The following is a 288,358-nucleotide window of genomic DNA, read 5'->3' as shown; positions in this document are numbered from 1 at the left end:
TCTCACATCCATAAATGCTTTTCTTAATCTGCTCCCCGTGCCACCGATGTGCAGCCTTGCGTAAATCCTCCACCCATCTTTGCCTCCAAGTCCAGCCCTGCCCATTGGCCTTCAGCTCCGCTTGCTCAAGAGCGATTCTCAGAGCAATCGTCTCTCCTGCAGCGGTTAATCTGTCATTAGTGTGCCATAAGTCACCCAGATATACTGCACCATTGCAAAACCTCAACAGAGTGGAAAAAAAATCATTTGCTTTACTGTCAACATAAAAACTTCTTATCTTCATTGACAGTTTTATTTAGAAAAATCTTAGCTGTATTTTAATTTGGCTCTAATGATCGCTCTCAGAACGTGGTATCTGTCCATTAAAGTTTAGTGAAATAGCAGCTGCTAATTTTCTTTTTTCCCCACTTTCTGGTGTTGTTTAACAGATATTTCTAAAGAAAGGATGTTTCAGGGGTTTTTTGTAGTTGCAAACAAGCAGATATTTCTGATAATGCCGCAACCTGGCTAATTACCAACGGCAGATAAACCAGTTTCCTCTGTGTTTCATCAGTACTGAAATTAAAAGGGACATATTTAAATCTTTATCTAGTAGGATACCTACAACCAACTTCACAGAGAGCATGTTAGCTATTTTAGGGCAATAGTGCCCTGCTTCTGCTTTGTGAATGTCTATCTCTTACCGCAATAACAAACCAAACAACTTGGAGCGGAGTCAAAATGGAGGGGCTAGTGAAACAGTTTTGTATCTCTAATTGCAAAGAGCAGGCTTGGTGCTGAGAAGGGAGGTAGTGCTAACGGCCCAAGACCTTGTTTTCAGCAAATAAGATATATAAATTTCTCTATGCATACTTCTGAGCTCATTCTGTCTTTTACCAGGTTTTCCTGGTTCAAGTCGCAGTTAATTCACGCATGGGGTGAGATGAGGTTCTTCACTTGGCCAAAACCTACCTGCCTTCCATAAGCAGTTTCCTTTGGACATTGCAATGCTTCAACAGAGCTCATAACCTTCCAGGACTGTGATTTAATGAATTAAAGTTCTTCAAAATCTATAGGCCACATCATCGTTGGTAGAAATTGGCTCACACGAGGCCAGCGCTTTGGTTCTCTCTCCAGCTAGCCACAAACAGTAATAAACATGGTGCCAGTGCCCTGGGAAAGCTGGCAGGGACACAGGGACATGGAGACATTCACAGCAGTTTGAGGGCAGTTCCCACCACACCAAGATCCACATATGACCCTAAAGCCTGTAAAACCAAACCCATTTCCCTCTTCCTTCGGGGGTTGGACCCGATAATCTCTTGAGGTCCCTCCCAATCCCTACAATTCTGTGATTCCTTTAAGAGTTAAGCACCGCACAGAATTCTCAGTAATGTTTGACAAAAAGCCCACCAGAGGCTGGCTGTCAAATAAATAACTCGTGTAAAAGATGTTCCAGAGGGATCACGCTGCCTTTGACTAGGCACGGACAGCAAGAACAGCAGTTGGTTTGAACTTCTGCAGAATCCGGTTTTGTTTGTTTTATTTCAAATTGTAACAATATGAAACTGAGCTTCCAAAACACTTTCTTTTTTTCTTTCTAAAATGTAAAAACCCCACAGCAAGAATATTTGTGCTGAAGAAGAAGAAGAAAAAAAGTCTCTCAGATGAATAGCTTTGTACATACGAGGATAGAATTGCCTGAAATAGCTTTGTTTTAAAACAATGCATTGTCTCACAGGAATTTTAGACGTTCTTTAGGAAGGCAGCATTTGGCATTATATTTCATGCCTTTCAGAGTATCTATTTTCTTAGGAAACGAAGGAAGGGGATGGGGGAAGAGATGTTTTTCATCAATCCGACTTTGCAGCTGTAAAGATCTCATGCAGGAAGATGCATAAGAAAGGACGGCAGAGAAAAGATTATATCCTATTTACCCTAAACAGCAACAGGAAAAATAAAGGAACGCTCTCTCCAGATGATGTGCATGAAGAGAGACTTTGAAGAAAGTCTTCCGTTTATTGCTGAAACCCTGTTTCAGCTTGACTGATGAATGCTGGAGGATTGCATAGGTGGATTCAGGAGACTGCAGCTGACAAATATCACATCAGGATAAATCATTCCATCAGCTTGAATATAGTCTCTGTGTTTTCCCAGTATTTTATTTTCTGTTTCATGCATGCATGTTAAGCCTTTATTGTTCTTTTTGGAGAAGTTTTGTGGTTTTTTTTTTTTTCCTAGAGCAAATATAATGCAGAAATGTTTGGATATGAGCCCCATTTACAATGCCTCCAAAATCTGAGGAGTCTGATCTAGTGGTTTGGTTCCTATACATCCACCTCTAAGATCCAAAGCACAAACTCTGATCCCTTTCCCCCATCCCTGTGGGTACAGTATTTTGGTCTCAATTCATCTTAGAATTCCCCCAGGACACAGATTTTAGGTCCAGAGCATCACATCACTTCAGGGTCCTGATGGTTCCATTAATTATGGGAAAGCACCACAGAGGAAAGAAAGAACAAATCCTAGCAGGTACCCAGATGCTTTCCCTTTCCAAGCTCCAAGTTACACAACTTCACCCCCACTCGCACACACACAACTGTGCGTGTGCACACGGTGCTATTTCACTTTGTGATTTGTGTTGTTGGCTGCCGTATCTTTCCCCAGAGCTGCTTCACACCTCAGCTTCCCCAGCTTCAATTTCAGTTGGTAGTTAAATCCATCATTCAAATCATTTTTCATTTGCATATTTCTTCTGAAGAAAGGTCCATGGTGGGCATGTTATTACTCACTCTCTATTTCCAGTATAAATTTTAAGTCACCTCTTTGTCCCTTTTGCAGCCCACACACTGACGCAGCATCTTCTCACACTTCTCTCCCACACAGGCAGCTCATGAAATTACACTCCTAAACCATACGGGGGATGATGGATGGATGGTATTTATCTATTCTATGCAGGACTGGCTTACTCAGAGGCTGGTAACGGGTAAGAGAAGTTTTAGCTGGGCCAAGCACCATGCAAGATGCTCTGGCTGCCTACATATAGATCCTTAATTGCTTAAGGAATTGACTTCACAAAAATATTTCCATGATTGACAGGTCTACAGGCAGCCTCTGGCAAGAGGTCAAGGAGCAGAGGCAGCTGAATGCCAGCTGGAGCTGAACATTACCAATCCATCAATCGGGGATGGAGCTGCCCCAGAGGAGAATTGACTGGGGGGTGTGCAATGTGAGCAGGAGAAGGTTGCAAGAGGATGCAGCTGCAGGGGGAATTGCTGAAAAGGTGGAGGAGAGGTCTGGCTGAGGAAGGGGGAAGGTGTAGCTGAAGATGGTATTTTTACCTGTCTCAGATAATGCTACCATGCAAGAGTGAAAAAACAGCTGTAAAGATCTGGTTTCCTACTTTACCCCTCACATCAATAATTAATTGCAGGAAATCACCCCACTGCAGATGCACTGGTACAACACACTCACAACCTGTCTCACTTTCACATCGGGGCTGTTTTTTTTTCCTTGCCAAGGTGTTGAACATGAGGCCAATAAGTTTGCCTCAGAAGAAAAAAAATTTAGCTTGGAGGAACTGCTTCATCATCTTCCTTCTGCTTTTCTATAACAGTCGGTGTGGCAATATCCATTTAAGTTTAGAAAGCATATTGTTACAGGATGTGTGGGAACCACAAATACCATCTGAGGCCAAGTTACAGTAAATCCTATTCTTAGTGTCATTAATGGAAGAGCTTCCTTCTCGTCGCAAAAGCAAACGAAAGGAGGTCCATTAATTTTTCACTCATGGAGCAGTAAGAAGGCACTTAAAAGGAGGACTCTGCTCGGGTATGCGAGTGACTTCTGACCTCAGCACACTGCTGAGCCTGGAGGCATGAAACCATTTCTGCCTGTGAACAGTCAATACCAGAGTCCTGCTTGTTGTTTTAAGACTATCTTAAACATAAGCTCGATTTGAATCTGTAATTAAGTTTTTGTTAGCATAAAATTCGTTATTAAGGCCAGGCACTGCAATAAACAGCTAATCAATGTTTCTGCTCTTCCTGGCCACTGTCTGCATTACTGCAGAATAAATCAGAAGAAACGCATTTTCTACTACTTTGAATGTGACGAGACATAAGACAGTAAATATTTCACTTGGTCTTAACGTTTACACTCCCCGGGCTCAGTATTCCCCTGATTTATTCCGAAGCGAAGCAGGAGCAAATCCAACAAAGTCACTGGAGTTAAGCTAGGGTAAATCAAGCCCTATATTACCAAAAATCAATTTGCCATTTGTTTTAATAACATTAATTTAAATGAACTCACTTGATGTTCTCATACCTCTGATGTGTGTACGTAACTTATGCCGGGGGTAATCCTGGGCAAACCTGGGTGCTTACAGCTTCTCAGCCCACTCAAATCTGAATGACTAGTTTAAATAAAAGTATTAATAGGATTTATTTTTTGATCTTATACACTGAAGCCAAGCGCAGATCATCCAGTTGAAGACATGCAGCAGATTTCAGCCAGCCAAGCATGTTGTTATTGCCCGGCTCCTTTTTCTCAGGGGTCCCTTCACATTTTGGTTTTTAGCTGCACACCTGTTTGTACTGTGGCAGTGACAGCGGGGAGAACTGTCTACGAGAAGTGTGGGGTGCAGACACCCGTTTGTGAGCCTGCCCCCCCCCCCCCCCCCGTAAGCTTTGGGGGTTAAACTACTCCTGCTCCCTTGGTCTGTCTCACCAGAGTTCTTGCCTCAGGAAGTCACCACGACATCAGTTAACTGGTTCCCATTTCATATGAAAGGAGGAAAAAGCCAGATCTCAGTTTCTGAAGTTTTATTCTGTGCAGACCTGTGTCCCCTAACAGTGTCTGAGCACGAAGATGCACCTTGCTGATGCCACTGTAATAACACACCCAAAAGCATTACAGGAAGAGACAGAGCTAAAGCACATCCACCTAGAGGTAAGGAGTGGGAAGAAGCCTCTGGAGTAAAAGGTAATGTTCCAAGGAGAAGATGTGGCTTTTTTTTTTTTTTTTTTAAATTTAAAAAAACCCAACCAACCAAGAATTGCAAGTGGGAAAAAAAAACACTGATCAGCTTCAGGTTTACAAAACCTTTTGTTCAGGGCTGGACTGGAAGCAAACTAAAAACTATTATGCTTACAGAGCTAGCGTTCTATGTTTGCTGGCCATGGGAAATGTCATTTTTGCCCCTGGCCATAGGTTGGACGTGGGGCTCGGTATTCACAAAGCTAGAAGACTTAAGTCACTCTGATTTTTACCTCCTTCTAAATTTGGAAACGTAGCCCCCCATCTCCAAGATGGGCTCCCACAAGCTTAGGCTTCAGGGGAGGACTGTTTGGTGAATATTGCTCCTCACTGGCCTCAGGCAACTATCCCTGTACAGCTGTGCTTGGCCTGACAGCTCCTATGATGGCATCAGCCACACGCTGTGTCGTTCAGTGATGTATGTGTACAGGACCTGATGCAATCTCATCTGGAAAAGTGACAAAAATCTTACAACCCAAATACCTGCAGGAAAATTATGTTACCCAGTTGAGTTTCTTCAGGAAAGGTCGCTCAGCGCTGTGTACATCTCTGACAGATAACATGAGGCATTGTCTTTAATAAATAGGACAGCCAGTTCCTAGGCAAGTCCATTCCTTGTTGCTTCATAATATTGTAGTGAAGATTAACAGTCATAATAAAAAAATCTTAGCATGTCTGCATTTTCTTACATGTATTAGGTAGATTAGCAGGGTACTTCCAGCAGAAGTGCTATAAACAGAAATAAATTATTGTTTATGTATCTTGTGAGTTGCTAGTATTAAAAGCCTAAATATTTCATCAGAACCATAGATCTTCACAATTCTTCTCAGCAGATAGGGCAAACAGACTGTAGTCAACTAGAACTTAAGAGGAAAATAAACCCAAAACCCTCTGACAACGGGCTATAGAGAAAAAAAGCAAGCTCTGAAAGGCAATGAGACCACTACAAGACCTGTAAGATCCCTCTCAATGAACCACTATGAATTATATTAATCACAACCACTTGATGAACAAGGAAGTGTGTTTTGAGGTATGGACCCAGCTCTTTTGGTCGTCCAGAAGGCATAACAGGCTGAGCCTGCCTTGAAACCCAACTTGACTTTTACACAGAATCACAAAATATTAAGTGCTGGAAAAGACCTCAAAAGCTCAAAATCCAACCCCCCTGCCAGACCAGGATCACCCAGACTAAATCACACAGGAACGCATCCAGGTGGGTTTGAATGTCTACGAGGAAGGAGACTCCACAACCTCTCTGGGCAGCCTGTCCCAGGGCTCTGTCACCCTCACAGTGAACAGAGTTCCTCCTTATATTCACATGGAACTTCCTCTGCTCCAGCTTGCACCCATCGCCCCTTGTCCTATTGCTGGCCATCACTGAGAAAAGCCTGGCTCTGTCCTCCCGACTCTCGTCCTTTACATATTTATAAACATAAGGTCACCCCTCGGTCTCCTCCAGGCTCAAGAGACCCAGCTCTTTTAGCTGTACCCCTGCAAAGTTTTAGTAGCAGTGGGTCACTACGAGGACAAAGACATGAGAACAGGGAAGGCAGCAAGGCGAGTGAGTGGTGAGACACAGGGGAAAAAGGAAGAATAAGGGAAGAAAAGTGAATGGGATGGGAGGGAGTGGAATGAAAGCGAGTATGGGAAAGCTGCTGAAAAAGGACCGAGGAAATCATCCTCGCATGACAACGCGTTCAGTTCCATCATTGTTCTGCTCTGAAGTCTTGGTTTCCAGATCCTGCATCACTTCTGACTGCCCAGAAACCCAGCCCCGGGAGAAACAATGCAGCTGCCTGGGCTAGCAGCCAGGATGCTGTCTGCCTAAGAACATTTTTATTCTACTCGAGGTTACAATTCTTTGTTTCTGAAAATGTAACATTTGATATAAACCCAGTGTGCTGACCTACTCATTTTGAAAACGTAGAAGTAATTTGGGGTTTAGTTCCAGCTTTTGATTAAAAGGCTTTTAAGGGAAAAACCTCAAAAAGAAAAAAAAAATCCTATGAAAATTCCAAGTCAAACCCATTTTCTGGTCTTTAATTTCCAATAACCAGGGAGAAAAAACCCACAAGTCCAGGGAACAGAGACACATAGAAGCAACTTCAAGGAGATTATTCTCTTTCCTTAATAAGGGTCTTTAACAGCACGATGACTCATGCAATATAGATAAGCAGAAACAAATAAATCAAGAAATTAAACAGAAATAGAAAGCAAATGGAAAAGTCAGGAAAAAAAGCATTTATTAAAAGGCTCGGGGAAGGGAATGAACTAGTTCCCCACCTAATAGCATTCATTGGCTGGGTTTTTTTTTTTTTGCCCTTCAAGGGCCATTTCTTTAGCCTATGTCTTTTCCTGAAACATGTCTTTGGAAATTGGTAGGGCTCCCTTTCTTCCTCCAGTGATGGAGATGGTATGATATGGAGGCCAAGCCCTTCCCACATCTCCTTCCAGCACCTAACTACAGGCCCTTCCATCACTCGTTTGCCTGGTCCCTTAGAAGCGAAGACCCTGGTAGGAACTGGTGAAGAGGTGCTGTAGGAACGCAGAATAAGGACCATCTCCTGCTATAAATATACTACAGAGATGGAAGAGTTATCATAGCAGGAAACGGGTATGTCTGGGGTTGGTTCTATCACAGTTTTAAATTTGAATTTCAACACTTCTGTCAGAAGCCCACCGACACGGAAAAGCATCTGTATGTTCGGATTTTACGATGCTCCAAGCTTGGCAGATCTGCGTGGTGATACAGTTAGACCCACAGTAAGGGATGGTGTGATTTTTACAGTTAAATCAAGCACACCTTAAAGCGTTTCTACTTGGTAACCACTTTGTACTGAACACCAGTATTTTAAAATTCTAAAAATGATCAGAGATCTGGGGTACACCCAAAGTGAACAATGGCTTAATTGAAGTACCACCTTTTCTTTTGCCTTTCAACCTTTGAAAACACTTCCACTCTTTAATGCCCATCATTCCAGCATTTGCTGATGCTTTGTTTTAATGATGACAATCTGTTGCAGCTCAGACACAGAACTCACATTTTCCCCCAGACACCCAGTCATTTGTTTCTTTGTGTGTGTGCTTTATTTTTTATGGGACCAGCTGCTTTGTGATCAGCGAAATGTCAGAAAAATCATCTTACCATAACAAAGCTGAAAATAAAATATTCAAGGAAGCAAACTCCCATGGAAATCTTTAAAGCCTTAACAAGGGAGAATTCTCATCTCTGTGCACATGGGTGACTCACTGAAGTAAATGGGAATTACGTGACTGCATCAAAGATTTCAGTGTGAAGAGCACAGATTTTCTCCAAGCTCTGGCCTTTTGGATTGAACTCACAAACAAGTTTTGATGAAGAATCCAGACAGAGATAGACTTGCACAGTGATATCAGCCATGACCAGTGTACCAGAATTATTCGAGGGAGTTACAGTATTTTCCTGTCAAGATTAATTGTGTGTTTAAAGTAACATATCCTTAAATGATTTTTATAAACCAAGCATTCCCATTGAACTGCTTAATTCACAAATGGACTGAATGATGCTTAAAGGTCATTACTGAGGTGTCTTTGCAAACAGAGGTCAATGGATGTAAAATTTGTTACAATTTGCAATATGGAAAAAAAAAGATGTTTCTGTAAATATTGCAATTAAACAGAATGTTGTTTTTCTAATTGTTAGAAAAGAAAGCCCCAAATTACCAGGAGGAATGAAATTAGAGCAAACAGATCTGCAGGAAAATACTCTCCTTTTAAGTATCAGCTAAAATATAAACTGCCTATGAAAAATTCACACAGATATACTCATGACGCACCAAATGATCCTCTCGGGTTTCATAATTCTGCGAGCAAGTGCAATTAGTTAACAGTGGTGGTGTTATAAAACTACATACTGTGGCTGGCGGGTTTTGAAACTACTCCAGAAACCAAAGTCTGACGCTAAACAACTATTGTGTTTGGGTATTAGGCAACAGGAAATCTGCCTGATGATAACCGAGTTATACCAAGCCCTGCAGCGGCCACTGAGACACTATGTCCATTTAATCCGCAGATGGCAAAGTAGATACGCCATTCACAGCTGCATGCATGAGGATATGACATCTTTGTCTATATTAATCTCATGGCTGGCTTCACATGACTCACTCAACCTTTATTTTTTTCCCCCGTTACATGAAAGGGAAGTTAACTAGCAAGACCTTTGGTGATTTTTAAATAGGTCCAGCCCTGCTGCAATGTGTGTTTCAAGCAACAAGAGTACAGAGCTACTCTCCCTGTTCCTCAAGCCCTCATGTCACACAGTTGTGTATGTCCGTGGTCTCCATGCAAATCCCCAGTATGTGTCATTAGCTCATTTCCAAAGCAGCCTCGTTAAAACACACAGGCTGCAATGCCAAGAATATGACAAGTGGGTCAAACGCATTAAAGTATATATTGAGAGAGACAACATCAGCAGGCTTTGTTATCCCAGTTAGCAGAGATAGAAGACTTAAATAAATAAACAACTTCTATTTTAAAAAAGGAAAAAAAAAATCTACAGTATCTCTGTTTCACAAAGATAAGCTGACAGCTAAGGCAAAACACAGCTATGCCCAGAGGCAGCAGCAAGGAGTGTAACAGGCATCCATCCCGGCTCTCTTCGTCCTCTGTGGCAAGGTTAAGAAAAACACCATGGGTTTAGCTCTGAGTAGTTCACAGGAGCTTTGCTTTTTGGAGTGGCTTGATTTTGAGATCTTGTGCTCTGCTTTTCAATCAATATTCAGATAAATACATCTTCAAAGTGGAATATCACCGGGGGGAAAAGATATCAAGCTTTTCATCATCTTTTCCCGGAAAAATGCAGAGAACCCTAGCAGGTTTGAGGACATCCACAGAATAGAGCAATTTTCAGTTAAGAGGAGCTCCTTCAAGCCTCAGAGGAGGCTCTGTCTTGAAGACGTGAGACATTCCCCTCCCTAGAGAAGTAACTCCTAGAGATAAGCAAGATGCTGAAAGTGAGTTAGAAACCGAAGCAGAGAGCTGTCACAGTTGGTAATTCTCATGCAGACCCATCAGGGCAGGGCCCAGCTGAGGATGAAAAAGGAAACTGAAATAAAATGAAACAAATGTTTCTTAAAGCATTTCCACGGAGAAGAATAAATACTTTCACGCTAAATTCCCATTCTGAAGTTCAGGCCTGTCTTTCCATAATAATCACATCCAGCCTTAAATGAACAAAAATAATCAAACAATGTTCTTCTCATAAACACTTGTCCTGTGTGGACAGAAGGCTCCAGTTGCTTGCAGAAAGCTGGAGCTGAAGAATCAGGCTCCAGCCCTACTGATGTTTCCAAGACTTTCTTGTTTGCATCCCCCTGCTCCATTAACACTGCACTGAAAGCTGAGGCAAGCCTGCTTGTAGGATAACGAGTTCTTGGTGAGAAACAACCTGTGAGAAGAACACCTTCCCCTGAGAAGTGGGACCAGTGAAATGTTTTAAACCTCCCAGATAAATACTAAAAGCCATGGGATTCTGTAAAGTACACACTGCCTCTGCTGCTCCTGTATGTAAAAAACAAATAAATACTTCATATACCTTAAACTATTTGAAGATGTCCAGATGCTTTAGGAAGGCTAAATTAAGCTTTACAGAGGCTTTTTGATGATCAAGAGCCAGATCAGCACTATGCTTGAAGCAAGCTCACTAACTGTGCTTGAGAAGACTTTGAACTTCAAAGATTGATGTACTTGAGGGGCAGCAAGAGAAGTGATTTGTTAAAAAAATATATAAAGTCTAAACACAGTAAGAAAGACCTGTGTCCTGGTGAGACCGTACCTGGAATACCGTGTCTAGTTCTGGACCCCTCAGTTCAAGGACAGGGAACTCCTTGATAGAGTCCAGTGCAGGGCCACCAAGGTGACTAAGGGAGTGGAACACCTTCCTTATGAGGAGAGGCTGAGGGATCTGGGCCTCTAGCTTGCAGAAGAGGAGACCAAGGGGTGACCTTATTAATGTCTAAAAATCCATAAAAGGTGAGAGTCAGGAGGATGAAGCCAGGCTCTTTTCGGTGATGGCAGCGATAGGACAAGGGGCGACGGGTGCAAGCTGGAGCAGAGGAAGTTCCATGTGAATATAAGGAGGAACTTTGTTCACTGTGAGGGTGACAGAGCCCTGGGACAGGCTGCCCAGAGAGGTTGTGGAGTCTTCTTCCCCGTAGACATTCAAACCCACCTGGACGCGTTCCTGTGCAATTTAGTCTGGGTGATTCTGGTCTGGCAGGGGGGTTGGACTAGGTGATCTTTTGAGGTCCCTTCCAACTCCTAATGTTCCATGATTCTGTGACTTTGATGCATACCTGTGTTGACCTGGCAGCTGAATTGCAGCACCATATCTGTAAGTTATAACATGTTTAGGACATAAGGGAGTAACCAGCTTCTTGCAGAACTGGGAAACCAATAGATATCCTTGGATTTACAAAAGCACATGCAAAGCTATGTCAGATCTTGGCAGGTCAGAAATCCATGGCTTCCCAACAGATATCACTTGTAGAAAACATATGTGTATTTACATCCACGCTTTTCTATTTCCTTATAAAAAAAGAGCAGAGATGCTGCTGAGTATTCCTAAAACCCTTTGATGACGAGAGTTTTAATACTGTCCCTAGACAAACTGTGCTTATGACCTTCTTTAACTCTGCCAAAACCCCAGTGCATTGAGCTGAGAACATTTCCTTTTTCTTTAGCTGACCAATGTTTATGACACACAGATGAGCAGCCCTCTTATTCCCTAATCCCTGTGCCATTACCTCTTCATGGGCATGGGACGTAAACTATAGTATCAACTCTAGATCTGGAAACCATAAGAAAGTAAGGGGCTTAAAGTATGACAACAAGACCACAGCAATAGAAGACCACCTTGTTTATGCCACTGATTCACAGCATGAAATACTTCAGTGTATCTGAGTACAGAGATGGACGTTCACATTTCTGCTACACAGTCTGCAGGGGCAAGAGTATTTCAGTCACACCTGGAATTTAGTGTCTAGCATGAAAGTATCCCTTGATTAAATTCACCACCTGCAGTCCTAGCTAAAGTTATTTGCCATGTTACCTTGAGATGAAGCAGAGATGTCACAAGATAACCATGCACTTACTCCTGTTTGTAAGGACCTGCTGGGTTGTTAGCATACACCCGTTGTAAGTTACTGTGTGCCATTTCTGAAGCAATATCTCAGGAAATAACCTGTCAAAACTGCAGCGAGTCCCTCACCACACAGGTCAACGTCCCTGCAGGGATACTCAGTAAACAGCAGCCAAGCCCTCCTTCAGAAGGAGAACATTGCTGAAATCTTGCAATCTTACAGTGAGAACAGCAGAAACACTTTCGAAATTGCTTTTCATCCTTTTACAGTCCTGCTCTTAACTCTTCACTCCACTGGTAGGAAATGGACATTTATGGCCACTATCTCTCAACTGTCAAACCTGACAACGGAATTAACAGCTTTGGTAATTAGCAGGAAAAGTACCTTGCCAGACATGAGGCTCAGACTACAAGATGATCTACAGACTTTTTTCCCCCCAGGGTCAGGGTAGGGGTAAAATCATAAAAATGGTGAATTGCTTATGATATGAAGAAGAAAGGGACAGCTAAGCCACAAATCTTAGCTCAGCAGATTGTAGGCAGATACTCTATAAAGACATAGGTTAACCTATACCTCCAAGCTTGTTAAAACAAAGCAAGTATCTTAGAAACCCAGCAAATTAGATATACTGCAGACAGTTAACAGGAATAAAAGAGATTAAGTGGCCACTAGTCACGCTTGCAAAACTGGAGGAGAATTTAGCACTCATCTGGACTACTTCAGACACAAAACACTCTCCTCCCAATAATGCAGAAACTAAAAGTATGAATCTTGGGCTAACAGGCTTGCTGACCACTTTTAAATTTACCAACACATCACATACTGCTTGAGATGGAAAAGTATTGATAACTACCTCAAGAACTTCATACTTCCCTGCACTCGGTGTATAATATTTGGCAGCAGAGCAATTCCAAGCGACCCGAAGCTCTGTCCTAACAGCTCTATGGATACATGACACAAACAGAGATGTGCAACGTGTTAACTGCTACGGAAATGGTCATATTGTCTCCCTGGAGGAAAATTACTTTTTTTAGTGGAGCAAACACTTCCACAAGAAAATAAGAAAACATATTTAAGTTGGAAAGCATTCCATTTCAGATCACCAAAATAAATTGGAATACACAAGTAGGAAATCTTTACACAGAACATGCCAGTCAAAATCATTTTTTACAACATGAGTTCACTTTCTCCTCCCCTCACATCCCCCAGGAGGAAATACAGCCTCCCATCCGGCTGCTCTCGCTACTCAGGATGCTTTAATACCAAAGCCCAACAGAAACATGAGCAGTATGGACACGCTCTCAAGGAACAACTGACTACCTAGCACCCTACTCCACAACTCTAAGTGTAAGGTATGGTGAAACCCTCTTCCTAACTAGCCATAAAAGATGGCTTAAAAGATGTACTGACAACCAGAAAGGTCATGTTCATTTGCAGGTTTGAGAGCTACTGGAACAGGCTCCCCAGGGAAGTGGTCACAGCACCAAGCCTGACTGAGGTCAAGAAGCATCTGGACAACGCTCTGACTTGGCTGGCCCTGTATGAAGCCAGGAATTGGACTTGATGATCCTCATGGGTCCCTTCCAGCTCAGGAGATTCTGTGATTCTGTATCAGGAGCTGCTCTAGAGAAACTCTTTGGGGACACGCATGGTGCACAATGACTCAGCACCAGGAGTAATGCAACACAGCAGAGTAGCAGGATGATGCAAGATCTGCAAGGGAAGAATTCCCCTTATTTGTTACTAATTAGACTTTAGAAAAAACCAAAGAAATCAATATGGGTTCAAATTTTAAACTAGTTGCATTTGAAAGCATTGTTTTTATGTATATTAATAATGACCGAGATAAGCAGTCCCGTGTGTTAGCAGCACCCCAGAACATAATCAAGCTGCCATTGTCCCTTTTGTGGTTCTAATCTAAATATACAGAGAAAGCACTGGGAAAAGGAAATGTTATTATTCCTGCCTTGCAGTTGAAGAATTGAGACAGATAAGAACCGAGCAATTTTCCGTCCTTAGAAGGGAAGTCTGTGTCAGAAACTGGGACAGAATGCAAATTTCTACGGCTATTCTCAAAACAGGTCTGCTGGCATAATTGTTTTCTGACTGCACAGGTTGCCAAAAAAATCCTGAGGAGCGTTTATGGAAAGTGAACCTGAAAGATGTGCTACTCAGCTAAGAACCCTTTCATGTTGAGGAGGTGGATGGAGAGAGATTTTGTGCAGCTGACTTCAGAAAATCATAAAGAAGAAAGCGACAACAGTAAATGGAGGAGAAGAACGTATGATCCAAGCAAAGGGAAACGCAGTTGTGTCAGATACCTAAGCACAATTGGCGGTGTGGGTCTGGAAGACAATACCCAAGCATAGCTGGGTGGTCCATTAGCAAAATACCAATTCAAGCCACTGAATTCAGCACTGCTACTGCAGCCAGCTAAAATCATTGCAAGGTAGTGATTAATGAGGTGAGATCTAGACAAAGAGGAAAAATGACATACAAATGCGTGGGGCTTTTCCTGATAAAGAACTCCTATAAATTCTGAGGGTCATATGCTAATACAAAGACAAATATAACAGAACCACACACACACTATTGGCTCCTCACTGAAATCGATGGGTTTCCACCCCCTGGTAGAGATACAGTTCCAAGATTGAGTGTGTAGAAATTCAAACTCGCTGAGATTTTACTGAGGAAGACAAATTTGCAGGCTGACTGCACTGCAGACCACAGCTACAGTGTTAGTCTGACCTTTTATCAAAACCCTTACCAGAAAAAAAACCACCCTGCATTGTGCTTGAGTTCAACCTTCAGATTTACTACAAATAAATCTATTTTGTTAGATGCAATTGGGTCAAGCAGAGCACTTAGATCTGTCTCTCAAAGGACTGTTCACCCACAATGCTTTTATGTTTATGGGATACTAATAGTGGGTGGATTTACAATTGGGGTTGCATTTCCCTGAGATTTTAAACAAAACACCAATATTTATACGCAGGAAGCACAGCTCCTTCTTTTGGTATGGTAATTCTGCTTTCATAAAGCAGCTGAGCTTCTCCCATCCTCAGTGTAAGTCGCCCTATTTGAACAGCCTAGACAGAAGAGCTTTAAGAGGTATCTACCACTAGTTTATAGGTTTTTAGTAATTTGTAAATGGCTTTTACAAAGTAACAGCTTTTCCACTTAGGAAAAGCAAGAAAGTGCTGGTATGAGAGTCCTTACTGGCACGTGCGCTTCTATAGAGAAGCGGCGGCTGCGTTTCCCACTGCCACAAGTGTGGGAGTCATGGAGATTCACAAGCCTGAGACACCTTTCTATGGCAGAAGCTGGCACCATTGCCACCAAAGAAACAAAAGATGTGCTCGAAAGAGAGACTTCTGCAAGGGGGAAGAAACACAAAGTTGAAGCAGCTATGGCTGTGGGGTACCACCTGACAGGCCGCTTTACTTCTCTTCAGCTATGCTGTTTTCATCCCATTGAACAAAACGATTGAGACAGAAGGACAGCACACGTCTGTGCGCCCGCATAGTTCTACCAGCTGACTCAGGCTTCGGGGTGATGGGTGGCTTTGCAAGCTGTTGGGCCCTATCAAATCTTCCTTGCACTGACTTTGCCAGCCCAATAGACTTGGGAGAGCTGCTCTCAGGATTCATCAGCACATGCAATGACAGAGTAAGACCCTGTGCACTTCTGCTACAGCCTGTGGCGAAAGCATGATTTCCTATTTGGGAGTTACTAATCTATCACACATTAATTAATCGTATAGACTGTAGATAGAGCATGGTTGAATAAACTCAGTAGAGAGAGGAAGCTGAAGCCACTCCAATATCCCGAGGGCTTCTCCTAGCTCTGCCCTCCATACTAGGAAATGTCATTCTCTAAAGTAGGTTTTACATCTTTAGAAGATGAGCGTGGGGAAGAGCTCTCATCTGGGATAGAGAGATTCAGGCAAAATAGCAAGAGTGGCTGCTCTAGTTTGCTGAGGGTTTCCTCATTATGTTCTGTGCATTTCAAATGTGAGAGTTTGGTTTTGTAATGATATTGCACATCATCCTTGAGCCTCGGGGGGCTGGATGTAGGATTTCAGAAATAAATATATTAGCAGGAACAATTGCCGCTTAGAAGAAAAGAAGTTATACTTTTCCTGATTGATAGCTTCTGTGTGCCACCTACAAAGGCTTGTGTTTCTCTGCTCTGGAGTTTCCCAGGCTCTAAGGTACTTCAATTAATTGCCATTTATATAACCAGTGCATCCCTTTCTCAGGGGCAATGAAAGCTCTGACTCAGGAGAAAGTCATCAAATCCCTTTCATCACTCAGGAGCAGGAACAGTGACTAAAAAGCATAGTATTTCATTTGGGTTTAGTCTCATCTCTGCAGCACATTGTAACAGGCAGCTCTCTTTGCTGCCTAGTTTCTGTTTGCTGACTTCAGGAGCGTACTTCAAAAGCTCCCTGTCCTCCTAATGAAAGTACTACGCCTGTCTTTTATCATATCCTTTGTTCTTAGGTTTAGCCCGCATTCCCAAATGGAAGATGAAGAGTAGGAAAACTTATTCGGCATGACAAAACAGTCATTGTGTTAGGAAAAAAGTAGCATGTATCTAAGTGAAAGAAACTCCTAATAAAGAGAGTAGACCTACTGAGATAATGTTTTTCTCCTAACACAGTGCCCCTGCTCTAAAATAAAGAAGAGAGAAACAGAAAAGCCATACAGAAAGGAAAGGCCCATCTGAGTTCAGCTTTAAGGAATCCTTAAGTGTTGAATGGGGTTGGAGGTATGTGACAGGACACACAGTTTGTCTGCTGCTTGTGAGTGCTCTGCCCTTGACTCTATAAACGTCATGCTCCAACTTCTTTAAGGTCTAAGGAAGGTGGTAGCTAAAATGAACTTTGAAGAAAAACAACACCTGTTGGACCAAAAATAAATAAATATGTATTTGTGAGGTTTATTAAAGACCTTTCCTTGTCCGATTTCTGTCTGATCCAATAAGGTATTTTTGAGCTGTAGTAACAGTGGTTTGAAATAATATCTTCAGGAGATATTTTTGAGTTTGGAAATATTTTTTTTTAATAAAAAGGCTGCTGTAGTTCTAGTGTTATTTACGTCTCCCTATGATAAAAAATAATCAGTATTTCTGTCTAGCAAGTTCAGTCTAGTCTTAGTGTTCTTCCTGGTGAGACTCACACAATACTCATAACAAAACCAGACCTAGGAGATAGCTAACAGTGCTTTGGACTGGATTTGCACCAGCTAATTACCCATTCCAGAACAGCACAGCAAGTACCTTTCAATCTTAATCTCTTTTTATATAACCTGTAGTGGCATTTAGTTGGAACAGAGCTCTTCTGGCCTTCTATGCCGCTTTGAAGAGCTACTCATGTTCCACATGACATTTTTCTCTTAAAAGCCTGATTTACCTGGGTTCTGAGCTGCAGTGTCCCGTCAGGAGGAGGGCACACGGCACATCAAGCCTCCTAAGAAACTGCAGTTAGTAACTCAGAGCTGCATGTTAGATGTAAAAAATAAAGTGGCATCATACCAGGAACATCAGTGGTCCTTGGCACTAGGGGAAGGGCAGAAGCACAGCTCATCTGTCCTCTCTGCTGACAAGCTGTTCTCCCACTTAAGTCATCCAGTCAGCCAAAAACCACTTTTTATATGAATTAAGTAACTCTTTGCACGTGAAGAATAAGAGCAAAATGACAGACACTGAGCAGAAGCCCAGGCTCAGGACCCACAGCCAGAGCTACAAGCAAGAGCGCTCTGTATCAACTCTCTGACAGCCTTTTCTCAACGCACCCCTCAGCCTGGAGCAGGACCTTGCAGCACATACGCCAAGCTATGACTTTATTCCAATATCCCAGAAATCCCCCTTCTCTAGCTAGGATCTCTTGTCTTTTCCAAACTCAAAGAGATGCACAAAGCAAGGCACTGATGCCACTGCATGTCTGCATTGCCTGACTGCATTTGTTTGCATTGCTGCCCCAGGTAATTAGTGATGGCACTCTCTTTCAGTCTCACCTTCCACATCAGTAATGTCCCTCCTGTCTGTGAACCTGCCTTACCCTTTTCCCCTTCACAGCTGGCAACCTGAACTGCTCTCTAGCCTCAAAAAAATAAAAAAAATCCTCTTATTTATAATCTGGTTGGCCTTAATCTACTAACTTGAGCTCATACAGAATGATTTATAAAAAGTAGAAAACAATGTTTAGGTTTCCATGAGGAATACGAGCCGTTTTGTTCCAGTTTGTTAATTTATCAGTGCTGAGGCCCCAGATCTCTGTGGGTCTGAGTAGGTTACAGAGCCCTGGTACACGCAACACATTTTTTAACCTGAAGTGTCTCTGGCTTAAAGAAATTTATCTCTCTCACTTGTTCATTTTACTACTTGACTTCAATCAAAACTATCTCCACTGAAGTCATTCTACAGATTTCATTTCTCTACTTAAACACACCATCTATCCTCGCTTGTACCACCTCCCTCCTCCTACTCATTTAAATGGGCTGTTATACCAGGGTAGATTAATGTCACAGTCGTCTCCCTTGATTTAAGCGGTGTTTGATTATATCTGTCAGGATATACTTCTCCCTAAGTATGTGTTCTTGCCTGATGTGTTAATCTGATGGAGTAAATGGGCCCAGAGACGTGGCCTAATCATCGCACAACATTAAATAGTTAAGGCAAGGTTTAAGCCTGCAGGTACAGACTGTTGTGTTGGCAATTCCTGCAGGCAGGGGAAAACATGCCAGGTTTTGATGATATAATGGCCAAAACATGAAAGGAAAAGTAGCGTTCTCCAAGCATGAGGTAGTCATCAAATACCACGTTTTACACATTCTTACATATTTTTTTTCCACCCATTCCTCCTCTTTTACTCCAAAAAAACATGTGTTAGATAACGCTGCTTTGTGTCCAGCACAATTTCAGAGCTGGGACATCAGCCACAAAAGCTGCTTTTCTTCAATCCAAGAACAAAAATTAAGTTTTCTCCCCATGGTCAGTCTCTCCCTTTTCAATATTTCCCTGGGTAAGGAGAGTTGGATGGACTATGGCACCTCTTTCAGCACAGATAGCTTCAAAATGAGGTGAAGGTATGACACTGGGGACCAGAGAAGCCCACAGAAGTGAAGCAAGCTCTCATATTTTGGGCCAGACCTTACTGAAGAGGATCTGGATCCTCCTTCAGGGGCACACATTTTTGGGTGGTGCATTGCAGACTTTCAGATCTTACCAGTCTTTGAGCATAACTGGATACTGGTTTTATACCAACTTCATCAGTGAGGATATACAGTCTAAGAGTACGTTTCATATGGGAGACTCTCTGAAGAAGTGGTAGAATTCTTTCATTTGCTGAATACTTGATAAGTTTGGAAGAAGGTCTTTTTGATTCCAAATGGAAAACAAATTCAATTAGCAGCAGAATCAAACTTCAATGTTTTTAATATTCTACTTTAGATTTTTTTCTTAAATAACTGAAACAAGCTTTTGAGATGATGACTTTTAGATTTGAAAGAAGTCACAATTAAAATATTAAGATAGACTAATGATCTTAATTAGGGTTTTTTTGACATTTCTCTCCTATCTAGCATTTTAATCAAAATTAAACCAAAGAGGCTTTGATCTAGTTAGAAAATAATTTTAGTAAAAAAAATTTGAAAATTCATGGACAGATTGTTCTGGGAACATGAGTAGAGGCTCAGTGTCATTAAAACCTCCAAGTTTTAAAGAAAAGCACAAAATCAAATTAAAGAGGAAGCAACACCCACTGTGCTCATTTTGGTTTAGTTCTCTTGGGACAAGAGTCTTATATTTTCTGTGTCTGTCCCCCTCGTGATGCTCTCCACCTTTCAGAGACATACCTTTGCTGTAGCTCCATTATACACCTTCAGGTCTGTGGCTGTCCTACCTTACTACAGCCCTTACCTTCACTCAAGAATTCTAGGGATTACTAATATTGGCCCTTGTTTTCTGTGTCTCAGTCCAGGGCCAAATCCATTGTAAAGCCCCCTACTGAAAAACGCTGTATCACAGTCTGATTCACACTTCATATGGAAAAAGAAGAAAACAATGTGAAGAACAGGCTTCTTCCCTGAAATGAATACATCAGATAAGGATGAAAATCTTCTCTGCCAAAAAAAAAAAAAAAAATCTTTCCTCAGCAACCCAGATTCCTGATAGGTGACAAACAAGGAATCAAAGGAACTGCTGAACAGATAGATGATGACATGAAGGCTTTCTAATAATGCTAGATGCACTGATTTTTTTCTTAGCTGCAATTTTATGACTAAGCATAGCACTTCTTGTGAGTGATAGTAGAAACAAAACCCATAAAGCTGACAGCATAATATATGATTGTGGTCCAAAAACTGGGAGATAAACGCACAAGGAGAGAAGAGAGCTAGTCTGGGGAGGAATTGTTCTAGAGCTCTGCAATACAGGACTTGTTAAACAGTTTTGTGGCAGTTACACCCAATATTGGGTGTACGTACTATGGAAGTAACCATGATAACAGCTTCATATCTCTCTAGCACCTTCCTTCTAGCTGGATCATTATTTATATAGCACTAGGATGTGGGCTAGATATACCCTATAGGCATTCACAATCTCATTTTATTCATGATGTTCAGTTACTGCAGTGAAAAGAGCCATTTATATCTAGAGACAGAGAAGCACTAAAAGTAGAAAACAATGAGGAAATGCAGTGCAGGAAAAAGAAACCAAAAATCAGGATCCCAGAGGGTTTATTCACTGAGAAGTTTGGGATTGCTTTCTCCAGCTACAAAGAACAGTTACTTTGGGGCGATGGTGTATCACATTACACTTGAAAGCACTACAGATCCTCTCTATGCTTATTCTTTATGTTCATACTCATTCCTCACATTTGTATGGACTGGATCAAGCCTGATCCAGGAGACAGCAACTGACAGAGACAAGGCTGACCTGTTGTGGAGTCCACACTGGAGCTGAGTAGACACCATAAGGAGTCCAGATGCACGGATCACAAGAAAGGAGACAGCCCCAAGCCACAGTGGGTCAGTTCTGCCACCTTGTAGCACCCCTGGATGAGCCCAGGCCCTTGGCAGCCCACACGAGGGGAGTGCACAGATCCCAGGGGAGAGCCCAACAACTCCTCCCTTCTGCACCACCATTCATGAATTATACAGGGACAGAGAAAGAAGCAATATCACACCTAACACGCAGGGTTACTATTCCCAGCCCTTGACCTCTAATGCTTCATTACCTATGACATCAAGGCTTCCCAAAGCCACCTGCAGCGGAGTACAAGTAAAATGTGTTCTCTTCTCTGGCTCCTGAAATGAGTTATTTTTTAACCAAGAAGCTTCATTGATAGTTTAAGCATAAGAACTACTCTAAATCACATCCCTATAAACAGAGAAGGTTTTGGGGCAAGCTGGAAAAATGCATGGAATTAAAAGGACTAGAAAGGTTTGGGAAGGATCCTTCTCTCTGCTAAGAGAAGTATAATGGTAATAGGAAAAGTATTGAGAGATAAAATCCCCTAGCAACAGGAGTAGCAATGATTCACCATTCATTCTGCACGTATTAGATCTGGCAATGGTATGCGAGAGCCCACCCATCCATCAACATTTTTTCATCATCAGCCCATACTGGTAATAGCATAGTGGTATTTACAAGGCTGCTATGCAGAAGTGTTTTCTGGTTAACAAATCAGAATTAGCATTAATTACTTTTTTACCCTCACAGAATGCCACAACAAAAGATATTTTGTTATTATCCCTCCTGGCAAATCACCATCTTACTTCACAGAATCACTAGGTTGGAAGAGACCATTGAAATAGAGTCCAACCATACCTGTCCTCAACTAAATCATATCCCTAAGCGCCTCACCTACCCATCTTTTAAACACATTCAGGGTCAGTGACTCAACCCCTTCCCTGGGCAGCCTGTTCCAGTGCCCCATAACCCTTTTGGTGAAGAATTTTTTCCTGATGTCTAATCTGAACCTGCCTTGGCATAGCTTGAGCCCATTCCCCCTTGTCCTATCACTCATCACTTGGGCAAAGAGACCAACACCCACCTCTCTACAACTTCCTTTCAGGTAATTGCAGGCAGTGATAAGGTTTCCCCTCAGCCTCCTCTTCTCCAGGCTAAACAACACCAGTTACCTCAACCACTCCTCATAAGGTTTGCTCTCCAGCCCCTTCACCAGCCTGGTTGCTCTTCTCTGGACACACTCCAGGACCTCAATGTCTTTCTTATAGTGAGGGGCCCAAACCTGAACCCAGCACTCAGCGTGCGGCCTCACCAATGCCAAGTACAGGGACACAATCACTTCCTTCAACCCTTAGTCCTTTCACACACTGCCCTGGTAGATGACCAGACAGGCCCAGTGTAGCTGGTACCATACTGTGAATGCACACATAAAATGCACTACTCACAGGCACAGTATTGCTCGTGAACACAGCCTGTACCTACTTGGAGAAAATCCACAAAGAAGAGAGACTCCAGTTACTGCAGTTACTATACAGATAAGAAGTATTTTTGATCTAAAGTCAGATTGCATGACTTCAATCCTTTAAGCCCAAACACTTTTTTTCCCCTGAACTGTGCTCTAACATTGTCCTTTACACAAGCACTGTGTACACAAGATAATAAATGTTGGGAGAAAGTTTTTAGAATTGTTCATCTAGAATGAAAGTTGGATGTTTCCTAATCAAAATAACTGTGCATAGAGAAGGGAATGAAAAGAAAACAAACCCAGCCATTATCCACACTCAGCTCCATGAACAAAGTGTTAGCCTGAGCCAAGCACTGGTATCAATTTTCTTCGCTTAATGAAAAGGTTTTCCGAGATGAAGTCCTTTCTGCTTCGCTGTGGATTGACAATACATTCTGACCTAATGGATGCTGATTACTGTTTCCATTATGCAAGGCTGACAGAAGCAGTATTTCTCCAAACCACAACCTGTTGTTGAGCACAGAGCTATTGTAGGGTGACTCTGTGCTACAAAGGCCTTTTCATATCACATGTTCCTCATCTGCTTTGAGCCACCAGACATCCTCTCACATGGCAACGGGAAGACCTGTGAGGCTGTCCTGCCATCACAGCTAGGATATCATCACTCCAGAGAAAATACAGAACTCTCTGGAAGTCTTGGTTCAACATGAAATCCAGATGAGACACATACGACACTTGAATCCTCTAAATTGAAAGGCAAAACCAAGGTAAGCACCACAAGTAAGATAGTAGCTGGGTGGAAAGTCCTTAACTCCTCCTGATCCCCCCCCCAAACCACCAACTGAGCACTACCAGAATTGGCACAAGAAACCACATCCTTCTTGCAAAAACAGAAATGAAAAACATAACATCATTGCTGTGCACATCTTGTATCTTCCCCAACAGCTGTTCCTATTTGGAGGATTTGGGAATTTACCAATGTAGGGGCAGAGCCCGGGCAGATCAAGCCAGGCCTGTGCTCAGAGACATGACTCCTCTCAAAGCATCTTCTATACTTGGTGCATTGTGTATATTTGTTGAACATGTACTTCAGCAATCTCCTCACCATTTACAGTCATAGATGTCAGGCTGTGAAACAACTCCGCCAAGCTCTGACAGCACATTGGACACTCATTTTGCTAGGCATTTTGCATTTCCCAAGGTGAGCTTTAGGTGTCCCTTCCCACCACAACAAACCATCCTGGCCAATGCAGGGTGCAGTTAATCTCACAAGGCCATGTGAAGCAGGAAATCAACAGGCTGGCGTCCATCACACCGTGCTGATGCCAAGCTTTAAACAGCAATGCGTCCTGGGTACCAGAAGTGGGAAATGAGGAAGAAGTGAATAGCCAGTGCTAAAGTTACAAGCACCTGGAACGGCTTTGAAGAAAAATTAAAGGTGGAAAGTTTGGTACAATAAGCAGAAGAAAGCGCATTCAGCTGGGGAGCAGAGTATTGACCACATCCCACATCTGAGGTGTCACTGCAGGAGCTGCTCTGAGGCTATGCAGTGATTATCCTCCCTCTTGGTTTTTGGTATCGCTGTGCCAGGCAAACATTTTAGAAGAGACCCTCCTGAGTGCTTTGCTTTGCACATGTGATCAGTTCTGCTACGGTTTGTGGGAACCCTCAACATCCTCTAAATTAGATGCATCCTTGTCTAACCAGCTGTGAAACACGCTTGTGCCTGCAGAGCCTCAGGAAAAAGAGAGAAAAAAACCTGCCAAAATGAAAAGAAGCCTTTTCCAAAGAATATTAAAGGAGAACTAACATGCTTCTTGCATGCTGGGTGGGGACGCCTGAGTCAGCGCAAGGAAGTGGTTGTCTCTCTACACCACCTCAAACCGCTCCCAAGCGGTACCAAGTCTCTGAGCAAACCTTCTCCCAGAGAGAACAAACTAACTGCTAAAATACCTTCCTGACTTTTTCTGGTACATGTATGTGCTCCCCATTTGGCTTATGTTCACTCCAGCTATCTGCTATCAGAGAAAGGCTGCAGCCAGTGACAGGGCACAGCCGGCACACCTTCATCTGCCAAACAGTGGATTCCTGGGAATTTGTTAAGCTGCACCAAGAGCAAAACCATTTGTTGTGTTTAAAATAACAACTAAAAGAACAGGGGAAAAAAAGCCCCAAACACAGCTGGGTACAATTATGCTGCAGGAGCCTAATTACTGGCATGCGGCCACCAAAGGCACAGCAGCTGCAGGTAGGACAAACACATGAAAAGCCTCACACCAATCCATTGCCAGCAAAAAGTCATTACTTGTGCACTCAGGGGTTTATTTTCCTGGGTACCGAATGGGACACAAGGTTCCACAGCTCCATCAACTACAAATTTTCACACCAGGTTGATATCACAAGTAATCCACTTCTACAGTATAAAAAATCCACTGCTGTCCTCAACTTGCCCAACACGAGTGACTCTTGCTTTTTTATGGCTTTTACTGAGGACAGCACTCAGCCTGTGCCACAATGTGAAATATTCCCATTGCCCCACTTCCCTCTTGGCTTCCTCAGAAGAAACCTGGTGCATCTTCTCCATTGGCCACTTGGCACCTCCACGGGGTACCTGCAGCCAGGCAGCATGACTCTTGCCCAGGGGTCGTCACCCAGCTCTGGTGCTCAGGGTCATCTTTGCTTGTCTGTCAGTCAAGCCTGAGGTGGAGTGGTTTGCCTAAATGGCACTGTACCCAGCTACAGAGGAGCCACCTAACAGCACTGATGATCAGAAGGACAATGTCCATCTATAGAGGTTTCCTGCTTAAACTACAAAAAGTGGAAAAGGAAACAGATGAAGTGACCTCTTTAAAATCAACCAGAGGTACAAGTAAAACCACCAACTCCCAGGCTCTGTGCCACAGATATATTATTCTTGGAGCCACAGACCACAGCACCAAGAAGCTGCATGACTTCAAAAGCCTGCGTGGGTGAAAGAGAACATCAACTCTTTCTAGCTCCCTTTTTCTATGCAAGACAATCCTGGTATACCTCACACATCCCTGATGTGTTCTGTCAGTGAGCTGGCTTTCCTGCACATCGTCTTACCTTCTGCACAAGACAAATAGTTTGGGCTGTGAATTATTCAGAGGGCTATATGTGGTGAATATGGATTTTGTTTGCTGTTCTTGAGCTACATCAGTGCTGGTAGGAAAGGTGATGGACATACACCTCATGGATAACTACACCTTACCATCACTCCTTGAAGCTGTACAGTCTTCTAAATCCAACTGGTTGTGGCTCACGTAACGTGGATCTCTGCCAATGGAAACTGCACTCACAAAACAGTTCTGTGAGACAAGCAGCCACACTGTCATTTGCATATTTGTATGCTTCATTTAAAAGGGCCTGCTATGTGTTGTGGCTGATTTTTCAGGCAAGTATAAGTCATATTTTCCTAGGTCTTCAATTTGTAGCAGCTTCACTCTCCTTCAGTTCCCCCCAGTTTGCTGTGAACACTGCAGCTGCAAGACTTTTCCATTGAGATGAACAAATAAGTTGTGCAGCCCCTTGGGAACTGTTACCACAGGTATTCAGGAAATAGCTGGCAAGAAGAACATCGCGGTTCATATTCCCCCAGGGGAAGCACAGGATTGGCACAGTGCAAAACCAAGCCAAAAAATTCATAAGTACAGATGAAAAGAAAATTCAGCATAATCCTTTGCCAAAGCTGATCCTTAGTGAGTCTCTGAGATGACAGGCTGAGTACATTCTGGCTTTCTCCTGACATTATAATGGCTGATAAGACTTTGGCAAGTGAGTAGCAAGAATGATGGGCCAAAACAGCTTTTGCCTCCTTAGCTGTGCCTGAAGCACAACATCCAGTTACATCTCAGGTAACCTTAGTAGGAAGCTTCACAGTCTTGAAAGCAGCACCGCAGCAACCCCAGGAACAGGGCTGGGAATGACTGTGCCAGCAGAGGATACAGGTTCATTGAAACAACGCTTTGAGGAAAGATGGTGATGATGGTAATGAGGAAAGTTAGGAAAGCGTGTGGCAGAAACACAGTGAGTATCTTGTCTGCTGGATGCCAGCAACCCACCTGCCAAGCTGACCGACCCTCAGTCTGCGAGCCCAACTTTCAAAACCCAACTCACTTTTTCATTTCTTTGCAAATCAGGCTCTAGCTCCCAGGTACTGAGCACCACCTGGTCTCTAGTTACGGAGAGGAGTTTCCCCAACTGACTGTTCTCCTGCAAGCGGGTTTCAAATGGGAATCTCAGGTTCTAGCCAGGTTTATTTCTAGCAACAGTCAGGTGCTGTTATGTCTTCATCTCCATAGAAAGCAAAGTTAACACCAAACTAAAGGTGCACTGAGGTTGGATTTCAGGGACTGACTTCCACTTCAGCTTCAGACAAGCCAGGATTTAGGGATCATGGGGTAGAAACCACACATTCAAGTTTCCTTCAAGATGGTGCTTGACTTTTAACCATAGCCACCTGTGAAAATCCAAGCATGATTGGATGCTTGATCTCAGACTGCATGATCTTTTGTCACCTATTACTTGTATTATTTTAAGTACTTACTGCTTGCCATTTCCTCTTTCGGGTCCGTACAGGAACATCCCTAATGATGCTACCCAAAAAGCAAGTTAGCACAAACCCTACACAAGCCTGTTATCCTCTAAGTGGTCACGCTGACTTAAGCGGAAAGGCTCCAGCTGACTTCATGGGAAGCTGAATCAGGTCAGTAACCAAAGTCGCAAATTCATATTCGATTCAGTCACACATGAAGTTCACAGACTTGTCTAGATTTGTTGAATACGTGAAATCACCAAGACTTTTGCTCTTTGCAAGAGCAAATGCTAACATAAGAGTCTTGAAAAATTAGAATGCTGCAAGATCAAGCCTTCCCACAGCACTGCCGCTATACTGAGAACTGAAGCAGGAAAGGTGAAGAGGGACACGCAGTATAGAAGTGAATACAATTTTAAAAGTGGTTGTAGTTTTTGCCTTTTTTATTTTTTTCCTCCTTTCTGGATGCTCATCTTTATTTCACTTCCTTTATGGCACTGGCTCTTCCACCTGGAGAAACAGTATGCTCCTCACTGCTTCCTCAGGTGCTACCCTTCATCCAAATTATGATCTTAACCACATATATTATTAGCCATGTGTCTACTGTGATTCAGCTCCTCTCCTCAACAAAAGGCTTCTGCTCCCTTATTAACAATATTTCATCGCTGCATAGATAGTCGCACGATGACAAAGGCATATGAAATAATGAACACCACAATGAGAGCCCCTTGGATTTTCCTATTCTACCCACAGTACGGGACAATAATAGGAGATATTTCACAAAATTAGAAAGGTTACAAAGGCTGATACGGATTAAAGGAAAGACTTTTCCTCTCTGAACATAGTTTATAACCAGCCTGTGAAATTAACTACTGCCTACTCAGGGCTGGGGAAGAATGAGATCTTATTTTCTGCATCCTTTTTTTTACACGGGATCTAGTGATACTCATATCCTCAAAGCACATTTTGAACTAAGGTAAGAAAGGAACATCTTCGTTAAAATAAAAGATGAAACAGGAGGTACTGGCCTGCACAAGGCCCTTACGGGAGCTGTCGGTTGTTGTCTGGCTGGATTAGGCATAACAACACTCTTCAAAAGAGGCTTAGAATAAGACACTTGAAAAACAGATGGATTAAGAAAGCTAATGAAGAAAAGGGAGAGGCCAAGGAAGGACAGGTGAGATGCAGAGTTCACAAGCTAAGACCTGGGTCGACTTCTGGAGCAGAGCTGGCAACTCCATCTATCCTGCAACAGGAACCACGTTTGGTGCAATCAGCAATCCTTGCTGAACCGGGGCACATCAGGCATGGGGGAGGGCACTGAGGGGGCTCTGGGTTGGCAATGCCCACTCCAGCCTGGGGCAAGAGGGGCAGGGAAGCCACATGCTGAGCCTCTGCCTGCCAGGACACAGAAGTCAGGTGAGTAGAAACAGAGCAGCTATTTGCACAGCCCCAACTCCGCTCTGTTCTGTGGAGTGGATTGCAGTTTGCTATACAGACTCATGACCCAGGGAGGTGCACTGTGCTGCATTTCGTGGTGTCAGGCATCTTCAAATAAAAAAAAACTGAAGCAGGGTAATCCTCTCTCATATTGAGCTTCACAGTAAAGTTTGTGCAGCTCTTCCTGTAAGCTTGTTTCTGTGCCTAGAAATCCCTTTTGGCTTCTCTGGAGCTACTCCTGTTACTGCCAGTAACAGTCCTCTTCCCCCACCAGCACAAGCAGTTGTCCTGCCCTGTCTGTTTGCAGAAACGGCAACAGGACAATACAAAGAGCACGCTCCTTTTTATAAGATGAAAATCACATGGTATATTACTCAGACTCAAAAAGCTCATTGCAGTAGCTTAAGATCCACTGGTAAAATTAAAAGTGATAAGGGATGTTAATCTTCATGCTCCAGGGTATAAACTAATTACCATCTGGAGTCGGGAGGAAGCTTTCCTCTTTATACTGATATAGCTCTTTGCTGTTGCCTGGGAAAATGATGAGTTTGGAAGAGGTTGTTCCTCTCTCTGATGCATTGACCTTTGTCAAAGACTGGATTCCTAGCTAGTGGATCAATGGCTTATTTTAGGATGACATTCCTGTGTTGATATATCACCTTCCATTCAAATACATCCATTTGACTTAACATCCATTAGCAAGGTAATGCCCCAGAGCCTTGTATTTGTCAAACTGTTTGTTTACCCTTTTTATTCCGGAGATTAGTGCAATCTTACATGCAAAGTGCAAGCAAACCCATTCACTGCTCCAAAAGTCGACTTTCATCCCAAAGGTTAGTGTTCCTCCGTGCCTTTTGGAGGCAGCAGTAAGGGTGGCATGGGTACAGACCTAAGCCTTTTATCAATGAGCAGCCTGGCAGGTCTATTTGTTTGAGCCCTTGCTGACACCCGCAGTCTGGGTAATTCAGTCTGACAGATTGAGGCCATGTTCCAGATCACACAAAAGAAGCAGAGGCGGGTATTGATTTTTCTGTTATTGTTGGTGATTTGCTGCTTCGTTCCTTTAACAAATGTTAAAAAAAAAATAAATATAGTAAACAGGAAGGTCACGGCTGCAGGTTGGCAGAGCACACAGCACTGTTTCCCCTGTTATTCCATTCTGTCTCCTTCCAATTCAACAGGCACATTCCACAGACCTTGAGCAACGACACTGGGCAAATATGAAAGGATAGCCACAGCACTGCTAAGAACCCAGAGGGGCTGCAGGAGAAATCTGGTTCCGAGCATCTTTCACACCACAACTTCTGAGTCACAATTCAGAGTAACAGCTATGTTTACAGCTTCTCCTGCACTAACTCTTGCATGGAGAGAGCGCCTCTATGTTCATATGGAAACCAGACCCCCCAGAATACTGTGCTCAAGTCTAACTCACCTCAGCATCAAGCCATTTGTCAAAGCCACACCAGTGCAGGTCCTACCACAGATGTGCTGAATGCAGCCAACCACGTCCCTTCACTTGTCCAGGTACCATGTGGACACCTCACATCAGGTACATACCCACCCCCTGCAACTCCTGAATTTCTTCAGCAAGGTGAACATCTCATAGCACCTTAGTCCTGGTGTACAAAGATGCTAAAGTATCCATCTCCCATTAAAACCTACAGAATTTAAACACCTAGATCCTTCGCCAGCCTACTATAACAATTTCCATGCTTTTGGGAACTTTCCAATCTCAAAGAGTGCTAAAATAAAGAGAAGATAAACCTTCATGGGTCTGTTGCTTCTACTAATGTATCATCTCAAAATGCTGAGGATTTCACTTTTTAGAGCTAACCCAAAATATGTGCAGATTCAGGTCTGGACTGACAGATAGAGCGTGCAGCCACGTGTGGGAACGAGCCATTTCTAATAATTCTCAAATTCTGAAGTTATTATCAGTGTCTTCAGATTTCTCTTAGAAAACTGAACACTGCTTCATGTTTGGTACTTGTTTAAAAAAACAAAACAGTTGCAGCTGCTCAGGTTTGGGGTTTTTTTGTTTCTTGGGGAGTGGGGTGGGGGTAACAGGCTGGACTGCTCCCACATGTCCTGAGCAGAGCAACAGAAACAAAACATCGAGCACTTTAACGGTATGCTGATGCCTCTAATATAAGTACAAAATATGTAAGGGATTTTTTTAGCAGCCTTTCAGACTTTAGGAGAGATAAGTAATATCTTCGTGCTGTGAACTGAGCCATTTTCACTATCACGGGGCTTTGACAACCAGCTTCCTACGCAGTTCGTCAAGCTGAATGTCACTAATACTGTCTGAATACTGATATTGTTCATGACTCTCTGTTATGTCTCATGTAAAGATTTTATGTATTTAATTTAGCAAAGGCACTGATAAACGGATATAAATCTTTGTAGAGGCTACTGATAAAATACTCCTTTAATATTGCACTGATGCCTGTGCTGCATTAGGCTTCAATAATATTTATATTTTATCCTTGTTATGAGCTCAGCGGTATCATAATCATTGTTCTTAAAGATGACTGAAAAACACAGCAATCTCCTGGGAACACTAACATAAATCTGGAGTAACCTTGCTGCTTCTGGTGGAGATAGTTGTGCATTTTTGGGTGTGCTCTTCAGCCCAGCGATTGCACTATACTTGTGGTTACCAGCAAGGAGAAATACAGCTATGTTGCTTGCTACTTGCCCTTTCACTTAAAAGTCCTTGGTCTGTTTGTCAAAACCAGTATTTCCTCTTCTCCATCCATGATGCAGTGGTGTGCAATACCTTCTGGCACTGATTCACAAAGAATGTTTTCTGTTCTCCCAAAGGATAGGCCAGCAAAGAAAGCTGCTCCTGCACAGGTCACTTGTCAGAGAGACGGAAGTAGAACCAGAATCATCAGAAACCTTGTTCTCTCTTGCTCCTGGCATTTCTGGCTTACCCTCCATCCAATGCAGCCTAGCTCCCATCAGCTGCCTTCAAGAGGAGCATGAGGGCATGCCCCTTAATGGCCATTCACCAGCAGGGAGTCTGCAGCATGGGCTACAAAGGGCAGCTGCCAGCTGAACAAACACCTACTTCAGCTAGCAAACACTGAGCTATCCATGGGTCTGCTCTTACCACTTACAGCTGTCTATTCCACTGCCTTTTGCATATATATATGTTAACATTTAAAAATTAATGTGATACCTTCAAGGAGGTAAATCACTGCTTACTCTCTCTCTCAGGAGCTGCTCTGTGCTCCCAGGAAGAAGAATCTCCTCTTTGAACGTTATGAGGTTTAATTCCCTCCCTGCCACTGCGTTTTTGTTTTACACACCCTGATCAGGAGGTGATAACAGCAGTGGGGGCACACAGCTTCCCACCTTAAGGATGCTGGCTTATCTCTCACAGGGATGCTGCGTGTTAATGGATGCAGCTTGTTAGCAGCCCTGCAGCCCCACTGAAAGGGAAGGTGTGACTTTTCACTGGTTCCATTAGCACCATGCCAAGAGGTCACAGGGCTGGCTGAAGGAAGCAGGATCACACCATGGCTGTAGGCACAGGCAGGTAGTCCTGGCACCAATGTGTTTAGCCAAAATATCGAAGTAGAGAGAGGTGTGAGTAGAAATGAAGGCAGAGAGGGCCAAGGTGATTATCCCAAAGTCAAATAAATACACTTTGGCAGAGCTGGAAATGCAGCTTTCAGGAGTCTAACTACAGACCTCTGCCCATCCTCCAAGGAGCTTTCCCCTAAGTGCAACATGTGCCTGTTTTGACAGCATTTTATTTGTGTACAAATATAATTGTGAACTTGTCTTGGTAAATTGCTGTGTGAAACTTGGTCCTATTTGGAATATTACTTCTTTGGGATACACAGGAAGTCTAGCAGGAATGCCTCACAAACATTATTCATGTTACACCTCAGGGGCAAGATAAATAATACCTAAATGGGACGCACACCCAAGCACATTAATGGGAACAGCTATGCTACTTCAACTACCCTATGAACTTTTCCATTTTCCTCACAGAAATTGTTTCTGTCGATATTTTGATTTAAATTGGGCTGAAAGGGAAGAAAGAGGAAAGTTTAATCAGAAGGTTGTCAACAAACCATGCTCACTTAAGAATTAGCGGACAGTGCCACTACTCGCAGTTTTGTATACTATATATCTTTTCCTACAGATAAATTGTTCTGGGGGCAATCAGGTGGGGACAGGGGGGAATAAACTATCATATTTAATTTTTATTTTGTTTTGGAAAAAGGTTTTTGTACATGTTTTTCATTGCTGGCATGTTTCTGCAAGAAGTAAAAACCTTAAACTGGTACAAAATAGTATTATTTACTGTAGCATTGCTCAATTACCATGCATTTTTCCTCAGTGTTAGGAGACTCATGGTTAGCTGTTAGCAGAAGTTATGCTAACTGATCAGAAAAACTATGGAAACACCTTTTGTTGTAATAGATACAAATTGCTGCCACCCTATCGATTAAGCAACTGAATAGCTGTCAGCTTTGCCTTTTGGCTTCACTATCCTCAGCAGTTCCCACCCTCCCCCCTTCATGATTCCTTGGTGCTTTCAGCCCTTGGTTTACATCACAATCTCTGTGGAGCAATGACTTCTCACCTTGCTTAGCTCCTGTAACATCACTTATTCCTAATGCACACAATTAACAGTAACACCACAGCAACACAAAACCTCATTATATATATTTATATATGTAAAGCTCCTATCACCGTACTGATAAACGTTCTTTGGAACCACTCTGACTGCTGCCCAGCTTGGAGGCAAAGTAAATATCACCATTATCTTTACAGTCTACTGAGATTTAAGAGATTGAATTAGAAGAGATCATTGTATCACCTAGCAGTCAAAGGCTGACCTTAAGCCTAATAGGCACATATCCTCCCTCTGGTAAAGCTTCTCTTCCCATCAGGTACAGGAAAGCAGCAGTCCTACTCCACATCATCCTCTCCTCTCTTTGACCCAGACACTCCTACATCAAGCTCAACAGCCTGTGATCTTTGGTGTTCACTGATAGCCCATTATGGTGGATAAAAATCACTGATCCTTCACTGAGGTTCTTCCTGAGTCCTGCTTTGATCTTTCTAGTGTGGGCAAGAGCTTATCTTTCAGCAACAGAATCCAGAAGAAAATATTGTTCCTCTTGGTTTAGTATAAATTTGTAGACCAAAGAGGAGCTTTCTTTCCCAGAAGAGAAGGCACAAGAAAAGATGCAGAAAGAGGTTGGCCAGGTAACACAAATTCTACCTGCATATCCTGCTGCTTTCTCTCTTCCCACACTGACTGACCTGGTAACAGCATCACTTACAACAGGTCATGAGCTTAGTCCAGGAGCAATAGCAGCTGCTTGGCAGCGTGGTAAAAGGCATGTTAGGCATGTTAGGTGATCTTCAACATCATTCCTGCACTTGCACAAGCCCCAGAAACCTGGAGAAGTTTGGAGGCAGAGGATGGCAGAAAGGTTCATGTCTGAAAGAGTCCTATACTTCATTGCACAGTGATACCACAGACCACACAGGTTCTTTCCATTGAAAATTAGGGGGGGTGGTTTGTTTTTTGTGTTTCTTAAACAAAACACTAACTCAAGGTCAATAATAAATACCTGCAATACTACAAGTGACAGAAGAGAGGGAGAGAAATGGCCCAGAATACAAAAAGCATTAGAAGAGGAAGCAAATTAAGAACTGCTTATAAATTGATGGCATTAAAGCCTGGGAAACAGTAAATGAAGAACACTCCAGTCAGTTACAGAAAGACTTAGATCATTTAAAAGCTAATGGCAAAGACAGTTCAAAGCTGACAAACTCAGAATAATGAGGACTTTTAAATATCTTATACTCTCCATGAATCTTAAAAGGCACAGATTAAAATGTAAGGAACTCCAAAGAGGCAAGCTAAGGGTTGTTTAGTGCTTTCTGTTCTGGAAATGGAAAGCAAAACACAGTCTTTGCTGGGAACAAGCGTGTTAAGTAAACACCCTTACACTGAAAAGAAATTTAGCCAAGATAGTAAAGTTGCTTAGTAGGTAGCATAAAATCCAGGGCCAAGAGCAAGAAAAATTTAGAAGGAAATATTTTGCACTCAACAGAAATAGGCATCCTAGCTAGTTCTGTATTCATGAAAAATTATAATAAATATCTGAATCACTCAGCGGATCCAAGCAATTAGAAGTCAGGTCTCACTTAGAAGTCGACATACTTAAGAGTTCGCTTGCCTAAATCAGCCTTTGCAGTGAGACTGAGGCTCCTTAGTCACTCAGCACTTTGGAAGATACTGCTCTCACACCAACACCACACCACACCATACCAAGCCCACACCAATCACAGCCTCCCTTTCATTCTCCCAGGCCACACTTCAAATGTAAATGTATTCAATATGAACAACATGAACATCCAGAGCGTAACTTCCAATGCCTTACACCATCCTACTGCTCGTAACAGAGCAAAGCAGATCCATCGTTACCTGCCTGGTGCTTAATTAGATCATTTAATCTTTTGCTCATTTCCTAAACCCGTGTTTCCTGCAAAATGAGATAGCTGACGTGTACCTCCCAGCAGATCATTGCTGTTACATGGTGTCCCAGGTTCTCTTTCAAGAGTCTCTTTCATCATAGCAGAGCTATTGAATGCAAATAAAAAGGACAGTTTTCACAGGGTCTTTTGCTAAGTGAGCCAACTCACACCTCTCCAAGCTGACCAGTCTTCTCCTACATTGCAGGCAGGCAATCCCATCTGCTGCTCAGCTTGTCTTGATTACATGGATGAGAAAACTTGAACTGGAAGGATAACCGAGTAAGCCACCTTGTACTCAGGACAAATTGATGAAGAAGGGCTGTACCAGTGCGTGTAAAGAATGACTTACCAAGCTGTAGTACAATAGATTAAAACCAAGGGGAAAAATAGTAATTATTAGAAGCTCAAAGTGTAATTCCTAACGAGGCTTCAAAATTCACCAAAAGAATGAAATAAATACACCAAATAACATCTTGTTTCAATTGGAAAGTGATTCATTGGAAAAAAGATTAAAAGTTAAAGCTACATATTGAAACGGAGAGAGAGAGAAATAAGATTTTTATAGTTATGTTCAAGTAGGAAGAATTATACTAAAAAAATACAGGAAGATTAAATAGGCTAAGTACATCACTGCAGTTGTAGCATCACAGTTAGAAGTGTCATTGAATTCAACAGTTTCAAAAAAATAAATTTTAAGGGAAAAAAAAAAAAAGAAAGATGGTATGTTCCAGGACTGTTGCATCATGTTCTTCATTACAACATATTTGCCTTAACACCACCCTTTTTTCACTCTAACCCATCAGCTCCACTCACCATATGAACAATGCAGAGCATACTAAACACTTCGTATAACTTTTTGCCATCAAAAAAAGTAGCCACTTTCTGGAAAGCATTAGAATGCAACACAAAGATCCTACACTTAAAGGAGCATGCCAGAAAAACAACATCTTTCCCATAACAAAAGCTCAAGAAGAAAACCCTCGGGTTTTTTACGTGGAGACTGAAGCGGTTTTGAAACTTTTCAACATTTCAGCATTAGCCAAAATTATTCTGGCAGAAATGAAAACTGAAACAAAGATATCAACTGGTGGCCTGGACAGTTGCAGATATTACGCTCCTAACAGAGGATCCGACCTTTTCACATGAACAATACTATTTTTTAAGAAACATCCACACAAAGGACTTTCATTTGCGACCTCTTGTCCAGGCTGCCCACACCTAGCAGCCTTACAATACTTCAATTTATAAGGCTGAGAAAGCCAGAGGAATGCTTTTTAAATATATCTGAAATGGTGTACGCCTGTGTGAAATCAATATGCAGCTTGCATTTAGCAGGAGGTTGAGCTCACGCCAATTCTGAGTGAATTGGAAGATCAAATAAACATAGATATTTCAAGATTAAGGTTTGGGAAAATTAATCTACCTTTCATATGCTGTTCTAGAATTATGCCAGTAGTTCTGGGACCAAATAAAAGGAGCTGGAGCTCCAAAGTACAAGATCACATTGGTGACATGAAGTTACCATTTATAGCTCTGAGATAAGGAATGATGCCATCGACAGCTAAGGAGGAGCAAAGGCACCATGCCCATCCCCTCCTTGGCACACCACTCCTCTCCCCCTTGTTCTCCCCTCCCTGCTATCTGAGAAAAACATTCAGTACTGTTGGTTTTGCTGTGAAACCATCTCCGTGTGAAAACACTGAGCTTTTCAGGGCAACAAACACTTTTCCTCTCCATTCAGTACCTTCTCACCATTGACCATAAATCAACAGCCATCACTGTTGAAGCTCTGGATGCTGCAACATTTAAACTTTGTACTGACTACACACAAGGGAGGGGGTAGTCCTTGTCCAGGAGGGGCTGACAAACTGACTAACAAGGAATAGGGATGAAAAAGCATAAATATCCTGCAGCTCACCCCTGGCCATAAGCCCACACAGAGGTCAAACATATCCATGGAAGCAACAGCAGGTCTCCTAGTCCCTGATGTGCACCTTCCTCTCAGCACAGAGGGGGAAAGGTGACTTCTCTCTCCAAAAAAAAAAAAAGTTACAGTGATGTGAAATTCCCCAGTGAGAGGCTGGGCCAGGTATGGAGGACAAAAGGAAACCAGCATACACAGTGTAACAGTCCCCAGAACATTGCTTCAAAGTTTATCTGAATGATCCAATTTTTATGCTATTTATCTGTGCAAGAAGGAAAATACAGCTCACCTGAGTAGATTATAGTGTTGCTGATGGATTAAGACTTAAAGCAAGTCTTGTCATCTTTTATTAGGCATACCATTAGAACACACTGGTAAGGCATAAACTGCCTGATGTTACCATTGCTAGGTAACATCAAATTTTTTCAATTATTATTATTATTCCAGTCATCATCGTGCTGGAACATGTAGAGATTTAAAAGTCAAATACCATAATTATACCCACAGGAGGAATGTGTGGAGGGGAGTCCTTGCTGGGTTCATAGATACACACTTTTGGCAGGTTTGGTTTCTCTATGGCAATATATTTTTAAAGGCAGTACAGCAATAATTCAGGCTTCCATTACCTTCCCCTCCCTCCCCCATAAAAATCCAAAGCAACACATCCAAGTATAGGTTGTCTTCTCCTGTCTCAGAGAGATCCTCACAACAGCACACTTGGATAGTAACCTCACTGAGACTCAAGTCCAGGGTGGTGAGGGGATAAGCTCACTTTTCCCATTAGCAGGCAGATACTACTGGTTACAATTCAGCATCTATATTTGAATGAAATTCAGGTAAAGAAGTTGTAGGAAAGCAGTGAAGTTTTTTTTTTCTCCACTGAACTCTTGAAATTTTGGATAAGGTTACATTTTGTGCAGCATTAAGCCCAATGGTGCTGAAGACCTGGGTTGTATCCGTGACACAAAAAGCAGATAAATAATTTCATCTTCCAAGAGCAATAATTCCACCCAAAGCCTGATCCCAGCACTTAAATACTTTTTTTTAAAAATAAAATTAGAGGTATGCCTCTTTCAGTAGCTTGTAATGCTTTCCATTTCCTCCTGTCACTTAACAATTTTAAAGTGGCATTTTATTGGTGTTTAGCATGATTTAATGGTACAATCATTTGCTTAATATGTTGTTACCTGAAAATAATTATTTCTCCGCTGAAGCAGGTATGTTCAGCTTAAGAGCTACTGTAATACCAGTTCTGTTTCATCCTTTTCTCCCTTATAGCCTTCATTTATTTTAGTTATGAATAGTAGAGTAACAAGTACAAAATTTTAAAAGTTACATTTTTAGGCTCTCACTAGGCTTAATTGCTCAAAAGCACCATGTTTCCCTTATTTTTCAAAACCACAAATTAAGGTAAGAATTATTCCACGTTTCATTTACTTATAACACCACAGTGCTGGCCAGCGTTCTTGATGCTCACAACGTGAAATTGCTTTAGTAAGTATAATAAAAAAGGTAAAAGGCTCATTGAGCCTGGCTTGTGTACTATCTTCAATTATATCCAGCAGAGAATTAGCTGGTGGCTGCAGCATCATTACATAAAATTTAAACAAACGTAAACAAAAAGCAGAGTCTAACCCAAGACTACAGGGTCTCACAGCCTGTGAGGAGATGCCTCTGTTCACGTGTCAGGGCTGTCTTATGTTCATGTTTTGGTGAAAAAAAAAAAAAAAAAAGCATAGACTTGAACATACCCAGGCCTCCCAGGCTTAAAATCCATCCCCAAAACTTCCAGCTGGAAATATCAGAAAGCTGCTGCTCGCGGATGTCTTATGCACTGGTTCAGCTCCCCATTGCTCTGTGGCAGGGAGGCGTATGATTAACTGGGCATATATAGCATGAAGTCCAGTAAGACAGCAAAGGATAACTGTACCAGGGTAGAGGCAGGGGGACAAAGGCAGTCATGGTATGCTGCCAGATGCCTGATGGCCAACGGTTTCCTTCCCTCCTGGGCAGGGCACAGTGGCTGGTCTGGTTGAAAGCACCAGCTACCGTGCTTACTTTTCCCTACTGCTAGTAGATAGTTTCAGTCAATACAATGCCCTTTTCCCCCTCCCTTTCTTTAATCCATCACTCAGCTGACCCCTGAACAACCCCAAATTTAAAAGGTATTGGCACCATTTGACATTTCAAGCAGCACAACTGCCCAGACCAATTCCTACTGAAAAGACAAGGGGAAAAGTTTAAAACATTTCAGCATTTAGCAGGAGGGAAAACTATAAGACCCTGACAGTACAAATCCTACTTCTGAGCTGTAAACACTGGATGTTTGACATATTCACAAGAGCCCTAAAAATAAATTAACTTGAATTTTAAAAGCCCGTGCATCTCTAAAGGCCAGCTCACCACCACCGCTAGAGTTTGTTATCTCAGCGGTTAACAAACAGCAGGAGCTGCACAGCCTGGAACGGTCACGTAAGTGTCTGTAGCTGCTCTGCTACAACAGGAGGGGAGTTGGGGATAATTACAGGCTGAATGAGTTGCATAATACAGCGTGCATCCTCAGCAGTACATTGTGTCCTGATTACCAGCGCAGAAGCTGGAGCTGCATTGAAATTATAGTTTTAGATTCAGGCATCTTTCTTCTAAGAGACTGAAAGACGAGAACAACCAATTCCAGAGATGAACAGAAATTGGTCAGGGGCTCAGAAGGAATTATATTGTCTTCTGGCTGGCAGTCTGACAGCACCTGATTTCTATGTAGCACTGTGTCTAATAAATAGGTGGAAAGGCCTTTGAACACACTAGATTCCCCTCCTAAGCTCTTCATTAGAAGGTTTACATTTCAGGACACCACTCTCCTCCAGTTATCATAAGGGGTCAGGAAACTTATTTCCAGTGACTGCTGCCCTAGAGATAAATAATGTCAGGTCCTGGCAAAAAAGAGAAAGGATGGAAAGCGAATCATGGCTGCTTAGAAAGCAAAAGAAGGGATTTTAAAGGATTTTGAAATGAATGCAACCTGCCACTTGCTAAAATGTCCAGATAGGCTTTGGGTTCAGTTCCAGACCTTCAAAAGGAAGGCTTACAATCATGTCTTTGCATGGTCTTGGAACTTTTTAGCCTAGTCCCTAAATGCTTTCTTTATTCTCTTGCTCTAGAGAGGCTTGCCCCTGGCTGAACATCCCGTGCTCTGTCTCTTCTGGTACTACCCCCACCATCAATCCAAACAGTTTGTCCCAGCTATTTTCATTGAGTTTTCACATAACCGCTCACTGCTCACTCATAACTTTACACTACAAACGCATTAAACTAATCCCCTTCTTATGTTAACAAAGAACTTTTAGTGAAATCAGGACTTCCTCCAAAGACAGCATTTCTCCTCGTATTCTGCTGTATGCAAAATGACCACAGAGCTTCTTCCAGAACTCATTATTTATCACTTCTGATACAAAGATCAAAGGCACACGGGACTGATGAAGTTGAATTTTCCTCAGAAGTAGGCATCAAGATGTCCCATTGATGGTTCTGGCAAAGACATGCAGGAATATATGCATATTTGTTCTCAGGTATGTGTACATATATTAGTGTTCACTTTCTATTTCTGCTCTTTATAGCTGTTGTTCTGAATAAGTAGATACAATTTAAAGACAGATTCATTGGAGGAAGGCACCATTGTGCTTCTACAGTGCTTGGGTATACCTCAGTGACCACAGATGCCTAAGTGCTGCCAAAATGTTCCACAAGCATCAATCTGGCCAAATACTTTCAGCAGGCAAAAGTGCCAAGGGCACAATCAGAAATATGAATCATTGAATCCGTTGTCCTTACAGAAAGGAAAACTCTTTGATGCTTTCATCCACCATGTCCCCCAGCATCTAAGTCCCCACCTGGACCCAGCTGGGTGAGCACGAGAAGGTACAATATCAAGTTGACTCACAGTAAATATATCTCTGCTCATCGAGGTTATGACAGCCTCTTTCACAACCACAACTAGAACAAAAGACAACTATGGGACCACATCTGAAGGGCTGGCTCTAAAAGCAAGATGCCTTACACCATGAAGAAGAGGTGAGCTTTATCCCAGAACACTTTAATTCAGTTCTCTGGGAACTGCTGAGAGAAATATCGACTGCTAGAACGACAGGCAGACAACCCCATCTCCTTTAATTAACACAAACTGAAAACAACAAAGAATGTTAGACTAAATGTTCTCAACATAAATAGAAACAGTAGCAATATTGATACGATCATAAGTTCATACTTAACGTTCAAAATGTAAAGCTCTCCTGGAAGCTGAGCTTCATCACACAGTATAAATATAAGCAAAGCCTTTTTATGATATGTTAACACATATATGACAATAAACCCAATATTTATATTTGTTAATTGTTTGGCTCTTGCTAATATTTAAGGGGGTTTGATTGTTATTTGCTTTGTTGTTTGTATATGTTGTTGGTTTGTTTGGGGTTTTTTAAATCACATAGTATTACCAAATATTCATTTCAAAATAAGTGACCCGACTGTATATATCCTGGACGGTATTCAGTTTGATATACACAGTACAGAAGTTTAATTTTCATTCTGAATTAATTAAGAATTAATGACTACTTAAGAGTGTTAGTCATGTCTTGAAATACTATTTTTCTCAAAGGAAGGCAGTGGCAGAATTAGTCAACTCTGAGTAGTACAATTAGATGCAGCTTCATGAAAAGCATGAAGAGCGCAGCACATTAAAGGATATTATTTTACTGAGCATGTTATATGCAGCGAATGAACCCTTTGTATGTCTGCAAACCATTTAAAATTAATTTATTTTTCATTCAGTCTTACACATTGTATTAAAACTTCGGCTATCCAAAGTATGCTTCATTTCTTCAGCCATTAAAATTAATATATTAGCATACTCTGAAGTAGGGCTGGACCTATAGTTTAAACAGCTTCCAACAGAGCACAGCAAAAGCGTTCTTAAGGGATGCAGAGCCCTGTAGTCATAATTTCTCCAGTTTACTACCAAGTGTTATACCATCTCCCCCCTCTCCCCTCTACAGAAGGGTAATAAGCAACAAGGAGGTGGTAAGGGATGTTAAAAGCAGCCTGGTTCAGGACCAGAGAACATGCTTGCTGCTCCGGTTATGTTTAGTCTGGAGAGGAGGCGGCTGAGGGGAGACCTTATCACCACCTACAACTACGTGAAGGGAGGTTGTAGAGAAGTGGGCAATGGTCTCTTCAACCAGGTGACAGGTGATAGGACAAGGGGAAATGGCCTCAAGCTGTACCAGGGCAGGGTCAGATTAGATATTAGAAAAAAAAATTACTGAAAGAGTTGTCAGGGCCTGGAACAGGCTGCCCAGGGAGGGGGTTGAGTCACCTTCCCTGGATGTGTTTAAAAAAAACAGTAGAGGATGCACTTAGGGATATGGTTTAGCTTAGGACAGGAATGGTTGGGCTTAATGATCTTCAAGGTCTTTTCCAACCTTGTGACTCTGTGATTCTGTTTATGGTGGCCTGAGGTTCGGAGAGCATTTTTGCACAGCTCTCCTTTGCAGGTGTGTTTCACAGGCTGGCAGTCAGAGCGTGAAGAGAAACTTCCAGCTACAAGAGAAATCCGCACCTGGGAACTCGCCCATGAGGGAACCCATCTCCTATGGGTAAGGGCCCATTACACGTATGTAAGAAATACGCTGCGATCCAAAGAACCACATTATTCCCAACGCGTTCGCCAGCGAGGATTATTAAGCACCGACAGTATGCTTGTCACCCGGGGTTAAACGCATCCCATGGAGAGGAATTACATGGGCCCATATGCCACGTTGCTAGAGCCAAGGAAATCTTTTTCAGGCAAATATTTTATTCACAAAAAGGACTTATTTCTCAACTGAAATAATTTGCAAATGCAGATCAAATTCAGAGAATTGCCTCAGAGGTTTAATAGAAGAAGGGAAAACAAGCTTAAAGAAAAAAATCTGTGCATATTTTAATCTGGTAGTTTGAAATAACAAGTCCCATCTCTCTGCTCTGCTTTAAAATTATTTCTTTTGCATTTGGCATAAGGAGATATTCCAACAGAAGATGTCCATAAGCAGAACTCTTTCCCTCCCCGCATTTTGGGCCAAAGTTTAATTTCACACAAAGTTAATTTCAGAGGTTTGTGGGGAAAGGAGTCATCTAGAATGAAAAAGGCAGTTGCTCTGCTACACAGTTATAATACCTTGATGTTTTAGGAATGGAACCTAATTTAGGTGAGTGGAAAAACAAAAAGGATTTGCTCAAGTGAAAACTGCAAGTCTAGGCCATATTTTATGAACTATGAAACCAAGGTGCTAAACCATGAACTGTATCTTGGGCAGATGAGGACATGAGAAGAGTAGAAAGTGCAAGCCCTCTACCGAGGTCCTACAAGAAATAAGATCATTGCTTTTCAAAAGCTCAAAATGTTCCCAAGCCAGCAATGTAATTCCCATATTAAAAGTTAAGAATGCTCTTCCCCATATTGAGGCTTAAGTTTGCCAAGGCTAGGGATTGGATTTGTGCTAATTTAATCTAAAACAATGGGAATATAGAAACTGTGCACAGAAAACAAGGGCAGCAAGAGACAATCATAATAATTGAGTTCAAAACCCTCCAGGAGATGAACAGATGATGCCAGTCATCAGTGGAACAAAAGAAAAAAGATGAAATTTGAAGGGAACAAGCACTTTTACAGCTCCAGCTAAATAAAATCTCTAACTCTCCTACAGTGCATTAATGTTTATTGAGCAACAGAAATACAAAGAAAAATGAGACGGTGACATTACAGCCACCCACAGCCTTCCTCAGGTTATGCTTGTAGGGATAAAAGATGAAGTGGTTTAATACCTTCTAATAAGACTGAGTCATACCACCTCTTCTCATCTGTGGCCTTCATATAAGCACAATGGGAACATCCTTGCTTGAGCAGGCTCAAGGATACCTACGCTGTCACAGCTGTCCATTGTGTGAAGAGAACATTCAAGAGTGAAATCAAATTAAAATGTTTCAGCATCAGATAACTGGGAGCTCACCTACTAAGCATCCTAAATCCCTGCATTTACAAAATGGATTATGGGATGCAGGAGCCTGAGAGAGCACAAGACCAAGTCTGCCAAACGAGAGGAGACCTTCCTACCTTCCAAACCCACCACAGGGCTCCCTATGAGGTTGAAACCCATCATATTGCTGAAGTGCTATCACACATCCCATTCCACCCCTTTCCCTGGAGCTCCCACCTCAGCTGTGTGACTCTTCCCTCCAATACCCAGTTCGGCTTCTGCTGCCAGCACAGTCACCTGCTGGGAACACAGTCCTGGTCACATACACAGTCTGAATACAGACCTGGACACGAGCAGGTACACAGCCACAAGCAGGCTGTTACAAAAACACTGTATGACATTAAAACATTGTATGATTGTCATGACAATCATGTCTACTAGCAAATCACCATGAATACCTATTTCACCATGCCGTTTCACCCAGGCCAGTCCTTTGAAGTCAGCAGGAAAGATGTCTATAGACCTCAGTTGAATTAGTACTCAAAGTTCAGGAAGGCTGAAGATATGATTACTTTCATTCTATATGTATGGGGAAAATAAACTTTGTCCTCCAGTACATCATCTTTCTTCCAGACCCCTGCTTATCCAGTGAAAGGGGTGGAAGTCATATGCAGAAAGAGCAAATACTCAGTGCTTTCCTTAGGTATCCCAACTCAGAAAAACCTCTCAAGCCTCTTCCCTCCTGCCTGTTGCAGCTGAGCTCTGACAATAGCATTGCTTGTTTCCTTGTACGCTTTACTAGAATATGGGACATCACACAGTATTTGCATGATTCATGAGGAACACAACAGACATCTTCACTTTTATGAGCAGCAGTATATTGTTCTCATTTTACAGATGCAAAACTGAGATGCAAGGGGATTAAAAGGGAAAAAAAATCCCTTTGTTCCTTCACATTTTTAGGATAATTACTTTCCACACATATGAAATTGTGACAGGGCCTTGAAAACTGAGCTTTTTGGTGCTGATGCCAAATGCTCAGCATCTTAACAGCCTTTGACCTCAGCAACCTGAGTCCTGCTGAAGCCCCCCACATATCAGTGAAGCTGCCTTGGCAGCAGAGGTGAGGCTGAACATCACAAGTGCGAAGGACCAGACTCCATGGGGCTTAGGCACACACAGGAGGTCTTGGAACATTCTCAGTTTGGATGCTGGGCAGACTGGAAAGGCATCTCCAGAAGGTACCTCCGTGGTCTTAACTCAGCACAAAGGATGTGTATGAAAGATGTGGTGTTCCAAAGGAGGCAGCCCCTTCTCTCATAGGGAAGGCAGGTCAAGCCTGGTGTCTTTGCATTCCTTCACATGAATTATTCATGCAAATCTGTCAGCTAGATGTTATCAGCTACCAATGGAGCAAACCCAGTCCTTCCCTTACTGGTGATAGCCCCTGAGTGGATGGCAGTAAGATCTTTGCTGTTTGAGATCTTAAGCTTTTCTTCTAATTTCAGCCCAAATGACTAAGAACTGGTATGATTAACAAGAGTTAGAGCTGTCAGCAACCTCAGACAGCCTCTCCCTTCATAGAATGCGAGTAAATAAATCTCAGGCCTACTCACTGGTAAGTGGCATTGGCAACTACTCTGAAAATGTATCCACAAAGAGAGCTAGAAGCAGCCATATAAGCAAGCAGGAGTTCTATGGCTAGATTTTGGTGTGAACAGTGTTTGTCTCTCTCATCCACGCTGGAGAATATCATCTACTGAGAGTGGTAGAAGAAAATGGAAATACAAAGTGGGGAACGATGCTTTACACTGTTCGCTTTTCCTTCCTCACCATTTCCTTCTTCTGTGCAGAAAAGAAGATATGCACACGTAGAAGAACTGTTTGGTATCCCCTAACTCCACAAACTCTGGTGCATACAGGCAAAACTCCTTTGCTTTCAGCACAGTGAGCACTAGTTTCTATCAGCCAAAGCATATTAGAATCATAGAATGCTTTAGGTTAGAGGGGACCTCAGAGATCATCTGGTTCCAACCCTCCTGCCATGGTCAGGGACACCCTCACCAAAACTTCATCCAACCTGGCCTTACAACACTCCCAGGGATGGGGCTTCCAAAACCTCTCTGGGCACTCTGTTCCCATGCCTCATAGTAAAGAGTCTAAACCTGCCCTCTTTCAGCTGGAAGCCAATATCACTTGTCCTATCATTGCATTCCCTGATGAACAGTCCCTCTCCCACTTTCCTGTAGGACCCCCTACATAAGGCCATAATTAGGTCTTAACTGAATGAACATAAATACACGCTTTCAGATCACATCAAAAAACATCTTAGCTATAGCAGTATCTATCTGACCAAACTCCATCACTTCATCATTCATCAGGATAAAAAAAAGAGGGGGGAGAGACCAAATATTACAGTTTCTAAGTGTTAGGTGTACCTACATTCAAGTCAGCCATGTTTCTGTAAACAGTGATCAGTAGATTAATATAAGCTACAGGTGAAAAAAATAAGTCTCACTGAATATGTCCAGAAAAGATTCACTTAACCTGGAATGTGCTGGGACAGATGGCCAGGTGATGTAAATTTTGGATTACTTTCCTGGAATGGGATCTTACCAATATATGAAGGTATGCTGTCCCACCGCCTGGCCGCCCTCCCACATTTACAACTGGTCTTACAGTATTTATGATTTGAAACTCCTCTTGGAAGCATATCATGTGAAATCCTTGGCCTTCATATTTGAAGAAAGTAAATGTTAGTCGCTAAGGTTGAACACAAAAGCATGAGAACATGACCTCTAAGGTACAGAAATAGAGTCCAACTTCACCGAGGGCTTTTCATTTACACAGACTTCAAGCCAATCCCATTTCGCATTTTTCTGCCCAGCCTTGATTCCCAGTACACTGCCTTCACTTTTTCCATCAGGGAACGGCCAAACAAAACCCATCCCCAAACTGAAGGTTTTGATAGCACAACTCATTTAAAAAAAAAAAAAAACAAGATCAATTTTAATACTACCTCATGTGCTTTAACTGCAATGGAAACAATTGTGGCAAAACAGTCTCCAGCCGTGGCTGCAATTCAAACCCTGAACTGTGGCAGGGCTAACGTGAAACAGATGAGAGGGAACAGCAATATGTAAATAGCAATAACACAGCCAGTGACTTACACTGTCTGCACTGAGAGAAGCACGGGCAGTAAGACAAGTCTTGTGGTTTTCTGCATTTTTCCTAGTTTAATGTTTTGTTATCAAAGAAAGGTTATTTGTCATCTGCAATGTGAGGATTTTAATCACCTGATGTCCCATTATAAACCGTGTGGTTTTGAATAGGGTCTCTTTAATAATTTTTAACTGATCAATATACACAGATTAACATAATCCTTTACTGCTGAGTATATTTATATTGATGTCTATACTAGAGGGCTTCAGGTTTATAACCTTTAATTACCCAGCACAGCTCTATATTGCTTGATTATGTAATTCTGTAAAGCTACAAACATAAAGGAAAATTGTCATTAATTTGGAAGGTAATCTGGAATTCAATTCTTTCAGACAATTTATTCCCCCAAAAATGGGTCCCACAGCTTCAAATTTCTAAGACCTTCAGTGTTGTTTCATGCCCTGAGTGAGCTCATTTGAAGTCTTTGTTTTAAAGCAATGCATATTGGCATCGACTGCTCTCAAGTTAGTTTAAATTAGGCCAGAAATAGACCTATTGCTTATAAAAATCTTATTTTATACAGATCAGCAGTTAGCTCATCATTATTGGAAAATATTTCTCCCACCCACTTTAATCCTGCTCTGTTTGGGTGCCCCCCCTCCCTCCCCCACTTAAGCAAATAAAAGCACCATGGAAAAGCAGAAACAAGAGATAAGTAAACTTCCCCACCCCCATAATTTTGCCGCACTACAGATTTCAGGTGCCATGACCCCACCCCTTAGATTCAGGACTAGGACAATTCTTTCAATAGAGGTCCAAAAAAATAAATGTATAAACACACCACTGTTGGAAAAGGTTATGGCAATGATTGTTCAACAGTCACCAAAACTCCAATTCAGAGGAAATATTAGACGACCAGATTTGTGAATTTCTTCTGAAATTAAGGCAGAAGAGAAACTGGCTTAGAATGCACGACAAATTATTTGTTAATTTTCTCTCAAATAAGAGTCACAGTATCTCGCAGGATAAATATATTTAAATCTGATTTATTTTACTCTCACTAAAAAGCTATTTTCAGTCATCTTACTCAATGTATTTCCAGTTCCGTGTGAGTCTGGGCAGACACTGAAAAGTGATAGCTTTCTCTTTCTTTGGGTTCAGGAAGCTGAAGACGCCCTTGGCTCAGAGCATCCGGCCCTAGATTACCTGTTACCAGCATGTGGCTTGGACTCAAGTTTCATCTAGCTGCCCCGAGCAGCAGTGACATGGATACATGCAGTACTTTAACTCTGTCTTCTTAGCAGTCTTGTATTGGTGATTATTTTTTCAGATACACAATACCTGGAAATATGCTGCATTTTCCCGATAATACATTAAAACAAATTTGCCTGTAAAAGTAGCACTAAAGTTTCCATTCCAAACTGATAGCTATCACATAATCTAGGCCAGAGTTTACATCTGGGGTAGACCAGCCAAGTGCTATTTAAATCTAAAAATATATGACAATTTATATCAGTTGAGAATCAGACCAGCTGTTCCTAATGGGGTTTCATTTGAAGCAATTAGAAAACGTGAAGTTGGAAACCCTATCATCTCGTTAGTTTTCCAAGGCCTATTATCTAGTCTGTGTATTGCTTCTAGAGGAGTGGGGATCTTCTCCAATTACTCATTCTTAATTTATATGCCAGAGTCTTCCAGCTTTTCCCTCTGTGCCTGCCCGTGACTCAAAGAGGAGCTGCTGCATCACCCAGTGGCTAAAGAAAAGCCTTCGGAGGAGCGAGGACACTCATGGGAACGGGCTGCTTCTCCCAGGGCTTCAGACTCCTACATTTACAATGCACAGAATTAACTGCATGCATCACAGACATTTTATTGTGCGTATTTTATTTAGAGAAATAGCACTTGGATATCTAAGCAGATGATGGCTCCTCAGCAGGGACTATCTTCTCTTCCCAGGTGAAAGCAGAGGGGCCACCACACAGAAGTGGAGAGGAGCCGGTGGTTCACAGAACTGCAATTCAGGGCTTTACCTCCCCATCCCCAGGCACAGCTCAAGTCACAAGCACAGAAGACAAACGGCTCACGGCTCTTCTTTCAAATCTAACACATGCACTGCTAAGTCTCCCGTGCTATTTACCTAGTTCACAAAACTTGTGTGACTTCACTGCACATGAATCACCCTCAAATCCACAGTCAGCATTAACCTGGGCAGGAGCCACTGCCAAAGTGGGATGCAGTGATGAAGTTAAAGGGCAGACTTCCCCCTCCTGTACAACCAACACAATAAATCTGCATGGGTTGTTATAGGACAGACTGAAAGAGAACTCACATGCCGTAACCCTGAGTACAGCTAATAAGAGGTTGAATTCCATATTATTATTAGATGCGATTGGAAATTTTTTCCTTAAAGCAATTTGCAATGGGGGGAAAAAACCAACCCACAAAACCAACAAAAGAAGGTTTTGCCAGACTGTAATATGCCACAGGAAATAATTTCTGGCTGCTTCTCCACGTTCAATGTTTTGTGGAAGCCATAAAACAATGTAGCATGGGATACACCATCTTGCAAAACCATCTAACACCTGCAGCTAAACCAAGGCAAAAAGATACCTCGATGCTGATCATACGTTCCCAAGGCATGTAACATTATACTGGATCCAAACAAAATGTTAACTATTTCTACACTACGTTGCTCTTCAGAATTCTCTGTTCACAAAGACTTTCAATATTTATTCCAGTTCAGGGCAGAGACTTGTCCAGGTATCAGACTTTTCTACAGGTAACGATTTTCAGCATTACCACAGCCTATATAATAGTTCTCTTTTACACCACAGGTTTTCTCCCAGGATGTCCTACATCTCAGTACTTTCAGGATGGCAGGACGAGCATTAGAAACTCTGAGACAACTCTGCTGTTTCAATATCTTATTTTTAATAGGAGCCCAGAGCACCATTACCAACGAGAAACACACTCATATGTAAGAGGTCACAAGCTATCCAGTACAAGGGGCTGGGTTGATTTTCCCTCAAACTGATAGGGAAAAGTAAATTAAAACTCTAGGAGCTGCATGCCTTAGAGAGGCCACAGCATAACATATTCTGAGTACCAAAAATGTTGCCAATAGAAGTTTTAAATACAAAGGCTGTTAATACTCGTGGTATTTTCAAACCTGGCACCTGGAGCTTCATGACACACGTCAGGCTTTCACAGCCTCCCAGGAAAGCTGCCTGCACAGTGAGGTCTTTGTCAGACACTTCCTCTGATTCATGTTCTCTACGACATGTGCTTATATCACTGTTACGCTGGTTAATAACCTGACCCTGAAAACTGGAAATATACCACAAATCACCATCATGGAAGAGTTTATGTCTCAACTTCCCAACTGGATTCAAAGTTCAAATGATAAACTCATCAGTGGGTGTACTGCTTCCTGGCTAGTGGAAAATCTGTTGCTAGCAGAGAACTATTAATCTTCCAAAAAGAACTGCAGTGCCTTACTTCAGATGATAGCTTTCTGGTGGGGAAAGCAAGAAAAATTGTATGGCAATCATTGCTGACCCTTGCCATTAAAATATCGTTTACCAACTCTTCAAACCAGGGATTGAAACCCAGTGGGCAGCTTGCCAACAAGATCAAAGCCAGCAGGAGCTTTGCCAGAGTGAGTAAGTATTAGTAAGTGCCCAAATAAGGCACTTATCCCCCAGTGCAAATCTTTCTTCCTTATTCAGCGTGTGGAATTCCCATTGATGGAAATTAAAGTACCACGTGTGCAAAAAAATGCATAAGATATCTACAGCATGGATCAAGGGAAACAGTTTTGCCTGCAGTGTTACAAAATCTTGATCACTCATACAGCTCAAGAACCCCAGGCTCAGGCCAAAAAACATTGCACATATTCTGTGCAAGAATCACACCATCCACCATTTCAAAACCTTCTGAACTGTAACTGAGTTGTTTTCAATTGCCAAGCTAAAGAAGAAACCCAATGGGTTTGGCATGAAAACAGAGACTGAGGTTTACCAAATAAAACTACATTAATTCCTATACTTGAATGGAAGTATCGGGATATCTTTAAGTGACAGTAACTTAGTTTTAAGCCTCAGAGTTGCCACATTCCTAATGCTCAAGTACAGGCAGACTGACTTTAGCACCACATTTATAACTCTTTGAACAAGAGTATGGTGCCTGACTCTGTCAACGGCTGTAGAGGACAGAAAAAAGGTTATTTTAGTTTGTTCTGATATGAAAAACAAAAGAACTTGCTCCCCTGTAACCAAGTTTCAGAAATAGACTTTATTTACAAGTAATTCAAGGCTTGAATTGACTGAAAGATGCATCATTCATAGGGAATGATTTTGTCTGCAAACTTAACGGAGCTGGACAAATGACAAACTGACTTAAATACATCTGTAACTAAATGGCTGAGATGTGAATCATTATCATTCATAGAGGTCAGACTACCCGGGCTTCAGCAATGTTCTTCTGACTGTTAATATTCTTCAAAGTGTTTGCAAACGCCCCAAGTTGCATGTTGTTTACTAGTTGTCATTCACCATTTGCTTTTCCCTGTCAAAATGTTTCAGTCATTAAACCAGAGAGCAGAAAATATACCACATGCCCAATCACACACTGTGAATAATAAAAGTAGACAATTTGTGAATGGCTTGTGAACAAACCCAGAACCAGAATAGAATTCATGCAAACCATTTAGCAGACATCTGAATAACAGATCTATTTCCAGAGAACAGCAATGATTTGCAGGTTGCTCCTCAATTAAAAGGAACACAGTTAAATCCATCAAGGTTCGTGTTTTGACAAGTGCTATTAGGGCAGTCCTAATATTTCATCTCTATTTCTGCTTTCAAGGTGGCTATCGGGGGACTACTTCAATTTACATTCTCTGTTCTGACAAAAATAACATTTGTTAGGACTTCAAGCTGAAAATCCTTATCAGGAATGTATGTCAAAATACATTGCAAGGGAATATCGATTATCTCGGAACTAAGAATCCTAAGTCCAGGGAATGCAAAGAAAAAGTTAAATATTACACGAAATCTGAGCATGTAAAGATAAGGAAGAGTTCAGGGGGTTCAGGTTTTATTCTGCCCACCATACTTTGTTTTTAAAAACATTCTGACAAGTGACTGAAAAAGCTAGTGCTTGATGCTGGGCATAGCAGCTTGCTAGCTTGGTCTCTCTTATAGGGGCTGTACAGAGCTCACTCTCTCCTTTTCCTGAACCAGCACACAAGCATTGTGCAGCAAAGACACCTGCGACTGTCCGGTTCTGACTTCTCCTTTACAGGCACCCAACAAAGCTGAAAACTCACTTTTGCAAGCATTCACACTGCTAAGCCTGAGTATTTGTGGAAAGCAAGCCCAAAAGTAAAATAAATGCCTCTGAAGCACTTGTAAGTGGGATTGCTTTTAGTGCTATCAGCCACAACAGCTCACACACAAATGGAGTAGATTACTACAATGCCTGGGGTGTACTCATTACTCAGTTTTCCCATTTATTTAAAGATTGATATTCTCATGGCATCTCTTTGGACCAACATCAGTGCATCCTATAGCAAAACACGGCACTAGACCTTTATAGCGTGCATGCTACAACATAAATCTACATTGCCCACATCTGTTCCCAGTGCAGAACACCCCTTCCCCAAAGCAGGAGTTTTACAGCTGATCAGATTACATTTTCCATGTTCTGCTCATTCTAGATGGAATTTGTTTCTACGCAGATGAGCACGAGGCCTGTGTGCTATTTAAGCCACAATTAAGCCCTCAGAAATAGGTCTTAAGCGATGCCTAGGCTGCTGTCAGCTCCCTAAATTTCACCCTATGTAATTTCTTCCATCACCCACTCACATTATGTTATTGTCTATGGCTTCAGAAAATTACTACCAGCGCATTCATAACTTCCATTCAACAAAGAGGCTCAATGATTGTTTTCTTTAACGCCCTCTGAGCTTCCCATATTGGCTGTTGTGCCTTCACAAGTACATTTCCCCAGTATAAAATTTCTCTTCCATCTTACATGGGAAGGAGCATAATTTAGAGTTCACCCTGGAACATCTCACCAGGGAAAAGGAATTGGATATGCACTATTTCCATCCATTCTTAACATCATACTGACCTCTAGAGTAAGAAGTGCTGCACACCTGATAAAGCAGCTCCATAAGCAAGAGGGAAGCAGAAAGCAAGAGGACTACCAGAAACTTCCCACTCTCAGGAAAGGTCCCGGGAGCAAGGCACTAGGCAACACGGAACCCTCAAGGCTGAGGCGGGTCTGGGTCAGCTGATAAGTTGGAATAAGGATCTGGACACACCACGGACTTCATGAGTTGTCTTAAGACACTTACACAACCCCTGTGCAACCTCTTACGTGTTGTTGCTGTTTTGCGTAGCTGGGTACTGGTAGAGAAGGGGGGGGGCTGCAGACACACGCTGACTCACATCCCGAGGACTAGTAAACTTAAGGCTTCTACAGATCAGCAACACTGCACACAGCATCAGATATTTTCTCTCATATTCACTTTTCAGGGTAATAGTGTTTTAAGATCTGAGCACGTTCTGAGCCAAACACTTTCACATAACAATATGTTCACAGCTTTCTTCAATGATATCACTTTCCTTTGGTTTTCTCCTGTCCTTTGTCTGAGCACTTAACTAAAACACTGATTAAAATACTTCCTTAGTGTGAGTGTGATTTCTCTTGAGGAAAACTTTGTGAGGTTTCAAAAGCACATCCCAAAAAGACTCAGCTCAAAAGCAGGCTTTACTTAGCATCACCTGGATTTTTCCTGGAAACCCCTCTGGTCTCTTACTGATGAGCTAATAAAATACAACCTCGCTCTCAGAATGAGAGCAGCAAATAACTGCATTACACCATGCCGACTGGCTGCCTCTTAGGTATAGTCAAGAAATAAAAATCCCTAAGAATACACTACTAAGGGGCAAGAAATGCCATTAAGAGACACACTGCTCCCATTGAGGCCCTAGACAGCCTACAAGAGTAACACAGACATCCCTGCAAGTTTCAAGAACTACTCACAGAATTAACTAGCAAAGTTCCACATCAGCCAAGTGCCTAAAAACTCCATTTTACACCCTGAGTAAAAAGTTCTCTGGAACTTTGAAGCTGTGTTGCAATCAGAAACATTTGAAAATGATAGAGGCAATCACTGTGCAAACAAAACTAACACACCATAGCTCCTCCTACCCAGCAACAAGGTTTTGTCTTTCTTTTTAATGATAAGTCAACTATTTCTGTTCACCCTTTCCCTCACATGAGGTCAGACCAATCTGTAACATCAGTTACGGTCACAGGCAAGATCTGTGAACTTCTGCTGACAGTAAGTCGCTTCCTTTGATCTTCTGCATTACATCAGCCTGGCTCACAGTAAATTTAAGAACAGCATTGGTAAAAGTTTTTCTGTTACAAAAAAAGGCCCTGAAAGAATTACACTGATGCTTAAAAAGCCCCTCTAAGATGTATGTTGCACTACAAAAAGCTTTTCTATGATTTTTAAAAATAGCAACCTACAATAAGGCATTAAATGGAAAGAAAGCCATGTGCTTAAGATTTCAAAAGGTAGACAACTCGTGCTGATTTTCTGCATTAATTCTCTTTGTGATCAAAAGCAGCACATACTTTTTCACAAAGCCGTGAAAAGCTCAATTGTCAATAAATACAGGTCAGCATTAAGGTTTATTTGAGCAGCCAGGAGCTTGCACAAGCAGCAAGTGAAATGGCAGGGGCCACGACCAACTGGGTATTAAAACACAGGGTGCAGAGATAGAGCAATAAAGGGTACAACAGGTTTCTGCAGAGAGGAGCTATTTTTTCCAGAATAGCTTATACACCAGCTACACAGATGGAAGTACAGGGCAGCCAGCAAGCCAAAGGTGGGAAGGGGGTCACTTAGCTCAAGCTGAGGCCATTCTGCACTGAGAGACTAGACAAGCACAGCACCCACTGGGCACAATCTGCAGGCCCTCACAACTGAAGCAGACGCACAGGTACTTACCCCTCTGCAGCACTGCTGGCAGCATGACGGTCCTCAGAGGCAGGAGAAGTCAGCAAGAAGAATGCGACCCCATAAAGACAACCCTAACACATCTTCCTTAGCACCCACCACATGCCCATGAAGACCCTGTTCAAAACTCATAGATGCCTCAGGCAACCAGAGACAACACTGCCCTTACCCTCCTGGGCAGGGAACCAAGCTAAAACACAATACAAAGCTCTAAGCGGCTGCAGTGGGGCTACAGGTGCTTTCAATTAACCCAAAGACTTTAGGGGGGAAGCCAATAGGGCTTCAGCCCTGCAGCTGCAGGGAGCCTCCAGCTGATGGGCCTTAAATTGCATCTTCTTTCTTAAGGGGGCCATGTACCTGAAGCAGGACATACAGCTCCTCTTTGAACCCACTTTTTTGGTCTGGCTCTACAGTACTGTATGAGCCTCCCAGCGCTCCTGGAGTGTGTCCATGGCTGGATGCTGGGATTTCCCATCCCCAAATCATAGCACACATTCAGAGCAGTGAGTGGCCATGGTATAGAACAACTCACTGAACAGGGCAGGTGTGCCTGGAGCACAGAGCCACCATCAGCATGTGGATTCAAAGAGGAGTTAAGCAGTGACATGGTATGTTGTTTGTAAAACCATCCAAGGCAGAAGACACCATGGGGGGAAAGAGTCTGACTCAGACAAAGCACAACAGAGGGCTGGCGGTGTGTCACCTGGAGTACCACCCTGGAGTTAAAAATACTCCATACTCAGGGCTCTGATGTAATCACCCAGCAAGAATTAAACCTCCAGAGAAAGTCTGCAGCTGGTTCTGTGTGGGGAGGTGGGCTGCACAGCCTGTGAACAGTGCTGGGATCAGCTATGCAGACGGAGCGGATGCAGCGTGACTGAACAGAAAGCCCCTAAAGTCTGCATTTTATTTATTAATGTTTTCCATGTTACCTCCCAAAATGAAAATCAATATGTGTCAGACTGGTGATGTTTAAAGATATAATTCCCTTTCTAGTAAACTGATGCTTCCCCTTGACTTCATGACAAGCAGTTCTGGGAACACAATGTAGGAAGACACCTTGGAGAGTAGATGAGAGCGGCTCAAGAGACTTGAGGTTACTGGAGACACTGCAGGAGGAGACAGAAAAATTAAACTCACTGCTGAAGGTCAGAAAAAAAAAGGTGCATTGTTGATACATGATGCTTTGTTTCTTACGCTGAGTTAAAAGAAATAGAAGAGCAGATGCATTGTGTGCATTCTCCAGTGTAGGATTTGGAAGGGGAGAAGCACATAGGTAACCAAAAGTCAACAATCCATAAGACAACAACAAAAACAAAAGGGAGAGAGGATTAGGCTTGCCAAGAAGGGGAACCTAGCTCTTCTAGCAGCTGAGCTGCACCTGCCAAACGAGCCAGACTGTAACCCTGAGCTGAAGAGAACACCTTGTGTGGGGCAAATACACAGCTCAAGTGTTAATCTTCATTCTCACTATTGTGGGAAATGCAGGGATGCAGTTATCTGTTCGAAGACTACCTTGGTTGATCAGCAAAGTTCTGCCTCTTCAAGCTCTTTAGTAACTGGCACGATGTAGGACTTCCTCTGTTTTCTCTCCAACCACCATTCTCTTTGTAATTTATTTTTACATCTCTGATTGTTCTTCAGCCTAATCCTGACCCAGAAATTAAAAGAATTAACCCTGTTGTTGTTACTCATCATCTACTCGCTTTCTCATTTAATAAGTGCTTGGCTCTTGCGTGAGAAGCAGAGGGCACTAAGTGCAGTCCTGTGGGCCAAGCTGGGGGGAGCTGCCAACAAGCCTTTACAAATATAGGTAGGAAGGGTTATGTGATGGCTTTGTTACAGTTTGTAAGAGCCTCGGAGCGTGCCGGGCCTGTAACTATGCTCTGCCATGCTGCTCTTTATCCAATAACTTGCGTTTTAAAAACCAGTGGTGTTCCTCTCTCTGCAGCAGCATATACTTGGCTGCCAGCCTGTGCCATTAGACTGGGCTGTGAATGTACAAGGAAATGCAGCGGGTGACAGCACTGGGGATGTAGGGGTGGGACAGGAGAAAGACATGTTGTGGCCAGGAATGTCCCAGCTTGGACTGGACAGAAAGCCTAACATAATATAAAGTGGGGATAGAGAGTCACTGGTCAGTGTCTTTATATGAGGCTACACTCTCAATCCCACCTGAAAATTTGGCATATAGCGGGGACTATGGGAGGCATAGGCCTGCCAAGGGCACCTAAGAGGTCTTTGCAAAAGAAAACAGCCACATCTATGAAAAGATAAAATCTGTTTGCCATGTAGGGCCTGTAGCTTTTGCTACACACCAATTCCTCCTCAGGAACAGGTAAGCAGGTATTTTAGGTTGTTTCTCAGTTTAAGCCAGTTTGTGTGGGCCTCTAGAAGACAAAGTCAAGCTCTCTTCCAGAAACTCATGTGAACTCCTCATGCTACCAGCTCCTCTGTGCACCAACACAAGCATTTTTCTAACCAAGATTTTCCTTTGTAGTGTTAGTTTCAACCTAGATCAGTTTATTGGCTTCTTTCTCTGATCGAGCAAGTGGATTCTTGAGCTGGAAGAAGGGTCTGTGTAGGATGAGGGACAGGAATGGGCAGGCAGCAGCACCAACTTCCAGAAGGAGTGACAGCTTTTCATGACAGTGTATGATTTCAAAAATTATGCACAAGTTGCATGATACCATTCTTGGATGACTGGATAAGAAGAACTTCCTAAATAATGATTACAAGTGATAAGTAATTAATGAAATCATGGATAATACGTGATGTACAGTTAATACTCTTTCTGAGAACAAAAGTCCAAGTATTCAACTCCTCTGAAAGACAGTAGTTCGTTAAACATGCATGCCAGCAAAGTAAACTAGTATGAACATCTGAGATTAGTTAATAATGAGGAGCATGAACATGGTCAAAATGCACAGCCATCCAGAACCAAAATAACATCATTTGGACATGAGCAATGTTTTTGCGGCATTCAGACAGTTCTCTGAGGATTTTATGAAGCTCTAAATCTTTGTAGTGTCAGGCTCATTTCTGACATTGGGAAGTCAGGTATCTTAAAAAGTTTAAAAGGGGGGGAAAGAAAGGAAACAGTGAAGAGAGGAAAAATTCATGGAAGGGACACTTCTTTCCAGCTTAAAAGAACCTGTTGACGAAAAAAAGGCAATTTTCTCATCACACCCTGAGGCCTTGCTGCCTGAGGTGCGAGCTCGGAATCCAAGGCTTTCCTAGCACAGCCTCTGTAAAACCAAGCAGAGGATGGTATGTGCTTAAGGTGACAGCTGTGGGAGGAAATTTCCAGGAATACTTTGAAAGATTACTGTTTACTCCTCTCTGTGCGAAGGGAGAGTCTGTCAACCTAACTTCCACAGAGACATGCTTTGAAACAGCAGACTTCAGAATATCTATTTATTTTAACTCATGCTTATTGTCCTCACATAACTTCTACTCGAAGTTGAGCTTTACTTGTAAGTGAAACTAGTTGGGCCAAATTCAAGGCCCACCAGAATAAAACTAATCCAGTCTCTCTGTTCCACTGCATCAGCTCAGGGTTTAGCCTTCAGGGCAGATTTTCAAAATACTTCAGGTAAAAATTCAAATGTTCGCCATCTATCCAGGACTATGTTACCAGAAATGGTCAAGCATGTGATTAGGGGACAACTGGCACCCAGGCTCTGACCATCCCTGAAGGTCAAGTTAGATTCTGGTCACTTCTTTGGGTGCCCAAATAGAAATGAGCTTCTCTGCAAACCTCACCCAGGGCAAGCAGTGTTACTTTCAACCTCAGAGAACAGGATTTACCAGATTCAGGATTTGTCTGGGTGCCAAAGGCATTACTCATGAAAAATTCAAAGAAAGGAAAAATAAACAAATGGTAAAATAAAACAAAGATCCTACAATATGCTTACTAGATTAAAACCTGACTCAAACTGCTAAATTAATAGGCCTGTCATAGTTACTTGGTTATTTGTCAAGCAGCATCAAGTCAGTATATAGGAAGAATTGTGTGTGTGATGTAAATATAAAAGGGTATCCCAGACAACTGCAGCATTCCCCATAGCAACAAGCCATGTGAACTCTTCAGAAAAGGTAAATAAAACCATAAAGTCTTGTCACCGTGCACAAAAAAAAGCCTGCAGAGTATATGCCCTACAGATATGAACTCTGTAATAATCTATCCTCCTGAAAGCCTAGGTGTTTTATTTTCCCACAACTTTGTGTGTGTGTCTGAAAGGAGTTTCCTTTATTTAAGGGCTTACATTCTGTTCTGGGGCTTGTTAGTGCAAAGGAGACAAGTCTAATTTTGCTGATCCATGCTGTGAAAGGAGACAAACAGCATTTCCTATGTTCTCTGCCAATAAGAAACAAAATCAGACTTCTATCAAGTTCTTAATATCTCGTAAGATAAACTCCTATTGCTAATAATACCTGACACTTCTATGTATAAAAGCACCAAAAAAACCTCAGAACAAATTGATCCCTGTTGTAAACACATTGAATTTACTGGAGTTAAACTAGTACTAACTCAGCATGTTAGGTGGTCAAAGCATTAAGCTGGAGAGCCTCTTCTTCCTGCAGGCTCACCCTGATGGTCAAGGTTAATGGTGCCAAGCAGAGATCCTCTCATTTTCCTAGAGTCACCAAAGGGATTGTACTGGGATTACACAGACGCGATAGGGAGCTGTTATAAGGCTCCTGTTTTTCCTTCCTCCTCTTCAGTCAGCAGAGAGCTGACAAGGAAGAAGAGCTCAGTTGGTGTAGTTCACTGGTTCCTCATGAGGGTCTGGGCCAACATCTAGAAAGACAACGGGAACACCTCAGAACACCAGCATAGCAGATTTTAGGATAGCAGCAGCAGAAGTAAGCTATGAATTAAAAATCTGCAAACTTGCAAAGGGAACTAGGAAGAATGCGTAAAGGCCAGAGGGATCCTCAATATCAAAGTTCTTTACCAGCATTCAGAATTTTGCAAAATAGAACCTAATTGCTTTAAATTACAAAATGGAACAGACTACCTTTTCTTACTGGCTAATCCTCTGGAAAAATGTAATTGCCAAAATAATTACCTTTTTTTTTTTTTTTTTTTCCTCTAAGGTGGAACCCTAATAACATTTTCTAAAGTCTACTTTTGTTGCTTTTAATAGTTTTTTGGAAAGGAAAAAAAAAGCGGTGCCATTTGAAAGACTTTGATCTTTCCAGCTCTCTCTTTTTCAGAATTAATGATATGTTTCTCTTCATTTGGGAGACATTATGAAAGAGGAGAGAAAATACTGTTCAAGAATAAGCTTCTGTATCCACCAATAATTTCAAGTCTACAAGATCCATAATCAGATCAATACCCATGTGTGATCCTGCCTTCCTCCATCAGGACTCAGCAGAACCCTCCAGAACCTGCTTCAGCCTCTGTATCAATAATGCCACCAACACACCCTGGCAAAGGCAGAAAAAACACACCCAGACCTTGATGACCCTGCTTAAACCCAGCTCAAATCCAAAGAGGGAGTGGGTAGGGGAGAATCTCAACTTGGAGATTCACTGGTCACCATGTGAAACAGCCGCTTGAGAGAAACCCTGAGCCTAAGTAGTGGTTTGTATGATTTTATCCAGGTACCAAAACACTGGATCTGTATATTGCAGACAAATATATAAATAAATATAGGCAAGCCATGACTTTTTCTGGTGTGTTTCCCATGGAAATACCAACAGTGATGTGACATGAGCATACCAGGATCCATAGGTACTGCAGGAATGGTTTGTACACATGCCCAGAATAGGAGAAAGGCACAGGAGAGACTTCAGATAGCTGTAGGAGCAGTAGCCTTTAATAACCATACATCTGAAATTCAATGAGGTGGCTGCATTTTTTGTGGCACACATTACCCGTGCTGTCCTCCTCTGGCTCTGCTTCCTGCTGGATGTGAGCTGTGTGTCTGTGAAAGAGGCTGGCAGCTCTCCACCAACAGATACGTCTGCTGGGATCCCCATGGACACAGGCACCTTGCAGCAAGTGAAGCACTCCGCAAGATTAAGCCCTGGTCTGGGAATTCTGCAGTTTGCCTGCACTGATAACCTTCAGTGACTGTAGGTGCTCAGACTTTTGCACACGTAGTAGTATTTGCTCATTTACTGTCATATTTATTTGGCAATACGTGGCAAGACTATGGCCATTATCAATGAATAATACTTCAATAAAACAGCTCTCTACTAACCCAATGACTCTGGTAACAGACACTGTGCTGTGTGTAATGACAAGAAAGTATCTATCTATTGTTGAAATAACCTTTCTAAAAAGAACATTGTGGGCCCAGGTGTCCGCTATAGACGTTAAAGGAAATCCCTCATCATCATCACCCCAAAGAAATAAGTGCAGAGAGAATTACTACTTTGGATAAGTGCCCGTGTCTCGGATGTACCATACGGTAGCTATGTCTTTTCAATGCATTAGCTGTATTAAAATGTTTATGGCATTTGCATGAGGTATGTGGAAACCTCTCAGGGCCATTTTCAGCCCCACAAAAGGGTAATTCTGAATGTTATCCAACATAAGCCACTGAAACTGCCATTCCCCTGTGACTGAGGCTGCAGGCCCACAATCGGCTTTGAGAGAGTAAGTTAGGAGACAGGTAACAGGGAAGAAACAGGAAGAAGCTCTCCCCAAAAATCCATTGCAGCAGATGTGACTAGCCCTTGCTACACTGCAGATCTTCAGGTCCCAAGACAGGGTGCCAGCAGGAGAAACATTCAATGACAGTGCCCTTGGCAGGGGCTACCGGGAGGCTGACAGCGGAGCCCAGCAAAGAAATGAACTCCTGGCAACAGGGCTGAAGACAAGAACATTTCTGTGTGAATAAAGGATTCAAACTGAGGTCACACTGAGTGTAGAGCCCCAAGGTGAAACACACATGGATTTTTCAAAGGATTAACAGGTCTTTTATTTCCTTTCCAAGCTGTTACACTGGCAGCAGCCACCTATCCAGTTGCATCTATGCTGAGAAACCTAAAGGAATTGGGCAATAATGTACAGTCATTTCAAAGGAATTTAGGTCAGGTCTGGTCAGGTTTTTTTATGCTAGCAGCAAGAAAAAACTCTTAAACCCTGACCCATTGGACTGGGCAGGTAAATATGAAGTTTGTTTGTTTGTTCTTGTATTGGAGCTGGTGTTGTGTCCCATGTTTTCCTATAGTTTACTCATTACCATCACATGCAGCTTGGGTTACAGGATTCAGTTTCCCCTCTGCTAAAGTGCAGCCCTTCTAGGGTGGCAATTGCAAGGAGAGACCTTTGCACAGAAACACTGATAAAAAGTTGGCAAGGCAAGGTGTAAATATTACCTGGGGATAGGCATTATCCAAGCCAGTGTTACATAAAAGAGGTGACAGGGTTTTCTTTTCACCTTGGTAGCACCAAATGCCATCAGCAGATGAGAGCACAGCAGAAATTCCCAGGATTGCCCAAGGAGTTAGCAGTCCTGGAGAGGCTGCGGCCACAGTCTCAGGCATTGCCCATGAGAAAGGCAGATATTTTGCCTCAGGTAAAGTGAGATACAATGAATAGATAAATAAGGTTGGAAGGGAATCAGCAAGGACCTTATTTCAGCTATCCACACTTGGGCATAAAATCCCAGGGTGAATTTGTATTACCATAGGGAATTTTAGCAAGTTTCTGACTGGGCTTGGAAATACACCTTCCCCTTTCATTTCCAGTATGCACACCTGTAATCCAACAGTGCACGAGCTTAACTGTGGTTTTTATCCAGAGGACATGAGACTGCATCTTATGCCCACTCAACACTGCTCACAACCTCCCAGTGAACTTGGCTGCATGAGGAATAATCCGCTATCTTGGAACAGCCTCTGGGCCACTTCTTTAATCTCAGCCTTTCTAAATATTATTTCCTATTTTAGGAAATTTGCTATAATAGGAATTTCCTATCATTAGGACAGGTGGTTTGTATTTTTGCACCTGTTATCTGGAAGTGTTTTGCTTGGTTGCCTTTGCCAGTCTTATAAGGATAAACTGTATTTTTACAGTTCTTGTTCTTTTTATAACCAGTGATGCTCAGCAATTGCAGCAGAACCACGTTAAAGTACAGGATTTTTGAGCAGATCACATTTAAAATCCCAAGGATGGATGTCCACCAAGGCCTACAGAGAATTTATATGACAATTAATTCTAGGATTTTGTTAGGATTTTGAAATTTATTGTAAATTTACATTTGACTACCCTCAACTATCTGTTTACATTTATTTTAGCAGATTGAAGATTGTTATATTATCAAATTCATATTCTTTGTCTGGGGTTCTTAAGACTGATCAAATCTTCCTTAAATTCACAAAGCTGCCCCACAAATTATCCCTGCAGGCAAGGTTTTCAAAGGTGGTGTTTTCATGGCTCCTCACTCCCAAATTTTCAATGTGCCTTTGAAGCTTCTGTCAGTAGGACTCGACACCAGCTGCACGGAGATACAAGCTTGCCTGTCTTACTCCCCTTTTGACAAACCATAACACATGGGTGGAGAAGCTTCATGGAAAGGCAAGAACAGTTATTAACATGCAAAAGACATCCATGAGGATACAGATCAAATAAAATTTAGTGGAAGGAGGAAGTGAATTAGAACAGACATTAACAGATGTTTATGAAAAATAAATGGAAAAGAAACTGTAAAGATTAACTGTGTCCCACACTAAATCAACAAGAGGTGCACCAATGAAATTAAATGGCAACAACTAGTAGAAGGGATGATAGGAAATCTTGTTTCCTAGAACACATAATTAATTTGTGACGCATTTGCCATGAATTACTATGAGACAAAAATAGCAGGACTCTAAAAAACACTCGGCTGCTTCTATCAAAACAAATATCCAGATACTTTTAACTGTGAACAAAATGTAAGAGAAACAATAACCTTCAAGAAATTTGTGAGCGCTGAAAAATTTCTGTCAAGAAAGATGTATTATGCTCCAAAAGCACCTGACACAAGTGCAGTCTTTTGCTGGAAACAAGAATTTGATGCTGTGCTTTTAAGGATGATCTAAATGTCCTTGCACATCTAACCTGGGATTTTCTGTCAACTCCACAGAAGTATCCATTCTCCCTCAAAGTGCAGTTACACCTGCTGCTTAGTTGTTTTCAGGTTTATGTTTGCTTTCCCTTTATAGGGCCGATCTGTTTGCCAAAAGATAATAAAGTGGGAAATGATCTTTTTCCCCCTCACTCCTCTTTCAAAGCCTTTCTCTTCCCCCCCATAATATCCTTTCCACATTGCTGGCTGCACTATTAATATTTAGGGTTGTTGGTTTGGGGGTGGGGGTGGGGGGGGGTGTGTGTTAGGTTTTTTTAAAATTGTTTGTTTTCAAGGTGTATTTAGTATAATCGAGAAAGCCCACAAAAGCCTTCAGCACCTATAGCTGCTTCTGGGCAGATTGTCCCGAGTAACACCAGGAGGGCACTGCGGTACAGCTCAGAGTTGGCCTTGTGCCTTGCTAAGCCATCACCCACCATGGGCCGAGGCCAGCTGGTGCTCGTTCATTGCTGCTGAAGGAGACGGGCCATGCCGGCGATCCCTGGGCGGCCGGGGCTGGCCCACCACCTAGCAGGGCTGGCCTGGTGGCCGCGGCCGTGTTCAGCTCACCGGGGAGTGAGGAGCGGCGGGGCACCGCCGCCATCCCGCGGTGAGGGGAACCGTGGTCAGCCGCAGCCCGGTACGGTCAGACCGGGCCGCGGTGACGAGAAGTGACCCTGAATCAGGGAAACTCCGCAGCACTCGGCCAAGCCCGGGCGCAGGGGAAGGCGGCGGCAGCCGCTTATTACAATGGGGACGGCGCCATCTCGCGGCGGCCGCTCGGCTGACGGGGGAACCGCCGCCCTGCCCGCCGCCCTTCCGCAGAGGGCCCCGGAGCCCGCGCTTCCCTGCGCGGGCTGGGGTGCCGGAGCGCAGGGAGGACAGTAGCCAGTCCGAAAGAAGGGTGTGTAGCACCTGGAGAACTCCAAACTTCTCGTGGAAGCAACGCTCCCTGAGAAAATGTGGGGTTTTTCTGGGCTTACAGAGCCATTTTGGCGGGAGCATTGAGCCCCTCTGAGCTGTGACCCTCCTTGTCAGCACCCTTCAGAGGGGACCTCAGCTGTGAGGAGGCTCCACAAGGTACATGGGAGGCAAGAGCATGATGGCAAGGCCGCCAAAATCACCTGTTTAAGGCAGTTTTGGTCAATTATAAATGATCCCCTGACCGAAGAGAGGAGGAACATGTTGTCTGGTCAGCACCTTAGAAAACCCACTTGTTGATCCGAGGTCGCACCTTGCTCCTGACTCCCTGTGTGGCTGCAAACAGCTGCCCTGAGAAGGCTGTGAAACGACTGCCTCGGACAATGTGGTCCCCACGAGATGAATTTTTCAGATTATGTCAGGAAGATCAATAGTATTGTCAAACATCACAAAATTATAGTGTGTGGGGGATTTTCTTGAAGATGATGTGGAGTGGAGGGTGTTCTGGGTCTCGCTCCCAAAAAAGGATTTAAAAAAAGAAAAAAAAAGAAGAAAATAATGTAAAGAGGCTTTAATATTTCACTGAATAGGAGGGAAAATGTCAACCCCTCCCTTCACTGACTCACTGTTCATCCTCATCACATTATTATGCTTAATTAACTTTACTGTTGCCTGCTGACCCCAGCCCTGTATCTACCTGGGAGGCCCAAGGGACAGGTGAGATCACTTGTTCCCAACCCTGTCAACAAAGCAAAGGACAGCACATTCTGTCTCCGTAACAGGAATGCCTTTCTGTGTTTTCTAAACCTTTAACATTCCCATCCAATGGTTACAACACAGCTATATGGGCCTGACATATTGTGCAAAAATTGCTGCTGATTGCAATGAATTTACAATCCAGCCTCCTCTAAGTACGGATTGATTCCTCTGTTTCTATTTTCCTCTTTTGCTTCCCAAGAGTAAATTTTCCTGCTTCAAAATATTAAGAGTAGCCTCCGGGCTTTTTGTGGTTGCTAGTATTTTACGTCATCCTTTAATCTTCTGTAAATCACTTTGTAACATCTTTTCTAAGATGCCCTTTTCCAGTTCCTCTCTGCTTTCCCAGAGATCCCGCTGCTAGTGTGAGAACGAATTTAATTTACATTGATCTCTGTTCCCAACCGAAGCTGAATACAACCAGTGAGCTCCACTGCTCTATGGAGTTTGTTAGTACTTCATTGCAGTGGACACCACCGCACTTCACATCTATCTATGCTATATAAAACAGTGTGTATTTAACCTATACTCTGTCTGTGGCCCAAGCCCATAGGGTGCTTTCAGAGTTGAGACTTACAGGCAAGGTTTGAGGGCATAAATTCAGAAATTAGACTTGGAAACTGACTCTCCAGCTGTTGTATCACCTGCAGCCTTAACTCCAGAGGAAACCCAAGTTTCTAACAGTGAAGCTTCTAACGTTGGATCATGTGGAACTTGTAACACTGAGGCATCTAGTCTCTCTTTGAGTTAGCAGGTTCAATCTGATGGTCACAGATTTATTGACGGATGACTCTGAGCAAATTATGTACAGCCAAAGCCGTGCAAATCCTCAACTCCACCTTTTTGAGTACCTGTCTGTTAAGGGTGAATTGCTGTGGGCTAAGAACTAGAAGTCATGCCTCCCACAAGGAGCAGGGATACGAGACTTGGCCATAAAATGCCACCATTGTGGAAGTGCCTTCTGATGTGCATTCAGAGGGGAAAGTACTTGAACTTACACGTTCAGCCTGGCAGAAGCAGGGCATGGGAACTGAGATAGGCATCAAACTGTGGTCTGCAAGCCACTGATGCTCCACAGAGACAAGGATGGGGATCAGAGTTGCATAAAAAGACAGCCCTATAATGTTTTGACCTGCAAAGCTATGTTTCAATTAAAAGGCAAAGAAAAAGACAGAATTAGAGGGTCTGTCAGTAGGAAGCATGAACAACAGTAGAACAAAGAATTTGGCTGCACTTGGTCAACATTCATTAAAAGCTGATTTTGAAAGGAAAAGTGTCAATACTGCACAGATGAATGGGGGTGGCACAATGGCATTATAGTTATCACTGAGACAAAGGCCATTGCAAACGTCCTTCAAAGTGAAAGATATCTATGGAGCTAAACAAGTCTTCTATATTTGAAATTTTATTCTATATTCAAAATATTAGAAGCGACACTTTACCTCTGGAAAATACATTACAGTGGCCCATCTCATATTTGGCCTCCTGGATAGATTAGATGAACTAAAATGATTTCCCCCATCTCCAGCTTCTGAGATGCTCTAATTCAAGGATAAACGCATACAGATGGAAGAAAAACATGTTGATATGTCAGCACAGAGCTTCTTCCAAATGAACAAAAAAAAAAAAAAAAGAGAAAACAAATCTTATTCAAAGCTTCACAGAGAAATCTGTTTCCCACTGTAACAGCTCCCTGGTGTGCGAAGGGCCACACTCAGTGAATAAGTTGATCGGGAAAACATGTCAGTGAGGCAAGCGCAACAAATCAGTAATGACCTTATCTTGAAGAATTAAAGCCTGACTGGAGCACTGCTGGCCTAGAGCTGTGCTTAGCTCTACTGAACTGCCCCACATTAAGGCCAACAGCCATAAAAATACACCCATATTGCCAGCACACCAGCGGTTTGTACAGCCTGGAGAACAGGGACTTCCAGTGCCCTCACCCTTCTGAGCACCCTCTCACCTGTGCCTGGCTTTCCAGCACGGTTCCTGCTGTTCAGGCACAATGTGGAATAGCCAGCTGAAGAAGTGATGGGTGCCCTACAACTCCCCTACTGAGTCAGTCTCCAGTTGAAACCCTTCTAGGTCACCTTGGTATTAAATTGCAATGATGGCATCTTCATGCAGCGTTGGAGTAACCAGTTCCCTTCAGCTTGATGACAATGTGCCTGTTCAACTACAATCACTGCAACGCTGTCTTAAAAGGTCAAATCCTGCTCCCACCACTGTCAGGGCATTTCCAGGAAAGCAAATCCATTGCCCTGAGAGTCAGCTGTCTGCAGGACCTATCAGTTTCTATGGACAATTTGCCTGAAATGCTGTGGAGTTAACTGAGTTCAGGCTGGTTTCAGTCTTTCCCTCTCATGGACTAGGTACAAATACCCGAGAATAAACATCCAAAACTGTCAATTTTCAGTACTTGTCTGTCCCCAAACCTTCCTGGTTGAACCATTCTACACAGTTAGACAATTTTACAATCACATGAGGTAGCCTGGCTCCTCACACACAATATCCTGAGCCACCCATTCCTGCCTCTCTCACCTGGTGCCAGTGCCATTGCTGTCTGCCTTCCAAGAGACTGGGTTCAGGGTGGTACATGGGCAGAAGACTGTTCACTCTCTATGGAGTTCCCTACTTGTTTAACTCCCTGACCCTGATCACCATGCGTGCAGGCAAGCAGCAATGCAAAAGAGGGCATGTACAGAATAAGATGTAATCATATAATTAATTATAATTGATTGTAATAGCTAAATATGTATTATGCTCAAGTATTAATAAAATTAATATACAGAATGATACCAAGAAGGGACAACAGGACAATTTCACTACTTTGGGTAGTAATTAGCCTCTGGATTGAGTTTTGATTCTGGCTTCTCGAGGCTTCACTATAAATCCTGTCCTTGCTTGTACATGTAGCAATGTTTAGTAATCAGGATACAGTTATCTTTGCTGTTGGCAACGCTGCATTAATAATGAGGAAGAAAATATTCTGCACTAAGCTATGTAAAGGTCCTTTGTGAACCAGTAGCTTAAAAATAATTGTACTGGATTTACTCACTGACTTTCCTTCGTAAGGTGACCAGCTTTGTGAACAGAGAGAAAGTAGAAACCAAACAAATCCATAGCCGGTCATTACTCCAAGCTCCTGTACCAACCAAGCTCATTAAAAGTAATTGGGAGGCATGTAAATGACGTTTCTACCATTAACCTGGCTCAGTTATTCAGAGTTGGTGTGTCAAGCTTTTAACCACCCACAAAGGCAGCACTGCCAGATGCTTTTTGTGAGAGAAAAAGATAAAGGGGGTGGGGGGGAGCTCACTGCCATATAACAGCATGGTGTGCCACACCAAAAGGAGCAGTTATAATCCAGACAGACTCTTTAAAACTAGGGGTTATTCTCTGTTGTTTATAAAGGTCTGGTTTTTTTACACAAGGACACACATCTAACTCTGCCTTGTGGCTGGAGGGAGGGGGACGTTACTCCTGCTCAATGAGCAGTTCTCACCTTAAGGGAAATGGCTAAGTCAGGGCTGTGGACACTTCTGCCTCTCCTGGGCTTGCATCCTGAGGCCATCACTTACTGAATGACCGTTGTTTGGCACTCTGGATAGGAAGGCTTTCTGGCCTGCTGCTAGTGGAGTGGATCACACAGGGGAAAACTCCTTCAGAAAACAAGACTTGGAGGAGATGGTGACTGCAGTTTTCAAGGAGCACCAAGGATACCAGCACACCTGCTCCCTTGGGTCCAAGGGGATTTGGGAACCAAATACTTTCAGGCCTTTTTGACTATCACAGGTGGGAACTAGAAGACTCCTTTCTCCCACAAGCTGGCTTACCACCTTTGTACATGGTCTCTGTGTCTCCTTACATAACTTTAAAAAAGCCCATCAGCATGTCACCTCAGTGCATGGAGATGGAAAATGGCAATGGCAAGATGTCACAGAGAGTGTTAAGGTGGGGGAGAAGAATATCTTTAATATGACCACTCTCAGCCTTTACTGCCTACAGCAGTCCTTTCACACCTCTGCTACTGGATACAGCCTTTTCTGGCTCTGGGCTCAAGGCAGATTTCATTTACCCTGGTGAATGGAACGACCTTAATTTCTGCCAGGCTCCCTGAAGTAGTTCCAGATTTATTCTGAGGCTAGGGGAAAGTCTGATCCTAACTTTTTGAAAACAAATGAGTTTACTGCACCCTGGGAACTTTCAAACATGACACATCCATCAGTTTTCCTTTCTGACTAACGTTTGGCAAAATGTAACTGTCAAAACTTTTTAATTCAAACCACATTGTTTGCTATTTGTTCCAAGCCACATCTTAAATGTCAGTGACAAAAGTTTCTATACAGTCTTTGTGGGCACACATGCATAGCTACCCCATGACTACACTGAGAAACGTCCCTGGAGCTTAGAGAAGCTTAAATCCACCGAGACAAGGGTGTGAAAACACAGCTGGGCCCAGCAGCTCCTGCTGCTGCAGTAAATCCCACTCTGCCCCTCCATGCAACTCTCGAGCCTTAAAGTCTTTAGAGGTGAAATCATGAGTTCTCCTTCTCAACGCAGCTCTTTTTTGGCACTAAAAATCCCGCTGAAGCAAGGAGAGTTTGGCATATTTTCCCTGCCTGCCCATCAAGCTCTTAAAAAATTAAGTTATTAATCATCTAAACGTTCACCTCTGCTGCACTAAGGCTTTCTGGCCAGAAAGTCCCATATGTGGTTATTTCAAATATGACTCTGCTTCTATTGAAGACTTTTGAATTTTAAAAAAGCATCTGAAATAAGGACAAACACACCCTCGTGACTAAGTACTGCCTAGCAGTGTACTTTTACAGCAGTCAGCTGAGCTTCTAGTTTATATTTCACTAATTTTCTTACTCGGTCCAAAAAAACCCCCACAAACCCCACACTCATCACGTAGTTTATCTGAGGTCTACACGTACAGCAAAGCATGCGAGAAGGGAGAGAAGTTTACAGCAAAATTGTTTTGTAACAGATGTATCAATGGAAAAAGTTAGTAACTGGGAGTGTTCTCTCTTCCCCTGTCTCGCAGTTGCTATTAGCGCTGGTCTTTAGGGTGTAGCTTTCCTCTTGGGCCTCTGTGTTTGTGTTACGTGCTGCTTTCCTCTTCCTTTTGGTCAAGGGCCTTTTTATAATCAGGCAAGATAATACCGAGCAGCGGCACAGAATCTGCAGGACAAAATGAGCCTTTGCTTTAAATATCCAAGAGACAAATGGAGGTAAGTGGAAACAAATGGATTAAGCTGCTTGGGCTGGGGGATTGCTGTCAGTTCGTTATTTAGAGGTTGCTAACAACTAGTATATTGGATTTGTTTGGGGTTTTTTTCTCCCCTTTTTGACTGCAATGTTAAGAATTTAACTGAAGTCCAGCATGGAAATATACTGAAGCTGTGATCGTGTTCAGGCCTTTGGTGAGGATTACAGGTTCGGAGGACTGAAATCCTTTAAGCAGGGTTTCCTGGGCCTTCATGGCAGACCTTAAACACATTTGCCTTCCTCCCCACCTTGCAAAGCATCTCTGTATTTCTGATTCACTGTGCACACTATACCTAATCAGAGGGTTTATCCTGCTCTATTATCTTCCCGTATTTCATGTATGTTACAGAGGTGGTATTTGCTCAGTGGTACTGAATCCTCTTATAAAAGCAGGGTGCAGAGGGCAGGTTTTGGATGCACAATGAATCTCTGTAACTAATAAAATACAGCACCTGCTCTGCTGGAAGTACCAATGTGAAGCCAGAGTTGACAGGGCAAGTGATCCCACTTTATAATCCTATAATGTTGATACAGTTTGGTGGTACTTGGAGCTAAGCTGGACTTTGAGATAAATTGAAAACGGTGTCTTTAAAGGAAAACCACTCAGCACAGGATTTGATGACATGCAGATCTTTTACTCATAGGGTGTCATATCTGGCAGATGGATTAAAATAGTCTTGTTTATTGTGTTGTATGAAGGCAGAGAATATTTCAGTCTAAAGAAAGGCGTGCGTGTCCAAACAAGACTCCACATGTGCATCAAGAGCAGGCAATAAAAGACTAAATATTCTTGACACCTCTTCTTTTTCTTTTCTAAATTGTCTTTTAAGTACATTGGAATTTACTGAGATGGATGTTTCTCCTGTACTGTTCAGTGAATCTTTCCAATACTAAACCTTAAGTGACATGAGTTTCACAGGCACACCTATGGTATGCTTTTGGCCTCCAACTGACTGACACTATTCTCCCTCATGTTGTGAAGTACCAGAAGGCAGAGTTCCATTTTGGTGTGTGGAGTGTTTCTAACTCAGGGGAGTGCGTTAGCCCTGCAAGGGTGTTTGAGAGGGCCAACCTTGAACCAGGAGCATATGAATTATCTTTCTATTGGTCACATTAATAGGCTTCTCCTGCTCTCCTCCTGCCTGACTTCCTCTCCCATGCAGACCCAAGGCTGTTTGGGGCAGGGTCCTTCCCTGACTGTGTGTTCATACAGTGCTTGCAAGTGTCTTGCTCTTACTAAGCAGCATAGCACAGATAATAAATCGACTGTGCTGGCTTTATTTATCCCTTTCCTTAGCAAAAAGTTCACTGAAGTTGATGGAAGCTTTTACACGGCAGTACGAGACCTCAAAGTGTGACTGTCAGTTCATTGGTTTCATGGAAACACAGAGTCAAACTGCTTTTATGTTGGCAAACCTATGCCCAGAGAGCTGAGTCACTCTGCCCAAAGCAGCAGCTATGGCTCCTTCGAACATACACTTTTCCAAAGCACATTCTTCCTCTTTCACCAAGGCCTCCAATACGCTTCTTGCTGCAGATGTTTGCTTTTTGTACACTGCTCTGAGCCAGAAACAGGGGCAGTCACACTTCCAAGCTGTCAGGTAACGAGGGAAGAAAGTCCTGTGTCACAAACAAGCTCAGATGACACTTCTGCGTTATGTTTATCACCTTAAACCACTGATACAGACAAAGAAACAGGGAGTAGGATCATTATTAACCTGTATAGTTATTTTCACAGCCTGATTTTAAATTCAGTTATACCAGTGAGTATTTCTACTGGCTTTACAGTTTCTCTTTCTGCACAGCTTGAAATGCTGCCCACAGCCTGTGTAAAACCTGAAGGGGCAAGTTTTGGATGCCTGGAAATAACCAGGACCAGTCACCCCTTCTTTCCTGACCTCTCAGCTAGAGCTCAGACCGTGAGCTGTCTGCTGTGAGTGGTTCATCACAAGTCCCTCTGCTCCACACATTTTGCCCCGAGTTATTCTATCTCGGTTTCTAAAATAAAATCACGCCAATTGTAGAAGCACAGGCTTAGAAAAACAATATGCAAAGTACACAAAATAAAACCCACCTGTAAAATAAAAATGTGCCAGGAGTCAGTGGAGAATAAAGAAAAAGAAACACAAAAAAACAACTAGAAGGAAAAAAAAAGCCCAGCAATAATACTTGATAGTCACAGGAAGATCAAAAATAAAACAAAAGTACTTTGAAACCTCTCAAGTGGAATACACCACAGAAGAGCTGACTAGTCCCAAAGAAAGCTGTCAGGATGGCCTAGTGAAGTCAGCAGGCAAATTTGAACAGGAGATATCTTAAAACCAGGGAAAAATATTTCTATAAGTAACATCTGAAATGTCAGAAAGTGAAATACTTAAAAAAACCCAAACAATAAACCCACACTGGATACCGGCAAAAGCTGAATTTGAAAATCTTCCACCCAGCTATCTAGGAAGCACCGCTGGATGTCTGACAGCCATTCAAAAATTTTTATCAAGCTCATTTAATAAAGAAAAAAAACCCAAACAACCAACATTCGCTTTCCCATCCCATCAATTAGAGAAAAATCATTACATCTTTTTATGTTGAGAGTTAGTTGATGAATGTCATGTTACATATCATTGCCTCTGACAGGAATCAAAGCAGAGCTCAGAGCTGTTGAAAAGCAAGTGTCTTTGAACAGCAAATTACATGTTATCTGAACACAAAGAAAGTGTTCAAGTTGTTGTTCCTTAATGACATTCCTGCTTTTACCTAAAAGCTTTTTCTGCCACCTTATTTCCTGGACAGTACAAGGCTATATTGAAACCAGCAATAAAGTATTAACTTCTGCTTACATTGTGATGTTTAAAAAGTAGAAAAAAAAGGTCCAACATTTCTTGCGTATCTAAAGCTTCTGGTGATTTATTGAGAAAATCTGGCAAAGGGAACCCTCCAACAGATACTTAGTTCTTCTGGGTACACCTGCAGACATTAAAAAGCATCTATGCAAGTTCCAAGTGGGAGAGTAGGACTTAAGATCAACTCCTCTCCCCCCAGGAATTTTTCCTCTTAATTTCTTCTTCTTTAACTCTCTTTGGGGCCTCATTATGAGAGGGATTTCACACACCCAGACAAAAGCTGCACTCAACCAAATCTCCTAAAACAAGAGCAATTACCAAACAGGAGGATAAGTTGGAGGGAAAAGGAGGTAACAAGTGGTAGGCCTGCATTTTGGCATCGTCTCTAATTCCAGCACATTCAAGTACTTTGGATAACGTTCAAAAAAAAAAGCACCAAAACCAGCAAAAAAAACAACCACAAATGCACAGATTTCAGGGCAGCCCCTCTGACCTTTTGACTTGCATCCTTCTCTAACTTTAGTGTTTCTTAACGAGACCAAAGCGTGACATCAGAAACCAAACTCCAGCAATCCTGGGTTGGGAAGCAAGTATTCCATATGCATCTGCTCTGCTGGGCACAGGGAGTTTTGATCTGCCAGAGAAGAGGTCATTTTGTGTGGTCAACATAAGCCTATAGCTCACAAATTAGGAAGCTTCAGGCTACTAGGATATAATGCTCTGAATAAAGCCCTACTGATGCAGAGAGCTGCTGGTGTGGAATTGATGGGAAAATGTGCAGTACCAGTATAAGGAGACAAGTTTTACTGACCCTGTTACTCTCTATCACTGGAGTCATGGATCTTTCCAGTGTTAGGCAGGGCAGATTCAAGGGGTTTCTTTAATTATTTTAATATTCTCTGATTTATATTCCGTAGACTGAGAAGGGAATACAAGCTTTGTGCTAGCTCCTCTGACTGTGTAAGACAACCTAAGTTCAAGAGGGTTGATTGTCGTTTTCCTTAAAGCTGCTTTAAAACAGCTGTACACATAGAGGCTGAATATAATGGACAGTCAGGCCCAGTAACTGGTTTACAATTGCTCCTTTCCTTGCTGGTTTGTCCCTCATCTTCCTGTGAGGTGTGTGGATTTGGAAAAGAAATGTTTAAAATATTATAAATTGTACAATTCAGAAACTGCATAAATAGAAAAGTCCAAGAGTCAATTGCTCTTCATGAGTAAGTGAGAGGGCATTCAAGAGACCCTGCCACGCAGCAGAGCCTGGGCTGAGCTCTGAATTGCCTCTTCTGCAAAGACCCCTTCCCGTTGTTTAATCTCATCCATTTACAAACATTCTTTCCACCCATTTGCAGTCCCTAAAAGAGCCTTTAGGAGTTCAGCTATTTTGAGATGTAAGACGTGGACATTCAATATTAAAAATAAATCCATGATGTGCAGATGGCATGCTTACCTGTTACCCTAGCACTGACTAGTTTAAACACATGGAGGGTGCAGGCACCCAGCAGACACCCAGCACCTCTGGATGGAGTGGAGTCTCCTCCTCTGGAGATACTCAGAACCCTTCTGGATTTGATCCTGTGCAACCTGCCGAAGTGGTCCTGCTTTTGTGGCAGGGGGTGGACTACAGGATCTCCAGAGGTCCCTACCAACCCCAACCATTCTGTGATGCAGTAACACCTGGCCTGTGGAGGTTGGAAACAAATACTTCCATCCATCACAGTGCAGCATGTTTCAGAGCACTGTACGCTAATCACGTTCATTACAATTAAGGCCTAAAGGCAACATGAGGCCAAAAATCCCATCTAGCCAAAATTCATTACCAGTAGCAATCTCACAGGCAAAAATTAGCACGTATTTCCCATTTTCCAGTGCTGAGATGTGTGTCCCCAAAGGATCAGCATGTGTTTCCGTAAAGCATTAACAAACCACACAGATACTTCAGGAGTGATGTGCGATACATTAGAATAACCTCAGAGAGAGAAACTGTTAGCTAAACACTTTTATTTTTTGTGAAGCACATCTTTTTTATCTAGTTGTGGGTAATTCTCAAATCTCCGTCACTGATGGTTGGACAAACCAGAGAGAAACGGTGCAGGTAAAGCTGAACCTGCCACCGGGCAGCAGATGGACCAGGTGGCTTTAAAGGGGCCTCCCAGTCTCCATTTTCTGTGGTTGCTCTAATTTAACGCTTCTGTTTCACTATCTAGACAGCTGGCCTTGAATTAGTCAATAAGTAACAGAAGCCATGCAAGATGGCTTAGATGAGGCTAGGTTGGAGTGGTTGCTTTCGTTTTATGAGCAGGCACCCAGCTCTGGAGGAGAGCTAACAGGCCCCATGCACTGCTGGTCTTTGTCTGTATTGTTGGACATGTGAAGAGATAAAATCTTTCCCAGAAAAGGGAAGGCTGTGCATGCAAACACCAACCATCTTACAGCTTTTTGGAAAATGCCCAGTTGTCTACATTAGTCTGCCACACCATTTAAGTAGCATGTCACTGTATTTGGATTGTTATCACAGCACCAACTTCTAAGTGAGGGAATGGACTTTGTATGTTTGGAGGCTGAACATCTGAAAAATAGAACAAAAAAGTGCCAGTTTGTGATGTTATGCTCTAGCTGAGCCCTGAGAACTCCCCTCACTGGTGAAAGGCTGGTGTCAGCTTTCAAACATGACCCGGGTGAATGCAGCTGTACTGGTTTCAAATAGGATAAAGTTAATTTCTTTCTAGCAGCGGGTGAAATGCCATGTTTGGGAGTCAGGATGGGAGCAGTGCTGATAGCACACAGATGCTTTAGTTGTTGCCAGGCAGTCAAGGACTTTTCACCTGTTCATATTTCCCTGCCAACAAGAAGGTGTGGGGCACCCAGGAAGCTGGGAGTGGATACAGATGGGACAGGCGACCCAAACTTGCTAAAGAGGGTATTCCATGGCAATTGTGTCATGCATAAAGGGGACTGGTGGGGGGAGGAGCAGGCAGCTCCAGGAGGTGCAGTTTTGGGGATGATCTAGTGTCGGGATGACTCTGAGCTGTGCGGTTCGGTGAGAAGCTGCATTGTGTATCACCAGTCTCGTATATTTTGCTATAAAGTCCTGTTATTATTATTGTATATATCTTTCTGCTATCTTAGTAAACTGTCCTTATCCCAACCCCGAAGGTTTGGGGTTTTCTGGTCTTCTTTTCGCTCCTTTCCCCGTCCCTCAGTTCCCCCCCGCTTTAAAGAGCAAGCAGCGGCATGGTACCCGACTCTCAGCTGGGGCAAAACCACAACGGCAGTTCACCCCGAACTTCTGACAAGACCCTGCCCCTGCCTGTTTGCACTCCTCAGCACTTGTCTGTTACCAGTCGCACTGGGAAAGGGAGCAAAGGCCTTGCTGTGCTGGAGATGTAACATCACCTGCACTGGGTGACATCAGCCCCAGCAGCAGCTCCCACTGACCTCAGCAGGCAGGGGACAGCTCCTCTCTGAATTTTGTGCTGCTGCAATGCCCAGCCTCAAACCCACCTCTGTTGGCCCTTCAACAACTGAAGGGCCAAAATATGTAATGTTTTCCTGTGTGCTAACTGGCCAAACATCATGGAGACAGCTTTGCCATGGCTCCAGGTCCAGTTCTGCAAGCACAGGTCCCACTGCATCTATCTGGTACCCTCAATTTGTTGTGTTCCTGCACTGAGGGCATTAGACATCCCAGTTCAGTATTCCTTTATGCAGATTTGCTACTGTTTTTGACAGATACTCATTTTCCCTGAATCCTGTCTATTGCACATGCATTTAATACCTTCAGGAGTCTTGTTAAGAGATTGAAAGACCAGGATTTAGAGCTGTCTATCACAAAACAAATAAGTCTCGAAAACATGTGTGTACTTGAGCGAGAAGAGCCACATCCTCATCTAGCAAGAGAACTTTCATCTTCCCCAAGCAGTCTATCTCCAAATTTACAGTCTCAATTGTACGCCTGGGAAACTTAAGATTTATCTGTGTCAGGAAATACCTGGATCTTGGTTCTTTCACTGCTAAGAAATATGTACAGCTGCTTCCATTATTTCAGAGGCCCTTGTTTACTGTTGGGTTGGGTTGGTTTTTTTAAATCACCCCCTTGTCTCTTTTTAAAATAAATTTCTTGAAAGGCTCTTACTTTTAGAACTTAGGAATTGTAATGATCAAAACCTCAGTGCAGATTCACATGTTGAGTCACGGGTCCCTCTCAGGTATGTGTGGTAGTCACATCATGTCCATGTAAGGGGATTGGCAGTCGCTTTGGAAATATCTCTCTTCTTGCCCTGTTTGCACTCATGAGCCATACTCCCAGCTCACATTTTTTTATAGAGGCATTTTGTCTGCAAGCATTGGGTATTGTCTCAGTAACCACTCCTGCACCCGTGTGCGTGATGGGAAGGGGGGCTCTGAATTTCGCCATGAGGTCAGATTGTATCTTACACTGCTGAGGTACACAGTGCTATTAGAAGATCCTTTTCTCCCTTTCATCTTATACTCAACACCAAACAAAGCCAAACAAGTGGCTCCCTGTCATCCATCTTTTACCATACCCACGCAGCATTTTCAAAATCAATGCTAATATCTTGCCAGTTATTATTAAGCTGTTTCTCGGTGCTCTGAACTTCTCAATTTAGAGATTTCCCAAACTGATGAGATGATCAGAACCAAATAATTTCAGGCACTGCCAGCTCAGCTGTGTGTGCAAGAGCCTATGCCCCTCCACCACACCCTCAGCTCTATCACTAAGTTCCTGCTCACTTCCAGGAGTTCATTTTGCCTCCTGGAGCCTGTTTCTGACTCACGCTTTGCCTCCTTGTACCTATTTGAAGTATATGCTTGCATGGTGTAACCACATGAGCTGTACTGCCCCAGGAACCAGCTAGTGCTTTGTGCTGAGCTGGGGGCAAGTGTGATCTCTGCAGTCCTATCACGGAGCCAGACAGACACATGTCTGGGCTTTCCTCACCATGTATGAATGAGCTACACCTCATTACATGTCTTGTTAAGCCACAAGTCCAAGGATATTAGCAGGCCCCTTGTACAAGTATCAATCCTAATCTAATGGTAAAGCAGTGCTCAGACAGGACAGGTTTTCAGGTGTCGATGGCTTCTTGGGTTTCCAGGTTGTGGCAAGGAAAAAGTGTTGAAAAAACATTTGAAACAATTTATGATCTACTTTTGTGGATTCAGATAGGTCAGGTAATCATCTAAGCACATTTGTCAAGGAAAACAAACTACCATTCCGAACAGATGGAGGTTTAGCCATATCCAGAGCAAAGTCCATCAAACCCAGAGACATGGCAAACTGCCAGGCAGCTGCCTGTGTGTCATTCTGATGGTCGCACAGAAGTGCCCTGGGGGCATGAGTGGATTAATGGTAACTCCCTGAAACCCCAAGTGTCTCATTTTTGAGCTTCCCGTGGCAGTATATTTCTTCTCCCATTTTCACTTTGCTCTTAAAGATTCACTCTTTATTGAAACCCTCTAAGGAAAGTCCTTGCAAGATAGATGTACATTACCCTCTCAAGAGAACCACCTCTTTCAAAAAACATTAAATGTTGACATCTGTTTAGTAATGCCCCTCATGTATGTATCTCTCTCTCTCATCTTCTCTAAATATTAGTTCAGAAAACAACTTTCATTTATAGCAATTTCATTGCCATAATCCAGATAGCACGGATTATTTCTATAGTGATGCTCTAATGCTAATTTGCTGGAGTGGGAGGCAATTTGCTATCCTAACAAATTACTTTTGTCCTTGGATGAAACAGGCAGCAGAGGCAGTGCCCCTGGTTAATTGGAAACACTAGATAGATATCCATAACGCTCTATATGTGAAGTCTAGTGTTGGAGATGTTATTAACATTCAATTTCAACTCCTACAAAATTAAAAGTAAAGCTTTATACTCATTTCCAAGCTGAAGCCTCCTTGGAAATAGCCTGACACGGTGTTTTGAAAGATGGCAAAAAATTACCTCTTTATAATGACCAGGGAGATGTGGATCCAAGTCATATCTGGGTATTTATATGCCTGATTCTTCTCAGAGCTGCTCGTCACAACTAACTGCGTACAATACCCCACAAGCTTCTAAAACCAGAAACACACTTCACTTTCACTGAATCTAGCCATGAAACCAAAGTCCAGCACTCTCATATAAGACTTTAGAGCTTGTGTGAAACACAAGATTTGGTGGATGCTGTCCTTAACTAGAGTTCAAAGCACTTACGAACTCAGTGCACAGATCCATGCACTGATGGTAACACTCACAGTACATCATCCGGTCCAGACACTATTTCTCCTTCTCTAAAGGAAGGATTTAGGGTTAAAGCAGTGGATGTAAAAGGTTTAGTTGCAGTCATCCAGCCTGCTACAGGCACAGGACATGGTCACTATGGTTCACATTCCTTACCTGGGAATTACCCCTATTCATTCAAACCCTCACTGGTATCAGTGAAAACGAGTAAGACAAACACATCTCACAACAGCTTGTCAGTACCTCCCACACCAGCCAGTCACATGCTGCCTTACACTGAAGCTGTACTAGGTCCAGAGATGTACAGAGCAGCTTTGACTACCAAAAGGAAGGCAAAACTTGGGAATTGACTCCTATAGAGTCTGAGAATGGAGTTTATCTTCAAAGCATGATGCAACAGGATTACCATTCAGCCAGCCTGGCTAATTAGTGGGGGCACTGGGTGCAGGACCAGGGGCATGGAGAAAGGTCAGCTGGACCACTCAGCTCTGCCAAAGGCTTGAAGCACAACCTTGCTTGTCACGCTCTGCTCAGGACCAAGGAAGTTCTTCTCAACCAGTGAACACTAGAGCCCCACAAGCCGCTCGGCCTGTGCATCCAGGCTGAAATGAAAACATGGCATCTGCCAGCTGCGGGTTTGCAGGAACTGTTGCATCCACAGCTGAGTTCAGGACAAGTGTTATTTTGGGGGGAAAAAAAGAAGTTATCATGTAGAACTGGCTCTTGGTAGAGTCACCTTCAGACTCATCCGGCAGTCCTACTTAATCTGCCGGCATTTCCAGAGCACTGATCACCATGTATCTTTGCATCACGGCCATCCATCACACCCCCAGTTTCTCATCTAAATACTGCCAGCAGCGCTGTGAGTAGCCCAGCGTTGACACGCCCTCCTTCTCCCTCTGCATCTTATTATTTAAGTTGCTGCTGGCAAAGAAAAGGAAAGTGGCTGTGTCCACCGTGACATTAGCAGACTTGTCAGCTTAATCAATGCTGATCCTTCCCTCCGCACCCCCGCTTCTCCGCTGCTCCTTTTTGAGGCAGAAGAGTCCTATAAATTCACTGCTGTGCCCAGTCATCCAGAAACACTGCTCGTTTTCCAGAAAGCCTGTGGTAGCATGTGGAACTGAAGGCAGTCGGGGGGTGTCTGGGGGAGTTGGACTAGATTATCTCCAGAGGTCCCTTGCAACTGCTATAATTCTGTTATGTCCTCTACGGCCACCCAAGGTCCCCTGAGCAGACCCATAGCTGGAGGTCCTAGAGTTTCTCCCCTGCTCAGCAGGAGCATCTCTGGCAGCAGGTGAGTGGAGCAAGGAGCCCTTCTGCTCTCTGCAAACAAAGGAAGTTGTTGAAAGGTTTTCCAAAACCTTGGAAGCTGGGATGTTTGCAAATAGTCCCTAATCTCTTCCATTCCAACAAAACATGCCTTGTCCTTTTGGAAAGGAGCAGGAAAACCTCTGCTGCCAAAGCTGCTCTTTTCAGCTCGCTGATCACCTCCCAGGCCACTACTGAGCAACAATACAGTCTGTAGAGGGGAGCAGAGCTGCAGACCACACTTCCCAAAGTGAACTGCAGAAGACTCATCATGAGGTGATGCTCCTGGACTCCAGGTGCCCCGTTCTGTCACACAGCACGGGCAGGCAGCCACATGTGAATACTGAGCAGCATCTGCCACTGCTGCCTCATGTTGTCCTCAGGACTTCAGTAGGACAGGGAACAAAATTAGCCTCACCACCTCACCTGGACCCTCACTGCCTTGTCTCAGCAGCATACCCTCACCTTCTGGTAACACAATTGTAAGCAAAGGCTTACAGAGAAAGCCTGTTTGGTATTTTGGGCTTTATAGAGTTTAATTTATTTTTTTAAGGATAGTTTTAGAAATGGGGGGGGTATTTTTTTTCCTCTTCAGTTCACAGGGCTGACACACCAATTTGTGATCTGCCTTGTTTGATACAGTACATCAGTCAGATGGAACTAGATTTCATGTAACAAAGCATTAATAATGTAATTGGAGAGGGAGCATCATAGCAAAGATCGACTAGTTCTTGGAAAACTAGTATTCCAAAAGGTTTCAGCATCGGTTTTCCTCCCTCTGTCTTGTGTCTTGCAAGCAGAGTGTGTGGGAGTTCACACAACCTCATCTCCATCTCACCATGCCTGTACCGTTTGTCAGCTCAGTGCAGTTCTCAGCCTGCTGTCAAGATCACTCTCTTGTCATCTGACATTCCCTAGAGTTGCCTGGAAGGGGAAATCCTGACTGCAGTTGCTCTGCCCCCTGTGTTGCTCAGCCGCAGGACCTGCAGAGGCAGCACTGGCCACTTGCTTTGCCCCCTGGTCTCTCCTCCACCCAGCACATCTGAAGCACAGCCAAGGTACAGCATGTGACAGGGACAGGAACAGTCACGCTCTGGGGCTCAGCACACTCAAACATCTTTCCTGCAGTTTGCCCCATGACAACATCCACGTGGCCTCACAGCACAGATGTGTTCATTGTACTGATAGTAGGGTAGTTATCTATCAACATCCTCTCTTCCGTGGTGTCCCCACGTGCTTCTCTGACACTCTCTTTGCAAAACAGTCAAGGAAATTCTATGTAACATGTTGCACACAGGTTTCCCAAAGGCTTTGGCAGTCAGAGAAAGAAAAGTAACCCCCTGCAAGCATCACTGCAGTACTAACAAGTTACTACATTTCAGGAGGAGCAACTCCATCTGGTCGATATTCCCACCAGCGTGGCCAAGGAGAGCTGGTTGTTTAGCATCACTAGATCACACAGTGATATGAACCTAATCAACTCTCTGTCTCAATTTTCAAATCTCATTGAAAAGCATCTCTTGTCTCTCTTGTCAGTACTGCTTCATTTGCCTCTTCCACCAAGCTGTTACTTAATTCACTGGCAGTGGCTAGCACTGACAAGCAACATAGTCACAGGACTGACCTGGGGCCACTGTCTACAGCAGTAGGACTCAGATCCAGAGAGTCCCACAGCTTGGACAAAGCACTGTGCCCCAGTCTTGCCATCTTTGACATAAGAGTGATGTTTCTGCTGCCTAGGGAGGCTGGAATGATTATGCTCCAGAAACATTCAATGCTAAACACTTCTACCAGTCTATCTATCATGTTTGTAGAGTAACGGCTTGCAGGAATAAGAGACTAGAGAACAGCCCTATAGTTACACGGTTGGGTTGGAGTATAGGAAATCTAACTTCTGATCCTGTCTCTCACACCAGTACCAGGAGAGACCCTAGACAAGGTCTGGGTTTCAGAGGTCTACCTTCAGGATGGGAAATACAACTTTTCCCCCTCTGGATACGAGTCATTCTCCTTTGAGTCTGTGAGAATGCCGATTACTGACACTTCCTAACTGAATTGCTACATGTACAGTTCTAGTATGGATTGCATTTATAAACGAAGGACATGAAGGAATAGCTGCAGTTAGGAGAGGCTTTGCAACACTCGGTCAACATCTGCTTTGTGGTACTTAAAGTTGTACACACCAGAATTAATGCAATGAGGGAAATGGCTCTCACAGCCAACACTGACTTCACTGACTTCAACAGTCATTCATTACATTGAGCAGGACAAACAATACTCATACCCCTTTCACAGAAAACAAGGGGAGCACCATCAGACCAAACACGTACCCAAAAAAAATTTATATAGATTGCCTGCAGCCAGGAAAACAAACTGACATGCTTTGTGGACTTCCCTGTTCACATAGTTTCCAGACAAGCATCACTACTCCAGTCCAAAGAGTTAAAGCAGTGCCTGATCTCCCACAGAAGTTTCAAAGGCTCATGCCCAAGTCCAACATGTATAATCAATGTCAAGTGGTGTGTGCAGGCAGAGTCTGTTCTGCTACCTCCCGCTGCCCTGCCCAGCAGCTGCTCCTCCACGGCTGCCCTCACTTGCTTGCGAAGCCACTCCGAATGCTCTGCTCCTCGTGGTATTTCTGAGGAAGTGCTCAGACAGCTCATCTGCTCTTTAAGCAATTAATGGACTTGATAAAGCATCTGGCGAGCGGAGCTCTGCAGGGCCCCAGCTTTGCAGCACTCACACCATGTGGCACACATACGCTCTGGCCTTACGGTCAGTACCTGACCAACTGGTGCAAATCAAGTTCTGTGGAGTTACACTGGCACACACCAGCTGGCTAGTTGCCCTTCTCAATTTGCATAGGTCTTAATCTCATACACACTCATACTGATTTATTAGCATCAGTAAAGTTACTCCCCGATGGGCCTCTCTGTAGACTAGTGTCTAGGCCAGCGCAGAACATGCTTTTCATAGAAATTATGTGACTTCCTCTGCTGGGAGTATTTTACTGCAGCCCTCTTCATCCTGCTTCAGGCCAGTATTTTAGACTTGGATTACAGAAGGGCTTTTTTCCCCCCTGATAGTTTAGGAATAGCTACAGCAGCAGAGATTCTTGAGGATACCACGTAGGTGCCGGCACCGTAGAGAAGATGGGATTGAGCCATCTCCCTTCTCAGGAAAGTGACAACCAGTCACAGAGCCCAGGTCTTCCAGGCAGCAGAGCTAATCGAGGAGTGGGACTCAAAGCCTCGTTCTAACAGTTTTATCTCTTGAAACTTGGGGACAGAGATAAGTTCTCCTTCTCTTCATGATGCTGCTCTCAAGAGCAAGAAAGGGTGCTCTCAAGTAAGAGAGGGAGCAATGGCTCAGGTCTATCTGTATGTTCCTGCTCTTTCTGAAGCATTCCACCTCCACAGAGTCTATTTGAGAGCATCAATGACAAACTTGTCTGCTGACATGCTTTCATTACTATGCTTACCCTGCTACCCTGCTTGGCTCCACCTGCCACTTCCTGCTGGAGGACTGGGTTGGATGAGGATGGAGGAGTTGACAGTTCTGCACGGCGTTGGTGCTCATCGCATGCCAACGAGGCAGGCTGCACCTTCTCCTTCGGTCATCACACCTCAACGCCTGGGAGTGACGACAGCACATTCAGCCTGCCCAAAGGCTAATCATTCAGCTACGGCTGCAGGAGTGAGAAGTGTTCCCTGCTTATTTAGAGTGGGTGACCAGCACGTTCTGAACTGACAAGTGAAAACACCATCATGGTTACGAGCACTGACATGTAAAGGCACTACCTTTCAGCTTGCCAGGTGCAGGGAAAGCTGTGATGAATTAGTTTGCTAGCTGGATGGTGGCAGGGCACTGGGAAAACTCTTTCCCTGATACCTGTGTTGCATAAAAGCTTTTGTGCAAAGTGTAATGACCACTTGTGTCGCCTGAAGGCAAATGGGAGACGAAGGAGAGAAAAATGGGGTGTAGGAAAACATCTGGCTACAAGGAAGCATGAAGCAGCGGGTGTCTGTGGCAGGGCATGATGATGGCCTCTGCTCACTTGTGAAAATTGCCCTTGTTCTCCTTTCTCTCTGGTTGTCTCTGTTTGCCCATTTTATTCCAGTACTATCATCTAATACATACACATTTGTCAGAGGAAGGAGAAGGTGAACGTAAGCTGCACCTCCTAGACAGCAGCATGAACAGCATTGGTGACACTTGCCACCAGCCACAGAGGGAAAGCCTTGGGTGGAAAGTCAGTAGGATGTGGCACAGAACCAAGGCCTTGCCTTACAGATGTTTCTGTCTTTGGTGTTCTGTCTGTGCTACGATTAGTCCTAGTTTAAAATAAGATAAATAGAAAAGGTTGGAGAAGTATGTCTGCACCCAAAAATCTGGTCTACTCTAACCTGTTCACCCCTTGTTCAGAGTTTTCCCCTTCAAAACCCAGAGTGAAAACGAGTGTCTCTCCAAGGCGGACACCCAAGGCATGCTGAGCGTCACAGCTATATTAATAAGCAAATTAAGACTAATTGGAGGAAGCGTTGCTACCTCTGTAGATAGTATTATACTAAAATGCTACACTATTTCTAGCATCCATATTTTCCCATGAATACTTAAATACCACAGCCAGTTCAGATCCATAGCAATGACAAAAGCCTCTAGAGGATACATTTGTTTCTTGGCTTATATAATTGCTAAAGTCAGGCAGAGAAGTGACTTAATTTGGACACAGAAGTAGGAAGATGAAAAGACCAGGCATAAAGAACTATTTAGTCTTCCAGAAAAAGGTGTCTGGCAAAGCAGCTGGAAGAAGCAGCCATCTGAGTTTCAGGGAGCAGGAGAGGAGCTGCTTCTAACTACCCATGTCGGCATGGATGGCAGATTTGCCCTTCCTGGACCAAGTCTGGATCAGATGGCATGCCAAACCCCCACAGAAGTTCTAACTGGTTTATATCAAGATCTACAGATGGGGGGGCGGGGAGAGGAAGCTTTGCATGTAAAAAGCTCTACCCTATAGAGAGAGGGATTACTCAGTGGTAATGCAGCCGTACCTTCCGTGCAGAGATCTGTTCCATGGAGCAGAGCTGTTTACAGGCTTTTTTCTAGGGTAACATGCCCCTGAAGAGGCTGCCTGCCTTGGGGCAATGGCAGGGGGCCGGGGTGCAGCAGAGGCTCTGGGGGAAGCAGGCAGGGAGGGGGTTACGGTTAACCCAGGGGAGCAGGGATTGCCCACAGCCCCTCTCCTTTAACAAGATAAGGACGCGTATCTCTGCGTATAAACTGGCTGACCTGTCCCTTCCTCCTACCTCTGGGAAGGCGAATGACCACAGGGCCCCCTCCCCCCCTCCCCCCCCCCCAAAATCGGCTCTACTAAGTCGGGGCGTGGGGGGGTGTGTGTGTCCTCACAGAGCTGTCAGGTCCACGTACAGAGTGGACAAACGATCTCGAGATGCAGGCAGGTCGGGTCCCTTCTGGTTTCATCCCCAGACCTTCAGGTACAAAAGGAAAACGGCACTCTCTCCCTGACCCGGAGCCCTGGGGCGCTCACCGGGACCCCGACAGCACCCGTACCCCCGTGCCCCCCGCCGGCTCTCCGGGCAGGGCTGTCCCGCAGCCTGCTGCCTCCTCCGGCCCGGGGCCTCTAGGTGCTGCTGTGCTACCAGCAAAGGCTCTCCCGGCAGGAGGCAAGGCAGGCACGGCAGTACCGCCCTCGTGTTGCCGGAGGAACCTGCGGCAAGTCCTGGAGCACCAGAAAGAACTTTTGTTTCCTTTTCTTTTTTCAAGCATCTTGCCTGTTCTCGTGTAAACCAGCAGGCCGGGCAGGGCTCTCCCCGCCCGCAGCGCCTTCCCCGCAGGGGTTGCAGCAGAGGGAATAAGCCCGAGCAGCGCGTTCTGCACCACGGCTTCACCACAGCACTGCTGCAGCCCCGGCTCTTCCCACTAGGAAGGGAGAAGGGGTGAAACTGAGCTAACGGCATCTTCGTGGCAGGAGTTAACCCTCTAAGGGCAAGGACACAAGTGATTTGTCGCAGAGAACAGTAATGCACATGGGGCTGGCATGGCTCAAAGCTTCAGGCATGAACAAATGAACGTTTTGCCTAATTAGATATCAATCCCTATCACAAAGGGTGTCGCGACCACCATAACACACTAACCAGTGATGGAACATTAGACCAGGTACCAGAAACCATATTAGTCGTTTCAACTTTCAGAACTTTACTCAGATGGGAGGCTCATCCTGCCATTCTCTAAATCAGTATCAAATGCTCCCTTGTTTCCTGAGGGCAACCGCAGCTTTCACCTTCACTGCCATACTGTGATTTCTGTATTTGGGTTAAGATGGTGTTCCTCCCTCCCTGCTCTCCCAGGTAGCTCAAATGTAGGGTGTTCATCACCCCGCTGATGCCATGCCAGCTGGGACAACCAAGAACTCTCTCACCACCAGCACAGATGCTGTATGAATAGTGCAGTCTTGTGTGTATCCCAGGCTGTGCTGGATATGGCATGAATTCTCTGTGGCCAGATACACCCTTAAGACCATCCTACAAATAATGCTGCAAGCACTGGAAGCTAATAGCAGATCTGCCCATCCTTGGTCAATGACAACAGAGTTCACATTGCATCCCTAACAGCACATGCGTACTTCAGCTCTGCACATATATGAGGGCTTTATTCCTATACATGCAGCAGAGAAAGAAACAAGATTGTATAACCTGCAAGTTTATCCTGTTTCAGCTGGTTCGTGGGGCCTGTTTAGAAGTGGTGACTATTTCCTCTGGAAATTTTGATCCCAGCTTAGTGAAGGGATGGTGCACAATCAGACACATGCCTTGAAGAACAGCTCTAATTTTTCCATCTGAGAACCCTGGTCTCAGCAAACGCATCCAATGCCTATATGTGATCTCCAGTGGCTGTTGCATACTGATGTGTGAGATCATGTGATGCTCCTCATAGAACGAGGTGTCTCTGATATGCAGTGAGAATTAGATGGGTGGTGGGGTGTGGTGGTAGGGCCCAGTGATAGGAGCAACTTGAAGGCATTCATTTGCATCACAACAGAACCCAGGTGATCCTAGAAGGCATATACCTCAGGGAGGGAGAAGCCTCGTTAGCCTTGTGTCCTGGCCTCAGCTAGGATAGAGGATGTTTAGTTGTCACATATAGAAAATGGTCCCTGGCAGGAACCACACAGGCACTTCTCAGCTGCAGCAGCATCCAGGCAATCCAATGGAAAGAGCAGCAGGAATATTAAACTGTACATAGGAGGTCCTGGGCAGACAGAGACAACAGCACTACAGGGAGACAAACCCACAGAGGAATGGGTCCTACCCACTGTTCTGTGACATCAAACTGCATGACAAGCAAGAAACAGGGCTTGAGAACCAATGGGGAACAGAGGTACAGGTATAGTCTATACCATGATCTGTACCACCTTCCTGACTAAACTGCAGACAACTTCCCTGCACCTGATGGAGAATTGAGATGTCCCATTTCTCGTTTGTAACGTGTTTATGTTTGCTCCACGTCACTTCTGCAGTTGAGACAAAAGCCAAAGGTTCCTGTGTTTGCTCCCTATGCTGGCCATGGCCTGTGCTTGGGCAATGCCTGGGAGCAAAGGCCAAAGCCACTGACCGTTCCTACTACCCACACACCCCTGCCACAGCAGGCTGAGCCCTCAGTTTTGAGAGGTTCCCACACAAATGTGCATTTCACAGCACGTTCCCTCCAGCCATTTCAGAGCCATGCTGTTAACCTGCCTTTGCCAGCTCCTTTCATTCCTGTTGGTACAGCCCACGGCAAACTTCGCATTTGTGTGAATACACAGCCTGCGGGCAGAGCCATCAGCGCAGAGCGGCTTCCTGAGTGCTTAGCAGGGAGAGGCACTGGGGAATCCCGGTCCTCACGCCAGAGATTTAATGCCTGCAGAGACGAGCCCCCCACAACATCCTGCTGTCCCTAGCCGGGGCACCACAGCAGTGACCAACCCAGCTGCCACCACTGCCCAGACACCAGGCAGGCCCCAGCAAATGGACAGACAGGCTTTCAAAAGGTGATTCTGTATAGAGTCAGTTTTCACTTCCTACTTATTAGCCAAATCCTCACAGTTCCCCCATGCAGACCCACCACAGCTTTCCTGCATCCGTAATTGGAACATTAGTTCTCATTTTTGTGGTATTTGCTGATATTGCTGCAGGCATTTGAGTGGAGAGGAGAGAAGGCAGTTAATGCTTTTCAATACTGGAGTACACACGTGTCTGTGTGCGTGTTCTGCATGTAATGTGGTGTTAAAGATACCTGGTATTTTTTTTCTGGAAAAGAGCAGGTACCAGAAGACAATAGACATGGTGCTGTCTTCTTCAGCACTACAGGCATCATCTCTTGCCCTGTCTTGCAGTACCTCCTCTAATTAGGTTTTATGTTACAGCTCAGAGTCCATTTTCTCTGTCAGACCATGCCTCAGCAAATTTTGGCTAAAGATTGAGGATCAGTATCTGTGGGAATCGAGCCAGAAACACACATTTTTCACTGAATTATATCTTAAGAAAGATCAGGGGGTGTGATAATTATTTGCTGGATGAAATAACTTTTTAAATTATATCATTTGTTCCAAAACAATTTCTGGTATTTTCTCTACAGGTTGATTTATTAATGACACCTTGAAAACTGAGAAACTGAGGGGTTTTCCCTTCCAGCCTGTAACACGGATGAAGCGCTGTGTTAGGCATTACTCAGGCTGACTGCAAGCTTCCCTAAAATACAGACATAATTATCTGTTTTTATTGCAGCAGATGCTCTTACAAGACCTCCTGTAACTCTGTGTGACTTGTGGCCAAGGAGATGTAAAGGCTGTTCAGAAGCCAAGGTGCTCTGCTCCAAGTGTCAGTGACATCCCATCGCCTTATGCTGATGGCCAAGAATGGACATCACCAGATTCCGGCAAAGCAGAACCTGCTTGTAGCCAAGAGCAGCTTCACTGTAGCTGGAAAACACTTCTGGTTAGAGGAACAGGTGCTGCTAAAAAGGGATTCAGGTCAGCCTTTCCAGTGCTTTTCTTAGGCAGGATATGCAGTGAGTTGTCCTGGACTCTGAGTGCAATTTCTCTGCCCAGCGTGGACAGGCTGCTTCCTTATCCAAGTGCCCTTGTGTCAGACATGCCACAGCTGTCTGGCCCCTTTCCTCTCTTGCAGTCTCATCTTGGCTTTACTTTCTATTTGCTTGATCCTTAAAATCCTTCTCAACATAAAAACCTAACAGTTGCCACCATGGCAGGGTGACATCTATGTCCATCTTCGTCAGAGGCAGCTGCATTCTGCTCGCTACGTGTCACCCCCCATACCCCCCTACACCGACAGTGCAGCCCCACACAACACACAGGTTCACTACAGGGGGAGTTGAAGGAAAAGGTCAAATACACATCAGTGATTGTTACTGTAGGTGGGACAAACTCCTCATTTTCTGAAGGCAGGGATTATTTTTAGCAGCGTGAGGAAGCTCTACTGTGGACATGCAGGAGACCAAGATACCCACTAGAGACATTTGAGGCTCTGGAAGGCTGTTCAGGACCCAGCATTAAGCGTGCTCCTTAGCCCAGCCTATGAACACTGGCCTAAACCAGGCACCATGCCACCTCTGAGTCACAGATGTTTCCTGTCAAATGCCTGAGATTCAAACATACGTAATGTAGGGGCTGATTATACTTCGGCATGTTTTCTAATAAATGATTTCTTAGAAATAAAGCACTAAACAAATGGGAATTATAATGAAACAAGACAACAGTGATAATACCACTGCGTGTATCTGAAGTAATGATGGAACTAGATTAGATAATGAAGGTGTAAAATGGATAAAGACTGCCATCTCTAATACCTATAATAAATTCTAGGATATTGAAAAGACTGCATGATATCAACAAATAACTAACGACACTAACAGCCACCTCAGAGAAAAAACAGTATTTAGAGTGCTAGTCATTGAAGGAAAGTGTCCCAAAACACAGAAACCACCATAAAATGGATATATCCAACAGAAAAATAATAGAGCTTATCCTCAGTTTCTTGGCTTACACTGTACCTCAGAAAGCACCTTCTGGTCTTTCTGGTTTCATCCCCAAACGTACAATCGGGTGACTACTGCTAATGAGAGTGGCTTTAAACCCCATGGCTTCAGCATCAGCAAATGCTGTACAGGATCCCCTGACAGGCAGGAGACTTTGTTATAACAAATGTTTTACGCTGCCTATACATCATCATATTTATAAGGGGGGTACTCTGTGCCAGTCACAGGCAATGATCTGAGTCACTCTATGGGAGTGGCATTGCTGCCCACGGTCCCTCTCACCCAAAGTACATGTCCTGCGATGGAAGCAGTGGGAGTGAGGGCAGGCAGTTAGACGTGACCGTGGTGACAGGGCAGCAACTGCAGCAGGGGCTCTTCGAGGGCAGGGCAGGGCTGTGGTTGCTGCACCCATTGCTACCACTGTGCTACTCACAGCATGCTTCAAGTCCACTGGTTTGAAAGGGATGGGGATATCTTCCTTAACCAACTGATCCTTGCTTCAGAGTTCACTCTTAGGCCAAAATGAAAACCAACAAATCTGCTGAGGTCCCATGGCCCCGAATTTAGCAATACACTGTAATAAGCTGTAACAGCTCTGCAGGGTCCCTCTGGATGTCACTGGGGATAAAGCACAAGGGAGCGAAACAAGGTATCTGTCAGCATTAGCAGACTAATAACAATGTCTCACAGAAGGTAGGGCTGTGACTTATCCTTCTCCTTCAGCATTTCCTCATCATTTTGCAGCTAAGGAACCAAGACACAGTACCAGTGTAAGAGAGATTCCTTTAACCATCATTAAGATCATCCTCTAGTAAGAGCTGTCCCATAGGAGGCACTTGTCCTGCAGCCCAGCTTAATGCCATGAAACCAGGCCCAGCCACAGATATGTCTCATCAGCCCCCCCTCTCCTAAAAGAGCAATCAAGACATACTCTGTCATCACGTTGAGCTTAGCTTTGCAGCAGATGTGGCTTGTTTGCAAGTGATAGCCATTCCTGTCATACACTGAAATTAATTTCCCATTAAAAAAAAACCCTACTATACAGGGAACAAAACTGAGCAGCAGACACACCAACACGAGCACAAGCATGTGGCTAGCAGGACAGTGAAACCCATTTGTGATACAACAGCCTTTCCCACTGCTCCCTTCCCCCCATACAATAGTGTAGTTATAGTGCCATTTTTCCAAGACAACTAAGTGCCCATATTTTTCTTTTTCCAGCTGACTGCTGCAGAGTAGCTATGCTTGAGAAAATTAGTTTTTATCATTTTAATCATCTAATCTTCATAAACCTTTTAACGCAAAAACAAAAACTACTTAACGCACAGCAAGATAATTAATATTGAAAATAGACTCTGCAGGGGAACTGTAAGTACCTGCTGCCTTGCATTAGGCTCCCAGAATAATAAATTAGCTAAGAGTCTTAAGTAAGTTTGTAAGAACAACATAAACAATGCCAACACAGACACTGCTTCCATCTGCTTTAGACAGATCACATCAAGAGGCTACTTAATGCACTGGTAACCCAGCATTAAGAACTCAACCAGTGCCCCTGCTAAAATCTTAGAAAGAAAAAAACCTTTTCATTTTCAAAAACATCATTTTACATTTGACAGCAAAAACTCAAACAGCTTACCTGGCCTGGAAGAGGAGAACATGCCTTTTATCCTGACCCTTCCAAGGCAGAGTTGAGCGAAGGAAAGAAGGTTTTGCAGCTGGAGCTTATTAGAAGTAGCCCTGGAAAGGGCCAGACTACCTTAGCTATATTCCCCACCCCCAGGACAAAGGACTCTCAGCTGGACCAGGCTGAGAAGAGGCTTTCTGCTGCCCACAGCAGCAGTGACACTGGGCAGCCCCTTTCCCAGCAAACAGCAATTTCATTTTTCTTTCTAAAAGAGTGTAGGGAGAGATGGCAACTAATTCTGTCTGCTAAATGCCTCTACCCCTGAGCAATGTCACATAACTTGGCAATGCTGACAATGAGGTGCTGCCAGCAGAGACTGAAAGGACCCCAAAATGCCAAAAATAATGTGTGCACTTATAAAGCACTTAACATCTTCAAAGTGCTATACAAATGTTAACAAATTATTTGAGGAACCAATTATTGACAGAAAGAGTTTTATTGCTTTTCCAAGCACGCCTTGGGTGTATGCCAGGGATCCTGTGAAGGACCCTGTTCAACTTGCTGAGGAGGAGTAATTGCTGGTGTTTTGGGCTGAGAACCCACCTTCATCTCACCTGGCTCGTGGGAGGATGCTCATCTTAGGAGGACCCAATGACTGTGGTCCCTGTCCTGACCCAGACCCCACACCCGTAATTCTCAAGGGGCCGTTTCCAGACTTGCCCCTCCCAATCTCTGTGGCAGTCAGGTAGGCACAAATCTGCATGACTAATAAGTGTGCATGAAAAGTTTCTTATGTGCTACAGTTACAGTTGCTTCACAAGGGACTGCTCAAAGATAGGAGGTTAAAAAACCGGTACTGAAGTAGGAAACGGTGGGAAGGAAATCACACAAGAATACAGATTCATTTAAAGCTCAGCAGGGAATGGATAAGGGTAGAAAAAAAGTCAGAGTGAATTAATGCTGCCCAAGGATTTAAAGGGAATATGAAAGGCACTTCTTATATGAGTATCGGGGGAGGGAAAGCAAAAATCCTAGAGAGAAAGTATGTCCACTAATTAGTAAACTAGTGTGGGTATGAAACTAATGATGACTAGAATCTATCTTTAATGAGACAGATAAAAGAAATGTGAACAATTCAGAAATGAGGAAAAGCCAATAAAATGTCTCTTCTTAGTAACATGTGAGAAAATAGTTGAGTGACAATGAGCCTATGCAGAAATCAGCTGATAGAGATGAGCCTTGACTACTGGGGGAAGGGCTGAAAATGCCATGCTGCACATGACTATGTCTCCTCAATTGTGAACAGAAGACTAAGAGGTGACTAAAGAAAAGTGCGTACAGACACTTAAAAGGAGAAATAAATGATCCCAAAACATTGTTTTCTGAAAACCTACTTTTACCCTTTCCAAAATACTCAGCATTGCTTTAGGATGTACTGAAAGTGGGGAATATGAAGGCAGCTGGTGTGACCTGGTCCATCAAAAGGTGACCATAATGGTCCCTGGGTGGCTGCAGTCTCTTGTGAGAAAGAGCACTCCTGCCTCACAGCTCATTGCTCCTAAATCTGTCATGAGACCCCAGGCAGGAGATTCCCATTCTGGTCAGGCATTGTGCCACCACAGAGAGTCCCAGGAGTGATGCCTGGCAGGGAGTGGGGTGCTTTGCAGGTGGTACTGAGCAAGATGTGCCAGTAGACTGCTTCCAAGGGTATTTTGTGTGACCTTGCTACAACACAAGAGCACTTGCTTTCAGTAGGTTGTGGGACCACAACCCCTGGCTGCAGCCCTCTGGGAAAATTGCGCCCCAGGTCAGGGTGCAGGATCCCAACCAGTTTTGGATAGAAATCACAGTCCTGCCTGGGTTTGCACTGATACCATAATGACAGAACTGCCAATTAGCTCACCCACAGTGTAGGATTAAGATAATAATGCCCCCAAAACACCCATTTTTAGAGGCAATGACATACCCATCTACCTTGGAGGCAGTTCTGGCCATGGGTGTTTGGTGTGGCTGGGAGCTGGCTCCAGCAGCACGGAGCCTCAGACAGCGTCGGTCTAGCAAGAATAAATCTCACCAGACAAAGTTGATTGCTTTTTTGATAGAAACAGAAAATTAACGGATGAAGGGAATGCTGGAGCGGTAATATATTTGCATCTGAGTAGTGTGTTTGATACTGTGCCTCATGAAATCTTTCTAGAAAAATTAATTTAAATCAGCTTGGAGATGAACACTGTCGTCTTGATTGAAAACAGGCTGGAAGGCTATAAAGAGAGGTTAACAGTGAGTGGCAAAGCATGGAGTTGAAGATGAGGAGACCATAGAAGAACTACAAAGCCTATTCTTAAGTAAGTTTTATTTAATGTTCTCACTGATCATCTAGAAATGGAGGAGGAAGTAACATTTTAAGAAGATATGCAGATGAGATGAAATTAGGAGGAACCAATATTCTCCACAAAAAGTGCAGACGAGTCCAGAGAGAGAAGCAGCTGGGTCAGGATGCTGGAAAATGAATTCAGAGTTGGCTACAGAATAGGAGAATCTGACCAGTTTTCCTGTTAAGTGGAACAAACCAGATCCATCATTTTTCACAGGCAGGAGGAAAGGCAGTCTTGGTTTGTAATTCTGTGTGTCTGCCTCTGCAGATGTGAGTCTTGCTAGCCTGAAGACTTTATGAAAACCCTCTTGTGCCCCAGTGTCCTTCCTAAATGGGAGGTTTTGAATTACACATTCAGCTTGGTTATTTACTAATTTAGTGGCATAATGAGCAGGGGGTTGACTTCCATGTGGATGATGCTGCTTAAAGTTCAATCTGCAGTCTTCAGAACAGATTTGCACACCCAAAATTACTTGCTAAAGAAAAGAAAATAAACCACATTTAGCATTTCAGAATCTGCCAGCCAAATATCTGAAACAGAACAGTAGGTGAAATTAGACCTTCTCCCTCCAAACTTGTGGGCATGAGTTAGACCCAAGTTAGAAATGAGATAGGGCAGTAAAAGGGCAGGGCAGTTCAGGGCAGCACAGGTCCAGACCATCTTGATGCCACTCTGCTGTTTCTGCACCTGGAACACTGTGTTCAGTTCTGGGAAACTCATTAGCAAGGAGATATTGAAAAATGGTAGTGAGTTCAGAGAAGAGCAACAAAAATTATCAAGGGGATGGAGAGATTCATTTATAAAGAAAGATTAAAGGAGCTAAATCAGTACTGGAAGAACTGAATTTGTAATATACTGTCACTCAGAGAAAAATGGCTACGGAGAGACATTACAATCTAGTGCTGCATGGTGTAAACACCGAAGACAAGGAAGAATTAAGTAGCACGGTAGGATGTAAAAGAAACATGAGCTGGAAGCAAGAAAAAGAAACATGGACCAAATATCCAGAAAAAAATCCTGGTAAATGAAGCCTCACAGGTTGCAGCACGTGCTGTTAGAGTGACAAAGAAGCCAGAAGATGTTCACTGGGACATGATTGCCTAGTCCCCCAGGAGACCCAGAAGATCACTGTGCTACTTACTGCTTTCTGTGGGAATGGTACACATCCCTAGCACAATGAATGTATGAAGATGTATGAGATTACTGTGAGTTGTGAGCTGTGGTGACAGTATAATTTCCTTCATATAATTTCAGTTTTCCTCCAAGGACTGTTTGTTCAGATTGAGGAATTTGGAATCTGGTCTCTGGACATTGTTTTCCTTGACCATCTGAGAATTTTTATGCTTTGGTGGTATTGTGGGACCAGACACACTTGGAGGTTTCTTCTTCCATGTCAAATTTCCAATTTAATCTCCCATGCCTACAGCGACTTGTTATCCCTCTACAGAAGCACACCTTCATGTCCTTAAGTGAAGCCATTCTGTGCCAACAGCCACCAGCTCAGGGCAGATACCTGAGTGCCTTGTGCAAGACAATACCAGTTATTTTTCAGCTTTTCAGCTAATGCAACACAGCACCTTGGTTTTCTCAGTTATTTTGTTTTACCTCATAGGCTGTATTGCTTTCACCTCTCAAGTATTGATTAAGTCAAGTCAGAGCCCTGTACTAACCAGCGTAGCACAGTCTGCATTGTTAGACACATGCACCAATTACCACAGGGCTTTGTGAAGTAGTTTGGGAGCTATCTGTTTCCAGAATTAGACAAGGTCTGCATGTTTTAGCCGAGATCAGCTCTTATGTGTGCAGTATCACCTGGGCTGTGTTTACCAGTCATTCCCTGTGCTCTGGAAAGTGCAGTCCAGCCTTCCCCCACGCCTAGTGATGGTTAATTCAAGCAATTAATGTGAAGTGAATCAACTTCTGAGAGTGATTAAACGAAGGGAAAGATCATGTGCATAATACCTGCCTTGGATATAAGTCTATACTATCAGGGGGAAAATGGGGAAATAACATAAGCATCTGTGGGAGTACTGTTTGCACTGACCCAAAAAGTAGCAGCCTGGGAGAAGCTGGACATTCTCAGAGCACTGAGAGTGAAATTCTTCTGTCACTGTCACCGCATGAAGCTCCTACAATGAGCAGAGCTTGTAGAGAGAGGAGAGCTTGAAGGAAGAGCGTGGACCTGCTCTCCCAAAAGTGGCAACCAGTGGGGTGAATTCTGTGTACCTGCTTCCTGCAGCTGTCAAGTGTGAATTTCTGATCTTTGCATGAAGCCAGAGATAAAGCCAAATGACTTTGTATTACTGTCATTTGTATTCTGCCTCTGGACTCTTTCATTTCTCTTGCTTTGAGTAATATTTTTTCAACCTTGTCTTCTCATTAAAATTTCCTCTTCATTATAGCACATTTCAATATCATTTCCTCCTGAACTGAGCTCAGGGTACAGCCCAACTAATAAGACTTGCATGATCTGCATTATTATGCACACATAACCCATTATAATTGAATCTTATTCCACTTTAATTGCACGTGTTTACAAACACTGTGTTCACTGCAACCTATTATGTATTTTAGTTGATTGTGCCATTAATGATTGAAAAGCCAGTGCCATTTTCTGTTAAACCCATTTTTGGCTTGCATAACAAGTGGCATAACATAAAACTCGTCACAAGGTACATTTCTAACTTTCTCTTGGTTTGTTTTTAAGTGCTGAGAGGATTTCTCCCTAAACTGAGACCATGCATCCCTAGAAATGCAGCCCTTCGTTACCATTCAAGCCATCTTCAGCCTTCCCAAGCATGGCAGGATTTTAGTCAAATACTCATTCGTGGTTGAATTTGGAAGCCAAATTTATTTTAGCAACAGGGACCTTCTTCCTCTCAGTAAGTTACAACCCTCCCATCACCCAGGCACACCCAGCACTTTTGTATTTTGAGGGGAGAGCTTTGCACTCAGAGCTCCCCCTTTTGTGAGCGTGCTTAAATGCTCCCACCGACTGCCTGGCAGTTTTGTTTCTGGGCAATGCAATAAGGTCAGCAGATACAAAAATATTTAGGAGATGGAGCTCCTGAGACTTCAGATACTGAAGAGAATGGGAAGATTTGGCAGCACACTGTGCTGTTTTGGTGCAAGGTCAGTTAGATAAGGTCAGTGGGGATGTTAAATCTAGCCACTGCCTAGTTTGTCATCAGGTTTTATAACAGGAGCAAGGGAGCCTGATAGACCAGAGTCTCCAGAAGAAAAAATACTAAAACCAAACCAGTATTTTCACCAAGATTTATAGAAAATGTACTTCTTTTTATGTGCCTTTTCCCAGATACATGTACCCTGTGTAGCATTAAGAGAGATAGATGTGCTGTATCTGGGCTCTGTTCAGCTTTTCCTTCACATATGTTTATCCTACTGTGCTCTAAGTATCTATGCAGGGCATATTATCCTAAAACCTGTCCTTCAGACATGAGTAACACCTTGCTGAAGATGCTGACAGGACCACCAATTGCAAGCATCATACAGAGTCCTCAAAACTAGCAATGCTGTTTACCACCGCTGCATCACAAATCCAGTGTCTTTCCCTTGAGCCTCCCCTGTTAGGGGAAGTCAGTAATTGGGAGTTGACTTCATGGCCCCAAACATGCATATCAGCTTGTTAAATTTAATCATCATTGAACAAAAGACTATTAGGCGAGTGAAGGAGAAAGGAAGGGTTTGCCCTAAGTGGAAGAGAGGTTTTGGCAGAAATCAAAATGCAGGTGATGTGCTCAGCATCTTCAGGATGCGATTGTTTATGTCTCTGGCAATAAATAATACATCACAGGCATTGACAAATGGAGCTTCACAAGAGCCTTGTGAAGTAAATCAGCAGTTGTTATCCAGGGTGGAGAGGGAGATGGGGCACAAAAAGGTTAAACGATTTGACCATGAGGATACAGCAAGCCTGTGGCAAAGTGCAGGTCCTGTGATGCTGGGTCTGTGTGGTAACCACAAGCCCTTTTCATCCTGATTTTCCTTTGGCTGTTGCCAACTGCAAAGGAATGGCCACTAGTAATGCATTTGGGTACTAAGCTGTCAGAAGGATGTGAAACCAGGAGATAAATTAATGATTTTTATGTTCTGTGATGGATTTACAGAGAATCTCAGAGGCTTTAATTTGGACAGTCTGGGTTCTGCCATGCCTTTTTGGTTTCATCTATTGGATTTTTGATAACTGTATAGCTCTCCAGTGGGACCAGGGATCTGAAGTGTTTTGGGGTGGAATTAAGCAATCTAGTGTGATTCTGTGTTTATAACAGGAAGGCTTTTGTTTTGTGCTTATAGGGATTTGGGCAGGAGCTGTGCTCTTGTTATTAATTGTTGTGCATTATGACTCATAGCAAACTTACTGCATTGTCTAAACTATTTTCTAGGCATCATGAAATGTTTAGAGGTTTCATCTATCTTGAAGTGTGAGGTTTCGTCTACCTTTATGCATTTGTGCAAGTAGGGATGGCTCTAGGATTATAAATAAGGAGGTAAGCTGATAATGCAGAGGTGATCTTGCAGGCAGTTATGTTTACTGTGATTTACGTCAGTTTGCTGTGACTTGAAAACACTTTGGGCTGAATCAGTTTAATTCACACTCTGCATTCAGCAAAAGCAGGATCTCTTAGCTCTACCTGCCTCGTCCCTTCTTCCTTCCTTCCTCCTTCCTTCCTGGCACAACATCCTTCCTGGCACAACATCCTGGTCATGTCCAGACCTCTAGCCCAGCAGCTGGCTCAGCACAAGCAGGTCCTAGCAGGCATTCCAGAGGGGTTTGCACTGGAGCCAAGGATTTGTTTGCTCCTAGGCTCGAGGAGCCCAGCACGCCCCTCTTTTGCAGAGTTATTCCAAGCCTGTAGTCAGGACCTAGTGCTGATCAAACGCTTTGCTACCCTGTGATGAGAAGTGTGGCAGAAGTGAAAAGCATTACTATTATTGCTGTCCTTTGAAATGCAGTCCCTAGGGGAGCTGACATTTGAAGGATTCACGGCATGTGGTGAGGTCTGCTGTCAGCCTGGCAAGCCAGGATTCATGAACGGTGGCTCACAGATACTTTGTGCCCTGCACGTTGAGGAGGTGAAGCTTTTGTTTGTGGAGAACAGCTCTGCAGAGCTCTGGAAGGAGCAGTTCCTCTCTAGCTACAGAAGAGTTGATACAAGGTCAGAGCTTTCAGAAAGGGCAAAGACAAAACAACCCACGCATGCATTCGCCAGTATGGATTTGCATGCGTGTGCATAGGCAAGGAGGTTTGTGGATACAGTTAACTCCTGGGTTTCTGGATACATTCAGAGAAGAAAGTGTAAAGTTGCAGAATACATTCTCATCTTTGTGGGACCACTACTGCATCAACCTCAGAAGAGGAAAGAGGAGGGATTTAAAGCACTGCAATAAGGCTTGCAAGAACCCTCGTGCTAAATCAAACTCATTTTGAGTTAAATAAGCTCATAAACTCCTCCATCACACAAACTATTATTTTTACACTCTCAGTACTGAAAAATGGCCAAATGTATTATCATTGTTTTTAACCTGGCAAATATATTTTCTCCTGGCCTGAGATGCTGTCTGCCAAGCTTCAGGGCTGAAGCAGGTTTTTATGCTTGAAGCTTTGTATACACAAGCTCTGGGAAAGAAAAAAAATAAAGAAGGGTTTATCACTGACAAGTTGGCACAATCTTAACTAGTGTTGAGCAGCTGGAGAATCTGGAAAGCACATCAGACTTGGAGTCAGTGGGGAAAAGAGGAAATTCTGCAGTTACCAGAGTCTTGCTATAAAAGGAACAAATTAAAGGAGAGGTGAGCAGGAAGAGCTTTTTGAAGATGGGATAGTTCGCAGATGGCAAAGCATGTTGACAAGACCGTTAGAAACCAGCTAGCAAAGTGATTAATGAAGTGGAATTGCCTTTTAGTTCTTGGGACAGGCAGTCAATTGCATCAACTGGGATTTTAGTGGGGAAGGTGGGTGGAGGAGGAAAAAAGGAAAGAAGTGGGGAAATAGGATTGATGGCATGCAGAGCTTAAAAAAGAGTTCAGGAGCACATCACGTGGGAACCCGGACATGAGGACAGCTCAGTTCCTGCCCTCAGGAATTCCCTGAAGTCCCGGGAATGCCTGCAATGCAAAGCAAACCCCACGGCCAGGGTGGGAGGTCACATATCAGCACAAATGTTCCACGTCCCTCATATATGGGGTGCTCCTAGCTGCGGAGTGGCTGGGTGCTTAAAGCTAATACCCGGGAGCAAATGGAAGGGCTTTCAAACACCAGAAATACCCGGCGATTAACTCAACAGTGGCTAAAATAAAAGAAGCGTCATGCATGGAAGAATAGTTGGCACATTTCCAGGTCTTAGCAAATACAAAACCCCATCAGTCTAAAGAAGCATTAGGAGTTTATGATGTGGAAATAACTGGCTGGTGTGTGACGCATTTCCAGCTTATGGTGAGCCATCTATTAGAAGAAAATGTTTTAGACGATCTGGGGCTGGACTCAACCTCACTGCTGCAGGCCAAATGCCATGAACATGAGGCGAGTGTTTCAGAAGCAGAATAGCTTACCATGTGCAAAGAGGGAAGACATCAGGAAACATTAGGCATAATTACTTCTCAGCTATTTAGTACTCAGATGAGGTGATGGGGAAAAGTCCTCTGTAATAGCTGAGTTCGGGCAGCTCATGTCTGCTATGGTGTCATCTTTGCTGGCTTCCTCTCATTCTGAGGCATCCACCGGATGGATGGAAACCTTTTACAGCTTGACCATTTGACTTGAAGCAAGCTCTCAGAGTAAAAGGGAATCTGCAGAAATGGCAAACGGGAGTGAACAGTTTTCAGTGCATCTATTTTAAGGGGGGGGGGGGGGAAGGCAACTCACGTCCAGCAATCAAGGTCAGCATGACCTTGGGTTTGAGTAGCAGCAGTCTATCCACTCCAATGGAGTCGGGTGATTCTGGTCTCAGAGCTCTCCATGAACACCACCTGGTTTTACAAATGCCTCCAGCAACAGAAAAAATATTTGCTTTACAAATGAGCAAACTGAAACACAGGGAAACAAAGTCTTGCCCAAGAAGTCAACAGCACATTGAGCAACCAGAGAGACTATGAGTCCCAGTCCCTCTTTTTAGCTGCATTCCCCTTGGGAATAAGCCAGGGGAAAGTATCAGCATCCACATTCACACATATTGCTCAGTGACAAAAGATGGCAATGAATCCTTCAGTACTAGAGTAATCCAAAATGGTATCCACAAGATCCATAATAATTTCCTTAATGAGCAACTTTTGAAGAGCATTTCCTTTCTCTGGACAAATTCATCTTTGGAAGAAAATCTGAGGTTGTTTCAGGAGGGCAAGTCTCTTCTTTCTGTAACCCTGGAGCTGCCCCAAGGTGTCTGCACTCAGGATGGTGGCAGCAGATCCAGTAGTGCACCTCTAGCTCCAAGAGCTCCTGGCATTCATACAGAGAGTGCAAGAAAATGTGAGCCAAAACTCAGTCAATCTGAAAAATGGACTCATGTCTTTCTGTCTTTTAAATACTAATTTTCTGTCCTCTGGGTCTTTTTAATTTTTCTATCTGCTATTTTTGTCCAAGACAAGGTTTGTGCTCTTTATTTAATACAGTCTTTTCAGTTCCTCTGAAAAAAAAAAAAAAAAGAGAGAAACTGTAGAAATATCAGTGCCAGTTACAAAGGACTACAGGAGCGATTCGGTGAAGATGTCTCTGCTGGAGAAACTCTAGTAGGTCTCACACAGCACCGAAAGGAAGGGAGGGTTGGTCTGAGCTCTTTACATCTGGGAAACTCTCCTCTGCAATGAATACAAACCTAGGCTTATTTTCCCATCTTTAATCCTGTGACACGAAGAAGCTTCTCAAAAGCAAACGTTCATTCCTCTCTCCTGAAGGACTGTGTCCTTCTCAAATGCATATAGAATCTGGACACCCACTTATGAACTTTTATTTCCCTTTCAGACAGTACCACCTGGACACTGTGCAGTACACTCTTCATGGCCACGACTTTTTTAAAAGAAAACATACAGATACTTGCAGGAACAGAGAGTGCGCTTTGCCTCCTGACTTGATAATGATAGTAAATTTATGGACTTTGCAAGTACCTTCATGCTCAGAAGACAGGATCAGTTGCAGAGTGAGTTGAGGAGATGCTTGATCAGATAAGAAGAATTTCTTGACTGGCATCCTTGCTGCTCCAGTTACTTGCAAGAAAGTGAGTCCAGAGGTACTACCCAGTGGCTGGGTAGTACCTCAGCCACGCTGCTCCTCAACTAGCCTTTTTTACATGAACTAAGGAGACATCATCTACGTTGTGTGGGTAGGACAGTCCTTCACTGTGCCCCATAAGAATTGTATCTTTCTGCACTAATCCCACTACCTGCTGAGATACATCACTGTGGCACAGAGCTATGGCCTCTTCCAGCAGGCAGGAGCAAACCCAGTGAAAGCACCAAGTCAACCTCAAGATGTGCAGTGCATCAGGAACTGCCTTGACCTACTACTCACATCCCTCTTGTCTTGGTGGATCAACCAGCAGGAAGCCAGAACTGTGCTAACTGCAGCCATGCAGGTTTTGGTGCAATTGGACTTGGGGTAAGAGAAGCTACTAACTGTGTGCAGGAGACTGGCTACAAATCCAGAGAGCGCTGGCCTGAGAGCAGTACTGCAGCAGAGCAGCAGCTCTGTCTGCAGCAGCCTGTGCTTGGCTTGTGGATACCACAGCGCTCTGAAGGGACGCTGCTTGGTTTGGTGCTGCTGCCCAGATGAAGGTGGCAGAAGCAGTGGCAGCTGGAGGTCACTTAGCAAGAGAGACTAGGTGGGGGGTGAAGGGGGAAAAGAACTGCCATTGCTGATGCCTGCCTGCTCCACCTTCTGCTGCTGCTATTTTCCTGTGAGTTGAGGAACAGACCAGCTCTATTTTCAGGATACAGATAAAAGTTTCCGTCACAGGTCATGAATCTTTCAGCTGCAAGAAAGCCTGACTTTTTTCTGCAGGGCAGGAACGAGAGAGCAGCCACTGGGCTGTGCCTGCCAAGCTCAGTGGTGCCTGGCTGGAGTGCCCAGCTCTGAGCAAGCTGATTCTTTCATCCAGAGGCCGTAAAGATGCTGACACCCACGAACGTGCACACCAGGGATATTCATGCATGGGCTCACAGGGCTGGCCTTTGGGAGATATTTTCTATGCTCCTGACTTGTGGGAAGTCACTTCCCTGAGCTCTCTTCAGCCACTGCCTCTCAGGGGATAGAGTTTCACAGAATCACTGAGAAACTCAAGATCTCCCCAAAGGAGCAGAGAAACAGAGGGCTGGGAGGGGGTTCTGTGTCACTGAGCCCGATCCACTGCAATCACAAGCCATCGTATCATAAGATCCCTGTCACCTAGCAGTGAAACTGTATCTCAAAGCTAGTTTGTTTTTACCTCCACTCTTTGTTGAGAGGACTAATTTAGTGCCTCATTCTTCTGATGGCTGGAAACCTCAGAATTTCCAGCCTAAGTTTATCCATGACCCATTTGTACCTATTTGTTCTTGTGCCAGTGCTGTTCTTGAGTTTAAATAGCTCCTCTCACTCTCCAGCATTAACCCTCCTCCCCCCTGCATTTATGGACAGCAATCACATCTCTCAAAGCCAAATAAAGACTGCATTTGTTGCACTTCTCTGCAGCTCTTCCTATTCTAAAAGACTTTTTCTGAGCTTGTGTGCCAGGACTGACTACCTGGGTGCCCCAGGTAGGGTCTCATCAGGCCCTGGATCAGTGATGATCACACTGGATGTCTGATGAATCACAGGTTCACAGATTCCTTCTCCAGGGTTCCTTGGTGCACTCCACATCAAATAGTTTCACTTTCATCTCCTTTATCATTTCCAAAAGATAGGCCTCATTTCACAGAAACAATGCATGCCATGCTTCCCTCAGCACCCAGCCATGTTTCCTATGTGATTACATCCATCTCCACACCTCCATCCATCTCTCCTGCTGCAGCCCTCAAGACCATCACATTTTTTTAATAAAGCTTCCACTGCTCTGCAGTCCACTCTGTTTTCAGCCACAAATGTTAAACTCTCCCCTTTTGTGCCAGAAGTATTAGACTTGTAAGTGCAATCAGCCTCCCCCTCCAACCCTAAAGGGATTCCAGTGACAGCCACTGCACCCCAAACTTTCTCAAATACATCACATACTCTCCCTAACTCCCCAGACATTCCCAGCACAATTCCACTAATCCCTTTTTTCTCCAGTTTGACTAATCTTTTCACTACAACAAATATTTTGTAGAAGTCCAAAGAGATTAAATCTACTGCACTGCTTTTGTCAAGAAAATCAATTATCTTATCAAATAAAATCATCAGATTCATCCGACACAATATACCCCTGGTAAAGCTGTATTGCAATCTTTCCTGCAAAAAGAAGTCCTTCTCCTTCATAAAGCTCTGTGTAACACTGAGGTCAGACAAACCAGCCTTTAGTCACATTGGTCATATTTTTCTCTTAAAATATACCAAGCAAATACTCTACCAAGGGTGATAGGAACAGTGTCCTATCTGGACACATATTCCCTACATATTGGCTCAAGCAAAGCCACAGCAGAATGGCTGCTAACCTCTAGAGCTTGCTCTTTGGGTTGTTTGGTGGTTTTTTTCCAACTTTTTAATGTTGGGAGTTTTCTACATTCTTTACTTCAAAGTTGGTTTGAAATCAGACTTTTACAGAACTGGGGGGTTAGGAAACAAACAGAACAAGTTCTAGAAAAATAACATTAAGACCAGTGGAACGAAAATGGTGATTCTTTTCCAATGGCAATTAGGAAACCGGTTCCCTAAAACAGGCCAGAGAATTGCAAAGTGCAGAGAAGTTGGTGATTAGAAATGAAAAAATAAAATTAAGAATATTTCATGTGTTTTGTATGGGTTTGCTCCAAAGACTTCTGGATGGTGCAGCATCTAACAGGCTATTAGATGCTCACAGCCTTCTGGCTGATGATCTCATTCTTAAGCATCTTTGTATCCTTTGATCACTCATGGACAAGGATCTGGATTTAGGGAACTGACAGGCTCTTGTGTGCAAAATTTAAGTTACCATGTTATTCAAAATCACATCTTTTCTCTCCCTTGCTGTCCTTCATTCCTTCATCCTACCCATCAATGAATTCCTTTTTCTTTGCTCAGCCGAGGCAGATTTTCCCCGTGAAACCTCTGGTGCCCCTCCTTATTTTGGTGATTACTATCCCTTAGGATGTTCAGATGAGACCATACCCTGACAGATAATAAACAGCACCAGCTTTTCCTGATCTAGTCTGAGAGTAAGTCCTAAATGGATCATTAGCCCACGAGAGGTGCAGTTTATCTGATGGAATAAGATGGGTGCAGAGGAGGATGGAAGGCCGTGACCTCGAGGGGTTCCAGTTCCCAGAAACACTGTGCCTTGTGCAGGTCACATCACATCTTGATACTTCCTTTTTGCTTTCTCATGGCTGACTGTCCATCACAACAATTTGCTTTTGAGCCTGCCCTTTAACTACACCTTCATTCAACACAGCCCTTGGTCAGGGCTCTGCATCTTATCCCCCCCTCCTCATTTTTAACATCCAATGCAAGACACAGGACGACAAAGGCCATTTCAATAGCTGCTGAGACAGGCCTCCAAGCCATACTGTACAAGGCTGTGAGATGGCTTTTTACTAACTGTTTAAACTACATAGTAGTTGAGTAATGAAAACTAAGAAAAATTTCTCTCAGGCTTTCCTAGGACTATCTCAAACAGGCTTGTATCAATCAGGACAATTAATCTCCTACTCCTGTTGCAAAAAATAAAATGAATGGTCAGTGACTGGAATTAGAAGAGAAAATAATGAAACTGAAACATGATTATGATCAAAGACAGACACTAATAGGATACCAGAGTCCAGCTGAAAGTTCAGACAAATTTGAACTCAGTGGCAAAGAAAACCTCGCTTAATTTTCTCAGTTTCACAAAACAGTTTTATGAAGCTAGTAGGGAAATTTTAGGAAATCTAATTATGCAGAGAAAAAGCTCTTGTCATAATTAATCCAATTCAGAAATCAGACGCCAGCAAAGAGGGAAATTTCCTTCTCATTTATATTCCTATCAACCCACTGAAATCAGAAGGGCTTCAGGAAAGTTTAAGACTTCCTTTGTAAAACTATATTGCTTGACAGTAACTGGGCTCATACATTTAGGTGGCTCTCCCATCATACTCAAACATTATTGAGTGCTATGTTTAAAGGGACAAAGGATCTCCAGAGCAAAGTCCCACTCCAGGATTTACGTTTTTAAGAGTAAAACACATTTATACATCTAGAGTCAGGAATTATACTAGCCAGCAGTAATTACACAGTAGAGAATATATCTCTTACATATCAGACCAAATATATAGATGCAGAATCTTGATCCTCTATTTCATTAAAAACAGTTATATTAAAAATTAATGGAAAGAAATTTCTTCACAGCATCTCAAATATTTCATGTGGGCCAAGGAACGTACCAGTAGCTGAAATATCAAGAGGCTACTGAAATAAAACATGTGAATAACTTTGGGTAGACAGTGTCTTTTTTTCAGTGGTTGTACAGCTCTTGACACAAAGGAGCAGTCCCTGAAAGGGAACCCTAAAAGGACCAAGACGTCCAAAATAATTAACGCACATGATAGATTCCTTTACAAAAGAGAGGAAAGAAAAAGCTGATCTTCAGCTTTTGGCCTTGGACCCATATTGCTCATGGTGGTGTGTGGGACAGACATCACTTGCTATCAGTCTAGTAATGATGGGTCCCTAATGGGATCCAGGCCAACAATCCTTCATGTTATCCTGGCTTTGGCAAGGCCAAATTCTGCCCATTTCCATGGGCACAGGTCAGAGTAACTCTATCAGCTGCCAGGGAGTTTCCCTGTGTTTGTGCAGGTGGAGCTGAGAGGAGAATCACATCCCCATTTCCTCACCCCGTGGACACGTGCAGTTTGAATTTCCCTTCATGTGAAACCCTATGTTGACACATACAGTGAAGTATGTCATCGCTGACCCCGTGTACAAGCACAGCCCCCGTCTTGGCTTCCCCCTGAGTCTTCTCACTGAGAGGAGAGGGGCAGGCAGCAGCAGGAATGCCACCATGGATGCTGCTGGCTGCCCCCCTCTGTGTCAGCATGTCCCTGTGCTCTTTTTTGGTGCTGCTCCTACACAGGTGTCTTAAACCCCGCAGCGGTGCGCAGGGCAGATGCCCACCCCTGGGGTGCTGAGGGAAGCTTCTTACACTGGGAGAGGCCTCACCAGGCTCAGGCAGGCAGCCTGGGAAAGCAAAGCCCTGGCACAGGCTGCGTCTCACCCCAGGGCCATCCCCACCATCCCCAGTGTTCTCCCAGCACTCCCCTGTGACAACCACACCACACAATTTCCCATGCACACCAGTGGCAGAGAGCAAGCTATGCTTCAATACTGGAGAGCAGCTTTCACACTCAGCCCCCTGTGCTCATGTGGGCTTCCCAACCCCGCCATATTGGCCAGGAGTTGAACCTGATGGGAGCAGAGGTTATACGCTGGGCCGAGGGAGGCAGAGACACTCTGCTTGCTGCTTCATTGGCCAGGGAGCTAAAGGCTTCCATTTACCACCCCAGCAGCCTTGCTGCTGGAGGCTGAGCATGGCTGAGAGCCCCTGCCTGGCAGGGGCAGCCGGCTGGGTGCACTGGTGAGAAGAGCGAAGCAGGAGCTGGTGGGCAGTAGAAGTGAAGAACAGAGAGAATTGGGTTAGTCTTCTAAGCAAAAATAATGGCAGGTCTGGAGGGTGTGAGCAAAAAGGGAAAGAGAAGTGCTGTGTGAGATAAACAGGACCCTGGGAATGTTCCTTCCTGCACTACCAGATCTGTCCTGCTTCCCCTGAAGGGTGAGGCATTTCCTGGGATTGGGGTTCTTTTGCTGGGTTACTGCACCAAGAGGTACTTGAAATAGAAGCATGAAAACAAAGTAAAGAAAACACATCCTTTGTGCTGTGACTGTCGGTGGGAGGAAAACAGATTAGAGGAGCAAGCCAAGGGTTAGGGATGCGTGTGTGTGGCTGTGTGTGTGCCTGTGTCTGCGTGCCTATGTGAGGCACGTCCCCAGAGCCTGCTCCCTCCTGCAGCATCCAGCCAGTCACCCTGGAGCTGGGGCATTATTTGCAGAAGCAAAGACTTTCTGGGACATTTTTTTTTGATTGTTTTGTTCACTCACCATTGAAACACAGTTGGTTTTTCTGCAGTCTGAACCTCCAGCTGGGAGCCCCCGCAGCAGAAGGGTCGGATTTGTGCCCCAATGGACAAACCCTTGCACAGTGCTTTTTGCTAAGGATATGGCCCCTCATCCTGGCAGGGCTGAACTCCACAGCTTGTAGAGCATCTTCTGTGCCTACCTTAGTGCCTACAATTTAGAGTCAAGGTTATTTCTGAGAGTCCCAAAATAGATCAAGCACAGACACAAAAATCTAGAGAATCTACTTAAAACTCAGAGGGGAGAAAAGGTCAGATTACAGGTGTATTTGTGGACAAGTAGTTCCTTTTTCTTTGCTCTGTTTTTAAAATTACCTGAAGTTGGGAAATAAAGAAACATTACATCAGTAGCCATAAGGAGTATAAAATAATTTCAAACAGATGTAAACAAATAGTGTTAGGTAATTAAAACCAGAGATAACTCACTGGCTAAATTCCTCTGGAGCCCTCTTCACTCCAACCTTTGATGATACATTAATATTTTTGCATATGTAGAATTGAAAAACGTATCAGAGAGGATGGAAGAAAGAGATTCTTTTTATCAATGAAAAAATGTGTGTTTATGCCAAAGGAGTATCCCTGTAGCCTGTGTTAAAGGCACAGCTTTATCATTCTGCCTTTTTCCTCTTGGAAAACATGTGCTTGGTTTCTAAATACCCTTTTTATTTTTTCCCCAAAATAATTCATTTGTAATCACGTCCTCTGTCCTCAGCCACTGTGATAATGGGGAAGAGGTGGCAGCTTTGTACAGGGGCTGTAAGTTTTTCATGGGGGGAAATTACTTTGTACAAAACCTACATATCTTTGGAGATGTATGTTTAAGACCAAATGCCCTCAGTGGTATAAATCTCAAACAACTCTGCTTCAGTACATGCAATCAAATCTCTCTGGTCACCCCAGATTTATACAGGAAAACTGAGAAAAGATTTTGAACCTCAGTGAATTTTTGATATTTAAAACCATATATCCATAAAGCCAGTAGCTTTGGCAGCACTCACACACTGGTGTGCATGCCCCAGTGCAGGTTAAGCCCCTCTGAGTATCTCCTACAAACTACAGGTTAATAAAATTGAAAAACAACACCTTCTGAGAGGTTTCTCCTGTCCCTGCCAGGACATGCTGTCTCCAAACAGGCTGGGCTTTGAGCTCAGCCATGTTCCTCTGGCTGTGAAGCCACCACCAAAATCCTTCTTCACTCTCCATGCAGAGCTGCTCCATGCACAGCATCCCATGTAAGCACCTGTGGCAATCACAGATCCAAGAGCCAGGGACATCAACAACACAGGGCACATCAACACAGGGCTGGGGGGAAATGGAAGATGAATTCCTTAGTCTTTCCTGCCACTCTCTTCCCAGGACTGCCAAAACCTCAGAGCATCCCGGACGGTGCAAACCTCTGGCTCCATGCACGGCCTTGCATCCTGGCATTAGCACAGAGCGAACCATTGCCTCCAGAGCAGAGAGGAGAGGAGATGGGGGCCCATCACAGGCGAGCGTGTTGTTCTGCCCTTCCTGCCCAGCCATGCCTGGGCACACTGCTGCAGCTAAACAGCAGTTGCTAATGCCAGAGCAATATGGCAAGAAACTGGGAAAGGTCTAAGGAATCATTAAGTTGTGACAGCTTGGCTGGACCTTGCTGCCTCTTGGACACAGAGGTCACACCGGATGGCCTTCTGGGCGCCCCTTTAGTCCAAGGAAGAGAAGTGAAATGGCTGCGAGATGGCTGTGAAGGCACAGTGAGGGAGGTTGTGCATTCAGGAAGCTACTGAGGCAGTTTGTGGTTCTTACTGTTCTGAATTTAAAGTTTACCAACAAGACTTAACGAGACTGAATTTTAGTTGTCACTGTTCATTTCTCAAGCAACGCTTGCAAAGACTCCATAAAGGCAGAGGATTATTCTTGGTTTAGGCTTACAACTGGGGAAACTGAGGCATGGCACTAAAAGATGGCCCCTCTGCAGTGCAGATCCTGACTCCCAGGCTATTTACCAACCCACTTCTGCTACTGCTTCACTGAAAACTCCCCTCCCTCTGGCCCGGCGGAGCGTGCCCCTTTGCACACCCTCTCCACAACTTGATCTTTCATACCTGCAGTTCAGAGCTTAGCATACCACACCAAATCATCAAAGAAACCCAAACAGGCATTTCACTGATGTGAAAGACCTTTCAAAAAGAGAGTGAACAGAAATAGAAGCATGAGCTTCATCAGAGAAGTGAGTATTACACCAAAGCAAAGCAGCAGCTGAGTAAAGAATAAAAGGAAGAACAGATTAAAGGAGATACTTGAGTCCTGAAGAAAGGAGAGCTCTGCATCGCAAATGATTTGCAGGGGGGGTGTGGGAAAAGGCGAGGAAAGAATTATCTAGCAGTATCTTTCTAAAGTTGCCAGAGAAGTAATATTAACATAGAAATGGGAAAGTGGGGATAAAAAAGCCATTGAGAGTTGGTGGAGAAACAGCTAAACACTATATGTAAAAATCAGAGAGCATCTAAGTGGCCAATTTTGGTTTTTCTGTGGAAGGTGAATAGCACAATATATTATCCATCACAAAGCAAGGAAATCACAGCAGTGTTGATTGGAGCAGTGCTTCAGGAAATTATTGAACAAGCAAGAAACAACCTCTGATCATGGCATTCCAGGAGAGGAGTAAATTTGGAGAATTGCACACAGAGCTCAGACCAACATGGGCTGCAAATGTTTGAACAGTAATCCCTTGCTTAACAAATGGGAAAGCAGCGGGCAGCAATTGCTGCTCAGCAGAACTGTTGAGAGCAGGAAACCAGCTCTGCCCAATGGTTGCATACAAAATCAGGTTTTGAAAGCACTGGTACCGGGACCCAAACCGAGGAGAGTAAAATCACTGAAGCGTGAAATCCTGCTGGAATTACTCATCGCTTGTGCTGGAGACCAGCCTCGGCAACTGGGTGTGCATCCTCAGATACATATTTTACCAGCCTTTAAGCAGTAAATATTCACTGGGCCCACTGAGCAGCATTGTGTCAGCAGCCTGCTTTGTTGGATTCTGTTTTGTTGCCGTTCAAACTTACGGTCGGTCTTCAGTGATTTTCTGAGGGGGATTGGGCACACCAGAAATCATTTCATTTCATCGTCTCCGCCAAAAGAATTCAATAGTTTACACTATCCATTATTGTGAAAGATGCTCTTTGAGTCTGGATTTTCCCTCTGGGTAAATCATAAAAGGATGCCTGACCTGTATCCAAGCAGAAAACATCCCGGAGTCAGTGGAGTGGCCCCTGCTTGCACCAGCAGAAGCAATCCAAAGAGGAAAAAAGGTTTATTCTGATCTCTCTGATGATAACTGTCTTAGGTATGTCCCATCTCTGCTGCTCATCAGTACCACTGAGGACTAGACACTGTTGCAGTATCTGGAAGCTTTGATGTTTCTAAAAATTAGCTGTGCTTTATGATATATTTGCTATAGGAAACATCCCAACTGGCAAGTATTAATTAACTGGGACATCTAGAAGTGCAGGGAAACTGTAAGCTCTTGAAGATGGAAAGGAAAGCTAATAAAGGGTTAATGAGTTTTTATTTTTGCCAGCCAGCATACGTACTCTCTTCCCCATCCGCCCCCATAAAGTATGAAATGTAGCAGATGTTTGGAGAACAGCTAGCCTGATCTATCAGCCTCTATATAAATGAAGGTTGAGCTAGTGAAAAAGGCGGCAGAATAATGTTTACAAGAGAAGAGCAAGAAGATTTCCGACACCTGGGCAACTTAATGATGGCAGATGGCAAAAGCTGAAGGCAAAGAGAAGGAGCAATGCACACCAGCAGCTGTTGAACAAATGGGGAGTAGAAAGGCCTCCGCTGAAACTGTGTGGGAAGAGTTTAATACCAGCAGTTCTGTAAGAATGATAGTGTGAATATGCAAACAGGAGCCTGTGTTTTAACTCCTCAGACAACTATCGTCAAAAGTACCCAATGGATTGTCAACCAAGGAGATTTTCACAGCAAGAAGCCATCTATTTGCATCAAATGCTGTCAGCCTGCAAAGCAGCAACTTCTGGGTCATTTAACAACACTCCAGATGTAGTTATTTTCTCCTAGGCAAGTGGCTCAAAAAGAGCTATGGAAGGAAAAGACAGAGTCAGCGTATAAAGGGGGATAATCAAGCAGCATGTGGAAGTGATTAGCTAGTCGGTGTGATATAACTCAGTTAAATGAACAGATTTCCAGGACACTTGGGTGTCCTGTGATTCTCAGCATGAGAGAGGCTGCAAGACTATGGCCAAACACAGAGTTCATTTCACCATCAGTAAACAAGTGATTTCTGACTTTATGCTAAAGATAATAGTTCATGACTAGTCACCCAAGGACAGCTGTTGCACTCTGAAGTTGTAGACAATGCAGCTGCTGCCAGTTTTACCACAGGAAAAAGGAGGGAGACCAGCCAGAGCTGTACACATAGGGTCTGATTGCAACAGGTTTCTTGGTAATTCTTCCATTGAAAAGACAGAGGTGGGTTAAATGCATACAGCCAAGATCATTGTTAGGAATTTATCTTCCCCCATGTTGGACCCAACCTTTTCTAGGAAATACCTGACATCTGCAGACCTCAGTTCTGAGTTCCAGCTCCACAAAGCCCAGGAGTATCAGGATGTGTATGAGAGAATTTGGCCTCTCCTGAAGGATCCTTCTTCTTGTTAAGACTCATTTTCATTCACACCATAATTATAAATATTCCATACATCACATCTGTAGCTCTGCCAAGCTAATACTGCATTGACCCCTGACACTCTACAGAGAGACCCAACATGGAAGAACCATCAACGGATCATTCCTGTGGTTCCTTTAATACGTGATTCACACCGAGTGTCTATGGATTAGTGAGACTCCCCACTGCTGTTTGAAAAAGACTCAGCAAGTGGGTAGAAAGAATGCTGTCTGATAGGTATGCAACTTCAAAACAAATTCATACTGTTCCTAGAGAATTCGTCACCACGGGAGAAGAAAAGGTTATTGTATGTGTAACCTGCAGCTTTAATTATATCGTGTACTTCCCTGTGCAATTAGAAATGTGTATTTGTAACAGATAGTTACACTTTCTAGTTATGTATCAAATTCTCATTATAATTAGGAGGACTCATAATGAAATTATGCATTATTTTCTCCATTCATTATATTGTTTGACTTACAGTCAGCATGCAAACTATAAATCTCCTGAATTCTTCCTTTCCTTCATCCTCCTTGGCTGTTTCCAAAGCAAATATTGGTCAGAAACACAGCCATTTTAAGCTCTTGCAAGTCCTTTGCAAGTGGTGGGTTTTCTCAAAGAGGGTCTACTGCTGCAGAACTGAGCAGCAATCTTGGCTCCTGCAGAAGATTTTGCTGATGAAGGGCAAAGTGAAAGCACACATGACCCCTCTGTTTCCCAGGGCAATCCTACTTTGCAACATTCATACAATCCAGGAAGCCAGAAAATTGCCATACCTGATCAGATCAGTGCTCCATCGCTCCATCACTCTCTATATCTTCTTTCCAGCCAGGAGCAGATTGGTGTGTCAGAAAAAGAACTGTGGTAGGGAGTATGCACGTGTCCCAGCACTGATGGCAGCAGCTGCTGCTGCTCAGTGATTAGAAAAAGCTTGAGGAAAGGGGGAGTATCTCAGAAAATTTCCCATCTTGAACTAATCAGCCCCTCTGAGACCTTTCTGATCATCCTCTGTTGTCCAACACCTTACCCCTTAAAAAGTTTACCCCCCTTGTAAGCACCACTCAGTGTAAATACAGCTCCTTGTCTATGAATCACACATCCCTCTCTCACAGATAGTTATCACCTGTTGACCACCAAGTCTAAAAGACTTTAACCTAATACAAAGGACTGAAGCCTTTGGGATCACCAGGGCAGGGAGGTCCATGGGTAATTTATTCACTGCATAAGGGAGCTGGGACAGTCATCCATGTTTTATGAGCCAACTTGTACTCAGCATACATAATTGGTGAACTGTGGACATGGGTAGCAATGATCAACCACTTTAACCTGTCAGTGAACACTCTTGTGTCCAGTTCAGCTTTGAAATCTCTCAAAAGATCATCGACAAAGTCAGCACCCCCATACCTGTGTATCTCAGTAGGGATGTGTCTAATGTCTCTTGAACTGCTGTGTCATCCCACTGCCAAATCAATTGCACAGTGAGCCCCTTAGTGAGACAGAAATATATTGCTCAGGACAAGGAGAACTTTTCTTTTTTCCTTTTTTCCTTGCCTTAAGGTGAATGTAGTGCTTATGAAAAATACTAGGTAAGTGGCAGTGAAAAAATTCTTTCAGTTATTCACAAAGCAGATATTGTTCTGGCAGCCATGGTGCTAGCACTCAGCATGTAATAATCCATCCTGAGATCCATGCCTACAAAATTCAAAGTTCCCTTTGCTCCCACCAATTCTGGGAGAAGCTTAAGGTGTTAATACCCCCTCACTGTAAACTGAGAAACAAAACTGGAGTGCTGAGACCTCCCCTCCAACACACTGACTGTCCCACGCAGAGGGTGAAAAGGGGAAGGGAGAATGTCCAAGTGTGATAGCAAGCATTGGCATGGGGAAACACAGAGTGCAAGGGCAGCCCTGTTAGGAGCAATGTTGATTTGGAGGTAAATGTCCTGCTTGTGGCAGCTCCAGATGTCCCCTGCAGCTTGCTTGCACGAGCCACAAGCTTGCTGTCACTTGGTAGTTTCCATGAAGGCCAGTTCAAAAGGAGGAGAGACTGCAGCCCACAGAGAGCGCACACGCTGATGTGCTGTTTGCTAAAGCCCTGGGCAGTGTGGGCATCTGGTGGGTTGGAGACAGGAAATTCCATGCAAAAAGAGGAGTTTGAGTTGGTCACTTTCCCCCTGGGAACAAGGTGTCATTTACCAGCTGGTTTAGCACAGACCAGCAGCCTCTTCTGCAAGGACAACTTTCAAACAGCCTGAAAGACTCGCCAGTGCAAAGGACCAACACAAACTCAAACCAGAACTTCTCAGAAGAGAAAGCTCACACCTTAACCAGCCCTCAGGTCCCAATCATTTGAAAACTGAATGGCTGATTGCCACTAGTGTTCTCTTAACCCTTTCACTGCCATGTTGTGAGGCAGCCACAGCTATGTTTTCACCATCTGCTTTCCTCCTTGACCTCTCTAAAGGCCATTCATTTCCGAGATGTCTCTGTGCATGACATTTCCATTTTAAGCCAAGGGCTGTGAACTGGGTGGTACCAAAAAATCAGGGAGGTGCTGAACAAGCAGCAAAAGTCCTAACTCCCTGCTTGCCCTCTCCCAGCCTGCCCTGGCACCAGGTTGCCCCTGCAGTCCTTCAGCCCGTGTGCCATTGAGGCTGGCAGAGACACATCTGTGCTGGTGGCTTTTACATTTGTCCACTAGGGACCACACTGGGATCAGCAACACCAAACTGACAGCAGATGTTAAGCTTTGGTCCATCTTCAGCCAGGCTAGTTATTAACTGACAGCCAAGGAAAAAAAGGCTCCAAGATTTCAGGAGAACACTGATATTTCTGCCCTGTGATCTAGAGATGCGCATGGTTTTACTGAAAACAGCCGTCTCTGGGAGCATCCTCTCACCCCCCCCTCTTCCACACATCACAGGCACTGTGAATGCCGTGCAACACTCACGCTTCTTCTCCTCATCATTATCCTGGGTGCTGTCAACTTGCAAATGCAGATTACAAGACCCTGCTGTGTGCAAACTGTATTCCCCTTTTGGGAAGCGTAGCATCTCTCTGTGGCTCTGTAAATACACACCGCGGTACGGTCCATATACCCCTCTCATCCACTTTGTGCCACATCTGCCTTACAGAGTTTGGGGAACTTTCAGCTTCCAATCCCTACTTTCACCAACTCCTGCGACAGCCTCAGCCTGTGGTGGGGGCGGATGCTGCCGCGTTCATTTTGCCGTTCACATCGGTCCTGAGAGCTACGGCACCTTCCATTCCCAGGAGTGATTTTCTCCTTAGTTTCAAAACAATGTGTGAAACCCTGCTCTGCAGAAACAGTAGCCTCAGTAAGTTTAAGGATGACTGAAGCTATTTCCTCTGCCGGGGAGGTTTAAAAGCTACGGAGGGATGAATGGGGTTAGACCTACCGCTGCATTTCTAGCAGCCATCCTATTACGGCACTGAATAAAAGCAAGAATGGCATGTCTAGCCTAGGTTAATAAACCCTACCGAGTGCATGCCTTAAAAGCACTACGAAACAGCCTTAAGTCAGCTTGAGATAACTAATTTCAAGCATGGCTGTCTAGTGTGCCTGTCATTCCTATTGTCCTTCCAAACTATTTCAGACATTTTGAGCAGGGAGTACTAAGCTATGACTTAGCAGGGGTTGTGACATTAATGGTCCAAAAAGGTTTAAGCACCGGGAGGGAACGATGACAGCACTTAACAACTGGTGGCAGTTTGGAGGATTCCGCTGGATCTCTGTTTATTAATAATTAGGCTTCGCCTCGGAGGAAGATGTGACAACTATCGGAGGTAGGATTTGCATGGGAAACAAAGGGAGCTGTTGCTGTTCGGTGCCTATTGTTTGTGCTTCCCTCCCTGGCTTTCCCAGCGCAGCCAGGTGCAGTCGGCAGCGGCGAGGCGGCGGTGGGGAGGGGGTGATGGGACGGGGGGGCTGGGTAGAGCCAAGGGTGGAAATACTGGTGATAGTCCTGTGTTTTATGGCAGAAATGCCTCGAGGACAAAGTGGCTCAAATCTCGCCGCCTGCTGAGTGTGCATTCCACGTTGTTCTTCCCACGGAGTAAAACACATAGAGGTCATACAGAAAACACTTTACTCCTTTTCTACCGAGCCTGCCGGGCTGTTTCTGAGGTGGGAGAGGGGAAGCTGCCCTAAAATAAAAGGGGAAGGGGAAAGCTATGGAGCCTGTAAGATGAGGGAGATGTGCTATTAACGTGTAAAATGTGTCTGGAGTGCCACTGATGTCATTTGAAAAGGGGAAAACAGAGCCAGGGTGGGGGGCAGGAGGGATTTTCCGAGTGAGGAATTCCTTAGGTTATAACCTATTGCAAAAGAAAAAAAAAAGGTGTGATGTGTACATCCATTTTGCATAATCAAAGCTTCTGCTGCACTGTTGGCATTGTTTTGCTCGACGAGAATTGTAGTTTCAGGCAGAAAAAGGTATGATTTCCACCCGTGCCACCACCAGCTCCCCGCCACCCTCCCTCCCTCCGAGAAACAACAGTGTGGGGAACTGATGTAGCAAACGACATTTAGTTGGATGCTGAAAGGCTTGGGAGCAAGGGCTGAAGAGGGAATGAATGCTTAGTAGTATAATAGGAAAGCTTCCCCTTGAAAAAGCTTGTTTCTCCCCAGCCAGAAGTCCAGGAGGTGATATGCAAAGTTAGAAGCCTCATGTACTTTTTAATGATGTGCCTGTTTAGCATTACCAGGCAAGAAAATGCCCGGACTGCAAAGAGTCAGGTCTGCATGGCAAAGCAGGGCAGGGAGGTGACCGTAGGGTCCTGCATGGCAAAACAGGGCAGGGAGGTGTGCATGGGATCCTGGTCAGTGCTGGGCTGCAAGTTTGCATCTTTGTCATTGCGTATGACCCTCACCAAGAGAAGGAGCAGGAACTTAATGACTGAACAGCTTACAGCCGTGCATATGCAGGATCGGTATGGGTTTGGTGTGTTTGATCTGAGTGTGACGGTCCCGGTGTTGATTAATTGTTTCCAGTTGTGCATTAAAGTTTCATTTCCAAACAACAGAGAGATTTCAGAGTGAGTGGTATTTAGTAACAATAAAATGTTCTGCTTGCGGAAATGCTTCTCACAGGAGCTATTAAAAATGCACTTAAAGGAGCTGAGAGTCGTATCTTGCAGTAAGAGGTATGGTATCACTCGCTCTGCCTAATTTTAAAATGAAGGTTATGGTGCCATATTAAATCTACTTTAATGTGTCTGTCATTAAGCATCCCATACAATACGGTTGTCAGAAGCTCACAACTTAGAAAGTTCTGTTAGACTGATTGTTTTCATTAAATCTTCATTAGAAAAAGAATTCTTGTATAGCAGGGACTTACCAAGTAGACTGAATTTACTCACCCCAACTAATGTTCCCTTTAAGGAGAATTTCAGTGTATTATACCACTTTGTAAATAGGTCGTGATATAATTAATTTAATAACTAAACTGATGGTAATTTAACAACAAAAGTGCTAAATGCATCCAAAGTAAATACAGACTCTGTCAAACAGAAACAATGCTGGACCAGGAATAGTAAGAAAACATCAATATTCTCTGTTTGATCCAAGCAACAACTTTTCAGTCGAGTGCATCACTTTGCATTGCAAATTGTGGAAAGAAATCGTTTCAACCTGTGTTATATACACAACCTGGTATATAATGATAACAGTGATAACTTTCTTCCACAGAAACTGTTTCTAGTGGTTTACAGGATGGATCAAAGAGATATTATGCAGAGATGTTATTAAATCTGCATCGAAAACGAGCAGCGCTTGTGGAAATCAAGTACCTCATTGTTCCTCTCCACCTCACTTTTGTCCAGAGCCTTAGACAATTTTACTTGGTTGTACTTCATCACCCTTCCAAGGGAAGGGGCTGAAGGGGTAAAACAACAAGGAGGTGGGAGACTGTGTTCAGCCTGCACCCAGCCACAGGCTTTTGGGGGGGTTTGGGCAAGTCCCCCAGGCTCTTTGTAAAAGGGGCAGGGTGATAGCCCTGCCTGGCAAATGAAGGGGAGGATAGTGCACTAAGGATGGCAAGAAACACGGGCAGTGGTGCTCAGCGAATGAGGCTGAACGCAGAGCTCCAGATAAGGCAAAATCAAAGCAAAATTTTGTAGCAGGAGCAGGTTAATATTTCAGGCATGAAGATCCCATGATCCAAAACTAAACCTGCTTTCAAAACCATACCAGACAAATTTGCCACTTAGAAAAACTCCTGCCAGCAGCAAATACCCATTCATCTGAGAGCCTGTCAGAAGTGACTCCAAATCTTCCGGCATTCCCTTTGCTCCATCAAAGTCCAGCAGATAATGAAGCAAGCTGCATCAGACTGATGCACTGTGCTGAGAAACAACTTCCCCCTTCTCTTCAGCAGCTCGCTGAGTACGTTTTTGCCATGAATCTCACTTGCCCTTCTGCTTATGAATCGTCTGTGGAGCTCACACACTTTTCTAATTTATTTATTTGATATTATGTGGGAATTTCTTCAGTGAATAACTCTTGGCTTACAGATCTTTTGGGACTGGAAAATGTTTGCAAATTCATACTGTGGGGCTTAGTTCAGTCATGTGGTGTTCCTTGATGAGATGATTTGTATAGCTAACTTGCAGAAAGTGAATTGCAAATTTCACAACCAAGTATACTGTTCCATATTGGATTTCCATCACTAGCTGAGCAGTCAGGCTTAAAATTCATGTCTTGCAAGCAGTCATACGAGCAACACATAAGCGCTGAAGTGCTCCCACCAGACAGATGTGAGAGACGGGTTAAACAGCTTTCTGTTTCATATGAATATTCATGAAAAGTGTTTGAATTCTTAGAGCTCGGTTGAAATGAATCGTCAGCATCATCCACTGCACAGGCCATTCTTTCATAGTGTTTGCCAAGTCCCCACATTCACCCAACTCTCCTATATAAGTCCATGGTGCCTGTGGAAACTGTGCAGCCAAAATAAAAGTTGAAAACACCATCATGGAAATGTCTACAGTTTCCACATCATAGCCTCTCCCGTTGTGCCTGTCTGGCACATTGTGTGATGTGAAGAGCCAAGAGGGAGGACAGTGAGTGCAGGAGAGAAAACATTGGATGAGGGGAAAAATAAAGGTGACCACTGGCCACACACCCCTGTATGTTGGGAGATGGGGATTCACACAGCATGAACGCATAAATACACCAGTATAATTTTTAGCAATGAATCTAGTGAATTTGGGTTATTAACCTCAAAGTGTATGGTCTTACCAGACCCAGCTCATGGCTAGCCCTGGAGCCACTGCCTCCCAGTCCTTCCCGATGCAGGCATTACCTGAGTGCTTGCTGTGGGTGCAGTCAAGCAAGGAGGCGACTTGGCTTAGCTTTTGTCAGGCAGCGGTCTGCCATGGAGGTATGGAAGAGGTGTGAAAATAACAGACAAGGAGAAAGCTAACTAAATAACATCTGATGCCTGGTTTAAAAGAGGGGAAAATCAGTCGAGCAAAGGATTCCAACTGCTTTCTTCCTAGAGTCAAAAGAAATACTAAGCTGTCAAAACATCAAGCTCTTTTGACTCAGAAACAAATGAGGAGGAAAAGGTTATAAAACATTAATATATTTGCCTTTTGAACTACTTTTGCACTGTACTTATGTCATATAGGGGGAAACCTCATGTCTCCCACCAAGTGAGCTGTACTGTCCACCTTCTTCCCACTGAACATAGACTGTTAGGTGTGTGCTATGCAAAGAGTGTCGCTGCGGCTGCACAGAGCCAAGCGGCAGTGTCACACCCCCATTAAATGTCCCTTTCTACCTTTTCAATGATTTTAAAGTCCACTGATCCCAGACATCCTGATTTATTCAGAAACATGCTGAAGTTGCATGCAGCAAGCCAGAGTCACTGTGGGCAATACGGGCGCGTTCACATTCTGTCAGGACACGTGTAGCGACAGATTAATACCGCTCGGGGAGGATGAGGGAACAAGAAGAATTAGAGGAACTAAAATCAAAGCAAACACAGAGGATCTTTGCGAGGACAAAAACTGGCTCAGTGTAGTCTGGAATGAAATCCCAACTTGAAACTCCCCCTGGATACTACTAAAACTACTGTTACATCTTCAGATACTCGTGCTTTCTTCATATAAAGCCATCTTGTTGCCCATAATTAACCCACGTCTCTGCTTGTGCCACATGGGATAATTTTGCACTTTTAAAGAAGTAGTTAATTTTTAAAGGGAAAACAGAAAACGTCAAATCCCATCTCTCTCTGCCCACGTTGCTGGTTGCCCCTCTGCTCTGTGCTTTGGTGCCCCTGATGGTTCAGAGCAGGGATCTCCCACTGAAGATCTCTCCAGGGACACACAGCAACGTCCTGGGCCTGTAGCATCTTCTAAGATCCTTGAAAGGTCAGAGGCAGCAAGACAGTCACAAGTACACCTGGGCTTCCCCACTGTTTATTTATCACCTACTTCTTTGAATCCATAAGAGTGACAGCTCTGAGGTGCTCAAAACTACTCCAGTAAAGGCTTATTTAGGTAACCCTTTCCTCTGCATAACTGCACAAAACCTCATCAAAGCCTGCACCAGCTCATCTTGCCTGCTGAACCCTTGGCACTGATCTGCACCACAGCTCCCCATCACAGAGAACTGCTAGATCCAAAAGCAACAGGGGAGGTGTCCTTCAAAGGAAAAAAGTATCAAACTCGCTAGTAGATGTTAAGTGAAACACTGAAAGGGGGTTTTAGCTAGATAAACAGACTGCAGACATGATGGGCACAGGCAGCCAGGACCTGTACCCCTGCCATCCCCAGGTACCCAGCAATGTTGTCTGAATTCAGTGTTCCTCTGGCTCTGTGTGCCACTGCATTGTCCTGAACGAAGCACCAAAAAGGTTTTGAAGACCAGAAGAGACAAAAGCGCATTTGTCCCATTTTCCCACATCCCTTTCAGTGGATCAGAGACCAGCATGAAACTGAAGTTCCTGCTGAAGCCCCAAGTGGTTCATCTGCCCAAGGTCACTATCTTGTCAGGAACCCTCTGTCCTTGTGTGCCTGTCGAGGCATGGTACCAAAGAAGGGACAAGATAACATTGCCTGCCTTAAAGAACTGCAGCAGAAAACATTCAGTATACTTGACTGTATTTTAATTGTGGCCAAGCTATTTTCCACCTCAGCAGAGTGGTACTCCATTCTGACAACCATTAGTTATTTGCAAATTTAGATAGGCCTTATAAACGTCAGGCTCCTGAGTGAATAAATAATGTTTCGGAGCAATAACTTGAAATAAGTCAAACTAGGAATGGTGCAAAGACGAGGAGTATGGTCCCTTTGGGACACATTCCCTACCACTTCTAATTAATATCTGGTACTTAAAGCCTCACAGCCCATGGTTAAATCAAAGTCAGAAGAAACAAAGGAATATTAAATCTTTATGGAAACTTGTGTCCCTCTCCATCCACAAGAACTGGTGTGCTCCTCAGTGCTGCTGCCAAATAGACTGACTCTGGCCTTAGTTAGGCGTGTATGATTTTTTTTTTGGGTGGGGCGGGGAGGGAGGCAACAGCCCAGGAGACCCAGCAGCCAGGCTGCCCTGGTAGCAGCCCTATAGCTGACATTACCCCTTCCCCTCTCTTTGCCCTCCCATTCCCATCCAGCCACCCGCTCCTGTACCGTCCAAGGCCCTCCTGGCCCTCTGGGCAGCCAATTCAGCTCATAAAACCTCCTGGAAACTGTGCTTGGTTTTGGGTCACTGAAGGACCCCAGTTGGGAGCCAACAAGCACCAGAGCTGGTGCAAGAAAATCAGAAGAGCATAGGCAAGAGTGAAGCATGGGGAACAACCACAGCTTGTCCTAGCACAGCTCAACACCCCTAAATTCCTCTGTCCTAACAACCCCGCAAGCCCACTGCACAGACAGGCTTCACATAACCACATCTTCACCACAGCAGCGTGTTGCAGAGTCCAACCCAAGTGTTATAAAAGAACTGAAGGGCACAAAAGGACAACAGCTTGTCTGTGCTCATTGGTCTTCGATCATCAGGGGCCATCTAGCTATTGATGAGCAGGTTTTAAGCTTATATGTTGAATTCCAGAGCTGCAGTTGTGTTGATAGGGAAAGAATTGATTCGGCTGTGAGAAACGGCCCTTGCAGAGCAGGTGTAAGGAGGGATGTTGTGATTTGGCAAAGTTTACTGATCCAGGAAATAAGAGTTTCAGAAATAAAGCCGGAGTGGAAAACATCAATGCAACTAGGACATCTTTCAACTCCTTCAACAAAGCACATACACTTCAAGGCACAGGGAACGATAACCCAAGCAGGGAACAAAGGAAGTTCATTTGTAACCATAGCATTTCATTAACTGGAGGATCTGCAAATGAAATGTCCCTTGACTTTTAAAAACCCGTGGACCCATGTTAATGATGCATGAGGGTATATCATAAGCTTCTGACAAATCCTTCCTCTTCATTTGCTTCCATACAACACATTGATCTTGCTGCCACTCCACTCTTTGAAAGATCTGCTGCTCTCCTAATTATTAATTGCATGAAACATGTATTCCCCCGTCTTGCAAAAAGTATCATAGGGCATACTGTCTCAGTGTGAAATACCCCAAGAAGTCCACAGCAAAATCTTTTTTGGTAGAGTTTAATTAAGATGATCCAGTAATTTTTTTGTGCAGCTTATTTGGAAGGATTTTGCCACAGGTAAAAAAGCTTTGGAAAAAAAATAGATAAATTTGCTTTTATATCTTCTTGCTTTCTGTTTTAGTCGTATTTCAAGTGGATTAGTACAATCTTTCTTTGGCCAAACTCCACAGCCAGTCTATTCCATCATTGTTCTAATTTTACAAAAGTGACTGAAATCAATTAATTAAAAAAAAAATCTCTTCAGAGATGCATGTGTGGATGCACTTATTCACTAAGAACTCACAAAATAACTCTGCATCTTAAAACAATTTATCTGGTGTATTAAGCGTGAACAGGATGTCTTTGTTAGGTGCTCCCGCCTTCAGATAGTTCCCTACATGAATATGCTTGTTGTGTAGAGACATCTGCAGTAACTCAGCCCAGTCAGGCAAGATCCCCTTTTAAACCAGGGTTGAGTTTCCAGGAGGCTTTCTTCTTTTCTTTTTTCCTCTGTGATGAAGTAGTTGATTGATTTTGAGTGAGGAGTCTTTCCCTGCTGGGACCTGGACTGTCAAAAGCCATCATAGAACTCACAAAATTCTGTTGTAGCACCAGAAGCTCTGACTCTGCTCCAGAATCGTCGGAGTTCAGGGAAAATCCCCAGTAATTGACAATAGAAGTTTTCTTAGCAGTGATGTTCTTTCATAGAGTATTTCCTGCACTACTAGGCATGAGGGACAGTACTAATTGAGAATAAACTCTATTGACATGAGTAAATTTGTCATCCGCAAGTAGACATGAGTGTCTTCACACTAACACCTTGCACTAGACTATGCATAAACTCTTTAGGTCAATCCAAAAAGCCAATTCCCATTTTGTAAAGCTGTTTTGATTTCTTGTGAACCTAATAAAACATATGTTTTTTTCTAACTTTGAATTCAGGGAGATGGAGAAGGAAGTGAGGACTCCTGAGCTCTAAGTTGTGCCCTTCCTTCATAAAACCCCAGCACATCTGTGCTGTGAATGCAAATAAGCTCTGGCATCCAGTGCGGGGTACAGAGGTTCTCCTGGCAGGGCAAAGCTTCCTCCGCAGAAGTGTTCCTGCTCTGTGGTGAGCATTCACCTACAGAGTCAGCACACTGTCCTGCTCCTCTGACAGGGTGCTTCTCAGGCAGTTTAAACACACAGAGGGAGGTTCCTAGAAGTCTGCATGCACTCCATCTCTTCTTTGAGCTGTAAATCTTGCACAAAAGGACTTCTCCACACTGTTCAGCCTCCATTTAAACATGTTGTTTGTCTACTCTTTCTACTCTCCACTCTTTTGTCTCTACTTAAAAAGCCTCACATACCCTGGCCTGCTGGTCACTAGCCAGATATCCAGATGGTACTTACATACCACGTTGTTAGGTGCATTAGAAATAGCAGGGAGAGAAGGAAAAACATCACTGTAAGACTTCAGATGCTCTTTTTGATAAATGGCAACTGTAGATCTAATTAGCCAGTTCCCTTCTTTGGAGAGGCTGGGAAGCAACAGTTGCTGTCCCATGGAGCAAACATGTGAGGACACAGCTCTTGCTGTGGGGATGGTCCATATATCCATCCCTCTTCTTTGAAAGACACCAGGTTTTCATCTGGGTTTGGAATGTTTCTCTCAGTGCCTGTCACCACACTGCCTCAGAACCACTACACCATGTCAGCTACTAGAACAAACACTGCTCACCTTAATTATGTGAGTATCCCTCCGGCAATCGTCAGGCTAATTGTCTCAAGTAAGGCCAGCAGGGTTTGGCTCTGAATCAACCATCAGAATGATTTAAGCATAAGTGCATGAGTTCCTTTACAAGTCCAAGGCCCACTTATTAAACATTATTTACCTCTCACTCGGAAACACTGTTTGTTTTGTCTCTCCCATTTGCCAAGGAGAAAGGTAGAAAGGATGAGGTGTCAGGAGCACCAGTGTGCACCGAATGCAATGGCAGGAAAGACAGGTCTCCTTCCCCTGAAGCGCCTTCAGAAGTCAACCTGCAGGAGTCCCAGTTTGCATCATGTCTGGGGACCCCACCAGCCTGCAGCGTCAGGCTGTGGAGAAGCCTGCCAAGAAGGGAACCATTGCCTGAACCTCCTGTGGCTACATGGTTGATTTATACCGTAAAGCACGAGATAACATAGCCTTTAAAATATTTACTTGCTCAGTAAAACTGATATATATACACTCTCTACCTACAGAAATATCTAGATTTTTTATTAATCCTATTCAATAATTGGTGTGTATCTTGTGGCAAATATTTTAGCACGATAAAAAGTTTCATTTTAGCAGTTGGCTCTGGAGGGGGCAGGTAGTTAAAGCCCTCAGTCAGCTGGTGTGCAGTGCTGGATGCTCCATAAAACCGAGGTACCTGGACAAGGCCCTGACAGGAAAGGCTTAAAATCCCACCCTTAGATTATGTCTTTTTAAATAGCATTTTGGGGCACTTCAGTTGTTTCTGTCACTGCAGGTCTCGGTTAAAGCCACAGGCTGGGCTGCAGTGGGTCACACCAGTCCCACAAGTAGGGATGAGCTGCTCCTGCTTGCCACGTACCTCGGTGTGCAGGGACTTTGTGACCCACAGCAGGAGCAACAGCTGCCACTCAGAAGCACAACCATGGGGTTCCAGAGCCTCAAATTAAAATCCCAACATAGTTATGGGGTTTAGGGACCCTGAGGGCAAGGGAGGAGGTGAGTTAGGTGACCAAGGGACCATGTTTTATACCTAGAACCCGTCTTGGTCTGGCTGAGGTGTTTAAATCTCCTACTGGAGCTAAAGCTTTTTCTAAGCAGTACCAGTTCAGTGCCTCCCCTCTTACAAAAATCTCTACACGTCTCTAATCATTTTCACTGTCAATCTCTGCAGTCCTTTTATATCCATTAAAGACTTTACGAGATAGGATGACCAGAAATGAAAAAAGATTCTGAGGATAGAGCATGCAATTGATTTATGTTAATGGCATTGTAATAATATTTTCAGTGTTTGATTTCTTTTTCATTCTGTACACAGCTAAAATGTTGATTACTTTTCTATTCCTCTCTCATTTATTGAACAGCCACTTACATTGGGCTCCAGAAATTTATTCTCAGGTCTGTCTCCAAAGCAGTTAAAATATAATTAATTTAAAATCCACCAACACACGATAAGTTGATGTGATTCTTTCCAATCAATCTTACTAGAATTCATCAATGAGTTTCACCAGCTGTCATGCTGTTCATACATTTGTCTTTGTAAAGCTCCTCTGACTTCACTAGCTTTGACACATTTAACAACTGTTAATATTAAAAAAACCCCACCAACCCTGTAATTTCTATTGAACCACACTAAGTTTTAAAAGCCCCCAGATGTGCATGAATAAATATCATCGTCACCTGTGACAGCATTCTTAATGATTTCTGCATTTATTTTACACTGATAACTTTCATCTTTTACACATATGTCAGAGATATAAAAAAGCTAAGTATGCCAAGATGGGTTAGGAGTTTATAAAGGCAATCAGAGAACAAATGTTATTGCTTAATTTTGCCTTCGTAATATGCTCTGCCTTGAAAACTATATTAGGTGTCAAATTGCCTTACCCTAAAGAGATTAGAATGTGAAAAGCATTCCCCAGTGATGGAGGGGAGAAAACCCTGTCTATTTTTATGATGGTATTTGATAACCCAACAGTGGAGATTAGACGGCACAGTGCCAATGATAGCCAGAGACCAAGTATAAAAACCTGGGTTTGTCCTATTTGTTAGTACAGATGAACAAACTGTTTTGGACAAAACCCAGACTGATTCTTGTCTCAAAGTTGATACAAAACCAAATACAAGTATTTTATCAGGGGTATGACAAAGCCACTTGCCTTTCTTCTGTTCATTACAAGGTGGCTCTGCGCTGCCTTATTTTGGCTGGTGGGAGACAGAAATACAATATCACAAATTCAGGCTGTGCTGAAAGCTGGAAACACCAACAATAACACCACTTTATCTTTCAAGAGTCACCAGAATTAAGGGCTAGATTCTCAAAGCAGCTTGACATCAAGAGCGCCTCCAGACCTCCCTGGGAGACTGAGAACAGGGGCATCGGTCTCTCACTGTCAGCCTGCCCCTATAAACCAACTAGCAGTCATCACACCTTTCCTACAGGTTAGAAAACAGACGTGATGTGGGCGAGTGATTTTATGCTGCGGGATTTCAAGGTCACGAATGGTCATATAAACCTCTTTTGTAACAGTGTCACCTCATACCAAAAGTCCCTATTTTTGTGGCGAAGCACCCACATTTTTAGCTCCTTCAAGGGGAGCCACAGCCATGAGTCCCTGGTGTGAAATCTGCCTATATCTCTACTTGGCTCATGAGACTTTATGGCTAGTGATCAGCAATGTTTGCAGACCTTCATGCACGATACATAACACAAAGCAGTTACTGAACTAATAAGCATAATTTTATCTAACTGGCATATTTATTATTGATGTGTGTGGCCCGGTAGCCGATTAGAGCCTCAGGTTGTGCCAGGTGGAAGACAAGCACATAGCCATAAAGATCAATTGATGTATTTTGATGCTGCACATGAACACGACAATCGCAAAAGGCTTTGGGCAACGCTGTGGGGATTGCTCAAGCTGAGGGAGGAGAGGCAGGACCCCATCTCTCTCAGCCCTGTGAACTGGAGAGGTGGACCAGAGTGGTACCACGGGGGTCCTGCATGGAGAAGAACCTGCTGGGAAAAGGAGCTTGGGGGACTGGAGGCCATGTGGTGACCCCCAGCCAGGCCCCAGGCTGGTCTTGGCAGGACCGCCAAGGTCTTGGAAGACCCTGCTGCAGCCAGAGCCCTCCAGCAGCCTCACCCAGGCTCTTACCACTCCATTTCTTGCACCCCACCACAAGAGTGGAACTGCAAACCAACTCCAGTCTGGCAGGTCCAAGTATTTCATTTACAGAAGAAGTTAGCCCCCAAGCATCTGCATGTTTGTCATGGTATTTTTGCACCTAGATACGTGTTTTTGCAGTATCTCAGAGAGGCAGGCAGCAACTATGGCCACATTTGTCATACCCTGGGCATTATCCTGCTAGCCACCCCATGTTCCTTAAACACAGAGTTACCTACTGTGCCAAACCAGCCATGTGCAGTGAGCTAAACTACGCCAGCCCCTGATGACATCCTGGGCACTGTTATAACAGCCATAACCCCCATCCACCTTTGCCCTTGCAGGCTGTTGGCCATGCTGCGGAGTCAAGTGCCTTGACCCAGCACTGTGTGCAGCCCAGGAATGTGCTGAGCAACAAGCCAGCATCACACCTTGCACAGGAAAGGTTGCGCAGACCTCAACAGCTACGCACACACATTCTCTCTGACTGATTTGCTTTCCCAGAGAGCCTTATTCACATTTCTAAACTGGTTGGCATGAGCAGCAGAGAGGGATAAGAGACTGGGACAGTAGCAGCTGCAAATGAATTGCCATATCACAGGTACTGAATGATAATTTTACAGCTATCTGGGGATGGTTAAATGATGACCAGTATCCTGGGGAGGAGAGCAGCAGAGAGGTAGTGGTCTGACTGGAAAAGGGAAAGGTAGAGGTTGTACAGGTTTGCCCTTTCTCCCTGGCTATTTTATTTTTTTTTCTGGGTACAAGAAGTGTGTGTATTTACAGCATCACAAGAACCAGACCATCAGCTTTCCCTTCAACCAGCTTCTTGCCCACCAGTAAATTGCAGTATAATAGCATAACTCCAAATAATGATGCTTTCATTCATGAGGTTTCATAGGAATTACAGAACAGATCTTCCCTCTCTGGAGCTGTATCTGCCTTTCAGATTCTCAGGCACACACTTCTGAGGGAAGCTGGGTTTTTTCCCATTCCTCCTTCCATGTTATTTATGTGCTATAGTTGTGGTTTTCACATGCACACAACTAGGAAATATTGCTTATCCAGAGTGTCTTTTCTTCCTTATCTGTTTCGTCTATAACTTATTTTATAATTTCCTAACTGTTTTTTCATGCCTGGAAATATCTGAGAGCATCTCCCCAATTCCTGAGGTTTCAGTTGTGTTGTGGTCCATGCTATCTTCTTTGCCAAATCCACATGAATAGGAAAGAACATGTGTTGCAAAAGAAGTGTTTTATCATAAATTAACCCTGATTTCTTCATCCAGATTCCAGTGATATTGTCAAATTACTTCACCTTCTGCTAACTCCTGATTGTCTTTACTATCCATCCTCACAATTGAAAAATCAAGCAAACAGGCTATTATACGTGCAAAGTAGTTGTTAACACAAGAAAATGAAACATAAAAACAAATGCTGAAACCAATAAACTTTGGAAAATGCAAAGCTACAGCTGTCATCCTTATCATCAAGGGTGGAAACAGCATCACAGCTAGAAATGAAAGTTTTCTCATTCAATCAGTGCTCTGGGATGTGTGATGCCAGGTGCTTATCCTGTACCCTGCTCAGCAAAGGGTTAATGGTTCCACTGAAAAGGCATGGGAAGAGGGATGCTATTTTCTTCCTTTAAAACAGATGACCAAAGGCACAGAAGACTCCAAAACCATACAGGAAGCCTAAAATAAAGTTAGCGGTCAAAATCCCAGCACAATAACCAAATCCCGGTTAACATCTCCCACTCCTACTCTCATGGAGTTACACCCATTTTTGCCTCATCCCCCCAGGTCAGTGCAGAGCTGCCACCTCACCAAGACAAATGTTCTGCTGCTTCAAAGCCAGGCAGCAATAGTCTTCCGAGGAAGCTACAAGAAATTCCCTAATTGGTAAATGCAAGATAATCTATGCCAATGAAGGTCTTATCCTGACAGAGATTAACTTTAAGCCTTGAAGCGTGAACTTTTACGGCTGCTCCAAAAATCTAATTTATTAGTGCTAAATATTATTACTCAAAGCACTCACATTACCCACAGACATGTCCACTCCATCTCAGGAACCCACAAAGAGCCGCTGGGTCACCTATTTAATTAGCACAATTTTTTGTGACAGACCTAAGGGGATAATAGGAGACCTGTCAGCTCATGAGTACTATCAGGTTAGCAAAGGAGGAGAGAAGAGAGGAGCATGGCACATTTTTTACTAGCCCTAGTATTGACAAGTGAGATTTTAGATCAAGGTAAATAACGCTGAAACACTGCCAGGCTTGTTTCTCTGGATTCCTGAATGGTTTTCCCTTTGCTGCTGCTGTGCCAACTTTCAAATTTGCTTGGTGCCAAACTTCATACAAACAAATTTGCAGAAAATTCATTTCAAAGTCTGACTTATGCTAATACAAGCGAAAACCAAACATGAAAGGAGTATATGTGAGCATTAGGGCTACGGCTGCTCTTTCTGTGATCACTTAAATGAGAGAGACAGACAATAAAGGCAGATTTACTTTTATCTGGTCACAGCTAAGCCCTAGATTCTGCGTAAACAGATACCAAGCCCACCTAAAACTCTTAGCCATTTTTTTCCCCCTAAGCACACAAAGCATAGTCTAGCTTTAGGGTAAAAGGGAAGGAAAGCTTTATTGTGTCTTTATAGGAACAATTTAAACTCCCTTTTCAAGGTTCATTTTCCCCTTACAGCTCCCAGAAACTCACATAATGTTACAGTTGAGATCAGCAGAATCAGGGAGCTGAAGGAAATCTGTGACAAGAAATCCACATGGAACAAACGTTAATTTCACATGCACCTTTCCAAAGTTATTAACAAATTATGGGGACCTAAGGCATCTATTTTCTCTTGAGTGCCTAAAGATGCTGAGATGCCCAAAGAGCTGTGGTGCCGAGCACTGAGGCAGACAGTGCAGGGGTCTCTGGCCACAAGCAGCAGGAGCAGCTCCTGGCCTGGGATCAGATCACCCACATTCCCGAGGTTGTCACCTCCTGGGGAGAGGGAAGGCTGGCCAGAAAGCTGCAGCCAATTAGAGGTAATTAACACAGCTGGAAACCCATCCCAGGCAGCTATTAGCAAGGCACTTAGGGACAGAGAGAGGAAGATGAGTCCAGATACTCAGTTTTTCACTTTCTTGAGTGACTAATCAACAGAGTGACTCAACAGGAGACCCATATCCCTTTCCTCTCATGTGCTAAGGAAAAACATCCCAGAGCAAGTCACCCGCCCCATCTGCTCCCACCCTTACCTGCCTCCACATACCCCAGATCATCCTTTGCCATCTCTGCTGCCTCCCACAGTCTCCTAGACAGATGACAAACATATTTTCTCTTAGGTACCTCATTAGAGACATACTCTGAAGGGACCAGATGTAGAATGAAGTGGCCTTTGACCCCATCTGCTTCTAATGAGCTGATGGAAGGGGATATAAAGCCAGGACTGAGGTAGGGCTATGGTGTTTCAGGGTCACCCAGAGCAAGAGAAGATGAGTGCTGTTGCCAGCCAGGTTGCACAGACCTCCGAGCATACAGCACTACCCAAACCTTCTCTACTCCCCAGCATGAGACAAAGCTGTAGGTCATTTACCCAAGTGGCAGCCCAGTTTTTCAGATCTGTGCTCACATTCATGGACACATAGCCTTCTCATAATCAGGTAGCGAGTTTAGGTCAGCTGAGGGTAAGCCAAGGCTCCTTCCCCCCTGCAGCAAAGCTGCCATTACAGAGAAGTCACATGTGGCCTGAAAGCAGCCCAAGCAGAGGCTCCAAAGGCAGTAACTCAGCTACTGCTGCCCTACAAGATATACAGAACTCCACAAAAGTTCCTGTTTTCCTTTGAAATAGTAAAGATGGCAAAAATCCCCTTCTTAACAGGCAGCAACCTGACCCTGCATATTCACACCCTGTTGTGCAACGCTTTGAAAACAACAAACCATCCAAGCAAACCCCCAGAAAAGCCCCAGGCAGACCTTTTCCAGCTTCTCCTTTGCTGTTGGGCATCCAGGCAGGTCGCTCAGGCTGCCAGCGATGGCTGGCTGAGCTTCCCCTGCCATGGAGCCCATGCCCACAGCATCAGCCTGGCCGCCACTCGCACTCTGGCTGGCCCAACTGTGACTGAGCCCGGGCGAGGTGCAATCAGCTCACTACACTAATTGCTTCTGCACTAACCAGCTCCAAGCCATTTTTTTGCCATAGCAATTGCTCTGCAGCCCAGCAGATAACGACTTTTGGGTAACGCAAGCCATACACCTACTGCTGAGCACTGCCCAGCCTGCTGCCAGCCCCTGCTTCACCCCGCTCAGCTATAATTCACTTCTGCACACACTTTTCTGCGCTGCTGGGTCATGCAGAGACGTGGGTAATGAGCAGATCACTTCTGTAAAATTATCATTCTCCCCTTCGATCCCATTTTCCCTCATTACATCCTTCCGCTGGCCACAGTGAGCAGCTGATCTGTTGCAACACAGAGGCAGGTAGGTATTTACAGCACCACTCGAGGTACGTTAAGGCTTTTAATCTTTCAGAACAATTTGCCTCACGAGCTGTTGGCTATCTGACTTCACCCCAACTAAGACCCTCTGGTATCTAAGCATTTAAAAAGCGTGATCCACTTAAAACCTGTTCTGCTCTCATTAATTCCCTAGCAGTGGAACATGCAAGTATCTGCAGCACCCCAAACCCAGGCTCCGGAGAGCTTTCCACCAAAGTTGCAGCAGAGGCATACAGAGAGCACAACAAGCCCTCAGGGAAGCAAGTCGGAGGTCCAACAGCAGCAAAAAAAATATTAAAAATAAAAAAAAATCTTTCTAGGCAGTGCTGTGGCAGCATCCTGGCTGCATGCTGATGTGGACAATGGGTCTGGGCTGTTAAATCTTTCCTCCCTTTTTTTGGGCAGGCAACCTTTCACACCCAGCCGGCACCACTAGCGAGGCTGTCTGTGGAAGAGTAATTGCAAATACAGAAGAGAAGGAAAGTGGGGAGTTGACAGCATGAGAATGTCAGTTTAGAATTCAAGTGGAAAAAAAAAAGAAGAGGGTAAATCACTTATTTTTAAGGACATGACTAAGGCTTGCTAAGAAGTGCATTTTAAGTAAAATTATCCAGACTAGGGCAAAGAAAGGTCAGAAAATCCTTTTACTCGGAGCACGTAGTGATTTCCTAGGATGCGTCTCTTCAGGTTCCATGCAACCCTTTACATCACGGGGGTCTTAATCTCCAGCACAATTAAGAGCTATTCAATTTTCATTTTCACAGTTGCTTTGATCTGATCTTGCTGGGGGAAACGCAGTCGCTGGCCCCACTTCTCCACAGCATTCACTTTCCTGTTGGCTTTACGGAATCTATCAATTTACTGACTGGCTTTTGTCATGACTTAAAAACCATCATCTCAGTAACATTGTTATCTTCCAGCCATTTTTCACAGATACTGTGGAACCGGTTTATGCCCATATCGTACTTGGCATCTGGCTGACGGGACAATTGCAGGGAAATATCGCTGGAGATATAAGGCCATTATAAGATAAATAATGAGCTTTAAAGCTTAACAGGTTGTTTGTTTTAGAACGGATCACAGCGATGTTCCTGAGTGCAAAATAGCCACTTGCCATACAAAGGCTGAGTGGAAAGAGCCCCTTAACGCACAAAATAAATCCCAAAGAGTGGCTGAACAACAGCTTAATTTTGAGCTGAAGTTTTTCATGGCTTCTTGAATTATCTAATTTGCCAGAAGTGAGTGACTGCTTCTGGGAGTGCGCGATAGCTAATAACGCATTCCGGAGTCATTAAGGTTTATCGTGTAAATCTCTATTTGAGTGCTTTTAAAATGCATATTACTTTCTTGATAAACTATGATGGCTCCTTAGGAGCCGTTAATACGAATTAGGGTGCATACCATACGTAGTGGAAAGCCTTATGAAAAGTACTTATTCCACATGCAGGGTAATCAGCTTTTAAATTATATTAAATACTGCAGCTGTAATGTTTCCCCCCTCAGTCTCAAGGAGCAGAACACTTTTATAAAAATATTTTGGGCGAAATTTCATTTCCTCAGATAAAAGCCCAGTTTTGAGTCGCACAAGCAGGAGGCGAGAAGTTGGTGACAGACAAATTGCAAGGAGAGGAGGAGGAGGAGGAGCTCCTTTTGTTTGTACCAGTTAAAAATCCCCAGATACTTTTTGTAAATAATTTCCATAATCTAAAAAATGTGTTGCTTTTGATCAGAAGCTTCCTATACACACATAAAGCAGAATTTCTTAATTATTATTATTACCACCTTTGGGTTCTTACAGCCAGTGTCTTTTTTCAACACTCTGCACAGCAAGCTCACTGGGCAAATTTATTTTCCATAGGCACAGTGGGCTTAAATGTTTATTTGCTGTGCCATAACACTACTGTAAACATCACCACCATCTGGAAAACCCTACCCTGCCGCATATTAGATGATTAGGATGAGAAAAAGAAGAGTCATATTGACTTCAGAGTCAGGTCAAATCACAGCATCACACCTTGACCTTCTCCAAGTTTCTTCAAGGCAAAATGAGGTGTCCAGCCAATGCCCTCTGCAAGGCAAAAGCAGGGGACCTGGAAATGAGATGGTTGCTGAGGGAATGGTCTAGATATTAGCTCAGCTATAATTACAGACAGTCTGTCTAAAGGAGATCTTTGGCTTGAAATAATGGCTCAGAAAAGCCACTAAAAAAACCCCAAACAAATACAAACCCCATGATCGGCCTCATGCTGGATAAAGTGACCTTGTAATCACCGCAAGCAGCCCGTGATCTCCACAGACCCATTATCACAGGTCAGGGGAGGATGACTTCGCATGCATGTAGTAACCAGCAGAAAGACTGCATAAAAACTGCTTTCATAGAGGGAGAAGGCTTGGGAAGTGGCCCTGGTTTGCTTTTCTAACAGAAAGATCCCCAAACATCTCCCATGTTGAGCTGAGAAGACAAACAACCCTCGTGGCTGGGGATAGGGCAGCACCACTTTGCAAACCTTCTCACGCAGGAGAGCTGTGTGCTGCTGCAGCATGTGCTGACCCGGCACGGTCCCCAAAAGGAACTTAACAGGGTCTGTAAAACCAGAGGGAAATCCTTCCACTCTGGCAAATGATCTCTTCCTGATCACAGAGCACAGTATCAGCTAGCTTTTGTAGCATCACGGCTTGGTACCAACCATGCGTTTGAAGACATCCTGCTGGGAAAAAGCTCTTCACTTCCCATGACGTGTTTTTGCTCTCTAGAAGATTGCAACAGGCAACAGCAAAGTTTGTTGATGTGCTAAGCCTGCAGGTGTCCATTCGCAGAGTTTTTTATTCATCAATGATGTATCTTTCTGCTGCTACCTCTGCTGCTGAGCACATCCTATATACATGTATATATCTTCTTGACAGACTAAGACAGGTAGGATTTGGAGAGAAATGCTGTTTTTCAAAACAACCCCAAGCAAAACCTCAAGCAGGCAGACTCCAGTCTCCATCATTTGCATTTTAAGCCCCATCTCCATCCTTATCACATTCTGCCTGAAAGCTTGTGGTTTTAGACTGCGGTTGAGACTTGTTGAGAGCAACATAACTGAAACGTGTTAAAGCTTCTTTCAATGGCTCCGTGTCTCACATGATCCATGATGAAATATCTGAAGGAGTGTTTTCCTTCCTTGCAGCTCTTCCCTCTATCATCTTTTCCCCCCCCCTCCTGTAATGAACCTGCTTGCTTTAAGTACAAACTTCTACCTTTTCACACCCTTTGCATGGAAGAAGTTTGGCTTTACTATGGCAACCACGCATCAAAGGTAGGATCCTTTCAGACTTGTTTCTCACTGTTTCCTTTGAGCAAAGATTGAAATACGTGTGGCAGCAAGGCTTGTAAAATCCAGTTCCTACCAATATCGGTCTGATCTGCTGCTTTATTTATGAGGAGCATCGGGCAGAGTGGGCAGATGTGGTGTCAGATTAGCGCTGCTCGTCTCGCAGGTGCAGGGTAGACGGCTTTGGATGTGCTCCAGCCACCTGGGCACCAAACTGAACGGCTGTCAGAGTAACATTGCACTTTTATTGTATGAAGCCCAGCGTGAAGCACCGGGTTCTTCATCACTCCTCACATGGTGAGGAGCAACACTATGAAAGATTATAGTACAATGGGGAGGTATAGAGAAAGTAGTAATTTATATGGTAACATCCAATGATGATCAGTGGTGTGTTCATTCCCATAAACACTGAGGCACTCAGAGTGTATCACTTTCTGCACAGTTCTAGCCCCTGCACAGTTACACACTCGGCCTCCAGTTGCCAGGACATGCTGGTATTTCTTTTGTTCTTTTTCTTTTCTTTTTGTTAAACTGAGCAAGTGTTTGAGCAGTACTCCATTAACCCAGGCCTAGGAGGTGTTTTTGGCATAGGATGCTCCCATCGCTGCCATATCCAGTGCCTCCAGTCACTGGCTTTGTGCCTGGGTTTGACGTGAAGCGGACAGCAGGGCTGTGCGAGACAGACAGTTGTAAGCAAACAGACCGGGGTGCTAGGAAATTAACACCTAGGTGTTGGGGAGAGAGGGAAAGCTAAAAATACTCGCTGTGTGCCTACGGCCAGATTTGGAGCTCGCATTAGGCAGGCTTTTGCTGTTGTTCAAGCCAGCTCCAGGCCATCTCCTTCCAGCAGCTGATCCAGCAGCACTCAGCCGCTGCCCTGACAGTTTTGGGGTGGTCACTGATGTCCCTTTTCATGGTCCTCTCAAATGGAGCTGGCAGCTGAGCAGTACAGCTCCAAAGCTTTTGGCAAGAGTGCTGAGAGTCCCTTTTCCAGCATCTTGCCACCTTGCTTTCTAGACCTCTCCAGGTAGATCAGGAGGAGACAGAAGACACTCAAGTCCTACTTTCACACAACCCCAGGAGGGTAGGAGCACTGGGAGTACTGGAGAGCACAACAGAGGGAGAATTACCCTGCAAAACACCTGACACGCTAACCACTTAACATACACATTTCTGCTAGAAAGACTCCCAGCAGTGAGCAATGGGCTGTGCTCTTCCAAGAACAATTTCTCCAAGGGGTTTACAGAGTGGATTTCCTAACTACAGGCTGAGGTGGAGACAGGTACATCCCAGCTGCATTGCGCTGTGCCTGCGCTCAAGCACAGTGGAGAGATGTATGAATTCAAGCTACCAACCGGCACAGACACCGGGCAGAAGCTGAGTTCTGTGTGGAGTGGGTGGACTCAAACAGCAGCCGGGCAGGGAAGCATTTTGTTTCCTTTCTCTGCAGCACTGCTGTGCCTTTCATTTAAAACCGCTGAGAGGTGGAGTTAAATTTGCAAGCCACAAGGACACAGGAAAAGTTGATAATAGCCATGGGCTCAATCTATAGGGATCGATCCTGCCAGTGATTGAGCTGCCTCCCATTAACCAGCTGATGGCAATGCTGGATTTACCCTTCCAGAGCCAGCGTTGGGGTTTTTTAAATCCAGACTCCCTCTGCCCTCCTCAGGACTGTCAGGAAATCTGTCCATATCGTTAAAGACTTAATTTCCTTGATTATTGTAGCAATTCAACACACTAATCAAGCAGATGCAAAAATTTCTTGAGCAGACAGTGATGATAACTGCAGTGTCCCAGGGGGAATTTTTTACGAGACTATGAAACCAGAGAGGTTTTCCTCTCAGTTTTAGAGCTCCCAGAAATGATCTCAAGACACTAAAAAATTCTCCTGACGGTCTCAATGGACCTGCTAGTCACAACAGTGCCCGGCAGCCTGCATTGATTTTCCTGTGTGGGAGAGCTTTGTTTCCAGAAGCACACACACAAGTTCAGGTTGCTACAGTAGTCTCTGAAGAGATGCTCTTTTGGGAGGACAAAATGTTGTATTACACACAGCTCCCTTCCCCTCCACCCTTTCAGTCTGTCTCCTCAGCCCCAAAAAGTCTGGTCTCATCAATTCACCTGATGTATTTCAACCTCTCTGACCCATCACCAATCAATTAAGTCATTAAGAGGTTTCCCCCTCAAGCTAAAGATCAAAACTTCGGCAATTATTAATTATTCTAAACACCCAAACAGATCTCCTATAGCCTGTTAAAACTTCCCTGAGGGCACAAAGGACCTCATTCAAAGCTGTCGCTCATTAGAGCTGTACTTAACCAGCTCCAAAGCACCATGTCCTTCAGGTGCACTGAGTGCCCTCCCACCTTACCCACAGCCAGACGTCCAGCAGTGGGGCTGGCAGAGGAACACAGCTCACACCAGGACCAGAGCTCAGATCTCTACCTCAGTTTTGAACCACACAATTACTCCCCGGTACCAAGAGGTGCCATGATCAGCAGCACTGGGGAGGAAGGCTGGCTGAAGTCATTGTGTTTTGGCCAGGAACACGCATCTCCTGCTGTGGAAATCAGGCAGGATGGCATCTGGAGGGCTGCTGCAGACCCCTCTTATGTAGCAATCAGTGCAGGGAAATCATGGAAATCAGATCACAGAGGGACAAGAAATGAGCAAAAGCCCATGAAGAATTTGGACCGAGCATCTCTCAGAAATCTGTTGCCAAAATTAGCACTGAGTGGCTCCAGCCTCAACAGCCTCAGCTGAAATATGACTGAAGTCTGGTGCACAAGGCAGCCAGCCAGGAAGGGGAAATTATTTCAGTTCTGGGTTCTTTCAATTCTTAACATTCCCATGTTTGTTTCCCCATTTCAAACAAAACACGGGGCAGACGACTACCTGAATTGCAGGGGTAACTGGAGCAGTTCCAGACCTAGGTGAAGCTGCAGAGGAATTTCCCACTTATTTCTTAAGTGGGAGACGTCAGTGGTAGCCAAGGCAGTTAGAGCCCTCTTGTCTACCTGGTTAAGTCCCTCTCCCAGCAGCTCTGGGACAAATCATCAGTAGGTTATGATATCTAGATGTTTATTAAGGAGCCTGCGTTCCATCTAATGATTTTTAAAAATCAACTCAGAGATTCACATTGGAAAAAGAGTTATTGGCCAGATGTAGCTACCTTTCCCCCTAATTCCTTTATCTATCTTCCCCCTGACCAAGGAATAGCTGGCAAATAAACAGCTCCCCTTCTATCCATGGGAGATGGTTCACCCAGACATGTTACAGCAGACAACTACATTGTAGCAAGTAGTTAGCAATAATGAATAATTAATGAACAAATAATGTATTTGTGTCCCAATACCCCGAGGTCTTTGGGCACCTTCACAGAAAATAATTAAAACAATAGATTACAAATAAGATGACAAGTCCCCAGACAAGTGGATGTACATAAAACCACAGCAATGCAAAAACAAAGAGGATGTGAATGCGATGCAGAAGCTGGAAAGTTCCTGTGCTTTGCTCTGAAGACTGCACAGCTTCTGATTTCACACCATGCCCCAAGCTAGGGACATGAATAAGCCAAAACCAAAGGCAAACACCAGCCCTAGCAAGTAATATTCACAAGCCTTACCATCATGAAAGCATCCTAACACTAAAGAATGATACCTACAGGGGGAAAAAGATGGGGTTGCAGGCTAGAGATGCTCAAATCTATGAGCATAACCAGTGTGCGATGCAGGTAGCTCCTGACCACACCTCCTGTGAGGGCCTTTTCTTAATGGTCTTCCAGCAATTCAAATGGTTGAGAGGCAAAGAGCAATTCCTGAGTATTTCCAGCTTTGTACCTCTTACATAGACCTGTTTGTGTATTCCAACTGCTAATGGTTGGGCCAGACAGGATCATTAGCAGAAGGCAGTCAAACAGCAGGTGATAATCCATTGAAACCTTGCTCCAGCATGGGCTTCCCACCAGGTCACAGCCTCCTTGAGGTATTTCCTCCTGCTCCAGCATGGGGTCATCAACAGGCTGCAGGTGGATGTCTTCTCCACCACCATCCTCCATGGGCTGCAGTGGAATCTCTGCTCTGTGCCTGGAGCACCTCATCCCCCTCCTGCACTGATCACGGGGCCTGCAGAGTTGTTCCTCTCACACAATCTCACTCCTCCCTCCGGCTGAAATTGCTCCTGGTGGTTTCTTCCCTCCCTTCTATAACATATTATCCCACTGCCAATGGACTTGGCCTTGGCCAGCAGCAGGTCCATCTTGGAGCTGTCTGGCATTGGCTCTGTCAGACACGGAGGAAACTTCTGGCAACTTCTCATAGACGCCAGCTCTGTAGCCCCCCCGCTACCAAAACCTGGCCACGCAAACCCAATGCACAAGGAAAGGTTTCCAGCTACCATTTAAGAAGCTGCAGGAATTACATTTAAATAAAAGAATTCACCAGTCTGAATGGTTATGAGCAAAACACAGAATGACTCTGGGGCTGTTAAGTCTCAGAGAGCAGAAGGGGAAAGTGGCTGTTTGCAATCTGGAGCACCTCAGTCCTTTCCATGCAGATGCTCAGAGAAACCTCTTCCCACATCTTAATATCTCTCTCGATGGTGGCATATAAAGGTCCCTGGAGGCTAAAACCTAATATTAAATACTTCCAGTTACTTACAAGCTCTGCAAAGCCAACATTTCCCCACTGCAGAGTAAGAGCATCACTGGTAATTCTGTGGGTTGGAGATACGTGATGATTTCCATACTATACTTTTAATTGTACAACACAGTTTAGCAATGCTGCAACTTTACTCCATCTTAAGCAAGAGCAGAAATCTCCCACTAGCTTGAGCTCAGTCATCCACCCAAAGACTAACCCCATAGCTCTAAAGACAACTCATCCTGCCACCCACATGGCATTGGGGTGAAGAAAGAGGCGAAACCCGCGCACCTCGGAGCAGAGGATGGGACAGCTCCCTTCAGCAGCGCTCAGTTAGTTCAGCTTCAGTCAGTTGGGAAATTTCACCTTGGGTTTCATTGCTTACCTAATCCCATTCCCTACTGCATTGGTAATTGTCTTACAGAAGCTCATCATTAGGTTTTCTCACCGTTTCTAAACTCATCCCCAGGGCTCAATGCAGCGATGGGGGAAGCGAACATCCTCATGTATTAACATAAAGTTTATCAACACCAACACCTGCCCAACTCTTGGAGCAGTGATGCCTTTGTAGAGGGGAAAAAGCCAAAAGCCTCGGGTGAACACCTTAAAACCTTCACAGACAGATCAGGACCCAGTTTCATGTGGTCCCATGAAAACAGCAAAGCCCTTTTAGAGACGCTATAGAATCAGTGGCAATTATAGGTCACAGCCTCCCACCAGCCCCTTCCTGCATTTGGGGTTATTCCTCCCCTGTCCCACAGCAGAGGGAATCTCAGCATGTGTCACTCCCTCCTCTCAGTGATGCTAAGGGTAACACATGCTACAGGATACAGAGCCAGCCTTTAGCAAAGCACAGTAACTTCTGCCTCCCTTCTTCCAGTAAAGACCAGGACAATGTTTCTGCACCCTGCTGATTCCCCAAATGAGCTTGTGAAATACTGAGCATTTACAGATTACTTTTGAAAACAACTCCAGCACCAGTAAACATCATCAACCAGCTCTCCTGTTTTTACTCCCTCCCTCCAACTCCTCTAGACCATTTATAAGTAACCTGAGGCCTCATTCAAAGCCCAGAGAAGCCAATAGAAATGCTGCCCCTTAAGTGAAAGCAAGCTCTCAGGTTTGTATTAGACTGCCATTACCGCTGTTTCTCACAGCCTTTTGTTCTCAAAAACATCCCGTTCTTCTGTTTTGTAGAGTCTGCTTCCTAGTTCAGCTCTAGCTGAGGGTCTGAGGTATCCAGAGCATCTTTACTTTGCCCTTTCTCAGACACCTGCACTGTCAGCAGGCACAGCAGCTATGTGCTCTCTGGGGTGCTCTATAGGCTCACCTGGCCTAACTGCTTACAAGTACACCCTTGTGCAAGAGAGGTGAGCCAGCACCTGAGGCAAGGTTGCCCCTCTTCTATGCTTTGAGCAGCTGAAGTCCTTTTGGTGTCAGGTCAGGGTAGTGCCCAGGTTTTGGCTAGGAGAGAGTTAATTTACTTTCTATCAGTTTGGAAGTCAGGATGGGAGCAGTGCTGATAAAACACAGATGCTTTAATTGTTGCCAGGCAGTCAAGGACTTTTCAGCTGTTCATATTTCACTGCTAACAAGAAAGCAGGGGGCACCAAGGAAGCTGGAAGGGGATACAGCTGGGACAGGTGACCCAAACAGGCCAAAGAGTGTATTCCATGGCAATTATGTCATGCTCAGCATAAAGGGGGCCGGTGGGGGAGCAGCAGGCAGCTCCAGGACATGTGGTTTTGGGGACAGTCTGGTTTTGGGATGACTCTGAGCTGTGCGGTTCAGTGAGAAGCAGTGTTGTGTATCACCAGTCTCGTATATTTTGCAACAAAGTCCTATTGTTGTATCTCTTTGTTACCCCAGTAAGCTATCTTTATCCTAACCCATGAAGTTTGAAGTTTGGGGGGGTTTTGTTGTTTTTCTCTTTCCCCTCCCTTCCTCCCCCAAATCCCCTTCCCCTACACCCTCTTAGAGAGCATGGCTGCATGGTGCTCAGCTCTTGGCTGGGTCAAAACCACAACTGTCAGCTATAACCCCAAGCACCAGTGCTGGTGGAAACCTTGGCAGGAGCAGCTCAGCAAGGGCAGGGACCATCCCTGAGGCTACCAGCTGCCTGCTGGAACTGTACCAGGCTATCCACCTCAAGCAGACACCAGCAGTGTCCCAACATCACCTTGCGATAAGGTCACGTTTGCAGCCAGCCTCAGCTCGCACCAGGCTGGAGGAAGGATGCTGAGCCCTGGCCTCAGCTTGCTGAGCAAGGTGAGGATTTAGGCACAAAGCACAGCTCCAAGGCGGCTGCCACATCCTTACACATGTCAAAATGGAAGCACATGCTGTTGAGCTTCGAGGTTCTCCTCCTTCATACTTAAAGGCTGTAACTATTTTTTCAAGCTAATGCTTTATTGTCCATTTGTCTGGAGAATTGAGTTCAGTGTGTATTATAGCTCTGAACATACTTAAATAATTACAGCTTCAAAGGTGTTCAACCAGACTGCCTCCAATGCAGTTTTAGGGGAGATTTTTGCTGTTTGTCTTGTGGTGGCATGGGGCTTTTTTGTGTTTCTTTAAACAGTAGATTAAAGGGTTATTTATGTAGGAAAGAGAGATCTTGGCAATACTGAAAATGAAACGTCCTAAGTCAGAGCCTAGGAATGTATTATTTCTTGCACTAGCTACTGAATGATGAATTAATAACAGTATCTCAAATACATCTTCCATCAATATGCTTATTCAGATTCCATCAGCATTTAATTAACATAAATTATATGACATGAGGAGGATTCAGGCAGTCATCAAAAAGAACGCTTTTGTAAGCTACTCAAATTCTTGTGGTTTCCGCAAGGCAGCAATTTATATATTTTTTTCCTGCTAGAAATCAAATATTTTCACAGCAAATTTAGAGCTGAAATTTTCCTGATTTTCTGAGGATAGAATATTGGATCTTTGGCTTCAGTTCAGGTCTTATTCTAAGTTTTATGCCAAGCAATAACAGTTATACAAAGGAAATAACGGCAGCATGTAGCTGCAGAGGGACCTTCAGCAGTCCCTATGACCCTACAGCGAGGTGGAGCATCAGTAAGCCACACAAACCATTTCTCATTTAAGCACCTTAAAATCAAGAGAAGAATAGTTATGACTGTCCTGAAAGGTTTGGCTTGGGTTTTTTTTAAATCTCATAACAACACAAAAGGTCTCACTGCTTTGCCTACAAAAGGGTGAAAAGAATAAACAGACTGAAAGTTTAGGCACACAGCAGAAATGTCAGCCAAATGACCAGAATGAAGAGGAAGAAAGGAACAGCTGTAGTCCCCCATCGGGCTGAACGGCTTCCAAGTGCTCATTTGCAAAAACAAGGGATCCAAGTGCAAAAGGCAAGAGGGAGAGTCAAGGACATGCAGGCTCCTGACAGCAGGTACAGGGATTCTGGTCTTTCTCTGTGCCTTTCTGAGGCTGCAAGGGAGAGATGCCTGCTTCAACCTGCAATGGAGAACTAGAAGCTGGCTCAGTTAAACTGACAATATTCAGTTGTATTAAGTATCATGTTAAAAGTACATTCTGTAATCGCTTTAATGTAAATGTATTCCTCTGTCCAGTGAAAAAGTTGATTCTGAAGTGACTTAAACCAGGATACTTCATCCCAATGGACGTGGTTACTCCGTAAACCAGGACGGGGGATCTCTCAGCAGTGTCCAGCTGCTCAGCCTATCACTCCAGGGAGGGCAGGTAGCACAGTGCAGCACAGATCACAGAATCACAAAGTTGGAAAAGACCTTTAAGATTGAGTCCAACCATTCCTGTCCTATGCTAAACTATATCCTTAAGCACCTGATCTGCCCATCTTTTAAACACATTCAGAGATGGTAACACAACCCCCTCTCTGGGCAGCCTGTTCCACATCCCAACAACTCTTTCAATGAAGAACTTTTTCCTAACATCTGATCTGACCCTACCCTGGCACAGCTTGAGGCCATTTGCCCTTGTCCTATCACCAGTCACTTGGCTGAAGAGACCATCACCCACCTCCCAGATGTCACTGTGCAGGCTGGGATAGAGAGCTGCATGTCTGCCTGGAAAGAAGCTTCTTCCAGAGACTAGCAAACAACTACAAAAGCTTTCTGATAGGTGGTAAAGATCAGATCCTAGTCCCAAAAGTCTTTGGGGAGTTTGTAACAGGAGCCTGACTCTCCTTTGCATCACATAAATGACGAAGCACAGCAATATAAATAAATGGCATTAACGTATAACACAAGCAGTAGGGAAAAGATGAGCCCTGCATTCAATTACACTGTTCTAGCCCATATAATCAGCTCCAAATTAGTTAATATAAAGCTCACTATCCAACAGCCCTCCCTGCTAGTGTTGTGAGTTACCGATTCGGAGCAGTGCTTAGCACCACACAGTCCTGCAGCAAGCAGCTGTTCGCTCTCCAGAGAGTTCACAAGAGATCAAGTAAGCAAAGGAAAAATAATAATAGCACAAAGCATCCAAGGTTAGGCAAGAAGTCAGTAGCTGAGGTAGGAATAGAGACAGTGTCCTGCTTGTCCTTGCTGCATGCAGTGGGCTCCAAAGCATGCCTTTTGGTGGGTTAGCCTCTTCTGATGTAAGACACTCTGCTAAGACTCCAGCATTAGTGACAACAGTTTCCATAGATATCATAAAGGTCTGAAAATGCTGCTGAATAATAGTGTCTTCAACAGGGACATTCTTTCCTAAACTGGCAGATAACAGCTGTCGCAATCAAGGATTTACCCACTGAAAGCAGGAAGGTGTTCTCAAAGGGTGCCACATTTGTGTCCACAGCCAAAGTAGCTGCAAGTATTTGTGAAGCTCACCTCAGACTCTGGTCAGAGAACAAGTCTCATTTGGGTTTTTTCCTATTAAAGCAAATCACTTGACAACACATTTGAACCTCAAAGCTTAGAAAGGAGAACTGTGGGGCATCATTTTCACATCTCCAGTCATTTCCAACCTGTCCTTTTTCATATCTAGGGTTGAATACCTCAAGAAGAGTTCATCAAAAGCAGCAATAACGGCCCTTAATCGCTGCAGGATACTCCGTAAAAATGGGAAGATGAAACCATTGTCCCTCCTTCATCCACAGTTCAACACATCCCAGCTGTATGTTTAAGTTACACACACATCATTGGGTACACCTTCACAAATACCACAAAATACTACCAGGAGCAGGTTCCAGCAGCAGACTACGAGCACAGACAGGGGACCTGGTACCACCCCAGCTCTGGCACTTTCAGTAGCCACAGAAAATTTAAAAAGGAAAATCAACTGTCCAAATCTGAATACAACTCAGTGCAAATTTTACTCCTAACCTTTTGGGTCATTTTTTTAAATAACCAAGCCAGAATCAGTAACAAAAGCGTTTACTTCCCCTCACTCCCCCAAGCCCCCTTTCCCCTCTGCTTTTGCATTTTTCATTACATGTGTATGAAGCAATATTGTACTATGACAAGCAGTCAGAGCTAAGCTGAAACGCTGCTTCTGCTATAATCCCTCTCTTTCAGTTGCTCATTTCCCTTTCACATGACATTCTCAAGAGGCTTATTAATAACAACTGGGGAAACAGATCTTTTCCATCTCTAACTTTGTAATGGGTAAGTTTTCCCTGAAACATATTACTGAGATTTCTTCTGCAGACATTCTCCCCTCCATGCCCCACTCCTCAAGAGCAGTGGTATTTCCAGAAATTAAGTTAGCTTCACTAACTGTGTTATACCCTCCATTCTTGACAAACCACCCTTCATTGCCTTAATGTTCTCATTATGTTTGATACATTGCATCACTGTTCATTTATTATAGCATTTTAACTTAGGTTCAGATTATATATCACTGGTGGAGCTCTCTGGGATAAAGGGCAATGAATACTTTAATTGCCTGATAAATTATTAAGGACACTCCTTTAATTGGGTAACGTGGTGTTTACATCTTTGAAGCAAATACTTACGGAATCTGTATGGGTGCAGATTTTTGTTAAGCACACAGCTATGAGCTGCTATCTCCCGTTGAGAATAACAGTTTTATCAGGCTATTAAAGCAAACACCACACAGGATAGATTGTACCAGATGCCAGGCGAGTTCTGCAGCTGGAATGAAGAGGCGAGCTGCCATCAAAGTCAAAGGAGTTACACTGACTCACATCAGTTGAGGGACCGCTCCTCTGCGACCGATGGATTGCACTCAAAGCAAGGCAAAATAGCAAGAGACCTACATTTTACATTGCTTTAGCTAACCTAGTTCATTTGAACTGAAATGGGTCACAGTGTACCCACACACAGAGTTCAGCAGCAAACCCGACTTCAGAAGGAGCCGAGGGAAAATGCAGATGGGGAGAGCAGGCTTGTATTGTGTGCAACAGAACCTGGCACAATAGGAGCCTGGTCTTCTGGCTGCTCTTGGAGTGCAGGTCAGAAATAAAACAACTCCTGGAAGTGCACAGCCTACACAGCCCACAGGGAAAAGATGGGGCTGTATGGCCAAGAGGGAGAGGCACACTCCTGCCCCACACCCCACTCCTCCCACCTTTCTCTTCTCTGTTCATCTCTGCACAGTGAAACAAGAATTTCTTGAAGTTCTGTGACATCCCTTCTTTCCTGAGCTGTATGAACGTGAACATACTTGTCACATCCTTTCCAGCCATATGCTGCACTTCTTGCTTATTAAAATAGAGAGAAGGGAGCAGATTGTCGAGGATGAAGCCTTGTGTTACTTAGAAGTATTCAAGAAATGGGCTTTTCAGGGTAAGTTAACATTTCAAAGGTGTTTCCTATCTGCTATCAGGCTTCGGTAACAGAGCATGCCTGAGCTCAGGTGCTGCATACAAAAGTACCACCGAAATGAATTGCACTCTATCTTGCTCCAGCTTGACACCTGCATGTAGAGTTCTTCACAGGTTCAAGGTAAAGAGGTGCTAGGCCCAAGGGTGACAAAGACACTCTTATTTCTGTAAATACTCAATGGCTCCATTTCCAGATGGTTTTGGAGCAGTGTCCCTGTGATTCAGGGCAGTCCATCCTTGGACCACCAGAACTGAGTGACAAGCAGCAAGCCCCTATGGGACATGAAGGCAGGGGGAAACAAGATTGTTATTCATCCCTACTCTAGGAATTTGGGCACAGATATTGACTTCTTTCATTAAAAGGGCTTGGCAGTCACCAAGAGCAGCACTGTCACCAAGCAGATGTAATGGGGGAGCCTCTCCCATAGCCTTCTGGCATATCCCAAAATTTTCTTCTCTCACCAAAAGTGTTTCTCACCAGAGTTGCACAGCTTAGGGCCACCTGGCTTTCACTTTGTTTACAGCTCCAATTTCATTCCTCTATGGCCAGAGGACAACAAACCCATTTGGGAAGAAAATATAAACTCCCATACATATATTAACATGCATGTCACATGTATCTACACACATTCATTTTCCTAAAATGACACTTTAGCATCTTCTTTACCTGCCAAAAGGCCACCATGTTTTGTAGGTGCAGCAGTTCAGCCCCACATCATGCCACACAGCCCTGTTGCACAGTGGTATCTGGGTTTGCCCTCCCCCTTTCCTGCAGCACTTCACTGAAAACACAGTTAAGCATCACAGATAAAAGCGTTCTCTGCCCTTTCAAGGGCTGCTGAGGCAAAGGCAGTCACAAACCTACTGTTTACTGCCAGTGAATCTCAATAACAAAGTCAAATTAGGTGAAATCCCAGTTGATGCCTCCTTACAAAAGCTGAGGTTGAACCAGCACAACCAGAAAAACATCTAATTCAATGCCCAGATCTTAAGAAAATCAATCCCCCTGAACAGGCACCCAAATGAAAACAAGTGTAGATGGAGAAATTCCTCAGGTTAATGCTCCCAAACAGATCAATGCACAGACTCCTGTGGATTGATTTCCTGGAGCTCCAACTCCACATTAGCTCTTCAAGACAAACCTAATCCACCATGGATCTATGAGACCCAGGAGTGGGGCTACTGCAGTTTCTTGACCCTCCGTCTCTAATTCTTCTCCTTTATATTCTTTCCAGACCCTGGCTGCTTGCCCAGCCCCACAAGGCAAGCCCAGGATAGCCTTGCCGAGGGCTGAAACAACTGCCAGGGGGGTGTCAGTGAATTGCAGATATGCAGAAAGAAGTCCCCTTCCCCAGCCAGCTGTGAAGCAGGCACAGCCTATTCACTCATCTTAGCATTTCTGCAGCTGAGTGGTGGGAAGAGCTCAACCCAACCATGCCCTCACTTGTATGGGATCCATCCCTCCTCCCGCATTCCAAAAGGGCCTCTTTGCCAGTCAAAACATCATTGTCTTGCTCAGTTATAACCACAGGACAGCTAGGCTGCTGTACACCGATTGCACCATTAACGGGTGCCAAGACACGCTGTACGGCTCAGTAACCCTTACAGTTACATCACAGTACAGCTTACCTCCCACACCCATGCTGTGAGGAGAGAGCACAGGCTGGAGAACACAACAACAGAGAGAAGGAAAGCATCTGTAAGTGCATGTTGTGAGGATGGTGGCAGTGCTGGTATCTAAGCAAGTTCAGGGCCTTCTTCAGCTTCACCAGCAGCTGGCAGGGCAGCCTCCCCAGGGTGGGATTCCTTCCCGAAGCAGAGGCCCCTCGTACCATCCTCCTCCTCCCATATGGGGATGGGGGAAGTGACCCATCTCAAGGGCCACAGAAAACACTATGGTTGCCAGCTTACAGCATGGGCACCCAGGCACCAGCTGCTGACAGGGTGCCACTGAGTTTGTCCCAACAGCTCTTTGCAGATTTAACAGGTGCTACTTCAGCTGGCACAACCTCTGCATTTTATTCTGCTTTCAGAGGCCCAAGTGCAAGTCCCAAAGCTTTGACCTGTTCATGTTTTATGCTCTTTAGGTCTGCTGCTCTCACTTTGACATTAGCTTTACCACAACCCTTGCCAAGTCAGTCCTTTACCATAGAAAATGTAGCAAAAGCAACATGAGTATTTCCCCAACCATCCTGTTCATCTGTAAAGAAGGTCATGTAATCCCCACATATAAAAAACCCCAAAATGAACCCCACACTCATTTCAATCCCATAAGGTACTGCACCAATTAACTCGCTTTAAATCCCTAATGCTGGGATCAAATTGTCTCTTGGGGTTATTCCCACAAAATTAATACCTTCTCCAAATGGGGAGGGGTGCAGGAAAAACTGCCAAGCAGAAAGACAAGCATGCAATCAAACTGCTGAACTACAGCAGCACTTGTTGGGCTGTTTGCTCAAACCTAAGACCAGCAGCCCCCAGCCCCGGCTGCACACGATGCTCACAGGGAGCACAACCCAGAGGCAGGGAGAAAAGCTCCCTCCCTTCCTGGGATATGCACCACCATCCCTCATACACACATGGTTACCACTACAGGCTTGAGGCTACTCTGGTATATGGAGCCAAATATACACCAAGGCTTTAGAGAACCAGGGTCATAATAATGCAAAGGTCTTGCCAGGAACACAGGGCTCCCCCATACTCCGGCTCTGAACGGAGAAAAAGGACTTAGTCATGCTGGAGAAACATTTGAAATGGAAATCCATCTTTGAAGGAAGAGATGCCATTGTGTTTCCCATACCCCACCACAGCCCTGTTGGCAGGTTCCTTCACCTGGCTGCAGCCTCCATGATGTCACACAGCTGTGAGGTGACATAAAAGGCAAAAAAGGGTGCACATAAAACCTGTTCTGAGTCACAAATGCTCCCAAATGCCATAGGATGACAATAATGCAGGCTAAAAATAATACAAAGTTTAAATTGTAGTGCTCTACAAACTCCTACAGGCAACGGGAAACTAACAGGCAGAGGGAAATAGCTTCCTATTTTCTTCCCTCTGCCTCAAAGCATCTCTTATCTGCTTTTGCCAGGGTGACCATCTATCGCATCTCTTTGCGGTGCCAGAAGAGACAGACACGTTGCATCCAATTACGCTGCTTTATCTGTACCAGTGCTTTCAAAGCCCTTCCCACTTTGGTTATGCTAATCTGATAACATTATTCTCAGCCAATTACCACAGCAGAGGACTAAGAGCCACCCTAACAGAGGCCAAATCCAGTGTAACCAGGGTGCTGCATTTGTATTTCAGACACTGATTTCAGAGGGTGCCAGCACACTGTTCCTCTGATGTCAGAGCAAAAGCAAAATTCAGGCTTCCAGAAAAGTTTCAGAAGAGACAACACACATACAGCAGGAGGGACGGTATGAGCCTCACACTGTACGAGTACAGGGGCAGGAAGGGAAGTATATAAAAGCCTCTCCTAGCAAAGCTGCCTCCAAGTCTGATCATCTCCTCTTGAAGGCTGAGGCAGTTTAAATGACTTTTGGCCCCAGCTGAGCTCCACACACCCACAGCTGTGGGTGGCAGCACCCTGCTCCTGCTGAGCCATGCAGCTCTGGCTCAGGGCCTGCAGCCCAGCTCCTGCTCTCTGTCTGTTCCTGCACTGGCAGACTCCAGCCAAAGCAGGAAAACAGGCATCAAGAAACCCCATCTTATTTCCACAGCTACATCACCTTTAATTCCACAGTAAGGTTCCCCACACCAGAACTCCAGAGGTGCGGATGGACACCCTGCCAGCAGGGGACCAGCAGAGGTGCAGCGGGCACAGCCTGTGGAGCAGACACAGCCCTGACACGTACACCCAGGAACACACTCTTGCACCCAGGAACACACTCTTGCACACAGCTAAGTGGCTCCAGGCTCTGCAGTCAAGTAATTTGGAGTGTCATGTTTCAGCAATAAAAGGGAGAACATTCTGGGAAACAACCTTTGATATCCATATTGAATCTGCAAGCATCAGGGCACCGGGGCTCTGCTTACTTGGCGTCAAAGCTGCTACGTCAGGCAGAGCAACGAGGCTGTGTACTGAAACATCACAGCTCCGTACCCCAAAACCCAGCAGGGGATTCCCTGGAACAAACACTTCCTACAGCCAATCCAGCTGCACACTCTTCCATCTCAAGGTGCAGGCTGGGTGCTGGCAGAAGCAGCACCTGCTTTTGGAGGTCAGCATTTCCACCTGCTGAGTATCTAGTGTCTCTCTACAGATGGGCCAATAACAGAGTTTGCAGTCTGCTAGGCAAAGCAGGTCAGAGAGGAAAAATTCAGTTGATCTTAACAGGGTATTTTTAATTTAAATAATAAAACCCACATTTCAAGTCTACTTTAAAAATATTTTTATACCTAACTTTAAAACTAAGGGACATTTTTAAAATAGAAAGGTATTACAAAGCAGGGTCCAAGAGTTTCCTTTTGAAACTATTGAAACTGCATTTTATGAGCTCTGAAACAGAGTGACCATTTCAGAAGTTCTTATCCTCCTCCTCTCTGCAGCCAGAACCATCCCTCTGATTCAGGCCATGTGTGTGACAAGTTAGAATACTTTGAAGCAGAAAAATTCCACCAAGCTCATTCAACCCTACCCCTGGAGATGTCAAACAGCATTGTAGTTTGCGAAGACCCACACATCCACCTGATGTGAGGCAGATTTCAAAAGACGGCAAATCCATTGGTTCGTGGGCCAAGGGGACAATTCTGCAGTAAATAAACCTTGGTCAGTAAAATTAACTTTGACTACAACTGTGGGGTTTGTCATTCAGATGTACATCCTAAGAGAAAGATACCTTACCCCACATTCCTGGTTAGAGCCAACAAGAAAAACTAGGGACAGGGACATGAGCTGATCACCAGTGCCCATGCAAATCACAGAATCACAGAACAATAGGAGTTGGAAGGGAGCTCAAAAGATCTAGTCCAAATCCTTCAGTTGCATGAGCTGCAGAGACAATGAGGCCAAACTGCCTAGTTGAGAGCAGAGTTCAGGCATCCCCAAGGATGCTGCTTTTTCTGCTGCTTTCAAATTAATGAGCTAGAGCAATGGAGGCTTGTATCACTCCCACTGTCACCTCCAGGGATCAGCTCAGCATCACCACCGTCCTCATGGCATAGCAGAGGTGCGCCAGTGCAGGTTGCGCTGCTTGATGTTTTTGGGGACTTGGAGGGAGCTGGCATAGCCTCGTGGTGTGGCTGCCAGGATGGGCACTGAACCTGGCATACCAGCGATCTATAGTGAGGAAGAGGGGCTGCTGGCCTGGCAGGGAGGGCTGCTTGGGAAGCGTCAATAACCACTTCTGCAGCCTGTTGCCCATCCATCTCCCCCCTGCACTGCTTCCCAAAAAACCACACAGAATCAACAGCAGAAGTGTGTCATCTGCTCTGTCTGCAGGGATTAGAAAACTTATAAATTATCCTTTTCATTAATTACTTGATCCTACCAAATCCCCAGTAGATGATGTTGACCTCGATAGACCAAATCTAGGTTCCTTAGCCTACACAACCTCTTTATACTGTTTCCTAAGCTTCCATTGCAGAGCTGTTTTCCTGCTCTGTTACATGCTGGCTTACTTGCACTGCTGCTCAGCAGATCCACATCATCTCATCTACGAGTCCTGCCAGCTGCATGGAGCAAACCCAAGCCTTCCTACACCACTCAGTGAAGCAGTCTTTCTGTCACACCACCCAAAAACGTTGTCAATGCTGCAGAAAAGACAAAGAAGTGTTGAGATATCCCCCAACCCAGAAATCCAGGGAGATTTAAATCTTCTTGCATTTAAACTTTCAGAGAACTCAGGGCTGTTGGACATCCCAGACCAAACTAACACCAACACAGGAGCATGAAACCACAGCACAAAGGCAGCAGCTCTATGGATGATTCCTAAGAAGTTCTAAGGGATATTGGAACTATGACATCTATAAATTGATTTTTCAGACTAAGCTCAATGGCTACTTATCTCCACTAGCAAAATTAATACTCAATTAGATTTGCTAAATAATTCATAGCAAGACATTTGATGAGATTCCAATAGCAGATCAGTGTTTCACCTTATTGCACTGACACTAAGCAGCATTATTTCTTAAATCAAGGCATCCCTCCTCACTTCCACCATCCACACACAGATTCTTTGGGAGTTTGAAGCCTCACCATTTCACATTGCCTAAGACCACATTTGAAGGGATAAAAGGAACTGCTGCTATAGAGATTTTTTTAAATTAAAATAATTTAACCATACATAGAAGTTTGGTCTACTGACAGATTTTCTAGCAATGAGACACATTTGGATCTGAGCAAATCATTTTGTAATGAAGCAGAGCAGAACCACTGTTTAGTTGTCCAAATTAAATGAGAGTTCACTGAAAAGCATTCTGGGGACCATGAACAATTCACCAAAACTCAAAGCAAAAAATTCTATTGTCAGTAAAAAAGCACATAGTTTTCAGTTGTCTTTTATGCGCATGCATTGCTGGAAGAAGGGCAAACAAGACAGAGTAAACATTTCCTACAGTCTCTGAGACACCCAGGGTACCAAGTATTTCTGGAGGGATGCAAATAGTTTCCTAAGAAACTCCTGAACAAAGGCATGGTGTTACTGCTACAAGTTGAGAGAGAAGTTTTCCATCCATCACTGGAGCACCCCAACCTTTACCATACCCATCCTTTTCCATTATCATGCATGAGACCAGAGTAGACTTTCAAGGAACAAGGACTTTTGCAAGCAAACCACAAAATTCTCCCTGTTTTGCTTTGCAGTCTAAACTCTGTTTTCTCTTGATGGTCTAGTAGTGCAATGTGCCTGAGTAAACCCACTGTCACTCCACTGAAGCCTGAGGAGCAATCCCAGACTTGGCCTGTGGCAGCTGAGGAGAAGCTGGCTACCAGCCTCGGTGGCTTTCTGCTTTGACATTTTAAAGCCTTCTCATTAATTGCTTTTTATAAGCCAGGTATTTATACACAGGGAACCTATAAACAATGGCTGGACGATATGTCGGTTTGGAAAATAAGAGCCTGCAACTGTGCCCCCTACTATCTTGATCATGTTGTCGCATTTTGCCACCTCCCCAGCCTTGCACCACAAAGCCAGCTGAGAGCAAAGCCACTCACCCCACTCTCACAGAACAGCATATTCCTCTAACACAGCCTTACCCCATCTCTAAAACCCAGTCTGGCTCATCCCTGCACCCCGAGGATGGGTGAATCAGTAAGTGTGCGGTGTCCCCTCCCCAGCTCCCGCCTCCCTGGGGGTACCAGGCACTGGGGCCAAGCAGTGCTGACCTTCCCCTCAGAGTCCCCAGAGCATCACAAAGTCAGACATTCAAGACACCACTCACATTTAAAAGCTTGAAGGAGTCACTGTGAAGGAGGGGAGACCCACACAATGCTGCATGTGCAGTACTTGCCTCTTTGAACTAAAACATTTTGTAAACAGGGTTTAGAAGGCTGTAGATAAAATTTGAGCACTCTATAACCCTAATCTTGGAGATTACTGGAGTCTCTCGTATTCATGAAGGATCAAAGATGAATAGCCATTTTAGCCTGTGCTTCCACAGCAGCTTTTACAACATTAGATATAATGACCAGGTGCTCAGCTGGTATAAACTGCTTCAACTTTATTTTCTCTGCTAGCAATAAGAGCCAGCTCACAGCATCCAAGGACTTCTTGCAAGGTCGGTATTAGATAAAGCTGATACGTGGGTCTCACTAAACTGTGTGGCATTCACTCATTTCAGTATTTCTGCCGGGATCTCAGCAGATGCTAACCAACTCATTAAGACATCATCTCTGCTGCAGACACCAGAGTTTGTTGACATATAAGATCAGCAGCAGATATTTTAAAAGAATGAATAAATAAATAGAATCTCCCATCACATGCTGCCATGAGGCTGACACACCATGAGGACTAAGATCCACCAGTCCTGCGCAGCACGTGGCAAGGAAGACACACAAGCACTAGTCCTGGGTATGAGGCACAGGCTCATGGTTTCCAAATCTCCTCCTTGTCACCATCTGCAGGGTGCACATCCTGTGTTACACAGCAGAGATTTCTGGCTCAGCCAGGAAAGCAAGGTCATTGTCACTGGGATAGCAAGCATATGTTGCAGCTGCAGACTCGCAGCCTCAGTCTGTGGGTCTCAATGAGACAAACTCTGATGCTCCAGAGATACGCAACTAGCTGGTGGTGGCTCAGCAAGGAGCAGCATCCCCTCTAATGAATGAACCTGCTACACGAGACTATGCGCAAAAAATACAGAGCGTGGTTTATCTCTAAGACTTCCATTTGGTCCAGAGCTACAGCTGAAGTCTGACTCAAAAGCTTCTGAAAGCGAAAGATAAAAACCAAACTGCACAGATGCTGTAAGAACAAAGTGGTGACTCCACCTACACTGATAACGCAGCCAGGTAAACTGCAGCACTGATCACATCCTGCAGTGAAGGTAGGCAGCATCCATCCTAAGGCTCTGAACAGCAGAGGTTAAAAGATGCATTGCAGGAGCCTCTCTTGCATTACAAAAAAAGTTAGTGAATTAGTCATAGAGAGATCAGCAAAAGACAGGGAAGACTGAAGAATGCTTGAGCACATGATGCCAAAACCCATGAGCTGCTGAGCGGCTCTGCTGTTTTGCAAGCTAAATGGCTATTCACACCATTAAGAGCAAGGGTGACAGCACTGACAAGATTTATCAAAGAACATCTACTCTGGACTCAATGAAAAATCGCCCCAGTAAAACCCCTGCCAGCTCTGCTGACGTACGTTATCTTTATTAGAAAGGCTTCTCTGATAACTAAATTCAGTGGGAATTTTAGCAATTCATTTATTCATATAAACTTCTGTATATGAATTCAGCAGAGACAGATGCAATGGGAGCTTTGGGAAAACATCATTCTACTGAATCAGGGCTACATTTATCAGGGGTGTAGCAGAGAGGAAGGTTTAAAGTAGGGATTTTCTACAAAGCACATTTATATGTGAGTTGTTGTACTGCTAAAGTGCTTGTGTTACCACCGGAGTGTGTATTTAGCCCCCAGCTTGGTCCCCAATTGCCCCTCAGGGTGCTGTAATTCATGTTCTTTATCACTCCGTTTTCTTGACCAAAATTGACACACATCCCAAACTGGACACAAAAACAAAACCAAGAAACCAGTAGAAAATTAGTGAAGCAAGATAGAGCAGGATCCAACATCCCTCCCTCCAAGTTTTCCCACCAAAGCCACTGGGTCAGGAGATTGCAGGCTTGGCTGTGACAGCAAGCATCATCTCCCTGCCAAGCAAGGATGGGAAAGGTCAATAATCCACACTTCCAATTTCCTGCATGCAGAACGTAAGTGGTGACATGATGCATCATGCAGCGAACAAGCAAGCTGTCCAGCCTTCACACAGGCTGGTAGGCAGCTCATTCTCTCCATTGCCTGATCCAGGGAGGTCCAAGAGAGCTCCTTTTGCAGCATACAAAATTAAGAGATTGAGGCAGGACAGCTCTGAACTCTCCCACAAATCTCATCTCCTACAATCTGCCCTAACACACAGCGACACAGCTCTCTCCTGTTCTTTAAATTGGTTTCAAGGAGCCACAGAGCTGCTAGGGGAGGATGGCATGGTCCCAGCAGGATGGAGCTGGTAAAGCCCATAAGCTCCCTTAGCACTCTCCTGCCAAATCATGACCTATCCCCAGTGTTGGGAAATGCTTTAGCTAGGGGGGGTTTAGCACAAAAGCAGCTTCTTACATGACACCAGTTTAGGCCCCTGCAAATGCGTGCCAGCATGTTCCAGCTGGAAACAATACTTGAGCTGCCCCTTTCAGAGAGGTGTCAGAGCCACCCTGGCAATGCACACTGCCTGCTGTGCACAAAGCCAGGCAACCCCAGCCAGCCACAGCACACAGACCCCAGAAGAGGTGGGCTTCCAACCTGCACACAGAGGAGGGTCTGGTCCCCACACAGACCCCCTGCACAGGTTACCAGAATTTCCACCTTTAAAAAACCCAGTAGTAAATTACACCTAAGAGTGAATCCCTGTGCTTAAACCCATTGGCTTCCACAGCTGCTCATTCAGTGGCCTAAGAACAGCAAAAATTAAGAGTTCACACACAAGTTCAGCAGTATCCCCTGGTGCAGCAAGATGGAGCTTTTAGCAGCAAGGTCACACACAGATTCCCAAGTTTACCATGCAACTTCACCCCACTCCTGCACAGCCTTAGAGGGCTCACAGAGAAGCAGACAGCATCTCCTGCTTACATCTGTGCATATCTCAGGGCATTAACAAAGTTCTCAGCTCTCCACCTACTCTGAAAGAACACACTACATCACACTTTAAAGAGTCAGGAGGAGAGAGACCAACAGCCTTTAACTTCTGGCAGCTAGTTTCTCCTTTGATCTTCATACCAGAGGCATTCAGTACGATGCCAAAGGCCTAAAGTGCACCTAATCCTGCTGCTGAGCCAGAGAAGTCATTAAATGCAGATAGCTTTGTAAGCCACAAACCATCAGACTGGCTGCTCCCCGGTCTGCGCCAAGATCTGCAAGTGGGGATGTGTCCAGCCCCTCAGCTTGTGCACCCAGGACACACCCAAAGCAACAGTGCGGTGTGTCAAAAAAATCAGTGTTTCAGACCAGTGAGTCTATCCCCTTGGCCTGAAGAAAGGCATGCAACCCAGAGATGGCATTGAGGCAAGTCTCACAGCACTGACAAATAGCAACTTGATTTTCCTGTCATGCTTTTGCCCCAGATGGCTAGCTTTGATAAACTACACGTCTGATCTTCCAGAGAGCCAAAGATCAACAAGAGCTGCAGTGTGTGGTTATTGCAATGGACAGGTGAGGAAAAGCACCTCACAGACCTGGGAGTCCATCCCACATAAGGGGAGGCAGAGCCTCAGTGGCAGCAAGTGACACAGGGCATTTAACTAAAACTCCTCTGTTAAAAGAGCAATAACGGCTGACAGACCTGTTGTTCTAACACAAAATTATCACAGTCCCTGTGGAAATGAGGTGTACGAGGTGTCCTTCCCTGCACTGCCCAGCAAACACAAAGAGACAAGGCAAGTTGATTGACTGGAATCCCAATTACGTGGCGCAGGGTTGGAGAACAAGGGCGCTACATTCAATTCTCTTCCAGCACTTCAGAACCCTTAAGAGGCGGCTTGAGCGAAAGGCTAAAACACAAATCACACTTCTGGAAAGGAGCACAGTGCTTCCCACAACAGCCTCAAAGATTAGGCACGTTGCTGTTAACGCTGTGTAAGAAGTGGACAGTAATGAACGCCGAACAGCTTTTACCCATATTTCACTCCTGCCGCTACAGCACCGGACTCATTACAAATAAAGAAATTAAAAACATACATCAGAGGGCAAAGTTAATGATTTTCCATTTAATAACAAGCACAAGCAATACCACTGGATTAGAATGAAAGAAGAGGAAAGTACCTCAGCTTTTTTTAGAGGATAAGATCACAGCCCAAAGCACATCCTTTGCAGAGAATGAAGTGTTTATCAAGCTATTTCAAAGATACATGCTGTGACCTTGAGCCAAACACTTAACATCTGCCACCTGGCAGGTTTTCTACCTGTGACACCAGAACAGTGGCACTTACCTCCTGCCAATTCAGAGCCACATTTAGGGTGTGAGGACCACTTTTCTGCTCTGTCCTTGCGCAGTGGATGCTAACAAAGGTTACAGACATCCTTGAGACTCCTCCAGCCACATCAAGGAGACAGTGAAACTACCTCTCGGGACAGTATGTGTGGGTATTTAGGAGCTGGGGGAACCAGAGACACCTGTGCATAGGGGCTGGTGAGGACGCTGGGCAGCACAGCAAGAGATCCTTATAGCCAATCAAGGGAACATTGGGTTCAAAGGAAGAGCCAGAGGTGAGGCAAGACCAGCTGAAGGGGATGAAGCAGATCAAGGAGTACAGGGTCAGTCAATCAAAACTGGTTTTGTGCTGCTACGAGAGGGTTGAGGTGATTTGCATTGCCAAAGTTTTAAAAAAAAATTTGAACAAAGGTGTAGGATTGCATAACCATCCTTAAGCACAAGCCAGAGCTGCAGTACATCAATGATTCTCCAAGACACCTGAGAGCAGCTCAGCTCCACAAGCAGACCTGGTCCAGGGACACCAGCTCTTTCCTTCAGCACTTGCCTGTTCCCAAGACATCCATCACCTTGCAAGTTAACCTGGGGCAACACTCAGCTGGGCACATCTGCAGCCACTGAACCTTTCCCACCAGGTTCCCTCTCAGATACTTGTTCCAGTACTTCTTGCTTTCCCATCTTTACTATTTTTGCTACTTCCATTAGTCTTTTTGGCTTGAACTGAGCCATTTTGCCTTGACAATATTTCCATCACTGCTCTGCCCATACCCGATACGCGTACCAGTGACTGCGAAATTCCGCGAGGCTGAGCTAAATCCATGGTGTCTGGTAAATAATAGCAGCACGTCCCCCCTGCTCAAAGGAAATCATGAGAGGTTTATTAATGTAGCATCAGACGAATTTCTGGTTTACATAATTATGCATTGAATTTAAAAAGAGATGTCATGCAGGCAATCTTTAGAGTCATAATAGACAATCTGTAAGAAAGAACAAAGGAAAATAATTTTAATAAAACATTACGCCCTAAGCAAGAAATATGCTTCATGTATCATACATGAGAAAAGATGGTTATTGGATGTAAAACGGAACTGTGACCTTGCAGCAGGAGTGTTCATTACCTAACGCCGCAACGAGCAAATTAATGGATTTAGGAACAGTGCAAATAATAGTGATAGTAATCATTTTGCTTCCTGGAGTTTGCTTGCTGACAGCCAAATTTAGCATCAAGTGTTTTGTGTTATTATTTATAAAAGGGGCTGCAAACAGAATACTACATAACCTTAAAGATGTTACAGAGGCGTGTGTCTAACGCAAAGGTATTACACATGAGTAATCAAGGCTTTGTGTTTAGGAGCCAGGCAGCACAAGCCCAGAAACAAAACACTGGCTGCCAGGAGCATATGTGCTTTATGAAAGGACACGTATGTACGTGGCACCAAGTGTGCGTCACTGACATTTGAATCCCTACATAGGAAGGTTATTATTATGGTTACTATGGAAATTACCCGTGCTGTTTCCTATGCGTTTTGCATGTGATAAACAGTTGTGTGATAAACAGTTGCCTGATGATGTTGTTGAAGAGAACTGTGGCAATCCTGGCAGGTGCTGAATTGTCAGGTTTGGACATAGCCCCCTCTGCAGAAAGTCTCTCCCTTCCTAAGTGACAAGGGTTGTCCAAATTAGCTCCTCCAACAGGCCCCAGTTCAGTTTTTAGCACTACTGGGCTGGGCTGGATCTGCCTGAAGCCCTGTCCCAGCACACAGCTCTCCAACACAGCACCACCTCAACATACCACCAGCTAACTTGCTCTTTAGCAGCTGATGGAGAAAGTTCACCCTTCCCACCCTTTCAGCCAATCTGTCTGCAGAGCACCAGCATTGGGCTGCAAGAATGATGTGTGTTTTATTTGGGGTGAGAATTTACTACTGCTCCCAGAGGGGTTGGACCAACAGGGAAAAGCTGATGGTTTTGCAGTGATAGAGCGAGCACCAGAGCCAGCTCAAGGATGTGCTGCCAAAAAAATAAGAAAAGGGACCAGGAAATGCTGCATGGGGGTTTTACCTCATTAAACCTGCACAAAACTTCAATCAGGCCTGAGGAGCAGCTTGTGATGGAGCAGGTATTCTGCAAGGAGCTGGCAGGCTTGCCTTTGTTTGGGCAAAGATCACAAATAGCTTTCTAAAACACCTCCATGTGTTTAAAACAGTAGAGTTATTAGGCAAGCAGGTATGATAAAAGAAACATCTCTGCAAATGGAAAACCCTCAGGCATGTAAAGCCTTCAAAACGCCATTGGAATCTGAAACCCTGATAACTGTTCTGTAATGTAAGCAATTGCAGTAGGAGCATGCAGGCTGCAGCTGATGCATCACACCGCTGTACCTTCAGCTCCAGCATCCGTCTCCCCTCTCAGCAAGTACCCTGTGACTGCAGCAGGCTAAAACATAATGCATGGCCCAAGTGATTGCCTGTGCTGAAGGGAGTTCATGGAATGATCCAGCCTGGCTTGTCTGGCTTCCTAACACTGCCAGCCAGGAGCCTGTCCCAGCACAGGAGGGCAGCTCCAGCAGCGCTGCCCCAAAGGGAACGTACCAAACAGCTTGTGGGCTCTAAAGCCATGATTTATTAGAAAGCCAACAGAATAAGGCAACTTTTCTAACAGAGAAAACGTCCCTCCTCTAAGTGAAACAATTTAAACCAGAGAGGGCTGAAAACAAACCCATCTGCACCCTTGCAGGCTGTCCTTTCTTTCAGGTTTGCCCTGAATTTAGCAAACTTGGAGGCTACACCTAAAATATATTCAGTCCCCCCAGGGTCCCAGGTGTTTCTTCTCACCCATCGCCACCCAGCTGCACTGCCCTGCATCCAGCCTCCTCACCCCAGGCCTCTCTCCTGCCCTGGGAGCTGCGGTCCGTGCAGAGCTAACAAACCACCTTCCTCCCAGCCACCACTTCTACGGACTAATGCACACAGTAAATCACCAGCAAACAGAAAAAAACCGACCCATGTGTCACAAAGACTAAAATTAGCAGTGAAATTGCCAGGAGGCACGAGAGAGGGTGAATTTGGTACGTGGCAGGTGGCAGCCAGCAGCTCCCCAAATCCAGAATGGGAGCCCCATGTAGCCATGCTCATGCGAGGGGTGGCCAAAGTGCTGTAGGTGACCCACCTACAGCTGGCAAATCCTCCAGCAAGTTTGCAGCTTGTGTTTTCCACGGAACTCAGGCTAAAAATATTCCAGGTGGGTGCTCACTGGAGGCTGAGTTTTGGGGAGGGAGATCTTCGCAAAACAACTTCACCATTTCCAAGCACCAGGCTGGAGAGGAAATGTTGTGTTTTCTCTGTGTTAGAGGATCTGAAGCATTTAATTGAAAAGTGTTAGCAAGCTTTTATTTAGGAGGGAATGTGCAGGGGTGGGGGCTGGGGTGGGTGGGGTGGTGTTTAGTGTTCAAAAATGCACCTTTTGATACATCAGAGGGGAAAAAAAGCCATAGAGCTGGCCAAACTGTGGACCTATACACTCAGTGAAGACCTGCTTAAGCAAATAGAATTACTAGGAGGATGTCCTTCCTCTCACCAGACCCCAGGAGGGGACACTGCCCCATCCAAGCCCTTGGGGTCAGATGAGAAGGCAGCAGCTCCTTGTCTCTGTGTTGTTCCAGCAAAGCTGTCCGTCAGTGCCCCCCTTGCTGAGTGCTCAGGACCAGGTCCATCCCACTGGCACCCAAGGGCTACACTGGAGCTGCCCAGTGTCTTCCTGCAAGCTGCTCCCACAGCCCCTGACATGATGTGGGGTCACCCATGCTCAGGATCCCAGTGTTTCTCCTCACCCATAGCCTCCCTGGGTCCCTTTTGGCAGTGCTAGGGTTGTAGTCATTATCACCCTGAGCGTGTTGCCATTTTCTGTACTTTCAGTTCCTCAATTACATTGATTATCACATTAAACATTCCTGGTGCTACAGGAACAGACTAAAAATAATAAGCTTGTATCTTCCTAATACAAATGAAACCCATTTGTACTATCGAGAGCGTGGCAGGCTCGTTGTTTCGCAGCAATGAAACTTTCATCTCAGGAGATCCAATTCATAAAAAACACTCACCCAGGATTTTCTTTTTTTTTTTAACTGCCACTGCCATTCCTTTTATTCCAAATCTGATTCAGGATTAGACCAGCGACTGGAGGAAAAATAAAGAAGAGACACAGAAAAGCCCAAACAGCCACAACACCCATGGCTGATCACAGGCCGTGCTTGCTACCCTCAGGCAGGCAGCCCCATCCCTGTGCCCATCCCCATGCCCACCTCAGACTGCCAGCGCCCGCAGCCATGCACCTTCCCCTGCTATAAAAATAGCTGCAGCCACCTTTGCTCTGTTTCCCAAAATAGCAACACATTGCAAAGGAGGTTGGATCAGCAGAATACTGTGCAGAAGCTTTTTTTTTAATAAATATGAATTTGTAACCAAAACCACCTGAGACAGGCTGTAACAGAGCTGAGGAGATGCTGTCTGCAGGCACTGGGTGGGGGGTGAGAATTAAGCAGGTTCTGATACTTTTCCACTTGTCCCCTTGCCAAGCTCCAAGCCACAATAGTGTGATCAAAATGTGTAACGTTAAAAATTGAGCTCTGCCCCTCTGCTCCAGAGCTTCATTGAGCTAAACAGTCTGTCTTCATTCAGGCCTGCCCATCACTTACATGGGGCAGGACCAGCTCCAAGGAGCATCCCCTGCTCAGCAGAGTCATGCAGTGGGACACGGCACACAGGCTTTTCCCCGACATTTTGCTTGGGGGAGATGCTGCTCCTGCTATCCCTGGGAAAAACAAAAGCAAGCCTGCTTTTCTCAGCCTGGTGACTTAAGTCACACCGTGGTCACAGAATGGCACTTTGGGACTCCAACACCAAGCACCAGCCCTGCTGGACTTGACCTCCCTCCACCCTTCCCACCATTGAGGGAGCCTGGAAATTAAGTCAGTCGGGATGTATCCCTCCCATCAGAGGCTCAGTCATCTTCTCCACTTCCCTCCCACCAAGAGGCACAGGGATGGAGATCTGATAGCTGCAAAGGCTTTGGTCTTCCTTTCAAGCTTTAGAAAGAAGCTAAAAGGCAGGGAGGAGGAGGAGGAAAGAGGCTTCCTTGGTATTTCCCTTCAGGCCTGAAACAGCAGCCCTGGCCACGCAGCATGTCAGAATGATACCTGCCCTCCCACAGCTCAGCACCCACAGCTGCAGAGCTGGATGAGGAAGGGCAAGCATCTCTCTACCCCTTTTTTCCCAGTTGAGGAGGGTCAGTCAGGTCTCACTTATATTTGATTATGTAAAACCCATCCCCTACCCAAGATGAGCTTCTGTTCCTGACATGGGTCAACCATACCAAATAGGAGCCTGACCATCCTAACCCTCATTTACCAGAACCAGTCTGCTCTTGCCCACATCACTCAGTAAACAGAGGTTTGAGCACTTCAGGATTTGTAGGTACAGGCAGTGAGTTTACTGAGCTTTTGCCCCCTAAGATCTGAATACCCTGAAGCCACAGGTCTGTATCTGAGCAGGGGTGGATCAGGCCCCCCAGACAGAGCACACCATCCTGGGTCAATCCTGCCCAGACATTAGAGATGCCACAGGACCCTGTGGGAAACCAGATTTTGTCCCAAAACGCAGACACCTGGCTGCTGGAGCTGGCACAGGAGTGTTCCTCCAGCTGCCAAGGGCTTCTCTGGGGTGGGTGGGCTTCAAGGGCAAGCTCAAAAGCCTCTTGCAGAGATAAAAGACACCTCATAGGCCTGTTGCTGTTTGCTATATTAATTCAGAGGAACTAGGACATGGAACAGAGAGGGCACAAGACCAGTAAGAAAACACGGATAGAAGGATGATATATGCAACATGAAAACATGTTCCTAGCCCCTTACCATTCTCTCATCCCTCTGTGACTTCAAGCAGCTCTGGGGACTTCCTAGCCTTGGGCATTCATGGGTCAAACTCTTCACACCAACTCTTTGAACACAATTACCAGCTACTTCAAACACCAAGTGCCCCCAGCCTCAACCTTGGACCAACTTTTCCAGCAACGCTAGTTCACAGAAAAAAGCAAACCACAAACCTTTAGCACTCACCTTGCCTCCAACTCAAACAGCCACCCAAGCTCTGCTGTGCACCAAGGGGGTCAGGGAGTGGGAGCTCATTTCCAGCACAGGAGGGCTACAAGGCAGCATCAAACACGCCAGGCACACCTCCTGCAGAAAGTCACCTTCTCTCTGAGTCTTTAATTGGCGACCAGTCCCACACAAGGCCAGAAATCTGGCTTATTAAAGCATGAACTGCCAAGCTCCTTGTTAGATGCCAACACCATCTCCTGGGGGATTGTTTACCCTGCAGATGGGGTTACTGGCCCAGAGCAGCAAAAATGATCTTTAGCAGAGATGGGGCAGCCAGGACATGTTTCCCACTGGTGGGGTGATGCCACGCTGTTTCACAGAGATGCTGCTTCCCACACACATCAGAAAATACCCAGTATAGCTGCACGCACACAAGGCTTTATGTCCCTGCAGAAGGTGTCTGTATGGCATAGCTCCTCTTTCTGCTTTCACTGTATTTTATCTTTAAATTGGGAGAGCTTTTTTGTAACAAATCACCGGAGAGGAACAGCTAGTTACCAAGGAGATTCTCTGATGAATCAGACACTGACTGGTGTAAGATCTAGACAGGCTGTAGCTTCTTAATTCATGAGACCTTACATTTTAAACAGGGAAAAAAAAAAGGATCCTATCACAACCAACTGTGGACCATGCCAGTGAAAGCAGCTTTTATTTTTGCCATAGGAGCAAATAGCAGGCGCACAGCGTGGGAGATCAGTGAGCAGCCTGAGACGAACGGGAGCGTCTCTCCAGCACGCTCTTGACTCAGAAAAGCAAATACCACCCAAGGACAGAGTGGTCTGATGGAGGTGACTGAGGCACAGGCTGGGAAGCCCCTGATTTCACACCAGCAAGAGCGAGGATACGCAGGGTCAAGCAAGCACTGGACAAAGAGCTGCAGGCGTGCTTCCGCACAGCCCTGGCGTTTGGGAAAGTAACGGTTGCACAGCCAGGTACTGCCTATCCCTATGCCTACTGTGGTCTTGGCACAATAGAGGGGCTGCCCCAACCCCACTCTCCTGCCTGACCCCCACAGTTTTCTTCTGAAGAGGAGGCTAGAAGGATGGATTTTGCCAAGTGACAACAAAGGCACCGACTCCTCGCTGAGCATCCTGCCCTCACGGGGATGGCAGTCATGCCCCAGAGGAGCCCAGGCAGCCAGGGATGCACAGGCAGAGTGGACGGGAAGAGGAGCCTTTATGAAGGTGGGGATTACAAGGAGCATCACAAAAAGTTTGGAGAGAGAAAGCTCAACTTTTGGGGGTTGAGTTTATTTGGAGGGTCTTTGTGCCCGCTTCCTTCTGGTGACTTGTTCCTGAATAATTACTGAACACTTGTGCTTCGCTTCTATTTAAAAACAGAGTAATTAAAACTGCCTGGGAACTGCAAGAGCAGTGAGAAATATTTGGAGACATCGAGTGGCAAGATACACAGAAACCTCCTCCTTGCATGATAGGCTGTTTTCCCTAAGGTGGAAACTATAGAAGTATGTAGATGAGAGGGAGAAATCTCCCTGCCACATCCCATTGAAATCTCCATTTTGGGCGCTGCTGCTCCGCTGCTGCTAAGGTAAACCTGATCCTTACCGGGGGGAGCTGCAGGATGCGCCGAGGCGTTCGGGACCGGGCTGGTGCCCAGAGCTTAGCTGGGCTGTCGTGAAGTACTGGGGAGCAAACGCTACAGCGTGTGTTAGAGCAAGCTCAGGTTTCCTGCTAAGTGCACCCTGGAAAAGTATTTCCTAGGGCAGTTATGTCCAACCAGGGCTGGCGCAAGCCAGGCATTACCCCAGTATCCCAGTGAAGGGCGGTTCACAGCCAGGGGTATGAAGTTCCAAGCAGGATATGAATTACACTTGCTCACCCGAGGAATGAATGAGCTGTTGGTAGCATTCGTGGGCTGAAGCTGGAGGCTTGCAGGAATGTTTTAGTGATGTGTATTGTAATGTTGTGACAGGGAAACAACTGACTTGAATACACTGTGGGCCTCTCATTTGGAAAGCAAAACATTCCAGAATAATGGGATAGAGACTGAAACAAGGTAGGGAAGGGGGCATGAGAAACATTTGTCACCAGCAAGCTGCTCTCAGCAGCACAGAAAAAAAATTGTCAGGAAGCTCCAAGCCCAGCTCACAGCCCACGAGTAACTCCCTGTCTGTCTGTCCCCCCTCACAACTTCGCACAGGGGCTCATGCAGTGCTTGCTTGCTGCGCTGCCCAGTGTGCCAGGGAAATTAAGTGTACTAGCAGCAAATCACAGCAGGCTTCCAGCTTTCATGCACTGTGGGCTCAGCTTCATATTTATGATTTTTATCCACTTTAGGGTAAAGCTGAAGTAATTTATTTGCATTTAAACAGACAGGTTGAGACAGTAACTGCACCCAAGTGTCCCACAGGCAGCGCACAAACTTCCAGGCACTCCCCAGCTTACAATCATCATGCTGTGCCACCACCCCAGCCTTGGGCTGATTTAGGATATTCATATTCCCCAGAAAGCACTCAGGCTTTGTTTTTCCAAATGTGTACAAGCAGCAGCTGCTAGAACATGAAGAATATCTTGCACAGAGCTTTTAATCCAAGAAGAGCAGACAGGTTATGGATTTGCACATGGAGAAACTGAGGCAGGGAGCATTTATATAACATGGATAAAAGCTCGCAACTGAAAAAAAATGAGCATCCAGCTAGAAACATAAGCCTTCACTTCCATTGCTTTGCAGCAAGTATTAATCTGCAAAGCCTTGGAAATCTCTCACTTCAATGACTTCTGCTACACAGAAGAGCTGCTCTGAACAGCATAGTCCATGGGCTGGAGGAGCACCTGCCTTTGCTTGTGAATTCTGACTACATTAAAGGAGGTGGTGGTGGTCAATGGTCTAAACACTGGCTTTGGAGTCAAGTTTGACTGTGTAAATATCTAGAATAAGGTAAAGGACAAAGGTGGGATTCATGAGTAATGTAAACGACTAGGGGAAGGTGGCTTCCACCAAGCCATGATGCTTGGCAGCATGTCCAGCCCCTTAGTACTATATCAGTGTTAGGATGGGGAAAAGATTGCCACAGATAAAGCAAAGAGAAACAGCTCTAGTTTGCTCCAGACCTCTGTATGCTTATATTCTTACATGGTATTTGAGATATCAGCTATTCTCAGCACATATAATGTCTGTTGCTGAATGTGGCATCCGAGCACTGGGGAAACTTATGAAACTGCCATACAGATTAGCTCTGCCATAATCCACTCAGTCCCACTTGAAATCCCTTCTTTTCCCAGGGGGGCTTTGCTGCCTTGCTAAAAATCCCTTTATTCACCAGAAGCCCTTGGGAGGGCAGGTGTGGTTTGCCTCTCAGGGATGCTCTGTGCTAGCTTCAGCCGTTGACTTCTCCCCACCCAAAAAAGTGGGCAGATGGATCCCATAGGGAGTTCTCTCTGTCCCTCCACATCACCTTACCTCAGCCTGTCACCCCAGGAGGCACGCCAGGAGTCTGAGACTGCAGTGGGTTGAGCAAGCCAGGTTTGGGAGCAGGACTCAGGACCAGCCCAGCCCCTCACACACCCTGGAAGGCAAAACTCAGCACCAGCACAGCAGGGAGGTGCAGGAGCCTTCCTGACAAGCTTCTCCAAATGACCCAGATTGCATCAACGGGCTCTGGAGGGAGCCCACAGCCAGTGCTCTTCAGATGAGAGCGTAGGATTTGCAACATGGGGCCCAAGAGAGACAAGGAGCACCGCAATGGGAAAGGAAAGCAGAAGGCCTCAGCACCCTTCCCACCTTCAGAGCTGGTAAATGTCTCTTATTTCTAATTAAGGAAGCCGGAGAAGCCATGCCCTCTCCGTGCCACTTTGCATGCCAGTTGGCAGGGTGTCAGAGGGACCCTGATGCCGAGGACTGAACCTTGCCTTCCAGGCTACTACCCAAGAGTCCAGAGGCAACCTAGCAGGCTGGAGCATTGCATACATCCAGAACAACCCAACTTTTCTTGCCTTAACCTTTAAGGAGCACTTGGTAGATAAGCGTATCGATAACCTGGTACTGCATGTTGTGTGGGCAGAGTGACAGTGGTAGCAAGCGAACCTCCTGGGTTTTGCATGCTTGTTTGGAGGCTACAAACAGAAGTACTGGTGCTTGTAAGACCCTTTCAGATAAAGGGCAGAGGCAGCAAAACCCACTCCAAGGGGTCTGTGTGAGCACCCTTGAAATGGAACCTGGCGAGATATACGACAGACATCTCCACTCCCCTGAGTCTCCCTTTGGGACACTGCAGGTCTGCAGTGGGCTGAGCAACGCCTTTGGGCTCACAACCCTCTTTAAATGCAATGAGCATCCTCCCTATGCAGATGCAAGCCACTAGCACTACTATTCTGGGCACAGCAGCCCCTTGGAACAGTACTGCCTCCCTCAGTGGGGCATCACAGCAGTAGCTACACTGTGGACCATTTATTTACTACCAGGTGGCTTGACCCTAGGATTTTAGTATGCGTTTAACTACAGGTCTACAGCACAGCTAGCACAGTGCAACTGTAGCGATTCACTTTTACAGGAGCAGTTTTAGTAACAGTTGAACCCAGCAGCAAAGCTCTTGCGTGGCCAGGGACTCCCTTCTCCATCCCCACATACAGGCAACATTGCTGGATTGAACATTCAGGTGTTTACAGAAGTACAAGGTGGTGTGATTTCAATAGGGGCTTCACTAGAAATGAAGATGGAAAGTATGAAGTTAGTCAGGTAGCAACCTAATTGTCATTTAGGTAAAGCTTTTATTGCAGAACTGTAAACCTGCACTCCTGATGCAACCTCAGACACCCACAACTCTTGTGCTTCAGACAGACAGCAATATCCTTTCCCAGCTGGGTCTGAATCAAGTTGACTTCACTTGCACCGTGCTCACCCTTCAGCACAAGCAGAAACCCACTTTCCCAGCTGTGTTGCCAGAGGTGTGCAGTAGGGATAACAGGCCAAATAGCTTTACCACAGCATCACTAACTCCTACTTGCTCCGCACAGCCCTGCCTATTTCTAAAACAGGTCAGCTGCAGCCTTCAGGTCAGAAACTGGTATGTGTCCAGCAGCAGGTTGTTGGGTTTTTTTTTTTGCTCTTGCTAATACCAGTGGAGATTTTAAATTGCCTTTAATTAGAGCTTTGAAAGATCCCACTGTTTCTCAGCAATTAGCTTCTGTACTGGATTTATTTGAATTCAACATTGCCCTCTACACTAGAGATGTGACAGGCTTAGGAAACTGGCCATTTTTTAGGCTGCTTCTAATTCTAATTCCACTGCCAACATGCTGGTGGGAGACACTAAACATCTGAGGGAAGAAGAAATGCAAAATCTCAGGAAGAGCTTAAGCCCATCCGTGTGTCCTGCCTACATGCTCAGTCTTATTCTGCTTAAAACTGAAGTCTGCCTCTGCTAATCCACAGTTCATTAGCTCTGAGCAAATCTGCGTGGTTTTGAGAAGCGCTGGAAGTTTCAGAGGCAGGGCAGCATGCTGGAAAGCATCCTGCTGCCGCCAGCAGACCTGTCGGGTCTCAGCACCGCCGGCTGCCTCCCGGCAATTAGCAGGTCAGCATTAGGAGGCAAAGGTTGCTCCTGGATGGGATTTGCTGTCAACACAAGGTCTTTGCATGCAGAGTCAAGACCTTTCTTGCCCCCTCACCCTGTCTCCAGCCCTCTGCACACGTTCATCCCTCAGCATTCCCCAGCTCCATCATCCTTAGTAGACTTCCCACCCAGGGCTCAGGCTCAGATACTCCCCAGACAGCTCCCCAGCCATCCCCAGGCTAAGACACTATGTCTAACACCACAAACTGCCTCATGCCACTATCTCCCCTCATCCCTCTGCTCCCCATTTCATGGCCTCCAGAGCTCCTACCCCTCTGCACTGCCTCACACCAGCTCCAGAGCTGTAGCAACATGCTGACCATAGGGATGATGTGCTTTCAGCATCTCAAAATGAGCCTCCAGCCAAGTTGTTAAAACCATTAACTACCACTTCTGACTGTTATAGAAGTTACATCATTTAATTGCATTCATCACTAGTTATGGATAAAACAGACCCTTTTTAATCACTAAGATGTGCATTACAAAAATATCAACAGCTCCATAAGAGAAAGACACAAACCAAAAGCTGTGTCACAGGTGTGCTTAGGTGCTTACAGATTAATAATTTTATATCTCCATAGGAGTACTGACCAAAGCTTTCTATCAGTGTACAGCCTTAAAGCCACAGGACGCCTCTGTTCTCAGCGACAGCCCTGCCTTGTCTCCAAGGGGCACAAAGCAGGGAAGGAAGGTGCTGGTTTGCCTCCAAAGGCAAGCCAACAGACAAGCTGAAAGCTGAACCTGGAAACTTTGATTTCTTGTTTTCTGTTCCACTCAGTGGAAGCACAGTCCTTTGTCACATCAATCCTTCACAGCGATTATAAACCAGGCAGTTCTTTCAAAATGTCTTTTCTTGAGTGCTTCCTTCAAAGCACACATCCACCCTGATCTCATGGGCTCAGACTGTACTCTTGGTATTTTCACAATTGATTGCAGCCTCCTGATCCATAGCAGCAAGCAACGCTCCCAGCCAAGAGCAGCAGAGGTGCTGCTGGAACAGAAACCTCCCCTCAGGATCCAAGCACTGCCCCAGACAGACACCCACTGCCTTCTCCAGGTACAGGTGTCCATGTCCCTCTGTGAGGGCATTAAATAGATGGCAGCAGTTACCTAACCCAGCTGTACCCTAGCAAGGGCTGTGAGCACTCAAGCAGCATCAGAGCTCCACAGTAATTGCATAAGCACACTGCTCCTTCAACCTGCACTTGTACCCACACTTGAGGATTTAAAGTAGTCTTTAGTGTAGTCACTGCCTCAAGTGCAACAGTCTCCTTTGCATACACATAAAGTGATTGAAAGCTTCAGCTCCCATCCTTACTCCTGCAATCCGTGACTGTTCCATTTCACACTTAAATCAAAAGGACCAGCAAGCAACTAGTGTCAGAGGGGTCAAGGCAAGAAAGGCAAAAGGTTTGAGCAGAAAAGCTCTACCAGAATCCACCAATACAGGATGAGGTGAGTTTAATCCACTCCCTTTTTATCCTTACAACCACACTGTCAACCCAGAAACAGCAAATTCCGCCAGGGCACCAGAGGTCTGAAGCTGGTTTGGAGCATTGCTCCAGGACAAACACCCAGCTTCTGCAGGAAGGACCATCATGTCACACAAGTACGCAGCCATTCCAGATGGGCCCTCTTTGTAGGCACCTGATACAAGTACCCAAGCATAACTGTAAGTGGATCAACTTCCACAGGCAAGCTTATCATGCGAGACAAATGCACCTCTGATTTTCACCATGGTTAATGGTCATGAACCTGGAGGCTGAAATTTCTGTTCCTGCCAAGGAATACAGTGGTCCATAACAAATTCAACCCACAAATAACTAGAGAAGTCCTGATATGTGCAATGTACCAAGGATAGAAAGAAGATTCATTTATTTGTCAATTGTTTGTAATCTCTCCAAAATTGGCTCCCTCAGTTATATTAAGTTATTGCTACAGCCTAGCCCAGAACTCCTCCAGCAATGCATCATTAGATCTGCTGTCTGGGACTACAGACAGCTGCTCCCATCCAATAACAGCAACTAGTGCACATGCACCCATTTACTGGGGGAGGTGCCTTCAGAGTTGAGCATCAAGCTGAGAACAACACAGTCCTCAGGTTGAGCAGTTAACACCCTTAAAGTCCTGCTAGACATCCCTGGCTGTAAGGACAGGCTGTTTACCTGGGTGAAGTAGGCAGGGGGAGAGGCAAAAGCAAGTTCTTCACCCAGATCATAAGCATTAGACACTGGAGCTCCATGTTGTAGCTACTCAAGAAACTTGCTGCAATGCAGCCCTCAGTGCTGTCAGTGGCACATTGTCAGGTTTTCCAAGGAAGACACTGCAGAAATATACACTGCCATTCATTATTGCTGTCAGTTTTATAGGACAAGGGTCAGCAGAACACAGCCAGGACACCATGCTTCTCATGCCAGCAGCCTTGGAAAAGCAGGTCAGGTGGCCTTGTGCTGGCCTCCAGCTGAGGACAGGACCACCATCAAGTGCTCAAATCTCTACCTTTTCGTACTTCCCCAAAGTCTCCCTTTCCTGTTCCACCTTTGCCTGAAACCTGTGGCTATGTCACACTCACCCTATGGCCCCTGGATAGCCAGGTTTGCATCCTCTCCCAGCCCAAGCGGGTGACTTGTTCCCCACATAATATTGCAGTGAGAGCTTTTCCTCATGCCTTATTCTTCCAGTTTCAGGTGACTCAGTGGCCACATTGCTCTTCTCCTGGCTACACCCAACATTACCTTTTGGTGGCCACAGAAGCACTCAGACTCTGTCACAGGCTAACTCACCCATCTGGCACAGGCTCTCTCCTTACAGGCAGCACCCACCAGCCTCCCTCAGGCAAGGTCTTATTACTAAGAGTGGAATTTTCCAAACATTGTCTCATTTTAGCCTAAATAATATCATTCTGTCATTATTGCCTGCAAAGCTGGCTTCATTTCACCCTCCACAATACTTCAAAAAGTGACTTGGCTGCATCAAAGACAACTTGTACATAATAGCAGCAGAACCAGGCTGCATTTAGCACAGTCCATCATCTAAACTAAAGCTCCAAGACCCTCTTCTGCTCTTGTCAAACAGTGCTAGGTGTAAATCAATACATTCATTTCCACACAGCTCTTCCATGACCACATGCCCACACAAAGAGGGAAGCCATACATTCAGCTTTACTGAACTGGAGCTTGGATTACAGCAAGCACAAAAAATAGCATCTTTATCCAGTACAATACACATACTTTACCCTAAAAGGCTGCAACACAAGGAAGAAAGAGTCTTTAAGGTTAAACATTGCACAAATAGAAAGGAAATACTTCAGACTGCTGAACACAAACCTTGGATGGACGAATGGTACATCTTCCACTTGCTTGCGAACATCTTTCCCCAGTCCAAAGAGCTCCTGATTCTTTGGTCCCACACCTCTAAAAAAACCTACTTTCTTCCCCGCCCTAAAAAAAAAAATCCCACAATAAAACACCAAAACCAAATAAAACCAGTACCTCACAGATCTGGCCCAGACAAACCAGCCAGGGCTGCTGCTGGGTGAGCTATTTATTTTCTTTTAATCTAGCTGTGATTGTGAACACCTGGAAACAGCAAACACCCAGCCTATCTGGGGCTGATTGCTCTAAATTGCCATGGTTTCATTAACTTTAACAGATCCCTAATGACAATTGGTATTAGCTGAGGACCTAGGAGCTGCTTGCTTTATTTTGCTATGAGCCCAGGCAGTGATTAGAGATAATGTAGTAGAAAAAAATATATATTATTTTTATTAAGCCTGAAGTCAGGACAGTAGGAAAAGTTAACTGGTGTAAGCAAAAGGGTTGTGATATGGATTGTACCTCTGAAGTTCAGATAACAGGTTCAACACCCATTTATTTAGTGACAGCTTCAAGGGACGATGAGCAGGAGATGATTTGGATGGTTTTGTGTGGCTCGTGTTGCTACGGAAACTGCCTCCCTGGTGCCTGTGTGCCCACCACAGCCGGGTGGCTTGGGCTTTGCTTCTCAGAGTAAGGGCTGAGTCGTGGCTGGAGAGTAACCTGCACGCACTTGCTAAGGAACGCCTTTGTCGCACACCTCCACTTGCATGTGGGCACACACATCAGTCATTAATAATAACGAACTCTAGCAATAGCCTATCTATATTCACACTCTCGCTAGTAGTCGCCTGCTGTGTATTAGCAGTTTTCTCTGACCCTTCAGACAGACACAGGAAAAAGAAAAACACTGTTTTTTCCACACGCTGTCACAGCTCCTGGCAATGTTAGTGTGTAACATTAGGATATGTCATTCCAAAAATATCTTGATGATACCATGCTCAGACTATCAGTGCTTTCTAGTTCTCCTCACATGACGAAACCAGAGCCCCAGTTACTAAACCACCAGCTCCTTTCTGAAACTACCCCCAGAAACAGATGTTTATGTGTAGTGTGTCAGACTAGCGGCAACAGTGGGCTTCAGTCTGCAGACGTGGTGGTTGAAAAAGAAGAAAGGCATGGTAATTAACTTCTACCAAACCAGTTAGGTGTGCCTACACACCAAAAGGTGCTGGTATATGTATGCGATACCCATATGAGAGTTACATATGTTCTCCACCCGTAAGTTATGTGGCCCCTCTATACCCTTGTGTGCCTTGTCTCTGAGAAGCCACCAAAGAAGTAATTCTTTCATTTATTTATGTTTGTTTCAGGCTTTTTGTGTTTTGCTTTTATTTCTGTTTCAGCAAATAGCGATGAGTTTGATATAGGACCAGGTGGGTTTAGGCTATCATAAAGTGTGAACATTTGAGAAGCCCATTGCAAGGCTTTCATTAATGCTGGCAGACATTAAGTATGTATTTAAGGCTCCATCTGGATGATCATCCAAAAATGTAGGTGAGCTTGCAGAGCCTCGTAGGTCTTCCTTGTGGTCTGGAGCAATTCTGATTGATCACAGGAAGATATGGTAACCAGGAGTCTGAATCAGCTCCATTTCTTCTCCTTCCTGAAATTCAATCCAAAACTTTGATCTGGGCAGTGGCAGATGGTATTTCTTACCCCAGTGCTTTTCTTTGGCAATCTCACAGGTCCCTCAGTTTGGGCAATACCTGTTCAGTGTTATCCTGGATTAAATCTGGGGTGCGCCCCAGGGAGCAGGTAGCATTTCTGTTGAGCTAAATGGTACATCGAGATGTACTGAACTGAAGAAGCGAGTGTTCGATCGCTTTAGTGTGCTTTCCTGTAATGTGTTTCCACTCCACTTTCAGGCTTGAAGATTTTTCCATCCGGCATCAATAGCAGGAAGTATCTAAGGGTTAAGGGCTTAAGCGATGGGGGTCGTTTCTCACATCTGCTACCACACAGCACCGAGAAAGCTGGAAATGCCTCTCTCCTCCCCTATTACCCTGCTAGGGACTCATTTCATTTTCCCCATGCAGGAGAAGCAGGACTGCTGTTTCTCCATTGTGCTGTCAGACAGCTTTGTAAATGTCAGAAGAAGAAAAGTCAGAGGTACTGTCAGCAGCCATCCAAGTGAAGAGGGCTGCTGGTCAGTGCCTGCCAGAGCCCTCAGCCAGGGACTCAGGCATGTGAGCATTTTTGGTGCTGTGACCTCTGGCTCAAGCCTCTTGCTGGGGCCTTTGGAGGACCCTCATGAGGATGCCAGGCAGATTTTCTTTTTTAATTGTAAATCACTCTGAAAGCAAGGGAAGGGTTGAGTTCCTGCCATGGGGACTGAGAGCGGTGGGGTTCAGGCTGCCTAGTCCCATCTTGTTTGATTCTGCGTCTCACTGCTTCGGTAAGCAATGCAGGCTGATTGTTGCGTGATGCCTTTCCTGAAGCAGATGGCTTCTTTCTTTTATAGCTTTCTTATTATGGATGTTTTCAAGTGCCAGTGTAAGTATTTAACCCTTGAGAGCTCATACAGTACATACGCTCCATCAGACAGTCTGCAGAATCCCCTCACTCACACCAAAGCACCAACCCCAATGGGCCAGCTCGACAGCTCACCATATCTTTGAATGACTTTAAAGAGTGGGTTTGTGGATCACGCTTTAATGGGCTTTTTGATAGACGGCTGACTGCTTCCTTCAGGCAGGCTGCCTTCAGCAGGTCCTCATCATTCATCTGAAAGGAGACACGTCAGGACCTACATCATAGTCTGGCTCTTAGCACCCTCTGGGCCCCAAGGCCTGGCAGTCTCAAGGTGTCCTCTTCCCACCTCTTTTACTGTCTTTTGTGCTAATATTGTTACTTCAGCCAACACCCACCATACATCTTTTGCCTTCAATTTTATCTTGGCAAGGAGATTGCCTCTGTGCCATGGTATGTGCTTCCATTTCCTCATATAAGCTGCCATTTCTCCAAACATCGAAAAATTCATAGGCTTCTACATAAATACCTCTCAAATGTAGAATGAGATTTAATATTGCTTCTCACTGGCCTAATTGGAAGTTGGTTTGTTTGTTTTTACAGTAAAATCACTGGTGTTGCAATTCATCAGCCACGCAAAGGTAACAGCCTTCTCATGGTTTGTATAGCAACCCACAGCACTAGGTGTGTTGTAGCACTCCTGTGTGTAGCTACAGAGCTGTGTGCCTTTTAGGTTGGGGCATTTGGCCTCAGGATTCCCAGTTATGTTCCAGATTTTCTTTCAGTCCAAAGCTTGGAAGCTGAGTTGAATTAACACCCAAACCTACCTCTACTCTTGAGGCTGCAATAGTCCAATATTACTCTAAGTGGGATGTGATTCCATCTGGTGAACCTTGGCTCAGACAAGTGATAAATTTATCTGTTGCTGCCAGCTGAAAAACAGCGGGGTGCTTGAGATGAGCATCCGCAGCATCCGCCCCCGTGGGCCAGGATGTTGTTCTCTTTTTCTGGATCTAGATAAAAATTCATCAGCCTTTTGGAAAGGAAAAGGGTGTGAGGCTTAAGAGTACAACAATGATGCATAGTGCTGGGTGACTGTTCTTCCTGACATGATAGGGGTCTTATGAGAATACTGGTTTCGTGGGATTTTCGTTATTTTCTCAGACCAATTTGCAAGAGAAGGGTTAATCTTATGTGATGCCAGAGACATATTCTCAGACAAGAACATGTAGAAATGGTTTATTTTAGATCTATCCAACAACCAAACACACAGAGTAGCTTTGGATGCAAGGATTCAACATCAAATCCTCAAAGCCCTTTCCAAAATTTAACCCAAGACCCTCAAGTGAACATTTGACTTCATACCCACTGATCAGCTTTCTAATTATTTGTAAAAAAAAGAAAAAAATAATTACTGGCTTCTGAACTAAAACTTACCAAGGATTTAACAGCTTGGCATTTGAGCATCAGTGACTCTCTTTCACTGAATCTTCCCATCCGTTCCCTTAACTAGAAGTTAGCTCCCATCACACAGCTCCAGGGCCAGGGCTGTATAGTGAAGGACCACCAAAGCAGCATACAGTGATGATGGAAAAGGCAGCAAAACATTCACGTGTTGTTCTCTGTAGAGAATTTCATTTGCTTCCACACTACCTTAAAAAAGTGCCTTCACCAAGGTTTGACCTCAAATCTTTGTGCTCCAGACTGGGCTGAGAGAAGATTGTTCCTTAGGACTTCAGCACTTGTTAATTCTCTTAAAGCGATTACTCAAATCTCCTAAACAAATATCAGCCCAGATTTTGGATTAAGCATGGGTGCTAAAATGACCTTGCTGATAAAAATCAGCGTGATCTAACCTTACAAATTGGCGGGGGGAACCTTGGACGTAATTTTGACTCGGTAGGTACTCTCAGGGTAAGTTACCGGGCTGCTCCCTATCTCCGTTCCCCTATCTCTAATATTCTTGCCATGTTGCTTGAGAACCAACAGAGAAAAATGTCAGATTTTCCCTATCTTTGTGGAAAAGACAATATGCTGACAAAGTCACCGGGGCTGCATACAACCTTCTGGGTTGGTTTTTTTTTACTAATGCTTATTGCTTTTCCCATTTCTCATATTTGAGCTGTCTGGTTCATTTCAGTGTCAGCACGGGTCCGGTTCGCACAGCATCCCGGCTCCTGCCTTAATCAATTGTTGGGGAAGTGGATTTAGTTTAGCATGTGTGGCAGGGTGCTTGGGTCCAGGTGCTTTGGCATGCTGGCATACCCCAGAGTCCACCACGGACCCATCTCCTCTGCCCGCTGCCTTTGGGTGATTTCCCTGCTGTGCTGCTAATAGCCAGAGTTATTTTTGTCCTGCATCTTTCTGTGCAGTTTTCTTTGTGTCTCGCTCGGTTTTCAGCAGTGATTAACCCTGCAAAGGCTTTGGCTGCATAACAGACCTTTCCTTAAGCTCAGTGAGGTCCATATTGAGTGGTTTTTTCATTGTGTTGTGGCCAGGAACAAAGCCCAGAAATTTTATCTGTGACAAGCATTTCAGAAAGGAGAGATCATTAAGTCAAAACTGAATCACTTTCAACCTACATTTCTTCTGTTGTTGTTCTGTTTCTGTTCTTCTATAACCCTGGAAGGTTTCCTTGCAAAATCTCTAGTGTCTGTAATGGAAACAATTTCAAATCCAATAAGAATTCACAGGCTATTTAAAAAAAAAATGCAAAAATTCCTTGGAGGGCAAAGCCTATCATGATTGAAGCACTTACATCTACTTTCAAATCTCTGCCCAATTTCCAGTTTAATTTACTCATTTGCTAATCCTAATTTCCAGCACTGTGCTCACAATATCTAACCAGATATCACTCATGTGGAAACACATCCAAATTCTGCAACAAGCTGGAACTTACGGCTTCAAAACTCTTGTCAGCTATGCTTCTCAGCTGTCAACATGTAATGGGGGGGGGGTCTACTTTCCTCTTCTCAAAAAAATACAAGTCCAGTTCACTGTTTCCTTCCTGAGCACCATGCTCTATCTCACTCTCTCTGTTGTCCAGTATGCAAATTATCCTACTTCCACTAAGCTTCAGGTATAATGGGTGCAGAAATAGAACCTTTCCCCAAAGATTTCCTCATACGCTACTATTTCAAACTAAAGGAAAACTAAATAATTTAGTATATTTTATAAATACTGTGATGAGAAATAGCAGTAATTATCAGGTGACAAAATACTGGGAACAGTGCTATCTGTGTGCAGCAATCGAAACTGAGAAACTCTGTATTATAGACTCTTTACTTGTGACAAAGAGCTGTCCAATTTTGCTGCAAGGGCTGCCAGTTGAACAGGCAGATAAGAAAGCAGCATCCCCATCAAACCACCCTTGGTTCCCCCATCCCTGATGGAGCAGGGCCAGGTCTCACTTTTGTGCAGGAAATGCTGTGCAGGGGGGCACAGTGGATCTGACCCGCTGATCCCAGCTGGGCTCCCAGGGATAAAAGTGCCCATAAGGACCCCAGGCTGGGGCTGAAAGTGCATCTCCAGATGAGGTGGCTGAAAGTCGCTTTGTACTCGGTAGTGCTGGCTCCCTTCCCTCTGCAGCTGTCTCCTTCACTCCCTTCAGGGGGTTCTATTTCTGTGAGCTAATTTAAGGAGAAAAGCCTTTTTAATCCGATATCTTACAGACTCAAAGTATGGTTATTTTTTATTTTGAATAAAATATTAATATTAAGCTCTTTAGGCAGGGACTTTGTCTTCTAACATCTCTTCAAAGCCCTTAGCATGCTGTTGGTATTACAGGTGTAAATACTACAAATAATATAATGCAGTTTGGATCTCAGAGATCTGTTTTGTGAAGAATGGACTTACAAAGTGCAGCTGTATGTTGTGATAGGTTCAAGAATGAACCCATCATTCTTGGTGTGAGGCTCAGGAGTGAGGAGAGCTTCCCCAGAAACTGGTGCTGAGCCTTGCCCTAGAAGGATTTGGGGGCCAAGAACCTGTTTTGATTTAGGTTTCCTCATGATTCACAAGGCTCTTCTTGTTTTGTTTCCACTAGTTTCCTGCCCAAGGAACAAAATTAAAGTTTAGCATACAGAGCACTCTCCTGAGAAGTGGACAAGGGCTGTTTAATCCTGCCAGGTAATGGTATGTAGTAGTTCAAGGCAGAAAGTGAGAATGAATTCCCTAACCATCTGAAGGCAAACAGGTAAAAAGGACTTAAGAAAGAAAAATTCTTGTAGAAAAGAATATGTTATTAACTGAAAAAGTAATTTAACAGTGTAGTAATGTTCTCATACCACTGAGCAAATCTAATACCAACTCTGCAAATCTAATAAGATCTCTGCAAAAGCAGAGAAGTTCAATCTGAAGTGCACTCTTTTGAGGCCGAGGCCGCTGTCCATTAAGTACAATAGAAATACTTCACCAGCTTCAATACAAGCTGGATCAGGCCTCCACTGGGTTTGGATTGTTAGTGGTTATTGTCTCTGCAGAATAGTCCACTCAAACTTGCCATGGTGATTAAAGTAACATCTAATTTCCACAACAATACAAGCAAATTCTCAATATGTGCCGCTCTTGAAAGCGGGGCGCAGCAGGCGCCACTGTTTGCAACAGAGACGTTCCCTGCATTAAACAAGAACTAAACTGGCCCAGGAAAATCCCAAGAGAGGGAGAGGCAAAAGGCAAACATCAGACCTCGCTGCCTGATGTGTAATCAATAGACAGGTGTCACACAAGAATCCTAGGCTCATCCTCTGAGGGATACATGAGTAGTCAGCACGAGACCACCACCCATCTTGTCACGGCTGTGCCACTGCATCACCAGCCATTGTATTTCTCACTTTGGTAATGTCCAGTTCATTGCATTTCAGCTACTTCTTTATTACACACATCAGCAGAAATGACCAGCCTAAAGGCTCCGTGCCATAATCCATGTGGAATTCGGCAGGCTTCAATGTACGTGGAAAAGGCCGGCCAAGCAATGGTATTTCACACAACGTAATTGCTGTGTGCCCAGCTATGTCGGTCTATCACTTTTTGCAGGCCCCAGCAATGTCTCCCAGTTGAGCGTTCCATTAACTTTTTCACCCCTTATTTCTTAAAAAGCCTAGGAGTAATCTTAATCCCCTTTATCTTGCTACACTATCGTCTTCCTGTGTTCCTGGTGGCTTCACACAGAGATTTTGTGGAACTATGTTTTTTCACTTAGTCCAAAATTGGCTTGTAGGAGTACAGTGCAAAGAGGTCTTTCCTTAGCCAAGCTGGAAATAGAAATTAAGGTCTTATTTTGCACCTGATTCTAGTTCAGACAAGTTCAGAGCAGGGTTTGTTTCACTATAAGAGCAGGGAACATCTCTCATTTGAGATGGGAGATTAGTTCCTGTCAGATCTTCCCCTTAGATTAGTCCCTTGGAGGAGCCCAGGGTGATCCACATGGCTCTTGTCTGCTGGGACCAGTAATTAACCCAAGCCCATCAACTCTGGACAAAGCATCACTGTGACATCGATAGTGTCCTTTCCCCTGATGAACTGAGGGTGTCTGTAATGGGAAAAAGAGGTACAACTGACCAGGAAGGTACAAAATCCACTTACTTTAGTGTGAGGTTGAAGTAATTTTATGGATCACACATTTGTAATAACTTGCTGTATTAACGAATTCAGCACAGAAGCTTTCAAGTTTGAAGCAAGCCTCTCAGTCTAGTGCTTCAGAAAGCAGAGTCCAAAAGCTATCGACCTATTTATACAGATAAGCATCCCTCAGAGTTATCAGAATCAATGCAAACGCTCAGAAAAAGATTCAATACAAATAATAATAAATAAGTAAATACCCAGGAAATAGAAATATACAGTTCTGAGCTAACTGAAATGCAGACCTGAAGAATAGCTGTTTGGGTTTGCCTTTCTGCAAAGGCAATTCCAAGAAAGGGAAAGAAAGTGCAAAAGGTAAGTGGATCATTTCAGAGGTGGCAGACAGGAGAAGAGACAAGCAACATCCAGGTGAAAGGAGATGGGCAAAGTCTAGAAAGTGGTGGAAGCAACATCGGATTTTTTCTTCTTTTTTTAAATATATGAATTTAAAATTAGTTTGTACAAAACCCAGGGGAGAATACCAGAGCAGCATGGGTATCCCCATACATGTATTTTCCATGCTTGGGCAGTCTAATTTTGCACCCACCTTCTTTTTCTGAGGTCATGAGAAGTTTTAGCATCAATCCTGTTTGTTGGATTTGCCAAACCTTTCTTCCTCTACCTTGGTTGCCTCTGAAGCTGGGATGGGATGGGCCAGCCGCCACTGCCAGTCTTTCAAAGTACACATCAGCCAGTTCATCAGGTCAGGATTTAGTCTGATGACCACATGGTAGGCTTTGGGTCGTGCCTGTCGGGCACTGCAGTGCGGACAAACTGTCTTGAATATACTATTTAAATTCTCCTTCAAGGCCTGATGAAGTCTGGGAGCCACAACTGCCCAGTCCAGTGTACAGCAGTAAAGAAAGGCCAGCTCCAGCCCTGGCCAGCTCACAACATGCTCTAGTTTCATTTCACATGTGTCCCAACCAAAAATATATCAGCAGGTTCAGACCAAGTGCTGCCTCACCCACTTCAGTGCATTACATCTTACCCTGCAACATAAATCCCAGCGGTGAACAGTCACGATTGGCTTGGCTTTAAAGGAGGAATGGCAATAGCCCAGTATTCTGGGGAGAAAAAGTCACAAGACTTATAATTTCATCTCATCCACTTCAGTGTACATGAAAATATTAATTAAATTACTATAATTATCAGCTGAAAAAAACCCCTATTTTAGCTTGGAAGGCTGAGCCTTTCAGAAGTTCCTCGAGCTTTGCCAGCAACATTTAAACTTTTCCTACAATGAGGAAATAGGCTCTGTTGCAGTCCCAATGCAGTAAAACAGACTTATATCTTACACGCTGTTTCAGTGAACATCTGATGTGAATCAGCATTGTTTGTACTTCAGTTGACTCATCCCAGAAATCAAGCGTCTCCTCTCCCCGTAGGCAGCCTGAGCACACCGGGAACGTGAGCGAGCAGGAGTTTGGCAGCAGCCTGAACCTCAGAGCTCCTGGATACTGCCCCACAGATAAAGCCAAGCATCTGCCGTGACTGCAGAGATCACGGGACAGCTGCTTTGCTGGTATAAGTCAATGCAGCACTGCTGAAGTCAGTGGAGGTGCCCTGATAGGCACCCAGCCTGGACAGTAAGGGCTAAGAGAACAGATCCAGGTGATGGTGAGAAAGAACAGAGTAGGAAGAGACAGAAAATGCCAAACAGGAAAAGAGAAGGTCAGGAAGTGACCTCAGGTTATTGAGCACAAGATCGAAAAGAAACAGGAAAAAAGTACTTTCCCAGAAAACATAAGTAAATTGTAGAGCTTCTTGGCAGAAGACCCAATGAAGGTGGCAGTGAGAGGTGGCTTGGGACAGAAGTCAAACCAGTTCTGAAACCTGCCAACTACAAGATCCCTGGAGGGAGCATGACATCTCACAGGCTGGTCACAATGCCTGTCGCAGCTTGGCATGGGTCCACCTGTACCTGCTGTTCCTCACATCCATCCCATGCACCCCTCAGCAGGTGCCAGGCACTAAATGGGGTGGACATGGGCTCTCACTCAGCACGGCTGCTCTTTAAATACCTTCCAGGAGGGAGAAGCAGGGTCATGGACTGGTCTAATTCAGCCCACTGAAATAAAAATGCCTGTCAGGGTGCAGCTAAAGGACTGCCAAGCTCAATGCTGGAGGGAGGGGAACACCCCTGAGTTTCATACCTGGTCCAGAGCGCACTGGGAGGAAGAGAGAGGTTAAAGATTTAAAAAGCATTTTGATTAAAAAAACCCCTAAGATATTGTCAAAAAGTTATCCAAAAGCCAAAATGTAGCCAGATCTACTCTTATTTAACCTTCATCATGAGATCAGGTCTCAGCCTTTCTATTCTTGGTAGCAGCTGATGAACGCAGTGTAACAAGGTATTAATAAACATCTGCCCAGATCTTAGATTAATATAGGGAAGAATTAATGGAGGTCTTAGCACGTTCATATTTTCTAATTATGGCAGATGACTTTATTTATAGAAATAATAGGGAGAATGGAAATTGTCACTGACACCATGTCAATATACGTAATGAAATCCAATCATTTAATTGCATTACATTTGGCTAAGGAGTCATATCAATAAAAGTCCCTCCTTAGTCAGAGTGGTTCAATGATCGGTACGTACTTCATCTTAGAGAGCAATTAAGATGGGTGTATTTTCAGCGTATCATTGGGAAAATAAGTCATCTCTGACACACCTATTCCTGTGCTTCTGACCCTGCGAGGGATGGGGATGGAGGGAAAAGCCCCTTGTGTAGCTGTCTGATGATCATGCTAACGCAGCAACCTTGGTTATCCCATGCAGCACTACAGGCTTGGGAAAAGTGGCTAGACAGCTGCCAGGCGGAGAAAGACCTGGGGGTGTTGAGTGACTGCTGACTGAACATGAGCTAGCAGTGTGGCCAGGTGGCCAAGAAGGCCAACAGCATCCTGGCTTGTATCAGAAATAGCATGGCCAGCAGGTCTAGGGAAGTGATTGTGCCCCTGTACTCAGCGTTAGGGTGGCTGCACCTCAAGTGCTGTGTCCAGTACCGGGCACCTCACTACAAGAAGGTCCTGGAGTGTGTCCAGAGAAGGACAACCAGGCTAGGGAAGGGGCTGGAGGGAAAATCATATGAGGAGCAGCTGAGGGAGCTGGGGGTGTTTAGCTTGGAGAAGAGGAGGCTGAGGGGAGACCTTATCACTGCCTACATCTACCTGTAAGGAGGCTGTAGAAAGGTGGGCGATGGTCTCTTCAGCCAGGCGACAGGAGATGGGACAAGGGGAAATGTCACAAATCTGCACCAGGGCAGGGTCAGGTCAGATGTTAGGAAAAAGTTCATTGGAAGAGTTGTCAAGATGTGGAACAGGCTGCCCAGGGAGGGGATTGAGTCACAACCCCTGGATGTGTTTAACAGATGGGTAGATGAGGTATTTAGAGATATGGTTTAGCATAGGACAGGTACAGTTGGACTCGATGATCTTAAAGGTCTTTTCCAACCTAGTCATTCTGTGATTCTGTGATTTCTGGGCACTTCTTGCTTCCAGTCTCCAAAGCATCCAAACTGATAAAATAACACCCAGACCAAAGCCTGTGCAACATTTCAGCTGTCACCAGCCATGGCTAAGCTGGTTCATGCATCAGCTCTGCTTCATGCAGCGCCCTCCTTTTCACCACCATGAATTATCTCTGGTGCTTCTGTGGGAACAATATCAAACTGTGCCACAGAGATAAATAAAGCACAATTTTAAACCTTGAAACATTTACACCTCCTAAGAGAGGGGGAAAGGCCTATAAAACTCCGGCTAAAGGAGACATGTTGTTTGGATCATTTGCGGCTTGTTAGGTAAACCCTGAAGCCAGTTTCTGTTGGGAGGTTCTGGCCTTGATGTTAGAGAGCTGTTGGGGTTTCAACAGGGTTTGGACTGGCTGTGGCTGCTTCTCAAGGCTTTCAACCACATTCCCTAAGGCTCAGTACAGGCAGGCAGCTAGGGAAGTCTGGATCTTTCCCCCTAGAAGCAGGGAAAAATAAAGCTGCAATTATGGTGACAGATGGTCTGTTACCCACAGAGCATCGCTAGTAGTTTTGTTCTTGCACATTGAAGAAGCTCTTGACTGAAGAGCCAAAAAAGTCCTCTGGTTGTCTCCTGTTCTTCCAAAAATGTGTTTCCTAATCCATTCTGATCTTCCAAAGCTATCAGTCTGAATTAATGAAAACAGAGCAAGGAAATGTTACTATTTCTATTAATTATAGAGTCAGGTTTGTGCAATAAACAGAATTCATGTCCCTATAGCACTGCCTAAGTACCTATAATTCAGCTGCTCCACTGAGAACTGCGGCGTCCTCTTCACATTGTTTTACAAATTAGCAAACCTGAAATCAGCTGCCGTGTACAGTGTGATGACATTTAGTTTAACTACGGGGGATCTGATCTGCTGAAATCCACGGGTGGTCTTCCAGCACTGCTTTCCACTGCGATTATGCTACAGCTGCCAAATTAAGTGCTCCTAGATCAGCTCCATGCTTTCCATAGAAGTGAAAATACAGATGCTCAGGACATACCGTCAGTTACTTCTTGTAATTGCTGGTACTCCTCCAGGTACTGCCAGGCTGGTGGTGGACCTCCCCTGTTCGGTGGGCAACAGGTTGGCCATGAGCCAGCAGATCTAGCTCATGGGATCCTGGGGTGCATTAAAAGGCATGTGGCTAGCAGGTCAAAGGCAATCCTACCCCTCTGCTCTGCCCTGGTCAGGCCCCACCTGGAGTATGGTGTCCAATTCTGGACTCCCTGGTATAAAAAAGACAGGGATCTCCTGGAGAGAGTCCAGAGAAGGGCTGTGAAGATGATTAAGGGCCTGGAGAATCTCACCTACGAGGAAAGGCTGAAGGAACTGTGGCTGTTCAGCCTTGAGAAAAGAAGACTAAGGGGGGATCTGATCAATGGTTATGAATGTCTGAAGTGTGGGAGATAGGGGGAAATGTCCAGCCTCTTTTTAATGGTCTGTGGAGACAGGACAAGGGGCAATGGCCTCAAGATGGAGCACAGGAAGTTCTGCACCAACATGCAGAAGAACTTTTACACAGTGAGGGTGACAGAGCCCTGGAATAGGCTACCCAGAGGGGTTGTGGAGTCTCCTCCTCTGGAGATATTCAAGACCCGTCTGGACACCGACCTGTCCTAGGGAACCTGCTTTGGCAGGGGGGGTTAGATAGCAGGGCTCCCACCATGAGCCAGCAAACTGGTCTGACTGAGGAGCACTCTGGCAACTGAAATTCTCCAGCAGCAACATTTTCAGATCCCTGTAAGGTGTCAATAGCTGACTACTTTTCATGGCAACGTGTTCTGATAGCAATTGACTCCGCCAGGATGAATAAAAGAAGAAGAGGCCCTTCTCTGGGCTGTAGAGCTAAAGGTTGATTTTCCATGTCCTTATACATCCACTGGTAACAGTGCAGCTGGTGTTACGTTTTCAGCCTCTGACTCAGGCATTTGAGTGGAAAGGTGATAAAATGCTTCATTTCGACTGAGTATTGGACTTGAATTTCTATTGTGGCAAAGGGTAAAAATAAATACCAACAGTATGAAGAAATAAAACCCCCTACTATTGGACAAAGCGTTCCACATAATTTTTTAATCTTTACAGATACTGAAAAAACCCTCTTTTTTGGCTTGCATAAAGGTCAAAATTCAGGTTTTGAACGTTCTTTCAGCAGGGATTATATTTAGATACTGAACCTCCTGCCAGTTTAAGGAGAGTATTTCTTCCAACATGAGTCCAGCTGTGAGGATTTCCCAAGGGACCACAGCAAACTGAAAAAGTGCCTTTGCTCTGGTGCTGACCTGTGGTCTGTGGCATTGCCCTGCCCCTTCACTTGCTTCTGCATTCAGCTCCTGACCTCGCTGATGTAAATAAGAAGAGAATCAAGTACCCAGCCTCTTCTGAAGTACATATCAAAGAGCATTGAAATTATAGGCTTCATTAATGTACATCAGCTTTAAAAGAAAATAAGAAAAGCAGAGCTGCAGAACTCACACCAGCATCTCCAGTGCAAGGAAGAGAAGCAGGTAGGGATGAAAGTGACATTTTGCACCCTATGAAATAAAATTGCAGTCTGTATTACAGCAGCCTCTGATAGCAGTTTCTGTAATTTAATTACTACTGTCAAATTAACGTGGAGAAAAGCCCTCTGACCACATTAGGAGGAAGACTACTAGCTTTTATTTACCTCCTACACTGTGTTACAGCAAGAGGCATGCAAGTATAACAACAGGGCCAGCTCAAGGCACCTGCCTGGTGTTAGCAGGTACTTCAACCAGTTTTCCCACAGGCATGTTTGCTTAAATTGATCTAAATAAATTGAAGAACTCGAATTCCAGCTTTTAGTTGCCAGATAGGATCTCAAATACCTATATGGGAGAAACATTTCTTGTTAAACTTACCTTTCCAGCCTCCTCAGTCACAAGCTATGCAGTAAAACACCTTTACAATGAGACACACACCCACTGTATCCAGTGGGAGGTAGAAAAGGCCTTCAGGATTTCAAGGTCAATGTGAAAACATAGCTTTTCTGCATTTTGATTTGAATGTAATTCACATGATTACTGAGGCTCAGGGATTCTTAGGAGAGACAGAGGCCGGAAGGAATTTTGTAAAAGCTTCAAGAAGGCTGAAAATTAACAGGCAATAGTTTAACTGCCCTAAAGAGTAGAGTACAGACACGTGTCCTGATTTTCAACATCTATTTCCTTGTTTCATTAATGGCAGTACGAAATGTGTCCTAAAAGCCTTTTGTTGTTGGGAAGAAGGTGGGTGGAGACCGGCCAAATGATGGATACCTTATAGAAAAAGACTGGGGAAGGTAAGATGGGGCAGACTGTATCTGGCAGTAATTATGTGAACACATCCCGTCTGCGTGGCACTGAAGGTTAGGGGCAAGCTCTTGCTCTCTGGGCAGGCCTCTAGCGTGACTCCAATGAAAGCTTTAGCAGCCAGAAGCTGCTTTTAATTGCCCGTGTGACATTTGATGTGTTAGGATGCTGAATTTCATCTTGATCCTGATCGTTCCTGTCATACAGCAACTGCTGGGTGGCAGCTGGCCAGCGTCAGCAGCACAGCCCTGCAGCCCCAAGCAAAGCTGGCAGAGTAGGGGCACAATCGATCCCAGTGAGGTGCCATGGGGCTCTCTAGCTTGGGAGTGACCCCAAGATAGAGATGGGATGTTGGGCTGACTGTCGCTCCTTGACGATGAGCGGTTTTGTGCCTACAACAGATAAACCCCTTCCTGCTTTGTGAAATCCTTTGTGTTGCAAGTACTGGTCCCTGTGAGCATGTGAAAGGGGGTGGTGCACAGAGCTGCCCATCCCTGACAAAGGATCCAACATGTGTGGACCTTGCACATCCGCACACATGGACACATGGCATGTCCCAGACACCACTGCTGCGTAAGGAGTCCTGGGAGGTGGGTAGGAGGCTTCTCACCCGCACTAATATGCCCGCGCAGAGTCTTGCAGTTCCCCCAGGAGTGGGGCAGAGAATTGGAGAGCTGAAATAATGGGATTTGTAGAATTTAGGGACCTGAGTTAAGACCTGACCTGGATCTGCAGCCTCCCCAGGTCATCGAAAGCCAGATGGCTGGGCAGGGTTATGGTCAGGTGAACCCACCTGTGTAGGAGAAGCTGTTGAGAACCAGACCTGTCACTGGCTTTGCTAGAAAGGCAGCTCTTGCTGCCTATTTTGTGCTTGAAATTCTGCACTGAGATGGGTATCTTCCAGAAGCTGCTACAAAATAACTTCCCACAAATGGCCCAGCAACTGAAAATCTATTCCTGCATCCTGACAGCTTCAGTGTGTTGCCAGAGCAGTTTTGCTGCCACCAGTTCCTTGAGGCAGTTTTGCCCGGCGTGGTTGAAAAGGAAAACGTTTCACTGTGCCCTGGGGGAAATGAAGTGTGAAAGTCCCGTTATCACTGACAGAAGTTTTGCCTCTAATTCCCCATCTGCTCTTCTGAATGTTAACCTACAGTATTGGCACATAGGCTTAAATGACAAAGAGGGATTCCAAATGGAAAGCAGCAAACTATTAGTCAGATAGGCTGGTGGTGTCTGCAAAGATGTGGTGTGGGCCCTCGTGTTTTAAAGAAAGGGAAATTATAGGGAAAATAATGTGGTTGTGTTCCGTGGGTTGAGGGGAAATGCCAGCATGGAACAGGATGAAGTAATGAGTCAAAACAAGACTTATTTATTATTTTGATCTTTAACCCCTATGGGATCCTTCACAGTTCCTCCTTCCTATTCTTACTGTTATTTGTGTTTAGCCGAGTAAAACAGCACACAAGGCAAGAAATCTGGGAAGGGAGTAATAATGTGCTGCATAGTGTTAACTCGCTGGGTTTGGAAATATCCATTTATCTTGGTTAAGTGAAAGCTTAGCCCAAGTACTAAGCCAAGTAATCATGATTAGGGAGAGAAAAAGACATTCACCTCCTTGGAAACTCAATACTCTTCAACAGTAATAGCACTGCAGTGACATTGTTCGAAGCTGGACGCTTGCTGTAATTAATATAGATTATTGCCATATGAGGAATGGAAGAGTCTGTGCCTGCTCCTACCATTGTTTTCATTTCAAGACAAGTTATGAGACCAAAATACATTGGGTTTTTGTTTCATGGACATGGCCCCATCACTGTTCAGAGTCCTCTGCTGGCCTCAGAGGACTGCAGAGCTTTTGTTCCCTTTTGTTGGTTCAAAGCTGCGTAGAGGGCACGGGAACACTGTTCTCTCTTAGAGAGACTCGCTTTTGTTCTTTCTCATTATCTTTTTTTCCCTGACTCTTAAGAAAAATTGGGTTTATGCTAAAAAGTATATTACAGGAACACATCTATAAAGAGATTCATGAGCTCTTCAGCTACTGGTTTTCTAAGGAGGCTAAATCTGCACCTGTACCATCCAGTGTGTCACGCACTGAACAAGCAGGCGATTTAGTACTTATACTGATTTTTGACCTAACAGACTGGTGGACCGCTGTACTAAGCCCAACTCATCAGACTTGTCCCAGTAGTCATTTGACTCACTGACTCCACCAAATTTCCCATCCACTTCGTACCACTACTTCTGTAGATTTGATTACTGCTTTCTGCAATATGCAGACATTCCTACTCTCTGTCATGTGTGCCCATCACTATTATCTTTCATCTTGTGTTCCCTCTCTTTCTAATACTCTGCCTTATTGTAACCCACTTCATTTCTAACTTTGTCCCACTCTCGCTCATCAGGATGGATTTGATCAGTGTCCTAACTATAAATGAATCCATTAGAAACGCTTCCTTCTTCTTATGCTGGTAATTGTTCTCTGGGGTATGCACCTTCCCTGTAAGAATTGGGATTTTGCCTTGTTTTTCTGATCAGGCAGGAGATTTCTGTCACTAATATGTGACTTGGAAATCCTTACTAGTGGGCAAAGGGAACAGGGAGCTCCAGAGAGCACGTGCATGAGTTCAGTGGCCCACGGAGATGTAACCACATTCTACACAACTTCGATTCAGTAGCCAATAGGCAGCTGCCTTTACAGAACTGTATTTAACAACAAGAAAAGGCACTTAAAATATTCAATTCTGTTAAAATTGCATTAAATTTATGCATGAAAAAATATCTCCAGTGCTTTTCTGCAGCACTTAGGTATAAAATTCTGCTTTGTGAAGTTGACATGACAATTGATCATGTTCAACTAAGAGGGCTACAGATGGTAAAGTCTGTGTCTCGAAAGGATGAGGAGCCACCACAGAGTGTTTATGCTGCAAAACTTGCCCTTTTGTAACAGCACAGAGTAAAAATGCTCATGAGATCTGAGCTGGGTGCCTGCTCATTTCACAGCTCCGTGCCTCAGTCATATCAGTAGGATGGAGCTATTGTATCTGTCTTTCCCCATCAAGCCCATTTCTTAGTTTCAAAGGAGGCAATTAATCTCTACTCAGTGCCTGTCATAACCAGGTTTCTGGTTGGTACTATTCACAACCCGTCTGTAGGCATCCCTCTGTTTGGAGGTCTGCCAGCAGATCCATGAGACTGGTTGTGAGGGAAGCATGACTACTTGGCAGGTGGAGACCTGAGCTCATGCTCCTCTTGTTCCTCCCATCTGGCGATCTCAGACATTTAGATTTCATCTAACTGTTCCTTGCATATGCCAGCAGGTTTAATAGAACACCTTTCATTGACAGCCAGAGAAACTCAACCAGCACATGGTTAAACAACTTGCTTGAACTGCCAGGTTGCATGGGTAGGGCTGATCTAGTGCTCTAGGTCATCTTCTCTGGCCAGTGTTTTGGATCAGATCTTTACCTAACTTACCTGCAAAACCCAGTGTGAAAGTGGTTGCCTACAATGGAGAAGATGCTTCATACCAGTACCAAAGCAGGAAGCCAGCCTACTTTCTGGTAGAACATTGCAATCTGGTGGACTATGAGCACTGGTCTGAACCACGGATGAAGCCAGCGAAGAGCTTGTGCAAATCATCTCCTTGTTCTGTGTCTTGGTGTCACACCTGCAGTAATAACAGACATCTCTGGGTAATGGTCTTTAGTAAGATGTGACATGTGAACCCTCAGCAGTGGCCTAGTGTCCATGCCGGCTGTCCACCCGTCAGCACTGCAAACACTCGTCCAGCTGCAGTCTGCTATATCCTCGTAAAAATTAACAAGCAGACTAATGCAGACTGCCGTATTTGCCACAGAAAATAAAGTCAAACAGCAGTTAAATTTGGGGAAGGGAGGGAGGAAAGGGGAACAGCTAAGGCAGACCAAAGGAAACATAAGTTGTATTTATTTTTTAATCCCATCTCTTTTAGTGTCTGTGATGAGCGCTGTAACTAAAGGAGTCTAACTGAATTAGAATTTCAATATGTCCTGAGCAGATTGGAGCTGTTTCCATTCATGAGCAGCACGTCCCAGCTGTAATTGCCTGCTTGCTTATCCACACAGCTCTTTACAGCTAATCCAAATGTGGACTCAAAAATAAATAGTGCCAGAGCATTCACTTCCCGCTGGGCAGTAGTTTTAGCTCTCCCCTGCCTTTGCTTTGTTCTGGCTGGTGCTCTCGATGGCACAGGGACTGACTCAAAGGAGATAAAAGATGATTGACCCGCTCAAGGAATTAGGTGGAAGAAAAACTGCTCAGGCTGTATCTGCCCTGCTTGTCTGTGCCTTTCCTCTGGGTGCTGCTTAGCATTTGTTTGTCTTTCTCTGTCCTCACCTCTCTCCCCAGCCATATTGCTTGTGTGATCTGCTTCTCCTTCGTGCCTTCTGAAAGGCTGATGGTGCCCTCCCTGTCCCCAGCAGCACATCACCCTTCTCCTCCCTGTGGTCCCCCTCGCAAACACAGCATCAAGGTTTTAGCACTGCTTTCCTGAAATGAAGCACTCTTTTCAGGAATATTTAAAAGCCATATACTTCTCAGATCAGGTCTTCTCTGGGGGGGTGTGAAGCTGAGGCACAGCTGCACAAAGCTGGAGGGGATGTCCCTGTGGATGGGCCCTGGCACTTCCCCAAAGCAAGGCTCTGCCTTTTCTCTCCAACATGGGAATCTGCATGTATCTTGGCTCTCCTCCCTCCTCACTGAGTTGAAGGTGGTTGTTCACCATCTTTCAGTCTATTTTCTCCACTACAGCCACCACAGACATCCTGGGAGACATTGGCCAAGTCTCAGCAGCCTCTGTGCCTCTGTTCATCACCTGTAAAATGGCAGTACCAACACCCTGCTGCTTTACATCTTGAGGTATAAATCCCAGGGGCCAGAGATGGCAGTGGTGCAGGGAGTTGAGTCAGAAGCCACTTCAGCATAGTCAGAGATGTCCAACTCCCACTGTGCGACCAATTATTCTTTAAAATAGTCTTTTTAGTATACAAAACATCCTCCTTGAAAATCTAGTCACATGCATACCCACAAAATCTCAGCTAGCAAGAAGGTTATTCCCTCTTGATGACCATTAGACAGACTAACTTCTGCATGGAACTAGACCTAGAAACACCTCCCAGCTCTGGGATTGGAGGAGCAATGCAGCAGGAAACTTCCACTTCATCTCCTTTCTCTCACCCTCTGTCTATTTCCCACTGGGTTTATAATGAAATAATGGTAAGACACTGAGCATCTGCACTGCCAGCCATGTGCTCTTAGCCAGGGCTGTACAGCTCTTCTAGTGCCGCACAGCACCAGATATGTCCCTCTGCAATTACAGACTATTGTGCTAAGATTTAAGAGAGCGTGTCAAGTGAGGTAGCACAGCACTTCCATTGCCTTCATTCTCACCCTCAGGACCATTTTGCACCAGTGTAATGCTACCTGGTCTTCGGCAGAGCAGATTTTCCCAGAAAACTTTCTTGGATCAACTAGTTTGGGGAATGTTGCAGGGGACTGACCCAGCACTTGCCACTGGTGCACCCCCTCCCAAAGGGGGTTGTGCCCTTCTCCAAGGCAGAGAGCAGATGAGATGGTGAATAAAGTGCTTGTCCAACATGTCCCTTGCTACACAAATTCAAATTCAGCACAGAAAGCTAAAAATGTTTGCAGAATCCTGACAGGCAAAGGGGACAATTATCCTCAGCTGTTCCTCACAAATGTTGATCCCCAGCAACTGCAACGTGCCAGGAGAGGCATTGCCTCGTGCTTGGATTGCAAACTCACCAGCACCAAACATGAGGACGGAACTAAGGGCTGGCTCTTCATCGTATGCTCTGCTACCTGGAGATGGCCTGAAAGTGTCTCCTGCCAGGTAAAGTCATGGGACTGGCACATCCCTTGCACAGATGAGGACTCTGAGGCCATAGCACTAGACTGCTCCAAGACGGCCAGAAGGTCACCAAAGAAGAGAAGTTGAGACTTTCTTGCTTGTGATGACAGACAACAGCTCCCTCCTTTACAGATGACCTAGGAACATGAGCATTTCTTTAAAAACTTACTGTTTTGGTCAGCTAAAACACAATATTTAAAACTAACACATTACAGCCACAGGGAGCAAAACAAGTCATCATGGGGATACTAATGTATAGGAAGAGGCATTGGGGAGGAAGAAACGTAGAAGAGGAGAAGGAAGTTAAAGTTAAAAAAATCAGGAAGAATAAAGACTATAAAGTCTATAGCCAAGCTGTGTGGGCTGCTGAGATTTGAGTCAGGAAGGCAGCTTTCGGGAAAGAGGAAGCCTAGGGGTGTCAGGCATCAATAAATGGCAAGGCTTGAAAGTTTCTTTCCAAAACATAGAATCCAGCACTGCAGAAAAAAACATCATGAGATGAAAACACAGAAGATATAGGGGTTACTTTGGAATATTTAATTTTGACGCATGAACATCTTCATGTTGTCATATAGTAAGGAGATACTTCAGCCTTTCTGAATGCCTCTCTTTTTCCTGTGCATACAGGGGAGAGGGATTAACAATCATAAAGATGAATTGAAGTTAAAGGAAATTTCACCATTGAAAACAAATCCAAATGCCACTGTGTTCCACACCTGGCTAAGCTGCATGCCCATGTGATGGCTTCAGTTGTCACCAGCAGCCCCTTTCTCCTCCTCCTTCAGACATGGATTGTCCTAGATATGCCTGTACCATGGGATCCCAGAAAAACTGCTCTGGATCCAGGGTGTCTCCCTCATTCAGCTCAAAAACTAGATGGAGATTTCAGATCTGAGCTCTGAGGAGATTTAGGAGAAGGGCCAGAAATAGAGGTGAGCTCATTAACCAAGCCTTATTAGCCACCAGTCTTTCTAAACTCTTGTCAGTACATTAACACCAGCTGCCCATTGTCCCTTTTTCCCTTCATGAGGAACCCCAAATTCAAGGTCATCTGCCAGTTGGATTAGTCAGTCAGCACAGCCAGAGCTCCTGAGATGCTCCAATGAGAACAGTTATTTATGTCACCCTGTCCTGCATCGTGCCCATTAGCTTGCATGCAGCACAGCAAAGTCCAGTCACGAGGCAGAAATACCCCATTTGATACTGCTGCTGCTGCCAGAGCGTTAAATGTCCCCTAAGTGGTAACTGTCTTCTACTAATGCAGATGCATTTCTTTTATGAGTTAGCTCATTGCTGTTCTTCTTGGTCCATGCTTGCTGGTCTTCTGTTATGGCCACAGACAAGTGAAATTAGGGCAGGCAGATGCTGTGCTGAGATGGAGACCTGGAGAGAAAATAGGCATTTTGACTGCACGAGAAACACTCCCCTCTGAATTGTGTCAGAACAGGGGAGTTACCAGCTAGGTGTTCACCTGTTTTCTGCTGGCATCTTCAGTGCTAGAGTGTGAAACGTCCCTTGGTACACACGTATTGGGGCTGTGTTACACCATGGCCATGGCCACAGTGGGGTCTCACTCAGATATCCAAGGCAGATACCCACTCAGTTTTTGCCACCCGGATGGGTTTCTTCTCATCCTTATCCTGGTGTGGCTCTGCTTTCATCTACACCTCCTTTTTGCCATGGACCATACCTAGGAGTCAGAAATTTCAGGCACTGGTTTTAGTCCTGGCTCCAGCTCTTACATTCTTTCAATACCAGGTCTAAACAGCTCCCCTGGATCACATCCTGAATCAAACAGAAGCATCTGAATTTAACAATTAGGTCCACCTCTCTTCCTGGGAAACTTCCATGCATGAAGATACCTGAATGCCAGACTTCCCAGCAGTTGGGCTACACTTCACATCAGGAGTTCAACCAGCCATTTTATTTATTCTTCCATTCTTCATCACACAATATTTCTCCCTGTTTTGTGGCTCAGCAAAGCCATAGCAAAACATAGGGTCATGAGTCATAGGCATGGGTAAGACCTATTGGGACATAAAGTCTAACTGTCTGTACTCTGTAAATTCACCCCAAAGTACCACCATCTCCTTGCAGGCTGCCTTGAGAGCCTGGTTTCAGCTTCTTCTTTTTCCCATGAATAATGGTGGGTGAGACCACCCTCAAAAAACAACTCCCCAGACATGGGAGAGACCAAATATCTCCCATCACTCAACAGCAGCCACCCTGTCTGTTCAAGAGCTGCTACTGACCACTGTGTTGTGACATGGAGAGAGGTTAAACGTGGACTAGCAGGAAACTCTAGGACTCACAGGGAACAACTGCCTTGGAGTTCAAATTAATCCTCTGGCTGGCAAATATTGGGAAGAAGCATCCAGAGAGCTTGGCAGCATGGACAGTGCAGGGTGTTTTCAGACAAAGCTTAAGAGGTCAGCTATTGTATCTTTAGGTGAATGTTTAGCTTTTGTTGGGTTTTGATGATTCAGGGTGTCTTTTATGAGGCAAAATGAATGCAAGTGCTGGTTTTTTTACAGTGGCCATATTGCCCAGGAAATGAAATGCCATAAGGGAGCAGAGTTCATTAGTCTGGTGCTGTAAATGGTTCTCCAAGGTCCAAGAAACCCTGTGATTAACATAAACATAGACAGAGGCAAATAAAAATAAACACACATATAAAACTCAGCTTTCCATCTAAAAAAGTGGTCTGCAGTATCTCTTTCTCAAGTGTGGTGACCTAGAGGTAAGGAACTTTTCATAGCAATCATGACATAAAACAAAGCCCAAGGAAGGAAAGTAGCCAGACCAGGATCACAGTGAGGACAAGAGAACATGTCATATAATTACCAAGGTACTATCTAAGGATTTTGAGATTCACCCTCAGAATTACATCTTTTTTTGAGCAATTTGAAGAAAATGCTGCCCTATCACGTTTTCCTCAACCTGAAGTCCTCTTTCAGGTGGTTGATGTTGGGTGGACACGTTGACACTCTTTAGGGCAGGTTCAAATTTTATAAAAACTGCCTCATCTTGCAATGGCTGAAAAACCTTTTCATTTTTGAGATGAGTCCTATAAAATTCACCAGAAGATAATGTTCAAGAGGAGGATGAGAAGAGGGGAAGATGGAATGAGTGGGTCAGCCCTAGGCAGACCCACTGTGGCAGCATCATGGGCCCCCAGAGCTGCTCCCTGGCCAGTGCAAAGTGCCCTGGGCACAGGTGTACATGGCATGTACACAGGCACGTTCAGAGGAGATTGCACATTTTTAACTCTTCACTTCTCTCTCAAGCATCATGCATTTATTCAGAACAGACCCAAACACTGAGACTGGATCGTGTTTTGTAAAAATCAAAGCATGTCCTCCTTGCCTGTCTCTGTGGAAACTGCGCTGAGAAACAACTGTGTTGATGCCATGCTTGGTAGATAATGAAGGAAACAGAAATATTCAGGAAAAGTCAACCAGAAAGCCCAGATCCCAACCTAGCATCCTGAGCCTCCCAAAGCCCCATCAAGTAGAGTAGTTTGCTGGTAACCTGCCCTATAGAGATATCCCCTACAGACACCTGAGAGTCAACAAGCAGCTCGAAGGACCTCTTCTAAACTGTTTTTAACAGGTATTGTCATGACTTTAGGTGCTCTGTCTGTTCAAGCAACAGCACAATCCACTTTCATTCTAAATGCCAGGCTGACATCCTGCAGTAATGAGTTTCACAAGCTGATTACTTGTTGCATGGTAAAAAATGAGTTGCCAGCAGCAGACTCAGAGAGGCAATGAGCAAAAAGAAAAGTAGTGCTACATTTCTTCTCAGGAAAAAGAGAAGGGACAGGAAAGTAATGGGGTTCACAGTCCTGCCTTGGGATTAACTCCAGGGAGGAAAAAGACACAGAGGCTTCCTAACTGGCATGGTGGAGTAGGACACAGTCATATAGGTTGTAACTGTTCTAGGTGACAAGTCCTCCAAAGGCCTTCAAAGGAGGGTCTTGGGGAGCTTGTGTTGTTACTGTTCTGCAAAAGGCTCTTACCTTACAGCCAACCACTACCTAAAGGACACATGAACTTTAGTCACTTAGATCTGACCTCTGCTGTGATGTCATCAGTGTAACAATATTACACAAAATTAGGTGTGTAATTGTTTGTTAAATAAATGAGGGTTTTGCTTGGATTGTCCAACTAGTGAAGCAGGCAGCATCAATGCTATCACATATGGACTGCTCCAGGGCACTGCACCATGAGGGAGTCTGAAATCACTCTGACTCTGGGGAGAAGACAGACACCCCTTTTCCTTCTCTGGCTTCCCCTTCATGGGACAGAAACCTCTTGCCCAGCTCTTGCACCAGCGGTGTTCCTCCAGTTTGCTCTGGAGCTTGTGAACCTGCCTCCCTGCCCAGCCTGTCCTGGCCAGGTGTCCCTGTTAACTCAAGCAGTGGAAGCTGTTGGTCACCTCTGCTGCGTGCCCAAGTTTTGCTTCGGGAAGAACAGACTCTAATAGCACTCACCACCGTCTCTGTGGTGCTCTGAGACTACTCAGCCCGGCTTTTGTGCCGTGCAACTCACCTGGGACATCCTAAAGGGTGCAGTGGCAAATATATACACATAATTTCATTTCCTAGCATTAAGGGACTCAGCCTAGGGCAGATCTCAGCTCAATATCCACTGTGGCCTCCAGGCCCTTGGGTAGCTGCTCTGAGCCCTCCTGCACGGCTCGACACAGAGACACCAGCTCATTCAGCACAGGCTTGACCAGCACTGCCTTGCTGCCTGGGGTAGTGTAGGCACAGTCCTACATACTGGAGTGAGGATCACTTCTAAGGTCCTGCAACCCAAATTTCTGGCTATAATCACTATATAAACACTTCTTCATCAGTGTCTATATTGATTAGATCCTGATAGGTACTGTTTCACCTTCTAAACTATAGATATTTCAGGAAGGAAGTGCTGCCTCCTGTTTCATACCCAATACTTAACTATAATGGTTGTAAGGAAAGGAAAAACACATTTTTGGCTCTCAGAGCTGCACCAAGGACCACACAGTCAGGGAAAGGGCTGGTGAAAATTCCCCTCCTTCTTCCTCCCTTCTTTTGGGCCACCTTCTTGTCCAATCTGCTGGGCATGAATGCAGCACAAAAGCTTGGTCAGATATTACTGCCTGTTATTTCAAGCAAGGTCCCCTCTTGTAAGGCCTGGTCCTGAACCCACAGCTCTCAGCATCGCAGAAACAGGGAGCAGCAGGATCCCAGCAGGGAGGAGGTGACAGGGTCACCAGTTTGCCCAGTTTGTCAGTTTGGCCTGGGTCTGAGCCATGGCTCCTTCGCTGGGCCTCTGGGCTCACTCCAGATGCAGAGCCCAGTCCCTTGGCACCCATCTGTCTGCCGGCACTCAGATGGGTTTTGGCTCCTGCCCATGTCAGTCGCCCCCTGCATCCACCTCTACAGCATTTAAGTATTCTCTGAGGCTCACCACTATGCAAATATTGAAATTACCCCTTTGCATGATTATGTAGATAGTGACATTACAGGCTTTTTCAGGCGAGGAGCACTGAGGGATTCCTGTGCCTTCTCTGCTGACAGCATCAACAGCCAGGTTCATTTTTCAGTGAGCTCAAGAATGGGCCCAGTGTATGAAAAACTTCAGCAATAAAGTATTTGGCATCTGGAATATTTTTTCTCTTAAGCTTTTATATAAGTGCAGTAAAAGCACAAAGTGCTGTGCCGTGAAATAACGCAAAATACAGCCCTCACCAAGGAGTCCCCAATTCTCAGAGGTCAAGATTTTAACTGAGCTGCCCTAAAAACCTCACTAAAAGCCCAACACAGCATATGCTTCCAGCCTCACAATGGAGTTAATGTTTGGAGAGATGGTTGTTCACATTCAGTTGATCTCGGATGTCCAACATGTGCTAGAAATAACACAGATATAGCAAATTAGGGCAAGAGAGTGACCACACTGCTTGAGATACTTTTAACTCTGTATTTCTGATTCTGAGAGATCCAATGAAGTACAGGGTTCAAGTTCAGTCCTTAAAATGAAATCCCCTCAGAACCCTCTTAAAATAACAGTCCTTAAAATGAAGCCTCTTCAGAAGACCCTCAGAGCCTGAGAGAATGCAGCAGGTCTCATATTCTGCTGTGAAAGAAACCCCTGGGCTGGAATCTAACTGGTGTGGACAAACGGCCTTGGGATAGTAATTTTTCTGTGGGAAAAGGCATCTCTGTCATATCACTTGCATTTCCACAAAATGCCACATTTACATCTCATACTTGTGCCTCATTCAGTCTCCTTCCTTGAGAACCTCCTCACACTGAGAGCTGCCATAAAGGCAATAAGCTGTAATGAATGTGTGTGTGCTTAAACAGCCACTTTCTACCCCAAAATACTGCCATAAGATGATTGGATGCAGCTATTACCTTTTCTTAATCTGCTGATGATTTCTTGTCCACGGTGCAAATCCTTGGCAGTGTGGAGCACAGCTAAACTTGATTAACCAGGAGAACACCCACTGATCTGTCATCCCCATTATCTGACATCTCACCTTGAGTTAATAAATGCTGGGCATGGCCACAGGGGATCTCGCACACTGGATGTAGTGTGGACCGCTGTGTTGGATGGGCAGTGACAAAAATTATCCCTCTTCCCCCAGGTCCTTCCATCGTCCCACTGCAGCGAGCAAAGCCAACACTGGGCAATCCTCTAAAATGTTCATTTGGACCAGTGGCCGGAGCTCTACATCTTACAGACATGATGAGAAAAGGTAAATGGCATCTATACTGATTGTCTCATATGGGTTTGAATCTTCAGGCGTGTGGCCTGTAGCTTCCCTTTAGTGGTGGCATTGAGGGGTGAGGAGGGATGCAAGGGGTCCCCCTTGCCTCTCACCCCACCAGCTGCTGCTCCACCACCAAGACCAGACGATGAGTGCCAGGGTTAATGTGCCAAGTCAAAACAGACTGAAGGGGCTATGCCAGCGCCGTGGCCAAAGTCCTCCTTGTTCACAGGACATGAGCAACACACCATGACCGACTCTGAGGCCAGCACACACACATCACGTGTTTAAAAACCCATTAATCCCCAGCCAGAGGTTTGCAGCTCCAGCCCTGATGCCTGTGAAACCCTTATGGCCTTTGCACGTGTCCTGCTTCCAGCTGTCAGCCCTCACAGCTCCCGCACACAGACAGCACACACACGGCGCCGCCTCTCCCCCCACTGAATTACTGCCCTGTACAAGTTGTACTCAGCCCGATGATGCATCCAGCCGCCAGAGATGTTTTCTGTTTATATGCATGCGTGTGTGAGGATGAGCATCTGCCAACACACCACGCACTGTTTGGGGGATGACAAGCAGCCACCCACCTGTTTAAATGGTGTTGCTGGAGGGAATAGGCTGAAGAAGACAGAGGAATAAATGAGTTACTGGATCTCCCAGGAGAGTGGGGAATTACACACAAGAGAAGGAAAGAGAAGGGATGGTTTTAAGCCCAAAGCACTCAGTTGGGAATGAAAGAAGTTAAATATCACCGATGAAAGACCAATTGTCAGTAATAGTCAGGCTCATCCTTCCTAAAAATCTCTTTCCTTTGTAGTAAGATTTTCTGGACTGCTTGTCTTGTCACAACCGGACACATTTCCCTCTTTTCTATGCTTTCCCCCTTCCCTCGTCTTCAGTTCCCCTTGCAGTCACTATTAAATGTAATCGTAAAAAATTAGACTCTGGTGAAACAAAACCAGAGGTTGATGTACCTACACTGCTAATTAGCAAAACACACTCTTCAGTTATCTAATGAGACATTACTGCTGGCATCTGCTTGAGAAAATGCATTCATGAGTTTCTTTGGAGAACTGACCCATTTGCTGAACTTTCTGCAAAGGCTGCATAGGTTGTCTGCTCTTTTGATAATTCAGTCCCAAGCAGATATTTTGAAGACACAAAGACCAGCTTGGCAGCAGGTTTCCATGGACTTTGAGTTGGAGCTGGTTATCTAACTGCCTCATGTACTTCTCCAAGTCTCTTATTTAATTGAATTTTCCCCAGGCTAATGTTCTTCTGCATTCCTACAGAGTCAGGGACAAGATGGTCCAAGGTTAGACACTTGCAGGAGATATCTGTCCACACGTTGGGCTGCGTGGAAGCCATGTGCTCCTGATTAGCATGGCGTTCAGCTCACACCATGCCTTTTGGTGGGACTTACTAAGTTGGGCTGAGCACTATGCTAAACAGGGCTCACCAGCATCTGGCCAGCTTAAACACAGAGCTGAGCTTGCTATATCTGCCTACAGAAATAGGGAGGGAGGGAACAGTATGTCTGTACTTACACACTAACTACAGTAACTTCAGGTGCCTTTTCAAAGTTTTGGGTGGGTTTATCTCCCAGGTGGTCCTATAGAGCCATACAGAAAGAATTGTTCATACCCTGCGAGTGACGAATAAAATGCATGAGGGAAAGGGAGGAAGAGAAAATGGAAATAGGAGAGTGCTCACTGCAGCATCAGGACTGCAGAAGAGAGGTGTGAACAGAGAGCAAGTGTTGCTGGTGGGAGAAACTCATCCACCAGTGTCTGGCAGTGATTTTAACACATGTAAGGTCACCAGTGGCATCATTATCAAGCAGACAGTGGCTTCCCCTAAATGACCCTTTTGGAGGAATTTTTGTTCTTTGAACTTCAAACAGAAAGACTGCCATGTGGGGCAGCAAACCTGTCACCTAACACATGCTACATCTGCAGACTTTTGAGGGATTGCGCTGTAATAATAACCTGTGCAGCACTGCACCACTTTCTGTGGAGGAATCACCTCCTCCTGGGTGGAAGGTATCTCTCAGGCATCTGTTTTTGCAGGAGCAGGCCTGAAATTTATGCATTTCATTGCTGGTTTAGACATCCACTGTTCCCCAACCTCCTCTTTTTATGCTTCAGAAAACTAGTCAAGCCTTTGTTCTTTCTCAGCTGTCAATTAAGCTTTGCACAACACAGAAAGCTCAGAGAACAAAGCACTGGCCTGGCTTGGATCAGCCTGGTCCAGTTTGGTGGGTAAGAGGGAAGGAACCGAATGAACAAAATCTGTTCATATCAACAGGAATCCTTCTACAACCATCACCTTTTTTGAGAGCTCTGGAGAGATTTCCTGTTGCCATAACTCTAATAACAGAAACTGATGCAGTAAACATACCCTGTAAAGAAAAGTGTAAAGAAATTGGCTTGTGAGTAGGAAAGTTTCTGTGCATTGGGAATTCTGCAAGTTTCTACAAGAGGGTTTTTTGACCCTTGCATTCAAGGATTTCTGATGCCAGTAAACACCTCAACACGAGGTAATTTGAGTGACATCTGCATAACAGCCGTGATATCAGAGCAGTGAATGTGAATTCAAAGTCACTCTGAGTAATTCAGGCAGGCAGGTATTCCCATCTGATAAGCCCCGTGATCGCGCACTGCTGGAGGAGGCAACATCTCCCTCAGTGTCACACCATGGTCCATTTGCAAGGGAAGGATTTGAGGGTAAGTAATTTGTGTTTATTAAAAAAAAAAAAAAAGAGTAATTGCAGGTGCCTGCTTTTTCTAGATTAGGCTGGAAACTTGATCCCCTTTCCAGTGCTCCTAATTCTACTCATTTTAGAGTGAAACAGGTACTCTTGTGCTATGTCAGTAAAACTTTAGCCCCTCCTGCTCTATGTGGCACTGCCCAATAGGTCTAATTGGCATATTAGACCAATCCTAATGCATCCAAATAAATTCGCCGTACCCCCAGCGCTGCAGTGCAGCCCTATGCCAGCAGAGCACACAGGATGCAGGAGGCATGCCCTGTCTTTCACACAACTGAGTCTGAAAGACCATGTTCCTCATGATGGCAAAGACAGGTCTTGGCTGCAACAAATATGTGCAACTCTACAGAAGATATAGAATTTCTTATTAAGGGCAGTGGGTTTAACCCAGCGCTGACATTCTCCTTGAACATCTCATGTTCAGGCTGATGAATGTACGCTGGGATGCCTAATTTTATAACACGAGTTATAAAGCCTAAGCCTTCCTCTGGAGATGATGTAAGGAGCTGCTGACCACATTGCAGAGGAATCCCCATGCTGCAGAGGGACATGGAGAGGGAAATCTCTGCTCTGTCCCAGCAGGCACAGACACAGCTGAGATTCCCTCTCTGGCAGCTGAGCCCAGGTAGAGCAGCCAACCCATATCATCTGAGCAATTTGGCAAACAGGGACAGAGAGATTCAGCAGGGGATAACTTTGCTTTGGAAATGATCAGGAGAAGACCTTTTTTTCCTGGAGGCTTTCTATTAAATTTCTTTGCACAGGGCAGAGAGATCTCATGTGCTAACAGCCAGGACATCCATAAAAAAAACCCAGACCCCATCTGTGTCATAGGTGGGGGATTATTATAGGCAGTCATAAGTATTAGGTGGAGTCACCTAGATGAGTAGTGTCTGGGATGCAGCGATCTGTACTTAAACACATAGCGGCTGTCAGCTAATTGTAGCTGTGCAGCCCTGGGATCCAAAATCAGCCAGCTAAGCACAGCACTCTTCCAGCTCACTGAGCAGAAAGAGGTCCCTGGGCTGCGCCGAAAGTTCAGGTGTACACAGCCACCCCTATGGAGAGGCACACACAGGTGTGCAAGCCCCTGCTGCTACTACAGCTAAGGAGATGGCTGCTTTGTTAGAGGCAAAACATTCTGCATGCTGTATTGTGCCTCCCAAAACCAGGGCACTCGGGGGCAAAAACATGAAGCCTGGTAATAGCAGATGTTCCCAGTGTCATACAGAGCAAATTGGCACCTACCTGGTGCAGACATGAGCGGGGAGGTGGAGGAGGGGTGGTTACTCAGCACGTCTCTGGGGCTGTCAGGACCAGCGCATCACACGTTGGCACGTGCCATGTTACCACGCACCTCGGTGTGTGTTACCAGACTGAGACCTGGCAAGGATTCGGGAGGAAAAAACCCCTCAGTCGATGCACCAAGCTCCCACTCTTCTGTTGTTCGGCCTTTAACAACTGCTCCAAAAGCATGACCCCCAAGGCAGAGCTTTGTTTAATTCTATTTACCATGGCAGGCGAGTGTGGGAGATCTGCCTGGCAGGTGGTCACTGCACACCCTGCCCTTTGCCAGTCACCTGCCAGATAGATCATTTTTACAACACATCCTTCAGTCCATCCTGTTTTACCTCTCATCACACGTTTCCTGGCTCAGGGCCACATGGGAAGTATTTGTAACCATTCTCAATTAGCTATTTGTTTTTGAATCGTCCATTTGTATCCCTTTTTATGTCTTAGCTGCTCTGGTGACATTAGTGAGCGATTGCACCGTGTCTGTTTTGTGTCTACACGCTGACATAAGTTATGCTGTGCGGTCGGTTAATGTGCTGGAACTGCGTGACGGTCTCTGCCTTGCCGCCTGCTTCCATTTGGGACTGATGCAAATCCTAATAGCAGCTCTCAGAGTTAAATACAGTTTGATAAATAATAATAGAAAAGTAACATCAGATTATTACTCTACATTACTTCTTTGAAGGCAATTGCATCTGCCAGTTCACAATATATATATTTTTTTCTCCCCAACACCAGAGAAAAATTTGACAGGCTGAATTACCATTTCATTTCCAACTAGGAAAACATTGTCAAGCTTTCAAGGATGGTTTTGAAGAGAAATCATGGACATCTAAATATGTAAATTACAGTAGGATGAAGAAACCTCAAGGGGTCTTAAATATGGGAGACTATTGACTGCGGTGTCATCTAAGCAAGATTCTTGCTATAAAACCCCATATCATATGTGCTTTTCCTGGCCGTGACTCATCATCTAAATACAAATTCAATTCCAGTTTCAGGGAGTTTATGATTTAATCTATTTTCTTGTTTCTACTGTGTTTATGTATGATTGTATATCTGCCTTAAATCTCTTTCTTTGTCCCAGTTGGTGAATGTAAGTTACACGGCGGGCCTGACACACGGTGCTTTTTTCCCAAGGTTGAGTGATGCTCAGTGGTTTCACTTGAAATGAGTGGCGGGTTTGCTAGAGCCCAAAGTGATGTTGATGTTGCTCACCTGCCATTTTGCAGACAGTAGAAGAGGAACTTCTTCCACGTGTACTGCTATGTCCATGTTATGGTGGTGCCAGGGCTCAGAGCTGTGCGGTTCACATGCTTCGGGTGCTGCCTGGATGATTCAAAAGAACTGTAACAGAAAACACAGGAGATTTTGACCAGCCTCAGGTCTGTAAGTACATTTTAAACCCACAAAGTTTGAGTGTGTTTGAAATGTACTCAAATATTTCCTTCTTCACCATTTTGTCCTCATGACCCATTGAATCATCAAAGGCTCAGAGATGAAAGAAGGACTTATGGCTAGAAAATGCAAAGGACTCTCTGCTGAAGGGGGAATGGTTTGTTGTGGTTTTTTTCTTTCTTTTTCTTTTTTTTTTTTTTTAATCCCAGAACAAATAGCTTTGGTGGATAATTTTCTGCAAGGGTTTTCACTGTAATGAGTAACTGGGTTTCCAGAAAGCTGTTTTATAAATAAAGTAAATAAGCTTCCAATCAAAAAACCCACAGAAATCAATTGCAAAATCCCCATAGTGTTTCATGAGCTTTGAGTCACACTCAAGGCAGACAATTACCCAAACCACTAGCCTGTAGGGAATCAGAAAAGAACATGGTCCTTTCAGATAATTTTAGTGACGACTTTCTTTGGGGTTTTTTCTACATCAGACCTGTTACCATATTCAAGTGAAGAAAAGGCACCTCATATACCTGAACATCTTCTAATGGTGGTCCAAGTTGGCATTGGCAGGTCAGATTCACCTATGGAGTAATTCAACTGAGCCAATGAGGCTGTACCAAAGAAGGATTTACTGAGCTGGCACAAGGGTCTAATCTCTATATTTGCTATAAGTGGCTTTTACCTTTTCAGAAATGGCTGTAAGTTATTTTGGAGACGAGTAAGTTTCCACCAGGTCAGAGTGAATCCAATGATAAAGGACACCCAAGGACCCTTAGCCTTTCTTTCCCATGAGATGGGTATGGAGGTGGAACTACCCACCCTGTAGAGGCTTCATTGGTTAAGTATGAACTTCACATAAAAATGTATTATTTTCAACCTCAGAAATATTTACCAAAAAATCAGGGATCACGATCTACTGGACAAAAGGAAAACAGTCACAGCCCTAAAAGCCGGAGAAGACCGAGCCATACTCCTCGGGCTGGCCATGATGGTGTGCTCTATCATGATGTACTTTCTCCTGGGAATCACCCTGCTGCGGTCTTACATGCAAAGGTAATTTCCTGCCGGTTACCCTACCTCACACCCTCTGCTCCAGCTGGCTTCACATGGTTTATTCTTCTGACTCTCTTTTGTTTAAGTTTTGTCATCTTTCCTTTGGTCAATGCAGCCTGATTCTGCACTTCCTTACCCCAGCATAAATTAGGCATAACTACAGTGAATACAAGGTGAGCAATACAGGCACAAACGAGGGACGAATCAGATCCCTATTTGATGAATTCTTGATCCACAGGCTTTAGAATTGCCACAGTTTAAGACCAGCATAACATCCATGTCAGCTGGTCAGCAGTCTCCTGAATCCTGGAAGCCTCTCAGGGCCTGCTACTGCAAAGCCCAAACTCAGGAGATAATGGCAAAAATGTTTAGTGAAGCAACACACTTTTACGTGAAACACGGAGAATTAACTTTGAAAGGAATCAAGCTGCTTTGTAGCCTGTAGTTTTCCATGTAGGTTATTGCATTCATTTTAACAACTGAAATCCTCCTGAAATACAATAACTTGCTGAAAGTTGATCATCTTTCATCATTACTGCATTACACTTAATTTTTCTGAGGCCTTCTCTGGTTCCCTTCTCTGCCACAGAGCAGAAAGTTTGGCCTGTGATTCATTAGCAGCATTTGAAATCAGCTTTCAAGCACCAGCCCTATTTAAAATCCAGCCCAGGCTCTAATAAGACTGTCAGCACTGTTTTTTCTGCCCTGATCAGTGGAGTTAAGAGAATGAAACGTGTAATTGGGAGTCAAGACATCGGTCTGCCATGCCCCAACCCCCTCCCAAGGCAGGGGTTAATACCTGACATGTTTTGGCTTACCCACCATAGGCTGCTTCTGCTGGCACGTACAGTAAGTGCCTTCAGGTAACTGGTATGAACATCCTCAACTACCTCAGTGAGCCTGCGGGAAAATATTCCTACTTGACCCTGCAACGATAAGCAAAGAGTAGCATTGCCTGAGGATGAACAGGGCTGATTTGCAACATCTTATTTGTGCAACGAAGGTACTTGTCCCTTTTTAAATCCAGGCTAAGTTTAGATTTTGAAAACAGAGGTCAAGACCTGTTAAGTATCCAAGAGCACTTGCTTTTCCAAATTGCTCTCCCAGACTTCTCAGCAATATCAGGGTCAGTTGCAGAGGCTGCTAAGGTCAAAATTGCTCATGTGGAAACTGTGAAAAATTGCCAGAAGATATCAAAGCACCTATGAAGTATCAAATATTCCATCTTCACAGATCTGTGGTAGGTAGGTGTTACTTTATTACCCCCATGCATGAATAAAACAGCAGTCAGGAAGCCGACAACCTGGGAGGCTTTTCTGTCACTTCTCTTTGCACAGCCAGATCTCCTTTGGGGCTGTTCTCCTTTACAGACAACAATACCCCTCCAACGGAATACTGTCTGGGTGGGGGAAAAAATCCTTTCACTTGATTTCCCCATAGAAATCATACTGAAATTTAATATGAATATAAAACAGAATATACAAGCAGAGTAACTGCCAAAGTAAAACGCCAAGAGATTTAGTCAGAAATCTTTGATATCGCTTGCTGTGTAAAGCCTTGGGTAGGTTTGGCAAGGGGCAAGCAGACCCTCAGCCTGTGCATGGCGAGGGGCAGGACAGCCGTGCTGGGTGTGAGCACAGGGGCTGAGCAGGGGGAGCCTTGGGGTGAAACCTCACCCCGAACCTGTGAAGGACTTTTCACAGAGCCCTCAGCGTACCCTTCCCACTGTTCACATTCCAAAGGAAAACGCAGCCATAGATTTTTAAATACAAGCAAGAATCCCAAGTGAACATTGCCAGTGCACACCTAGGTTCCATCACTCCAGGTTGAGCCTCTGGCGAACAGGGGATAAGCTGAAATCCTCCAGAACAATCACATCAGTGGACTTAACTCTTGGAAAGCTGAGCAAGCTGCCACTGGAAAAAGCCTTTCCCCAGGTGGAGCTGTGCGTGGCACTGCTTCTCTGTTACTCTGGCTTCATGCATGAGTGTACATACCCTGATAATGCAAAGTTGTCCTTCCAACAGCCTCTTTAGCTGGACTTTGTGGTTAGCCATCCCCACCACACAGCACTGCACACACTGTGCTCTCCCCAGGGCAGGCTGCTCAGTTTTCTTCACTGATTTCTCTGCTGATTCCTTTGATTTCAAACACACCTTCTCCAGACTAAAAGTTCCAGTGCACCTTTTTGTCTGTACATGGGCATCAGGGAACTGGGTATTTGTGTGCCCAAAGCACAAACTATGGGCACTACAGAATAATATGCTGTGATGTGTGCCATGAGGAAGTCCTGCCATTGCGCAAAGCCCTGCAGCATGTGCCATCTCCTACAAGATGATGCCCCCTGGTATATCTGATGGAAAGCCTGAGCTGTGTTTAGTGCTTATCACTTGTTTTTGTCATACTCTAACATCTCTTTTTTTCCTGCTTAGTGTCTGGACAGAAGAGGCTCAGTGCTCGCTTCTCAATGCATCCATCACAGAAACCTTCAACTGCTCGTTTAGCTGCGGTCCAGACTGCTGGAAGATCTCCCAGTACCCCTGCCTCCAGGTGTACGTTAATCTCACCTCTTCTGGCCAGAAGCTTCTGCTGTACCACACTGAGGAAACAATGAAAATTAATTCTGAGGTAGGACCAAGGAATAAAATTTCTTCCTAAATGTGTTTCTGGAGGGCTGCTTACCTTGTTATACTCATTCATTGCTTTAAAGCAAGATAAGGCCCCCAGCTCCTGCTTCCCTGGTAAACACAGGGCAGAGAAATCAGGAACTGGCACGCAAACAGAGCTCACATGTCTGAAGGGAGCAGGATTTTGTCTCCATCCCATGCTGGGAGCACAACCTGTCCCATATGGGGTGGTGGCCCCAGAGGCTGGAGCCTCCCTTGTCCTTCACACAGACTAGCGAGGACAACTTGTCACATTGATACGCACGTAGAGCTGTGGACAAGCCACTTCCCACCCAGGTACAGATCTGCTTGATAACAAATGCCCCTAGCCATGTGCAGAACTATCCGTGACAGTGAGAATAGGAATGGGATGGAATGGCCAGGCAAGACGACAGGGAGAGATGAAATCCCCATGTCTAACAGCAGACGTGTCTCTGTCTCCATCTCTGGTGACAAACTCTGCACTCTGAGCATCTCTGCTGAGGTCAGCCATGGTGCTGGGGTGAAGGCACAGCCCTTACCCCCGCAGATGGTGCAAACACAATGAAAGTTTGCTGAGCAGGGGCTGTCAAGATAAAAGCAGTAGCACAAAAATAAAAAGACCTGGCTCCTGGACATGGGTGAGCTAAACAGGCCAGCCCACCTTTCCTGCACAGCTTCCCTGCTTCCAGATACTGAGCCAAAACAATATTTTTGACAAATCTGCAGAAGAACTCCTCTCTCTGCTTCAGCAAGTCCAAAATCCAGCATAACTCCATCCAGGTGGGATGGAGACAGCTCCTGTCTGGAGGCTATAACAAACACAGCAGATGCACAGAAATCATCTCCTTGCTGGCCCACAGCCACAGCTGTGTAGCTGACATGGGGCTGTGCTTCACACCCGGGGCTGTGCATCACACCCGGGCAAGCGACTGCCTCTTCACAGGTCCCTGTTGGCCACCTCCATACAGCAAGGCAGAGTCGGATTGAAAAACATCCCTCTCCCCACCTTCCCTTCTTCATATCTACAGCACCTGGGTACCTAAGCCTGCGAGCTGCAGTGAGCTGGGATGCAGCTAACTCATTAGACTTACAAATACCAGATTTGCATTAACTACTTAGTTATCCAAGGTCACTGAACCCCAAACTATGGGTGCTTGGCAAAGCACAGGCTGTAACAGCAGAGCCCAGGTTCAGGCTGCTGACAACATAACCTATTGTGTTTCTATTTATGGCAGCAGTTGAGTAGACCAAATTACTTCTGCATATTAAGATGAAGCGATATTAAAATTAGTCAAAGCATGGTGTGGTTGCACTGGGCCGGTTATTCTGCTGGATAATTAGCTCCTGAGGCTGAGAAACTAAGTTCTCTGGATCTGAGGTGTGAAATGGAGAACAGTGTCCCCACCTTCCCTTCCGGTTCAGCATTGGTGCAAAGCCTGTGGCAGGACAGGCCACACTTTCTGCTGGGGCAGAGGCAAAAGCCATTGACGCTCACATCACAATTCAATTAAAACAGATCAGATCAGTCTCTGATTCAAATGAATCGAGAGATTCAGCAGAAATCTCCACATCCCGTTACTGACAATTTCTGCTTGCTGAAATGGACTTTGAAATTCTGGCAGATGCCCCCTCCTCTTAATTTAACGTGGGCACAGTTAATACTTCTCTAGCCCAAGGTTGTTTTACAGGTTAAGCTCTGCTCTCAGGAGGATTCCTAGGTTTTCTTGACACACTGCTGGCTATGTGACCTGAATCCAAATGCAGATTTGAATGGGAGCTTGCAATGTCTGTAACAGACCTGGCGGCAATCAGCAGAGCCTCCCAGCTCAGACCATTACAACCCATCTCAGGTCCCTGGACAGGCACTCCCTCTCCCCATCCAGAGAGCAGCTCTGTGCAGTGGGACGATCATCCCTAAGCATGGCAGGGTTCCTGAGGCTCTAGCTGGGTGCTACCTGTCTCTCTCCATCCAACTGCTACGGGCTGCATTTCCTATCTTTCTCCTTGTCAAAGAAAAATAAATAAATAAAGAAAAGCCAGGCCTGGCTCACTGAGCCCTGACGCTACTGGGGATACTGCAGAGCATAGTTCTTACTCTCCGAGGCCAACATCAGTGACCTTCAAAAGGTCAGCATCCCCCCGCCAAGCTCCCCACCTCGCTGAGCACCGCCACGCACACAGAGCAGCATCTGGAGCCCGTCCCTCTCCTCTCCACCAGCCAGCACGGATGGAGCAAAAATGCACTTCGATTTTAAATAAGGATTAATTTAGGAGACTTGCTGCCTAACCTAGCCCTTGTCCCACAAGGTGCAGTAAGGAGTAGGCACAATTTATATTGAGATCTACAGCGTGCTGCTGCCAGTCTCCGGTGGGAATCAGTGGGAAGTAAATGGATACCAGTCAAGCTGCTCGAGCCTTTCCCAGAAAGGAACATGAGATTTTTCACAGCTTTTCATTGCTCTCACTGTGCACACTTAATCTCTAGCCTTTAAGGCAAGCCCAGCCCATCAATGCTACAACCACAGGTGTTTAAATGCTTTCACAGATACACTTTCTCAGCTGTCCGAGGCTGTAACAGCCTCTGGGAAAGGTAATCGGCCAGTGTCCCCTTGTGCCTGGAACACAGAGCCAGGCTGTCACCCTGAGGAAGGGCTGCGGTAGCTAAAGGACTTCTAGACACCCCATTTCAATCTCATACTATATCATTTCGATTCTTTTTGTGTCATCGGAGCTGCTGCTGATTTATACCTGTGCTCTATAAGTGCGATAACAAGCAGGCTTTAATCACCAGAATCACCGTTATGCCAGCTATAACTGCCTGAGACTCAGAACTGATGGGGGAATCTCATGGTTTCTCACTGAAGGTTCAGGTATTTATAACCCAGGGAGGAGTTTGCCTGGTGCAGGGTGAGCAGCGATGTTGGGCTGCAGCTCTCAACAGATCTGTTTCTGGGCCAGAGAATTCAGTCTGTGGGAATCAGTATCAGGTCAAGGCTGCCACAGAGTTTCTCCCTTCAGCCCTTGGGTCAAACTTGCTGCATTTTCCAAAAGAGGCGCAAATTATCACCCTGACCCCTTCCTCACACAAACTGACACAGCACATGTTATCAAAGTGCCCAAGCTCAGCATGACTGGGACACACTCCCCAAGCACAGACATACAGCAGGAGCCGTGTATTTTACTGCCCAGCCGGAGCGAACTAAGGGCCTCTCTGCCAATAGGCTTCTTGGAGGAACTTCATGGTCTTAAATGAAACTGCTTCCACCTTTCCCAGAGATACTGTGAGATCTCCATCCTTGGGTATATTCATAACTTGACTGACAAGTCCCTGAGCAACTCCGCACTGACCAAGCCACTTAACCGGAGGTGGTTCACACAGGCTACCTACCCAGTCCTTCAAATTAGAAAAGCTGAGCTGGGAACATGCTAACCAGTTGTCTCTGTAACTGCCTTCTATGACCTTCTTGAGATCAGACTGTGATCACAAGAACCACTTTTCTCACATCGTATCGCTGAATCCTCACTTGAGGTGGAGAGCCAGACATTGTTTACTTTCAGATTTCCAAGTGTTTGACAGTTCTGAGGTGTAATAAAACAGCATAGATTTGGTATTTATGTACACAGGTACAGCATAACAATTGTGGGTATAAAATTCCCTGCCAGGCATTGAAGACTGGAATTCGGCAGGAGTGTCCAAGTCCTCATTTAGTCTCCTTGCTCAGGATAGTAACAACTGGGACTTTGAGAAACAAAAATGTATAGCACCAACCCTGAGAGGAAAAAAACCCAAACAACAAAACCCACCCCAAAACCTCCACCCGACTGAGCAGGAAATACTGCTGTTACAATAGTGATAGCACAGGAGTTCGTAAAAGAAAATGAGTTTCCTCTACTTTTCAGATTGTGATCTATTAAAGAGTCATGGGCCCTGAAAGAGGGCTTGTGGCTTTGGATATTTAAGACAAAGCTGGGAAGAGCGCAAGAAAATATCCTGGAGGGAGCAGACTTGCACCAGCAGGAAGATGGATGAGATATTAGTGTCTAATATTTTCCATCTCTAATTTCTAGAGCTCTATAAAATATTCATAATGGCAGTGCTGCCACGCTCTACCCTTAATGCTTCGGTCTGCTAACACCAGAGAATCTGTCTGCTGTGCTCCAAATCATATTCCAGCTAATAAATTTGCCGATGCATCAATCAAATCCTGCCATGAGGTTAATCCTTCAATCACTTTTAGAACTAGAGATTTGGTCACATACATTGCAAAAAGTCACAGCACAGTCATGAAGAACCACCAAGGGACATTGATAAAGCTTACACATTAAAACAGTAGCAGTCAAAAGCCTAGTCATGTTACTTTAATCAAAACATCTTTCCCCATTTGCAAAATTCACCTTACTCTTATTAAATTACCTGGAACTACTTTAGATGCTCATCCTGGACAAGCAGGTTCAGCAGCACAGGCAGAGAGCATGGCAGGGACCCACCATCTCCTATCGTAACTGCCAGGGAGTAATGACCTACTAGGTCTCCCCAGGTACATTCAGTGAGAAGTTAAGCAGCATATTTTCCCCTATTCTGAAGCAGTTCTTGCCTAGGAAGGGAATTTAATCAAAATCCCATACAGGTGTAGAAAAGCTTCAGGTGTGGACATGCAGAGAGCAGGGAGCGAGGTGCCCTGGGCTGCTCCCAACAATCCTTTTCCAGATCAGAAACAGCAACAACAAATTCAGGTGCTTCCGCTCTAGGTCAAAATTTAGATGTGGCTTCAGTCTTTGTGTGTCTGCCCACCACTTCACCAGCCCACACTAGTTAGGATGTTCAACACAGCCCAGGGCCACTCTCCTGCATTTTCCATGGATTATCTTCAACACATGGACTCCATCAGCTAGTTTTTTAATGAATTTACTTTTGGTGTTCTTTGGGAATGCTAGATGGAAACTCAATGAGAGCCACCCCCAAGTCTTCTCTGTGTGATGGAGGCTGAAATTCAAGCAGCATCTTCAGAGAGAAGGAACTGTTGGACTTAAGTTGGGGTCAAGAACAAAAAAAAAACCAAACCTAAGAGGCTGATCTTCAACTAAATGTTGAATTCAAACCTTCTGGGCTGTTAGTAGGAAAACTGTTTTCTCCTACACTGTTTGTCCCTAACTGAGGCATTACCCCCAAGGGAAAATTTGTACAAAGATCTCTTGGCAGCTTTCTCCATGGGTGAACTCCTGTGCCCACTATAATCGCTTTGATCCAGTCCAAGTGAGGTCTGAACTACCAGATTTGTATTTACAGAGAGTCAATTACCCATCTAACTGCAAGCATATGCATGCCACTTAAAATGAAGAGGTACTTCATCAGTTCCATTTTTGCATGTGCAAATTAGCAATAATAATATATTCACCTATCTCATGAGGCCGCTGAGCAGATTAAAGCATTAATGTTTGTACAGCACTTGGAGGTTCTCCAATGGGAAATTCCGTAGATGTGCAAAATATTGAGTTTTCTCTGTGATAAATTTATTATTAGCTTAATAGTATTCCACTCATTATCAAAAGCATAATCATCTTGAGATTTTCCTGCTTGCCACCTGAAAACAAGACACTATACATGGTTTGGAGATACATTTTTCTCCCTCTAATTTCTTCACAGTGTTCATACATACCCAAGTGTGGCAAGAACTATGAGGAATCCATGTCACTGGTGAGCGTTGTGATGGAAAACTTCCGAAAGTACCAACGCTTCTCCTGCTTCTACGACCCTGAAGGTGTTCAGAAGAACGTGATACTAACCAAACTGTACAGCTCTAACGTGCTGTTCCACTCCCTCTTCTGGCCCACCTGCATGATGATCGGCGGGGTCGCCATCGTTGCGATGGTAAAGCTGACTCAATACCTTTCCCTCCTCTGTGAGAGAATCCAAAGGATCAACAGATAAAAAAGGAAAACTTCTCTGAGATTTAATTACAGCTAAAAATACTGTTTTCTCATTCTTCACCAAAGAACCTTAAGTTTGTAATGTGCAAGTCTGTTATAAGTTCCTTACTATATTCTTCTAAGTAGAGCAATAATGCAAAAGCTGTTCTATATGCAAACATGATGTTATTATTATGCAGAAAACTGAAAAAAAAAAACCTGTTGTGTTGACTGTCTATATGATCTTGGTTTTTTTTTGCTGAGACTAGTACTACTTGCTTTTCTACAACCAAGATAGGGCTCAGTGTGACCATTTGCCAGGCTTAGTCAGTTGACATTTTCAATGTAAAGGATGCCGGGGAAAATTCACTGCTGAACAAAGGGAAGCCAACAAGTTGCACATCACCAAGGTCTCACATCCAGCTCAGTCCATTCATTGGATTTGCAGCTTTGCTTTTTTATTATTGTCTGAAGGCAAGGGGAAAGCATTGATATGGGTGGGTTTTTTATGATAAGATGGCAAAAAAGGGTTGTATTTTTAGTCAAGGATAAGCATGCAGTATTTTTAGACTAAGGAGGACTTGGTGATGCTCTGTCTTTGCTCCCTCAGTTCAGAAGTAAATTTTACTCTACAGTGTTTAAGGTTTTTCTGGGAAAACACTTTGGAGTTTTATTCTATTTAGTGCTATAATTTCCTTCTGTCTTATCAGCATCATCTGTGTCACTTGCATAAGCTGTAGCCAAAAAAACAAAACCTTGTTCCATTTTTCTATTCTAGTCCGAGCCCTATTGATGGAGATGGGACCAGACCACCTTGTGTAAAGTTTTATTACTCATTTGTCTTGTATTTGCTACCATATCACTGTAAAGAAAAAAATAACACAATCAGCTATTTTTTCATTTTTTACTTCCAACTATTTTAGATTTTTTTACTTGATATATAAACAGATATATATAAAGAAAACACTATATTATATCTAGTTGTGTATTGGAACTTGATTATGGGTTTTTTCCTTTTTTTTAACCAATTGGAAAGCAAACAGTATAGCTCATGTATTTATAACCTTCATCCTTGGATAATATCATAACATGGAAGAGCAGCACTGCAGGATCTTATTCAATATTCATGATGTTGCTTCAGTCAAAGGTGTCTGTTACTGTGACATCAGGATTGACAAAGATCTCATCCAATTCTACAGCTCTATTAACTGAATTGTTAGATAATCATCATAATACATCCGGAAATCTCTCCCGACCTTAACTCAGCATGCAGTGCTGGCTGACATGAATTATGATTTGAAAGGGCCAGGTGCAATGGTTTATTGGGAAAACTGAGATTCTGACTAAGATGCTGTCCTAGCTGCCAAATATTTACCACAGGGATCTCGCCAGGATAATTTCACACACACTGCAGTCACAATTCCTGCATCTTTTATTTGTGTTCCCCTCTAGAAAGCATTCCTTTTGTTAGGCTTTAAAGGCACCTCTCAGTTTCTCACTTCATGCCCAGCCCAAAGGACAAGCACAAGGCAGCTCCTGCCAGCGCCCTGTGAACTCACTGTCTTAAGAGCTCAAAGGAACCATTTACAGGCCTATTCAAACCAGACTAACTTCCTCCCCACAAAGACAACCACAAAGCAAGTATTCTGCCTAGTTATCTACATACAAGTACCTTTCTGCAATGTAGCATTAAAAATTTCAAGATGTTACAAAACTTCACAAGTCATGGGAGTGTAACGTGAGCTATAAAAAAAGAACATGAGTTCTCAGCAGTGAAAATGAACCTGCAATCTTGTAATCAGTAGTATAATTTTCCTTAAGTAAATAAATTCCTGGAGGGTGGGGGTATAATCAGGGCTCCAAAAAAATGTAATAAAAATATTAAATTAAAACTTCCAGTTTTCAATATCTTCTGCCTTTGGGTCTGGCTTGCTTCATCAGACTTTTCTTTGTAGCTGCTATTACCAAAAAACGAGGAGTGCTGATGCAACAGAGAATTTGTAAAGGTTTATTTGCAAAAATGTAGGTTTGATGATCCTGTGGGATCTGCAGAAGCCACCAGCAGCAGCAGATCCAGGTACCTTAATATCAGTGGGAACTGAAGTGAGTCTTTGGTGAACTGACAGACAGCAACCTCTACTCACACCCATCCACCAGCAGAAAACATGACTTGCCCTCAGTGCCAGTGTGGACAGGGGAAACAGATGCAGGACCCTCCAGCCTACCTACCCCAGCCCTGTTGCTGCAGCACCCCATGATGCATTCATTGGGATTCTTTCACACAGGGATTCATTGTCTGGTGCCCATGACACAAGGGGCTCCGGATGCTCATTGTTATTACAAAAGCAGAGACAGCTCCTATGAGGCATCTTCATCCTTTACAAAGGTGTTTCCCTTCAAGCAGAGAGGTTCAATCCACGCCACATGTTGTCACCCTCATGGATCCTCCTTAAATCCATCTCCCTGCTGTCAGCCCAGCCACCAATCCACAGAAAGGACCATGCTGCCAATCCCAACTCACAAATCAGAGGCGGTACATAGCATCACCAGCAGAGATGTGGTGCCTTTCCCACCCATTACTGACACTGATGGCCATTTACATGACAATTAACATGGCCTGCAATTAAGCAGCTCTTCAGTTCCAGCACCTATATTTGTGCATTTTGTTTCTGATGACAGGAAAGCTGATGGCTCCTGACATTTACACATTAAACACTGCTACAACATGTCTCACCATAAACATTTCACCAGCACTCCTGTGGGTGAAGCATCTTGATGCTGTTGCAGTCTGTAATCATTTTGTTGACATTAACAGAGAGATGTGTGGGACAGCAAAACAACTTGAGTAATGGTGTGGAGTGAGGTAAAACAATGGTTTTAAAGGGAACCATCCAGCTGATCACCAGCACAGCTAAACCCCTACTCATGTCTTAGCATTGCAAATGCAATTCTGACAGCTCCTGCTGCCCCCAAGAGAGGTTGTGTTTCAGGGGGGTATTGCCCTCTGCTATTTCTTTCCCTACTTGCTTTTCCAGGGAACTAACATACATAAAGCACAACTGATGTGCCTGTAGGCAGCTTGAATAAAAAATTCATTTCAGCAAAGCTGGGACTAGTCCTGACTCTTTTGGGCACAAAGATTTCACCTCTTGATGTACCAGGTGGACATTCAGGGCAGCAGGGAACAACTGGTGCTGCAAAACCTCTGGGAAGGGGAGGTGCAGTACAGAAGCAGCAGCACAGTATTTGCAGGCATTATGAGCCTATGAGAGGTATCCTTGTGGGATTTAAAGCATGCATAAGTATTCCAGGTGCCAAATTCACATGGCCTTTTAATAGTTGTTATTTTCCTAATTAGATTATTTATGTCAGGTCTTATTTCTATTCTGGAACATCTAAATCTGAAACTGAAGTGTGAACATCCCTGCTGTAATACTCTGAAACTTGGCACCTTGCAGCAGATGTACTAAATGTCACCAGCTAGGACAGAGAGCTTTTGTGGTTTAGCTTTTGTAATTGAGGAGACATCACCTTATCTCACAAGATGTACATGGAATCCAAGTGTACCCAACTCCCATGGGAGCTGGAGGTGAACACAGAAAGGAGAGTGTGCTCAGGAAACAAAAGGGCCACACATCTCCGGAAGACACAAATGCAGCAATTGCAAACCTAAGGGACAAAAATGGAATGAAGACTGAAGGTAAGGCTGGGGACACTGATGGCTTTGTGTCCCTGTCACCAGCCACAAAAGGCTTCAATGAAAGAACCTGCTGAGAAAGAACTGAGTAAGCCTGGTCCAGGCAGACTCCTGCACCCACTTGACTACAAAAGCTGTGACCTTACACCAACACAACTGTGCTAGCATAGCCTCTAAAGAAAATGATAATTTTCAAGTAATACCACCTTAAAAATTCATCAGCTAATTTCCCTTCTCATCAAGTCATGCCCTTGTTAAAATAGCTGCAGCCACTCAAGTGGACTGAACCAATACATTTGCAGCAATACAATTAGTTTTTTCAAAGACATCAGCTCTCCATTAGCTGCTGAACTGCTCAGTCTACCAAAGACTTGGGAAAAAACCCTCACTTTTCTGCTCCACTGAACACTTGTCATTCCCTGGTACTATTTTTTCAGAAAGAAACTAGTTTCTGGTGTACCCAAATGTCTCAGAACTCAATACAAACTTTGCCAAATTGTTTCTGTTATGCAGGAAAGAGAAAAGCAGAGGTAAACACCAATTATTTTGTTTCAGGGTTTTGAAAACAAGATATTTGCATTTTTCAGTTTCAATTGATGTTGCCTTTTAAAATCATGGGGTGGGAGTAGGTTGGGGGTTTTTGGGGGAAAGCCTGAAAAATAAACACAAATCATTTCTCTGACATGAAACAAAACTATCAGCAATTGCTTGGCAAACCAAACATTTTGAACAATATTTTTTGTGAAGTTGACCAGAAACACGTTTCCTTTCTTCCATTTCCCTCACCCACCAGTGAAGTGCAGACATGCCCTAGCTGGGCCCCAGCCAGGCTGAAGTGATCATCTCAGAGCAACCATCAGTGATGTTCTCCAAGTAAAGCAAAGTACAGCACCCACCTTAAAGACTGTAACAGCTAAGTTAGGAGGAATGGGGCATTTATCCATTATCATTACCCAGCAGCAGCCATCCACTCCTCTATCAGGTGCGGACACCCCTGCAGAAGATGCTGTCACTCCAGAGAGCCATTTGGGTGCATATTCTCTGCACACTTTATACCACATCAGCTCCATCTTGCATAAAAATAAAAATATAGAGTTTAAGCCATGTGATTCAATTGTCTGAGCTGTTGCAAATAATTGAGGGCCCCTTGGGCAGAGGCCATGGCCCAGGGTGGGGGGGACTAGAGATGCCATTTCAGCCCTAGGAGCACATCACATGGCCCACTTTGAGCTGGCTCTCCCAAGCTTTGTCCTCTTGTGTTTTGAGCAACCACAGTGAACCAGGAGGGGTGGACACCTCTCATGCTGCCCAGCAAAGCTGCACTGCCTCTGGCCACATGCCGGTCCCCTGACAGGCTGGTTTTGGGCCTGACTTGTAAAACAAGCCTCATTTCACATGAAGAACATCTTTGTCCTTCAGAAATGATCTGAAAAAAATTGGAAGTGCTGCCAGGTGAATTCACACCAGGCTTTTTTTAAATGAATCAAATTTCTCCACGCACTGAAAAGTCTGTTACCATTAGCAGAACCCTCCATACAAGCCTGTCTGCTTGTTACAGGGGTTGGCAGGTGAGTATATATTTAACTGAACTACATTTACTCAGGTGAGAATTTAGCATATTCCATCGCCTAGTGATTTTATTGCAATAGAGGGTGAGAGAAGCTCTTTCTAAAACGCCCTGCATGTCCACCAAAACCAAAGCACAGACATTTCCAGGCAAAAGAGCAGCAAAGGACTTAAAGTTGAGCAGAGATGGGGAATCAGCTTTCTCACCCAACACATTGGGGGTTATTTACTTTGGAAGTCCAATAAAAGCAGGTGAGAAGCAGAACCCTCTCCAGAAATCAAGCAGGTCAGATTTAGGGAAGCAGATATGGTCACTCCATCTGACAGCACAGCTGTAGCTTGCCAAAAATTGTTATGGATGCTTTTTTCAGAAGCATTCTCCAGTTCTAACGCACTGTAGGGATAAAAGTTAGAAAACCACTGAAACTTTTTTTTTGCTGCTCAGTTCACTCCAAGCTATGTTCATTTTTAAATACACCATTTCTAATGCACTGCTTTGTTCTCAAAGTCAGATTCACTTGGTTTGGAAGAAAACACACAAACTTTGAACCTGAAATGGAGTGATGTACCACTCTCCCACTGAGCTCTTTGAATTGACCCAGGTTTGGGATTTTTTTAGGTTTTTCCATTGACAGAACATGTTGAAGATCTGTTTTTATATCCCATGCGAAGGACAGGGAAAAAACATGGCTAAAATGTTGTAGAACTGAAAGCATCCTTCCCCTGCAACTCTGGCTGAGGTGTTCAAGCAAAGTTCTCCTAAGAGTAGGCTTTCTTATATATCATATGACGATGATGTGTATGAGAAAGGTGGGAGGTTTCCCCATCATTTCTCCCCTTAAAGTCTCCAACTATTACTACTCCATATTTAATTATAAAAGCAGGGGTTTTTAATACACAGCCACCCACACACTGAACTCCAGACAACAAGCAAAGGCTTTCCTGTGCCAGAGGCTGCTGGGCAGCTCCGGGCCCAAAAAATCAAGTGGGCAAGAAGGAAGAGCACTTTGAAACCCTTCCACATGAAAGGCACTCATGGCTTTAATCACCACACACATAAGCTCTGTTACATTCATCATAGATTAAGTAGGAAGCAAAGTGTGATGACTAAGCAGTAGCACCTTAATCACTCCCCTTACAAGCGAGGGTTCAAAGCCATTAATACAGCCAGACAGCTGAACAAGAGAACAGGAGTTTGCTAAAACTGTGGAAGGCTATAAAACCCAGCACGGGTGGAGTCCTGGTGTAATTAGTCATTGCTTTCTCTGCCCCACTTCACCATATGCTTGAAGACTGATAGAAAACCAAGTCAGTAGCAGCAGCAGCACATTCCCTGTTGCAGACACGCTTCCCTCCCCAGCACATGCTACCTCCTGCCCTGCACTGAGGAATCACACGGATTCAGCCTCCAAATATTCATCACAATCTCCCACCTGAGAGTGAAACACAGGCCCAGCACTCTGTCTTGCTAGAGAGCACTGCTTTGCAGCTGTTAAACTGCCCATCAGTCCAATGCTTCTGTTAAACAGCCTCCAGAAAGGTGCAGGATAGCAGGAGGGAGAGAGACAGCTAACAAACATGAATAAATGAGACCTGCTGCTCTGCCCAGGAGAAACAAGGATCATCTGCTCCCACAGAGGTGTTTCTCAGGGCACAAGTTGTTTTGGGGTTCACTCTGCACTGGTGGTGTGGTCTGACACAGACAACCCTTGGTGCCCAGAATTTCATTTCATGGGCACATCATGCAGCCCTTCACAAATCTCTGCTTCCCAAGGAGTAGCTGCTTGTTAGTGCCACCAAACCAAATGCTACAAGTTTTGAGTATTTAGTGTCAAAACAAAAAGAACAAAAAATTTTCAAGGAAAGAACTTCCAGCCTGGCCTTGGTCCACTGAGGTTATGAGCTAAGCCTCCACTGATTTCAGACAAGTTAGGATGTGAGAGCAGCCCGATGACTGAATCAAGGTAGAAAGCAAGTGCTTTTTCCAGCAGTGAAGCTGTCTGCACATGTGGTCTCAGTCGCTGCTCTCACATTCACTCACACCCAGGCATCATCAGGCACTAGCAAGCTCAATGTCAAAGGCAAAAGGTTTTGTTGTGCAAGTTTCAAAAAATGTTGCAAAAACTTGCAATGAAATTGTTTCCAGCACACCTCCACTGACCTCAGGAGTCACCTTCTCCAGAGTCACTGGTGATTTTGCTGTTTATCAAAGATGTCGAAGACAGACCTGCTCCTCCATGGCCACACAGGATCAGCCACCATTGGGACACACTGCAGTACTGGGCACTGATATATTCAGCTGCTTTAGGGCTGGATATTTAATTGCTCAGGTCCCCTCACAGGATATCCTCATCCCCCTCACCAGGGGACAGCTTTGGGATGGCTCCAAGCTGTGCAGCCTGAACTGTTGTATATTTTGCTATAAATTTCTATTCTCTCTCCCTCTCCATTGTCCCAGTAAGCTGTCCTTATCTCAATCCATGAGGTTTGTTTTTCTGGTTCTCTTTTCCCTGCCTTCCCTACCTCCCCATCCACACACACACAATGAGAGCAGCTTTGTGGTGCTCAGCTCTCAGCTGGGGCAAAACCACAACAGGCACCATGATAAAACAGCAGATCTGGGTCCCACCAGCTGAGCAGTGGGTGAGGAGGGACTACCAACCCTGCAAAGCCCACACAGAGGGCAGCAGGAAAGGTTGGCTGGGCCCTGAGGACAGCAGCAGCTGGTGGCATCAGGGAAAGAACACCTGGTAGGCAGGTACCCTGACCACAGGACTTGTCAAGTGAATGGGAATCAACTAAGAATCTATAATGGAGTTGGCTGTGGTTGCAGCATTTGACTACTCTTGTTTAAAAATCTACTTATCTGCTAATATTCCACCACACTTCATTTTTCACCATTAACTGAAAACATCCTACAGAGGATACCAGGCAGAGCTATCCAGGAGGCTTCTCCTGTGCTAAAGAGCACCAAAATTAGAACCAGCATTAGAGGGAATTCAGACCCTCTCCTGCCAAAACCTGGTCTTCTCATGGTATTTCTGACCAGCAGGTTAATCCTGAAACAGGAGCCAGAGGGGCACAGGGTAGCCTGGGCAGCTTTGAATACCCTGCACATCTACATGCAGGAATTTAGGAAGCACCCACTGCTCCTCACGTTCTGCTCTCTGACCATAAACCCTGTGCTGCTGAACAGTCACCTTAAGGAGGGAAAACATCTGCAGTCCAGGTTTCTGCTGCCATCTCTGGCAGTCCTTCATCTTGCGCCAATAACATCCTGTTCACAAACAGCAAATTAATGATCTAGGAAATCTGTTGTTCCCTCATACCCTTTCAGAGTCCCCTCCCACCCCTTCTGGCCTCTCTCCAGGTGATGACTTGGCCAACACACACAGGAAAGCAGGAGAAGCAAAGCCAAAATACCATCCACTTCCCATCAGAGCCAAACTAGGTCAGCACTAACCCACATTATGATGCTTGGGCAAGGAAGCCTTGGTGTCACCAGGCCTATGTGGTGCTGGTCATCATTACCAGCAGCTTGCTATGGACCCATTACCACAAATGACTGAATGGCCCCCAAAGGAGGCTGTGAGGAAGTCTCCAAACCCTGCTGCCATGTGCATGGGAACTCTCAAAGCTTCTCATACCTCATACCAAGAGCAGGACAGGAGCTGACAGCCCAGCCTGGGCACACCATCAAGCATGCAACACTAATGCCCAAATAGCCACTCCATTTCTTCCAGATCTGTGGTGCAGGTATCTTAGTGGTGGTCTTTATCCCCCACAGTGGTTTGCAGGAGCTGGCTAGAGTATAGCAACGCTGTCACCCCTGTCCCAATCTCACAAGCCTTCCCACCCACTGCAGAGGCAGTGTGCCCACCCATGGGTGGGCTTGTCCTCTCCACTACATGACAGGAAGCACTCCCCTCTGTCCTTCCCTCGTGCTGCCTCAGCCGTTTAACAAGCCAGCCTGGCAATTACTTCCAGCCTTGGATAAAAATCTCCTGCCCCGACTCCGTTAAATTATGTAGAACAAGATTATAATTACATCCTAAAAAAACCAATCTCTACACTTAAAAGAACATTATTCGGGTGGCAAAAGCAAGTACTCAAAAGTTACCAATGCCAGAAATAGAGCTGCCTGAATAGCCTCCATGCAGCACCGCCTGTATATACGCATTATGATCCAGGCTCCAACCAAACAGTGATATACCATTTTCCACAGGACCCCTGGCCCTGCCCCAGACAAATTATTTTTAGGTAATGAGTCATTCTACATCTTTTTTTAACCCTTGCTGTTCAGTGTGCACCCTTAACACCTTACTGCACCACAGCCACATGTCACTCTGCCAGCAAAGCTGTTTGGCTCTTTCCCCAGGGCACAACACGGCTCTGCAGAGACATTCACACAACCCCTGAGCCCCACAGCTCAGAGATGGGCCCTAGCAAACACCCAGATGACACTGGCTTTCCACAGCAGAGCATCAGTTAGCTATGCATCAGACTGAGAACAGAAGATGGAGGCATGTCTGATGTCCTTCAGAGGACACAGCTGCAATGACTGTCAGGGTGGGAGGCTGGTGGAGCCCTCATTTCCCTAAAATCCCACAGATCCTTTTCCTGCTCAGCGCTGCCTGGTGGAATGCAAACACTGGGCTCTGCTCTGAGCAGGGCACAGCCCAAGCAGGTCAGGTCTCTGCCACACTGGCTGAAGGAAGCATTTTGACAGTTCCAGACTGTTTTCAGATATTTCTGACCCTGATAAGCAGGAACAGTTTGCTTTAGCTTTTAACCCATAGTGTTAAAACCCTAGGAAAGGGCTGCAAGACTGAAGTTCCCATCAGCTCCCTGTCAGTGCTCTGCTCAGTGACTCTAGGGTCAAATTCACCCCCTGGCTCTGGATGGCTGCTACAGCTAAGCAGCACATTACCAAGCCACCCCTGGCACCGAGGGGTCCCCAGCACTCTGCCAGCCCCACCCCAGGAGTCCTGACTCCCTCACCTCTGAGGGGAGGTCTGCTGATTTGCTTCAAGGCAGACCAGATCAACAAGGGAGCTAACAGACTCCCCCAAAACCCCTGTCTCTTGCCATTCCCCAGATAGAAGAACAATCTATTGACACAGCCTTTACAGCCACTGGAATTCAAGTTCCTCCAGTTCATCCCAGCCTTACCTCTGTGCCAAGGCAAACCTCAGGGTGTTCATGCACTTGAAGTGGGAAGTGGCCAAAAGTAGCCCTTGGCCCCACAGATAGACCAAATCCTCATACCCTCATAGGAGTCTTCCCAGAAAATCCCCATGATAACCCATGAGCATCCACCTGGATTTACTGTCACTTGTCAGCCAGCAGCAGCCATGGTGTACATCACCATATCCCAGCACAGTGTGCTGAAACATGATAAGGCAAAGCAACAGTCAGGGAGAAATGAAGCAAAACTAATTGACCTACCTGGATTGTTTCAGAACTTTTCCCCTGGTGACTACTGCTTCACAGGCAGCACAGACAGCGCAACAGACTTCTCCCCAGTCCTTGTTTTCAGTGTCTCCGCTTTGTTTTTAAAAAACATTTGGCCTGAATCTGGCAGAGTCCCTGCTCAGTGACTCCAGGGTATCAGAAATATGAAGAATTAATGCAATCTCAGTGCAGAACACATCTGCAGTGTGTGGCACCTCCTGTTTCTCAGGAAGTAAATAAGCATATACGAGTTGCAAACCATTAAGCTTTTTGAACTGAAAAATAATGAATCCATTTACATTGTCAGCATTACACTGTTGTGTTCAAGGCAAGACAGCCTAGCAGCACACTAAGGCCCAGGCTGCATGGTGGTTCAAGACTTTTCTATACATCCTCCCAAGTGTGGGCTTCAAGCTGTACTTGAGCCTCACCTTCCATACATGATTGCAGTTGGGCTTGGGGTGGCTCAGAAGTGCAAGCTTTGCTGCTAGCAACACAGTTCAGGGGCTGCTGCAGAGAGAAGGAAGCAGGAGACTGAAAAAGACTAAAACCAGAAAGCTTCTCAAGAGCCCAGGAGCTCCCCTTCACAGAACAGGTGATAGAGAAAAAGGTTCTGCAGTAAACTTCAGTCTGAACAAGATCAGCTGTTTGCTCCCCACACCCAGTGGTGTCCATCTGAGGTCTCCCAGTGCAGAGCATGAGCTTTAACAAGTTGGCAGGACCTGCATTAGCCTGTGGGACCCCTGGCAGCACAACCTTCAGGTTCCACAAAACTCCACTTTGCATCCTATTTTTCCTCTCTGCTACTTTCGTTCACTTGATGCTTTTTCACCCTGTAGATTTTGATCCCTTCTCTTCCTTTTCCCCTATGTCCTTAAGTGACATTAAGCATCCAGCAGCTCCCAGAGCAGATTTGCAGGGAGATACCAGCTTCCACAGAGCTATTCCACCTAGCTCTGGCTGAGCAAGAATCCCTCCTGCTCTAGCCAGAGCTGATGCTCTTAGCAGGGGTATGCTAAAATATTGAAGTACATGAATCTCAATCAACTTGAAGTAAAAAAAGATAAATTCCCTGGAGTAGCGGTACAGTTCCTTCCTCAGAGAGCTGCTGATTAGCAAGGTTAATTGCGTACCTGCCAACAGCAGTCAGCACAAGTTTGCCCATGGCTTGTAAGAGACAAGCGCTGATAACAGCATCCTCACTATCCTTGCATATCTAAGCACATGCCAGCAGCTATAGCTCCAGCTTCACCACTGGACTGGGAATTTGTCAGCAAGAATACTGGAGCTGAGGTCAAGCAACTCTGTTCATAGCTGAGCCGTACCAGTGCCTCCCACAACTCTGCCCTGGGTACCAGCAAGGACAGTGCTACTGAGCATAAAGATGTTGAGTGGTTTGTACCAGATGAAGTCAAACCCCTGCATATTTATACTTCCATGGCTCTCCAGTGTCATGGAAAAGCTGCTGTCCAAATTTAGTGTTCTGAGTGGGGATTTAGCATGCAAAGTTTGCCCCTCTTGAATCACAGCACTATAAAAGCTCAGGCACAGAGAAAGGTCTGAAGAATGAGCAAGGTGATGACAGTCACTGCCAGAGCCTGGCAGCAAGAAGCCCAGCAATGTTGGCCTCTGCCACCTCTGGGTGCCACACTGCTTGGGCAGGATTGCACCCTTGCCCTGAATCACTCAGGTCAGGAGCTTCTGTGTCCTCATGTGCAACCCCTGAGAGGCTGCTCCTTCACATCACTTTCAACAGCTGTCAGATTTGACTCCCAGAAACAGGATAACCAATTTTTCTGCAAATTGTTGTTCTATTAGAGTATTTCCAAGCATCAATAACATTTTATCTTCAGGCACAAGAAAGGGTACCAGGCAGCCTCAGATCAGGATTTTCTGTTTGCAACTCAAAGTAGCATTTCTTACTTACAATTATTTATGATAAATAAATGCCCTTTTTACTATAAAAAACTCAAATGCCATTTTGTTATCAAAACAAGACACCACCTGACTGCAGTGTTTGAGAGAACCTGAACTGTCACATTGAAAGAAGCCACAGACCAGACTGTCACACAGAGCGATGAACTCCAGGCTCTGGTGACTAGACCCAGAGCAGGTGTTTCATGCTCTGAGCACCCCAGGATGCACAACTCCTTTATCAAGCACAAGAGAAGAGTTTGGAAAGCTGCATCCTCTGGCAATGCACAGATTAAAGGACAATGTGGTGAAGAGCCCAGGGAATTGCCCGCTGTGTTTGGCCTGGGAGACCTGAAAACCTGAAGGACTTGCACTCAGCTTTCTGTGTGAGGACAGTCTGCTTCAGCATAGAGCACAGCCTGCAGCTGCAACAGCTCAGCAGGGAAAGCACTCACTAAACTGGGTAAGGCTTTGGGTTTGAAAGCTGAAGCTGCATGGAGCTGTTTCAATTGTCTGCAGGCCCCAGGGAGCAGACAAGGGCAGGATCTGGGTGCTGTGAGGGGCAGAGCAGCCTGTCCTGGGGTAGGCCAGGCAGCTGAGCTGGCTCATGCAGGAGGGGAAACTGAGGCACTCAACAGGCAACACGCGTTTCTTAGAGGCACTTTTTCAAAGCCAGATGCTGAGCTTGTGCCCCTGGAGTTAACATTTGCCTGTGTCTTTTTGCAGACATGACTTCTGTGAATATTTCAAAGTACAGGCTGTCATGTCCAGCTCATACACAGTGCAGGTTTAGGTACCTGAGCAGCTACGGACACATTTCAGCTACTGAAATGCCTTTGAAACACCAGACACACACAAAGCTCAGATTTTTTAAGAGCCCAGAAGAGCAGGGCCACATTACAGCATTTTTAGAGGCTGTGCTAAAGCCGTTTTGCTAATTCAGTCCCCAGTGGCTGATAGCCCTTCAGAAGCAGAGAAACATTTGTTAAATGGCCAAGTTGTTCAGGCTGCCAGCCTGCACTGAGGCACCACTCTGGGCTGATACTCCTCATTAGCAGCATCCCACCCCAGTTTCTGGGCTCCAGCTGTTTTTGCATCTGTCACATTGCTTCTAGGGAGTCACTGAGCAGGGCAGGATGTGAAGGACCTAACGGAGCTTTCCACCTGGGCAGCACAGCACCAAGACCTGGGCAAGAGCCAGATCCAGATCTGATCAACAACCAGTGCAAGACAGCACCCGACACAGGTCCTGAAGGAAAAGCAGTGTTTCTAAACACCATCCTCTAACAGCAAAGCAGTAGACAACAGCAAAAGGGTTGTTTGAAAACGTAAATTCCTGAAATTTTCCTACAAATAATGGAAGTACTACTTTTTTAAGAATGGATGCAGAGGCACAAGTTGGGTAACTGTCCCTACACAGTTGAAATACTGAATTAATGCTGCCCTTTGGGATGCAAACCAAAAGCAAGTTCTGTCCTTTAGGAAATAAGTAACCACAAGGCTGAGATAAAATTGGACAGTGAAAATCCTGTGGGACAAGCAGAAAGAGCCAGCTGGGCTACAGCTGAACTTCTCCTGGTCCAAGCCAACCTCACCTTTCTTCTCTAATTTACACTTGACATTTGCTGCAGAGGGAGATGCTGAAGCTGCACCCATAAAACAGGACTGTGGTCCTGCTGTGGTCCCCCACATTTCTGCAGCATGCCCCAAGAGCTGCAGATTAGCTGTATCATTGCTCATCACTAAGAGCCCTTCACAGGAGAAACTCCAGGAATTTAATCTATCCACCTCAGTCAACTTATCAAAACTGCTCAAGACGTCTAGGTCATTAAGCAGCAATAGAGAATAATGAAAAAACCCCAAGCTTGCACGTCATTACTAGTAGCTGCAGTGCGCTGTGTAGCTTCAAGTTTCCAAACAAAATGCTGCATAGCAAAGCCAACAGAAGCATGAAGAGTGGAGAGAGTAAGGTCACTGAGAAGGTGAGAACAGAGCCAGGTCTGTCACTCGGAGCCAATGCGTGTACATGACCTCTCCTGCAGCCTCACACTGCTCATGGACTTCATCAGCAGTTCAAGGTGAATTTAGTGCTGGGGCAAAAGCCCAAAGAGAAGCCAGGGACCCCATCACCCCCTGAGGTGGGACCAGGGCAGGTTTCTCAGGGATGGCTGTGCCTAACATAACCAGGGGATTTCTTGAGCATGAGATGCCAGACTCTTCCCATAAAAAAGCAGAGGTGGCCTAGGAGAGATGACCCAAATCATCTGTATCTGAAAAATCCAGCCTGCAGCAGCAGTGAGCTAGTGCACATACTTCAGCAAAGCTGAGCTCTCCCCTGCTGCAATCCCAAAGCACCACAAGGCTCCATCACCTTCACAGCCCCTGTCCCAGCCTGGTAACAGCTCAAGGAGTGCAGCAGCAGCTGCAAGTTCTACAGCCCGGTACACAGGACCTGGCTGGTCACCAGAACAAAGCCAGCAAAAATCCTCACAGCCCCTGTCCAGGCAGAAGATGTTGCAGTGTGCCCAGCCCTGCATTCCCAACACCAGCTGACACTAACACAGGCTCAGGCAGCTAAGCAAACAAAGCAAGTCTGTTTTCTTACATGAAACTACACAAATTCTCTTTCTCAAAAGGATACTTAAAGCAACACTGATGGTTTCCAGCCCCTTTCCCTAAACTGAAAGCAAGAACATCTTTGGCTGATACATTGGGAGTAAACTGGCTCTTACCAAACAACATGAAAAAGCCTCCCTCAAAAGGCAGTTCTTTACAGCAAAGCTTCAATTACACTGGAAAAACACATCACACAGGGGGCAAAGGCATTATCAAAAGAATTGTCAGTTCTACCCAGGAAGCTCAAGACATTTCCATAGCCAGGGTAGCTTCAGGACACCCATAACTTCATACATACGCTGAGAAAAGGAGAAGGGTGACATACCATGATGGCCTTGAAGTAGGTAGTTGAGAGCTTAGAACCTAACCCCGGCTTTGGCAGCATGTGCCCTATGTGAGTCGCTACCCTTGTACCCCATTCTGCCCCACAACAGGAGCCCTGCAGTCCCCACTTGCCTCCAAGCTGCTGTGAAAGCCCGCAGCAGAACGCTGAAGGGTTAATGTAATCATTTGGGTGTTTATTTTAAGAAGAGCATAAAACCCTGACAGGCCATAATTACAGTGTTGATAAGCAGGGAAAGAATATTTGATGTTTCAAACATCACATGACTAATTGGTGCTGGAACAGCTGTGCATGTAATTTGGGTGATGTGTGTGGCATGTGTCACAGGCTGCAGCACCATAGTGAGGAGGGGGCTTCATACTGGAACTGAAAGAACACTCCTTAACCTGTGGTCCACCCCAGCCATGCATCACCCTGACACCACCAGCGCACATGGTGACCTTCCCCTTATTATGTTGTCAAGCTGAACTAATAGAAGAGTAAAGAAAGAAGTGCCTGCTGCTTCTCCTTATCTTCTCGGATCAGACTTCTCAGCAGAGCATTACGAATATTCCAGAGATGCTGGTATTTTTCAGACATTGGACAGGACTACTCAGAGCCCTCAAAAGATATCCTGGGCTGTGGAGGGTGAAGTGAAAGGCAGGCTTCTCTTGTTGCAAAAGCCACCCTTGTTTTCTTATTCAGCACATAAGCTTTTCTTTTTGGTGTTTGCTTTGGTTTTGACCTAGAAATGGTAGCCAGGGAGGCTGGTGGCGTACACAGCAAAGGGCTCCAGAAACAACCAAGCCCAGAGAGACAGGGACAAGCCCTGCTGACATTTCCACCCTTCCTGTACCCTTCACAGTGAGCTGCTTCAAGCCAGAGTGAAACTTCATCCCCTGTTCCTTCTACCATCCCACATTTCACTAGGGGTATCTTTCCACACCCACCCAGTTGGAATGGTAAAGCAATTTAGATTTTTTTTGAAAGGGATGAATATTTTATGGTTGTGGTTCTCTTCCTCTCCCTTTTCTCCCACTGACTTCGTGAGTATCTCCAGATCCCCTCCTTGAGAAAGGGCTTTCCACCCAGCTTTCAGAAGTCAGAGGAAATTCATAAGCTTCACTATCCTGTGTTGTTTAAGAATTACTTTTCCCCTCCATAGTCCAGGGGGAACTGTGAACTATTTTTAAATTAGAGCTTGTTGTGATAAGAACCTTTAATTACTAGATAAGATGTGTGCACCAGTGTATGGAGTTCGATGCTCTTTAAATTTCTTCAAGGAAACTTAAAGCATAACTCTTATGACCAAGTACTCCTGACATTCACTGGTGGGAGCCATTTGCCTCACAAAGCAGGGAGATTGCAAGAGAGCAGGTCCAAGAACTGAGCATCTGGCCAAGGCCAAGCTGGGATGGGGTTTGCCACAAGAAACTGCCCATACCCCCACAAGGCAGCCCAACATTTGCCACAGCATGCTTGCTGATACTACAGCCCCCCAGTACTGACCAGAGGGCCCAGTTCACAGCCAGATTTTGGAAAGAGATCTTTTCTCCTCAAGTGCAAGTCTGACTTGTCACACAATCCACACCCACACACAGATGAGGAGAGTAAGGCCAATGCTAGGGCACTACCTCCACTATCACAGGTGCTTTCTCTAGAATAAGCTGGCCATCCGTTAGCATCTCCATATGCCTAGAGCTCCCCATTCTTTACATACTTCACCTACTTCCAGGGACAAGAGCTACTGCCTACACCCCCAGGGCTACCAGCCCATGCACACAACTCTAGCAGGTTCCTATTCTCCTCATAAGGTACAGATACAGCCAAATGCACCTAACAAAGGGCCCTACACAGACAGGTTGTGATCTATCCACAGCTTTCTGCATTAGTATGCAAATTCAGTGTTCCAAGAACTTTCTGGACTGCCCAAACACCTGCCAGACTGGACAGACCATCCACATCTAGAGCATTTAACAGTTGCTGGTTGAATCAAACCAAGAGCCTATAACTATAACAGCTTATAAAGAAATTCACCCCTTTCTTAAAGCACCATCAGAAGATCCTTTCCACTAGCAGGTCGCCCTCTGACCGCAGCCACAGCACAGCAGCACTAAGATCATCAGATGAAGCACACTCAAGACTCTAAGCTTTCTAGAGCAAGGTACATACCTGAAGGAGCAGCCTCAGAAGACAAAACACATAGTACAGAAAAGACCAAAACCTTCCAAATGAAGGAATGCTCCTACCTCTGCTACTTTTAAAGTATGGGACCCTGAGTGCACCAATGGGCCTTAACCACTCATCATCATCTTCACCTGGGGCCCTGCCCACACAGTGCTGAGCAATGGCCCAGCTGCATTTAAGTGTTATCCTTGGGTCTGTGGATGTTTGTTTCTGTTCTTGGTCCTTGGATGGGTCCTCATAGCCTCACCATTATGCTACAGTATAATGTTATTCCTTGGTGTTTCAGGTGCTGTTCCTTCTGGGACATTTAGCAACATGAGAGAGTGGAATAGTGTCTCCTCAAGCTCATCCTACCCTGGGGATGGTGTTGGGGTGGGGGTGGGGTCATAATTTTACCTCTTCCATTTGCAAAGCTTGGCGTTTCACTATAATTATGTTTTGGCTACAAGCTGCAGAAGAGGGGAATGATTATGGGTTTTACTGTCTCTTAGAATTCTGCACAAGGAGCCACGGAGCAGCTGTGGCTGAAATGATGAAGTATTTATATTGCTGTTTTTCTGTCACAGGTGTTTCTCTCCTAGTGTAAGAAAAGACTTGCTTGCATTCCACTGCTGTGTAAGTGTACATTGATTACAGCTATTGACACCTGGCCCCACTGCCATGAGGAGAAAAACCAGCTCACAGTTCATTCTGTTTGGTTATTTATAACTCACCAGAGTTATGTATGATGTCATTGCTATATCTGTCCCACGTGCAGCAGTAATGCAGAGGGGTTTATTTCACAAATAAGGTTACTTGTTGTAAATGGGACACCTATCTATAAGAAGGGTGAGAAGGAGAATTTGGGGAGCTACAGGCCTGTCAGTCTGACCTTGGTGCTGGGGGAGGTTATGGAACAGATCATCTCACATACCATCACATGGTACATACAGGGCAACATCAGGCCCAGTCAGTATGGGTTTATGAAAAGCAGGTCCTGCTTGGCCAACCTGATCTTCTTCTATGACAAGGTGACTTGCTTTGAGGATGAGGGAAAGGCTGTGGATGTTGTGTTCCTGGATTTTAGTAAAGCTTTTCCCACAGCATTCTCCTGGAGAAACTGGCTGCTCATGGCTTGGGTGGGTATACTCTTGATGGGTTAAAAGCTGTCTGGATGGACAGGCCCAAAGAGCTGATTTTGGTGACTGGAGTTAAGTCCAGTTAAATCCAGCTAAAGCTAGTCACAAGTGGAGTTCTCTTGGGCTCAGTATTCGGACCAGTCCTGTTTAATATCCTTATCATGATCTGGATGAGGGGTGCACCCTCACTAAATTTGCAGGTGACACCAAGTTGTGCAGCAGTGTTGATCTGCTCGAGGGCGGGAAGACTCTGTAGAGTGATCTGGACAGGCTGGATCAATGAGCTGAGGACAACTGTATGGAGCTCAACAAGGCCAAGTGCTGAGTCCTGCACTTGGGTCATAACAGGCCCAGGCTTGGGGAAGAGTGGCTGGAAAGCTGCCTTATGGAAAAGGTGCTGGTCGATACACAGCTGACTATAAGCCAGGAGTGTGCCCAGGTGGCCAAGAAGGCAAACAGCGTCCTGGCCTGTACCAGGAATAGTGTAGCCAGCAGGACCAGGGCAGCAATCAGCACTGGTGAGGCTGCACCTCCACTCCTGTGTTCAGTTTTGGGCCCCTCACTGCAAGAAAAACATTGAGGTGCTGGAGTGTGTCCAAAGAAAGACAATGAAGCCAGTGAAGAGTCTAGAGCACAAGTCCTGTGAGGAACAGCTGAGGGAACTGGGTTGTTTAGCCTGGAGAAAAGGAGTCTGAGGGGAACATTTTCAAGTTGTGCCAGGGAAGATTAAGATAGGATATTAGGACAAATTTCTTCACCAAAAGGGTTATCAAGTGCTGGAACAGGCTGTCCAGGGAGTGATTGAGACACCATCCCTGGAGGGATTTAAAAGACATGTAGATGTGGTGCTTAGGGACACGGTCTACTGGTGGCTTTGGCAGTGCTGGGTTAATAGTTGGATTTGATGATCTTAAAGGTCTTTCCCAACCTAAATGATTCTATGATTCTATATTCACCAGTAACTCTCTGTGAGGTAAATCCAGAGGCCTTTACACAGATGTGAGGTGGAGAGGTAACTGTTACTATTTCAGGAAGTGTGGTACATAATGCTGAAGCCACCACATATTCCTCAGTATCAGAAACCAGTAAGTTCTTTGTAAGAATCATTCTGGAGTAAATTCACTATGGCTGCAGGTGAGGTAAATTAGTACTTCATTTAAAATCCATCAGTGTTTATTTCTGACTGCTTTTTCTCCCCCAAGGCTACACATCAGGAAAATACTGTCAGGATTTGGCAACCCCACCCCACCCCGCCCCCCCGCCCCCATCAACAGCTTTTCCAGACCTCAGCCAGGATCTGGCAGCTCTGGGGAAAGCCTGTGCACCCAGTGTGGCTGCTATGGGCTGGGCAGCTCTCCTGCACCCTCCACCCAGGCTTTGCAGTTCTCTCTGCAGGTAAGGGGACAACCGACAAAGCAGCTGCTGGTCGGGCTCTGTGTGTTCTGATCCATAGATATCATGGGTTGTATCAGCTTCAATCGAAGTTGAAAGCTGAGGATGTTACATCAGCTTGGTTTCCTTGCTTCCTCACTGGCATAATGATGTTGCTGCTCAAGCTTTTCAGAGCACATACATCACAGCTCCTTCCTTGAGTGGGTAACTAACGTTGAACTCTGAGGCACTCTCTGCTGGCATGACTGTGGCTTGAGGGGAGCAATGCACCGCATCCCTCAGGGCCAACCCAAGCTAATGTGAGTGAAAATGAAGAGCTGGTGTTCTCCTGACATCAAAGCATCTCTGGGGTGCTGAGCTCTTAGTTCCCCCATTACCACTGCATGGGGGCTTGGGGATGTGCCTTGAGCACTGACCTGCTCTTCCCAGACCTGCTCATGGGAGCAACTCACTGATTCATGTGAACAGGCAGAAAGGAAAGAGGCTCCTCTGGGAAGTGTTTTCTCAGGATTAACCTCTATCTGAGAGGGAGGATATCAAAGGGAAGCAAGTGGGCAGTAGGATGGCTAACATCCAAGACCTGGGGTGGTGAGGAAAAAAGCTCAGCAAGGAGACAGAGATGACTAGTGGCAGTGACACATTTAGAGGTGCTGTACTGTCCATAAGAATGCAATGGAAAAAGGAGAGAGGGGTTTTAGGTGCATAGTTTCTGTGGCTGCCTAGATGGAGGACAAAAAGGGCAATAAGATGTGGGGCCCTGCAGGTTCATAGCATACCAGGACTTCACATTAAATATTAAATAAACATCCTCACTAAAAAATGCAGAGTTCTTCCAGCTTATGTTTTGCATTGATGTCACTTGTTTACCGAGGACCAATTTACCAGGAGCTGCCCCAATGACACCTCCATCTGCTGCCCTGGGTCAGGGGCTGTGGTAGCAGCAGGGCTCATCCCTACATGTAACTCACTGAAGGCTGTGCAAGCTTAAGCTGAAAGTTAAATTCAGGATGGTTTGGGAAAAACCTGGACTGGAGACACAAAACAAGCATCTTGAAAGCAGAATGAGGTTTAACTACAGCTGGTGATCCAACTTTCAAGCAGATAAATTACTTTGCAAAAAGACTGGTACAGCCAAGTTCCTTTTCAATTACAGAAAGCTAACTCAATCAGCTCCTATTCTTTTAAAATAGATCTGCTGTGTTTAAATGAATGTGCATAATGTGTGGCCCGTTTATTTCTAAGAACGTTGCAGTGGAACTTGCTTCACAGATTCACTGCAAAACACTGAGCAAAATAAAAATCAATAGAAAGTATCTACCTTTCTTAAATAGGAAAGCCATCCTCCCCCACCCCCCAAAGTTCAATTAATTTTGCACTGGTGCTTACTGACTTTGATGAAGACACTTTCAATGTTTGTATAGGGGCTTTTCTTCAATCAACCTGGCAGGAGTTTCTTCTCCTTAAACCACAGGGGTATCGACAAACCTGGGGGGACCTTGGTGGGGGGGAAGTCATAATTTAAGGCTCATCTTTGCAAGTGAAGGGTGATGGCTTTTTTATTATGGTTATCTGAGGGTATGAGTGTATTTGTCGATGTCCTTGGTACTTGTATTGCAGCACCATCTCCAGTTGTCCTCCCTAGCCTGGTACAGCCAGTACCTAATTGGTATGACTGAATGAGGAATATTGGCCAGCCCAGTCCAGCCTGTAGTTGCCAGATCCTGCAACACTCCAATTTTGAGACATTTTGCTAGGGTTTAGGGCATTTGTGGGTCCAGCAGACCTAGTCATTGAAGTGTTGGTGCGAATCCTGAGGCTACGAACTCAACAAGGGTCCTGGGAGCAGGATAATCCGCTTGGTCTCTCTTGCTTAAATATTTGGCTTTGATTAGGCAAAGAAAAGAGGCCCCAGTGGTTTCTGCAGCATCTGTCGCAGCAGCGCTGGGCAACACGTCTGTTGTTCAAGATCTAAGCATGAGTCACCGGCGCTTTGGGAGGTGGGGTGGTTACCAGCAGAAAGCAGAAGGCTCTGCCAGCTCCTTTTTGTCTCTTTCAAGGACTAGCTTGGCTCAGCCATAGTTATTAGCTAGCGGAGTAGATGGTTTTCATCGTTAGGCAGCGGTAAGCAGGTGGCTGTGCTCACTCAGAAAGGAGATAAGACATGAAACGCGTGTTTCTGGCGTTCCTGGGAAGCTGCTGTGTGTAGCACCAGGCGCAGCACGGCGCCCTGGAAAGGGCTGTGCTATGTCAAGACGCAGGACAATCCTACAGCGAGATAATGCTTTTCCTGTGGGTGGTAAGGAATCTCTCCAAGTCAGGGGAAGAAACAAAGAAAGTACTGAGCAGAGGCTTTGCCCACAACGAGCCTGACGTTACCCTGTGTCCGTGTGTCCGGGGTGAGTGGCAAATGTCACATAAATGCAAAAGCACCTGTGCCTTCACCTCACCCGGCTTCCAGTGATAACGTGTGAGCCTGGTGCAGGCAGGAATGGCAGTGTGCTCTGCAGAAGACTCACTCCTCAAAATGCTTTCAAAGGAAGTCACAAATAACTTCAGTTTGAAATAAATCTTTGGAGAGGTTTTGTTGGGTTAATCCTGATATAACTTTTTTCATTCTCTTTTGTTGGTGTTAGGGAGAAGGTCAAAAGAGAAGCACAAAGGAGCAAATGATTTCCTCAGATGGCCTTCAACCTTGACAGCAAAGCAAAATACCTAACTCAGACCACTCAAATCCCTGTCTATATGCAAGTCCGTTGCCCACAATAACTTGAAATAAACACTGTTCCCAAGCTGTTTTAAATGAAGATATAATTGGGTTTTTTTAGTGACAAATGCCTCATGTCCAATAGGTAAAACTATCTCTGGGTTGGTGAGAACAGATCTCTCATTAATTATCAGCCAACTCAGAGATTAATGTGGGAAAGTGTCAACACTGGCCTTAAAAATGTGACTGCTTTACATTAATTGACATTCAATTGAATTGTGGTAAAAAGTGTTGGGAGTGGCCACACATAGAGGAGAAGAATTCACTCTGTGTGCTGTATATGTTAATTTAAAATCACTGTAACAGTCATTTTAAATCTCCATCTTTCTCTGTGTGTCTGGGGATTAATCTTTCTTTGTCTTCCAAGGGGGATAAGTACATCGCTGTTAAACAAAGCCATTTTTCAGTTTTCCAAGCTAAAAGAAAAGAAAAAAAAAAGAAGGAAAAAAAAGTTATGACTTCTTCATAAGAATATGTATTACAATTCTAGTGTTTAACTGACCACCCTTTGAAGTTCTCCTCTGGAGACTCCCCACCAGACCTTGCAATGTAGCTGGAAGACCCTGTTCAGTGAGGGATTTCCCTCTTCCCCACCTTCCCTGCAAAAAGGGAATTACCCAAAGTTAGAGAGGAAACGCTCTTCTCCGATGAAACTGCTTCTGAGCACTGAGATTTCAGTTTTCTCATCTTGCTCAGAAAATTGAAAAGCTCAGCAGATAAAATGTGTGAAATAAGAATTAACAGGCAGAGAGGGAACTGTATGTATTTCATTGCAAGAACTTTCACTGGGACATTAATGGTATTTGCTTCACTGCGAATTGTTACTGCATACAATATATGGATTTCTTTTAGAGCTGCTTCTTCATTCTTTATCTCAAAAAAAAAGGAAAATAAAATAGAAGCATTAACAATGCTCTCAGCTATTAGGAAATCACTTTGTGGTGTCTGAAATTAATGTAAATTGGAATCAGCGCTTCAGGTGCTGAGGTGAAGTTCTGAAGTTTTCTATGATGTGAAGCAAAGAAAGAGCTGAAAAAAGCACCCAGATACTCATCAAAACGGTCCATTTTAGCATCGTGGCTTTTCTATTTTCCAAAGGCAGCAGAGGTGAGATTATTGCAGCAGTTAAGAGAAGAAACTGAAGTTTCGATAAGCTGGCACATCTAGATAATTTAAACCCAACTGTGAGATGTAAATGAATAAAGAAGACAGCAGAAAGGTGGAGTTGGAGGGGGCCTTGTGCCTCCTTCCTGCTTCTGAACTCCCATCTCCTGCTTCAAACGGCAGTCCTGGCTAAATGGCCAGGCAAAGTGGTGCCTGGGCACTATGCTAGTATCTTATCCCTGCTGATGTTCTCCATCTTGCAGGAAAAGTCCTGGTTCTGTCAACATCTGCTGATGCTTTCCACACCAGACAGTCCTGAAATAAGAGGAGTTTGTCCTTCAACATGCAGCAAAGAGGTTAATAAGCGAGAGAAAGTCTTCTCCAGAGGCAATGTGGGCACCCACCATCTCCTTTAGATACCTCTGTCTTTAAATTAATGCTAATGGTTTCATTCTGGTCTGGAGTTGCCTGTCTACCTCCATGGACCAGCCGCTGGTGGTCCTCCAAAGTCCTCTGGCAGCATGGCACTAGCTGCGCTCCTTCTTCCGGATGCTCACTGAATCCAAACGCAAAATAGAGATTAGAAGGTCACTTTTCCACATGGACAACCACTGTCCTTGTCAGGAAAGTCTTCCATTGACTCAGGTAAGGGAAAGGGAAAGAGGGGGTGCCTCCAAGTGGAAATAATCCTTGTTCCCACGTTAACCTATGGGACCCAAGACAGAGCACGGGTTCCTGCCTGCCTTGGCATCCCACATACAGAATTGATCTGGATGTGCCACGTGGCTGTGAAACACGATAGTGTAAAAAAATGGCAGGAGTTTAAGTAGTGCAAATGTGACACAGGCTTTGGGGCTAGAAAAAGATGGGTGCAGCCTGACTTAACATGGGTGAACAGACATTTCCAGAGGATGATCTCTATTAGACTGGGGAGGGATGTTAGGAGAAAATTGCCAGAGCCAGGCGATTGTCTGTTCCAAGGCAGGGGAGGTTTATAACAGCCCCATGTGCTTTGGTTTAGATCGTTTAGTCTGTTTGCAGGCAAATATCACCATGTGCTGATAAGCTAAATTTCAGCAAACCTCAGTACAGTCAGCAGGGAGCCAGGTTTGTTCTGCGCTTTAACTTCATCAAAGCACATTCTCTCTTTCCTTTCTTCTCTTTTTCTTTCCCCACTGAAGTACTGCAAATACTTCTGATCCCAATCAGAATAAAGAATCTTGCACAGCTAACAGAGTCCGCAGCTCCTGGTACCTGCATTGCACCGTCCCGTGTCCGGCTCGTTGGGTACTTTGGAAAAGTCACGATGACACATCAATCACTGCAAACTCCCCTTGTACCTCCTCAACATCTACATCAGTTCCTTGATGTACTGCGCTCGGAGCAGAGTAAACCTGGTGCTATTACACCCCGGCTTTCCAAGCCGCAGCGTCTGAGCCAGCTATCATTCACTCCCATGGGCTGTAATTGGCCTCACACACCCTCACGTCTTAATTCCTGGGTCCCAGCCCAGCTCTCTGTGAAAGTTCACTGCGTGCCAAGGTCACTACAGCCCTCAGCGATCCAGCACAGAGGGACAAGGAGGAAAGGCTTCCTTTCCTGTGGATACAATTAAATTTCTGACACTTTTAAATTATCCATTTGATTGGAACAGGGCAATTATACCAGCTGTGCTGTGGCCATTGTTTCAGGAGAGCCACCTCCTCCTCCAGCAGCATTTCAGGAGCCTGGGTTCCTCAGTGGATGCAACCCAAATCCCTGGGGTCTGGCTCCGGTCCGGCCTCTGCAGACCAGGCTCACCTCAAAGAACTGAAATGAACAACAGAGCATGGCTGTGCTGCACCTAATTGATAGTAACATTAAGAGACTGATCGTAATTTGAAAGCTAATTAAGGGAGATCATTATTGACTTTAATGTGAGACAGATCGGGCTCTTGCACATCTACCAAGTAATGAGAGTGTACTGAGGGCGCTGTCAGTGCTGGGGAAATAATCATGATAATAATGTGCTGAGAAAAATGCAGCCTCCTCTTGGCAAACCTGGAACAGCAGGGAGAACTTGACTAAGGGAGCAAGGACTTTCCCTTCATGGTCCCAGGAAGTTAACTCACCTCCTTCTGTGTAATTTACCGTGGTTATCATAGCACTTATGAACCCCAGTAAACAACAAGTATGGATTCATTAGGAGGCCACCTACCCCAGAGTTATATGAGTAACTGGCACTTTTAGAGGCTTATGTAAAATGCTGCTCTCACCCCACTCACAGCACCCAAAATTATTTAAATCTAGTAAAAAAAATAGTAAAAAATTCTTTACTTTTAGTAAGGAGCTTTAGTGTGAGCTGGGGGAAGCTCTCCTATGATGCTACTACCTAATGCCTCAACACCCAGCAAAATAAAAAGGAAAAGACTGAGTTTCTGTCAAGTGGAAGCACAGGGGCTCCGTTTCCTCCCATCTCTTTCAGGGATGGGGACTGCCATGGCAGGTGATGTGCAAACATAACATAAAAAAAAGTCACAGCCCAGTGAACTTGGACTCAACACAGGACATAGAACTACTGTCAGACGTAACAAAATGAAGAGTGGAGCAAGTCAAGAGAAAACAGTATGAATATGTATTCACAGAACCCACGTGCAGACATGGAGATGCGGTTTTGGGAGCAGCAGCCAGCCCACCCTGGCTTGGCAGAGCTCCTCGACTGAGGAGAGTAGCAAGGCAATGAGAAATGGCAGAGTGGGGTCTCTGCCTTGGAAACTAGTTCTGTAATGTGGCACTGGAGGGAGCCAGCATTTTGACAAGGTTGTAATGTGCAGAGCAGCTCAGTGGTCCTGAGAAGGATCCTTCCCACCACTTGCAGGCGTCTGCAGCACATGTGTCTGCCAGCATGGGAAGCTTGCTCACTCTATGTGTGGCTGAGAGCATCCCAGGTCAGTATGCGGTCCGTGGTTCCAGGGAACTGCAGAGGGAATGTTATTTTACAGTAACATTTGGTGCTAAGTATTGGGTTTATCCTTCCCCAAACTTCAATGTCACAAGATTTCTTTTGACCCTCGTTTCTACTTCTGTCAACTTATCTTTGATTTATTCCTCCCCTTATCAATAGCAGAGGGAAAGGGGTGTTCAAATTCCACTCTATCAAGGTCCTCACAATGGAGAAAGAACTCAAAAATCCATAAAGTTGGCCATTGTCTTTCAGCTGCAAAATCCACTCCATATGCCAAGTATTACCACGACACAGAGCAATTGTCCTGAGTCACTGCAGCGTTCCCAGAAGTGTTTGTATGTATGCATATGGCTCTGTAAACATCGACCAGATAAGGCGGGAAATCTCCAAGCTGCTTCTGTGGCCAAATAAGATTTTTCAGCTGAATCATTGGGGCCACACTTTGATTTTCAGTGCTCATGCTGGCATTTTTATGATGGTGGCTTTGGTTTGTTAGCAGAGCCTGGTGAAAACCAGCTTGGGATTTTACCCTCCTTTTCTTCCCTCTATTACAGCGAGGGGTATTTATTACTTTTTGGTAAGAGATGCACACCCCTCCTTTATGAGAGGGGCCCTGAAGCAGGGTGAGATGGCTCCTGCCTTTTTGAGCACCGTCTCCAGAGTAACTGGGGAAGGGCAGGAACTGGAGTGTAATCACACAATAAAGCAGCAAAATACAGGACTGAGGGGAAAAAAAAAAAAAGCTTAGATTAAATAATTCTTCGCTGTCCCTTATGTCTTCATCTATTTCTCAAAGGGCATTATGTGCAAAGCAGAAAACGGTTATTACTTTTTGTATTAATAGAAGAGATGAATCATCTAATACCATTCAACAGTTGGAACTAATATCGAGGTGCAGGTTCCACAGCTGAAACTGTGAAAGAGGCAAGAAAAATGTCACACAGATGAGAAATTGTTCACTTTTTGAGAAGGATTCATGTTCGGCCCCAAGGCCTCCAACTTCCTCTCATCTCTAACTAGTGGTCTAAAATCAAAGGTCTCCCATTAAAATCTTTACACTTAATTCTTGCTCTCCTGAGCTCTAAACCAGATGGACAGCTCCGAGTGTTTTCAGGACATGCAAGGAGGACAGTGTGAGTTTGTTGCTGTGTATACAGCCTCCAAAAACCTGGTACAACCCTTGGAAGGATGATTCTGGGTGTCTAGAACATCTCATTGGGGTGGCAGCACTCTCACAGCTTTGCTATGAAGGCTGCAAGCACCCAGGTCGCACACCAAGCATGCAGCCCACCAGCACAGTGCACGCTGAGGGATGGCTGTTTGCTCTGTGATACAGAGATCCCCTCCCACAGCCCACCAAGACCCAGGGACCTGGCAAGGTGTCCATGCACCCCTCTGAGCTTTGGAGGAATTCCAGAGTGAAAGGTAGCCCTGGAGGAAGACATGAGTAGATCCACTGATAACATCAAATCACTTTTCCCAAGATCCGTGATTTTTGGGATGCTCACTCAGGTAGGTTAAAGACTGAGGTGGCTCCTTCCCATGAACCAGTCTTCTCTCACCTCTCCTACAGCCTTCCTGACCTCCACTTCCACCTCTTACAACAACACATTGTAGCAACTGTAGTGTTGGTACCAACTTGTCCTAGTACCTTCGACTACAGTCAAAGTACAGCAAAGCAGGAGCTGTTTCATGTGTAAAGGTTTGGCTGCTTCTGCTGCAGAGGTGGCAACAAACTGCTGCAGCTGCCTGCGTTTAACCCACCTGCAGAATCAGTCCACATTTTTGGAAGAAGCCTGGACACCAGCTTGCTACTCCAGGACATTATGACTAATCACAAGAGGGAAGTGGAGGCAACTGCACGCATGAGGGGTATGAGTAGTACAGTCTCCAGAGCAAGAGGAATTAATTGCTTGCATCCTAATTCTTTGCAAGGTGTGGAAGTCAATGGGAGGGAAGGATGCCCATGTCTTGCAGCATGAAGGCGCATAAAGCCAGGGTCACCTTCCACAGCAAAACTTCACAGAAATTAGATGACAGCCCATCCGTGCTAAGAGTTTCTCCACATCAGAGGTTTTGAATTGCGGCAGAATAATTCCAGCATCTGCAATTAGCGCTTCCATTAAATTCTCATTGCTCTCATATTAATTTCAGGAGTTTGGAACTGTCAGAAGTGTTATTAAGGGATGCTATCCTTGTCAGGAGCTGCAAATAAAAGTTGAGTTCCTGATTAGAAGTTTAGGGCAGCCCTCATTATTTTCTGCATCAGAAGAGTAGTCTTCCTGGGTTACCCTTTCAGTCAGAACTGTTTCATTACAGAGGGTCTCTAATTGTTCCTGCCCTAGACCTATTAAAAAAAAAAAAAAGGCAATTTACTTTTCACATGCTCCTCACTGAAGCTAAATGCGGAACTCCCCCTTTTTTTTTCTGAGACAGAAAAGCACAGTGATGCCAAGAAGGTGCTGGAAGGAGTCACAGTTGAGTTTTCCAAATTACCTACCATCTGGGCCAGCGAAGGCCCTGGAAGGTTTAGGTCCCATGCAGATATCTAGCCTTACATTGAGCAGCACCATCTCTCTTACTTTGCACTTTACTTAGCATCGCCCCAGTATGTCCTCCCACCATCCTTCCAGGTGGGGCTTAGCCCCATGGGGAACAGGCATTGACCGTCCCTTCCATTGAGTTCCTTACACACCATACACATTCCCATGCCAACCAGTATGATTATTTTGCCATTAAAAATACATCCAGACAGGGAGGCAGGCTGGTGCTGCTGCCCGAGCGTGGTGGCTCTGTGGCTACCATCAGGGCTCCGGGCTGCTCCGCAGAGCAGCTGCAGGGTTTGCAGCTAAGCACTGGCCAGGAAATACAGGTTCAGGGGGACTTAACCCCACAGTAAACTCATGTCAGACTTGTGTAATTGTTTTAATTGGAAATTGAGGCTTGAAAAATTAAGCAGTCACAGAACATATTCTTTTGGATTTAAAGACAGATTTCACTCCTGAGAAACCTTTTGCTTTGGAATGCACGTGTGTGGTGGTAAATGCAAGCAGAAAACATCTTTCAGTTATAAAATACACATTCTGAAGGTTGAGGAACATTTTACAAAACCCAATTTTTCTGTATTTCCCCATACATACCAAGTGACAACTCACAGCACTTATTTTTTTTGGATTGGGCATCAAACAGAGAAAATGGCTATTAATCCGGTGAGCAGCCGGATGCTTTTTATTCTGCTTGATGCTGACCATCCCTGAAGACTGAGTTCTGTATTCCCTTGGTTACTTTTTAATTACATTGCAATAAAATTGCAAGGAATCTAATTTTGCCAGATGAAGCCCAGGGACTCTGTGGAAAGTGATGGGGGTTCAGCTATTTTATACACTAATTACACTAGCAGGGGCCCCGGAATACTGTGCTATTTTTATTCATTCATGAAAAAAAACCCAAACCCTTTCATCTAGATCTGAGTGACTGCTATTCCATTCTCAAAAATAGTCAATGCACTCTTCATTTCTCAAAAATCAGCTGCCCTCTTCTGTTTCCAGGGGATATTACCATCTTCTGAAATCTTAATGGGTGTGCTGTTGAATCAAAATAAAATATCATCACTTTGCTTGCCTCCAAACAACAAATGAGTATCAATAAAGCACTGCCACCTTTCTTAAAACATCTAAAAATGGGGCAATATTAAATAAGAACTCGAAATACCAGTTTAAGGAGGGAGTTGTTTGGGATTTCTAAAAGTATGTCTGCAGTGCCATCAGGAGGTGTGATCCCAGCATGTGAAAGCTTGCCTGAGCTGAGGTTGGGCCAGCCCCGTTAGGCACTACAGCTGTCAGGACAGATTGAAGCTGGTGTGTGGACGTGGAGACAGGCATCCCACATGCATCTTTCAAGGGACAGTTATGTCTTGACAGCTTCAGGCCCCCATGAGAGCCACTGCAATGTACGGCACCTCTGCAACCATCCCTGGGGCTCCAGCCAGGAATTCAGAGCTTCCACCCAGCTCCAGACTGATGTGACTTCTGCATCCTGGAGGCTCAAACGCATGAAAACATGTCAGCTTCTAAGGGGCTACAGGACTTTTGAACATTTCATGCTTGGTTTTTTGGTAGCCAATTAGGAAACCACAGCCTGAATCTGGGGCTGGGGTGAGGCTGGTTGGTGCAGCCCCCAGCAAAGCTTCAGGACCAGCAGTTGAGCGAGACAAACGAAGCCCAGAGAAGTGGATAGCAACTAACATGAGGTATTTCATAATTATGAATTACCATGACCCATTTTTTCCCAAACTGGTCTCAGTTCTGTATTGTTCTCCATCGTAGCAGTTACTACAGCCATTTCTCCAGGGAGCGATGATTAAACGCTCGTTCGGGTGTTTCAGGAGGGTGACTTGGGATCTCACAACACGATTGTTCGCTTGTCTCCTCTGCCCTATAAAACCACCAGAAAAATGCCTGAGCTACCCAGTAAAAGCCCTCTGAAGAAGGATCAAGGACTCGCTGCATTTACATTCAGCACAGTCAGGTCTGCCACTCATCTATTACACCACCTATATTATTTATATCCTTATGAAATAACAATGAATCCAGCCATCCCACAGTTGCTCTTTCCCCAGAAGGATAGGCTGGATTCCCCCCAGACAGACAAATGTCACAGCTTTACCACAGTCACATAAAAGAAAAGCATTGGCTCAAATAGGTGAAGATGGGGCAAACAGCTGCTCCCCATTCCCTGCTCCTAAGTATGGCTGGGCATGGGGATGAGGATTAAAGCCAGCCTCTTGCTGTGTGCATGGAAATATTTTCCAAGGAATAAAGCCTGCCTGGACTAAGGGCACACAGATTTCTTTGCACATGTGCTGCAAATTAACTAGATTGCCCCCCAAAATACTACATTTCATCACCAAATTGACATCATTACAAGAACCTCCACTGCAGTCAGTGATTTGGCTTTTAAAAAATGGTAATAACATAGAGGTAGAAAAAGGAGGAGTGGGGCTAAGTGGACTCTGCAGCTTGGCTCTGGATCAGCACAGCCCTAGCAGCTCACAGCTCCTGCTATGCTTTTCCTTCTACGGGCATTCCACATGTACTGCCTGGTTCTCAACATCTCCCTGCAGTCCCAGCAATAGATTCCCATGCTTTGAGCTTGGAAAAGTGGAACTACTTGGAAACAGCCTCAAAGTGCACAAAGCAGATGAAGAGCTAACACACATTTAGCCCTTCAAAGGCTTCTCTCCTGCGAGGTGACAGTTTGCTTCGGTCACACAGCAACTCCAGGGAAGCAAAACGCTGCAGCCGTGGTTTTTCCAGGGTGCTGTAGGTGGCACCAGCTGTATCGGGTTAAAGGCAGCACTTCCAACATAGATAAGTCATTTCATATAAACAGAAATTGGAAGAGCCTCCAGCATCAAAACAATATTAAAGATTGAATCCTTCTGGGAAAGACACGTGGTATTTGTCTGGCAAAACTGCTGCCAGCCACCCGACACTGTAATTGTAGAACATTAAGTTTTATCTCTAATGCCAAATGCAAGTGATTCCCCCTAGTGATGTGACACAGCTTCATTTCCTTCTGGAGGAAATCTAGATTGTCTTCAGCAGCACCTGCTGAGCACAGGGTGACCTCAACCAGTCTCCAGGAAGACATTCAAATATCTATAACTTGACTGTGGGCACTGCAGCACAGAGATGATGGGTTTCTATATGGAACATATAGCTTGAGACTGGGACCCAGTGCTGCACCCTAGCAGAGACAGAGGACTGTTGTCTTTCATTTTGACGTAGGCAGTTCAGGCAACCCCAGGTCTGTATGGGGAATTGTCCTGGAAAGCTCTAGCTAGGCTCAGAGGCTAGCACTGCCCCTCCTGCGGTGGCACAACCATGCGCTAATGGCTCTCCTTGCAGGGTTAAATTTTACAAAAGAATACCGCTTGTTTTCACAGAAGACTCACAATCAGATTTACAAAAACACTGATGTCTGCTAAGATTTATGGAAACACCCAAGTAGATTAAAGTGCCCAGTGTTTTTAAATGCCAGTCATGTCCAGGGGTTGGTAGAATCACCCAAAGGAACTTCAAGTTTTCTGTCTCTGTTTCTATTCTCATTTCTTCCACCGATCATTACCTTCCCCTCTGGGATGTGTACATTAGATTGTCTTTTAACTAATACTGCCTGCAATCCATTTTGGGTCCTAATATTTTAGGGAAGCATTCCATTTGGAAGACCTGTACTGTATTCACCATGGGAATATTATTTCATATGACAATAAATGCTGGCTGGCATTTTGTAACCTCGAAGCTCCCATGAACCAGTTTAGAGGCCTGGGCTGCTCATCCTTTTATCATGCAGTTTGTTAAGTGGACAGCCCAACAGCCACTTTCTCATAGCAGCTTTAGGACACTGTCTCTTAAATCAAGACAATGCCTCTGAAGTTACTGAGAGGAGAAGGCAATGCTGGCTTTGTCACTGCAATCAGAAATGCAAGTTAAAAGTATGCATGCTAATTGTCAAGATTGTTGCCACATAATCAACATATATAGTCGGTACCCAATCAAGAACTCCTCCCTTGGAAGCTTATTATATCCTAATATATACCCCACACATATATCCATATAGCTGCGATCTGACCCATCCAGGCATTTCTCAGCAGCTGTGAGAAGCTGTGCAAAGATCAATGCTAACTAGATTAACAACATGTCTTCAGAAATCTGTCCCAGGTCTTAGACACTAAGCTGTGCATGAAAGGACTCCAGGCTGATCTAAAGGTGTCTCTATTGAGATGCTTAGTAAGCGGAGAGATACTGCATCCCCTATCTACATGCACCGTGAACTTCCAATGTCTCTCTCCATACTCTGTTCACCTGCAATCTCTGATGCTTCCTTCAAAGCTTCAGGTTATGTGGCTACCTCTTAGATTGTATGAAAGGTTGTCATGTCTTCTGTGCCGGTATCAGGCTAACACACAGCCCACCCTAAGGACAAGGGCTTAACTCAACCCTGCTGTCTTCAGCCTTTGTAGGAAGAGTGCAAGGGAAGGTGCAGTCTGTTCAGCCATATGTAGCCATCCCCGAACCTTCTGCATCCTGCCTGTTGCCTGGGGCTGCAGTAGATCAGCCTCCAGGGAAGGCCACTACAAAGGGTCAGAGGTGCACCTTGAGTTTTATCAACACTATTTAAAGGGTATAATTGCAAATACGGCAGCTGAACATCCAGCATGTGACTTGGGACTGTGGGACTGGCAAAAGGCAGGCTGGTACAATCCACTGCTGCCTCCCATTTCCACCTCCTCAGTCTCACATGCCTGGGGTCACTGCAACCTTGAAACACCTGCCTTGGGTTTATTTACATTTTTCTGTTGTGCTTTTTCAATAATGTTCATTAGAAGTTACTTGGATTTTGCATAATAAAAATCTGTGCTTCACTCGAGTAAACAAAGTTTAATTTGAAGTCATTAAACAAGCATTATAAAAGCTGTCCCACTAATTACATTTCTGTGACTGTGTGATGAGGTAAACCAAAGAGAGACCAGTCAAAACCAGACCCCCAAAGACAGAGTCACAGTGACTAGCCATAGGAGAAGGCATGAGAAGCATCCAACTCTTGTGCCTGGGTATCTTGGTGCCAGCTAACAGACAGACCAGCAGGATGTACAGCAGTCGGTAATTCCACCTCACTTAAATAAATGCAATATCCTGGAGATTAATTGCATTGTCTCTCTGTCTGAATTTGGACCTGCTAATCCAAATATGCTCTTGAGTATCCCTGTTACATGAGCAGCAGGTGCTCACTAGCTTTTACAAACAAACTGAAGTCACTTGTCTAAGAGTCCCATGTATTTGGTAATTTGGCTATTTCCTAATTAAGCCCAAGACGCGGCTGCCGAGATCCTGCAAACACTGTTAGAGGTAGCTGCAACAAGGAGCTACTGGCAAATGACCTCTTATAAATAGTACCAAGGAGGAAGAGTCCTCAAAGGGACACAGTAGGTCATAGTGGAAAAGGACACATAAATGACATCTCAGCTGCAATCAAAGATATTTGGCATCACACAATTGTTTTTGCAAGTCCCTTAACCCTTTACAGACTCCCTAAAATATCATGTGTTAACCCACACATCAGCAACTCTTCTGGTGTGCAGGGCCTTTGCTATTTGACTTGTCATGGCTTTTTTCCTACCTATGTTTCACCTTTCATAACCCAGGGTAAGACACATGCTCATGTAGCTTTTTTGACACTATGGGTCTCACTGCATTTAGTTAAGTACATTGTCTGGCTTCTTCAGGTAAACACTGCATCCCTGCAGAAAATCCCAGCCACACCAAATGCAGCATCTTTAGTTTATCACACAGCTGTCTTCAATTTTCATAACCTTCCACCTTGTTCTTTCATTCACAGTACCTCTTTGTACCTTCACATTGAGAAACAAGCCTTAGATTAATCCTTTTTCTTTTAAACATCTTTGCATGTACAGCAAACAGCTGCAAAGACGCTCTCTAGCCTCAGATAACACATTGTGGATAATCTTCCTATCTCTCTTTACACTTGTGTAATTCCACCGACTTTAAATAGATCTGCTCTTGTTTCAAGCAGGTAGAGAGGTGAAGTGAGCGTGGTGGAATACGGCCAGTTCAAAGCATGTCACTCGCTGAAGGATTAGGCCAGCGAGTTCCAGGTATTATCTGCTACAGCAGCTTGTTACTGTTCCAAAACAGACGAGCGGCATCCGATCCAAATGCCTTAGGAGAACTAGAGGTATGAGCAGAGGGAATTTATGTGAAGTGGATATAAAGGAACACAGAAGAGCCTCCGGAACCCGCACTTTGCAAATGTGCACCCTCTACAATTCTCCTAAAAGCTGTTAGTTTTCCACCTCTCCACTAAGATTTAATGGCAGCAGCGATACCGACAGCTCTCCCTGCCAAGATTCATTGGTTTTAAACCACACTACCCCACTGCAAGGGCATAGTATAAACAACTAAAATCAAACGATTATTAATCAAATTGTTTTTAAAATCCATTCACTTTCATCAGCCTGCGAGCTGAGAGGCTGAATGGAGATGTGGCAGGGTCACCAGCCTGGTGGTTGAAGGCCTTGGGTTCAATCTTGCTTTTCAGCCCCAGACTTCCTGGGCGGATCGCTTATTTTTTCCAAACTTTACTTCCTCAGGTGTAAAATGTTACAAGACAACTAAATGACATCCTGTGACACCAAGGTAATTAAGAAGGGAAAGGAGGGCTATTTGTGCTTTCAAATCATAGAGTTAGTCTTGGATTATCATCCATTTTTATACTGTATTATTTGCTGCCCAATTTAACTGACACCTGTGACCGAATTAGGTTGCCCAGGTATCTCTGCGTGTCACCATGGTTGGGCTGTACCAAACTGCTATAGAATGTAGAACACAATGATCATGTGCACGTATTAAAAAGGCATAGCTTTAACCTCTGTAGAGGTTTACCCCTCTGATTTCTATGATGACAGGAAGGAACCCAGCCTGCTGGGGCATAAGATAATGAAGGGCTGGGGTCAGATTTAGCATGAAGCTCCACTTACAAGCCTTTACGAGCCTATTTGCTAGAAATGAGAACACATAAAACCTCCTCCGTTTCAGAGTTAGCAGAGAAGTTGCCCAAGCAATTAGGCAGCTCCCAGCCCAATAAAACAGTGAATCAAGAAAATGCCACCACGGTGTCACTATTCCCCATCGTGGCCCGACACCTTCAATAAGAGAGGATGGGAGAGTGAAGGGACACATCCCTGTTCATGGCTGCTCATCCACTCAGAGCTATGCCCCAAGAGCAGTCACACACCCTGAATGCCTTAGGTGTGCCACCGAAAAACTGCCCTTGAGGTCAGGAGCTCTGCAGCAACAGCACAGCTGCAGCACCAAGGACAAGCAACGTTTTTCTCTTACCTGAGTTGAACCCAGCAAACCCCAGATTTTCTCTGCTTCAAGGCTCTAGTTCAGAACGTCCTTTCTGTTTGCAAACTCATCTATGCTGCACAAGCATATGCTCTTCTGGAGCCCTCAAGTAATGAAAGTGCACACTGGCAAGAAAAAATGTGCAAATGTAAGGGTCAGGTTCAGCTGGTCCCTACCTTTTTACAGTTAAGAGTTGAAAGTCTGTGCTTGGTTCAGAGCTTGTGATGTCTACTCATGGTGAAAGCACAGTGGAAACAGAGCCCTTCCCATACCTTCTGGTTCCCATCCTGTCAGATGCTGAGCACTCCCAGTCCCTCCAGAAGCTTAGACAGCTCAGAGGGAGAACTTAGTTGACTTTCAGCAACAGATGAAAGTACATTGACCCCTCTCCAGGCTAACAAATTCTACACTGGACTACACCCCTGTATCAGTGTATCAAAGTATATTACTCATGTAGCTGCACTCAATGCTAGGCTAGTGCTAGCCATGCATAGTGCAGCCATATCACGAGCAGCAGCAACACCAAACACCAAGACTGTACAATGATAAGAGCAAGATGATTTATTGTATACTTAATAATAAGAAAAAAAAAATCATTTGCATCAACTATTCCCTCACAGGGGTCAGTACAATATAAAGAATAGAAGGACAAATGTACAAATCCAACCTGACAAGAAGGCTCTAGATGGAACACATTCTAAGCATTTGCAAATGATGTTGCTGGACAGATGCAGAAGGAAATGAAATCACGTAATTTTTCCCCTGCAAAACACAGGCTGAAGGTTTTATTTTTTAAAATCCACAGTCTTGCCTTTACCTGCAGATATTTCAGGCAGAAAGACACCATCTGAGTTGTGATACATTCTTTCAAGGAGACGTTCCTGGAACTACAGCTTGATCACATTTATTTGAAAGTGGATTTTATTTTTACTTCCAATTGTATGCAGATGGCAAAGCAGCCAGCCCAGCTCAGAACAACAGGAGCTTAGAAACTAACTTCAAAGAAATCAGGTCGATAATTCTGCATTTTCTTTTAATCCTTTGGCAACCACAGCATTTGTTTTTCCATAATCAGCAACTGTTGTCCATCTCATCCAGAGCATCCTTGTATATATGGTTGTAACATTTAAATTAAAAAAGAACAAACAAACAAAACCACAAACCAAAACCACACACATATGAGAAAACATCAGCAGTATGAAATTCCTGAATGGCTTCAAGGTTTGCTCCTACTCAACCAAAGTAAACATACTTCAAACTATTGTAGCTGGAGCAGGACCAAATCCTTACAGAACCAGATACACATTCCTTAAAAAGCAAAACCTTAAGAGTGTTGTAACCCAAACATCGGAGTAAAAGATGAATTTTAGCAATGTACCTTGCCTGGCCCTAACCAACATAATATCTTTAGTCAGGGTATTTCATTTACTCCTGATTTGGGCAAGATTCCCGTTGGTTACAGTGAGAGTATTACTTAAGTAACGTAGCAAAAGGACATCATGCATTAGTAAGCTAAAATATGAACTCGTGCTTATGGCAATAGCTTTCTCTTCTAATGCCCTATAATGGGCATCTAGAAAAGGAGAGAAGACAAGAAGCTTTACAGAAAAAAATCTGCAGTTTTGTTACATTGATGACCATCCTAAGCAACTCCACAGAAGTTTTCAGGTTTCCTTTTGATGTAGGCAAAGAAAGCAAAAGTCAAAAATAGACCAATGTTAGCCAAGATAATAACACATTTACTCATTAGTGCAGAAAGCAAAATAACAGCTAATGCTTAATACAAACAAAATAGTATCACTTCCATAATTCTCACAAATACATGGTTTCCACATAATTTACTTCCCTGCCTTAAAAGAAATGCTTAAATGTAGTATGGACTTCATGTGTCTAAAAATATCATCCCAAGTTACTGAAGGAACCATTGGACTAAAAAAGAAATAAATTAGAAATGGACATTTAAGAGGGAGTTGCAAGGAAATCCCCATTTTGTTTGGCATGAAGAGAAACAAGAAAGATTCATTAGTTGGATTTGGGTTGTTTGGGGTTTTGTTTTGTTTTGGGGTGGATCTTATTGTTTGGGTTTTTTTTTTAAACAGGGAAAGAAAACAATACATATGTGGGAGGGAAATAATTTTCACAAATATAATAAATACCTGTTCTGATCCAAAAAACAAAGTGCCATATAGAATTTTCTATTTAAACAACCTACAGAATAATGCCTTAAATATTAACAAATCAATTAGTGGTCAGCACAGTAAAATAAATACGAACACGTTGATTTATATTTTGTTTCTAGCAGCAAAGGTCATTAATCTACTGGCCAATGTGATAGCTTCACAAAAGTCCTGTTTCTGGCATTTGGTACTTGGTTTAATGTGAGAAAAAGAATGGATGGGTCTGGAAAATGGTATTACAGCTCGATGGTATTCTTACTAGCCCATCCATGTCAAACAGGGTTTGGCCAGGATGTGTTTTCAATATGTGTTTTGAACACTGATTTGGAGAACAGCTTTCACAAGAAAATAAAATCAGGTTCCACCCAGTTTGTCATGCTGACGAGTTTGGATTGGCCTGAACACTGGTGATATTAATGAGGTGGAGTGTTTTGTCTTTGCAGTCAACAATTTTCTATGCTGAGGGGAGAGTGGGAAGATCACAAACCATTAAGCAGGTAAGGTTTGGTCACTTGTAGGGAAGGACCACAACAGAGCACTGGGTCAAAGTGAGTTTCAGCTGCTTCTCCCAGCAGGAAATATCCTTCCTCCCATGCATGAAACCTGCCCTTCTCTTGATCTTTGAACCCCGCCGTTCACTTCATACCTGCTATATAACTCACAGCTCCAAAATTCTCAGAATGTACTTCCCTGAACAAAGCAAAGCAGCTGCAGACCTCTCTGTTCAGGGCCATTCCTCAAACCAGACTCAGACCCATGCAGAGAGAAGCCTGCACTAGCACACTGGTGTGCTGGGGCACATTTGCACCAGCTCTTCCCAGGACAGAACAACTCATGGAACAAACTGAGTTTTGATGCCTCTAGTCACTGGAAATGCCAAATGAGGAGCAGATCACAGTGCTGGGAGCAGGAGAAGCAACCAAAGCAAAGTGGTGAACAGCTGATTTTCGGGACATGTGAAAGCAGGCAAAAAAACCCTTCTTGGCCTTAGCTAGACAACACCAATACTTACAGCTCCTCCACCTCACATTTTACAAAGTGTTGGTTTTCTGCTACTAATTGCAGGCTATGGGAAATGCCACACTTTAATTTACAGCAAGAGGGATGTGTAAGCATAATGCAGGGATCACTCTGGTGAAACTCATTGTGGCAAGGCTCATCCAGCTCCTTCTGTCCCTGCACAGTGGTGTCAGACCAGAAAAACAAAAGACAGAACACAGAGAAAACTAGAGCCCTTCTTTGACTGCAAAAGATGATGGGGAAAAGGCTGATGAAAGTTTTTTGCGAGGGGAATGTTCTTCAAGGCCACACAGAGGATGAGCCACAGGCAGGAAAGAAGAAACAGACTTACAGGCTGTCAAAACCACTTAGTGCTTTGCAACCTGGGCACCTGTCCTCCTACCTTCTAATGTGCTCCAGTACACAGACTCTTTGCTGAAAGGAGGGGAGGGAATCCCATTCAAGAGGGTGTCCACTGCTCTGCCTGTATCTGCAGGGCAAGGATCAGCATGGAATGATGTAGGGGGTTGCTTTCAACTACTGTGCAAGAGCTCACCTTGCCTGCATTTAGGAAGGCTACGTTAAGGTTGCACGCTACCTGATGCTCAGGTGGCTAAGGATAACAATACTTGATTTCTGAGGAGCAGCCAAGCACAACAAACCTTTTTTGAGGTGGACTAGAGAAAGATTAACAAAAAAACCTATCTGAATTTTTTGTTACTTTACTCATTTTTCATTTCTTAAGGCAAGCAGAAAGTCCTTCTGGAATGCAAGAGGCAGGATCAGAATGGCAAAGGGGCTGGGGGAGCTACCTTCAACATTACGCACTAAGTAAAATTTATCCTAAGATGGAGCTGCATCTAATTCAACCTACCACCTAAAGAAGAGCAAGGGACAAGCCACAATACCTTCCCCCCCCCCCTGCACCTGCCACTGAAGTCAATGAAGCTGTACCACTGTACAGCTGTAGCAGCACAGTGGTGAATCAGGTCTGAGGGAGGTCACCTACAAGCTGCACTTGCCACTGGAGCCAGCGTTTTAGAAACACTGTGTACCGGATTCCAATCGCAGCTCCTCACATCTACCCACACAAGCAGAAAAATAAATGTCAGCCCTATTTCTGCTCTTTATCCCCTTTCTACTTTTGCTAAGGAGAATCAAAACAGATACACACCCTTTGGGTTTGTCTACACTTACAAAGTTGCTTAACAAGTTTCATGAATACTACTGTATGGCCAAAAAGCTGTTACTCAAACAATCAGCATTCCTGACATTTACATCCTACCTAACTTCGAATTTTTGATGGTCCCAGAACAGCAAAGTTCACATCAAGGAATGGAATTAAAACCCATTCTGAGATGGGAAAAGAAAGAGGGGGAAAAATTCATCCAATATTGGTAGCTCTAGTTCAAAGGAGCATTTCACCTATCCTCTGTAACACCCACTGGGCTTTGTCCAGGGAATGGCATGGAAGTGGGACACAATTATACCTGCTCCTCAAGGTCCAGGCAGCCCTGCTTTCCCAGAGCAATACAGCTGCCAGCCAGAGACCAACACTTGCTCTCTTCTACATCAGTATGCAAAGAAATCACAGCTGACAGCTCCTTCCAACCTATTCTCAACCCTACTCAGTCTAAGGCAGAATCAGAGAAGAGCACATCTCATCTGAGCAGGTTGGCTTTCTGATTCAGTTCATTAAGCCACCGAGACCCCCAGAGACTCTCTTCATGGAGATGCGCTACACCCATGCTCCATTAAGGTGCCCAGCCTTGCAACAACACTGAAAATCTTTTTTTCCACTGTTAACTGGTAGAAAAGAGTATTTCTGAATGGGGCTTATCAGGTGATATCCAATGCCAGGCGTTCAGAATGAAAACTGCATCACAGAAGCAGCAGCAAGAGGCATGACCCTCCAAGGAGAAGTATGCAAAGCCTTTCCCCAAGGACGCAGAAAGAACTTACTCTGGGCTGTAATGGGGGTCACAAGCAGCAATTTGTGGACAAGTACACTCCCTAATTCACACGTTCACAGGCCCCATTCCTGCCCTTCCTTTACAAGCTGCCCAGAAATTCAGTTTGCGGTAGGGAGGCATTCTGGAGCACTGCTCGGTGGTGTCCAAAGAGGGGAGCAGGCTTTGCACATGGTCCACCCATGTGGTAGAACCACAGAAGTTCCCAGCACTTCTTGGGCTTTGCATATTCATGCAGAAGGCTGGGGAGAAGCCAAAGCCCTCCCCGCCACTCAATACAATGAAGAGCCTTAGATAATTAGCAAACAAACATCAAAAAACACTTCATGTCCTGCACAGCGTCATCCTGCCAACTATGATAGAAAAAAAACCTAACCATACCATTGAGTTTGCAGGTGTTACATGTATAGCTCAGAGCATACTCCTATCGAATGGAGCACGAAGCAGGGCATGTGGCAAACAGCAGGCGAGAGACAAGCTGCTCTATTTGCAAACTACTACCACGGGCGGCGCGTCATTGTACATAGCCAAGGTTCTCCATCTCGTTCCTATACCGCTGCTCGGACACTTTGCTTTTATGCTGTTTGCTTTCTAAGTGCTGCCTGAACTCCAGCTCCTCGCTGGCCCCGGCGTTGCACATGGAGCAGTAGAACTGGCCGCTGGGGGTGACGCACATGGCCAGGTCCCGAGGAATCCTCTGGCGTGAGCGGGGATTGAAGTAAGGACCTGAGGAGACAGACAATTCTGTTTCATCTGTAAAAAAAGAAAAGCTTGAAGCAGCTCAGTGACAACTTCTAAGTCCAAAGGATGTTTAAGAGAAGACAAAGTTTAGCTTCTTTAAGGGATGAGAGAGGGAATCTTGTTTTCCCACAACTTCTCCACTGAGATCCAGATTTAAATGGGTGCAGCACATAGGGAAGTAGTACTTGCTGGTATTTCCTAAAGCAGTGGAGTTGTCTTAATACCCCAGTCTTATGAAGAATTAAATTATCAGACTCCTAATGTTAAAACTCCTCTTAAGTGATACGTTTTTTTTTTTTTCTTAAGATTCTATGAATTCCAGAATTACCACAGCCTTTTAATTACAATCAGCTGCCTCAGTTTAAAATTATCACAAAATTCTATTTATTAGAAGGTAAAAATATTTCTTTTCCACACAACAGTGGTTAGAATGACACGATGCAGCCAAGCTTCACCAGGGATCAGGGGTTCAGCTAACATGTGCTCATAGCAACTCAAAATGAGAAAGGGAAATGGATGAGCTGGACACTATAAACACAGTCTAAATACTAAAGAGGCAAAGTTTGTAACCAACACCTGAGGGAGGACTCTACACTAGGAGCAGATGGTCTTAGAGGGAGGCTAACATGCTCTCTCATTCTGATCATGGGAGTGCAAGTACAGGTTGATGCGCTACAGTAGGAGTCAAAGCACCTGGCCACTTGCCAGGAAAATAAAGCAGGAAAACTGTCACCACTGAGAGCAGCCTTGGAGACAGGCAGATGGTAAATTAAGTTACAAACTGAGACACCGAACTAACAAGCAGGCTGACAAAACAAAGCAACTTTAGCAGCTGGGAGGGAAAAAAAGCAGACATGAAGGATTAGGAGAGCCAGGACTGGCTCCTTTCACAACGTGTCTCTGCTAAAACAGACCTCAGAAACAGAAGAACAATAAGTCTGTGTATCATCCCTTATTATTCCAACTACAGAGCAGATGCAAGTTCCCAGTTACCTGTGTTGTTTTGAACTGTATACATATTTCTTCTGTTCTGCATCATCTTATATTCATTCCCTTCTTTCCTTGCCCTCCGTTTGCCTAGTTCTGATGCATCCCTGAAGATTAAACAAATAAGAACAGCTGCAATTCAGGGATCTTTGAGACAAAGCCAGAGACACTGCCACATGCTTTCAGCCTGAGCTTGAAGTTGAACAATACCTACGAGAATGAGTTATTCTGTGCTTCTGCAAGACGCAGCCGCTTGGCGTGATTCTTCCCTTGGTAGTGAGCCTGTGCCACAGCTGGAGAACTAAAGGAGGCATCACAAAGCTTGCAGTAATCATTCTCTGTAGCCAAGATCACTCGGCCACCTGGTTTACTGGATCCCATCTAGCAGCAAAGGGAGAGACAGCATGTGAAACACAAGATTAGACTGTCGAAATATATGAATCACAGGGACCAAAACCAGTATCATCTTCATCAGGCAGTGAAAGAGGTGGAAATAGAGCATATGGATTAGGACACTTTCAAGTGCTCCCCAAACTGTTCTTACAAGAACTTAATTTTCCCTGCCTCATCCTCCGGGAGGATCTGCAAATTCCTCAAGATTTAGGTAAATCCCTGGCCCCAGATGGAGAGGAAAGGAAGCTGAACAAACACCCTGTACCTCTGCAATAGCTATAACGGCTTGTTTGCTTCACAGCGATGATTTAACTCCTCTACTCCTGACTGCTGGGAACTGATGAGTTCCTTCTCACACTGAGCAAGACCCACTGAAAGGTAACAATGCTCCTCTTATTTATTGTGTGCCTGTACCCTGTCTCTACACAGCTCCCTGACCACACAAAGAGACAGGACCCAGCCTCACATGAGTAGCTCTTGCCATATGAAGGATACTTTATCTGTCTAGTCAGACCACACACTGATTGTGGCAGCAAGCATGTCTCCCCAGCATTTACTATCCAGAGAAAAGTGCTTTTTTAAACAGTGTAGAAGTTCCTACAGCCATCAGTTCCTTTCCCATCTCTTTTGCTACTAAGTTCAAGCTTACAGGCACGCACACAATTCTGACTTCTATGTTACAACATGAATCCTCACAAGGCGGCAGAGTGGTCTTGTTTATTGTTACAGACCATTAGAAACGGTCTATGTCTCTCCTGAGAGGGCACCAGATAGCCTAGCAGGTAGGGCACCCACCTCACACTACCTAGGGCCGGACCCCATGCCCTCTGCATTCAGATCAGAGCCACATTATTTTGCACTGATTGAGCCCTCTCTGCAGGCTGACAGCACCCTAATGATCTGCCCCTTACAGCAAATGTGCTTTGCTTTGCTTTTCTGTGCACAACGGAGGCTTTTGCTTTCGGAAATGACAGGCACAGCTTCAAGCCCCCCAGCCCAGCTGTGGTTCCCTGCACAGTCACATGCAAGAGCCAGGTTAGCTGTTAAATCCCATGACAATAAGAAGCAACTAAGAAGGAAGCAAAAATCATCTTTCGCCTCTAATGTGCCTAAAATAGAATTAATCTGGATCACTGTAGGTTCATCCTACACCTGAACGAGCTGCAAAAGGCACAACAAAAATGCAGTTAGTTAACAGCCCTGGGCAATGGGTATAGGAACACCTAAACACTTTTTCCACTTAGGTTTTCCTCACACAAAGGAGGGATGATTGTGCAGAGCTGATGCCACACCCTCATGCCCAAATCCAGCTCCAACAATGCCGCTTTATACCTGACTTTAAACAGCCTTAATCAGCTGCACACCAGACTCTCCCAGGAATCAAAGTATTTGCCATGCAGAAATAGAACTTTCCAAGCCCAATATTCTGCTGCAAGAGCAGATCAATACCTGCATCTTCAAAGGGAAGCAAACAGCTCACAACAGGCCATTTCCACCACCCTGTCCCACCACAAGGAAAATTCCTTACCAAGTCCCACAGTAATTCTCAAAGCATGACATCTAGTTACCCTTACTGGGGTAACCCCCAGGTGACAAGTAAGCAGCACAATCTCAGTCACCTTCTCATGCCTTACCTGAGCTGGAAGGGAGACAACCTGAGGTGGGGCAGGCTCAACTGAATTACTCATTCTGGTGGGTGCCGGGCAGCTATTGGCAGCATAGTAATTTCGGAGTTTCTTACTGTGGTTTTTACCCTGAGAAGAGAATCAAATTAATTGCTGTCCTAGTAACAGTATCTTGCACTGAAAGAAAAAGGATGCAGAGACCAAAATAAGACAGTGGCCATGAACATGGTACCTCAGGTCAAGGAGCTGCCACTCAGAAAATAACAGCTCTGGACTCAAGATCCTCCCTTATCTCTAAAATGCTCATCACGTAGCACGACTGAGCTTCATTTTCAACCTATTTTCTCAAATCAGTAAGGTTACAATTAGTTTCTCATCCTGCTTCCATTTCACTTAAAACTAGTATTTCGTATGTTAAACATGTAATGTTAACTGCTTTGCAGAGCTTTCTGATAAGCTAAGCACTTCTTTTCATGAGGTTGCAAGCATGAGATTGAATCTAAAAAACCTTGCTTCACATTTAATTTTCTCCTGGGAAACTTACACTACAGCTCTGCTTGGTGTTCTGAAAGCCTGACAGAGCTACGTGATTATGTATATGCATTGCACAGTAAGGCATCTGCATAAATGCAAGTTATGTACTTCTCTCCCCTCATGGCAGAAATACTGCAGAACTCAGATGCTGAAGTGTAACACTAACTAAACCTACTGACAGAGTATTACTTTTTTAGGGCCAACAGCAGAGTGGAGATCTGGGTCTGGTATCCTGATGATATGGCCAACCACCCTTTTGGATATGCCAGCAGCAAAAGTTACTACCTCCACATCTCACACAAACACAGCACTAGTAATAGAGGATACTAGTGAGATGGGGTAACATAGGACTATGACATCTATCCAGGCCTTACAAAATCACATATGTGGAATCACAAGTTTTACTTTATGAGCATACAGGTGGAAAACAGATTGCATAAACCAAAGGAAAATTATGATGTTCCAGTGATGACACCTTAAATGAAAGCACTGCAACATGTCTGGGTGAACAGCAAATTCAAGCAAGGTGAAGGTATGTCTACAGAACAGTTCTAACCATAGCTGCCAGTCCATGAGATGGTGTAGATGTACCTTCAGATAAGCTAACTCAAACACTGCTGGCTGCTCGTGTGCAGCCACCTCAAAGCACTCAAAACTCCCCTTAAAAAGCAAAGTTAGTCCCTGTGCATTAGCCCACACTCAGCTCTGTGCTATCACAGCAACGCTACTGGCAGAGTACGTGCTGGCACAGGTATGCCTACACAAGCTGCAGAGCTTCCTGCTACACCTTCCTTACCTGGTAATGAGCCTGGGCTTGCTGTGCCGAATTCAAAGTGACATTGCAAAGCTTACAGCACAGAGGCTTACATAGTTCTTCCAGCATAGGGTCCTGCTCCACCACCTTTGCAAGCTCCTCTTCTTGTGCGTGATGAAAAGATGGCCCCAGTCCGAGAGATTTTGGTGGGGACAGTGGTGAGCTGGGTCTTGGCCTTGTAGCCACTGACATAGGAAGGGATGAAGGCTTCTCAGGATGAGGAAGAAGTCCTGCTTGCTGTAGAAGAATCATTGGCCAGGAAGACTGTGGGCATACTACTTCTGAAGTATAAGGAGTCGTCTTCAGATCTAGACCAGAGATACACACAAACACTGAAATAAGCAGCACTAGCAGGAACATCAACAATCCAGGGGACAACTTCTGTAACTTCATTGCCTCTACTTTATGCCTTTCTACAACACTGAGCAGGATAATGCCAGTTTATAGCACTTTACCCCACAGGAACAACAGCACCACAGACAACCAGGGCCAGATTAAAAGTTACGTGTACAAGAAGTGGATTGAAGTCTGCAACTAGTTGTTGGTACACCACAGCACCCTCCTGGACCGGTGGATTCCTATCCACCCACAGCACCTGACTGACAGCACACACATCTCTCTGCTCCAGGACTGTGAGAAGACAGCCTTATAACAGGTACAGCTGTGTTAATTGGAGGGACACAACCATTAGCCACATCCTCTTTTAGCAGCCTAAGGATAAGCTCATGTTCCAAGACCTAAACAAATACTACAATGTATTACTGCCATTGATGACTTAAAAAGAACTCAAATACTTTAAAGCAGATTTATTTTATATAAATGTAAAATGCACATACAAATACATCCCTCCAATACTCACAAAGACCTTCCTGAGGAAAGGCATTCTACAGTTCGCTTCTCTCTAGTAAGTTAACAAAAACAGAAGAGCAGGAATCAACTTGAGCACACCTTGTTGTATGCAGTCAACTCCCAAAGGCTCTCTGCCATGGTCATGCTCAATGACCTTGCACTATTTCTTGTTTCCTATGCTAACTGTAATCAATGCAACATTTAAAGCTATAGCTGCTTCTTCTACAAAACGGAGAGCTTATCCTATATTAACTTTTATTCAATTATTTCTCTGTTAATTCAACTTCTTAGAACTAACCCTACATTTCCAACAAGGAGTTCTGAGAGGCTTATTTAATTATAGTTTATGAATCACATCTAAAGCCCGGATGAACATTCCTGGTATAATGCAGAGCAGTGATATTATGAATCAAGGCACAGCTACTTTTGTTAATGTCTTATTAGCTTCTTATCATAACAAATCCTGTTCACGGCTACACTGGGATTGAGAGAAGCATTATCTTGGCCGCTGCAGATCACTTCCAGCTAGGGCTGCACTGGTAGCAACCATGTTTATGCTATGGGGTTTGTTTGTTTGTTTAAGGAAATGGTGAACCACATCTACATTTCAAAATAACACTTCTGGAAAATTAAGGAAAGGTAAATTAAATGCCACCTCAGAACTTTGCTCCTGAGTGGCTTTTGAAAATAGAATTTGACTTCAAAGGCATTTAGGAACCTGGAGAAGCAGATAGCATTTATCTAGGATAAATTCTGGGATTTTCAATCTGCTAAAATTAGCAGGACATAAATACCTTGCTACATTCAAGCTCTGGAAAATCCCAGTTGATGCCTGCATTTTTAGGTACTGTATTACCTTTGAAAGTCTGGCTCCAGAGACATCTATGTTCTAGTAGGAGAACTAAAAAAATAATTAAACAAAAAAGAAAATCAGTGGGACTAAAGCACTGAAGTGACACAAGCATTTCTGAAATGCTTACCACTAAAAATTGGAGGCAATTTAGCTATTAGTAGTAACTGAAGGGAAGGAAAAAATGGGGGAGCACGAATTGCCTTGGGGACAAGCTTTTAAGACAGGAATAAAGCCAGGAGGAGTTTTTATGCTTTTAAATAGCCCTCCACCATAGAGGCTCTGAGAAATTCCAGGATAGCTATACCTAGCATGATGTGACCATAAAACCAAAATCAAAACCACTGCTGTGAAAACTAATTGAAACAAGATAAAATGGAACCCACCACAAAGGAGGATGACAGGACATAGGAATGGTGTGGTACAAGTCAGCTGCCAGCAGTGTAAATGTCGTAGTGTTACCTAACTTCACTCCAACATACAGCCATACACTTTCCTGGTTAAGCAGAACGATGGAAAAAGATTCTGCTATCTTTTCGTTTTCTCAGCTAGCACTCTGTAGACAGTATAATTGATTTAAAGTTCATATCCATGATGGTTAAATGTATCATAATGCAGGCCTATCCAGGCAGTTCAGATCAGCTATGCAAGCAGGCAAACACCATCCCATTTCAGAGTTCTATTTCACCACCATAATGGGCCTCTTACCTTAAAATGGGAGTAAATTGTATCTAAATAGTTTGCAAAGCAACATAAAGAGATCTACTCTAAATGGCAATCAGGATCCATCTGCTTAATTTTGCATGAGTGTTTGCTGCAGTAAGTCTTCCATACGCAACTGTCATGGATGGGCCTTGCCATACACAAGACAGGACACAGTGCTGACAGCATCTACATACATAGTGGAAAAGGTAGAACCTAATATTCTTTAAAAATCTTTAACTGTGAGATTATTTACTGTTTCTTGAAGTAAAGAGTAACCTACAGATAAAATTAAGGCTGGATGGGCAATTTTGAAAAGAGAGCTTCTTGGCCTGGCACCTGGCATATGCAACTCTGATTTTCTTCTAATGGTCATCTTTCATCACTGAAATTGCTCAAATAATGTTTTCTTTCTTACAGATACTAGTTATAAGAAAACAACAACAACAAATCACTGAAGTTCAGCTTATTTACATGTTCCTTTCTCCCTCTGCTGCTGGTCACTACATGCACCCTGTCCCAGAGAAGGCAACGGGACATCTTGGAGTCTTGCTTCCCCTTCACAGGAGAAGCTGCAAAATCTTTACCTTAGAAAACAGTAAAGGAATTAGGAACCTCTGTCATCAAGAACTCATGCGCATAACAGTACGTCCTGAGGCAGGGAAAGGACCTGCAGCACTCCAGGGTGAGCTGGGGAGTCAGTTCTGCCTCAGGACAGCATCTCTCAGATCTCAGCCATGCCTCCTCCTACATGCAGCATGGGCTGTGACATGCTTCCAACCAGTGCCAGTTGTCCTCAGGTGGATGCAAGGCAGCCAGGCACGCAGCCCTCCTTGCTACTCTCAGGTTGGGGCATCCCAAGGGCAGTGTTGAAGGATAAGACCCAGCTGCCATACCCCAAGTCTCACACCTGGTAATACCAGGCACTGCTTGTGGCATAGGTAACAGAATGCAACCTCCCCCACTGTTAGAGCACAGTTCTGGAAAGGAACTGGTATGGCCTTAACTCTGAGCACCATTCGCTGGGAAGGCACATGTGAAAGATGACCTTCCTTGGCCATAAGTGTAAACCACATTGAGACATCTATGTGCCTTCTGTTGCCAGCAGGCTTAATTTCTAAATGCAGCTGATAACTACTAATAATTAACAACAGTGATAGAAATCTATAAAAACAATAAACAAATTGTGGGTTTGTTGTGGGGTTCTTTCCAAGACAGGAGGTGTTTGGTCTCAAGTCCACTTTTACCTTAAAACACTGACACCACTTTACCCAGCTTTGCCAGACAGTTTACATCGGGCCACAGACTAAACCTAAGGGACTTGTCCCTGAAAGGCCAGGTAAGGACACTGCAGTGATTTAAGACAGCGCACCAAAACAAACACGCACCATATACAATTCCACCTTACGATGCAGGGCCCACTAACCCTCTGGGGGTGAGGATGCGGATTTGGCAACCCAGAAACGGAAACTGTCTCTCACCCCTGATATCAATGGGGCATCAGGAACCACGGTGTAATTTCTGACATCCCAGCAGACATTTCTGCAAAGTTGCCTGCCTTGCAGCCCGGGAGTCTGATGGGGGGAGGGAGGGGGAGGGGCAAAAAAAGCCAAAAAATCCCTGATTTTGAATACCTTTGTGTAACTGCAACTTGAGCAAAAAACCCACGGCACCAACACACAGAAAGGCAGATTTAAAACCCAGCGTACAGGAAAGGCAGATACAGGCATCCGCATCACCCAAGTCGCTCAAGCGCCACCGCCGCCACAAACATCGCGATCCCGCCGCGGTGCCGTACCGCCAGGCCGAGCCGGCCCCCAGCCTCCCCAAAAACCCGGTACCCGCACCCACCGCGGCCAGGGCCGTGCCCCACACCCCCCGCACCCCCGGCCCCACGCCAGCATCCCCCGTGCCCCAGCACCTACCTCGCCGGCGGGGGCTGCGAGCGGCGGCCCCGGCTCCCCGCGGCGCTCCTCGCCGCTTCCCCCACGTTAACTTCAGCCAGTGCCGGAGGCCGCAGGAGAGCCGGGGCCGGCGGGCACGGCCGGGACCAGCTGCAGGAAGTGACCGCAGCGCGGCGGGGCGGGGACTGCGCCGGCGGCGGCGCACGGGCTGCGCGGTCGGGCCCGGGGTGTTGGGGACCCGCGGCTGCTCGCCGGGGCTACCGAGTGGGGTTATTCCTGCCCGGTGCAGCCGGGAAGAGGCTCCCATGACATCAGAGGGTGCCCCGCCGGCGTTACCGCCCCGCAGCGCTTCCAGCGGGCTGCCGGGAACGGGCTTTTGGGCGTTTTGGGCTAAAACGGTTGAAAAGTTACTCCCGGTATTTAACTGCTCGGTCAAGCCCTAGCTTGTGGTTTTGCGCAGGTTTATTTCATCTCCATTTAGCCCCGGTGCCTTCTGGTCTTGACAGCAGAAACTGCAATTAACGTGATTTGCATACATAAACACCCTTAGCGCGTTGGTGCTGTTAGTAGCCAAAGCCAGCCAGTTCCCCTTCCCACAGGCCTCGCCCTTACATCAGGGCACCCTGTTTCAAAGCCTGTCGCTTTCTCCCGTTGTGCTAGAAGTCCCTATAAACTGAAGCCACCATCAAGATTTACAGCAGCAGCCAGCCAACCTGCCGGGGAGCCCGCCAGCCAGTCCCACTCACTGCCACTGGTTTTTGTGAGATCTTGAGAAAAAAAACCTGTTTTTTGGGTACATCACTAGAGGTCTGAATCACACAACCCATGATGGCTTATAGCGGCAGCAAGTGGGCAGGTCATGGCCAGGGGTGCTCATGGAAGCCACCGCTGCTGGGTGTCTGCTGGGGTATGTTTTGCCATCACCCGTGTGGCTGGTGCTCCCATTGCCCGTTGCTCAGCCTGGTCCTGGCTGTGAACCAGGCCCCACACTGCTGCACTTCAAGGAAAAGAACTCACTGTGGCCTCACCATGCTCACACCCCAGCCCCAAAACTTGCTTATGTCACCTCTGCTGATGAGAGGCTAAATATCCCCTGGGAAACAAGGCACCTTAACCAGGACGCCTGACTGATTCATCACCTGGGCTACCTTGCCACCTCCTTCTTATCATCACCTCAGTGCCACCCTCGCTTCTGCTTGTTGGCCCTCACTGAGCTGGGACCAGCACCCTCATTCAAAGCCTGCAGGGCACAGACACTGGAAGTGTTACCCCTCTCCGCGTGCTCCCCAGCACCCGCTCTTTGCTGTGGTCACACACGGTGCCTCGGCCTCAGCGGCAGCTCGGATTTTAAAGAAAACCACCGTTCCCCCAGAAGAGGCATAAGAAGCTGCGGGACTCGGTCACGCCCGTTGCTCTACGCACGCCGCGCCGCTAACTGCGGGCCCGGAGGAGCGCCGAGGAATTAGGGCTGAGGCACCGTCCGTCGGGCCGCGCCGCAGCGCCATCCTGTCACACCCAGCCTGCCCGGGATAGGGCGCGCCCGTTATTCTTCTGGAAGCTCGTTTCTAGCCAGGGCGGCCCCGCGGCCCGGCGCTGACACCGCCGGCAGCCCCGGCCCAGGTGCAGGTATCGCGGGCTGCGGCCCGGCCGCCGCGCTAGGGGGCAGCAGGACACCGAAACGGGGCTCCGCGGGGCGGTCCCGGGCGGGCCGGGAGGCGATGACGGCAGGCGATGACGGCAGGCGCAGGCGGGCGGTGCTCCTCTCGGCGCGCGGTGACGTAACGGCGTCGCGCCTCGCCGCGCCGCCCGTCATCGCCTCCGCTTCCCCCGCGCGCCGCGGTTCCCCTTCCGGCGGGCGGTGCCATCCCTATCCGGGGTCGGGGCCCCGCTCCCTTCCTGTTATTGCCCGTGCGGGAGGCGGCTCCGCGGGAGTGGGGTTGGGGAGGGGGGTGTCGGCGCCCGGGGAGGCGGTGGGGACGGTCACCCGCCGAGGGAGTGGTGGCGCTTGCGGAACGGCTCCAGGCGCTGCGAGTCTGCGGGGCGCTGTCCGGCCCAGCGTTGCCCTGCCCGCCGGGGCGGTGGCTGCGGGCCGGCTCGGAGGTGGGGAGGCCGCGCTTGTGAGGTAAGTGAGGCGGGGGTCGGGCCTGGGGCCGCCTGGTTCTCCCGTGGCACGGTAGCGCTCTCCGGGGCGACCTGCGGCTGTGGCCGGGGGCTTCCTGGCTCCGGCCGGGCGGTGGCGGCGGGGAGCGCCGCGCCCTCTTAGGCTGCGGGGTGTCTTGCTCGCTTTCGGTGCTCGGAGGGGGCAGCGCGACCCTCGGGTGGCCGGTCGGAGCGCGGCTGTGACCCCCCGTTGCAGCGCCGCGGCGGGGCTCCCCTCGGCCGGGAAAGCTGCAGGGCGTTCCTCCGCCGCGTCCCGGAGTGTGGGGCTCCCTCCCCTCGCGAGCCGGGGAGGGGAAGAGCTGTGGCGGGTTGTTGCTGTCGGGAGCGCCTCTCCCGTCCCCGGAGCGCGGCTGTTTTCAGTGGCTCCGGTGAGGCAGCGTGTGTGAGGGGCGAGCCGGCCGGTGCCTGGCTCTGGGAGCGTGTGGGAGCCCGCGGCCCGGTGTCACGTTAGCGCTGGCCGCATGTACTTGCTCTTTCGTACTCTACAGTCACCTGTTTTTATTGATGCCAGATGTGAAACTGCCGCTTCGTACTTCTGTATTGCCTAGTAGACTGGTAACAGAGCTTTGGTCAAACTCCTACCAGCTCCGTGCTGGTTTTCCTTTAGGGCTTTTGTTGCTGTTGTCAATATTCTGACGCTATTAAGTATCAGGCTTGTTACCCCTGTGGCTGTTACTAGTATGTCGCTGTAACTTTTTTTCCTTGTTGAGCTAAAATGTTACTAAACGGAGGTGGGTTGACAAATAGTGTGTATTTAGAACAAGCACAAGGGAGGTACGTGTTTGAAGGTAGACAGCATGGACTATGGAGCTTTGCTGGGGTTGATTCTGCAGTTCTGAGTATTCTGCAGTTAACTTGTAAAGAAGGAGTAACCTGGATTCTAAATCTGGATTTTGTAGTACTTAAGGAATCGTGACTTTATTCCATTTGTTACCAGCACATCCCAGCTTTGGGCTATGGCAGGATTTCAAATTTCTTCCACCTTGCAGTTAACTTACAGATAACGCTGTTATAGTTGTTGCTTCCATGCTGCAAGTCTATAATGCAGCATGATAGTCAAAGTCCACGTTTTGTGCAGAAGCATTGTTAGTTCCTAGGAATATTTTAGTGCTTGGGATGGTGGGGTTTAGTGGTTCCTCTGCTGTGGGGAACTGGCTAGGTAAGAGGTCCTGAGAAAAAGCTCCATGTGAACTTAAAGCTTCACAATAAATAACTTTCTTCTCAAACAATAACCTTGGCAAGCTTTTCCAAAGTGATTAGTTATTTGGAAGCATATTTTAGCTAATCAGCTATTTGGAACCATATTTTAGTCATCGTGTAGGCAAACCACACATCAACCCAGCTTGGAGTGTTTAGAGAGGAATTTATGAAACCACGCAATTCCTTAAGTGATCTGTGTAATATTCTGCTTTTCCATTAAGACAATAAATACAACAATCCCAGAGCAACAGTTGGAGTCTGTCTGGAGCGGATGCCCAGCATTTCATAGGTGTTCACTTGATGCCATTGTTAGCAACCTGGAGACAGCATTTCCTGTGTTTTCAAAGCATGATAGAAGCCCAGCCTATAAATTCATGCCAACATGTTTTAGTAGTTTGGCTGCTTCAAGTTGTCATTCTCTGTTAATGGAAAAATTGTTTTGTTCCTTGTTGTAGTTTAATTGCATGAATAATGGAAATGAGCGGTTTGTGTTGTGGGTTTTGTTTCTGGAGGATTCTTTGGGAAAGGTGCTATAGCTGAGCTGTTAACAGAACAGTTGTACTTTATTGGAAGTCATAAAGAATTTCAATAGTTGGTTAACCGTTTCTCTGATAATCAGGCTATTCCTGCTTTCTGAAAGGAAATGGGAGATTGTTCTTTCTGGATGGCTCACTATTTAAAGTCATTGGAGCTGTAGAATAGGGATTTCTGCTTCACCATCATGCTGTCTCACAGGACCAAGTAGATCATAAGAAGCTTCCAGTTATTAGAAGAAAAACACGCCTTTAAAAGGTGTTATCAGGTAAAGAATGGATTCTCTATTACAGTTGCTCCTTGGACTCAAACACGTGGAGTGTTTTTTAATGCCTTGGTTGTGGGTAATACAATTCTGAACAGTCTTGATGATCTCCGTAGTTTTAACTTGGAAAGAGATTAGCACTATCTATAAATTGCTAGACAGCAAGCCAAAGGCTGGTGTTTAGTCTGCAAAAACTGTTTCCTTAAATATGTAAATAAAAGACTGATTTGTTATTTAGTCTTCTAGACTTCTGGTGCAGATCTCTGGGTACTGGGAACGCTGGGATTTCTGAAAACCTTCCAAATATCAGTCACTTCCAAATAGATAACTGTTGCTGTTGCTTTTCTAGCTTGTTTTGGAGGAAAGAAAATTGAGATAAGTTAATTCCAAGGAACACTACCATCTCATAGATGGGTATCATAGGTAGGTTTGCTCTGTCTAGTTGGGTACATTAATCAAGCTTAATGAAGGTTGTGTTAATAAGATGTTTGAAAAAATGTTGCATTTTGGGTGAGGGGAAGATATTTTTTAAAACTTTGAGGAAACTGATTTTTATGGTTTATAACTGGAGCGGGGATTGTATTGCCACGTTCATCTTTCTGGTTTATTCTTAAAACACGGCTATAAAACTAAGTGTCATTACTTCTTTGTGATTACTGAAAAATGTGTAGGATCCAGTAAATCTCCCAGCTGAGGAAAGCATGTGCCATAGGTGTATTTTGTGTGTGTGTGTGATTGAGTTGGAGGGGAAGGATTAGGGAAAAAAGAGTTTGTATTATGGCTAACCAAAGAAACAGACCTATATAAGCTAAGGTGTAGGGTTTGTTGGCTTTTCTGCAGCTTTTGTTTGCATTGCATTCCATGCTTGTAGTAGTTTTGTCTCATCCTTCTAAAGAGCCAGACATTCAGCTGCTCCAAGTGACTGTGCCTGTCTGAAACTGTAGCTGTGGCTAGAGGAGGGCACAAAAATATTTACGCTAAAATTGGATGGGGATTTTCTTTTGCCCTTTAAGTTGAATGTGTCATAGCAAAGAATTCTATTACAAGTTTCTCTTTGTGGTATCCTAGTCCAAATGGATTTGTTTCTCTCCTTACTTATTTGGGCACCAAACATGTGAATTGTTTTGAGTACTGATAACTCCCAGAGGTCCCTTCTGACTGAATTTATTCTATGAAGCTACTTCTGAATGGTTAATGGAGTGTTAAATGAACCAGAAATAATACTCTAAGGTATTAACTGTTCTGGTTCTTTTTCCCCATAACACTGTTGTTGTATTAACTTAAAAAAAAAATTCCAAAACAAACACACACACACCCCATCCCCCAAACAAAAAACCCCAATGCAAAACCAAGGCCGACTTGAGGAGAGTAGAGGGAATTGACTGTTAAAAGAAAAAAAAAACAAAAAGGTGTGTGTGTGTAAAAGAGCACTGTTATAAAATGGGCAAGTTAACTTCTGGGCAAGTGGAAATGCAGCAGACTGAGTACAGGCTCTGTAATTCTGGATCGGTCTCCTCAGTCAATATAGTATGAAAGGTTTTGCAGCCAGTACATTGTTTTATTTTATATAGCATTCATTTATGCTTCAGTTCTAGATTCTGGATGCATATTTATTGAAAGGCAGTCTAAAGCAGGTGCGTTTCAAGCCAGAATTGTTCTCAGTTAAGAGTGTTCTTAAAGCCAGTAAAGCAGGGAATAAAAGCACTTAGCAGCCATAACTGACCAAGTACTCACTGGGAATGCTTATAGTTTGTTTGTGAAAAACTGTGCTTAAAGACCTGAACTCTAGAAACGTTAAGACAAAATTCAGAGAAACCAGTGAAAGTGGAGAGAATGATGTGAAAGTGAAGAGAATGATGGAGTACTGGTGAAACTTTCACACCTCTGGCACATTGCTAACTTGCAGCAATAGATACAGGCAAATGACTACTTCAGTCTAGTTTAAGAATGGGTGGGTCAAACACAGAACTTAAGGTTCAGGAATCTCTTGTTTCATATCCTAATGATTTTCACCAGTAGAAGGTTAGATATACCTCAAACTGAATAGGTTTTTGCCTATCCATTAACACATTAAATTATTTTAATGTTTTTTATGTAGAAAAATGTTGGCAGTTTTCTTATAGCTTCTGATTAAAGAAATCCTTGTGAATGTAGCTTTTGAGAGTTGTAAACCACAAAGCATATTTGTCAAATACCAGAGACTTACTCAATTGAGTAAGACTTACTGTAAAGTTCCCTGAAACTTTGCGATGGCTGAGTCACATTATTGGCTGTACATTATGAGCATCATCTAAGGCAAAGCAATGTAGAGAAACATCCCTTGGGTGTTTTCTCTCAAGTCCGAACAGAAAAGATAAAAAACAACCTGGAAGGTTGCTTCCTAGATTGTATGCGTCAAGAAACCTTGCCTGTCATTAAGACTTCACTGGTTTTGTTATTGCCATAGTAATTAGTCCATCTTGTTCCAGTACTTAATGTGGCAGTTAATGATGATGAATGCCTCTTGCCCAACGTATTCCAAGAGTGTTGCTGATATTTAACTCTTGCTGTTAACTTGGATCACAGTCCTTCCATCCTCAGAATGCAAGAAACCTTGAATGTTGCCAAACACAAAATACTTAAGATTCAGTATTTCATCTGAGACTAATCAACCATAAGTAGAAACACCTGCCTGTTCTGTGTTCTGAATCTAATAGAACATTTTCTGTACCTTAGGACTTCAGTGTCTGACTTCCTAGAAAAGTGAGGAGACCTGTAACGATGCAGGCAACTAAACACTTGAAAATGCAAGCATAAAAATGTAAGAATAGGAGGGAGTAAAGACTGCTTTACCATGCAAGCAAAGTGGAGATGAGTTTTTCTTTCTTAAACTCAACACGTGTGCTGTGTGTGATAAGTATGTTTTTATCCAGCTTCAGTGCTTGTGCCTTTAAGTTAATTTTCTTTGAGCCTGAAAAGCACTAACTTGACTACAGGCATAGTTTACAGAAGTTTCAAGACAGAACAGCTCCCTTTGGGAAAAGGGAAGTAAAACCTGCCATTCCAAATACTCTAAAATATGCTTGTTGTGGTCGTTAAGCTACTTAGACTATAAAGCATACCACTTAGTCTTCATTTTTGCATTTATGTTCCCAGCTCTTAATAGAATAATCAGCAGATGTTATGGCTGGATTGTAAAGGTGGAAGTAATACTAATGAAACTGAAAATTACTCCTGTGCTGCCTTCTAAAAAGTTTGTGGATGTTGAACAGCCAGTTCCACTTACCTGTTTCTCAGGACAGTCTCTGTTGGTGGGGGGGAAAGTGATTAATGTATTATATTTTCTTGCAATTTCATGCTGTCACCTCTGCAGTGTCCTTCAGTGTTGATGTTACATACTGTAGAAAAACACTTGTCCCAAGAAAACATCTATTGTGAGTGGAAGAGCTTTTTTTTTTTTTTAAGGAACTTCCAGACATCTTCAGTACTCTTCACTGTGGGGTATAATTGAGGATGTGTCCAAATAGGGTGCTTAGTCAGGCAAGTTTCTTACAAAGATTGTTTTATAATAAATTATCTCAGTGTTTTGGTGTAAAATAGTAAAACGTGGAAGGGAAATGATGTCTTTGCAAATGATAAATGTAACCAGTTGTTTGACATCTTTTTAAATAAGTGGTTGTTAGCTAAAAGAAAGCACTTAAAGTTGATTTTAACATTTCAGTTGAGAAAGTAGTTCAACTGTTTTCCTGATGTTTAGCTGCTTGCCAAGGTTGTGGTTTGCAAAATTCTAATAACTTGTCTTCTCAACATAGTCTGAAATGGAGGATAGAGCACTGATGTTGTTATCAGTACTGAGCAGCGGTCCCTTGATCTTGGGTACCTCTAACTTGAAATGTTTTGCTGTATAGGGAATGATGGCATAAGTACCACCAAGAGGTAAAAGATGAAAATAGAATCCAAATGAGCAACAAAACAGCAGTGTTGATATATGAAAACTATAGCAAAACCTCTCCCTGACTGTGGAAACTCTTCTTAAACACGTTGTCAAATTACTTCACGATCCAGCTCTTCAACTCTTCTTTCATCACCTCTTTTCCAAGCCTCTTTTCATTTTCACATAGAATAGTACTGCGAGCAACTGCAAGGTGGTACGAGAAGTGAGGCCATGATTATAGCTGCTGATCTCCTGCTGTCGTGGTATGTGAGCAGGTTATTTAAACAACAGAAAGAAATGACTTGCAATATAGTCACCCCTCCGTAATTGGTCTTTTTTTAATGTGTTGAAATTAAATCCAAAACACTTAAACTTCTCTTGTCTTCTGTTGTATCCCAGGGTTAAACTTCACCAGACTGAAAACTGCTTTCAGTCTTTTTGAACACGCACACCTATAAAAACAGTAATGAGATGTTCCAATGAACCACGTATTAAAAATCCTTCCTTGTTTGTGCAGATGTGTGAAAGTTCTCTTAATAGCAGTGACTGACTACTACCAGTATCTCTTTCGCTTTTCTAAAGTTAAGGTCTTTATTTCAAATGTATCCCTCTTGCAGAGCTCTGTTGTATTAGGCAGTGTGTACCTTAGTCTCAAAGCGTTTAATCTGGATAGGAAAGTGACTTTCCAAGCTGGGAAACTGAGAAACTTTAAACTATTATGGAGATGTTGCTAGTATTTACTGTTTAAATACCTATGAGCTTATGTCACTTTCTTCTGTGGAAAGTTCATGTTAACTGCAAACATTATTTATTTAGGAAAATGTTAGCTATGTCTTTGAGAAATAGTAAACACAAATTGCTGTACCCTGGCTCTGTTAGAGAAACAAATTTGGGTAACAGCTTGAGGGATAGGAAAAAGAGAGATAACAGTAACAAGCTTAATGTCTCGGTAGCCTCACACTTGAAATGTTACTTCTGTGTTTGCACAACATCGGTTTGCAAAGCTCCTTCTTCCAACAAACAGGTACAGAAATGATAAACATTTGGTGAAACATGCAGAAGAACCATCTGTTGCAGTTTACCATAGCTGTTTTTATACTTCAGGCCAAAGCTTGCAGGACCTAATGACAGACATAGTCACCATGAATCATGTTTGTTTCCACAAATGCAAATATGTTGGTGTCTGGAGTCATGATTGTTGCTTCGACATTTAACCTGTAATGCGGAGAAAAGACCTCATCCACCAGAGTCAACAGCTAGAGCAAGAGTAAGCCCATGGGTCCTCTAAGGCTTCAGAGAAACTTTGGTTTCTTTGTAACACATAAAATAGTCAAATATAGTTACAAACCCAGTAATTATTTAACAATGTTGTTTCACGTAGAAGGCCTGTCTTTTCTGATGTGCTTAGGTGTGATACATCTAAGTGGTCTGTGACCTTCAGGGAGAGGAAGCCTGACGGGGGCTTGTAGTGGTGCTAAATGCTTTGCAGCTCAATAGCATCCCGCTGTGCCGCTCTCACCCTTGGACTGTGGGGTAGGCAGGACAGTCTTGGTCTGCTGCTGGAGAAATTAAGGTCTGTTGATGATAGTTTTTGGAAAACTGTCGGTGCTTAGCTTTCAGCAGGTATTCATCACCACTAAATAAATATGTTGACTCTGTATCACAAACAAACCCACTGGGGAGTAGTACATCATCATTTCTTAATGACTCTTGAAAACCCATGGTATTTTCCTGTTGTGATTATACCTTGTGTAGAAGTAGGCAACTACTACTACACAGCAGGGTTTTCAAGGAACTGGATTTGTTTGTCTGTTCCATGGGTCTATGTAGGACAGCTTGCTAAGAACTATGTTAATTCCAGCTGTTTATAGGGCAAGAGTGTTTAGCTGCAGGATTGAAATCTTCCATTGCTGTTGCTGTGCCTTTGTGTTAACTCTGCTACAAACTTCCTTCTCTCAACAAATGCTTTTAAAACAGGAGTTAAGAAATAGCTCAATGGAGGATGTATGGCTGCTTTTTTTTTTTTAAGCTTGAACAAAGGAAAAAAAAATCATACATCCATGACTTCTGCTGCAGCAGGTGGTTCCTTACAAATGCTCTATCGAAAGTGAAGTCTCATCCCCTCCTCTGTTTGCCAGTAAATAAAAGATAATGACTTTTGGTAACAGATTCGGGAAGTCCATGCAGACTAAACCAATACTTCTGTAAACATGGTTTGGCTACAGAAGTCAGTTAAGATGGAATGAATGAAAAGCTGATTTATGTTTGGGTTATGGACCAGAAATTTTGATCTTCCAGTTCACAGTGCTATGCAACTTTGTAATAATAAGCAACATCAGTGCTAGCCATTGCCACTCAATTTTTTTTTTTTTTTTTTTTTGTTTACTCAGCAGTTGCTTTCAGGGTCTTCAGTAATTTAGTACAAAAGAAATCCTTTATCTTAATTTAAAGTGGCTGTCAGACTCTATCCTAAGAAATGTTAAGTGGGAAGTACACAATCTGCTGTAAGGCAGCAGCTGAAAAAGACATCAAACACAGACTTCTTAGGAAAGGAAGGGTGGATCTTTTGAGGAAAGATGGATTTAAATTAATAAACCAAATTTTGGGCTAATCTCAATCAAATTTTGTCATGAACACGCTTTTTTTTTCTCTCTGCCTTCCATCCAGAGGATCTGGTCAGGTGAACGTTGTAGATTGAACCTTTATGATAATGTTAGTTATGGTAGAGAGGCAAAAGTATAGCATGAGGACCTTAGTGCATCTGGTGTCTGTTGCAGTTCTCTCTCTGCCCTCCTGAGAATGGGCAGCAGGAGAGGAAATCTTTCCTCTTCTTGAGTACAACTGGAGGTTCATCATGCTGCAGCAGTTACTTCCAAACACCAAGACGGGGTGCCTGGGGCAGGTCAGCACCAGGAAAGACCCAGTAGCCGAGTTGAACACCTGGATTCACTCTGCTCTGGCTCCTTGTCTGTGTGCCAGCACTTCCTGTTTTTAAAGATCCTGTTTACTGTCTGGGTTCCAAATATCCGAGGAAGGTGGGAGGATGGGAAGAAACATGGAAAGAAAAGGAAACAGCATTATTTAAGGTCAAAATGGTTTGTTGCTCTGATTACGTTGCTGGAGTTTAATGCTTTAGATTTAAAGAGCTTGAAAGAATTAAGTGTGCTACTCTGAATTTGAGCACATGCCGAACTGTGGAGGAACAGCTCCAAACAGAAAAGAGTCAGGTAGGAGAGTAATTCTCATCCTTCTATGTAGCAAGCCAAGCAAATCAATGAAATAATGAATGAGCAGATATGTGAAGTGTAAAGAGAAGATGCATTACTTTTTCTAATTCTTTATTGTGCTTTATGACCACTAGTCCTCTATAAATAATAAAATCCTTGCCTTTGAGGTGAAGCTAGAAACAGAATTACTGAATGAGCTTTGGACTAAAGAGGAAGACTTAATTCTGGGCTTTTCTTTGTTTAACAAAGAGGAAAAAAGATCTGCCTTTAACTGGAAGAAAATGTTCTAGGACAGACATTCTACTATGGGTATGTCACGGGATCCCTAGGGAAAAAGCACAATCGTTGTGGGAGTTGTAGAGGTCACCAGCAACTTGCAAATGTTTCTTTCTCATGATCCTGTTTTCATGGCTCCCAGATAGTGAGTGAAGCGATAAACAATATGCTGGCAGGGATGGGGGAGGGCAAGCAAGAGGATTTGAATATATGAATATACAAATATCTCTTGGTTTTATTGAAGGGGAAAAAAATAATCCAGCAATAGTAAATATCTTCAAACTGTTCATCTTGTTTTCTTTTCAGCTGTTTGATCCAATATTTTTTCAGTGGAAGATTATATACGTGTATTACTACTTGGACAGTACTACATAGTAAGTTGAATTTTTCAGGATGATCTCAACATTAGTTTTATTCATAGTATCTGAAAGTCACTACCACCAGAATCCAAAAATATTATATTTTGAAACACCCACAACTGTGTGTAAGGTAACTTTAAAGAAATGTAGTCAGCCTGTGTTCTCATATCTAAAGGGAAACTTTTCTCTAATGTCCATTCAGATTTTACATTCACAGGGAAGAATGATCCTGTGTTTCTGCTGTACTGTGATTCTACAGTTAGTTTTTGTAGCTCTGTCAAGAATAATGCAAATGACTCAAGCACGGGTTTTTTGCAAGGTAGGGAGCAGGGCAAAGAAATAGGTAACTACAAATAAAATTAGTGGTATTTGGAAACGCTTGCCTGTTTCAGAAGGAAACTAAAAGCTAAGAAGACATGTTTTTGATGGTTAAATGCTTCTGTTTGTTTGTTTTGCCTTGAGCTGCTGCTTGTGATCAGATAAGCAGTTCTGTGGATCTGCGCCTTTTCTGTGAAATAATGACGAAAGAGGCATGTGAGAAATGTGAAGACGTAACTGCAGGGCCACAGTCTCCTGCTTTCTAATCTAAAATCAATATTGTTGCTTTTTAAATCTGCATGCAGTGTTTTTTGTAGAGGACGGTTTCAGACATCTTTGTATTAGTCTGGATTCTGGAAAAATGTCAGCTTGGTGAGCATGAAGAACCCAGGGACGCTACTGAGAATATCTAGTCTGGGACAGTTTTACTGTCACCACAGCAGACTTGGACAGCAGCAAAGTTACACAGGCAACTCTGTCTGATTTTCTTCCCTCTGAGTTTGAGTGCCTCGTGTCTGAAGATGAGAATAAATTTTGGTTTTAGCAAGTTTCAAGTGTCTGGCCCAAAGCAGAATATAAGTTTTACATTCTGAGAAGTGTTACTCTTATTCCAGAAATATTCCCTTCCCCCAATAGCTTTCAAGGATTCCGTAGAAATTGCAGCTTATTTGGGGACATACCTGTAGTCGATTATTCTGTTGGTTTGATTAAGAAACAAGAAAATCATAAAACCTACCTATGAGTGCACAGTGAACTGGAATCTATACAAGGCTAAGGGTCTAGAAGGAAATTGTACCTGGAAAAGAAATCCAATCTAGACACAAAATCTAATGAGCAGCTCTGTGATAGAAAAGATACCACAAATTATTATAAAACATTGCAGCATCCTGTGTCTGAAAGCTATGTAATGGGATTTGCCTTGTGACTGGAAAAACTAATGGACTTCAATTAAAATGTAGTAGTTTACTGAACGACTAATTCAGTTTCAAGTATGGATTGATGAATTGTATCGAGTGTTTAGTCTGTCCTGTTGAATTGATTTTGAAGTACTAGCTGTTCCCAGTCACTGAGTATCTCTTATGTTATGTGTTTAATACGGTACTATAGCACTGTGTGCTTTTTGCTTCCTTCTGTGCCTGCTAGTTTTCTTGATAGTTGATCCTAGATGTACAGCCTGAAGAGTAACTGTAATAGGTGCTTGTGTTGGTAACAGGCATCCTTAAACCTCCTGAAGTGAACAATGTTTTTTATTTACCTTAGGCTGGCCCACAAACTTACGCAGTGGGTCTTTACTTGCTTTATAAGACGTGTTAACACTGGTGGGAGCTCCTGTCTTTGGGGAGCATGCCTACAGATAATTTACAAAACGCAGGGAAGGCTGTATCAGTTAACCCTGTTATTTATATATATTTTGTGTATATATATATTTATATATATGTCTTAATTGCCAAATATTGATATCTGGGTGGAGCTGCTAGAATGTTTGAGAGTTATCTCTAGATGGTGATAGTGAAAAATCAATTCATGTGATCTAACTAATAGACTGCTAATCTGTAAAAATGAGTGTTCTCCTAGCAAGGAGCACTTCTCCAACACTTTTTGATAGAAGAGCTTGGGACAGATTGTTTCTTGTTTGCTTGGTTTTGTAATGTAGATTCCATTTGTGCTGAAGGGGTAACAGTCCTCCCTTTTAGCAAGACACATAAAACTTAGATCAGTGACACTTCTGGCAAAACGTTAATATAGAAAAAACCACTTGTACTGGAAAAAACACTGCCAGGGTGTCCTGCTGAGCTATAGATGCACAAGGCTTTTATGTGTAAAGCTGTGGTAAAAACAGCTGCAGTAGCTTCAGATGTCTTAAGAAAAAATATATATGAGGTTTGGCTCAAGTTAACTTCTCCCAAGCTTCGTTTGCTTAAATTATGAACCAAGAAAGTACTTTTTTGAGTACTAAGGTTAGGAACCAGGATTAACTCTTGCAGTATGATTCTTACTGAATTTCTCACTTGTTGAGCTCATGAGGTTCCTCAAGTGGAAGGAATTTTCAGAAGGAGCAGCAGACTTTATGATTGTCTCATGTGAAGTGTTCCAGAGTTAACATATTTATATATCATCAAGAAAGAGAACAATAACTACAGGCTGGAACTTGCCATCCAATACTCAGTAGAATGAAGTTGAGTTAATCATGCTGCTGTTGTTCAGTTCAGCACTGATGTGATAAAGGTGTCATAGTTTACCAAAACCAAACTTTCTAAGCTCGGAATCCCTTATTTGAAATGGTGTAGTTGTTTCACTATAGGGGATTTCTATCAGACAACAGATGGCATAAATTCACATCACATGAACATGAGAAGAGTTATCTGGAAGCAAGTAGGAATCAGTACTTTGGGAGGTGTGTTGTTTAACTTCCCTTTGTTCTTCTGTGTGTGTCTATTATTTTTGAACATAGCTTCAAAATTTGATCACTTCTAGGTTGAGTGCTTGGCAAGGTTAGTGATGGAGAAGGTATTGAGTTCAGAAGAGTGTGATTTGATCAGTGGGTGTTTTGGTGTTTGGCCTTTCTGACCACCTGTGATACCCCAAAGCTTTTGGCAGGGGAAAAAAAAGTTGAATGTGTTTCTGGAAGGTCAGGGATTGCAGGTGTGATGTAGTGTTCATCTGAAGCGTTCACGCGTACCCTTAGTTGGATTTAAATAACAGCTCTCTAGAATTCCTTTTAAATTATAGTCCTCTTACTGTCGAAGAACATAATTGATTCTATTTATTCCAGGCAGCCTTCCAGATTTGAAAGTGTACACAGAAACACAAGCTGCCAACTATACTTCAAAACTGTTTCTGTTTACGTTTTTGCTTTCCAAATCCAAACCCTGGAGGCGTGCTTACATGTGCAAGTAAAACAACTGTGCACACAGGATGACTGTATGCACTGTTCCCTCACATGTCTGTATCCCAGCTTAAAACAAAAGCTGCTATTTCAGAGCAGTCGCTCTAAAGAGAGCATAGATTTTTGGGGTGTCCTTTTTAGACCATTCACAAGTCTTTTTAAAGAAATGGTATTGGGTTGGCATTTAACGTTTGCAATTTTTAAAAAGCTGTGGTTGATGCTTATTTTGAAAGGATACTTGTCTAAAAGTGTATGTGTCCCCCAGCCCTGCCTCTCTTTCTTTGTTAGCAATTAATGATGGGGAGGGAGGAAAAATTTGCAGTCCAGCCACTATTTTTGCAGCTGGACTTGCCCAGCACTGCTGCAGTTGTACTCACTCTGAGACCCTGAGAGTAGTCTGACTCCTTGGTGATCTCAGTAAGGCATCTAAAATAGCAGAAGCAAACCCAAGATAGGAAAAGTGGGTAGTTCTCTGAGCTTTTATCCATCTGACCCTGTGATGAGCTGGCTCAGGGACCACCCGTGCCAGGTTGTTGCGGAATGAGAACACCTGCCTTGGGCAGGGAGAAGAGGGGCTCTTAAAACCATCACTTCAGAGAAGCCTCAACAGAACTGTAGAACTGAACTTAAAAAGACTGCTGGTATAAACTCAGTCTGTGCTGTGAATATTATTTTGATTGTGGTCCGTTGATATTGTTTGTATGTGTGGACAGCAAAGTTCTTAAAACTGCATGTTCTTGTTTTGGCTTTTTTCATGCTGGTATATGCCTTAACAGTAATGTGTTTCTGACTGTGCTTGTAATTAAGAAATGTAAATAAGCATGTGATTCATCCATACAGAGGAGGAGTCTTGTTCATGCTTTGATGAAACAGATGCCATTTAACCTTCTGTATATTTCTTTTTATCTGTAAACTGAGGATATCATTGGTAGTTCGAAATTCTCCAAGTCACTCTGCATGGTGTTACTTGGGTTCACTTGTAACGTCTTGTAATCAGTCAGTTTTCCAAGTTTGGCTCCTTAAATACACTGTAAGTTCACTTAGAACTTTCAGCATCTGTTCACTGAGACTATTACAGTCATGTGGAAAATAAAATAGCTTCTTTAAGCTCTTTTAAGAAGTCAGTTGTGAAGCCCTTCTAACTGTGCATTAAGTGTTAATGGAAAAGTGTTTCTCTAAACCCACAGTGGCTCGGTACTTTCATCAATACTTTTAGAGCCCAAACTGCAACTACAAAGGAGGGATAAAAAAAAAAGAGGACAACCCTGTTGCTACTCAGAGTTGCTTAGGAAGCAGTGGATTTGGGAAAACATTTTCATTCTAGGGCTTCTTTTTAAGAACTGAAGCGTGGCAGAAGTAGGTACTGAATGTACTGGGGAGAAAACCTTTGAAAAATTAAGTACCAAGGCATGGAAGTGCAGAAATGAGGATAGTTAATGTTATTTTTTTATATTAACATACTTTTAAGTGTAGTGATAATTTTGTATAAATTTTATTTATATTTATGTATATAAACCTATATTTCAAAACTTGCAGTGCAACGGTGCATAGCGGACGTGGCTTTTGCGAAGTTGGAGATTTCAGAAAGCTGATGAAACGTAAGATGTGTGAAGCTGTTGGTTTGAGTTTTCCTCCTCCTTTCTCTTCTTAAGGAGCTGAGATAGAGAGGCACCCTGAGAGGGTTCTTGACTTAAAATATGAGTAAGAATGGCATCTTTAGATGCTTGTTAATATTACGCTCTCATAATGCACATGCTGAAGTTAATGTCCAGGCTAGGTGTAAGTAATGCCCTGTTTGAGATTTGCATGACACAGTGACCTCCGTGATAACGTGTTGTTCTGCTGTGAAAGCTTAGGTCTGTGGTACATAGTCCAGTGAAAATTGCTTGCTGCTCCATGATAGTCAGAAAAGTAACTTAATTAAGAAAGTAATAGAAAATACTACATCACTATGTAAACGCATGCTTGGCTTGGACCTTGAAGTGGTGTGCAGATATGGTTGCTCCTCCTCTACCTTGCAAAAAGGGTGGGAGAGATACAGAGAAGCTTGACAAGGATTAACAGAAATACAGAATGACTTGGTCAGAGGAGGAGTAAATAATCTGGGGCTATTACAGAAAGGAAGTCATGGGGAGGACTTGATGGATCTCTGTAAAATTAAGAGCAATAAGTACAAAGATAAGGAACTTTGTTCTGAAGCCTGCTACTTTCACCTGACATCATACATTGCTTGTAATGACATAAAGAGAAACAAATAGTTTGTAACATGGAGTGTTTTTCACTCTTGCCACAGGACTCTGCCAGTTTGTGTGCAAAAGCTTCCTGGACAAACTCAATAAGTCTTGATGGATTTATTTTGTGAACATGTAAATGTTGCCCCTGGTTAAGGAAATTGAAAATAGGTAGCAGTTAGGAGAGTTTATTGATGACATATCTCTGTGTGCCGACTTCTTTCTTCAGTTGTTTCGCATCTGTCCTGGGCCACTGGGCTCTAAGATGTCTCTGTTCTGACCAGATACAATTTTTAGCTAGCATAACCTGTTCCACTCCTGTCCATTGCCTGGGAAGGATATTCACACAGCTGCCAAAGGGAACTAGACCATGGAACTGATCCTAAATAAAACAAGCCCAGCCGAAAAAAGGGTTTGGTGCCTGGTATGAGTAGCTTATATTGACCTAAAAAAAGCTAAGGTCAAGTTTTGTGCATACATGGCTTCTAAAAATCAAGTGTAGAGCTTTTAGTAAATACTTGAAACTGCTATCTTAGTAGTGTTTGAATGCTTAAGTTTGGGATGCGAAAAAGCTTAAGAATTAAGTTGGAACACTGGTTTGGCTAAACTGAATAGAGCTGATGGCTTGTATCTCATCCAAGTGTTAAT

General features: G+C 44.6%; 2 protein-coding genes across 3 annotated transcripts; one reads left to right on the top strand and one right to left on the bottom strand.

Annotated features, from left to right (window-relative positions):
• Nucleotides 1–71,164: 71,164 nt before the first annotated feature.
• On the top strand, nucleotides 71,165–218,810 carry LOC311194394 (calcium-activated potassium channel subunit beta-2; the record flags this gene model as incomplete). 2 transcript variants are annotated; one of them, XM_084267487.1, is made up of 5 exons in its annotated part: nucleotides 71,165–71,202; nucleotides 203,603–203,713; nucleotides 210,063–210,233; nucleotides 212,666–212,861; nucleotides 218,526–218,810. In XM_084267487.1, 5 exons carry the CDS (start codon nucleotides 71,165–71,167, stop codon nucleotides 218,808–218,810), a joined length of 801 nt encoding a protein of 266 aa, XP_084123613.1. The 2 variants fall into 2 exon arrangements, with proteins under 2 accessions (XP_084123613.1, XP_084123614.1); XM_084267488.1 differs by lacking the exon at nucleotides 71,165–71,202 and adding an exon at nucleotides 168,683–168,738.
• A 42,645-nt stretch (nucleotides 218,811–261,455) lies between these two features.
• Nucleotides 261,456–266,732, bottom strand: ZMAT3 (zinc finger matrin-type 3; the record flags this gene model as incomplete). The annotated part of the gene is made up of 6 exons (XM_084267148.1): nucleotides 266,631–266,732; nucleotides 266,018–266,343; nucleotides 264,697–264,816; nucleotides 262,884–263,050; nucleotides 262,676–262,776; nucleotides 261,456–261,667 (listed from the first exon to the last, which is right to left on the bottom strand). The coding sequence occupies exons 2-6, from the start codon at nucleotides 266,285–266,287 to the stop codon at nucleotides 261,456–261,458; spliced, it is 870 nt and encodes a 289-aa protein (XP_084123274.1). The 5' UTR covers nucleotides 266,288–266,343; nucleotides 266,631–266,732.
• Between the last annotated feature and the right edge of the window lie 21,626 nt (nucleotides 266,733–288,358).

This window comes from Gallinula chloropus (assembly GCF_964237585.1).
Source record: "Gallinula chloropus genome assembly, chromosome: 8".
In the NCBI taxonomy this organism is placed as follows: Eukaryota; Metazoa; Chordata; class Aves; order Gruiformes; family Rallidae; genus Gallinula; species Gallinula chloropus.
The sequence above is the reverse complement of the archived record's forward strand: the minus strand, read 5'-3'. Positions and strand labels throughout refer to the sequence as shown.